The 288,358-nt window shown below is 43.7% G+C and overlaps 7 protein-coding genes across 10 annotated transcripts in view; 2 read left to right on the forward strand and 5 right to left on the reverse strand.

Moving 5' to 3' along the window:
- Positions 1-1,364: 1,364 nt before the first annotated feature.
- Positions 1,365-46,594, reverse strand: LOC115147195 (growth factor receptor-bound protein 2). 2 transcript variants are annotated; one of them, XM_029689275.1, is made up of 5 exons: positions 46,179-46,594; positions 14,917-15,014; positions 9,607-9,729; positions 8,324-8,492; positions 1,365-4,878 (listed from the first exon to the last, which is right to left on the reverse strand). In XM_029689275.1, exons 1-5 carry the CDS (start codon positions 46,254-46,256, stop codon positions 4,693-4,695), a joined length of 654 nt encoding a protein of 217 aa, XP_029545135.1. In that variant the 5' UTR covers positions 46,257-46,594; the 3' UTR covers positions 1,365-4,692. The 2 variants fall into 2 exon arrangements, with proteins under 2 accessions (XP_029545135.1, XP_029545136.1); XM_029689276.1 differs by lacking the exon at positions 46,179-46,594 and adding an exon at positions 42,066-42,086.
- A 17,450-nt stretch (positions 46,595-64,044) lies between these two features.
- Positions 64,045-72,188, forward strand: LOC115147196 (melanin-concentrating hormone receptor 1-like). Its single transcript, XM_029689277.1, has 3 exons — positions 64,045-64,269; positions 64,460-64,566; positions 70,761-72,188. The coding sequence occupies exons 2-3, from the start codon at positions 64,491-64,493 to the stop codon at positions 71,783-71,785; spliced, it is 1,101 nt and encodes a 366-aa protein (XP_029545137.1). The 5' UTR covers positions 64,045-64,269; positions 64,460-64,490; the 3' UTR covers positions 71,786-72,188.
- Positions 72,189-100,596: 28,408 nt separating this feature from the next.
- On the reverse strand, positions 100,597-210,983 carry LOC115147197 (ubiquitin carboxyl-terminal hydrolase 43). 2 transcript variants are annotated; one of them, XM_029689279.1, is made up of 16 exons: positions 209,968-210,983; positions 199,646-199,798; positions 173,401-173,507; positions 152,127-152,219; positions 148,052-148,187; positions 141,413-141,557; positions 128,744-128,906; positions 124,406-124,517; positions 113,351-113,454; positions 107,010-107,087; positions 106,622-106,751; positions 106,084-106,203; positions 105,692-105,950; positions 105,294-105,452; positions 104,714-104,875; positions 100,597-102,221 (listed from the first exon to the last, which is right to left on the reverse strand). In XM_029689279.1, exons 1-16 carry the CDS (start codon positions 210,601-210,603, stop codon positions 100,999-101,001), a joined length of 3,780 nt encoding a protein of 1,259 aa, XP_029545139.1. In that variant the 5' UTR covers positions 210,604-210,983; the 3' UTR covers positions 100,597-100,998. The 2 variants fall into 2 exon arrangements, with proteins under 2 accessions (XP_029545139.1, XP_029545138.1); XM_029689278.1 differs by having other exon boundaries at positions 104,669-104,875.
- A 2,402-nt stretch (positions 210,984-213,385) lies between these two features.
- Positions 213,386-229,558, reverse strand: LOC115147855 (cilia- and flagella-associated protein 52-like). The gene is made up of 13 exons (XM_029690125.1): positions 229,554-229,558; positions 224,945-225,122; positions 224,522-224,658; positions 224,161-224,289; positions 223,895-223,994; positions 223,661-223,677; positions 222,318-222,569; positions 221,763-221,911; positions 220,904-221,049; positions 220,480-220,628; positions 219,916-220,018; positions 214,100-214,211; positions 213,386-213,775 (listed from the first exon to the last, which is right to left on the reverse strand). The coding sequence occupies exons 1-13, from the start codon at positions 229,556-229,558 to the stop codon at positions 213,594-213,596; spliced, it is 1,659 nt and encodes a 552-aa protein (XP_029545985.1). The 3' UTR covers positions 213,386-213,593.
- A 2,618-nt stretch (positions 229,559-232,176) lies between these two features.
- On the reverse strand, positions 232,177-237,098 carry LOC115147199 (TBC1 domain family member 24). Its single transcript, XM_029689280.1, has 8 exons — positions 236,553-237,098; positions 235,917-236,292; positions 235,072-235,728; positions 234,579-234,734; positions 233,659-233,722; positions 233,468-233,566; positions 232,936-233,257; positions 232,177-232,599 (listed from the first exon to the last, which is right to left on the reverse strand). Exons 1-8 carry the CDS (start codon positions 237,076-237,078, stop codon positions 232,427-232,429), a joined length of 2,373 nt encoding a protein of 790 aa, XP_029545140.1. The 5' UTR covers positions 237,079-237,098; the 3' UTR covers positions 232,177-232,426.
- A 1,343-nt stretch (positions 237,099-238,441) lies between these two features.
- LOC115147200 (syntaxin-8) lies at positions 238,442-282,602 on the forward strand. Its single transcript, XM_029689281.1, has 8 exons — positions 238,442-238,566; positions 239,159-239,258; positions 240,954-241,048; positions 241,377-241,487; positions 247,951-248,075; positions 251,348-251,440; positions 275,780-275,881; positions 281,730-282,602. The coding sequence occupies exons 1-8, from the start codon at positions 238,550-238,552 to the stop codon at positions 281,792-281,794; spliced, it is 708 nt and encodes a 235-aa protein (XP_029545141.1). The 5' UTR covers positions 238,442-238,549; the 3' UTR covers positions 281,795-282,602.
- Positions 282,603-288,132: 5,530 nt separating this feature from the next.
- The window catches only part of LOC115147201 (netrin-1), a 90,369-nt gene continuing 90,143 nt past the window's right edge, over positions 288,133-288,358 (reverse strand). For both annotated transcript variants that reach the window (XM_029689283.1, XM_029689282.1), the window contains one exon: positions 288,133-288,358. This exon is cut by the window's right edge and continues 870 nt beyond it. The gene's annotated coding sequence lies outside the window, so the exon portion shown is untranslated.

The following is a 288,358-nucleotide window of genomic DNA, read 5'->3' on the forward strand; positions in this document are numbered from 1 at the left end:
TGTCTGTGGTTCTAAATCAATAGTTGTTTAGTGGAAACATAACCTTGTGTAGCGGGGTGCGTAATTGGCGGCAGAGAAGTCAGGTGCAGGAGAGCAGAACTGGGTAATAACCGGAGATTTATTAAAACCTGTTAGTTCATATGCCTTGACACCATGATATATAGGCCTAAGGCCGAGACAAGAAGACAGTGGCAGAATAAATTCAACCACACCTTTGTTTCATTACAAAACCAGAGAGCAAAATCTGTCCTGTGGAGTCCACAAAACATTTTGCACATAACAAACCGTTACATGACCTACAGCATGGTCAAGCAAGGTGTCACGACTTCCGCCGAAGTCGGGTCCTCCTTGTTCGGGCGGCACTCAGCGTCGCCGGTCTTCTAGCCATCATCGATCCACTTTTCATTTTCCATTTGTTTTGTCTTGTTTTCCTCACACCTGGTTTCAATCTCCTCATTTACTTGTTGTTGCTTTAACGCTCTGTTCCCCCCATGTCTTTGTGTGGGATTGTTTATTGTAGTGCTTGTGCACGTTCCCCGTGAGCGCACAACGGGTTATTTTGTGCCCATTTATCTTGTTGTTCTGGTTGTCGTTGGTTTTGCTTAAAGAACAAACAACACAATTATCACAACACATAGGTTGTAATATGGCTATTATATTTCCTGGCTTGGCTTCACCGGTGATTTTATCTACGCTCCGCTACTGGGTAGAGGTAGCCTATGGGCCTGCATTCATAAAGCGTCTCAGCGTTGATCTAGGATCAGGTCCCCCCCACTGTCCATATAATCATATAAATTATCTAAACACCTAAACTGATCCTATATCTGAGAGACTGTCTGGGTCGTAAGCAGAGATCTAGGATACGATTTAGCTTACACTCATTCTAATAGTAACGATTAGTGGGTACATGTCAAACTGACCTTAGATCAGGACTTGGGCATATTATCTGACTACTTATGTCACCCAGTTAATCAGCATCTTTCTCTTTTGAAACATTAGGTTACACTGTGTGGTGTTGAGTGTAACCCAAGCATGACCCATGATAAGGGCCCACACCCAATCTGCTACATTGCTCCTCCATGCTCTCTGTAGGAACTCGCTCTGTTGTGCTAAAGTGGTGAGATAGTTAGTGGAGTAACCATAGAGATACAGGGCCAGTTTCCCAGATGAAGCCTCGTCCTGGACTAAAAAGCATTCTCAATGGAGAATCTACATTGAAAGAGTTTGGAACGTAATGGCTAGGCTTAATCTGTGTCTGGGGTCCTAATTTCTGTGTAGAACTTCCTCCTAAAAAAATGTGGATTGTTCTAATGTGAAACATACAGTACCCGCGACAATAAGAAGTGACCAACGCCACAACAGTAGCTTCTTCATAGTGATCGTTTTATTATTCCGTCGTCGTCCATCTACGTTCAAAGGAAATCAAATGCTGTGACAGACATCAGGGGACATCATCCTCCCGTTTGAAAACTGAAACGTTTTTAATACACGCACATCATGAAATGACATAAAGCAACCATGTCAGATATACATACAAAGACTTTCCAGCATAAGGTAAACAATCACATCGTCTTAGGTGTCAACCACTGTATGATACCACTCCGGAATAACGAGTCAGACGGCTGCAATTGAGTGGACGAGGAAATAAACCATAGAATGATACTGGTAGCAGACTGGAGACTATTGTCACCGAAGTGAAACAAATAGTGAGAGTGCTGAGTGCAGTGTTATGTCATATTTAACTAGGCTTAATGAATGGTACACTTGCTGGCGACCTTCGCACTGTAATGAATGACTGACTGACCGAGGAGAGAGTAAATATTGACCACGGGAGTGTGCAAGGCTGTCCAGGAACCTAGAGACAGCGTAAATAGACAAAGTTTTGGACTGGGTCCTATTTATCAGGCCCCTTGAGAGCAACGAAATACACCGTCTGGTAGCGTCAACTAGCCTGGTAGAACAGACTGAATGTTGAACGCAGCGTTCAATCTGGTTCAACCAGGCCAAGAGTCAACCAATAGGATACCAGTCTCAACTCTATACCTGCTGAAACATTGACCCCTGCAATCACATAAGGTCTAGGGCCAGGAATTTTTCCTGAACACGTGACATGACTTGGAAATACTCCAGATCAGATGGTCAGAAAACCTCAGGGTCACACATATCATATGATTGGCTGAGAATACAGACACACAGTACAGAAAATACACACACGCGTCACACTTTAGTGCTTTTTTTACATAGTGTGACATACTGAACTTTGAATGGGGGGGGGCTTTGCAAAAACAGCAAGGCGACACACAGCCAGGCTACAGTTCATAGCGAAACCACGTGAGCAAGGTTTCTCGTGCCCTTGCATTTTCAAACACCTGCAAGTCAATCGGACTATCAGTTCATTGGAATGGCTCATTGCAGTTCATTGCAGGCTAGAAATGACATTGAAAAACTTGCATGGTCCACTCCCTGCATATTCCCTTCAGACCTGCCTCTTCGTGTATTTCAGCCATTTTACTTCAAGAAATCATAAAGCATATTCGAGTAGTTTTTCCAAATCAAAGAGTGTAGATAGGGAATAACAAGCAGAGTGGAGGAGAGATCATATGGAATTCCTTGCATTTGAGGTCCTCTTCAAGATTCTCAAAAGGTCCAAAGTGGAAAGTTGTGGACACAGAGTTCAATAGAGGTCAATGACCCACCCGTTGCGTTTGTCGTTCTGATCTGGAGTCAGTTTGTCAGCATCATTGTTCCTTTAATCTCTTTATCAAGATGGAGGATTCCATTCTGCCTCCGTCACAAGCAGACACGGACTGAAGGATATATACTGAACATGTTGCCCAGATCAAGCACTTACGTTGGTCTTTATGACAATTCATGTCCCCTCTTTCAGGAAACGCTAAACTACCTTTTCTGTGACTTCTTTTCGCCCGCTGTCAAAAATGTCCCCCTTTAGACGCAACCAAACTGACAGATAATGTGTTCGCATCTAATCGCGTAGAATTCCAAAAGCCCTTTTGATACGTCCCAAAATCAGACAAAACAAGACTTTGTCATACGCATGTCATTCTGTTGAAAACATAGATCCACACTGCACATTTACATCAAACCATTTAGTCATTTCTCAAGGGAAACACTACATAACACCACCCTCTGGCACAAAACATTATGTTTCTCTTTCATCGGATTATCATACTTGAAAGTGAGACAGAAGAGACTGCAAAGCTGAGATGGGTTTAGAGATTCAGACTGGAGTTTCCATAAGGTAGCCCCTAACCAATGGCCGGCATGTGTGGAGAATGGAGACATTGTATTGGTCACTGTATCTCTGTGATCTGCTGTTTAAAAAGCGCTCATTGGTCAACCTGGAGAGACAAAAAACACCAGACATAGAAAAGGCACTACCCAACTTCCACAAACGCAGGGTGAAATCAGTGAGTGTAGCGCTCTCATCTGTACACGATTCAATACCTTCTTTCATAGAACTAATGATTATAAGGATACTGCCGTTTCAACCCAGTCAACCACTAACAATCTCCATAAAGAACCCTTACAACCCAATTTAGCTACATTTAGGTCATATTGAATCAGCCCCATCATCAGTTAAGTCTATTGATTGCGGGTGGACATAAAACTCTATACCATTGTCTCTGATTTTACTGAGAAAGATGGCTACATTTAAGAATGCAGAAAGCCCCTAAATGCCTAAATGGGTAAAAAATGACAATTTGTTCTAGCTGATAGCCGCGCTTCCGCTTTCACACCAGAACAAAGTAGAAATCCTGACATTTTCCAAATTAGATTTCCACCTTAAATATTCTTAAAATATTATTTCTGTCTTGAGAGTATTGAATAACTATCAATAACATGAAAACCATTTAGCGTCTTATCTCAGAGACTCTGTGCATGATCTGGGTTATATTCATTAGTGCACAGTTTCAAAACGCAACAAAACGTTTTGCTACGGAAAACAAAAATGAGTGTTTCTTATTCAGTTCAGGTAGTTCCTCCCTGTCTATTTTCTTCCATTTGGTACTAAATGAATATGATCCTAGAAAACAACAATATGTAGGTCTACAAATAGGGAAGAAATCAAGTAAATAAATGAAAAAAAAACACACTAAAACAGGCTCAAACTACAAATATTTAGAGATATACATACACATCGATAACAATAGAATTTCTCTCCAGTCCATGTTCCTTCTCTGAGAGCCCAAAGCTGGGTTGAGATCAATAACACACTAGACTAGAGTCTTTGGTCTCTGATATCTTCTTTATTGTCTTTGTCTAATAGACTGAAACATAGGATGGTGATGTTATGCGTAAAAGAAAGAAAACAAAGAACGTATAAGAAGGGAGGCCGTTGCCGGAGTCGAGCTATAGCCGGATCCCTTGTTTTTGTTTTTTTACTTCAACTTAGGTTCCTTTGCAATGCTTCTCTGTTCCGTGTGTCTCCCTCATTGCATCAAAAAAATCCACAGAGTCAACTGTAGAGTCTGAGTAATGAAATCTGCCTCTCGCTCGGTGTCTTCGCAGGATTTTTGTTCCTCTTCCCATTCTTCCATTCCTCATTTAGGTCTGTTTCTGAAGCGTCCCTCAAAGTCCTGAGGGGGTGTAAATGGGCCAATGGGGGACAAGGGGGGCCATGTCATTATTCACTTAGCCAATCAAATGTTTTGGTTGACGGGCGTGACATGATCACATGTTTTGGTTGACTGGCGTGACGTAGTTGCGCGGGAACATGCCTGTCTGGCCGTGGCAAGCCCCTTTCCACCAGTTGGGGTCGGAGTTGTCCAGGACCTGGATGAAGTCGCCGCGTCGGAAGCCCAGCTCGCCGTCCTCCTGAGGGTCGAAGTCAAACAGCGCCTGCACGTACGTTGAATGCTGGAGAGACGAGAGGAGAAACACATGGGTTAGAATATGTGACGAGCGTAGTCGGGCAGGTTAGCCAAGACATAGTCCTGGATCGTGTTCATTAGGGCACGCAACGGATAATATAATGTTTTAAAACGCTTTGCAGTGGAATAGGAAATTATTGTTTCTTATTGGTCTGTGTAGTAGACCCTCTGTTAAAATCAGTTTTCTTCTGTTTGGTGCCTAATGAACATTACCCTTTTTTCCAACTTCCAATTGTATTGTACTTGTATATTTGTCCCATAACCAACATGAAGGCGACCATAGTGGATTTAGCTATTTTTCTACAAAATTGCTTAGTGAACTGCAGTTCACTGGTAAACGGCTGTGTTTTTGCATGATTGCTTAGATGAGAATATGTGATGCAATCTCATTAAATGATTGTCGGAGATGAGGATTTCTGTGGTATTCCGTATGATGTGCAGCGCTGTGTATACATACATTACCTTCAGAAAGTATTCACATCCCTTTGACTTTTTATTCATTTTGTTATATTACAGCCTGCATTTAAAATTGATTAAATAAAAAAATGTTGTCCTTGGCCTACACACAATACCCCATAATGTTAAAGTGGAACTATGTTTTTGGACATTTTACAAATTCATTAAAAACAATTAAAAGCTAAAATGTCTTGAGTCAATAAGTATTCAATCCCTATGTTATGGCAAACCTAGGAGTAAACATTTGCTTAACAAGTCACTGTACTCACTCTGGGTACAGTAAAAGTGTTTTTTGTATGACTACCTCATCTCTGTACCTCTGTACCAATTATCTGTAAGGTCCCTCAGTCGAGTAGTACATTTTAAACACAGATTCAACCACAAAGACCAGGGAGGTTTTCCAATGCCTCGCAAAGGGTATCTATTGGTAGATGGGTAAAAAATAAAATAAAAGCAGACATTGAATATCCCTTCGAACACAGTGAAGTTATTAATTACACTTTGGGTGTATTGATACACCATCCAGTCACTACAAAGATACAGGCATCCTTCCTAACTCAGTTGCCGGAGAGGAAGGAAACTGCTTAGGAATTTCACCATGAGGCCAATGGTGACTAAAACGGTTACAGAGTTTAACTTCTTTAGGAACGGGGGGCAGTATTGAGTAGCTTAGATGAATAAGGTGCCCAGAGTAAACTGCTTGCTACTCAGGCCCAGAAGCTAGAATATGCATATAATTAGTAGATTTGGATAGAAAACACTAGTTTCCACAAAAAAAAAATCCAACCAGGAAATGGGAAATCTGAGGTTTGTATTTTTTTTTAAGTGATTGCCTATCCAATATACTGTGTCTATGGGGTCAGATTGCACTTCCTAAGGCTTCCGCTAGATGTAAACAGTCTTTAGAACGTTGTTTCAGGCTTCTACTGTGAAAGGGGAGTGAATAAGAGCTGTTGGAACCTGGGGTCTGGCTGAAAGCCTTGAGTTGTTTATCGCGCGCGGCTGTGAGCGCGTGCTCCGTTCCCTTTCTAAAGACAAAGGAATTGTCCGGTTGGAATATTATTGAAGATTTATGATAAAAACATCCTAAAGATTGATTATATACATCGTTTGACATGTTTCTACGAACTATAATGGAACTTTTTTGACTTTTCGTCTGGACTTTGTGAGCGCACCTTGTGCATTTAGATTACTGGACTAAATGCGCAAACAAAAAGGAGGTATTTGGACATAAAGATGAACTTTATCGAACAAAATGAACATTTATTGTCCAACATGGAGACCTGGGAGTGCCATCAGATGAAGATCATCAAAGGTAAGTGATTAATTTTAATGCTATTTCTGACTTTTGTGACACCTCTCCTTGGTTGGAAAATGGCTGTACGGTTTTCTGTGGCTAGGCGCTGACCTAACATAATCGCATGGTGTGCTTTTGCCGTAAAGCCTTTTTGAAATCAGACACTGTGTCTGGGTTAACGAGAAGTTTATCTTTAAAATGGTGTATAATACTTGTATGTTTGAGGAATTTTAATTATGAGATTTCTGTTGTTTGAATTTGGCGCCCTGCAATTTCACTGGCTGTTGGTGAGCGTCCCACATATCCCAGAGGTTAATGGCTGTGATAGAGAAAACTGAGGATGGATCAACAACATTGTAGTTACTCCACAATTCTAACCTAATTAACAGAGTGAAAAGAAGGAAACTTGTACAGATTTTTTTTCTTCATCTCCAAAACATGTATCCTGTTTGGAACAAGGTACTAAATACTCAACAACAAAAAATGTGGCAAAGCAATTCACTTTTTGTCCTGAATATAAAGTGTTTTGGGAAAATACAATACAATACATAACTGAGTACCAGTCTCCATATTTTCAAGCATAGCGGTGGCTGCGTCATGTTATGGGTATGCTTGTAATCGTTAAGGACTGGGGAGTTTATCAGGATAAAAAAAATAAATGCAATGGAGCTAAGAACAGGAAAAATCCTATAAGAAAACCTGGTTCAGTCTGCTTTCAACCAGACACTGAGATGAACTCACCTTTCAGCAAAAAAAAACTGAAACGAGGCCAAATCTACACTGTAGTTGCTTACCAAGAGGATAGTGAATGTCCGAGTTACAGTTGACTTAAATCTACTTGGAAAATCTATGACAAGACCTGAAAATGGTTGTCTAGCAATGATCAACCACCAATTTAACAGAGCTTGAATATTGAAAAGAATAATAGGCAAATGTTGCACAATCCAAATGTTGACTTACCCAGAAAGACTCACAGCTGTAATCGCTGCCAAAGTTGCTTCTACAAAGTATTGACTCAGGGGTGTGAATACTTATGTAAATTAGATATTTCTGCATTTAATTTTGAATACATTTGCAAACATTTCTAAAAACAGGTTTTCGCTTTGTCATGAAGTGTGTGTAGATGGGTGAGGGAAAAAATGTATGTAATACACTTTTAATTCCGGCTGTAACAACAAAATGTGGAATAAGTCAAGGGGTGAGAATACTTTCTGAAGGCACTGTATCTGTGTGTTTACATGTATTTGTGCTTGTGTGTCTGGGGGGCGGGGAGAAGGACGAGGAAGAGCAGAAGAAGTAGAAGACGAAAAAGATGAAGAGGGAGAAGAAGAGGGAGACGAGCATAGAATAAACAGAAAATGAGTGATTACTGACAAGGTAAAAGGAGGAGTGATATTGGAGAAAAGTGGGCTTTTCTAAAGTATGTGTGTGTCCCGGTGTACGCCCCTGTGTGCGCCCCTGGGTGCGCGCGTGTCCCTGTGGGTCCCTGTGTGCGCCCCTGTGGGTCCCTGTGGGTCCCTGTGTGCGCCCCTGTGGGTCCCTGTGTGCGCGTGTGTCCCCCTGTGTGCGCGTGTGTGTCCCCCTGTGTGCGCGTGTGTGTCCCCCTGTGTGTGCCCCTGTGCGCGCGCGTATCCCTGTGTGTATGTCCCTGTGTGCGTTTGTGTCCCTCCCTCCTCACCTGTGGGACCTGCTCGATGTCCCTGAGGAAGATGGGCTGGTTTCGGGACACAGAGGTGGAACGGTGGTAGTCCACCAGGGAGTTGAGAGAGTTGAACTTGACCACCCACAGGAAGTACTTCCCAGCCCCGTCACGCAGGACCTTGAAGTGCTGCACGTCATTACCAAACCTGGGGAGAGGTAGCATAGATCTAGAAGTGACTGGTTAAGTTTAAACAAGGTGACCGTCCTACTACTTCCATCAGTCCAACTGTTTCAGATCTGTGATTACCAAACCTGTGGCGGAGGAGGAAGAGGAGGAGAAGAAGAAGAAGGGAGAGATAAGTATAGAATAAACAGAAAGTGAGTGATGACATTTACTGTGGTACCCATCTGAGGACAGCAGTCAAAACACTGTTAAGTCTACATCACGTGGGCACTAGTTTCATAACCATCTGTGTCAGCGCTTTCATGAATGATTTAAGCCCAGTTGGCCCAGTTTCCTTCTCACAGCGTGATACCATGAGTTTGGGAGTTTGACACGGAAGATATACTTCATTAGATTGCATTACAAATGGATTAGACAGGGACAGTTGTTTGGTACACAGCTGTGACACTAGGACAGTGCAATTGTAGCAGTAGCGACAAGAATAATATTCTATTCTGTCAGCTATTGTTAAGTGCTGAACTGGAGGATGTGTCCACAATGCCACCCTATTCTCTATACAGTGTACTACTTTTGGCCTGGACAAAGGGAATAAGGTTCCATTTCTCTCTCACACACACACTCACTCACTCACCTCACTTACTTACTGCAGACACAGCCTGGGACTAGGGAAAGTGCCAGCTTGCAAAGCTTTGATAAGAGGCAGCAGCGCCCACACCGGAGCCATCTGACAGAGACCAACGTGCTTTAGTAGCAGATAACTGTTGGTTAGCCCCAGGTGAGTCAGAGATGACACAGCCAATTAAGTTGATATGGATCTGTATATCTGCACAGCGACTTTACATGAAGACTAGAGTGTGAACAGGGTGGCCAGTCACTGCTAGAACACTCAGTACATCCCAGGTCAAGCTGGCTAGACGCCACCCTCGCAAACCAAGATGGGAGCTGTGCATGGGAAAGCAAGCACTTAGCACAGAGTTGGGACATTTATTTGTAAACAGAGGACTGATATTGGAGAAAAGTGTATTTTTGAAAGTAATAAAAAAAGGGAAAACAGATAATCGGTCGATCAGTTGTACAATGATTGAACTGAAATGAAATAAAGGTTAAATAAAACTGTGTGTGAGCGTGTGACATACTTGACAGAGAGGGAGAAGTCTCCCGGTGCGCTCTCCGACTCTCGGATGAGGAAGGCCCCATCGTGCCTCTGTTTGTTCAGCATCTCCTCTGCCTTCGCCCGGGGGATCTTACCATAGAACCACCTGGGACAACAACAACAAATCGGAACAAAACACTTTAATAACTCATGAAAAATGATATAAAAAAAGTCACAAGTAACAGTGATAAGTGCTGTTTTACTGTAAATTAAGAAGAAAGAAAAAATACCCTGCGGTCAAAACTGGTTGAAATGACGTTATTACATGGTTATAATGACGTTGTTTCAACCAGCCCTACCACACTGGGTGTTTCTTCATCTTCATTTGTAAGAAAAGCAGCACTCAGCAGAATTTGATTGTGGTGTGGTTGTGACATTAGCTAGTTAGCGATGACCCTTTGAGTAACCTCAAAGCGTAGGGTCATAGGCATGACTCAATGTCATGGGAACATGGCCTTAAGCAGAGCTTGACCTCAAACCTGACCCCTATTATTGACAGCTGTAGTGGTTGTTGTGTCTGGGGGAGGAGTGAGTGAAGTGCATAGCGACCCATAACACTACTAAACAATGATGTCAAAATCAGAATATCGCATCTATTTTGCATGCCAAATAGAATGAAGTCAATGCAGTAAGTGAGCACCGGTGGGCCATTTAATTTGTCTTTTTGCATTTGTCCTAGTAGGTTGTAATTACAGGGAGGTTCCTGGTCTGATAAAAAAGCTGGTGGAGCTTTGGGCCGAGACAATGACAACTCTGTGTGCTGCCATGCCAACCGCACCTGCTACCATGCCAGCCGCACCTTCTACCTACTCCTCTGGCTTTGACTGGTGCCCAATACCAGCGGTCAGTCACCAACCCCCACGGATACTCCATACAGAGTGTGTGTGTGTCACTGTGTGTGTGTTTGTGCATGGGTGTACAGTGTGTGGTGGTGTGTGGGACCTCCCATTCCTTCTGTGACTTGTCAGGTGTGGAATTTTACTGTCCAGATAAAGGTGTTATGTCACAATGTGCCAACAAAGGTGTTGCAACACACGTTTGCCTCCTCTATCTCCAGTGAAAGAAAACCCTGAGCTTGATCCATATAGCTGAATTTAGCCATATAGCTTAGCCTTACCATATACTGTAGCTTATCTTAGCGATAGCATACCATTGGCTTAGCCAATAGCCACGGCCTCTGCAGTAGAGCATGTCAGTGCAGGTGAGCGCTAACGCTAAGCCTGTTAGCTTGTTCGTTTGTGAGCTCAGACAACATGACAAAGCCAGAGGACCTGATCAACTCCAGCTGTTCCTCATAAGGGAATGATAATCCAGCCAGGTTTCACATACAGTATCATCATCAGGGCAGAGTCCTCAAACAGTGTCACAAGCCGATAGTCACATACCCACCGGCTAGTTTTGCCTGCTGGGTAAAGACGACAGATATGAGTAGAACAAGCCTATTACATGTGTACACACACATTGACCTGTCAGGTAGCACTAGCATCTCTGGGCCATAGGTTTCAACCAACAAGCTTTTAGCATTTAGCAATGCTATTCTTTGTGTCTGGTGTTCACACACAAACAGGCTTAGGGATGACAGAACTCCAACCCCCTCATCCAGTGCTCTGATATCCCAGAGGTAACACTCTGAGGTAACAGTAACACTGTGTGTAGAGAGATAATGTGGATATCCTCCTATTATCCCGGTCCTTCCTGCTTTGTGGTGGGGGAGTGCTGCTCTTTGATGAGGTAGCACTGACATCCACGGCTACCAGAGCCCTTTACACACTATCGAGCCGAACCAAACCATACTGTGGTGACTTGGCTTTCTTCTCCTCACATGATCCTTTCCAGCATGGTAACAGAAACCATGGTGGATGTAAACCAGGCCAAGGCCAGCCCCATAGTGAAGTGAGTACTGTTTTTTTCATATCCAGCCCCACCATCTGCCTGCCTGCTATCCTGGACCCTCCTCCACCAGCTGCTCCTCCATAGAGCAGGTGATTCCCTCCCTCCTGTATTTAGGCCCAGCTGACCAATCAGTCATAGGATCCTTAAAGCTAATGGACAGTCTCTTCCTGACTGCTATAACAGGGCCCTCTGTCTCTGATTGGTTGCGGTGTGAGAGCCCTCTCAGCCCTGAGAGCAGGTGGCGGTGGTGGAGAAGGCGTTCTCACACAGCTGACGACTACACAGGACAAAGCCCCTCTTTGCTACTGTGTGCGTCTGTAGAATATAAAGCACAATCCATCTCTATTTAGTGGCTACCTCAGAATAAGATCCATTTAGTAACCCTGAAGTTTATGTAGAAAGGGCTTCTGTAGGACAGTTACAGTACAATCCCTCTCCTATCTGACAGTTACACAAAAGCCCTGTTGCTCGGCTGAAGTCATATTCTTTACTAAATATAGCATGTTGCCTAGAAGGCCAGCATCCCGGAGTCGCCTCTTCACTGTTGACGTTGAGACTGGTGTTTTGCGGGTACTATTTAATGAAGCTGCCAGTTGAGGCATCGGTTTCTCAAACTAGACACTAATGTACTTGTCCTTTTGCTCAGGTGTGCACCGGGGCCTCCCACTCCTCTTTCTATTCTGGTTAGAGTCAGTTTGCGCTGTTCTGTGAAGGGAATAGTACACAGCGTTGTACGTGATCTTCAGTTTCTTGGTAATTTCTCGCATGGAATAGCCTTCATTTCTCAGAACAAGAATAGACTGACGAGTTTCAGAAGAAAGTTATTTGTTTCTGGCCATTTTGAGCCTGTAATCGAACCCACAAATGCTGATGCATAGTTACTTTAATTAACTCTACCTACATGTACATACTACTATTTTTTACTGCTGCTCTTTAATAACTTGTTACTTTTATCTCTTATTCTTATCCATATTTTTTGAAACTGCACTGTCGGTTAGGGGCTTGTAAATAAGCATTTCACTGTAAGGTTGGAAAAATTACTTGTGTCATGCACAAAGTAGATGTCCTAACCGACTTGCCAAAACTATAGTTTGTTAACAAGAAATTTGTGGAGTGGTTGAAAAATGAGTTTTAATGACTCCAACCTAAGTGTATGTAAACTTCCGACTTCAACTGTATACATGCATGTACAGTCGTGGCCAAAAGTTTTGAGATCGACACAAATATTAATTTTCACAAAGTCTGCTGCCTCAGTGTTTTCAGATATTTTTGTCAGATGTTACTATGGAATACTGAAGTATAATTACTTGCATTTCATAAGTGTCAAAGGCTTTTATTAACAATTACATGAAGTTGATACAAAGAGTCAATATTTGCAGTGTTGACCCTTCTTTTTCAAGACCTCTGCAATTTGCCCTGGCATGCTGTCAATTAACTTCTGGGCCACATCCTGACTGATTGCAGCCCATACTTGCATAATCAATGCTTGGAGTTTGTCAAACTTTGTGGGTTTTTGCTAGTCCACCCGCCTCTTGAGGATTGACCACAAGTTCTCAATGGGATTAAGGTCTGGGGAGTTTCCTGGCTATGGACCCAAAATATTGATGTTTTGTTCCCCGAGCCACTTAGTTATCACTTTTGTCTTATGGCAAGGTGCTCCATCATGCTGGAAAAGGCATTGTTCGTCACCAAACTGTTCCTGGATGGTTGGGAGAAGTTGCTCTCGGAGGATGTGTTGGTATCATTCTTTATTCATGGCTGTGTTCTTAGGCAAAATTGTGAGTGAGCCCACTCCCTTGGCTGAGAAGCAACCCCACACATGAATGGTCTCAGGATGCTTTACTGTTGGCATGACACAGGACTGATGGTAGCGCTCACCTTGTCTTCTCCTGACAAACTTTTTTCCGGATGCCCAAAACAATCGGAAAGGGGATTCATCAGAGAAAATGACTTTACCCCAGTCCTCAGCAGTCCAATCCCTGTACCTTTTGCAGAATATCAGTCTGTCCCTGAGATTTTTCCTGGAGAGAAGTGGCTTCTTTGCTGCCCTTCTTGACACCGGGCCATCCTCCAAAAGTCTTGATTTAGGTGCAATCTTACTGGCAGCAATATCCTTGCCTGTGAAGCCCTTTTTGTGCAAAGCAATGATGACGGCACGTGTTTCCTTGCAGGTAACCATGGTTGACAGAGGAAGAACAATGATTCCAAGCACCACCCTCCTTTTGAAGCTTCCAGTCTGTTATTCAAACTCAATAAGCATGACAGAGTGATCTCCAACCTTGTCCTCATCAACACTCACACCTGTGTTAACGAGAGAATCACTGACATGATGTCAGCTGGTCCTTTTGTGGCAGGGCTGAAATGCAGTGGAAATATTTTTGGGGGATTCAGTTCATTTGCATGGCATAGAGGGACTTTGCAATTAGTTGCAATTCATCTGATCACTCTTCATAACATTCCGGAGTATATGCAAATTGCCATCATACAAACTGAGGCAGCAGACTTTGTGAAAATTGATATTTGTGTCATTCTCAAAACCTTTGGCCACGACTGCATGCATGCATGTATGTATGTATGTATGTATGTATGTATGTATGTATGTATGTATGTATGTATGTATGTATGTATGTATGTATGTATGTATGCATGTATGTATGCATGCATGTATGCATGTATGTATGTACGCATTAATAAGGGGGGAAAAAACAATTTCATCCATTTTAGAATAAGGCTGTAACGTTACAAAATGTGGAAAAAGTCAAGGGGTCTGAATACTTTCCCAATGCACTGTATGTTAAATATGTAGAAAGATCCACATGGGCTATATTGGGCCAGAGGGCGATTGTGGGGGAAAACCTAATAGGTCTGACGCAGCAGAAACAGACTCTGGAATCAGGACTGACGACGCCACATGATGAGGGATTCTGGGATGCCAAACCGACAACCCTGCGACCACATGGATCTCAGAGGCCTATAACCCACAAATTAGCTCTAGAAAGCCAGGTCACTTCCAGGCTAGCTTCCAGACCACAGCAGCAGCATGATGAGACCTTTCTCCCCCTTATCTTCATCCTAGCTACAGGACTTTGCTAGACTTGGTTTCAAGTGTCTTCCGAATGGTTCTAAAAATGGGAACTAGAGAAGTAAAACTGTCTATGAAGTTACTTTTCTTCTTATATTTAGCACAAATAAATGCCCTTTGGAAAAAAGACTTTTCACAAACTAGTAGTGGAACCTTCCAACATTAGAACCTCACGTTTGATACCCCAATTTTGAGCTCCAGGTTAAACATGAGGTAATTTGAGGGAGGTGAACGCCGTCATTTTGGCTCTCCAGTTTCATGTGGACTTGTGGCAGGCTCATATAGGGCAACTGGTATCTAAGGCTGGCTCATACTTACGGGTGTCCCTTCATTTCTATGTAGTTCTTGGGGATGAAGCCTTCCTTCCCATTCAGCTCTGCCTTGTACCAGTTCTGGTCGCATTCCTCATTCAAAACCTGAAGACACAAAACAGAGGGAAGAGAGTTGGGTCAAAGAGTCACAAATGGTTATAAGCATGGTTGTGACAAACATAAGACCGCCAGACTACATTATAAAAAAAAAAATGACAGAGTGGGTACATGAAAGCCAACATAATGGTGTGGAAACCATTGGATGAGCTAACCACAAATATTCTTTAAGGAAATATCATGCAGATCCTCTATATTCATGTATTGCTATGTACATACACTGAGTGAACAAAACATTAGGTACTGCTCTTTCCATGATCGACTGACCAGGTGGATCCAGCTGAAAGCTATGATCCCTTATTGATGTCACTTGTTAAATCCACTTCAAATCAGTATAAATGAAGGGGAAAAGACAGGTTAAAGAAGGATTTTTAAGCCTTGAGACATGAATTGTGTTAGACAAAAGTGCCTTTCAACAGGGTATGGTAGTAGGTACCAGGCGCACCGGGTTGAGTGTGTCAAGAACTTCAACGCTGCTGGGTTTTTTCACGCTCAAAGGTTTCCTGTGTGTATCAAAAATGGTCCACCACCCAAAGGACATCCAGCCAACTTGACACAACTGTGGGAAGCATTGGAGTCAACATGGGCCAGCATCACTGTAGAACGCTTTCGACACCTTTTAGAGTCCATGCTCCAACGAATTGAGGCTGTTCTGGGGGCAAAAAGGTTTTGCAACTCAATATTAGGAAGGTGTTCCTAATGTTTTGTACAGAGTATTTCCCCCATATGCTCCCAGACTCAGAGACGAAAAGCAGAACATTGCAATGTAGACAATACTGCTTAGAATACACCATGCATCCCATAACTGCCATGTACCGTACATATTTCCCCCCTAACCTCCCATACGTCCATTCACAAAGCCTAGCCAGGTGAAAGGACATTCCAGACAGACTGGCCCATCCCAGGCCCCATGAGTCCTAGTCCAGGTCAGTCAACCTGACCGTGATCATCTGGAGGCTCCACACTGGGACCTGACCAGACTGCCACCACTATACCAGACCCAGACCCCCTCCTGTCCCCACAGAGACACCATCTGTCACAACCACTCTGGCCCCGGATCCATCAGCATCAACGGCTGACACTAACACTCCGTAACCGGCCAAGAGAGCTCCCCGAGAGACAACGAGTTAGATGGGTTTTTAGGGTTGGATGGAAGAGGATTCCCGGTTGATAGAACACAAATTGGATTTTAGGTATGAGTGGGAGTAGTATGAGTCTTGGTTGAATTGCTCTTTCTGGATGAGTTTGTTTTTGGAGTGAAAAATTGCTTTTGTGCGTCTATAAAGGCAACGTCTACCTAGACAGACTAGTTCAAACGCATGGCCTTACACCTCCACTCTTTATTACCCTGTCCCTGTCTGATGCCAAACCAACTCAGCTTCAGCATGGGACTGCATCGTCTCCCACAAGCAAGACCATCAGACAGAACACTGATGTGACTGGGGAGTGGGGCCTGCATCGTCTCCCACGGTGTCTCCACACTCTACGGTGGATGACCAGTCATCTTAGTGGAGAGAAATGGCCAGGCTCAGTCTCTTAGCCTTCGCTGGTCTCAGTAAACACCTATTAATCTTAGCTTTCTCTCTCGGTCTCTGCCATGGGGCGATGGCGCCACTCTTACCAGGCCACAAGTCAAATGGACTTCCACTGTAAACACAGAGGACAGGAAATAATGTGCACCAAGCAGGGAAAAAAAGACATGGGTTATATTTTAGGCTTACTAATGTAAATAATAGGGGGTTGTAAATGTATAGGCAGTTGTGATGTCACATATGGGCCAATATTAAAATGGAGCCAACCGCACAAGTGATTCCTAAAATGCTTTCTATTGTACCACGATCTTCATCAGCTCTACTACTGGGCAATTCTACACTAACAGGATGATGCCGAGACTCAGATTTTAAAGTGGACAATGCATGTCAAACAAAAAACAATGATTGCAAAGTTAAACAAACCATACAACTCTACGCACATGGACGACTTCTAACAATTTCTACTGAAAATGTTACAAAAACACATTTAGTTGGACTGTGCCTTTCTTTTTTCCAGTGTGACTTTCTGTCCCTGGACATTAGGTTGGACAATGTTTTCATATGACCTCAATATTCTAAAAGTGTTACTGAGTTTAAAGTAAAGTTTGGTAACAGAATTATGGTTTGTGCTGTTTGTGCCGCCATTCTGTTACCACATTTTTAATCTGCACTGTTCTTCGAGTAAATTGGTTTTTGTAAAATGTTCTGTGGAAATTGTTATGGAAATTGTTATTTCCGTGGAAAATGTCGTCCTTGTGCAAAGAGTTGACTGCTTTTGTTTGACATACAGACATACGTCTCAGTATCATTCTGTAACCGTGGAAATGCCCCCCTGTTTACCAGAAATATTTGTTCCAAAAATAACTAGTAACATGGAACCAGTGTTGTACTAGCTGACCTCCTTTTCCTGTGGAGAGAAATCTGCCCCAATTTCTGTTCAATTCAATTCAAATCTCCCATTGGCAAAGAGGGGTTTAAGACAGATAAGCAAGCATACGACGCACACACAGAAAGTGACAGATGAGGGAGTGGGTACCCTTATTTGTTCTGAGGGAGGCTGGTGTGTCTACTGTTGGCCTCTGACTGCTTCCCAAATCTCCCAATCACACACAGCACCTCCTATAGCACGACCAGCGCAGTGCGTGTGCCCCATGCCTCTTTTGAACACTGGCCGGCTGTCCCTCTAAACTCTGCATGACCTCAGACTCCAAAACACGGTAATAACCACTCACACAGGTTGAGAACACAGACAGACAGAGAGAGAGACAGAGAGAGACAGAGAGACAGAGAGACAGAGAGACAGAGAGACAGAGAGACAGAGAGAGAGAGAGAGAGAGAGAGAGAGAGAGAGAGAGACACAGTTCCACCCCCAGACACACACATCCAGCTGCTCAGTACTGGTGACTCACCCAGTGCTCCGTCACAGCCCGTCTGTACCCTGGGGGCTGTGTTGGCCTGAGCAGGATTCTAAAGTGATAGCTACTGCTAGTGATGAAGAGAGGAGCGGTGCTGTGACCTTGTGAAGAGTCAGAGCCAATCCAGTCCTAACAGACACATGTAGGGCCTCTAGTATGACTGAATACTGCTCATACATGAATCTCTGAGGGAGGAGGAGAGGATGAGCTAACGTCTCTATACCAGTGTAAGTGTGTGTGTGTGTGTGTGTGTGTGTGTGTGTGGGAGTGTTTGCGTGGGTGAGTACATCCATGTGTGTGTGCCTGCCTGCGCACTCCCATGTCTGTGTGGAAATGTGCAACACTGTGTCTCTGTGTGTGTGTTTCTGTCAGTCTCTCTCTCTGTGTGTGTGTGGGTGTGTGTGTGTGTGTGTGTGTGTGTGTGTGTGTGTGTGTGTGAGAGAGAGCTGGAGGGAAGGAAATGAGGGAGATAATGACTCTCCTCTCCCTCCCCTGAGCGAGGCAGGAGCTCCGGCTGCTGATAAAACTAATTACACCAATGGTAGGAAACAAGGACCTAGTGCTCAGACAGACAGATGGACAAGGAGACAGAGACATGTACACAGAAGTAGAGGATGTGTTCTGTAAGTGAGTGTGTGTGGTTTGGGGGGGCGATATGGGGGTCATAACAGAAGGGTACTGTGGACGTTCTCCACCTTGCTTGCTGACTAGTAAGAACTAGGCATACCCTTCACATTAACCCTTCCAACCCAACCAGAAGAGTAAGACGTAAGAGAGAGTTTCTCTAAAAACACATCTAATCCGTGGTTTGGAAGGCTATAACTTTGTTATCCCATTGATTTTAATTCCTATAAAGACTTTGAGAGCATGTTATGAAAAAATAAAGGCAATGCGGCCATGCATTTAGCACCACAGCAAAGTGAATTTGAGCCAGGGATTTGTAAAAGCCAAACAAAGACGAGCGCACTTCAAAGAAAGAGAAACAAAACAGACTAGTAAAACCCATCTGACATTGCAATGAAGACAGTGCCAGTCAATGTATTTTTTTTTCTTTCTGGCTCCCATTAACAGCACATTGTTTCATCAGTGGCTGTCTAATTCAGTTTGGACTTCCCATAACAGAGGCCGGTAATGTGTTTTAAAGCTGGAAAAACATACAACTGTCTGTCGACTTCATGAAATGAGACCACACCACTCAGTGCTAGAATAGCATCTGCTAGTTTGATCGTATCAGGCCTAGGGACAGAAACAGAGGTAGCCTAGCTGTCACAATAGGTTGACTGGCTGGGGCAATGACATGCACACACACACACACACACCTGTCTCTCCTAGCTCTTTCTTCCTGTCGCACTCATTGATGCATTCTCTCTCTCTCTCTCTCTCTCCACCTTTCTTGATACCTCTCTGTGTCCTGCTTCATCGCAATCTCTCCCTTTTCTCTCTCTGTACTACCTCTCCTTTTCTCCATCCCCGTTTCCCCCCCTTCTGTCTACACTTCTCTCTATTTTCGACACAGAAGCACAATGACACTATGATATGTACATGTCATCCACCGTGCTAACGGAGAGTGAAGCTATAAGCGCCTGCTTCCCATTCAGCAGGCAGAACCACAGACAGTGGCTGTAGTGAATGATATGTCTCAGTATGGTAATCTCCTCACAGAGTGTTACTGGTCGTGGCTGAGGGCACAGTCCTCTGGACCGATCTCTTTGCCTTGTTGTAAACCTCTGTAAGGGTGTTGATGCGGTTACATTTACAAGATCAGGCCCCGGAGTAATCTCCTTCACAGCTGCCACACACACACACACACACACACACACACACACACACACACCATCATGATCATCCCAAATCCTCACCCTGCCATCTCCAAAAGCAGACGTGATAGTCTTGTGATGGCCCCATTACTGCTGCAGCTGCCGTGCGCCGAGGAACCAAGTGTTACAGTTTGTGTGTATGTGAAGAACCACTGTGGTTTTTCAGGAGGAAAGACACCAGTTAGGGCTGTACGTGACATGAGATAAAATAACCTGGGAGGAAAGTCCCGGTTAACACGCTTCACCATGGAAGTGGAACACGCCTGTCAATGGCTGTGGGTGGCAAAACCACATGCATGCATGTATGCATACTAACTAACACGCAGTGACACACACACACACACGCAGTTTGCATGCCTATCCACATCTAAATATAGGACGCCAATGCTACTGCACCATGTTCTCTCATACTTTAAATAAAATATAAAATAAATAAAATAAGGTCTCATACAAGAGCATGATGGACGAGGAGTAAAAGGATGGAGGAGAGGGAGGTGGAAGAGAGGGAGGTGGAAGAGAGGGAGATGGAAGAGAGGGAGATGGAAGAGAGGGAGGTGGAAGAGAGGGAGATGGAAGAGAGGGAGATGGAAGAGAGGGAGATGGAAGAGAGGGAGATGGAAGAGAGGGAGATGGAAGAGAGGGAGATGGAAGAGGAGATGGAGAGGGAGGTGGAAGAGAGGGAGGTGGAAGAGAGGGAGGGGGAAGAGAGGGAGGTGGAAGAGAGGGAGGTGGAAGAGAGGGAGATGGAAGAGAGGGAGATGGAAGAGAGGGAGATGGAAGAGAGGGAGATGGAAGAGAGGGAGGTGGAAGAGAGGGAGATGGAAGAGAGGGAGGTGGAAGAGAGGGAGATGGAAGAGAGGGAGATGGAAGAGAGGGAGATGGAAGAGAGGGAGATGGAAGAGAGGGAGATGGAAGAGAGGGAGATGGAAGAGGGAGATGGAAGAGAGGGAGATGGAAGAGGGAGATGGAAGAGGGAGATGGAAGAGGGAGATGGAAGAGAGGGAGATGGAAGAGAGGGAGATGGAAGAGAGGGAGATGGAAGAGAGGGAGATGGGAGAGAGAGGGAGAGGGAAGAGAGGGAGATGGAAGAGAGGGAGCTGGAAGCGAGGGAGATGGAAGAGAGGGAGATGGAAGAGAGGGAGCTGGAAAGAGGAGCGGCAGATAGGGAGAGGAGAGGAGATGGAAGAGAGGGAGATGGAAGAGGGAGATGGAAGAGAGGGGAGATGGAAGAGGGAGAGGGAAGAGAGGAGGGAAGAGGGAGGTGGAAGAGAGGGAGATGGAAGAGAGGGAGATGGAAGAGAGGGAGATGGAGAGAGGGAGATGGAGAGAGGGAGATGGAGAGAGGGAGATGGAAGAGAGGGAGATGGAAGAGATGGGAGATGGAAGAGAGGGAGATGGAAGAGAGGGAGATGGAAGAGAGGGAGATGGAAGAGAGGGAGATGGAAGAGAGGGAGATGGAAGAGAGGGAGATGGAAGAGAGGGAGATGGAAGAGAGGGAGATGGAAGAGAGGGAGATGGAAGAGGGAGGGAAGAGGGAGATGGAAGGGAGATGGAAGAGAGGGAGATGGAAGAGAGGGAGATGGAAGAGAGGGAGATGGAAGAGAGGGAGATGGAAGAGAGGGAGATGGAAGAGAGGGAGATGGAAGAGAGGAGATGGAAGAGAGGGAGATGGAAGAGAGGGAGATGGAAGAGAGGGAGATGGAAGAGAGGGAGATGGAAGAGAGGGAGATGGAAGAGAGGGAGATGGAAGAGAGGGAGATGGAAGAGAGGGAGATGGAAGAGAGGGAGATGGAAGAGAGGGAGATGGAAGAGAGGGAGATGGAAGAGAGGGAGATGGAAGAGAGGGAGATGGAAGAGAGGGAGATGGAAGAGAGGGAGATGGAAGAGAGGGAGATGGAAGAGAGGGAGATGGAAGAGAGGGAGATGGAAGAGAGGGAGATGGAAGAGAGGGAGATGGAAGAGGGAGATGGAAGAGAGGGAGATGGAAGAGAGGGAGATGGAAGAGAGGGAGATGGAAGAGAGGGAGATGGAAGAGAGGGAGATGGAAGAGAGGGAGATGGAAGAGAGGGAGATGGAAGAGAGGAGATGGAAGAGAGGGAGATGGAAGAGAGGGAGTGGAAGAGAGGGAGATGGAAGAGAGGGAGATGGAAGAGAGGGAGATGGAAGAGAGGGAGATGGAGAGAGGGAGATGGAAGAGAGGGAGATGGAAGAGAGGAGATGGAAGAGGGAGATGGAAGAGAGGGAGATGGAAGAGAGGGAGATGGAAGAGAGGGAGATGGAAGAGAGGGAGATGGAAGAGAGGGAGATGGAAGAGGGAGATGGAAGAGAGGGAGATGGAAGAGAGGGAGATGGAAGAGAGGGAGATGGAAGAGAGGGAGATGGAAGAGAGGGAGATGGAAGAGAGGGAGGTGGAAGAGAGGGAGATGGAAGAGAGGGAGATGGAAGAGAGGGAGATGGAAGAGAGGGAGATGGAAGAGAGGGAGATGGAAGAGGGAGATGGAAGAGAGGGAGAGGAAGATGGAAGAGAGGGGTATTTTGCCACTGCAGAGTGTAGTCCAGAGAGGATTGGGAAGGAATCAAACTGTAGGATTATAACCAGGGGTGTGAATTCAATCGGGGAAACAACTCAGCAGACTTGCTCTTAAACCTAAATCATATCCACAGGGGGTTCCTCTCCTCTATTCCTCTACACCTTCACACTTACTGCCTTCTGCCTCCTAATTGCCCGCACTGGCAAAAACAAGAGAGACTTGTGTGTGGTGTTTGAGTGGGGGGAATGTGTGTGTATATGTATTTATGTGTTTCAGTGTGTGTGAGCATGTTCTGTACGCACAACCAGCCAGGGAACAAGGCATTCAGGGTGAATACTGGTTCCTGGTGCGTCATTAATATACATGAGATGGTAGAAGAGACATTTTTTTTGCATAATGAAAGACAGAGAGAGAGAGAGAGAGAGAGAGAGAGAGAGAGAGAGAGAGAGAGAGAGAGAGAGAGAGAGAGAGAGAGAGACAGAGACAGAGACAGAGACAGAGACAGACACACACACAGGAGGTAAGCTTATCTTTCTCCCTGAGAGATAAACAGCCAAGGTGTCCGTGGAGGCGCGTGGAGAAAGACGGGCAATACCTGACAGAAAACGTAATGAACTATGTGAGGGGAATCAGAGTGTGTGTGTGTGTGCGCGCGTATGTTGGGAATCAGGGCAGACAAGAAAATTGATCAACTGCAGAGGGGAACGTGCAAAATAAATACATTTATATCTACACTGAACAAAAATATAAAAAGCAACATGCAACAATTTCAAAGATTTTACTGAGTTACAGTTCATATAAGGGAATCAGGCCATTTAAATAAATACATTAGGCCCTAATCTATGGATTTCACATGACTGGGAATACAGATATGAATCGGTTGGTCAGACACCTTAAAAAAAAAGGTAGGGGTGTGGATCCGAAACCCAGCCAGTATCGGGTGACCACCACTTGCCTCATGCAGCACGACACATCTCCTCCGCATAGAGTTGTCCAGGCTGTCGATTGTGGTCTGTGTAATGGTGTCCCACTCCTCTTCAATGGCTTGTGAAGTTGCTGGATGTTGGCAGGAACTGGAACCCGCTGTCGTACACGTCGATCCAGAGCATCCCTAACATGCTCAATGGGTGACATGTCTGGTGAGTATGCAGGCCATGGAAGAACTGGGATATTCTCAGCTTCCAGGAATTGTGTACAGATCCTTGCAACATGGGGCCGTGCATTATCACGCTGAAACATGAGGTGATGGCGGTGGATGAATGGCACGACAATGGGCCTCATGATCTCATCACGGTATCTCTGTGCATTCAAATTGCCATCGATAAAATGCAATTCTGTTTGTTGTCCGTAGCTTTTGCCTGCCCATATCACAACCCCGCTGCCACCATGGGGCACTCTGTTCAAAGTTCACATCCGCAAACCGCTCGCTCACACGACGCCATCTGCCCGGCACAGCTGAAACAGGGATTCATCCGTGAAGAGCACACTTCTCCAGCGTGCCAGTGGCCGTCGAAGGTGAGCATTTTCCCACTGAAGTCGGTTACGATGCCGAACTGCAGTCAGGTCAAGACCCTGGTGAGGACGACGTACACACAGATGACCTTCCCTGAGAGAGCATGCAGATGAGCTTCCAACCGGTTTCTGCCAGTTTGTGCAGAAAATCTTTGGTTGTGCAAACCCACAGTTTCAACAGCTGTTCAGGTGGCTGGTCTCAAACGACCCCCCAGGTGAAGAAGCTGGACGTGGAGGTCCTGGGCTGGCGTGGTTACACGTGGTTTGCAGTTGTGAGGCCAGTTGGACGTACTGCCAAATTCTCTAAAACAACGTTGGAGGCTCCTTATGGTACAGAAATTAACATTCAATTCTGTGGCAACAGCTCTGGTGGACATTCCTGCAGTCAGCATGCTACTTGCACCCCCCTCAAAACTTGAGACAACTTGGCATTGTGTTGTGTGACAAAACTGCACATTTTAGAGTGGCCTTTTATAGTCCCCAAGGTGACCGACCCATCATGCCGTTTAATCAGGTTATTGATATACCACACCTGTCAGGTGGATTGACTATCTTGGCAAAGGAGAAATGCTCACTAACAGGGACGTAAACACAATGCTGCACAACATTTTAGAGAAATAAGCTTTTTGTGCATATGGAACATTTCTGGAATCTTTTATAACACTTTACATGTTGCGTTTATATTTTTGTTCGGTACATTCTTTCCACGAAGAGGCTCTACATAAACTCACAAGAATCTGCTTTGTCTCCACAAAAACGTACAAATAGTGCTTTAAGCAGCGATTTATAGAGGCATACTGTAGGAATTGGTACAGTGAACAGCGGTGCATTTCCATGTACAGCACAGTGATTTGCATCCGTTTAGATCTCTGAAAACAAACAACTATGAAACGTCTACAACATTATCCAACCCACTGCTTTATGGAAATAGAAACATTAAGCATTGATGCATACTTTGCATAGTAACATGGTACCTAGCGTGTCTACAACATCATCCAACCCACTGCTTTATGGAAATAGCAAAACTAAAACATTGATGCATAGTATAATAGCATGGTGTACAAAGCAGTCACACTACAACATTACACAATCCTCTAGTTGGAATGAATCTTGCATTGCCAGTTGCCACACATCCAAGCCTTCACTTGGATAAAGTCAGTGGTAATCGAGGTTCATTACGCAACCCTCTCGTTTTCTGGGATTTTGGATTGTGCCAAGAGCCTAGCCTGTAGCAGCTGGGGCCTTGCTTTCCTGGAGAGCTGTGTGCCCGGTTGGCCCCTGGTCCAACCCACTGTTTTGGGTCTAATCCATGAGGTCTATTTATCCTGTGTCGGAGGAGGGGATAAAGGGCGAGGAGCAACAGCTAAACCACTAATCCAGCTACAGCACTGGGACACTTTTAACGAGATCCCAGATTGGGGCTGTCTGGATTAGAAAGAAAGAAAGAGCGACAGAGAGCGCGACAGAAAGAGAAAGAGCGCCAGAGTGTGAAAGAGCAGACCCATTAGGTTCAGACAGGCAGTCCCAACAAGCCCACTCAGACTAGAGAGGCTCAGGGTAGGGGACAGGCCTCTGAATCTAGTCTGCCCAGATGGCCCCTCTCAGACACTCTTTCTCTCTCCTCCCCCCCCCCCCCCCCCCCCGGAGGGCTTTCTATCAATGTTTGCAAACTGTCAACAACAGTAGAGTTTCAGGGTCAGCACAGAGACAGAGAGAGCGAGAGGGACCTTTTGTTTACTATCTATTTCACTTGCTTTGGCAATGTAAACATATGTTTCCCATGCCAATAAAGCCCTTCATTTGAATTGAGAGAGAAAGCAGAATCGACAGGAGTTTTTAATGAGAAGAAAGCACACACACAAAACACATGCACGCCACAAGCTAACCCCTCAAGCTAACCCCTCTACCCTGCTCTCTGCCCTGCTCCACTGACAGGTGTAGTGAGTGGTATGACGTCTACCACTTGTGAAGGAGCTCAGGGGTTACTTAGGGGAGGAATGAGTCACTCTGGTGTACCTCTAATGCTAACTATGTCTCTCGCCTCACAGGAGACACAGCAGGCAGCCAGGCCTGGGCACGTTAGAGCTAGCGTAAACAAGTTAGCGAGGTAATGCTAACTGACTCACCCCAGGTGACAGACGAGCAGATGCTACAGAGGTAACTGCATCTCATCCTATTTTGAGGAGAACTATTGAACTAGGTTATGCTTTACAAAGTGAGCGATGAACGGGAACACTGACGGTTTGACAGTCTGTGGTCTGTCCCGTCTCTCGGTTCTTGGGTGTGTGTGTGTTTTGTGTGCTGTGGTTGCAGTCACATTTCTTTACACGAAGGGATGAAGCATGAATTTGCACTTCCAATAAAATGTGCTAACGATGAGTCGAAATCTACTTAGCCTATTGTCTTCTTTTAGTGAAAGTGATTTACAAAAGTAAACATTCTAGCAATATGCTGGCTACTGTTGATAGTCTGCAAAAAGAAAGCTACAAAAAGACACGTAGCATTAGTCTTGGCTAGCCTACTGTAGCGATGTCGATATGTCTTTTGGACTCTTAAAGAGGCAGCATCCTATTTTCAAATCTTCTCAAAAAGACATACTTCAGAAACAAAAACGTATACAATTAATACAATGCAGTTCTAAAGAATAGCGTAATAACTTACATTGCCGAATTATATTACACAGCTTTTTAAAACATATAATAACCAAATGTAGCCGCTTAATAGCTGAATTTAGAGAAAGCATGCCAACCTATTGGCCCTGCATGACCCCAGTTCATTTAAAGGGATACTTCTGGGTTTTGGCAATGAAGGAAGTTGGTGTTAGTTTTTGCAAGCTAATGCTAGGTACCTACTAGCATGCTAGCAGTTACCATAGTCTTCCAGCCATTGTGTTAATGTTAGTTAGCAATTGCGCTAATGCTAGTTAGCAACTTCATTCAAACATTCATTGCCAAAATATTGAATTATCTCTTTAAGAACTACACCATGTCTGGGCCAGTAGAAATTCTGATCATGCCAGTAGATTTTTGCCAGCGTCCAACGTTAACTGGATGATTTTTACCAGTGAGAAAAAAAGCTAAATGTTGGACCCTGGCGTGTTTCATAAACAGCCACGGAGTGGTGGCGCATAGGCTATTTACAGTGCTTTGATTGACGAACAGCAAGCATAACTCGTCTATAAAATGTGTGGAACTGACTGAATAAAGTCAATCTCATATATCCTTGCCATTTATACATTTTTTATTTAATTTCACCTTTATTTAACCAGGTAGGCTAGTTGAGAAAAAGTTCTAATTTGCAACTGCGACCTGACCAAGATAAAGCATAGCAATTCGACACATACAACAACAGAGTTACACATGGAATAAACAAAACATACAGTAGAACAAAAGAAAACAAAAAGTCTATATACAGTGTGTGCAAATGAGGTAAGTTAAGGCAATAAATAGGCCATGGTGGCGAAGTAATTACAATATAGCAATTAAAACACTGGAATGGTAGATGTGCAGAAGATGAATGTGCAAGTAGAGATACTGTCGTGCAAAGGAGCAAGATAAATAAATAAATACAGTATGGGGATGAGGTAGGTAGATAGATGGGTTGTTTACAAATGGGCTATGTACAGGTGCAGTGATCTGTGAGCTGCTCTGACAGCTGGTGCTTAAAGCTAATAAGGGAGATATGAATCTCCAGCTTCAGAGATTTTTGCAGATCGTTCCAGTCATTGGCAGCAGACAACTGGAAGGAAAAACGACCAAAAGGAGGAATTGGTTTTGGGGGTGACCAGTGAGATATACCTGCTGGAGCACGTGCTACGAGTGGGTGCTGCTATGGTGACCAGTGAGCTGAGATAAGGTGGGGCTTTACCTAGCAGAGACTTGTAGATAACCTTTAGATAACAGATGGCACTGTGATAGACTGCATCCAGTTTGCTGAGTAGAGTGTTGGAGGCTATTTTATAGATGACATCGCCGAAGTCGAGGATCGGTAGGATGGTCAGTTTATGAGGGTATGTTTGGCAGCAGGAATGAAGGATGCTTTGTTGTGAAATAGGAAGCCGATTCTAGATTTAATTTTGGATTGGAGACGCTTAATGGGAGTCTGGAAAGAGAGTTTACAGTTTAACCAGACACCCAGGTATTTGTAGTTGTCCACGTATTCTAAGTCAGAGTCGTCCAGAGTAGTGATGCTGGACAGGCGAGCAGGTGCGGGCAGTGATCGATTGAATAGCATGCATTTTTACTTGCGTTTAAGAGCAGTTGGCGGCCACGGAAGGAGAGTTGTATGGCATTGAAGCTTGTCTAGAGGTTAGCTAACACAGTGTCCAAAGAGGGGCCAGAAGTATACAGAATGGTGTCGTCTGCGTAGAGGTGGATCAGAGACTCACCAGCAGCAAGAGCAACATCATTGATGTATACAGAGAAGAGAGTTGGCCCGAGAATTGAACCCTGTGGCACACCCATAGAGACTGCCAGAGATCCGGACAACAGGCCCTCTGATTTTACACACTGAACTCTATCAGAGAAGTAGTTGGTAAACCAGGCGAGGCAATCATTTGAGAAACCAAGGCTGTCGAGTCTGCCAATAAGAATGTGGTGATTGACAGAGTCGAAAGCCTTGGCCAGGTCGATGAATACGGATGCACAGTAATGTCTCTTATCGATGGCGGTTATGATGTCATTTAGGACCTTGAGCGTGGCTGAGGTGCACTCATGACCAGCTCTGAAACCAGATTGCATAGCGGAGAAGGTACGGTGGGATTCGAAATGGTCGGTAATCTGTTTGTTAACTTGGCTTTCGAAGACCTTAGAAAGACAGGGTAGGATAGATATAGGTCTGTAGCAGTTTGGGTCTAGAGTGTCTCCCCCTTTGAAGAGGGGGATGACCGCGGCAGCTTTCCAATCTATGGGAATCTCAGACGATACGAAAGAGAGGTTGAACAGGCTAGTAATAGGGGTTGCAACAATTTCGGCAGATCATTTTAGAAACAGAGGGCCCAGATTGTCTAGCCCGGCTGATTTGTATGGGTCCAGATTTTGCAGCTCTTTCAGAACATCAGCTATCCGGATTTGGGTGAAGGAGAAATGGTGGGGGCATTAGGATAAGGGTACGGCTAAAGTCTATACGAACTGTCCGTCTAGCACATTCGGAACAGAGAGTAAAAGGATCAGGTTTCTGGGCAAGATAGCACAGATTCAAGGCATAGTGTACAGACAAAGGTAAGGTAGGATGTGAGTACATTGGAGGTAAACCTAGGCATTGAGTAATGATGAGAGAGATATAGTCTCTAGAGACGTTTAAACCAGGTGATGTCATCGCATATGTAGGAGGTGGAACAACATGGTTGGTTAAGGCATATTGAGCAGGGCTAGAGTCTCTACAGTGAAATAAGACAGTAATCACTAACCAGGACAGTAATGGATGAGGCATATTGATATTAGAGAGAGGCATGCATAGCCAAGTGAACATATGGGTCCACTGAGTGGTTGGGCTGACTGGGGACACGGCGATTCAGACAGTTAGCAGGCCGATGCTAACAAGCTAACAGTTAGTAGGCCGGGGCTAAACAAGCTAGCAGTTAGCAGACTAGAGGCTCTACAGTGAGCTGGAATCCCTCAACTGAAGCTAGCCAGCTTCAGCTGGCAAGCTAGCAGTTAGCAGACCGGGTTAGCAAGCAAGCAGTTGGCCGACCGGGGCAAGCAAGCTAGCCATTAACAGACCGGTGATAGCAAGTTAGCCTTTGGGGGACGTCGCGATGGGGGTAAGTCTGTTTTTGCCTCTTCATGCGGTGACGTTGATAGACCAGTCGTGGAATTAGTAGGGTTCCAAGTAGCTCTAGGTAGCTAGCAGGCCGCGGTTAGCAGAATGGGTCTTCAGCGGACGTCGCGCCTGAGGGGCCTGTTGGAATCCTCGGGCAGATTATGTCGGTATTCCAGTCGTAGAGGATCGGCGGGGTTCCGTGCCCTGTACCGGCAGTAGAAGGGGTCCGGATATTGTAGCCCAGGAGTGGGCTTCGGTGGTAGCACAGGAGCCCTGGCCGGGCTTGCTTCAGGCTAATTGGTGCTTGCTCCGGGATGGAAACGCTAGCCAGGAGTCGTCACCCGGGATTGCTGTTAGCTAGTTGCGAAGATCCAGATGAGGATATGGGGGAAAAAAATAAAAATAATAATTGGTCCGTTATGCTCTGGTTTGAGTCACGTTGTTCGAACTGGCGAGAGCTTTCCGAGCTAAAGGTTAGCTGATGACCGCTAGCAATGGTTTGCTGACTGATAGCTGGTAGGTAGTTAGCTGGATAGCTTCAGTTGAGGGATTCCAGATCTGAAGTAAATAGAAATACTTTAGGAAAAAAAACAGATCCACGCCACATTGGGTGAGGCGGGTTGCAGGAGAATATTTAGAAGTTGAGGTTTAGGAAAATATTTTAAAAAGATATGCGAAGAAAAAGATGGAAAAAGATATATACATACAAGGGACACGACAGGACAAAGACAAAGACGTCTGACTGCTACGCCATCTTGGATTAATCATACAACGTAGTTACTATACATGTCCATCGTGTCGTATCGGGACAAGTAAACTAAAGATCTCATTTGTGTTTTCGACATGAAGTCCTTTAGTACTGGCCAGACAATGATGTTAAAGTGAGTTACTCGTCAATAGTCGCATCACTAAGAGAGCAGTTAATTTGACTCTGTAATTTGCATACTGATAGGCTTTGAATTGTTTTAAAAGCCAATTGTATTTATTTTCAAAGATAGATATTTTGTAGGTCTACTGATTTAATCACCATTTTGACAATGGTGCTTTCTGTGTGGCAAAGCCATGTTTAACACCTGCTTCATTCTTCAATCATACCTGAAGCCTGTGGATATCAGACTCTTTTTTTTTTTTTAAGCCCAGCGCAGTCAAAATTAAGTTGTTCCTGTGTTTTATATCATATTGCACAACAGCTGATGAAACTAACAATGTAAAAGTGTGAAAATATTTGATCAGTGTTATATCCTGATTGTATTTTCAGCCAGAAAATATATAGTATTAGAATGTACCAGGGGCCACCAAAATAGAGCTTGTTCGGCAAAAATGTCTTAACCCGAGCCTGGCTGGCTACTTTTTCGATTTGGCTGGCTACTCCATGTGCTTGTGGAAAACACTGTATGCTGTTTAGTGTGAAGGAGCGCAGGGGTAACTTAGGGGCGGAATGAGTCACTCTGATCGGGAAGATGAGCCCTGTATGTTGGGGCTGGTGCCTGCCTAGCATGTTAGCACTCTAATGCCAACTGACTTACCCACGGTGATGGGAGGCCAGCTGGGGATGAGTGAGCATGAGGCAACAGAGGGTCTACACAGTCCATATGTTTTTGTCCCAACTAGGCAACAAACCTAACCAACTGAGCTAATTGATCAGTTCAGTGATTGAATTTAACACAGCTGGTCTTCCAGGTCAGTTCAATCAAAAACATGGCATGCAAGGACTAGGGTTGAGAGTCCTGTACTGTATGTTGGCACGCGAGGACTAGGGTTGAGAGTCCTGTACTGTATGTTGGCACGCGAGGACTAGGGTTGAGAGTCCTGTACTGTATGTTGTAAAGGTCGACCGATTATGATTTTTCAAAGCCGGTAACGATATTGATTATTGGAGGGTCAAAAAGCCCCGCTACCAATTAATCGGACGATATTTTTTATTTCTTTATTTGTAATAAAGACAATTACAACAATACTGAATGAACACTTATTTTAACTTAATATACTACATCAATAAAATCAATTCAGCCTCAAATAAATAATGAAACACGTTCAATTTGGTTTAAATAATGCAAAAACAAAGTGTAGGAGAAGAAAGTAAAAGTGCAATATGTGCCATGTAAAAAAGCTAACGTTTCATTTCCTTACTCAGAACATGAGAACATATGAAAGCTGGTGGTTCCTTTTAACATGAGTCTTCAATATTCCCAGGTAAGAAGTTTTAGGTTGTAGTTATTATAGGAATTATAGGACTATTTCTCTCTATACGATTTGGATTTCATATACCTTTGACTATTGGATGTTCTTATAGGCACTTTAGTATTGCCAGTGTAACAGTATAGCTTCCGTCCCTCTCCTCGCTCCTAGCTGGGCTTGAACCAGGAACACATCGACAACAGCCACCCTCGAAGCAGCGTTACCCATGCAGAGGAAGGGGAACAACCACTCCAAGTTTCAGAGCGAGTGACGTTTGAAATGCTATTAGCGCGCACCCAGCTAACTAGCTAGCCATTTCACATCGGTTACACCAGCCTCATCTTGGGAGTTGATAGGCTTGAAGTCATAAACAGCGCAATGCATTGCGAAGGGCTGCTGACAAAACGCACGAAAGTGCTGTTTTGAATGAATGCTTACGAGCCTGCTGCTGTCTACCATCGCTCAGTCAAACTGCTCTATCAAATCATAGACTTAATTATAATATAATAAACACACAGAAATACGAGCCTTAGGTCATTAATATGGTCGAATCCGGAAACTATCATCTCGAAAACAAAACGTTTTTCCTGTCAGTGAAATACGGAGCCGTTCCGTATTTTATCTAACTGGTGGCATCCTTAAGTCTAAATATTCCTGTTACATTGCCCAACCTTCAATGTTATGTCATAATTACATAAAATTCTGGCAAATTAGTTCGCAACGAGCCAGGCGGCCCAAACTGTTGCATATACCCTGACTCTGCGTGCAATGAACGCTAGAGATGTGACACAATTTCATGTTAGCGGGCAATATTAACTAAATATGCAGGTTTAAAAATGTATACTTGTTTATTGATTTTAAAGAAAGGCATTGATGTTTATGGTTAGGTACATTGGTGCAACGACAGTGCTTTTTTCGCAAATGCGCTTGTTAAATCAACACCCATTTGGCGAAGTAGGCTATGATTCAATGATAAATTAACAGGCACCGCATCGATTATATGCAACGCAGGACACGTTAGATAAACTAGTAATATCATTAACCATGTGTAGTTAACTAGTGATTATGTTAAGATTAATAGTTTTTTTATAAGATAAGTTTAATGCTAGCTAGCAACTTACCTTGGCTTCTTGCTGCCCTCGCGTAACAGGTAGTCAGCCTACCATGCAGGCTCCTCGTGGAGTGCAATGTAAGGCAGGTGGTTAGAGTGTTGGACTAGTAACCGGAAGGTTGCAAAAACGAATCCCCGAATCCCCCCTGAACAAGGCAGTTAACCCCCGTTCCTAGGCCGTCATTGAAAATAAGAATGTTATTAATCTGACTTGCCTAGTTAAATAAAGGTGTAAAAAAAAAGATTTGGCAAATCGGTGGCCAAAAATACCGATTACCGATTGTTATAAAAACTTGAAATCGGCCCTAATTAAATCGGCCATTCCGATTAAATCGGTCAACTTCTAGTATGTTGGTACTCAACGACTAGGGTTGAGAGTCCTGTACTGTATGTTGGTACTCAAGGCCTAGGGTTGAGAGTCATATGTTGCCCACGCAACAACTAGGGTTGAGAGTCCTGTACTGTATGTTGGTACTCAACGACTAGGGTTGAGAGTCCTGTACTGTATGTTGGTAACTCAACGACTAGGGTTGAGAGTCCTGTACTGTACGTTGGTACTCAACGACTAGGGTTGAGAGTCCTGTATGTTAGTACGCAAGGACTAGGGTTATACCAGAGAGGAAGGTTTATTCCCAATACCTCCCCTTAGCCCTCCCCCTCATTTTAGAGGGTCGCTCGGTGGAGGAGTGGCACTCAAATGGAGCAACTAGTGGTAGGGAGAGCTAAATTAGGCCTAGGGAATGGGACATCACTACATCAGTTGAGCATGTCAGAAACTGACAACGGATACCACTCAATTCATTGACGACGAGCCTTGTGTTTTTCACAATGCCTGTACTGGTGGCAGTAATAGCTTTCCTTATATTTGTCGCGCAACAAATTCGTACTTACCATATGAGCAACAAATGAGAACAGCAGAACAACAATATGCCCATAATACACCCATCCTCTGGTTGTGGGTCAAAGTGGAGGAGTACTGAAGCTGGACTTTCATTCAATAGCAGTTTGACAAGTAAGTCGCATTTCCTTCACTCAGTCACTACCAGTGGAAGTACTGTTCTGAAGTCATCAAACTGGCACTAGGCTACAGTCATAGATAGACGCTCCGTGTGGCAGATATCTAGGCTAGTCAATGGAAGTTGGAATTAAAATGACAGAACTAAAAGTTAAATGAGAAAGACTGGCTACAACACCGAGAGCCAACAGGCAGGCTGCTACCTGTTGAGGTGTAGGGGGCAGTATTTACATGGCCGGATGAAAAACGTACCCAAATTAAACTGGTTACTACTCTGGCCCAGAAACGAGAATATGCATATTATTAGTAGATTTGGATAGAAAACACTCTGAAGTTTCTAAAACTGTTTGAATGGTGTCTGTGAGTATAACAGAACTCATATGGCAGGCAAAAACCTGAGAAAAATCCAACCAGGAAGTGAAAAGTCAGAATTGTAGTTCTTCTTTTGATTCTCTATCGAAACTACAGTTTCTGTGGGGTCACGTTGCACTTCCTAAGGCTTCCATTGGCTGTCAACAGCCTTCAGAAAGTTCTTTCAGCATTCTCCTGTCACTGGGCAGATAATAGGAGCTCAGTCACTGAGTGGACTGCCTGGAGACAAAGGGATTGGATAAGCGCGGTCCTGCGAGTGCGCCGTTCCTTCTTTTTCTTCTTGAATGAATATGCTATTGTCCGGTTGGAATATTATCGCAATTTTACGTTAAAAATACCATAAAGATTTATTTTAAACATCGTTTGACATGCTTCTAAGTACGGTAATGGAACATTTTGACTTTTCGTCTCTGGTACCGCACTCGCGCATTATGCCTTTGGATAGTGCTCTGAACGCACGAACAAAACGGAGGTATTTGGACATAAATATTGATTGTTTCGAACAAAAATAACATTTCTTGTGGAAGTAGCAGTCCTGGGAGTGCATTCTGACAAAGATCAGCAAAGGTCAGAGAATATTTATAATACTAATTCTGAGTTTAGGTGACCCCGAACTTGGCGGGTGTCTGTATAGCTTGCTGTGATGGCGAGCTATGTACTCAGAATATTGAAAAATGTGCTTTCTCCGTAAAGCTATTTTAAAATCTGACACAGCGGTTGCATCCAGGAGTAGTCTATCTATAATTCTTTAAATAATTGTTATATATTTTGTCAACGTTTATGATGAGTATTTTTGTAAATTGATGTGCACATTCACCGGAGGGTTTTGGTGGGAATACATTTTCTGAACAAGCGCCAAAGTAAAATGCTGTTTTTGGATATAAATATGAACTTTATCGAACAAAACATACGTGTATTGTGTAACATAATGTCCTAGGAGTGTCATCTGATGAAGATCAAAGGTTAGTGCTTCATTTAGCTGTGTTTTGGGTTTTTGTGACATGTCCTTACTTGGAAAATGGCTGTGTGATTATTTTTGTCTATGTACTCTCCTAACATAATCTAATGTTTTGCTTTCGCTGTAAAGCCTTTTTGAAATCAGACAATGTGGTTACATCAAGGAGAAGTGTATCTTTAAAATTGTGTAAAATAGTTGTATGTTTGAGAAAGTTGAATTATGACATTTTGTTGTTTTGAATTTGCCGCTCTGATATTTCACTGGCTGTGTATTTCACTGCCTAGCGTCTCACGTAGCCCACAGAAGTTAATACTCTGAATGTAGTTGTTATTTGCAATAGAAAGGAGTGGAAAGCACACAGTTTCAATACAGCACTGAGATATCAGCTGATGTAAGAAGGGCTTTATAAATACATTTGATTTGATGATTTAAGTTAAAGTTATGTAGTCTCAATTAGCCTAGCTAACGTTAGCTAGCAAACTAACCTAGTTTCTCTCAGTTTGATGCAGTCAAGACAGATACTAAGTAATCAGATGAGATAACGAGCAATAAGTCTACCACTGCAAGTCAACATGGCTGACATCTCTCTCCCCCTCCCTGCTCCCCTGGTTACTCTCAGACGCACACCACAAGGCCACATGACATACAATTGAAGTCGGAAGTTTAAATACACCTCAGCCAAATATATTTAAACTCAGTTTTTCACAATTCCTGACATTTAATCCTAGTAAAAATTCTGTCTTCGGTCAGTTAGGATCACCACTTTATTTTAAGAATGTGAGATGCCAGAATAATAGTAGAGAGAATGATTTATTTCAGCTTTTATTTCTTTCATCACATTCCCAGTGGGTCAGAAGTTTACATACACTCAATTAGTATTTGGTAGCGTTGCCTTAAATTGTTTAACTTGGGTCAAACATTTCAGCTAGCCTTCCACAAGCTTCCCACAATAATTTGGGTGAATTTTGGCTCATTCCTCCTGACAGAGCTGGTGGAACTGAGTCAGGTTTGTAGGCCTCCTTGCTCGCAGACGCTTTTTCAGTTCTGCCCACACATTTTCTATAGGATTGAGGTCAGGGCTTTGTGATGGCCACTCCAATACCTTGACTTTGTTGTCCTTAGGTCATTTTGCCACAATTTTGGAAGTATATTTGGGGTCACTGTCCATTTGGAAGACCCATTTGCGACCAAGCTTTAACTTCCTGACTGATGTCTTGAGATGTTGCTTCAATATCTCCACATAATTTTCCATCCTCATGATGTCATCTATTTTGTGAAGTGCACCAGTCCCTCCTGCAGCAAAGCACCCCAACAACATGATGCTGCCACCCCCGTGCTTCACGGTTGGGATGGTGTTCTTTGGCTTGCAAACCTCCCCCTTTTTCCTCCAAACATAACGATGGTCATTATGGCCAAACAGTTCTATTTTTGTTTCAAAAGACAAGAGGTTATTTCTCCAAAAGGTACGATCTTTGTCCCCATGTGCAGTTGCAAACCGTAGTCTGGCTTTTTTATGGCAGTTTTGGAGCAGTGGCTTCTTCCTTGCTGAGTGGCCTTTCAGGTTATGTCGATATAGGACTCGTTTTACTGTGGATATAGATACTTTTGTACCCGTTTCCTACAGCATCTTCACAAGGTCCTTTGCTGTTGTTCTGGGATTGATTAGCAGTTTTCACACCAAAGTACTTTCAACTCTAGGAGACAGAACGTGTCTCCTTCCTGATTGATATGACGGCTGCGTGGTGCCATGGTGTTTATACTTGCATACTATTGTTTGTACAGATGAACATGGTACCTTCAGGCGTTTGGAAATTGCTCCAAAGGATGAACCAGACTTGTGGAGGTCTACAATTTTTTTTCTGAGGTCTTGGCTGATTTCTTTTGATTTGCCCATGATGTCAAGCAAAGAGGCACTGAGTTTGAAGGTAGGCCGTGAAATACATCCACAGGTACACCTCCAATTGACTCAAATTATGTCAATTAGCCTATCAGAAGCTTCTAAAGCCATGACATCATTTTCTGGAATTTTCCAAGCTGTTTAAAGGCACAGTCAACTTAGTGTATGTAAACTTCTGACCCACTGGAATTGTGATACAGTGAATTAGAAGTGAAATAACTTGTCTGTAAACAATTGTTGGAAAAATTACTTGTGTCATGCACAAATTAGATGTCCTAACCACCTTTGGGGTGGCAGCGTAGCCAAGTGGTTAGAGCGTTGGACTATTAACCGAAAGGTTGCAAGTTCAAATCCCCGAGCTGACCAGGTACCTACCTGTCGTTCTGCCCCTGAACAAGGTCGTCATTGTTCCTAGGCCGTCATTGAAAATAAGTATTTGTTCTTAACCTGTTATGGATAGAGGGCAGTATTTTCACGGCTGGATAAAAAACGTACCCGATTTAATCTGATTATTACTCCTGCCCAGAAACTAGAATATGCATATAATTATTAGCTTTGGATAGAAAACACTCCAAAGTTTCTAAAACTGTTTGAATGGTGTCTGAGTATAACAGAACTCATTTGGCAGGCCAAAACATGAGAAGATTCTGTTCAGGAAGTACCCTGTCTGACCATTTCTTCCCCTTCTTGATTCTCTCTATCCATTACAAAGGATCTCTGCTGTTACGTGACACTTCCTACGGCCTCCATGGGCCCTCAGAGCCCGGGAAAAAGCTGAATGACGTAATTCAAAGCCCTGGCTGAAACACACGAGCGCTTTTGCTAAGTGGTCTATCAACGGACAAAGGGCTTCATGCTTGTGCACGAGTCGACCCCGTGCTGTATTTTCTTTCGGCTGTTTACCTAATTGCAGATTCCCGGTCGGAATATTATCGCTTTTTTACGAGAAAAATGGCATAAAAATTGATTTTAAACAGCGGTTGACATGCTTCGAAGTATGGTAATGAAATATTTAGAAATATTTTGTCACGAAATGCGCCATGCGCGCGACCCTTATTTACCATTCGGATAGTGTCTAGAACGCACGAACAAAACGTCGCTGATGGAACATAACTATGGATTATTTTGGACCAAACCTACATTTGTTATTGAAGTAGAAGTCCTGGGAGTGGATTCTGACGAAGAACATCAAAGGTAATCAAACTTTTCTAATAGTAAATCTGATTTTGGTGAGTGCTAAACTTGGTGGGTGTCTAAATAGCTAGCCCTGTGATGCCGGGCTATCTACTGAGAATATTGTAAAATGTGCTTTCACCGAAAAGCCATTTTAAAATCGGACATATCGAGTGCAGAGGAGTTCTGTATCTATAATTCTTAAAATAATTGTTATGTTTTTTGTGAACGTTTATCGTGAGTAATTTAGTAAATTCACCGGAGGTTTGCGGGGGGTATGCTAGTTCTGAACGTCACATGCTAATGTAAAAAAGCTGGTTTTTGATTCCGATATGTTCACCGATATATCGTGTGTCCTTAATTACAAGTCATACAAATCTCAAGCCCATCAGCAAGCTAAATGTATGGCTAGTTGGTTAATATTAGCTAGTCAGCATGTTAAATAGCGATTTTCATAAATTATCTTCATGACCAAAAAATATGCATAATCCTTTTCTGCATTAATATATTCCTTTTAACTGTAAATTTTTTTGCATGATTTGTTATGACGTTATAATTACTTACGTTTGCTTCCATCATAGTATTTTTGCCAGCCATCTTCCTGAAGCAACTTTAGAGACTTCGGTCGCAGTGCTTCATGGGAGTTCTGTTAACCACTAGATAGAAAGTCTGCATGTCAATTCGCATCGGTTGGAGGGACAACTACAGGGCTCAAAGGCACTACCCCTCGCTCAAAGTTGAATTGGAACACCACTCTGACTCGATGTGGCTCGCGGGATGGCGCAAAACAGAGGGGGAGGGCTAAGGGTGGGGGGTACTGGGATTAAGCCTGAAGAGGCGAAGCGAGAGGGTTTACTCCGCCCAAAATCTGTCCACATTTAGCAGACTATTAAGCAAATGAGGTGTTTTTGTATGGGGGGCAATGAGAGTTTAGTAAAGATAAAAATGTATTGCTATTGTGATAAGTGAGGCTTTTTGATCTAATAGTCATTTCGTAATGCTTAGCATGTTACGGGTGTACTGACATTAGTGTGACGCAAGTGACATCCCGGCAACTTTGAGAAAAATACTTTATATCAGAGTTGTCCCTGCTAGAACTCATGACAGTCTATGCATATTCATGAGGTTAGCATAGCATCTCACTCTACATTGAATACAGGCGGTTGACGCCTCATCAAATATTCAAAAAAGTATTAAATAACGGAGATCTATACGCCAATCACCAGAGAGGAATAGACAGGAGCTCGACAGCCTGCCATTCCGCTCTGTGGATAACGAATCCCATTGTTAGGGGGGAGACACGTATCCCATCATTATATCCTGTATCTCTGGTTATACCCAAACTCTAATCTATACCCAGAGTTTCTGTTGAGGGTTTCTGGCGAGTTTCCTCTGAGAAGTAATAGTTACGATATTGTAACGATCCCGTTACAACCATTTGTGCCCATTCAAACAAAATAACCATATTTTGCAGTTCCAGAAGCCATACAACACGGAAATGACACTTTGGCAACCACATAAGCAAAAGTTATGGGTATTTTCATGCTCATTATGTTGATGGAATTGTGTTCCATCGCGACGGCCAAATTACAGGATGGGAGAGAAGAGATTGCTTCGTTTATCTCCCAATCACACATGTGCGTACGCACGCACGCACACACACACACACACACACACACACACACACACACACACACACACACACACACACACACACACACACACGGTTCCTGATACAATTACGCCTTTCCTGGAGTTGAAGCAAACCAGTAAATAATCCTGCAGTGAGAATTTAGCCTGTTCCCTTCAGTCCCCTGAAGTATATAAATACAGTGAGAATTTAGCCTGTTCCCTTCAGTCCCTGAAGTATATAAACAGAGTGAGAACGATCAATATCAGGAAGTGGCTCTATTGACATCACAGTAAAGACAAATGAGGTGTGAGAAGGCAACTTTCACAGCCGAAATGGAACCCTATTTTCCTATATAGCGCACTACTTCTGATTGGGCCCATAAGACTCTGGTCAAAAGTAGTGCAATATATAGGGAATAGGGAGCCATTTGAGACTGTTGCAATAAAAACCCCAAAGCTTATGGAGGGAGGGAAAACAAAGCTTCTAGTTAGGAAGCCATCCGTATTGAGCTAACAGGCCAGGGTATTGTATTGTATGGTTGGTCCACATGGGAGAAGGCCGGTTTAGGTTTAATCAAATGGTTAAAGCATTTGACTGGGCTTAGAGATGGATCTTTGAAACAGCACTGGAGAGAGGGTGAGAGGCTGTGTGTGGTGTGAGAGAGAGGTGTGGGAGAGGAGAGGGTGAGAGGTTTGTTTCTGAGGCATTAGAGCGGTGTTGGGATCGCAGCTTTGACAAAAAACAATGTTGATCAGCCCACGCTAGTCCCACTGCGGATTAGTTTAGTGTGTGTGTGTCTGTGTGCGTGTGTTCTCTAGGGTGTGCTTTACACTGTTTTGGGGGTGTGCGTATCTACTTGGCTAAGGGCGGAGCGGCAGGTAGCCTAGTGGTCCCTGAGCTGACAAGGTAAAAATCTGTCGTTCTGCCCCTGAACAAGGCAGTTAACCCACTGTTCCTAGGCCATCATTGTAAATAAGAATTTATTCTTAACTGACTTGCCTAGTTAAATAAAGGTTAAATAAAAAAAATATGGTTGTGAAGCTGAGAGTCAAGAACAGCATTGATGCGACAGGAAACCATGTTTTGCTTTTCACATTTTCGAGCCCATGATCACACTCTTACTACTGTAGCCCTGGAGAGAATTACAACTGGGTGAAGTCAACCCATGCAAAATGAAACTAATCGGCAAGTTGTGAGGTCTGTAAAGTTCTGAACACACCTGAGAAGATAGACACTCTTTTCTCTTCTCCTGAAAGTTTAAAATCCCTCATTCCTTAGATTTTGTCAAATCTCAGGATATTCCCAACCGAAATGGAGCGAACTCAGCATCTACCCATCCCAAACCACACAGGAAGACAAGCAGGAAAACAAGGAAGCAAGGCTGCAGGATGGCTTCAAAGTGTACACAGGGGTAATAAGAGCAGCCTTACGACTGGGTCAGACAGTAGCAGTAAAGTTTTCAAAGCTACAGTGTGACAACTCTGTGTGTGTATGTGTGTCTCTCTGTGCATGTGTGCACTGCCAGCCCTCCAGTCAGAGATCTCATACTGTAATTAGGTCAGATTCACTTCCAAGGGTAATAAGCATCATCCATGCTGCAGTAGCTGCAGGGGGGGGGGGCAAAAATGTTTTGAACACCCTGCCATTGTATTGAGGGGAGTGCACAATTTGTTAGGACACCCGGACATTAGTTCACAAACCTAACGTGATGGTTTTATTCTTGAAAAGAACCCTGTTCTATCAATTTAGGTCCGGTGTTTGGGTTGTTAAAGTTATAAACACTAGTCTACCTCTCCTTCTGCCATCCCACTCTCTCTTCCTTCGTCATGCTTTGTTTTTCTGCCCTGTAATTGAAAAGTCAATATACTGTAACTCTGTACACACAGTGACGGGAGGTGACGAGAGAGAGCCTGGCACAGGAATGTGGGTTTACTTTAGGCCTGTTCTCCCTCTGTCTTCTTTAGCACCTTTAGCAGGTCACATGCTGTGACATGGGACCTGCTAGTTTGTTTGTTTAGATTACTCTCGCTCCCTCTCGCTCCCTCCCCAATAGGCAAGATGAAGTGAACGAGGGATGAAGGGAACAGAGGAGAGAAATGGAGAGATGGAGGAGTGCAGCCAGCCGCATCTCTCACCTTCATTTCCTCCTTCTGGAGGACAAAGAGAAGGACAAGATCTGTGACAGGGAAGAGCAGATGGATTAATGACTGTTCTGTTCTTCTCTCAATGGGGATAGTCAATGTGGGTCTATTATTGTCTTTCCTTCCATCGCCCTTGTCTTGACACTCATCTGCATAGGGTGGTGATTTCACCTTGTAATGGGACTATATACTGTACATTTGCCCTGTCAAAGGAGTCAGTGTCACCCACACATGCAGATGCACACGCAAGCATACACACTCATAAATAGACACATAGAAAGGCTATGGTCAAATGGCAGAAGAACGTATCATGCATAAGTGACCCATAGGACGCAGCTTCTGGTATATAAGCTCCTAAGAAACCTAGCAGGTTAGCATCCGCCACGGGAATGAGTTCAGTTCACTAGATAGCGTTGGCAGACGCTGCCTGTCCTTCACTGTACATTCACAGTACATCCCGTTTTAGACTCCCGCTGCCTCTGGCATTCTGGGAGAGCGGAGTGGAGTGCTTTCTTTCGCTCCCTCGGTTTATCCTTCTGTGCCTGCCTGCCAGCTCGGAGCACAGACTTCTGGTGTCCGTGGGTTCGCACCAAAAAGTCAAAGAGCCAAAGTGCGACCTTGCAGGCCTGAGATCTGTGCTGTATAGCCTTAGCCTAACGGCTTTGACAATAGCAACAGGATTTGGCTATACAGCAAAAACTAATCTGGGACCAGGCTAACGTGCTGTTACTTCCCTAAAAACTATTTAGCCAGACACAATCAGGTGACTTGAGACCAAAGCTGTTTGTTGTTTCTTTCTTCTCCTTTGTTTGACCAGAGTGATGCTCCATTCTCTTTGGACTTCTGTCAGACACGCAGCCCTTGGCCAGGTTCCTGTCTCAGATGGTTTTTCTTTCCACTCCTTGCAGGCTAAATTTAGACCTGATGCTGCCTGGCTTTTCTGCTGTGGCCTCAGTTGACAGAAAAGAGAAAGAGAGAGAAATAGAGAAAGCGAGAGAGAAAGAGAGATTGCATGCCCCAGAGCCATTGAATGTCTGTCCAACAACAAAAAACCTCCCTAAATAAAAACAGAGGTCTCCTCTCCTTCCCTTCTAAATGCGTGAGAAAAACCGAGATGTCTTGATGTCGAGTAACACAAAAAACAAGACAAGACTTCTGTTCAGTAAGCGTTATTTATTTCTGACATGCTTCTCTTCCTGACAACTCAATACCAGAGAATAAACTCCTCCACCCTTTGTAAAGTGGGGGGTGGGGGAGTTACCCTACATATTCAGAGGAAATAATCTCTCATCTTCAGAGATTTCCAAAAATATCCCAGGAGGACTTAATGTCCCCTGTATTGTAAGGGGATCTCAAGAACGGAGCTAAATCGATCATGGTCATGGCACGTCACGCAACGGATGGATTCTAATTCTCAGCAATTCACCAAGACAGCTTATTCCATAAGAGCTCAGTTGATCAAGAGAGTAGACCTACTTCATAAGAGCCACTTGACTGAATACCATGTAACAACACTTGTGTAATAGTACATGCTGGATCAGTACTGGAGCATTAACCAAGTGCCAGGCCAGAAGCTTTGAAGTGTGTGGTTAAGAAGAGGCCGCCCATGGGCCCTGAGCACAGTGCCAAAGAGCCCCATCCTCCATGGTCAGAATTCAATTAGGAAAGGAGGGATAGGATCACTGCCGACGTTCCTGAATCCCCTCCAGATTCTTCCTCTCTCCTTCCCTCCCTCTCTGAACTCAGAAGAGCCAAGCCTGTATCAGCAGAGGAAGTTTCAAGAACGGAACTCAACTCAACAGAACCCTTTCGCAACTCCGGGCGGAGTTCATGCATGCTGCGCTACGCAGAAAGAACCGAGCAGGGGGAAGAAAAATAATAGCCTCGGGTGTAGTAGTGTTTTTACCGGCAAGCTGTTGCCATACACCACATCACACTCTTGGACGATTAATATTTATGTGACCCCCGCCGAGCGAGCGAAGCCTAAAGCCCAGGGGATGGAGCAAGCTGCCTGGCATACCCCCCATCCCCAACTACAGCGCTGTGATAAAGAATGTTCGCTCTCCATTGAGCTTCATTTCTGTGAACAAATCAGCTAACACAAGAAAGAAATCTATTGACTTGGCTGTTAGAATATAGCCTGCTTCCAGATTGGTTTGTGCTGTCTTGCCAAATGCTATGGTCATTGTCACGCCGGCTAAAAGCTTGGCTAATACAGGAGGGACATCCATTGGTTTGGCTGACAGAATGTACTATACGGATAGTAAAAGTTACTTAGACTAGTGTATACTGTACGCAGTATAGCCTGCACTCACATGCCTCCTATCACTGATCGGCAATCGCACCAATCGTCCTTCAGATATTCCTCTTGGACAATTACAGACTTGTTAAGTCGGTAGATGCCGTCAGAAGCGTGAAAGCCGCTGCATGATGAACTGAGGTTGACTCAGGCATCAAATTGACTGATAACTTTGTTCACCGTTTTCACAGCTCGCGGCCATATTTCTCTTAAAGCCACATGATCAGATATGTTCCTGTCTCTAGTGTGAACATCTACAACCGATGTTTCTCTTGAGGAGATATGAATGCGTATTCCTGTCCTGGTTCGCCGGATCTGTTTCTGCCTCTGAACGTGGCGTTGCCGGGGTACATTGCCGGAGTAGAGGAGAACAGGGCAGGGAGGGCGAGCCAAGACCAGGGCCAGACCGTTCTCAAAACACCAGCGGAGAGAGGGAGCTGGAAAGAAGACAAGACTGCACACAACCACAACCAGCCGTTTACTGGATATCATAAGGTGAATGCACCAATTTGTAAGTCGCTCTGGATAAGAGCGTCTGCTAAATTACTTAAATGTAAATGTACCTCAGACACACACACTTCACTCTCAATGTTCTCTTTACTGCATATTGTTTTTTGGTTTTTTTTGCATATGGTTTTAACCCGAACTGACACCAGTATTATGATTGCAGTGCAGGCAGTCATGTGTCAGCGTGCAGTTATGGACAAAAAGTTCAGCTATAATAAAGTTTTTCTAACCATTATAGCATGTCTTGAAGCAGAGCTGTTAAAGTACAGTTCTGACACTGAAATGAAGGAGCTGTCATAATCCCAGCAAGGGAAGGGGTGTGGTTCTAAACATACTGCCAGCTCATCCTCTCTCTTTCGCTCTCTCTCACTCTCTCTGCTCTCTTTCCTTCTCCCGCTCCGTTTCTGACTCTCTGAGTGAGGAAATATGTATAGAAGCCAAGCATGATACTGGAGACTTCCTGTTTCAGCATTATCACATAGCCTACTTAACCACAGAAGAAGTCCAATATTGCTGAACTACTGAGGATAAAGAAAGGATTTGATGGAAGAGCTTAGTCGTTTTTAACCAACTATGGGGAGGGTTACTTACCATAGCATTCTGACTCCTCTTGTAACATTTCCTTGACTCTAAAAATGATTGTCATTTACGCTACGAAGACACATTCTGGGGTTGCTCATTCTGGTTCTCCACACAAAATGATGACTGCGTGTAATATGGGATGCTTGTTATAGGATGTGAGAAATACAGAATCGTGTCCTGCCAAAGGTTACCAGTGCTATCCTTTTCCATATCTGTACGGAAACAATCGCTTAACTTTTCCTTGAAAACATGACACCGATTACCATATGACTTGCCATTGGCAAAGACATTAGCTGCGCCTCATTCAAATGTGTTGGAACCAAAAGGACAACACCCCTACAACATGTTTTTATTTATATTATATTCTGTTCTATTCCCTCTCATTCTGTAGGCCTATCATAATAAATAGACCTTTGAAATGACAAGGTAATATCTCTTGGAAAATACTTTTTTTTATTGAATATCGACCAATTCAAGTGAATTAGGGAACTTACTATATACACGTTTTTAAATCACGTCCTTAAAACCAGTTACTGTGCAGGAGTGTCTAATATGAAGACACAAAATGACCAAAAAAAAGGTAACCGGCTATTACAAATAGTGTAATAACTAGGCCTAATAATAACCACAAAGGAAAAATATCTTTAAAATCAGTCAGGAACATGCTGTCCCTGACACATTTCTTAAGAATATAAATAGTGAAACAATTGGCTGCTTACCTTCAACGTCTCTCCACGTTTAAAACTCAACTCATCATCCGCAGTGGCTTTGAAATCGTATTTGGCAATGGCCTCCATGGTGAGGATTGTTGGACCACTTGTATGCGGTGTTGATGAACGCACAAGTACCCTTCTGAAGTCTTTCAATGGAGTTTATTCCTCCAAGGAATTATGAAAATTATTAACAACGTCAGAAAAAAAACCCAGAATAACTCCGGTCCCGTTTTCCCCCTGGTCTGACCAGTCACTCCGAGTTGCGCAAATACCCTCACTCGCTGCTCGCCGCTACAAACCTGTGAATAAGAACGCAGATAGAGAACCTGAGATTGTAGCAGCAAAGTAACATTAACCAACACCGGAAAACAATGCACTAATATGATAGCTTGTGCTGTGATGCCGCGCCCACAGACAATACTAGCATTCTGAGGCTCGCACAAATCAGGGGAGGAAGGATATCATCTGATTGACGTTTCCTAAAGCCAACTAAAGCGCATCATCCCCACAATTGACCAATCGGATGTGACAATACTGTCATATCCAATAGGTGTACTGTAGCTGTGCAAAACCAATGGGATTGCTAATTTACAAGCCTTGTAGAGGATGTTTGACAGGCAGATGTGGTTGATGACTCAAAACTCGAGCTAAATGTAGAACGTCTAATTTTGACTCAAAATCGTTTTGTGTCTGGTACAATGTTTTCTGCCCTCTTTCCTTGCCAACATCAATATTTTGTATAAATGTCCAGCTCATTCGAGTGAAACATTGGGGAGTAAAAACAAAAAGCTGCGATAGTTGTAACAATGCAATAAATGATTGTTTCCAAGTTTGACAAGCAACAGTTTGTTACAAAGCTAGTAACCTAGTTGTCACAATTGCTAAAACTTAGAAAGGAGACTTGTAGGCCTACTTTAGCTCCAACAGAAGAAAGATGACGAAGATACGACTATTGTTGTGCTAGTCCTACAATGTAGGCTAATTAAACAAGAATATAGGCTACATAATTTCAAAAAAGTGAACGACGGTCCACCAGGACTTGCATGAAGCTAAAGTGAACTATTCAGTTCTCCGAAGTAGCCTAGGCCTAGTCCACCTACATACATTTAATGTTACCTTGTTTCTACTTGCTTTCCCTTTAAATTCTACAAACACGCGTTATTAGTAGGCTATCCACTATCCACTTTTATATACAGAACGTGAGCTCTGTATATAGGAAGCTTCCTATCGCGACATTTTGGGAACACTAAAATCTGCACAGAAATTATCCCCTCCTCTCTCTCACTCTCTCAATTCAATTCAAGGGGCTTTATTGGCATGGGAAACATATATTAACATTGCCAAAGCAGGTGAAGTAGATAATATACAAAAGTGAAATAAATAAAAATGAACAGTCAACATTACACTCCCAGAAGTTCCAAAAGAGTCAGGACATTACAAATGTCATATTATGTATATATACAGTGTTGTAACGATGTACAAATGGTTAAAGTACAAAAGGGAAAATAAATAAGCATAAATATGGGTTCTATTTACAATGGTGTTTGTTCTTCACTGGTTGACCTTTTCTTGTGGCAACAGGTCACAAATCTTGCTGCTGTGATGGCACACTGTGGTATTTCACCCAGTACATATGGGAGTTTATCAAAATCGGGTTTGTTTTCAAATTCTTTGTGGATCTGTGTAATCTGAGGGAAATATGTGTCTCTAATATGGTCATACATTGGGCAGGAGGTTAGGAAGTGCAGCTCAGTTTCCACCTCCTTTTGTGGGCAGTGTGCACATAGCCTGTCTTCTCTTGAGATCCAGGTCTGCCTTTCTCAATAGCAAGGCTATGCTCACTGAGTCTGTACATAGTCAAAGCTTTCCTTAAGTTTGGGTCAGTCACAATGGCCAGGTATTCTGCCACTGTGTACTCTCTGTTTAGGGCCAAATAGCATCCTAGTTTGCTCAGTCTTTTTGTAATTCTTTCCAATGTGTCAAGTAATTATCTGTTTGTTTTCTCATGATTTGGTTGGGTCTAATTGTGTTGCTGTCCTGGGGCTCTGTGGAGTGTGTTTGTGAACAGAGCCCCAGTACCAGCTTGCTTAGGGGACTCTTCTCCAGGTTCATCTCTCTGTAGGTGATGGCTTTGTCTCTCTCTCTATGCAATTCAAAGGATTTTATTGGCATGGGAAACATGTTTAGGTTGCCAATGCAAGTGGAATACATAATACACAAAAGTGAAATAAACAATCAGAAATTAACAGTAAACATTAAACTCTCAAAAGTTTCTTAAAGAATAGAGACATTTCAAATGTTATACTTCTGGCTATGCACAGTGTTGTAACAATGTGAAAGTAGTTTAAGAACAAAAGGGGAAATAAATAGACAGATGAGTATTGTTTGTATTTAAAATGGCTTTTTTGCTTCACTGGTTGCCCTTTTGTGGCAACAGGTCACAAATCTTGCTGCTGTGATGGCACACTGTGTGGTATTTATTTTTTTTATTATTATTTATTTATTTCACCTTTATTTAACCTGGGGCCTGTTGCACAAAACTAGGATAAGGGATTAAGCCAGGATATCTTGGTGATCCTGGCTCAATTGATCCGTAATCCGGTTGCACTAAAGATGGATAGGGGGCAGGAGGATATGTTATGGTATAAATTACCATGGAGATTTATTCTGTGGAGCTAGCCTGCTCCAGACCAGGCTAAATTCCAGGATCTATTTAATCTCATCCCTAATGTCAGTCAGCAGTCACCACAAATGGAAACCAATAGTTATTTCACTGCTCACTATACATTGTTATCACATATAACTAGACCCACTGTCATTATTTAAACGTTTGTGATCATTAATTTCAATGATTTTGGATAAAAAATAATTTTTAGATTATGTTGCTATCATTAGATAATTTACAGTTTCCCATAGACTATAAGGCTATATATAAAATGATAGAATATTAGGGCCACAGAGGGGAAGAAAACACAAGTAATAATATTGTAACCGGTTGTTTTAAAGGACAGTTGTTAAAATGACAGATGTGGGGCATTTCGTGAAATTGTACTTCAGTATGGTTTCATAAACAAAGACATGCTGATGTGCCAGAATATTAAGTATCACATTGTCATAAGTATCAAAACTGTAAAAACAATATGTAGCTTTTCTGCAGAAAGAACCAGCCTCAAATTTATGACTTTATCCTTTTTCTTCAGTGTGGCCCTAGTACTCTGTCATATAAACAAATACACATTCCATATGAATATAAAAACACAATGTGTAACATTATGTTCCTTTATTGAATAAGGACAAAACAAAGCAGGTAAACCATCAGCTCCTTTCGAAACTGAAGTCACAGTGACTACAAGATGGAAAGCACAGAATCCAAGCATATTATACAAAATGATACATACACATTCAAAGGTCTGTATATAACACACCCTGCATGTCTGCACACTAAAATAAATGCAGGACAAATCCATACACATCAACTGAACAGACAAATGAATGGATGCAGTAGCCTCCCTGCAGCCTTGTATTACACACAGTATACCGCACAAACATTATAAGAGGCCAAATTCGTAAAAAAACGAACCCAAAAAAACCCCAATTCCTCTGCCACCGCAGGACATATTTAACCAAAATTGAAAGCACACATACTAACTAAAATAATTCAACACATATTGGTCCCTCAGCAGCCGACCACTGTCGTCATCAGGGAAGATTGCCGGATTGTCCCAGTCCATGGCTGGTGGCACTCTGGGGGCCCTCTCCTTCCTCAGGCAGGCCACATTGTGGAGGACAGCACAAGCCACAGTAATATCACATGCCCTAACAGGGCTGACCCTTAATTTGTGAAGGCAGTGAAAGCGTGCCTTCAGGAGGCCAAAGGTCATTTCAACTCTGGCCCTGGTCCTGGCATGGGCATGGTTGTAGGCCTGCTGTGCTTCCTGGGGGTCTGTGAAAGGTGTCAGGAGAAAAGGCTGGCAGCCATACCCCCTGTCTCCCAGCAACACACCAGAGAATTCACCTGTCAACACAAAATCTCATCATTACTACCTCATAAACACAGTGATATTCTTGACACAGCCATGATGGTTATAAATAGGGGTTGTGTGGCTTACCTTGTGATAGGCACTGATAGATTTCAGAGGCCCGAAAGATTCTGGAGTCATGGACTGAGCCAGGCCATTTTGCCACAACATTGCTGATCACACAGTCAGCATTGCAGACCATCTGAAATCATAAGATGAGGAATATTACACCAATCAATGCACATCACTGGCAATGCAGAGTGTTCGTCAATGGACAATATCAAAAAGTTATGTTCACCTGAACATTAATCCTGTGAAAGGATTTCCTATTCACAAAATCGGCCTCATGGGCACCTGAGGGGGCTTTTATCCTTATGTGTGTGCAGTCCACTGCACCAATGACATTGGGGAAACCTGTCACACAAAGTAATGAGTATCCTACTATGTGTTAACAGTTGTCCTGTAATTTGTAGATCCTCTTACCTGCAATCCTATAGAACTCCTCTTTGATGTCACAGAGTCTTCTGTGGCCAGGGAAGGAGATGAAGACATCTGCTAATGCTTTGATAGCCAGACACACACTCCTTATTGTGCGGCAAATTGTGGCCTTGTTCAGCTGTTCTGCATCCCCCACTGAGTACAGGAAGGCTCCACTAGAAAAAAAGCGCAAGGCCACACAAACCATTTGCTCCACACTCAGTGCATGGCTCCGTGCAGTGCGGTGCTTAATCCTGGGACCCAGTAGTCTGCATAGATACCTGATGCCATCTGCAGAAAACCTGTATCTTTCATATAGATGGTCATCAGGGAAGGCCAGTGGGTCCAACCGGTCCCTGAAGACCCTTTCTCGCCTGAAGGCTCTCCTCAGCACAAGTGCTTCTTCATCCACCACATCTCGCACGAATGGGCATGCCATTGTCAGAGCAGAAAGGAACACACAATTTTGGGCCTTCATATAGGCTAGTGGCCACACCTGGTGCTGGGGGGGTGGGCAAAAGAGGGCGATGCCTTATAACGATGACTTGGTTGTACTGATTGCTGGGAAAATAAAAAAAACCTTAGAAAGATGCCACCGTCCTGTGTGCTCACAATAAGAGCTCATATGTCATGGCTCACTTGACTTTACGAGAATATACCTAATTTTTATTTTGAGCTGTGTCATCTTCTTGGAGCTGGGGGAGGAAAGAAAAATAATGATTAATACATTTGTGTTACAGTTAGCATACAGTGTACATTGAAGGCATATCTCACCTCCCTCTCAAGTTTTTTTATTTCAAGGTCCAGTTTCCTAATTGTCCTCTTTTTTATTTCGGACTCCAGTGCAAGATTTTCCATCTTTTTCTTCTTGTACTGAATGTCTATGTCTGCCAGTTCTATTTGGCGCCGGAGGTGGTTGCCATACAACTTTCTGATAGCTTGTGAGCTCTGTGAACACAATACAATTAGCGCAGCTGGAATTTGACAGGATGTGGTGTCCTTTTATTAATACGCACTATGTTGCCAGGCTGGTTTTCCCACTGTATAGCATCTGGGTCCTGTAAAAGAAATTAGATTTTTTGATTTTGATGAGGACTCCTCACCATTGTAGAGTAAATAGTACTTTCACAGTCTTAACATGATACCTCATGCCTTCTGGAATCCAGAGAGATGGTCTCCTCCTCATCATCGTCTCCATCATGTGCTGTTGCTGCTGCACTGGGGCCTTCACCCTATCACATTTAATCGGATTCATATTGAAGCTAGTAGACAAGACATGCCAGGCCTACAGTATGCCTTTGATGGAGTACTCACTGGATCAGCATCGTCTGGTGCTTGTGCTGGTGGCTCTAACAGGAACACAGTGCTGCCAGACACTGCAAGGCAATAGGTAAACCAAAGTCAGACAGTCCAAATTGATTCAATATGAATGTGGTTGTATCCCATGTAGAGATGGAAGGACATACCTTGAATGAAGCGGGTGGCATCTTGGGAGGAACCTATGCTCGTCTCTTTCCCCCCAGGGATCCCCTCTAAGACGGGCCTGCCTTTATTTAGCTCCAAGGCCATGTCCTCTGCTGGGGTAAGGTCAGCCTTTGGTGACCCACCACCCGTGCCTTGTCTGTGGGTATTCTTTTTCACTGCTAAAACAGTACAGACAATGTGTGAGCAGGCACCTTCTGGGTACAATATATGCTTGTGCTTTGTTAAATATTAGTCAGGGACCATACCATTCTGCAGAATGTTCTTGTATTTGATTTTGACCTGCTGCCATGTCCGTTTTGGCCCGTTCATGTTTAATCTACACACACACACACACACACACACACACATTTAATGGAGTCACACTGCAAAAAATTACTTGGTATTTTTGTCTTGTTTTCAGTAAAAATATCAAAAAATCTATCATAGCTTTATACAGTGTGATGGAGTTACTTTACACAATTTCACTCATATCTGCAGTGCATTTCAATTAAAAATTTAACCGTTTCATAATTACAGTACAACTGCATTTTTGGAGATGTGAATTAAATATTTGAATTGTAATTGTGATGTTTCAGCGGAGCGGTGACTGTGTAATTGTGCACTACTTACGCATTCAGGCGGTCTGCAATACTTTGCCACGCTTTTTCTCTTTGCTTTATCACTGTGGCGGTGTTGCCTTTCTTCTTAATTATATCTTTTACCTCCTCGTATGCCTCCATGAGGATTTGTGCTTCCGACGGGGAAAAGTACGCGGCTCTAGTTGCCATGGTAAATCAGTTAATCTGTGATCTGTGGCGGGGTCTATTTGAGTGAGCCGTGAGCGCGCACCTATCCAGGATTGGTTTCACCTGGCTTAATGAATCCGTGTCTGCTCATCCTGGCTTGGTCTTTGTGCAACCAATTAAGCCTGGACGCACATGTTTTGGCTTCATTGAGCTCAGCTGAGTCATTTATCCCGGATGTCTTAATTCTACTTTTGTGCAACAGGCCCCTGGTAGGCAAGTTGAGAACAAGTTCTCATTTACAATTGCGACCTGGCCAAGATAAAGCAAAGCAGTTCGACAACATACAACAACAGAGTTACACATGGAGTAAAACAAACATACAGTCAATAATACAGTAGAAAAATAAGTATATACACAATGTGAGCAAATGAGGTGAGATAAGGGAGGTAAAGGCAAAAAAGGCCATGGTGGCAAAGCAAATACAATATAGCAAGTAAAACACTGGAATGGTAGATTTGTAGTAGAAGAAAGTGCAAAGTAGAAATAAATAATATGGTGCAAAGGAGCAAAATAAATAAAATAAATAAATACAATAGGGGAAGAGGTAGTTGTTTGGGCTAAATTATAGATGGGCTATATACAGGTGCAGTGATCTGAGAGCTGCTCTGACAGCTGGTGCTTAAAGCTAGTGAGGGAGATAAGTGTGTCCAGTTTCAGAGATTTTTGTAGTTCATTCCAGTCATTGGCAGCAGAGAACTGGAAGGAGAGACGGCCAAAGGAGGAATTGGCTTTGGGGGTGACCAGAGAGATATACCTGCTGGAGTGCGTGCTACAGGTGGGTGCTGCTATGGTGACCAGTGAGCGGAGATAAGGGGGGACTTTACCTAGCGGGGTCTTGTAGATGACCTGGAGCCAGTGGGTTTGGCGACGATTATGAAGCGAAGGCCAGCCAACGAGAGCGTACAGGTTGCAGTGGTGGGTAGTATATGGGGCTTTGGTGACAAAACGAATGGCACTGTGATAGACTGCATCCAGTTTGTTGAGTAGGGTATTGGAGGCTATTTTGTAAATGACATCGCCGAAGTCGAGGATCGGTAGGATGGTCAATTTTACGAGGGTATGTTTGGCAGCATGAGTGAAGGATGCTTTGTTGCGAAATAGGAAGCCAATTCTAGATTTAACTTTGGATTGGAGATGTTTGATGTGAGTCTGGAAGGAGAGTTTACAGTCTAACCAGACACCTAGGTATTTGTAGTTGTCCACATATTCTAAGTCAGAACCGTCCAGAGTAGTGATGCTGGACAGGCGGGCAGGTGCAGGCAGCGATCGGTTGAAGAGCATGCATTTAGTTTTACTTGTATTTAGGAGCAGTTGGAGGCCACGGAAGGAGAGTTGTATGGCATTGAAGCTCGTCTGGAGGGTTGTTAACAGTGTCCAAAGAAGGGCCAGAAGTATACAGAATGGTGTCGTCTGCGTAGAGGTGGATCAGAGACTCACCAGCAGCAAGAGCGACATCATTGATGTATACAGAGAAAAGAGTTGGCCCAAGAATTTAACCCTGTGGCACCCCCATAGAGACTGCCAGAGGTCTGGACAACAGGCCCTCCGATTTGACACACTGAACTCTATCAGAGAAGTAGTTGGTGAACCAGGCGATGCAACCTTATAGATATGGGAGTTTATCAAAATAGGATTTGTTTTCAAATTCTTTGTGGGTCTGTGTAATCTGAGGGAAATGTGTCTCTAATTGGCATTGGCAATGCTCCTTGTAAGACACATCACTGCACTCTAGACTCCTCTGTAAACTGGTCATCTGTTCTGCCAGTCACATTCTGTTAAAGGTCCCCAAAGCACACACATCTCTGGGTCGCTCGTCTTTTCAGTTCGCTGCAGCTAGCGACTGGAACGAGCTGCAACAAACACTCAAACTGGACAGCTTTATCTCAATCTCTTCATTCAAAGACTGTCACGTTCCTCGTCTTCTGACGATATCGCGAAATCACTGTCGGAGAACGTGGACCAATACGCAGCAGGTTGTGTGCTCAACATCATGTTTATTAAACACGTTGATCACGAAAAAACAACAAATGCAGACAACACGACAGGAGACAGTTTCACAGGCTATAACTAGCAGTGCAAAAAACAACTACCCACGAAACACAAAGACAAACACACCCTACTATATAGGACTCCCAATCAAAGGCAACTCAACATACCTGCCTTCAATTGAGAGTCCAACCCCAATTAACTAGACATAGAAACACAGACATAGACCAGTGACAAACCCCATAAACATACATCAACTCCCCTCTGCCACGTCCTGACCAAACTACAATAACCAAATATACTCTATACTGGTCAGGACGTGACAGACTCAATCATGGACACTCTTACTGACAGTTGTGGCTGCTTTGCGTAATGTACTGTTGTCTCTACCTTCTTGCCCTTTGTGCTGTTGTCAATGCCCTATACTGTTTGCACCCTGTTTTGTGATGCTACCATGTTGTGCTGCTGCCATGTTGTGTTGTGTTGCTTCCATGTTGTTGTCATGTTGTGTTGCTACCATATTGTGTTGTTATGTGTTGCTGCCATGCTGTGTTGTTGTCTTAGGTATCTCTTTACAGTGAGGGAAAAAAAGTATTTTATCCCCTGCTGAGTTTGTACGTTTGCCAACTGACAAAGAAATGATCAGTCTATAATTTTAATGATAGGTTTATTTGAACAGTGAGAGACAGATAAACAACAAAAAAATCCTGAAAAACACATGTCAAAAATGTTATAAATTGATTTGCATTTTAATGAGGGAAATAAGTATTTGACCCCTCTGCAAAACATGACTTAGTATTTGGTGGCAAAACCCTTGCTGGCAATCACAGAGGTCAGATGTTTCTTGTAGTTGGCCACCAGGTTTGCACACCAAGTTCAACTTTTCCCCCGATGCCTTGAGATGGATGAAATCATACCTTGAAGGCAGAACTCAGTGCGTCAGTGAGCAATGACCTGTCGCCCACTCTTAGCTATGATGTGGGCGTGCCCCAAGGGTCAATACTGGGGCCCCTCTTGTTCAGCCTGTACATTAATGATCTGCCTTCCGTCTGCACTGGGTCTGAAGTTCAAATGTATGCAGATGATACAGTGATATATGTGCATGCAAAGAGCAAACAACAAGCTGCACAAGAACTCACTACTGTAATGGTCCAGGTTACAAAGTGGCTCAGTGACTCGTGTTTGCATCTCAATGTGAAAAAAACTGTTTGCATGTTCTTCACAAAGAGGGCAACAGATGCTACTGAGCCAGATGTCTATGTGTCAGGGGAGAAGCTCCAGGTGGTATCTGATTTTAAGTACCTTGGAATCATACTTGATTCCAACCTCTCTTTTAAAAAGCATGTGAAAAAGGTAATTCAAATAACCAAATTCAACCTAGCTAATTTCCGATTTACACGAAATTGTTTGACCACAGAGGTAGCAAGACTGTACTTCAAATCGATGATACTCCCCCACTTAACATACTGCTTGACTAGTTGGACCCAAGCTTGCTATACAACATTAAAACCTATTCAGTCTGTCTACAAACAGGCTCTCAAAGTGCTCGATAGGAAGCCCAATAGCCATCATCACTGTTACATCCTCAGAAAGCATGAGCTCCTGAGTTGGGAAAATCTGGTGCAATACACCGACGCATGTCTTGTATTCAAGATCCTAAATGGCCTAGCTCCCCCTCCACTCAGTATTTTTGTTAAACAGAAAATCCAAACATATGGCAGCAGATCCACAAGGTCTGCCATGAGAGGTGACTGTATAGTTCCCTTAAGGAAAAGCACCTTTAGTAAATCCGCTTTCTCTGTGAGAGCGTCCCATGTCTGGAATACACTGCCATCAGACACACATAACTGCACCACATATCACACTTTCACAAAATGCATGAAGACATGGCTAAAGGTCAATCAGATTTGTGAACATAATCCCTAGCTGTGTATTGCCGCTTTTCATGTTGTCTGTTGTCTGTAGCTTGTGAGGTGTGGAAACTGTTGTTTTTATGGATTTTGTCTTGTTGCTTTTTGTTCTATGTTGCTCTGTCTGTATGCTACAGCTTGCTTGTCCTATGTTGCTCTGTCTGTATGCTATGTCTTGCTTGTCCTATGTTACTCTGCGTGTGCTCACTGTTCTATGATTGTCTATATTGTAATTGTTTTTAATAACCTGCCCAGGGACTGCGGTTGAAAATTAGCCGGCTGGCTAAAACCGGCACTTTTACTGAAATGTTGATTAATGTGCACTGTCCCTGTAAAAATAAAATAAACTCAAACAAACATCTCAGAAGGGATTTTGTCCCACTCCTCTTTGCAGATCTTCTCTAAGTCATTAAGGTTTCGAGGCTGACATTTGGCAACTCGAACCTTCAGCTCCCTCCACAGATTTTCTTTGGGATTAAGGTCTGGAGACTGACTAGGCCAATCCAGGACCTTAAATGTGCTTCTTCTTGAGCCACTCCTTTGTTGCCTTGGCCGTGTGTTTTGGGTCATTGTCATGCTGGAATACCCATCCACGACCCATTTTCAATGCCCTGGCTGAGGGAAGGAGGTTCTCACCCAAGATTTGACGGTACGTGGCCCCGTCCATCGTCCCTTTGATGCGGTGAAGTTGTCCTGTCCCCTTAGCAGAAAAACACCCCCAAAGCATAATGTTTCCACCTCCATGTTTGACGGTGGGGATGGTGTTCTTGGGGTCATAGGCAGCATTCCTCCTCCTCCAAACACGGCGAGTTGAGTTGATGCCAAAGAGCTCCATTTTGGTCTCATCTGACCACAACACTTTTACCCAGTTGTCCTCTTAATCATTCAGATGTTCATTGGCAAACTTCAGACGGGCATGTATATGTGCTTTCTTGAGCAGGGGGACCTTGCAGGCGCTGCAGGATTTCAGTCCTTCACGGCGTAGTGTGTTACCAATTGTTTTATTGGTGACTACGGTCCTAGCTGCCTTGATCGTTGACAAGATCCTCCCATGTAGTTCTGGGCTGATTCCTCACCGTTCTCATGATCATTGCAACTCCACGATGTGAGATCTTGCATGGAGCCCCAGGCCGAGGGAGATTGACAGTTCTTTTGTGTTTGTTCCATTTGCGAATAATCGCACCAACTGTTGTCACCTTCTCACCAAGCTGCTTGCTGATGGTCTTGTAGCCCATTCCAGCCTTGTGTAGGTCTACAATCTTGTCCCTGACATCCTTGGAGAGCTCTTTTGTCTTGGCCATGGTGGAGAGTTTGGAATCTGATTGATTGGTACTGTGGACAGGTGTCTTTTATACAGGTAACAAACTGAGATTAGGAGCACTCCCTTTAAGAGTGTGCTCCTAATCTCAGCTCGTTACCTGTATAAAAGACACCTGGGAGCCAGAAATCTTTCTGATTGAGAGGGGGTCAAATACGTATTTCTCTCATTAAAATGCAAATCAATTTACAACATTTTTGATATGTGTTTTTCTGGATTTCTTTGTTGTTATTCTGTCTCACTGTTCAAATAAACCTACCATTAAAATTATAGACTGATAATTTCTTTGTCAGTGGGCAAGCATACAAAATCAGCAGGGGATCAAATACTTTTTTCCCTCACTGTATGTAGTGTTGTCTCTCTTGTCGTGATGTGTGTTTTGTCCTATATCTTTATTTAATTTATATTTAATCCCAGCAGGAGGCCTTTTGCCTTTTAGTATGCCGTCATTGTAAACAAGACTTTGTTCTTAACTGACTTGCCTAGTTAAATAAATGTAAAAAAATACATACAAATAAGACATACATTTGGCAGGAGGTTAGAAAGTGCATCTCAATTTCCACCTCATTTTGTGGAAACTGAATATTCCTTCATTTTGAATCAGTCACAGTGATCAGGTATTCTGCCACTGTGTACTAGTCTCTGTTTCGGGCCAAACAGCATTCCAGTTAGCTGTTTTTTTGGTTAGTGCTTTCCAATGTGTCAAGTAATTATATTTTTGTTTTCTAAAGATCTCTCTCACACACACACAAACACACACTTTTGTATGAATATGCATGTGTGAAGAGTAGAATACATTTAGTTTGTCTCTAGACCTCACCTGTTGTTGATGTGTCATATGGTGTAGGGACTCCATAGCAGGACTACTGGGCCATCTAGTGGTACAAAATTAGAATAAATTGTGAAACGATACAGGAGAAAAAATATGCAGATAATTTGATAGGCGACATACAGATAATTGCCAAAACAATGGAAACACTTGAATAAATGAGGGATAGAAAATATATTGAAAGCAGGTGCTTCCACACAGGTGTGGTTCCTGAGTGAATTAAGCAATTAACATCCCATCATGCTTACTGCCCTGCAACACTACAGACATCGGACGTCCAGCATTGCCATCAGCCACCCCTCCACCCCGGAGGAGCTGCAGCACACCTGATAAATTGAAATAAATGTGCCAAAGTTATAGAGTTACTGCTGTCTGTTCAGAAATAAATGAAATAATTCAGAATAGCCTACTACACCACGAGAAATTTAGCCACAGACAAATAGCTTATTTTAAAAATAGCCTAACTGCGGAGTGCAGCCCAATAACAAGGCATAACCTATAGCCGGGACACGCAGCAAATCTGTCAGTGAACAAAGAACATGCAGACAAAACTGGCCTTTCGCAATATTTCAAATAGTCTACAATTGCAGGAAAGCACAGGTTGGAAAGCTGTAGGGTACCAAATATTTGCTGAACTTCCAAATATTGTTTTACAAAGTAAAGCGAGAGAGAGAAAGGCTTTTGCCATGAGCTCATATGCCATCACCAGCACGCGAACTGTGCATCATTGGGTTAGGACTAATTTTTTCCTCATAATGTAGCGAGTTGAATGACCGTTCAAAACGAATTTTCCCAGTAGGAAATTGTTTCTCCCTGCTTTCCTAGTTGTCTTGAACACACTGAAGTCGGAGATTTCCCAACTCCTAATTCCCAGTTTTTTTAAAAACGCGGCATTAAAAACGATTATGCCAAAGTCTCCAGTCATGTAAAATGACGTGGAATTGCATGAAATGCGTTAATAAAAGACCCAACATTTCCCGGGCACTAGGACACAACATTTATTTTCCCATGTGTGTAAGTTTGCTCTACTCTACTGCTCTATGCCACTACGCAAATGTGATGACATGCATGCAATGCTTTATTATAAAGGTGATTTTGTTCTAATGCATTCCGGTACCTCAGATCTCCAAGTAACAAAAAAAAATGATTGAGGAGAAAAATACAGTCCAACCCATTGGGTATCTCACCGCACCCTCATATGCCATGTCTTGAAATAGGCATATAGACGGACTAAAAGTACATTTATATTGTAAAACTTTGACAGCCAACTTTCTACCTCCATAACTTTTGGATATTATAGCACTGTAGAAGGCAGGAATCATTGAGCCACTGAAGACATGACTCTGCTTTTATGCTGTAGAATGTGTACATTTTGTCTCTTGTATATTCAATTCTGTACATTAGTTTAGTTACAGGCCGGCTCCAGGCATAAGCGATATTAACGGTCGCTTAGGGTCCCTGGCCGCTTCAACCGACCCCAAAAACATATTGTTTTGGAACTCAGTCAAGAATAGTAGAATACACAAGGTGCAAGTTCTAAATGTTGTGTATCAGCAGTTTCTTGTTTTGTCAGTCACTGACAATTAGCCATGTCGGCTAACAAGTTTTTAATTGTAGTAATCATGGCCGAATACCGACCGGGCATGCAGGACATGTGCCCTGGGGCCCTGACCTCCAGGGGGCCCCCATTGATTTTGTTATTCACTGTCACGATGTATAACTGATTGGAGACAGGCGCAGGAATACGTAATGGGGGGTTTTAATACTCCACCCAAAAATACAACATGCCATGAAAGGCATAGGGAAGAAGCCCAAAACAAACACGTATACAAAAACACAGGGATGTAACCCAAACAAAAGAGCCAGGTAAAACCTCCAATAAATCCACAGGACTAGAGCCGTAATAACAAGTGCACAACAACACACGGGACAAGACCTGTAATAACGAGTACACAATGCACGAAGGCCAAAACCACAAAGCACAGGTACTCACAAGACCAACGGACATGGGAACAGTAACCGACAAGACAATGGTGAACAGAGGGCACATATATACAATTACTAATAAGGGGGAATGGGAACCAGGTGTGCGTAATGAAACAGTTCAGTGACACCTAGAGGCCGGTGATGTAAACCTCCGGAGCTGGTGCACGGAATGAGCAGCAGTACCGGGGGAATCCGTAACAGTCACTCTCACTCAGATATCATTAACATGGCATAAGTCATGGCAAAATGTGTAGAATTGCATGAAATAATATAATTGTTAAATTTTCTCTCCGCCCTATGGCAAAAATGTGTAGAACTGCAGAAAACTTGCTTTAAAACTGCCAAAAAAAACTCTGCAATATGGCAAAATAGGTAGAATTGCATGAAATTTGTTATAGAACTGTAACATTTTCTCTACGCCCCATTGCAAAATGTGTAGAATTGCAGGGAAAAAAGGAAAAAAACGTACATATTTCTCTCTGCCGTCAAGACGGGGTCACACATTTTGTTTGCCCACTTGGTGAAAATGCCCCTCAACCAAATCTTGCTTAGGGCCCACAAAAGGCTACCGCTGTACCTAGTTAGTTATGTTCCAACACTCTCTTCATCTGTGCCAATATCAGTTATTTTTAAGTCTTGGTTCCAATAGTTTATATTTTTTTCTAAGAGATAGGCTTTCTGCAAGGTTTTGTATATCTTACCTATCATATGAGTATCATTTTCTGACTTAAATAGAAGTCCCTCATGTTGTTATGGTGTTCTTAACTGTGAAGCTGTTCATGTTCTCAGCTCCATCCTTTGAAAACAGACATGTAAAACGATTCTGGGGATGAACATGCGCATCTTCATCAGACCAGAGAATCTTGTTTCTTATGGTCTGAGGGTCTTTAGGTGCCTTTTGACAAACTCCAAGTTGGCTGTCATGTGCCTTTTACTGAGGACTGGCTTCCGTCTGGCGACTTTTCCATAAAGGCCTGATTGGTGGAGTGCTGCAGAGATGATTGTCCTTCTGGAAGGTTCTCCCATCTCCACAGAGGAATTCTGAAGCTCTGTCAGAGTGACCATAGGGTTCTTGGTCACCTCCCTGACCAAGGCCCTTCTCCCCGATTGCTCAGTTTGGCCGGACGGCCAGCTCTAGGAAGAGTCTTGGTGGTTCCAAACTTCTTTAATTTAAGAATGATGGAGGCCACTGTGTTCTTGGGAACCTTCAATGCTGCTGAATTTTTGTTGGTACCCTTCCGCAGATCTGTGCCTCAACACAATCCTGTCTCAGAGCTCTGCGGACAATTTCTTCGATCTCATGGCTTGGTTTTTGCTCTGATATGCACTGTCAACTGTGGGACCTTATATTGACAGGTGTGTGCCTTTCCAAATCATGGCCAATCAATTGAATTTACCACAGGCGGACTCCAATCATGTTGTAAAAACATCTCAAGGATGGTCAATGGAAACAGGATGCACCTGAGCTCAATTTCGAGTCTCATAGCAAAGGGTCTGAATACTTATGTAAGTAAGGTTTTTCAGTGTTTTATTTTTAATACATTTGCTAAAATTCTTAAAACCTGTTTTCGCTTTGTCATTATGGGGGTATTGTGTGTATTTATTTAATACATTTTAGAATAAAGCTGCAATGTTACAAAATGTTGAAAATACTTTTGCCATTCTGTTATGAGTTTTGTTATTATTTTGGGGGGGGAATTTATTACATTTATGGATCTGCAGGGGACTTTTCAGATTTTCCTCGTTTTAATATAATTGAAATAACTGTTTGATCCATGGAACTTGGAAGCACTGAATTGAATGACGTGTTACTTTCTCCCAGAATGTCAAATAAAATGATATCTTCTCCACACAAATGTTTTAAAAGTGTCTAATATTTATGTTCGGGTGATTTCTATGTTGCATCCTAAAATGCTGGATTCTTCTGCTGAAGACTCCGAAGTGTACTTATAATAAATGGAACAGATTTATTTAATGTTCACCATAACACATTCCAGTCGACCACTCTCTACAGTGTCTTCAGCCCAACTCACCAATACATAATTGAACTTTACCCGCCCTTGCATCGCGTAATCCAATCACTTCAATGCCAGAACGGAAACCCCATTGTCATTTGTTAATTCAAATAACTGAACCCCTGCATGCAAATCCCATTGGCTATTTGCAACCATTTTAAATCTAAACTCATTAACACATAATACATTTGTCAATACACCACATTCTATTTTTAGTGATAATTCTTTTGTTTGCTGATAGTTACTTTTTGAAGGGATTTGTTTGACAAAAAGATGAAAACATCATGATCGGTTGTTCATGCCAAATGAAAAGGTAATATAAAACAATATACAGTTAAATGACATGTCTTTACTATTAGGCCCCGAAACTCACGGTATAATTAGCACTATGTTCACCACCATCAACAAAACACCAAATGGAATTTGTGGAAGAATGGTGTTGCATCCATAGCAATTAGAACACTCGGGATCTCTATGGTTGCATCCAATAGAGTTGCAGACACTTGTAGGCATTGTCTGATGTTTGATGGCGTCACTTCTACGAAACACAATGATGCCAACCAAGGTGCATCGAAGCTGTTCTGGCTCTTGGTGGCCCAGCGTCCTATTAAGCTGCTTTATGTTGATGTTTCCTTTATTTTGGCAGTTAGGCTACCTGTAAGTTCCCAATTAGTTTTAAATTATCGTCAAAACGTCACATTGCGTGAAACATTTTCGCTTTCATTTTGTCACAAAAAAGAAGGATGGGAAGCAATAAATTCCGGGATTGGAATTGCTAGTTTGAAAAACGTACAGTATGTTGGTGAAGGTATTTTTTCGGGCTAGGCTATTGGTCATCAAAGAACAAGTAGGACCACTCTTCGTGCTATTAAAATGCCGTTATTGAGGTGCCATGTGCCATGTTAGCATTAAAAAAGTACATTGGCCGTTCTTGATCTTTGATGTGGCTGTCAAAATGTATAAAATTCACACATCGACTTGTGAGTCAAGACAATACAGCCACGTCTCAATGGTGCCAGTCAGCTAGACTTCTAAACAGAAGGGTTATCCTTGAAACTTCATCCTCAGCCAATGAAAGACGAAGAGCGCATAGACTATACAGTAGCTTCGTGCAGCTGCAGGAGAGTTACTCTCCTAGTTAAATATCGAAGACACTGGGCACCTGTCTCCACTCCATCAAGCGCGTGCAAACGATATGCTACTAATCAGTAAAGTCCACTACAAGAGCGGAAACGTTAATTATATTTTGATGGATCTCACAAATAAAATGGAGTGGCATTATTGAAGGTATTTAATACTACTAGAATACTACTAGAATTTGTATGTGCAAGATGGAAATGTAAATATGATTTGTTTTATCAGTGAGTTCTAGCCACTACAATATTATTTAAAAACAGCAAGACAGTTGCATTATTAACTGCTTGAGAATTTTCCCTGAACATAAACACTTGTTGATCTTTTTTTTTTCTTTACCCAGATTTTATTAAGATTACATCTGGAAGTTATCAATGGATTTCTTTAATGTGTCGGTTTTGCATGGTGACACCTCAGCGGTTGAAGTGAACACATCTGAAGCTTCGACAGGTAAGCATTTATCATGGTTGAAAATGTTTGTACAGTAGGCTATTCAGTATAGCAATTAAACAACCAGATTGTAGAAACTTGTACTGGTCACTGCACTGGAGGAAATCTTTGCACGTTTAAAAAAGAATTCATAGCCTACAATGATTTCACATGATCTTATTATGGCAATGATTTCACATGATCTTATTGTGGCAATGATTTCACATGATCTTATTATGGCACACATAATGTAGGCTATAATGAAAGTTACAGTCGTCCTCTTTTTATTTTCATTCGTTTTTCCTTGAAGACGTTAAATGGTTGGTTTCCTTCACTGCTCTGTCTAACACTTGTTATTCAGAGGGAAATGGAAATCTGTCTAGTAGCTTCCTGAAGGCACAGCTAGTGCCAAACTTTTCCTTTTTGAGTGACTTGTTTTTCGTCAGAATGGCTCATACTCTACCTTAATCTCAAAAGAGCCATGAAAATTCCTGTGAACTTTTAGTCACCACACACATACAGAAGCAGCTATGTTATTGAGTTTTTTTTGTCAAAGATACAGTATATAGCACATACCAAGGGCACTAAAATACATATTACTGGGAACGGAAAGATCTTCACGGGTTTGGTTTATGGATAGCCTATACTGTATACTGTATATCATGCTTTATTACAATGTTCCTCTCCTGGCCGTAAATTCTGGCTGATACCAAAGTCCTGACTTCAGTGTCTGGAAAGTCTGTTTCGGCACAATGCGATGATAATGAGGGGGGCTGTTTTTAAATCCAAACAGTGAGAGATCTCAACAAGCCGCCTGATCCCGCGAGTTGACATGAATGTGGTATAGCAACCCAGTGCCTTCAGAAAGTATACAAACCACTTGACTTTTCCACATTTTGTTGTGTTACAAAGTGGGATTAACCTGGATTTAATTGTCGTTTTTTGTAAACAATCTACACAAAACAGTCTGTAATGTCAAAGTGGAAGAAAAACACAGCTATTCAACTCCTTGAGTCAATACATGTTAGAATCACCGTTGGCAGCAATTACAGCTGTGAGTCTTTCTGGGTAAGTCTCTAAGAGCTTTCCACACCTGGATTGTGCAAGATTTGCTCATTATTCTTTTCAAAATTCTTCAAGCTCTGTCTGGTTGTTGATCATTGTTGTTGATCATTGCTAGACATTTTTAGGTCTTGCCATATTTTCAAGCGGATATAAGTGAAAACTGTAACTCGGCCCTTCATGAACATTCACGGTGTTCTTGGTAAGCAACTCCAGTGTAGACTTTGTGTTTTAGGTTATTGTCCTGCTGAAAGGTGAGTTCATCTCCCAGTATCTGATGGAAAGCAGACTGAACCAGGTTTACCTCTAGGATTTTTCCTGTTCTTAGCTCCATTCCGTTTATTTTTTATCTTGAAAAACTCCCCAGTCCTTAACGATTACAAGCATACCCATAACATGATGCAGCCACCACTATGCTTGAAAATATGGAGAGCGGTACTCAGTAATGTGTTGTATTGGTTTTTCCCCAAACCTAACACTTTGTATTAAAGACAAGCTTCATTTTTTGCAGTATTGCTTTAGTGCCTTGTTGCAAACAGGACGCATGTTTTGGAATATTTTTTTTATTTTGTACAGGCTTCTTTCTTTTCAGTCTGTCAGTTAGGTTATTATTGTGGAGTAACTACAATGTTGATCCATCCTCAGTTATCTCCTATCACAGTCAATAAACTCTGTAACTGTTTTAAAGTCACCATTGGCCTAATGGTGAAATCCCTGAGCGGTTTCTTTCCTCTCTGGCAATTGAGTTAGGAAGGACACCTGTATCTTTGTAGCGACTGGGTGTATTGATGCACCATCCAAAGTGTAATTAATAACTTCACCATGCTCAAAGGGATATCCAATAGGTGCTCTTCTTTGTGAGGCATTGGAAAACCTCCCCGATCTTTGTGGTTGAATCTGTGTTTGAAATTCACTGCTCGACTGATGGACCTTACAGATAATTGTATGTCTGGTATATGGAGATGAGATAGTCATTCAGAAATCATGTTGAACACAATTATTGCACACAGAGTGAGTCCAACTTATTATCTGACTTGTTGAGCACATTTTTATTCCTGCACTTATTTAGGCTTGCCATTAAAAAGGGGTTGAATACTTATTGACTCAAGACATTTCAGCTTTTAATTATTAATGAATTAGTGAACATTTCTAAAAACATAATTCCACTTTGACATCATGGGCTATTGCGTGTAGGCCAGTGACAACACATCTCAATTGAATCCATTTTAAATTGCGGCTATAACACAACAAAATGTGGAAAAATTCAAGGGGTGTGAATAGGGCTGTTGCGGTGACCGTATTACCGCCACACTGGCGATCACGATTCATGAAGGCAGTCAAATTCCATGTGACCGTATAGTCACGTAATTAGGCTTCTCCAAGCTCTGATACTGCTGATGGTTATTAGTAGCCTACCACACTTACTAACTGGTATTCAGCACTCCATTGTCCCTCTAATCACTCTGACTTAAATGCAAATGTAATCGAAAATCTAATCAAACACTTTATGAGATCGTGTTGCGCAACATTTCTATAGGCTATGCAATTGGGGGAGAAAACAAAGTGATGGCCTCTATTGAAAAGAGGAGGATCCCATCAGCTTTCTATAGGCTAGGCCTACTATATTTATTTCTCAACTTTCTTAATAGGAGTATAGCCTTCCTGGCTGGAATGAATATGAACCACAGAAAAAGCATCCTCCATTCACTATTTAAGTGCACAGAGGGGATGCCGCTGGGAAATTTGAGGCATTATCAAGTGCTTGTCAAATTGTGAATGAGAGACTGATGAAGTGTGTACACCCTGCACAAAAAAACAAAGTAGAGCGCAAGCCTTTCAAGCAACTTTTTTCAAATCATCATTAGTCACCTCATGCAGCCTTACAATGTATAAAAACTCTGAACATGTAGCCCAATGTTTGTAGAACAACTAAAGTTACATGAATAACTCTAAATGAAGCATATAGGAGTACCTATTTCTTTGTTAACCGCTCAGCACAGAATAGCCGCATGTGCGCACTCCCTCAAATCGTTTGAAGAAAATATCCTTTCTATTTTATTCAGCTTTGTTCAGTTGTATTCTTCATACTACAAAATAATATAAAATAATGGCACGGAATTCTAAGCAAATCTTGTCTGCTAAATGAACTAGTGTAGCCCACGGCCATTTGGCATAGCCAGATCAGGACCTAACATAAGGACAACTCAGAGTATGCTATTCTGTTCTTCTGAAATAGACTACATTTTCTTCATGTTTCTTTAGACCTGTCTAAAATAAGTAATGGATTTATTGTGAGGGTGTAGGCTATATTACATGGATTTTTTTGACTTTTTAAAATGTAGATGTTCCAAAGGTCTGCATCAGGGGCTTGTAGGCTATGTGTGGAAGCCAGGATATGCTAAATGTGTTTATGTTAATCAATTACCGTGACACCAACAGTTATTTGCTTAACAATCACCGAAATGGTTTATATTTGCACCTTTGGTTTTTTTAGTTCTTGGAGGAACCTATAATGGTTCAATGTAGCTACTAGTTCCTGGAGGAACCGTGGAGGCGTGGCTTAGTAGGGGTGTGGCTTTAAGTTATATATTTTTTGGCCACCCGTTAGTGCAAATGTCATTCCTGTTCATCTGTTCTGTTGTATTGTCATCACATGTTAAAGTTGAACACTAACTGTTTTGTAGCTTCAATAAGGCTAACAGAGGTGTTTGAGTTTCTCAAAGCCTATCCAAATCCCAATGTTGGAACAGTTACCACTGTATGTAATCAGCAATGTTAATTTATATTTGAATATGTATACTGAACAGAAATATAAATGCAACTTGCATCGATTTCAAAGATTTCACTGAATTACAGTTCATATAAGGACATCAGTAAACTGAAATAATTTCATTAGGGCCTAATATATGGATTTCACATGACTGGGCAGTGGTGCAGCCATGGGTGGGCCTGGGAGGGCATAGGCCCACCCACTGGGGAGCAAGGCACAGCACATCATTATTAGTTTTTCTCCACAGAAGGGCTTTATTATAGACAGAAGTACTCCTCAGCACATGTGTAATGATCATGCTTTTTAATCATCTTATTGACATGCCAAGATTATCTTGGCAAAGGAGAAATTATCACTAACAGGGATGTAAACACATTTGTGCACAAAATTTGAGAGCAATTAGCTTTTTGTGCATATGGAAACTTTTATTTCAGCTCATGAAACATGGGACCATCACTTTACATGTTGCGTTTATATTTTTTGTCCATTATAGTATAATCTAATCTGTTCAAAACAGTGGCAGGAGGTGCAGCAGTGGTCATTCTATTTTTTACATGGACAAGTAATATTGGTGTATTTATGCATTTATTCAAATGCACAGATCGCTTTATACACTACATGGCCAAAAGTATGTTGACACTCCTTCAAATTTGTGGATTTGTCTATTTCAGCCACACCCGTGGCTGACAGGTTAATAAAATCGAGCACACAGCCATGCAATCTCCATAGACAAACATTGGCAGTAGAATGGCCCGTACTGAAGAGCTCAGTGACTTTCAACATGGCACCGTCATAGCATGCCACCTTTCCAACAAGTCAGTTCATCAAACTTCTATCCAGCTTGAGCTACCCCGGTCAACTGTAAGAGCTGTTATTGTGAAATGGAAACGTCTAGGAGCAACACCGGCTCAGCCACAAAGTGGTAGGCCACACAAGCTCACAGAACGGGACCGCTGAGTGCTGAAGCTCGTAGCACATAAAAACCGCCTGTCATTGGTTGCAATACTCACTACCGAAGCAACGTCAGCACAATAACTGTTCATCGGGAGCTTCATGAAATGAGTTTCCATGGCCGAGGAGCCTCACCCAAGCCTAAGATCACCATGCACAATGCCAAGCGTCGGCTGGAGTGGTGTAAGGCTTGCTGCCATTGGATTCTGGAGCAGTGGAAATGCTAATTTGTCCTGGGATATAAACATTGAGTTGTTATTTTACCTGAAATGCACAAGGTCCTCTACTCCGACAATTAATCCACATATAAAAGGGTAAAAGTTTGATTTCTAGTAATCTCTCCTCCTTCAGGCTTCTTCTTCTTCGTTGGACTTTATATGGCGGTTGGCAACCAACTTTAATGTGCATTACCACTACCGACTGGCCTGGAGTGTGGACCTCAGTTAATCTTTCAGTCACCCACGTGGGTATATGCTCTTAAAAACCAATGAGGAAATGGCACATGGGTATATGCTCCTAAAAACCAATAAGGAGATGGGAAAGGCGTGACTTAAGCGTCACAAATAGAACCAAGTTCTATTTTAGCGCCTGGCCACGCAGATGCTCATTGACGCGCACAAGCAGTGTGGGTGCAATGATTGAATAACATGTACAGTTGAAGTCGGAAGTTTACATACACTTAGGTTGGAGTCATTAAAATTTGTTTTTCAACCACTCCACAAATTTCTTGTTAACAAACTATAGTTTTGGCAAGTCGGTTAGGACATCTACTTTGTGGATGACACAAGTAATTTTTCCAACAATTGTTTACAGACAGATTATTTCACTTATAATTCACTGTATCACAATTCCAGTGGGTCAGAAGTTTACATACACTAAGTTGACCGTGCCTTTAGACAGCTTGGAAAGCTTCTGAAAGGCTAATTGACATAATTTGAGTCAATTGGAGGTGTACCTGTGGATGTATTTGAAGGCCTACCTTCAAACTCATTGCCTCTTTGCTTGACATCATGGTAAAATCAAAAGAAATCAGCCAAGACCTCAGAAAAATAATTGTAGACCTACACAAGTCTGGTTCATCCTTGGGAGCAATTTCCAAACGCATGAAGGTACCACGTTCATAAGTACAAACAATTGTACGCAAGTATAAACACCATGGGACCACGCAGCCGTCATACATTGTGAAAAACTGAGTTTAAATGTGTTTGGCTAAGGTGTATGTAAACTTCTGACTTCAACTGTATATGTAGCAAAAAAGCTGTAAAAAAGCTACAAGATATTTGTCCTCCGAAGAGGGGGGTGGTGGAGGGGTGTACCACCCGGGTCACGGCAGCCAGGCTATGTAAATTGCTGCTTGACAGGTCTGGTTTATATGATATATCATACCGGTACTTTAATAACATTCTCCTCTGCTGCTCTTGTGTCCCTATAGGTGGGGGTCATGATGCCTACTACAACAACGCCATCTTGCCCACCATATTTGGCATCATCTGTTTCCTGGGCATTATGGGTAACTGCATGGTCATCTACACCATCCTGAAGAAGACCAAGTGCCGCGCCAAGCAGACCGTCCCCGACATCTTCATCTTCAATCTGTCCATCGTCGACCTCCTCTTCCTCGTCGGTATGCCCTTCCTCATCCACCAGTTGATGGGCAACGGCTCATGGTGCTTCGGCGCCACTATGTGCACAGTCATCACCGCGCTAGACTCCAACAGCCAGATCGTGAGCACCTACATCCTCACAGTCATGACTCTGGACCGCTACCTGGCCACTGTTCACCCCATCCGCTTCAACCACGTTCGGACGCCGTGCGTGGCAACCGCAGTTATCGTTCTAGTATGGACGCTGTCGTTGCTGACCACCATCCCGGTGTGGATGTACGCGGGCCTCATGCCTCTGCCTGGCGACCTGGTGGGCTGTGCCCTGCTACTTCCCGATCCGTCTACCAACATCTACTGGTTCACACTCTACCAGTTTGTCCTGGCTTTCGCTCTGCCTCTCCTCATCATCTGCGTGGTCTTTTTGAAGATCCTCAAGCACATGGCCACCAGCGTGGCCCCCTTGCCCCCCAGGAGCCTGAGGGTGCGCACCAAGAAAGTAACCCGTACGGCGGTGGCCATCTGCCTGGCTTTCTTCATCTGCTGGGCCCCTTACTACATCCTCCAGCTGGTTCACGTTGGAGTCCAGAACCCCAGCCCAGCCTTCTCCTACGCCTACAACATAGCCATTAGCATGGGCTACATTAACAGCTGCATCAACCCGTTCCTCTACATTGTGTTGAGTGACACCTTCAAGAGGCAGCTCATCGTGGCCATGCGGCCGGTCCACAGGAAGTTCCGGGTCAACCCCACCAGCACAACGGAGGGTAGTGTTAGTCTGAGATTGACCACTGACAGACCCCAGCAGGATCAGAGCTCCAGAGAGCTGCTGCCTGCCAATATGGCCGACCACTGAGGCCTGTTGCATGACAATTTGAGTTTTGTTGAACCTTTATTGAACAAGACCTCTTTACCCAGGGAGACCTGGTGTGGCCAGTGGAAGAGGGTATGAGATCAGTGTACAAGAACAGTGTATGGGGACAATCTATGGACCAGTGTATAGGAAGAACTGTGTATGTCATCACTGAATTTGAATAGTGTACAGGCAGGAACAGTGTAGGGTTGCAAACATCCGGTAACTTCCTGTGGTAACTTTCCCCAAATCCCCTGGTTTTCCAGAAATCCGGTTGAAAGATTCCCTGAATCAGGAAGTAATAAGCAGGAAATCCAAAATCTTCCAACCAGGATAATTATAAAACCTTGGAATTTTGGGAAAGTTAGCGGATTTTTGCATCCCTAGTTTTCGCAACCCTAGTACAGTCCGAGACATTTAATTGGATCACTGTATGGGATCAATGATGTATGTCTACATGGGAACAGTTAATGGATCGATCAGAATAGAAGAATAGTATCATTCAATGTGTGTGGCATCAGTGAGTAGGATCAGGCTGAGCCTGAGAGGAGATGTTTAACATAGTCAGGATGAGATTATTGAGTACCGGCCAACACATGGTACTCAGTACAGTAAACATAGGTACTGAAAGGATATTTAAAAAATGATTTGCTAATGATATTCAGTGGATAATGTAAAAGTGTGAGAGTCAAGATGATTCATAGCTACATGTACAAATCTATGAATAAATACATACACAGTCATAAATTACCCGCATGAGTATGACTAGTTTGATATTATATCAGGCATTGTATTCCAATTCTTCAGGGAAGGCAGGTTTTAGCACAATCCCTTACTGTAGTTTTGGTTTGGCAGTCTAGCTAATGTATGTTAAATTTCATTTCAATGTACAATGTTCACATACCACTTATATTGTACAGTGTGTTCAGTACCTAGTACCTACACTACAATTGCACCATAAATACATGTTTCAGCTTCACTGAATCTTGCGTAGTACTTTTTATCCGTACATTTGTACATTGTCTAAGAAGTCATCATGTATGGCCATTCGGTGTGGATGTTTTGTAAATATATATGTTTATATATATATAGGACGGCATATTAATATATATATATATATATATACTGTATGTTTTGGTGTAATTGTATTTGTATATACAGAATCAGAGTTTTTTTCATTTATTCGCATTTTAATGTGAAGTTAAAATAAATATGGTTCAAACTCACACTTCTCATCACGGTATAGAGACAGGCAATACCAACTATAATTTGATACATAACCAGTGCAATCCTCATATTAATCATACATTTGCTTAATTAGTTATGCAATGCCAATGAAATTAGGCATCGCGGATTCTCCCATCTGAATTTCTTTGATAAATTGTTAGTCTTTGTTTAGCTTTGACACTTCAAATCTCACTTTGAATCTTAATCTGATTCCTCACCCTTTTTACAGATTTGTCTTTTTTGAAGCGAAAGTTGGAGATATACACTGAGAATACCAAACATTATGAACACCTTCCTAATATTGAGCCTCAATTCGTCGGGGCATGGACTCTACAAGGTGTTCAAAGCATTCCACAGGGATACTGGCCCATGTTGACTCCAATGCTTCCCTCAGTTGTGTCAAGTTGTCTGGATGTCCTTTGGGTGGTGGACCATTCTTGACTCACACGGGAAACTGTTGAACGGGAACAATCCAGCAGCATTGCAGTTCTTGACTCAAACCGGTGCACCCGCCACCTACCACCATACCCCGTTCAAAGGCACTTAAATATTTTGTCTTGCCCATTCACCATCTGAATGGCACACATACACAATCCATGTCTCAATTGCCACATGGCTTAGAAATCCTTATTTGACCTGTCTCCTCCCCTTCATCTACACTGATTCAAATGACAAATTTAACAAGTGACATCAATAAGGGATCATAGCTTTCACCTGGATTCATTTGGTCAGTCTATGTCATGGAAAGAGCAGGTGTCCTTAATGTTTTGTATACTCAGTACTTAAAGAAAAATGCATTTAGTAAAGCAGAAAATGGGTGACAAAACAGGCAGTCCATGGTATTGTATTGGAAAAACACGTCACATTGAACTGTAACTTACAGAATATTTTTGAAAGATCATCACTTTAGAGAAGTCTGATGTATAGCCGATTGTGAAAGACTCAGCATCTCTACCGTTCTTGGTACAAAACTTGTTTTGTTTAAAATATCAATAGATCTTTTCAAAGTGAGCAATTGCTTTGAGCTCAAAGGTGACATTATTTCACTGTAAATTATTTTGTGCTTCAAGGGTAAAAGTGGGTGTACTGAAAGTGTATTGAATCCACAAGATGTTTGGGTCGGTCTGGTATGTCAAAGTTAATTAAAGTATGTCAAACTTGATGGTTGTGCTCTGACAAAGGACCTTGCTTCAAAACGTTGCCCTTAAGTAGGCCTAACAATAAATATCATTAAAGGGAATTATTGCTGTTGCCATCCTGAACCTTCTTTAGTTAATTGGGTGTTTACTAGTGATGCAACATGGTAAACTTATCATGTTTCAGGTAAGACCCAAATGCAGACTGTGTTGAAGTAACAATGTTTATTACAGCAACAGGGGCAGAGAAACGACAGGTCAAGGCAGGTAGGGGTCGATAATCTAGAGTGGTGGGTCAACAGTACAGGATGGCAGGCAGGCTCAGGGTCAGGCAGAGGTCGGTAATCCAGAGTAGTGGGCAAAGGTACAGGACGGCAGGAAGGCTCAGGGTCAGGGGCAGGCAGAGTGGTCAGGCAGGTGGGCTCAGTCAGGACAGGCAAGTGTCAAAATCAGAAGGGTGAGAAAAAGAAAGATTGGGGAAAAGCAGGAGCTGAGACAAAATGCTGGTTGACTTGACAAATAAGACAAACTGGCAACAGACAAACAGAGAACACAGGTATAAGTACCCAGGGGATAATGGGGAAGATGGGCAACACCTGGAGGGGGGTGGAGACAAGCACAAGGTCAGGTGAAACAGATCAGGGCATGACAAAACTTGAATATGGAAATTCATATCTTGACACATTTTATGTAGACTGGGAACTGACAGTAGCTAGCTATGGATACTCCTTTCTGAGAACCTTGTATTAGGGTTATTCTTGTCAAGTAATACCTCACCATCGCAATCATCTGTCTCTCATGGCAACATTCATTTTCTCCTGTTGAAACAGAATCAGGCATCGGTCATAGGTCATGGTCCTTTCACTGTCATTGTGCTTTTTTTTTAAGATTCCCAACAGGGTGCATTATAAAGATTCCCAACAGGGTGCATTATAAAGATTCCCAGAAGGGTGCATTATAAAGATTCCCAGCAGGGTGCATTATAAAGATTCCCAGAAGGGTGCATTATAAAGATTCCCAGCAGGGTGCATTATAAAGATTCTCAGCAGGGTGCATTATAAAGATTCCCAGAAGGGTGCATTATAAAGATTCCCAGAAGGGTGCATTATAAAGATTCTCAGCAGGGTGCATTATAAAGATTCCCAGCAGGGTGCATTATAAAGATTCTCAGCAGGGTGCATTATAAAGATTCCCAGCAGGGTGCATTATAAAGATTCTCAGCAGGGTGCATTATAAAGATTCCCAGCAGGGTGCATTATAAAGATTCCCAGCAGGGTGCATTATAAAGATTCCCAGCAGGGTGCATTATAAAGATTCCCAGCAGGGTGCATTATAAAGATTCCCAGCAGGGTGCATTATAAAGATTCCCAGCAGGGTGCATTATAAAGATTCCCAGCAGGGTGCATTATAAAGATTCCCAGCAGGGTGCATTATAAAGATTCTCAGCAGGGTGCATTATAAAGATTCCCAGCAGGGTGCATTATAAAGATTCCCAGCAAGGTGCATTATAAAGATTCCCAGCAAGGTGCATTATAAAGATTCCCAGCAGGGTGCATTATAAAGATTCCCAGCAAGGTGCATTATAAAGATTCCCAGCAGGGTGCATTATAAAGATTCCCAGCAAGGTGCATTATAAAGATTCCCAGCAGGGTGCATTATAAAGATTCCCAGCAGGGTGCATTATAAAGATTCCCAGCAGGGTGCATTATAAAGATTCCCAGAAGGGTGCATTATAAAGATTCCCAGCAGGGTGCATTATAAAGATTCCCAGCAGGGTGCCTCAGATGCAGCATGCAACAAATGAATGGGATCTACACTGAGTGTACAAAGCATTCAGAACACCTTCCTAATATTGAGTTGTACCCCCCCTTTTCCCTCAGAACACCTTCCTGATATTGAGTTGTACCCCCCCACGTGGCAGTTCTTGACACACTCAAACCTGGCACCTACTGCCATACCCCGTTCAAAGACAATTAAATAATTTGTCTTGCCCATTCACCCTCTGAATGGCAAACATACACAATCCATGTCTCAATTGTATCAAGGCTTAAAAAGCATTCATTAACCTGTCTCCTCCCCTTCATCTACACTGATTGAAGTGGATTTAACAAGTGACATCAATAAGGGATCATAGCTTTCACCTGGATTCAGCTGGTCCGTCTATGTCATGGGTGCTGGTCAAAAGTAATGCACTATATAGGGATGAAGGTGCCATTTGGGATGCAGCCAGTCTGTTCCTCTTCCTTCATTTACCTTCTGCCTTTGTTGCTGGGCAGAAACTCTTCATTACAGCTGTTGTTTTAGTGAGGAGTTTGGAGAGAGGATATGGATAACTATAACTATGGTTCCATGGGCTTTAACAAATGGACTGATCAGCATGCGCACATTGCAGAATATAGTTCTCACAGGCAGGCTGAGTTTGTAATGTTGTTGATTGTACAGAGCCAAGTAGAGAGAGCCTATAGCAAGTTTTACCATCTGAAGGCAACTATTAGATGAGGTAAGAGTTGTGTCAAGGCTGTGGCTGTGGACAAAGTATTTAATACAAGAAAAAACAACAGTATAAACACAATACTATGGTGCTGGAAAAATACCGGTACAACGAAATAAACGGGAATAATAACAACGCACGGTAACAATAATACCAGCCGTCAGATACAGCCTTACAATAAAACAAACACACACACAAACATGGGGGAAACAGAGGGTTAAATAATGAACATGTAATTGGGGAATAGAAACCAGGTGTGTAGAAAACAAAGACAAAACAAATGGAAAAATGAAAAGTGGATCGGCGATGGCTAGAAAGCCGGTGACGTCGACCGCCGAACGCCGCCCGAACAAGGAGAGGGACCAACTTCGGTCGGAAGTCGTGACAAGTTGTGTGTGTGTAAGTACGTACCTCTCTTTCATGAGGTGAAAGAGACACATAAGATTCTTAGAACTAATCATGACAAAAACCTTGCCTTGAGGCCAAGTTAATGAAGGCCATTAATAAACCACACAAAGGATGGAGGATGAAAAGGTGAAACGGAAGAAAAGTAGCAGAGATCTGCAATTACTAAATAATACTACGAATTACTGTATACTTGGCGATAGTGCTATTGCTTGGAGTTGTGTGCGGGTACAGTGTAAACTGTACATACGGTACACATTTGCATTAAATAAATGCTTTGACATCACAAATCTGTTTTTTTGAAGGAGTGGGCAGTCCCATCCCTTTTGTATTTGTTTATATTTATTGGATAGGATAAAGACAGAGAAGATAGATGGAAGGAGAGAGTGTGCTGAAATAGCAGTGGGCTACATTCAAACCCATGCTGGCAGCAGTATGTTCCAGGGGCAGCGTAGACCACCCAAGGCCACTCCAATACCGTTTTAACCCAGAAAACTTGAAGGCGACAATGGAAAAAAGGAAAAAGAACAAGATAGACCTCCAAGCGCAGGAGTGTGGATAGCAGGTGGAATATAAAAGGTTTGAGAAGCATTTTGCTTGTGAACTGTTGCCATGTCCAGCTATTTTCAAACATCAAGTGCTGTACAGATAATGCAACAATATTATATTGTCTCAATCTATATATTGTTTGGCCATTTTTGGTCCATTATGTCTCATGATAGCCCTGTCCCCTTCATGTCCACATAAAAATACATCATAATAATTATTATTATTAGTCACTGCACCTCTTGGAGAAGGTCTCTTACTGGCTGAAGAGGTTTTGGTTGATTTTCATTTCCATCATGAGAGAAATCAATAAAGTGACAAACTACTTTAGGGTAACAGACAATTGCTTTGCTACGATGTCTAAATGTGCTCCATTGACAGGATATCTGGTCACGTTGCCAGCACTTACATGGATGATAAGTAGCCTTTATAACTTCACACAAAAATCACAATAAAGAACCAAGTCATGCTCCACTAATGTCCTTGGGCTTTCTTAAGTTCTAATGTTGTGTATAGGGACAGAGATACAGTGGATTTAAAAAGTCTACACACCCCTGTTAAAATGCCAGGTTATGTGATGTAAAATAATGAGACAAAGATAAATCATGTCAGAACTTTTTCCACCATTAATGTGACCTATAACGTGAACAATTCAATTGAAAACCAAACTGAAATCTTTGAGGGGGAAAAATAAAAATAAAAAACTCACAATAACCTGGTTGCATAAGTGTGCACACCCTTAATAACCTGTTGGGGCTAGGGGGAAGTATTTGCACAGCCGGATAAAAAACGTACCCGATTTAAACTGGTTACTACTCTTGCCCAGAAACGTGAATATGCATATAATTAGTGGATTTGGATAGAAAACACTCTAAAGTTTCTAAAACTGTTTGAATGGTGTCTGTGAGTATAACAGAACTCATATGGCAGGCCAAAACCTGAGAAGATTCCAAACAGGAAGTGCCCTGTCTGACAATTTGTTCTCCTTCTGTGGCATCTCTATCGAAAATACAGCATCTCTGCTGTAACGTGACATTTTCTAAGGCTTCCATTGGCTCTCAGAAGGCGCCAGAAAGTGGAATGACGTCTCTCCAGTCTCTGGGCGAAAAACAGCAGGAGATTTTGTGAGTGGTCAGGCTGAGAACAGTGACACTGGAGATGCGCATTCATGTGAATTCTCCATGTTTTTCTTTCTCTCTTTGAATGAATACAACGTCGCCCGGTTGGAATATTATCGCTATTTTACGAGAAAAATAGCATAAAAATGTATTTTAAACAGCGTTTGACATGCTTCGAAGTACGGTAATGGAATATTTTTTATTTTTTTGTCACGAAATGTGCTCGCGCGTCACCCTTCAGATAGTTACCTGAACGCACGAACAAAACGGAGCTATTTCAATATAACTATGGATTATTTGGAACCAAAACAACATTTGTTGTTGAAATAGAAGTCCTGGGAGTGCATTCTGACGAAGAACAGCAAAGGTAATCCAATTTTTGTTATAGTAAATCTGAGTTTGGTGAGGGCCAAACTTGGTGGGTGTCAAATTAGCTAGCCGTGATGGCCGGGCTATCTACTCAGAATATTGCAAAATGTGCTTTCGCCGAAAAGCTATTTTAAAATCTGACACAGCGATTGCATAAAGGAGTTCTGTATCTATAATTGTTAAAATAATTGTTATGTATTTTGTGAACGTTAATCGTGAGTAATTAAGTAAATTCACCAGAAGTTTGTGGTGGGTATGCTAGTTCTGAACATCACATGCTAATGTAAAAAGCTGTTTTTTGATATAAATATGAACTTGATTGAACAAAACATGCATGTATTGTATAACATAATGTCCTAGGAGTGTCATCTGATGAAGATCATCAAAGGTTAATGCTGCATTTAGCTGTGGTTTTGGTAATGGCTGTGTGATTATTTTTGCCAGGGTACTCTCCTGACATAATCTAATGTTTTGCTTTTGCTGTAAAGCCTTTTTGAAATCAGACAATGTGGTTAGATTAACGAGAGTCTTATCTTTCAAATGGTGTAAAACAGTCCTATGTTTGAGAACTTTGAATTATGACATTTTGTGGTTTTAAATTTGGCGCTCTGATTTGTCACTGGCTGTTGAATAGTGTGGGACGATTTTGTCCCACGTACCCTAGAGAGGTTTTAAACTAATACTTTGTTGAAGCGCCTTTTGATTTTATTACAGCACTCAGTCTTTTTGGGTAGGAGTCTATTAGCATGGCACATCTTGATGTGGCAATATTTGCCCACACTTCTTTGCAAAAGCGCTCCAAATCTGTCAGATTGCGAGGACATCTCCTGTGCACAGCCCTCTTCAGATCACCCCAGAGATGTTCAATTGGATTCAGGTCTGGGCTCTGGCTGGGCCATTCCAAAACGTTAATCTTCTTCTGGTGAAGCCATGCTTTCGTGGATTTGGATGTGTGCTTTGGGTCGTTGTCGTGCTGAAAGGTGAACTTCCTCTTCATCTTCAGCTTTCTAACGGACGCCTGAAGGTTTTGTGCCAAAATTGCCTGGTATTTGGAACTGTTCATAATTCCCTCCACCCTGACTAAGGCCCCGGTTCCAGCTGAAGAGAAACATCCCCAAAGCATGATGCTGCCACCACCATGCTTCACTGTGGGTATGGTGTTCTTTGGGTGATGTGCAGTGTTGTTTTTGCGCCAAACATACCTTTTGGAATTATGGCCAAAAAGTTAAACCTTGGTTTCATCAGACCATAACACATTTTCCCACGTGCTTTTGGGGGACTTGATGTTTGTTTTTGCAAACTTCAGCCGGGCTTGTATGTTTTTCATTGTAAGAAAAGGCTTCCGTCTTGCCACCCTACCCCATAGCCCATTCATATGAAGAATACGGGAGATTGTTGTCACATGTAGCACACAGCCAGTACTTGCCAGCAATTCCTGCAGTTCCTTTAATGTTGCTGTAGGCCTCTTGGAAGCCTCCCTGACCAGTTTTATTCTCGTCTTTTCATACATTTTGGAGGGACGTCCAGTTCTTGGTAATGTCTCTGTGGTGCCATATTTTCTCCACTTGATGATGACTGTCTTCACTGTGTTCCATGGTATATGTAATGCTTTGGAAATTATTTTGTACCCTTCTCCTGACTGATATCTTTCAACAATGAGATCCCTCTGATGCTTTGGAAGCTCTCTGCGGACCATGGCTTTTGCTCTGAGATGCAACTAAGAAAATGTCAGGAAAATCCTACTAGAACAGCTGAAATTTATTTGTGATTAATCAGAGTCACTTTAAATGATGGCAGGTGTGTAATGACTTCTATTTAACATGAGTTTGAATGTGATTGGTTAATTCTGAACACAGCCACATCCCCAGTTATAAGAGGGTGTGCACACTTATGCAACCAGGTTATTGTAAGGTTTTTATTTTTCATTTTTCCCCCTCAAAGATTTCAGTTTGTTCTTCAATTGAATTGTTCACATTAAAGGTCACATTAACAGTAGAAAAAGTTCTGACATGATTTATCTTTGTCTCGTTCTTTTACATCACAAAAAACTGGCATTTTAACAGGAGTGTGTAGACTTTTTATATCCACTGTATGTACAATATCGTGACTCCGTGAAAGTGTGAATACTAATGTAATTACTAGGAGTGAATACTCAAAGGAATTCAAATGAGATGATTCATTATGCATTTCCCGTGCCCATGGTCAGCAACAGGAGGTAGTTCGGGCACACTTAAACCAATTAACAAGGCTTAATTGAGCTTTCATTAAGAATTCATAAGCACTACATAGATGGATCACCAATTATTTATAAGCAGACACATACTACATTAAAGGAGCTGTAGAAGGTCCTTTTATCTGGCCTTTGCCAAAAGTAGCGTACCCCTTTAAATAGCATAACATTTACTTGAATGAATTATTTCTGAAGCATCTACAATATATAGCCCTTTTGATTGACAGGCAGCTCCATCATAATAGAACACAGACATAAAGCAGGCCTGCTAACTTAACCAGTGTGTTTATAATGGATTTTCAAAAAGCGAGCATCTTGTATTGAGTGTGACTCCTGGAGGTTATCATGCAGTGGTGCATCATTACATCCTGATCCCAGATCAGTCTGTGCTGTCTTGTCAATAGTTGTTAAAGTTGTCAAGACAGTACAAACAGATCTGGGACCAGGCTAGAGCATCATTATGGATGAATAGAATGGGGGCCTAGTTTCATGTTGTCTCCACAGAGAGAGCTCACAGTATGGGACCAATGTGTGATCTGATCAACGGATCTTCTCATTTAACTGGCAACCCAGGGGAGCATAGCCTATATAGCTAGAGAGAGGTGTGTGTGTGCGTGTGTGTGTACGTGTGTGGGACGGTACATACAGATTGTTGAGTCTCTAGGGGAAAACTAAGAAATACATTAATATGATTGAATATGGTTTCTTAATCCATCTTATTCGTTTATGTGCTCACACTGCGTTAGATCTCAAATCTTCTCATTATCAATCATGCACAGTATGTGCCATGTTCAAAGAACATGCATGTTTATTTCTTGAATATGGTATACCCTCTCTAGTTTGAAGCTGACATGGATAAAGTGATCACATTTGAAGTCTTAATTATGCCACTTGTTGTTGTTTTTTAAAGATTGATGTTGTTTTTCTATGCAGATGAAAAAAACATGCAATTATTCCCAAGCATAAAGTTTGTTTCTGGTTATAATTAGGGAGTATATATTCTGGGTTGCATTGACAAATTCTGTGTACTTATGTTTCTAGAGAAAATAAAACAGACGGTAAATTCATACAGGAAATATGTTTATGAATAAATAAAATTGAGTAGGGTCTTCAAAGAATTCATTTCTTGAAAAAATACTAAGAAATCAAACAAAGTTATATTTTACCTTGAGTGGAATGAATTGAAAACGTGCTTGGCATTTGGAGAAAAGAAATTCAAGTGTAGGGTTCTCAAAGCCCTCAGGCACTAAAGGAGCCTTCAGAAGCCAACCCAGCGCAGAGCAGACACACTACAGGAGAGAGAGAACACACACGACCTCTCTCTGGAGGGCATCATCTTTTTTGAAGTGTAGATTCTGAGAATGGCAGGTATGGGTGGGAGGTGTGTGTGTGTGTGTGTGTGTGTGTGTGTGTGTGTGTGTGTGTGTGTGTGTGTGTGTGTGTGTGTGTGTGTGTGTGTGTGTGTGTGTGTGTGTGTGTGTGTGTGTGTGTGTGTGTGTGTGTGTACCTCACAGTCACACAGATCTGAAGTCCTGATTCAGCTGCAACATCAATTGCGGTACTTGACGTCTCAGCTTGCCCCAGGAACTATTCAATATTAAATGACTCTGTGTGTGATATGACGATATGCAGAAAATACAATGAATAGTACTGATTCTATTAAGAGCCATAGTTTTAACTTATAGGACCTAACGACGACTGTCAGTATGTGATTTTTATTAAGTTTCCTTTAAATGACGTCATCACCTGAAGACTGGAGGCACTCGCTGAGAGTTGGATTAAAAGAAAAGCTCCATAGTCATTAAAGCTCCATAGTCATTAAAGCTCCATAGTCATTAAAGCTCCATAGTCATTAAAGCTCCATAGTCATTAAAGCTCCATAGTCATTAAAGCGCCATAGTCATTAAAGCTCCATAGTCATTAAAGCTCCAAAGTCATTAAAGCTCCATAGTCATTAAAGCTCAATAGTCATTAAAGCTCCAAAGTCATTAAAGCTCCATAGTCATTAAAGCTCCATAGTCATTAAAGCTCCATAGTCATTAAAGCTCCATAGTCATTAAAGCTCCATAGTCATTAAAGCTCCATAGACATTAAAGCTCCATAGTCATTAAAGCTCCATAGTCATTAAAGCTCCATAGTCATTAAATCTCCATAGTCATTAAAGCTCCATAGTCATTAAATCTCAATAGTCATTAAAGCTCCATAGTCATTAAAGCTCAATTGTCATTAAAGCTCCATAGTCATTTATGCTCCATAGTCATTAAAGCTCCATAGTCATTAAAGCTTCATAGTCATTAAAGCTCCATAGTCATTAAAGCTCCATAGTCATTAAAGCTCAATTGTCATTAAAGCTCCTGATATCGGAATTTTATATCTTAATGATAATAATCAACAATCAATAAGCCTTGACTAATGCCCAAGGTTTGTAAGACACTGGGTTAAATAAGTAGGCAAGGACTCAGCTTTATGCAAAAGGTTCATTCGGCTTTATTCATGAGAACGTTCTGGAGTCCAAATAACAAAACATCATTATATAGTTCCCTCCTTACTTATGCACATGCATTTACTCACAAACTGTAGGTGAACTGCATCTCCCCTTTGACTTCCCCCACTGTTTATCACTATCCAGCTCTGCCTGTTCCTTTCCCTCAAGATTAGGAACCCCTTGAAGTTGTTACTCCCTGTACCACATGTCTTCTGCTCTCTTGGGCACACTAAATACACACACTCATTTCTCTCCCTCTCCAGCCTCTACTAGACTTTCTGGGACTAACCGTTCAGTACATTGATTATTCATTATCCATGCTACATGACTAATAATTCATAATGGTTTATTGATTCATTTACCTTTATTAGATAATTCTCTTATCAGCTCCATAGTCATTAAATCTCAATAGTCATTAAAGCTCCATAGTCATTAAAGCTCCATAGTCATTAAAGCTCAATAATCATTAAAGCTTAATAGTCATTAAAGCTCAATAGTCATTCAAACTCAATAATCATTAAAGCTTAATGGTCATTAAAGCAACATAGTCATTAAAGCACCAGAGTCATTAAAACTCCATAGTCATTAAAGCTCCATAGTGGCCTGATTTTCTTTCCACTTTGATTTTTAATTGAGCAAACAAGAGTGGCTATTAAAGGGCATCAGAAGTAATTCTATTATTACATTAGCCACCTTCTAGGGACTGAAGTTGAGCCTTCCTCATTTAAAAAAATCTGAAAAGTCACCCAGAACTCAATAACTTTAAGTAAACCCTTAGGATGAGGGTAATATGGAAAGTACTGCACTGCGAGTTAATGGCAAAGTCAACTCAAACAAACCCAATGTCCCAGTGGCCTCATTGGCGAAGCTTAGGATGCTGTTCCTTCTCGTTTCCAAGAGCAATGTTCTGTCCGTTTTGTCCATTATCTGTGTTCTGTATAGTGGTCATTATCTCATTTAATCCCATTCATTCTACTGAGTCTGACAGTCCACTCTCCAGACCAGAACGCAGCCATAAATCAAGCCAACATGATCACATACAACAACACACTGGTTGCATCCCAAATTACAGCCTATTCCCTTTATAGTGCACTACATTTAACCAGAATTACAACCTATTCCCTTTATAGTGCACTACATTTAACCAGGGCCCATAGGGCTCTGGCCAAAAGTAGTGCACTACATAGGGAATAGGATGCCATTTGGGACGTTTCCTCACATTGGTCAAAAATCACTGCATGGTGTGTTTTCTTTCAGACGTAGTCATTCAAATTGAATGCATCAGATGTCTCATTGAGACTACAATAGAGAGAGCCTGTTAATTCATGTCTAAATGGGTGCCATCTGTTGGATTCGAAATGTTGAACATTGAGATATTAAAGACATGATAGATCAGACGCATAGTATATAAAGGAGTGAGATCTGTAGAAAGACAGAGTGGCTGTGGAATGTGCTGGGTGGACGGGAGGAGATCAAAGGATTGTTATAGGGGAAGAAGATGGACATCTGTGGATTAGATGAAGGAGGAGTTGAAGTCAGGAGGTCAGGTCAGATCCCCTGAAGGGAGTAATAAGGGTTTACTACCCTCTTCCTGTTTAACCATAAGATGTAAGGATTGGAGAGAAGGAGGAGTGTCTTAAGTGGGAGATATATACCTGTGATGGTGAGAAATGTCTGGTGATCTGAATTACAGCTGTAACGACCCTTTGGGAAGAATAAAACTTGGTTAAGCTTTTCTAGTGTCCGTGAGTTATTTACTCTGATAAATAAGAACCTAACAGTTGGCGTTGTCGGCAGGATTCACCACATTTTGGAGTCAAACCAAAGAGTCCAGATCAGTGGAGCACAGCTGGCAACAAACAAGGTAGGCTAGTTCCTATATCCGACAACAGCCAACAGCTCCCAGTCCCCCACATTATAGTTTCGCTCCGCCGGGCTGAGCTTCTTCGAAAAGAACGCACAGGGGTGGAGTTTAGGTGGCGTACCCGAGCTCTGAGACAGCACGGCTGCTATCCCAGCCTCGGACGCATCCACCTCTACTATGAACGCTAAGGAGGGATCAGGATGAGCCAACACAGGAGCCGAGGTAAACAGAGCCTTCAGGTGACCAAAAGCCCTGTCCGCCCCAGCCGACCACTGCAGTCGCACTGGTCCCCCCTTCAGCAGTGAGGTAATAGGAGCCGCTACCTGACCAAAGCCCCGGATAAACCTCCGGTAGTAGTTGGCAAACCCTAAGAACCGCTGCACCTCCTTTACCGTGGTTGGAGTCGGCCAATTACGCACGGCTGAAATGCGGTCATTTTCCATCTCCACCCCTGACTCGGACAGGCGATACCCTAGGAAGGAGACGGACTGTTGGAAGAACAGACATTTCTCAGCCTTAACGTACAGGTCATGCTCCAACAGGCGACCATGCACCTTGCGCACCAGAAACACATGCTCGGCATGTGTAGCGGAGTATATTAGAATGTCATCTATATACACCACTATACCCTGCCCGTGCAGGTCCCTGAAAATCTCGTCTACAAAGGTTTGGAAGACGGATGGAGCATTCTTCAACCCGTACGTCATGACGAGGTACTCATAGTGCCCAGAGGTGGTACTAAATGCCGTCTTCCACTCATCCCCTTCCCGGATACGCACCAGGTTGTAGGCACTCCTAAAATCCAATTTGGTGAAGAAGCGCGCCCCATGCAATGACTCGGTCACACTGGCTACGAGAGGCGGAGGGTAACTATACTTCACCGTGATCTGATTTAAACCTCTATAGTCAATGCACGGGCGTAAACCTCCATCCTTCTTCACAAAAAAGAAACTCGAGGAGGCAGGTGAAGTGGAAGGCCGAATGTATCCCTGTCCCAGAGATTCGGTGACATATGTTTCCATAGCCGCCGTCTCCTCCTGTGAAAGAGGATACATGTGACTCCTGGGAAGTGCTGCGTCTACCAGGAGATTTATCGCACAATCCCCCCGTCGATGGGGTGGTAGTTGAGTCGCCTTCTTTTTACAGAAGGCGAGAGCCAAATCGGTATATTCAGGGGGGATGTGCATGGTGGAGACCTGGTTTGGACCACCGTAGTTGCACCTATGGAAACACCAATACACCTCCCTGAACGCTGACGTGACCATCCCTTGAGAGCCCTCTGTTTCCATGAAATAGTGGGGTCATGATGGGCCAACCAGGGAAACCCCAACACCACAGGAAATGCAGGAGAATCTCAGGAAGAGACTAATTCTCTCCTCATGAACCTCCTGCGTTATCATACATAGTGGAGCTGTGACCTCCCTAATCAGACCCGACCCTAAAGGACGACTATCTAAGGAATGTACAGGGAAGGGCACATCAACAGGAACAATAGGGATGCCTAATCTACGAGCAAACGAACGGTCAATAAAGTTCCCAGCTGCGCCTGAATCTACTAGCGCCTTATGCTGGGAAAAGTCAGGAAAGTCTATAGATATATACATGTGCGCAACAGGAAGCTCTGGGTGAGTTGGGTGCATACTCACCTGGGATGATCCACCAGTGCCCTGCCTGCTGCCTCGACTTCCTGGGGAACCTCTCCAGCACCGACCAGCAGTGTGTCCTCTGCGGCCACAGGTAGTGCAGGAAACAGCCCCCCCTTCGGTTACCCTTAGAGCAGCACCTCCGAGCTCCATAGGTGTAGGATCGGAGGTGCTGGGGGATGGAATGGACGGACCCTGATCCGAACGTCCGCGGGTGGCCAGGTAGAGCTCCAACTGGAGCAGGAACCCCTGGCACCCGGCAGCCGTCCCATCATAAGCGCTCGGGAGTGAGAGCCGAATCCCACTGGGTCCAGGTGATGGAGGGGTGGACAGCGGTGTGGGTTGTGGTGTTGGTTGGAGTGAAGTTGATGGGGTTGTGGGAAAACCCCCTTTTCCCATCGCTCCATGGTGAGCAGCACGCAATCCATGGCTGTGCCAAGATGTTGGAGCATCATCGCGTGCTGCTGGACGTGTTCCTCCACTGGTACCGGAGGACTGGGTGCACCTGCTGACTCCATAAAAATGGTGCGTGATTCTGTCAAGTGTCAGTTGTGCCGAGGTGAGGATGGAGTCAGGCGCAGGACACAGAACTGAGTAAACTAACGTACTTTACTCTGAACAAAATTATCAGCCAATAAATCCACGCAGGGATAACAAACCCTAACACAAAAACCAGGAAACAATCACGCACAAAACATAATGAGAGACAGAGGGTTAAATAGGGAAATAATAATAACGTAATGGGAACCAGGTGTTAACAATCAAGACAAAACAAATGGAAAAAGAAACGTGGATCGGTGGCAGCTAGAAAGCCGGCAACGACGACCGCCGAACGCCACCCGAACAAGGAGAGGCACCAACTTCGGCGAAGTCGTGACAGATTCTCCCTGTAATATAGAGCTAGCAGATTTTAATAAAGCCATGGAGGCGCTGAAAGAAGCGCATGAGCGTTCTACCAGTTCGGCTGGAATATGGGAATAGAGCAAATTAGATAAAATTGGAAAACATTTTCCTGCTGACGGAGAATTCAAATCAAATAAAGAATTCAGGGTGGCAATTATGACTTGGCACAAGGACATAAAACCAGAATCAAAAGCTCAATATACCAGCGATCTGATGTCAGCATTCTATCAACAAATAATGCATCACGAAAAGCCTGGAATGAGTACCAGTACTCTACCACAGAAAGACTGGGAACGGGAGTGTATTGATAGATTTTGCACTTCTGCTTTGATGGCAGGTTTGAACCCTGTGATCAAAACGGTAATTGCAGGGGTGGTAGGTTTAATTGAAGATGATTTTTTGAGAGTGGAATATAACTCCGCTCACCTCGCAGACGTGCAAGGGGATAATAGGGCCATAGAGAAAATCACTACCTATAGTTTCAATGGCCCAAATAAGATAAGGAAACAGAGAGGGAAGGGTAGCAACCCTGTGATAAGGCACCGGGGGTTAGCTCCCTGTTTTAGATGTGGGACTATCGGGCATTGGAAGAATGAGTGTAAGGTAATACTGGAACCTACTGCATTTGAAGGAAATGCCGCTAGACAAGAGTTTGCATCTTTTTCAAAAGAGCAACAACTAATCGTTTTGAGGTTAGTAAGAATGGAACTTTCACCTAGCGGTGTATAGTCTCTGTTCGATCGATAAGTGGTTCATAGAGATTACAGTTTCTATGTGAAGGAAGACATATGAGATCACGTTTTACCTAACTTTTAGCAGAGTACCGATGGGATTTACAAATAGTCCACTTGGTATCATTCTGCATTGAAACAATTGTGAAAGGGGTGTCAATTTGGAGGTTCTGTGTTGTGTGGTGGATGAATCAGAATTAGTTGGGTAACATAGATAATTAAGATGTTTTATTAGTATAATATGCTTATGCGAGATACTTGTCATTAGAAAGTGTCCTTTGGACTCTGGTGTCTTTCAGTTGCACGTTTCCCTTAGCTGGGGCTCAATCACCTGGGGCCCAGAGAGGGGAGAGGTCAGACTTCTTTTTTACATGTCTCTGTTGCTATGCAGAATATCAGCAAGAGAAGAGGACAGAATGAAACAGTGTCTTCATATGTGAATGTGTCTTTACCTATTCTTAAACCATGTGAAGGGATGGCGTGATTAATGGGGAACCAATTATTTGTCTCCACAATGTCTGTGCGCAGGTCCCTCCCCTCAGTGAGCTTGTCCAGGAGTGGGAACAAGAGGTGTCTTACTGAGGATGGGCCTCTATGAGATAGCACTGACAGAGGAGATTTATGGTGTATTTTGATAAGAACGCCTAAAAAGCATTCCAGAGGACATGAGCTAATGGTTTTGTTCTATACCGTATCAGGGAGGGACGGTTCTAGGGAGACCAAATACCAGTCTATATAATGAATACTGTTGATATAGCAGTTGCTGTCTGCTGTGTTTTATAGATATATTTTCATACAAAACTTAACCTTGTGACCCATTCTATGTATCTGTGGTTCGTCAATGTACGTTGTAGGGGTGGATTTTTGGGTATAAAATATCTCAGTAGCCATTGTGTTGGAACCTTCCCTTTTCAATGGTATCATTGAAGGTCAAGTGCTTTTGCAAAAGTATTTTAATTATTAAAGATGTAGTTAACTCGGACTGGTGTGTTTGTAACTCTCCTCATTTGGTAATGCAGAAATTAGCCACCACAGTTGGTACAATACGTGGATGATTTGTTATTAGCGTCAAAAGACAAAGAAACTCATATGCAAGACCTCACCACATTGGTAGACTATTTGGCGGAACAGGGTCATAAAGCGTCGTATGAGAAAGCACAACTAGCAAAGCAAGAGGTAACATATGTGGGGGTTTCGATTTCTAAGGGCACGAAACACATTACCCGGGATCGGGTAGAAACAATGCGTTCTTTGGCACGGCCAAACACTCCTCGCACGCTCAGGAAAACTTTAGGAGTTTTCGATTTTGCTAGACATTTTATTCCGTCAATCTCTGAAATTGCTGAGCCACTTACAGAGTTGACGAAAGGGGGGAAGGGTCCCCATGAGAGGATAGAGTGGAATCCAGAGTGTGAGGAAGCGTTTGTCGAGTTAAAGAAGCAATTGTGTCAAGCCCCAGCATTGGGATTGCCAAACATAAAATTACCTTTTAACATTTTTGTTCATGAACAGGAAGGACATTGTAGCGCGCTGGTTACGCAAAATCATGGGGGTAGAGAAAGACCAGTAATGTACTGGAGTAAACGGCTAGACTCGGTGGCAAGAGGAATGTCACCGTGCCTTATGGTGATACAGGCGACAGAAATTATGTTGCATAACACGGCTTCCAGTGCAATGAGTCAAAAAGTAGATTTGTATGTTCCACACGCAATAGCAATCATAGTGAACAGCACGAAAGCACAACATGTTACTAGTGCAAGATGGGCAAAATGGGAGTTAACGTTAAATGGGGAAAATCTACAATTTCATAAGATTGGTGCTTTGAATCCTGCATCGTTATGCTGTTTCCTGTGGAGGTTGAATCGCATATATGTAACCCAGATCAGATTACTCCAAAACCTAGACCTGATTTGCAAGAGACAGCATTGGAATCGGGAAACGTATTGTATACAGCTGGCTCTAATTACATGACCACAGAAGGGAACAGAGTAACGGGGTACGCTGTGTGTGCTATGCATTTGGAGTAGTTCATGATTTCTGTACATTGTGGTCACAACGGGGCATGTTAACAGCGACAGAAACACCAATAAAAAAAATGGTCTGGAAGTCGAGGCATTATTAGAAGCATGTCAGTTACCCAGTAAATTAGCAGTGGTAAAATGTGAAGCTCATACTAGTCGTACAGATAAAATCGCCGTAGGTAATCGTAAAGCAGACGAAATGGCTAAAGCTGCCTTGGTGAGACAAAGTGTTAGAGAACCACATGAAAATATTGCGGATTCCTTGCAATGAGAAATTGGCTAAAGTTGCCACAGGAAAACGTCATTTGGGTTGAAGAATCTAGGCGAAATGCCAGGGAAATGGATTCTAAAGGTAACATATTTAAATGAAGTGGCCAAACACTCCTTGCAAACTCAGAAAGCCTTGTTTTTTTTAATATCATGAGATATTTTATGTGGTTTTATTTTTAAATAGAATTCTAGAATGGACGAAAGGGTGGAGGGGTCATGAGGAATTAGTATAGGGGTTACCTAACCTAAAATGAACTGGGGTCACGAGGGATTGATATCGGGGTTACCAAACCTAAAATAAACTTAAATTTTTTTATGTGGTGTGGTGGTTATGGAGAATCATGGGGAAAAGGAGACCAGTGAATCATTAGACTCGGTGGAGAGATAATGTCGCTGTGTCTAAGGGTAGTACATGCTAAATAAAGGATGGGGTGGATTAAAACAAACATTTAATGATTGGAGAAAGGACAGTGGATTTACAAAGAACAGGTTTGGTTTATAATTCATTATTTTGGATTGCTGATTAAAATGTTGCATAGTGAATGCTAACGGAATGTACACTCTCTTTTCCGAAAGAGAGGGTATCATTATTTTGCGTTTTAAGGTCCCCGGAGATTGAGGGGGGACAGCAGTTAGTGATATTCGGCAGTTTGAGGTATTAACGTATTTGGATTAGGCCATAAACAAGGTCCAGATAATAAGTGAGGCCTGTTCATGTGTGTTCTGGACCTACGGTTCACAAACACACATACACCATTTACTGGTTGCGAATGTGTGTTAGTGGTGTGTTAATACTGTGGGATTTATTGGATGGTGTCTTTTCAATTCAGTTAAATTGGGTATGCTGGAGGATGGAAAGGTTTTGAAAAGGTATTTAAATGGTTACCAAAGGACGAAGAAAGAAAGGGAGAGGAAACATTTGAATGGTGTTTAATGCCCTGTTCCTAAAATTCCTAATGAGGAATGATCAACCTCACTAGAAATGAACAGAACAGGGGGATTCATTTATAAAATGAATGAGAAATACCAGTCTCTTCAAATAGTACCATTACTTTAGGAGATTATTATTATTTCTGGAGGGAGTTATAAAGAGTTGTAATTCTAAGTTGATTAGTTATTTGAATTTGTTTATTTTTAATTGAATGTGTTTTTTTTTATCACGTGTTTGAAAGGGGAAAATGACCAGTTCCCTGAGGTCCTGGTCTCTGGGTACTTATACAGTGGTACTGTGTTCAGTCTGCATATAGAAAGGAAAATACATGTTAATAAGGGATGACAGTTACTTCAAATGGATCGTAATATATGTATTACTGATTTCATTTTGTGTTTTTGTTTCGATACCAATTCCACCAGATTAGGATCCTGGAGTAGGGAATTCTGTGAGGGGTTAAGGTGCTAACTTCATGATCTGGTAACTCTTCCGAGAGGTCGCCAGGGAGAATAAGGGAGTATGGACTAATTTAGAAAATGGTTTTAGCAGTAACAGTATGTTATGCTTTTTGACATTTGTCTTCGAGATGTTATTAAGAAAAGGTTAATGAAATAATTTGTCATATAGTCAATGTTTGTCTGGTTTCCTGAAACAGAAATGAACTAAACTGTTGTTATGATCTGTGCTTTTTTGAGGTTATCATGGAAGGTGACGTCAGATCATGTCTTAATGCATGGTAGGAATAATTTGATCATAGACAGTGTGTGTAAACCTCAAAACCCTCCCTAACCGGGTGAAGAAATAGCGATAAAGGCGTGCAATGAGAGACAGTGACTTTTACCACTCCTATCTGAGTCCGAGCCATAAACCGGGGCCGGGTGCTGAGAGCGCGTGTGGAGTGAGCGTGGAGAGAGGGAACAAGCTCAAGTGAGAGACTTGTGTATGTGGGAGAAACGGAAGTATCTACTTGGATATTAAAATTTGGACATTATCAAGGGCCATGAAATGTGACAGCAAATGTTACATGTGCCGTTGGGAAAATGAACTGTAAACGATATCTGAAGAAGTCACACTAGCATGATAAGTGCAGGGTGAAGGAAGGGGGGGGGGGGGTAATACACCCTGCTAACTATTTAGATTAAGGATGCATTGAGATACTGATCTTTCATTACCAGGCCACTCGTGACAGGAAAACAGGGGCAAAGTAGGGCTGTAATGAGAAGAGTTATGACCGGCAATTACAGGTTGTTTATAAATGTATGTTCTAACAGGGATGATGTGTGCTAAATTGATACGCTGGAATTTGAGTCCTAGACTCAAAGTAATCACTGAGGTCAGTCATTCTAAATTTGGGTTGGATAATTTATAAAATGTTTTCTTTGTGTTTGGAATACAAAGAGAGGGAACTGCTACAGAACGACGAGGGGAGGGGGCGCTGCTAAAATGTATTTGGCGGAGAGAGTCTCCAGAAACGTATCTCTAAGTGTCATCCTGAGGGGAGGTGGTTTGTTAGGGGAATCACTGGATGATAGCTTGGGACAACCATGAAAGTGTTTTGTTCTCTTTTGTTTTACCCTGTATTCAGAATTGTTATGTTACATCGCATCAGTGAGTGGTGCTAAGTTATTAAACATGGACTTTGTTTCTCTTTCCTTTTAAAGTCAATATGTTTTTAGCTTTCGTGGAACATGAGGGTGTTCATTGTTCCAGAGGAGGGAATGATGTATATTGACTAACTGATTTGAAAATGTGTTAGTATGTTTATAACTGTAGAAAATGCATTAGGAGTAGTGACTAGTGTGTTGTGGGGTTAGATGTAATGATAGAGGAGTATCATTCCCAGAGACTGTATATTGTTACAGGAGATAGCTCATAGAAGAGGGAGGACAGCTAACTGTACACAATATGGGGATTTAGTTGAACATTACACATACCTAGATCATGGTGAGAGTAGAAGAGATAGTGGTGGCATTTCAGACACTATGGTAAACGTTCAGGACACCTGTGACTCAGAGTTTTGTTCGGTTGGATATTATAACTCGTACATTTTTCTCCAATTTCTAACAGCCGGCGAACATTTGACAGATTACATGCAGGAGGTATTCTCACAGGAAAGAGGCTGTAGGGACAGTAACTGAAGGAGTAGTACTAGTAGCGTAGGATGCTATATTGACAGCATGGAAGTGTACTACTGTGCAAATGAGGGGTATTGTGAGACTATAGTCATGGGCCATGTTGGTAGTAGCAGGGGTTACGTTAGTAGCATTGTTGGGATATCTGTTATGAGGACTCATGCCACATGGATTGGTAACAGGTATCTGGGGGACCGATGGGAGGACAAGGGATGCGGTTATTCAAATGTCACAAATGATGTTGTCCGGAAATGACCCATGTGTTGCAGTGTGTATATCCTCAGGTGGAAGCAGAGATATAACCAAGGGCACGGGCTGAATTCTGGAGATGGAGTGTACATGAAGAGACACCAGGCGGGGGTGTTGGGACAGCGTTGGTATGGGCCACACACATTAATCCGTACAGCACCTGCAGCGGTAAAGATCACCATGTCTCTCCTTGGGGGGTGCATAGTTCTCACGTGAAGTGAGGTACAGACGCATAATAGGTGAGTGAAGACACCATGACAGAGGAAGCGGAGCAAGAGAGAGAGTTAGAGACTAGATTCCACTGTAAATGGAGGAGATGAGGAACAAAGTGAAAATGACATGACCTGGGAACACCTCTCTGAACCTGGGGCCGAAAGGGGAAGACTGGGCGAAAGCATGAGGAAGCTTTTTAGAGCTTTCATTTTTGTGGATTCCAGCAGGAAAGTATCCTGGAGGTATATAGTCAAGGTGAAGAGAGAGTGAGAATTGTCATGTTCTCAAACTTTGGTTTTCATGCATATATAATTATGCATAGCTTATCACGTTAATACTGTTATGTTTTGTGTGTGTTTTTGTTGCTTTCCAAGTCTTATGCTATCACTCTCTTAGGAACCAGAAGGAGAGAGTGGAGAAACAAAAAAGCGTTCCAGCTGACATGGAACAAGACAGCAGATTCAGCTGGAATGGCGTTTTATTGTGTGATGAGAGATGGAAATAAAACTGTACATGATGTGATCATAGAACAGAGGCCATAAGTCTCTGAGTTTGTAAACCTCACGGTGAATGTTTATCATTGTTTGTTCCATTTGTTAGGTTTTTAAATTCGGGTTTTATTATCGATTGTCCATTTATTAGTAATTTCCAAGTTTCTATAAATTGAACATTAGGATGCTATTGTTCAAGAGGAGGGACAGTTGGATTCGAAATGTTGAACACTGAGATATTAAAGACATGATAGATCAGACGCATTGTATATAAAGGAGTGAGATCTGTAGAGAGACAGTGGCTGTGGAATGTTCTGGGTGGACGGGAGGAGATCAAAGGATTGCTATAGGGGAAGAAGATGAACATCTGTGGATTAGACGAAGGAGGAGTTGAGGTCAGGAGGTCAGGTTAGATCCCCTGAAGGGAGTAATAAGGGTTTACTACCCTCTTCCTGTTTAACCATAAGACGTAAGGGTTGGAGAGAAGGAGGAGTGTCTTAAGTGGGAGATATATACCTGTGATGGTGAGAAATGTCTGGTGATCTGAATTACAGCTGTAACGACCCTTTGGGAAGAATAAAACTTGGTTAAGCTTTTCTAGTGTCCGTGAGTTATTTACTCTGATAAATAAGAACCTAACACATCGTTGTGAAGACTCCATAGGATACTTTTATCCTATTCATTCATCCCATCTCCTTTAGTTCTCACACTGTGGAGCTCTGTCTCACTGTGACTAAAGATAACAAGCCACATCTGTACATGTCTATAAATGGCTCCGAGCCATACTTGTCTGTTTCACCATTGGAACTAAGGAGCTAATTGTATCGGCATCTCTACTCACCCTCAGGTGTCAGGGCAACGGAGTGTTGATTGTTCTACCTGACGGCTTACCATGTATCCCATGATTCACTGGTATGAAATCAAATGGAAGGCTAATATACACAATTTCATATATACACAACTTCATTTCTCAAGATGTTCATTAAGCATAAATTACATTAAGGTGAATTTGTCTGGTCTCATTGCCTTCAATCTATGTCTCGGGGAAGGTTTACTTTTCCAAATAGAACAAGAATGTGATGAACGTTGGAACTAAACCCGATATGACCAAATTATATAATCTGCACTCAACCACTAGACACAACCATACCAACTGCAATAGTGCCATCTAATGAGCAATTATTGCCAACCATGTGAAATGGACTAATTGTCTAAATGATCTAAATACTGGCATTAGGGTGATGAATGATTGATGCATCATAGTGATGAAGTGAATGGTAGAATGTCAGCTCACATTAAAGTGAGCACTCTCTATGTGCATCCAAAACGACACCCTATTGGCCTCCGGTAAGAGTATTTCACTATATAGGGATAATGAGCACATCCCTTCAAGAAAATAGAGGAAGGGAAATAGCTTTGGTTAACAGGCTGCTCTTATTACCAATAAGATAAAAGCCTCTTGCTCTAACACTGTTGAGATATACAGTACTAGAGACCTCTTACACTATGTCCTAACTTTTGTTAAGGAAATCTTATTGAACTTCAGAGGCAGTATATTCAAATGAGAGCTTTGAAAGTAGAGTATGAAAAAGTATTTGTCCTGCTCAGTTTTGTCCATTATTCATTAATGTTCCAGCCACTCAGTAGAATCAACCATTTTGGTCTGTTTATTCTTTTTGAAGTGTGAAACGTTTACTTGGAATTGTTCAGCGCACTTATGTCCTTGGTACTTGGCCTTCAATTCAAAACATGCCAGTTCATTTTAAGTAATTGCATCAGGGCTGGGGTTTCAATTTCAATTGAAGGCAGTCAATTCAGAAAGTAAAGTTAATAAAAAAAATAGCATCTATTTTCCAATGACTTCTCAATAAACTGATTAGTAGAAGCTTTTTACTTCAAAAGTGTTTCATTTTATCATTTTTTAAATCACCTCCTGAGTTGAATGCCTTCAATTCGAATTGAGCCCAGCCCTGAAGTACAACAATGTGAACCTTTCAAAGAAAAACTGACCTGGGTGGTGGGAGAGATGTTGATGTTTATAGGTGTGCTTTATGTAGACGCTTGAAGAGTATGAAGACAGCTCCAACAATGGAACCAGCACCATACTATACTCATGTATACTATACACTCAGTGTACAAAACATTAAGAACACTAAGCAATAAGGCCTGAGGGAGTGTTGTTTATAGCCAGTATTGCCATTATAAACTGGTTACCAATGCAATTAGACCAGTAAAAAGTAATGCTTTGTCATTCCTGTGGTATATGGTCTGATATACCACGGCTGTCAGTCAATCAGCATTCGGGCTCGAACCACTCAGTTTATAATATACAATACAATATACATGTATCCAAGTGAGTGAATACATAAAAACTGCACACAAGCCAAAGTGTGATAAACAATGTGTTTTATTTGCGGAAATAAACAATATTAGGCAGATACAAACCCTTGTGGTCGTTTTACAGTAATAGTTTTACAGTAATAGCATATACCTTGTCATACTCTTGTGCATAGAAGAACAGTACACACCACAGTTGTAGCCTATACTTGTGCATCAGCCTTAACCTCATAGCCCCGCAATTTATACAAGGCTATACTACACCATGTCTCCCTTTATACATACATTATATAGAGATATGTGTATTCATATATTTACAAAACCCTTAGAAAATGTAGAAAAGTTGCATATAAATCATCTTTATCCCACATTTCACAAAATAATTGGAAAAAAAAACATCCTTCATTTATAGCCTTCATTTTAAATACAAGTGTTCGTTTTGGTACAAGTAAACTTTGTGGTAGGTACATAGTGTCCTCGTCTAGAACAAAAGAAATAAACAAAATGTCAATGAACAATACAGACTTTGTGTCCCATCCAAACGCTCTTATTCCCACAGCAGACGTAATATGTTCGTTTCTGTGACGTACAGTATAACTACAATGGTTAATACGGCACTATTTTGACATATTTCAATGAGACCATGTTGTCTATAGATAAGACATGCTATCTATCACCAAGCATAGTTCTGTCACACAAAAGACCTACGGGCAGCAGTGAAGTTTTAAGACGGTTCAAACTCAACACCCCTCTGTCCCCCAGGAATTCAAGCTGCAAAGACAAATGACAAACTTCACAATTCAGGATTGTAATAGTCTTATTTATTTGTGAACTATTTCTTTAACATGAAACTAATGTGATCCTCCACCTTCCCAACAGAGTCAATAGTGACTGGTGAGTCCGATACTGTAAAAATCTGCTCCAGGATAATACCAATGCTTTGGCTTGTCCCACTAATTATTGTGAGTGAACACTGGCTATACTAACAAAAGGCATAATTTGTTAAAGACATAAGCTGAAAACTGGATTTGGTACCTTATTGTTATCCATGTTTGGTGTACCAATGACAAGCTGTTGAATTACTGCCCACGATGCTTCCTTCAACTTACACTTCAGCAGTATATTCTATGTGCAAAACATGGACACGACGTGACCAGACATTCATTCAGTCTTTATTGCTTAGAACTGAGCCTGAGTGGCACAGACAGACGCTAAGTGTGACGAGTTAATTTGTGTCAAGGACTAGCTGGTGTGGGGTGTTGAAGTGTTTTTCTCACCCCCTACGATAAAGTGTGGCACTGCTAGGTCCATTAAAAGTATCAACTGAAAGCTACATATACTGTAGCTGTACATATACTGTAGCTGTACATATACTGTAGCTGTACATATACTATAGCTGTACATATACTGTAGCTGTACATATACTGTAGCTGTACATATACTGTAGCTATACATATACTATAGCTGTACATATACTATAGCTGTACATATACTATAGCTGTACATATACTGTAGCTGTACATATACTATAGCTGTACATATACTGTAGCTGTACATATACTATAGCTGTACATATACTGTAGCTGTACATATACTGTAGCTTTCAGGAAGGAAAATGGATGACTAACAGCTTAAAAAAATGTAAAAGCTTCTCAGAGACTCAGACATGACGTGACTGCCAGTAGCTACAGCCTCTTCCCACGGTGTACCTTAACGACCCTTAAGAAGGGATATTGTACCGTAGAGACTCGACCCAATTACACCGTTAATTTCAACCCGGTGAGAGCGAGGGTGTTTCAATCGAACGCCTACGCCGTTAACGCCAGGCGAGAGCTGCAGATTGGAGCAGAGGGGACCTTTAGTCAGCGGCCAAAGAGACTTGATGAGAGACACGATGGATGACAGAGAATGAAGAAGAAGAAAAAGATAAGACAGATCGATGTGGAGGAGTGAAGGCAGAGAGGATGAGAAGTAAGACTGGATAAGGGGGGCCAAAGAGCTCATCAAGGTTGATAAATAACACGTATGTGACATTCTGACCAGCGCATCTACTGCCTACTGTCGTGGACAGTCTGATGATTCAAATAAATGACCTTACTGTTACAGTGACCTTACTGTTACAGTGCATAGTAATGCAATCAATCGACACCGCTTGCCTCTCTAATACAGTACCGCATAGACCTACATACAAGACTGTCAGTGTACCAGCATCAGAAAGTTCAATTACCTACCGGTAGCAAGAATAGATCAATCTGAGGTCATTTTGTACTCATTTCAAACACAGTAATTTCATTAGAATCATAAAGCCAGGCTTCAGTACTAAAAATGTCAAATTTCCATATAAATGTACTTGTATATATAATAATGGATCGTGTGGTCGAACTGCATATTTTCACGAGCTTAAGAATTAAGGGGGACGTGTTGCGTAGGCCAAGTTATATTGTTAGGAGGGAATCTTTCTTACTGCATGAAAGGGAGAGTTCGGTACCATTGGCATTGTAGAAAGTGCAATATCATAACCTTCACTTGCAATGTGTGAATCTATATAGCAGCCAGTTTGCAGTGCAAGCAGCACGTACAACCAGTTAAATCATTCATAGTTCAATCTAGGAGGAAATCACCTATTAAAGCTCTGATGTATACTTTCAATGAATCAATGTTTTTTCCAAATCTTCTAGAGCGTGTAGACATAAGAACAAAACGTATTGTCATGACACTGTCATAACATTCCTTTAGGTGCCACCATTGGACAAACCAATCGAGGAAGATAGAGATGAATGCCATTCATTTACTACGATTTTAAGACACGAGTGTAGATAATGTGTGTGTGTGCGTGTGCATGCCTGTGTGTGTGTGTGTGTGTGTATGTATGTGAGTGTGAATACAACATGTGCTTCCGGTGCTGACCAGTTGTCCACAAACTCATTGGTTTAAAACTGCATATCAGTTACTGAGGCACTTGTTAAGTTACAATAATTTTTACAAATAAATAAAATAAAAACAAAACTGGAATAAGAAAATATTCATTCTGATATGACATTTTGTTTATTTTAGAAGGCGAACTTCATGTGTCACCTTTCCTAAATGTTCTTCTTGGCCCTGTGACTGGCTCTTTAACTGACGCTACACCCCTCCACAACACCGGAGGGAGCCACCTCGTGTGGTATCCACATAGCTGTGCTTCTGTGTGTACCTACAGGAGTATCCTTCCAGCGGAGCGCCATTGCTTTGATCAGGGTCAGATTGATTAGTGCACAAAGTCACTGTAGCAAAATGTAGAAAAAACGTTTTGCAATGGAAAACAAAAACATAGCATTTCTTACTCGACAAATTAAGCTAATCCCTCCCTGTTTCAGTCCATTTCTTCTGTCTGGTGCCTAGTGAAAACGACCCTGGTGTGTGTGTGTCAGGGTGTGTGTGTCAGCTAAAAGCTGGACTCTGGGACCGTCCTCTTGCGTCCCAGTGAGTTGGTACTATAGCGAGTCCTCTGCAGGGTACCGTAGGAGGGCTTCTCAGCTGTGAGGCAGCGAGGGGGCGGAGCCACGCCATGGGACAGCCCTTTGCGGTGTAAAGAGGCGGTCCTTCGCATGCTAGACTCCTCCTTGCTGGGGATGTTGGATGAGCTCTGAGAGCGTTTGATATCGGCAGCAGTGGCGCGTCTGGCTTTACCATTGGGTAGCTCGTCTCCTAGACGATTGGCACCCCCGTTGCGGGGGGCTCCGTTGGATTTCGCCTCCCCCGTCTTCATGGCCCCGCCTGGGGCTCCACTGGACAGGGACAGCCGGGAGGTGCTGGACCCGCCGACGTCGCCAACTTTTCCAGAGTCGGACTTGCGAGAAGATGACGACTCCTTGTCCTTCTTCTTGAAGTTGCTCTTGAAGAAAGACAGCAGTCCCTCGTGGCTCTTGGAGGCCTCCTCTACCTTATCACCCTTCCTTCTCTTTTCTCCCTCGGGTGGTACCAGACAGTCCCTTGGTGGTGGGTCCTGGTGGCCCTTGGCCCCTCTCCTCAGGGTGCCTTCCCAGTCTCTGTCCCTGAGGCTGTGGGTGCTGGAGCTGGACTGGATGCCTGCGCTAGACCCCCTCCTAGATGGGGCCTCTTGGGGCTTTCCCTGGTCCTTCTCTTTACTCTTCTTGGTACTCCTCCTGGTCAGAGTGTTAGTACTACTACTACTGCCCATCCTAACCTCGTCCCTCTGGTCTCTCTGATCCCCCTGGTCTCTCTGCTGCTGCTGGGACCCTTTGCTACTTCGTCTCAGACTCCCTGTCTTGTCTGTGACTGGTCTTCTCTGGCCCTCTGGCATCTGTGGAGACTCTGGTTGTCCCATGCAGTTCAGGCTGCTTCCCACATTGGGGGAGCTGATGGCAGGACCCTTCTGCCTCTCAGGGCCCGTCATTAAATTGACTATAGAGTCCTTGGTGCAGCGAGGTCTTCTTCCAGACTCTAGATACTCCACCAGTTCCACAGGGGCAGGGGTGGGGATGGGAGCAGGGGCGGCCTCGGCTGCAATTTTTCGGCAGTCCTTGGAGCCGAACGACCAGCGTTGCGGGAGGACCTTGTTCAGTGTCTCTTTGTTCTTAGTGGGGGTCCTCATGCTGACGCTACGACCCTGGATGCCCCGTACGAACGGCCTGGTCTCAAAACCACCTGGGAGTGAAAGAGAGAGAAAAGAACACTTTACATAGTGTCTCTGACATTTAAAGCTAGACTAACTTTAATTTTCAAACCCCTTTCATTAAATTGTAAATAACAAGCACAGCGATAATAATGAGCTTTTTTTCCCGGCAACATTATATACAGTTGAAGTCAGAAGTTAACATACACCTTAGCCAAATACATTTAAACTCATTTAATCCTAGTAAGAATTCCCTGTCTTAGGTCATTTAGAATCACCACTTTATTTTAAGAATGTGACATGTCAGAATAATAGTAGAGAGAATGATTTATTTCATGACCAAGCTTTAACTTCCTGACTGATGTCTTGAGATGTTGCTTCAATATGTACACAAAATTTTCCCTCCTCATGATGCCATCTATTTTGTGAAGCGTACCAGTCCCTCCTGCAGCAAAGCACCCCCACAACATGATGGTGCCACCCCCGTGCTTCATGGTTGGGATGGTGTTCTTCGGCTTGCAAGCCTCCCCCTTTTTCCTCCAAACATAACGATGGTCATTATGGCCAAAAAATTATATTTTTGTTTCATCAGACTTCATCAGACATTGCTCCAAAAAGATTGATCTTTGTTCCCATGTGCAGTTGCAAACCGTAGTCTGGCTTTTTTATGGCGGTTTTGGAGCAGTGGCTTCTTCCTTGCTGTGCGGCCTTTCAGGTTATGTCGATATAGGACTCGTTTTACTGTGGATATAGATACTTTTGTACCTGTTTCCTACAGCATTTTCACAAGGTCCTTTGCTGTTGTTCTGGGATTGATTTGCACTTTTCGCACCAAAGTACGTTCATCTCTAGGAGACAGAACGTGTCTCCTTCCTGAGCGGTATGACGGCTGTGTGGTCCCATGGTGTTTATACTTGCGTACAATTGTTTGTACAGATGAACGTGGTACCTTCAGGTGTTTGGAAATTGCTCCCAAGGATGAACCAGACTTGTGGAGGTCTACAATTCTTTTTCTGAGGCCTTGGCTGATTTCTTTAGATTTTCCCATGACGTTAAAGCAAAGAGGCACTGAGTTTGAAGGTAGGCCTTGAAATACATTCACAGGTACACCTCCAATTGACTCAAATGATGTCAATTAGCCTATCAGAAGCTTCTAAAGTCATGAAATTATTTTCTGGAATTTTCTAAGCTGTTTAAAGGCACAGTCAATTTAGTGTATGTAAACTTCTGACCCACTGGAATTGTGATACATACTATAAGTGAAATAATCTGTCTGTAAACAATTGTTGGAAAAATTACTTGTGTCATGCACAAAGTAGATGTCCTAACCGACTTGCCAAAACTATAGTTTGTTAACAAGAAATTTGCGGAGTGGTTGAAAAACGAGTTTTAATGACTCCAACCTAAGTGTATGTAAACTTCTGACTTCAACTGTATGTCGGCATGGACTGTGCATGTATAGGAAGAGATTATGTAAATGCACATCCACAGTTAGAGTAGAATGTGTTCAGCTAAACATTAAGAGGTGATGCACTCTATGCTCACGTGTGGTGTATTAGCAACAACATGGAATAATAATCATTGATTAGATTTAGCTTTTCCAGATGCTCAAAGTGCTTTAAATAGGGGAGAGTGGGGTAAGTTGAGCCAAAGGGGAAAGATGAGCCACCCTTGTTTCTAGGAAACCATACACAATAATCAGTTGACCAAATATTTAGGAAGAGGTCATCCTTTTCTGGAGTCTGTGAAGGAAGAAACCACATGGAAAAAGTGGTAAGCAAGGTCCAAAAAATGGATTTTCACTAAGTCAAATGAATTTATTGTGTATTTTTATGATGCTTGTGTCTAAACCAAAGTAGATCATTTTAAGATTGTTCTATACATCAGTTTGGGTTTCTATAAGCTCAATATGAGGTCCTAAATCTAGCAGGAAAGTGCATCCTTGTATCTGTGTGGGCTAATATAGTCAAAATGTTTGTCTTGGGGTAAATTGAGCCAATGGCAAGTTGAGCAAATGTAAGTGATTTCTTCCCAGGTGTGATGAAGGCATTATCGCTGGGATATGAGGTAACAACAGGGTCTCAACAGTTTCCCGTGTGTATCAAGAATGGTCCACCACCCAAAGGACATCCAGCCAACTTGACACAACTTTGGAAAGCAATGGAGTCAACATGGGCCAGTGTCCCTGTGGAACGCTTTCGACACTTTGTAGAGTCCATGCCGCAACAAATTGAGGCTGTTCTGAGGGCAAAAGGGGGTAACTCAATATTAGGAAGGTGTTCCTAATGTTTGGTATACTCAGTGTATCTAAATATCTTTGTTAGAAATAATACTATATTTCCCTTGACAGAGTGATGTTGAATGTAAATCACTCAACTTACCCCACTCTCCCCTACTGTAGTAACAGGAAAACTCACCACCACCACCCATCACCCTTCCACCACCAATTGAATGAAGACCTACGTTTTTTTTTTTTTACCTTTCTTTGGTTTACCATGCACCTCATGTTTCCCAGGCCCCTCACCTTCCTCCTCTCTTGGGGGGTCATCAAGGAAGACGGGGCACTCCGGGGAGTCGGGGACAGAGGAGGGGCAGGTGGTGGAGGAGCGGGACACCAGACTACCCCTCTTACTGTCCCCATTCAGACGGACCAGCCAGTGGTCCGACATGGAGGAACTGGTGGAGCCTACCGAGGGGAGAGAGACGTTTCTGTGACTATGGGCACTGGACCAGAAAGATACCTACACATGCCAGTTCCATTCCAGTCAATACAGACAACACACAGAAAGACTACACAGATCATTCCTATGTACAATATAGCACTTAGCAATAGAAATATCACATTGTGATTTTGCTGGTTCAGGTGGTTGGAGCATGGTGCTTGCAACACCATATATTGCAGACATGAGTGAAACCTGCAGTTATGAGTTAACCTTTAGTGGATAAAGGCTGAATGGTCTTGTTGTATCTAATACTATCTCTGTACGGAGTTCAGCTGTAATAGAATTGAACCCTGAGTGAACTCTCTCCTGTGATGTGTGTGTGTGTCCATGCCTGTGTGTTTGTGTGTGTGTGTGTGTGTGTGTGTGTGGTACACTACCCACCTCTGATTGAGCTGCTGGCGGACCAGGGGGGGATGACGTTACGTCTCTGGTAGAACAGTATGTAGGCCCCCCTGGTACACACCTCCTCCTCAGGCACCAGGTCCACACTGCTGTCGTCATAGCTGTACCACTGGCCGTCCACTGAGTTCCTGCAGTACGCTGCAAAACGCACACAGAACTGTAGAGACAGGCTGCACCACAATCATTATGTCCTGGGCACTGTTCTGTTATGGATGTCCTATGTATCATCATTATTTGGCAGTAGGCATCTCTCTCACTAACAATATTCTCTCCTCACTTCTCGATCAACAGCTCCATACATACAACGCCCGTCAGTATGCCTCTCTCATCAGCATCACGTCTCCTACATCAATGGTATATCAATGGCCAACCCGTACCTGTGTAATGTCCGCCGTGCATCCCACCATGGTGGTTACACACTGCATAGAGGTCATAGAGGAAGTCAGGAGGCAGGGCCATGTCTGGGTGGCTAATATGATGACTGCTGCCTTCAGGCTGTTTCCATGTGGGGGGCCAGGGTCCCAGGTCCCCCAGGTTCCTCATGCTCTGGGACCTCTTCACCACGTGGGGGGCCATGTCCAACCCGGCCAGGGGGAATGGAACCTGCGTGGACAGCTTGTTGCGCCGCTCGCCCACCTGATTCATTGAATTTTTAATCAACTATCAAGGTTAACACAATGAATGACTTATTTCCATTGTGGTGCTTTAGGTAAGAATAGACAGGCAAGGGAAGAATGGCAATCCGCTACACGGGATCGGCTTCAGTTACCTGTCGGAAGCGTTTGAGGTGGAGGATGAGGATGTCGGGGAGGGTCCACAGGGACATCTTCACCATGCCCTGCTGGAGCTGCTTACAGTGGGGACACTTCCATGCGTCGTCTGGGGCCAGCTGGAGAGATAACACACACACATGGTCAGTGGGGAAGTCTCACATAAAGTTATATTCTTCATACACTACGTTTGTCCAAAACCATATAACAATTCTCAGGGAGTGGAAATATATGAGAGAGAGAGAGAGAGAGAGAGAGAGAGAGAGAGAGAGAGCACGAGAGAGAGAGAGAGAGAGAGAGAGAGAGAGAGAGAGAGAGAGAAATCAACTTATGAATCGACTAATGCAATATTAAAGCTGCAATATGTACTGTAACTTTTTGGTCGACTCGACCCAATTCACATAGAGGTGTGAGCTATAGATCTGTCATTCTCATTGAAAGGAGGTACAATTTCTGCATAGTGCATCTTTAATATTCAGTACCCCAAAGGTAGGTTAAGACCAGATGCATTGGACGGTATTGTATAGTCCATGTTACCTGTTCCTCTTTGGTGTAGAGCTGAAAGCACTCGTCCAGGGTACAGCTGTGCTGCTGCAGGTGCTGCTGCTGCTGGACTCTCACACTCTCTGAGTCCTTCACCACCTCCTCCTGGATGTTACCAAACAGACTGACACACACACACACACACGCACGCACACACACACACGCACGCACGCACACACGCACGCGTGCGCACACACACACACACACACACACACAGACACACACACACGCACAGACGCAGAAAGTTGGGGTATGAGTGTGTGTGTTTGTGAGAGAGAGAGCGAGATAAAGACAGAGTGCATCCTTCTATGCAATAAATAATGAGTGTGTGTTTCTGAGTTAATTGATTTGGTGTGTGTACATGTGTATGTCCACTGCTCACCATTCTTTGATCTTGTGTTCCCACTCAATCACCAGCTTCACGTGGGGAGGTCCTCCCGGGCCACATAACTTCAAGGCTCTGGAAAACATATTACATGATGAATACACACTATCTTCTGAGTTCAATGTCTACCAGACTACCACTGGGTACAATGTCTACCAGACTACCACTGGGTACAATGTCTACCAGACTACCACTGGATACAATGTCTACCAGACTACCACTGGATACAATGTCTACCAGACTACCACTGGATACAATGTCTACCAGACTACCACTGGGTACAATGTCTACCAGACTACCACTGGGTACAATGTCTACCAGACTACCACTGGATACAATGTCTACCAGACTACCACTGGGTACAATGTCTACCAGACTACCACTGGGTACAATGTCTACCAGACTACCACTGGATACAATGTCTACCAGACTACCACTGGATACAATGTCTACCAGACTACCACTGGATACAATGTCTACCAGACTACCACTGGGTACAATGTCTACCAGACTACCACTGGGTACAATGTCTACCAGACTACCACTGGATACAATGTCTACCAGACTACCACTGGGTACAATGTCTACCAGACTACCACTGGATACAATGTCTACCAGACTACCACTGGATACAATGTCTACCAGACTACCACTGGATACAATGTCTACCAGACTACCACTGGGTACAATGTCTACCAGACTACCACTGGATACAATGTCTACCAGACTACCACTGGGTACAATGTCTACCAGACTACCACTGGATACAATGTCTACCAGACTACCACTGGGTACAATGTCTACCAGACTACCACTGGGTACAATGTCTACCAGACTACCACTGGGTACAATGTCTACCAGACTACCACTGGATACAATGTCTACCAGACTACCACTGGGTACAATGTCTACCAGACTACCACTGGATACAATGTCTACCAGACTACCACTGGATACAATGTCTACCAGACTACCACTGGGTACAATGTCTACCAGACTACCACTGGGTACAATGTCTACCAGACTACCACTGGGTACAATGTCTACCAGACTACCACTGGATACAATGTCTACCAGACTACCACTGGGTACAATGTCTACCAGACTACCACTGGATACAATGTCTACCAGACTACCACTGGATACAATGTCTACCAGACTACCACTGGATACAATGTCTACCAGACTACCACTGGATACAATGTCTACCAGACTACCACTGGATACAATGTCTACCAGACTACCACTGGATACAATGTCTACCAGACTACCACTGGGTACAATGTCTACCAGACTACCACTGGATACAATGTCTACCAGACTACCACTGGATACAATGTCTACCAGACTACCACTGGGTACAATGTCTACCAGACTACCACTGGGTACAATGTCTACCAGACTACCACTGGGTACAATGTCTACCAGACTACCACTGGATACAATGTCTACCAGACTACCACTGGATACAATGTCTACCAGACTACCACTGGATACAATGTCTACCAGACTACCACTGGGTACAATGTCTACCAGACTACCACTGGGTACAATGTCTACCAGACTACCACTGGGTACAATGTCTACCAGACTACCACTGGGTACAATGTCTACCAGACTACCACTGGGTACAATGTCTACCAGACTACCACTGGGTACAATGTCTACCAGACTACCACTGGATACAATGTCTACCAGACTACCACTGGGTACAATGTCTACCAGACTACCACTGGGTACAATGTCTACCAGACTACCACTGGATACAATGTCTACCAGACTACCACTGGGTACAATGTCTACCAGACTACCACTGGGTACAATGTCTACCAGACTACCACTGGATACAATGTCTACCAGACTACCACTGGGTACAATGTCTACCAGACTATCACTGGGTACAATGTCTACCAGACTACCACTGGGTACAATCTCTACCAGACTACCACTGGGTACAACGTCTACCAGACTACCACTGGGATAGAGCTAGCCTTAGGTACCCCATACAGTCATTTTTTTTCATATAGACAAAGGTGTGTGTCTCATACCTCAAGGATTAATGTTTTAAAATGCCATTACGATGGGAGTTGTATTATATGTCGTATTACACTGCATTTATTGATGTCCATCTGTAACTTACACTGTAATACACATCAGTATTCTGCAGCATGATACTTTTAGTAATCCCAGTTTGTAAGCACAGTCGTCAAGCCTTCGGAATATAACAGTGTCAGACATTGTTTTTTGATGCCATCAGGTCCATGATAACCTTTCCCTATTAGTTATGGTGTACGTGTGTGTGTGGATGTAAACAAACATCAGTATTCTGTATTCTAAGTCAAATCATTGTTGATCTGAGACTTCCATCATGATAAAACATTCCTGACTCAAATGTACAGGTAATCTTTGTAGTGAGTTTGATTGATGATAAGAAGTGCTGATGCAGTGAAATACAATGGGCACCGGTTCGTGGGCACAGTGGGAAGCTCTGAAATGCACCACTAGGTGTCAGGCTTCCATAAGGTACTGGCGCCAAGAGTAAAATCAAACCATCTTGATCATAGTGTTGATTACTAAAACAGCATGAAATGAAAGTGACTGAAAAGACATACATTTAATGAGAGACTGCTTTCTGTTATAACTGTAAACTGAGTGCTTTGTACTTTTCTTTGTGACTTTCAACTGTTGCCAAGCAGCTGCCACAATAGACACTATACAGTTGTGTGACAAGGATCATTCATCTCCCTTTTGGTCTCAATGACACAAAGGGGTGCTATAAAAGGCAAACCTTCAATATCTCTCTCTTCAACAATCAATCTCCAGGAAACAGGCAGTTCTGAGGTAGAAACACAGACGGAGAAATCCATCTGGGGAATCAACTTAGTGTATGAAGCACTGCTGTCAGAAAAACTACTGTGAGCGTGTGTTTGTTTGTGTCCTTGAAAGTGTACGTTGTAAAGGTAAGTCAGTCCTCGGTTGTGTGAGGGTGTGTGCTGCTGTCTGCCTTTGACTCAACCGAAGGTCACAGTCCCGGTGGCTACAGACAGACAGTGATGAGTGATGAATACACACTGAGATAGATCTAACACTTCCTCTACCTGCAGGATGCTGGGACATAAAGGACACTGGGACATAAAGGACACTGCTTCAATAGTGGATGTAGTCTGACATTTCTCTGTGTGTGTGTGTGTGTGTGTTCATGGACCAGGGGAGATCGCATTAGTTTGAAGTCAAAGCAGAGACATCCAACCAGGTCCCAAGAACGTGTAGAATTGCCTTCAAAACCGGCCACTAGGGGGAAAAGTGAGCACTATTACTTTAAAGTAAGCTGTTGGCTTGCTAGGGCGTTGTGGACAGGGATGGTGGATGGGTGTAAAAGCTGCGATCTGGCGTTGAGGGTTTCGTGTTCAATCCCAGTGCTAGGCAATGGTATACATTTTTTTCTCGGTTTTATGCCTTTCCCAAACTTTCACCCCCAGCCCAACGCAAGTGTTTGTATTTAACTTATGGGGAGTTAGGTAATAGTGTCTCAACTTAAATGTCAAAAACCGACGTTTACCATGACTTCACCCATAGACGTTTGGAATAACCTCAAATTTCAAAGTGAAACTGATAGCTTGTTAGCATGGACAGGCGTGTGCACACATACTGTATGAGCACAAAGGACTGAATCTATGACTCTTTATTATGTAAAGGATGTTCTTTGTGTGTGTGTGTGTGTGTGTGTGTGTGTGTGTGTGTGTGTGTGTGTGTGTGTGTGTGTGTGTGTGTGTGTGTGTGTGTGTGTGTGTGTGTGTGTGTGTGTGTGTGTGTGTGTGTCTGTGTGAATGCAATCATGTCTGGATGCATGTGTATTGTGTTCATCAATATCACCTCAGAATTAACAGCCAGCTTCGCTCCACAGACGACCGCAGCCCCATTAATTCCTTCCACGTTCACGCATTATTCCAACCCGCCTTCAAATCCACACAGAAACAATTGCAATTAAGGAAGAGAGGCTGCTTGTCAAAATGAATCTGACTGTGTAATTCAGAGCTGAAAAGTCTGCCACGGTCTGAACCCAACGTCTTAAATGCTTACTTATGACTTTACTAACTGGGGGCAAAGAGCAGGCACTTAGGCACTATAGCAGAGCTGCTTATAGCATTAGTTTTTGTCTCTCTGTTATGGAAGAGATTACAATAGAGTTACAGAGATGGGGAGAGAGACAGAGTATGATGTCACTGTTATTCTTTTGCCTGGATAAAAATGCTAATCCCACAAAAGGAAATCAAGGAAGACAACCTAGTTTTTGCCCCCTCCTCTGAATTCCAATTGTGTTGACTGTATTTTCAGTACAGAATGACTGTGTCAGGAGGCACTTGTGTCAACATTCTTTACATTGGATCTTTGTCATGTACTCGGACTTGGAATTCAGCCTCAATACACTCAGACAACAATGCACTCTGATTCAAAGCACTATTGTGGTTCCAATGGCTCTTTCATACACACGCATGTGTGTCACACACACACACGCTCCTTCAATGGCCATGCCTGTGTCTCATCCCTTGTCCGTCACACGCCATTCTAATTCCCTTGAGAACCGTCCTACTTCTCAAACCTCCCCCTCCTCTTCACCTTTCCTTTCCCTGCCGATCAATACCACTTCATTTTATAATAGCAGACCTCCTAATACCCTGAAGGAGTGGTTGAAATTAGCACCAGGGGAAAGAGCGCGAGAGAGAGACGTACACATGCATGCACACACTCCCAGAGAGGGTGGTAGGAAGCCTGTCGAGCCCTTTCTTAGTGCCCTTGACCTTTCCCAGTGCCCTTTTCCAGTGCCCAAGGGCCACATCTTTGACCTTCAGAGGATCACTCATTCATGGTAGAGCGAAGCTCAGAACCACAAAGAGTGTCTGATGATGACACCATGTCCCCCTGCTGTACAGAGCTGTCCACCTACTCAGTTGTCAGGCAACCAGCTACTTGTCAGTCAGCTACTATTCTCTCTGTCACTCTCTCTCTCTCTCCTCCTGTCTGTATATCTGAGGAGAAAGTCTCCTGTCTCCCTGTCTGTCTGTGTTTGTGGCTCACCTTCCCCTCTGCCTCTAGCAGAATACCTACCTGACCACACACGTCCCCAATCTGGTTCTTTCCTGAAGACTCTTTCTCTTTAATCGAATCTTGTTCATACCTGAAATTGTTGCCTCAGGCAATGTACTGTTTCTAAGGAACATCATGTTCGACATTGGCCAGGGAGAATTCTATGAAATAACTTCCATATGACATGTTTGTAAAGCCAACGCTGTACAGAAGTCAATACCCCAAGTCTCCTTGCATGCCCGTTTATGAAAAATGAGTTGTTGCAATTACATATAAGAGGAATACAGTAATGCGGTGTTATGATGAAAATATTATTTTTTAAATATAAAGACCAGACAGGATGGCTCCTCTCTAGCTTTAGGGAAGAACACAATTGAAATAATGTAATAAAATAATAAAAAACATGTTTTTGTTTATAACCACATTGTAATGCAAGGACTTTGGGAACTGAATGGTCATGCCCTTGAGTGAGATGAATTGCCAGAACAAAGGATAACGGATAGTCAGATAGGATACCACTTATTCATTCTGGTCTATTCAACTCAAAGATGATTCCGATCAAGACGATTTTCTGATCTATCTATGTATCTCTGTATATAATGGTCAGACGGTTTAACATTCGATGACACATCTTCTCTTGCAATTGCTGATGAGAGAGGGTCACACAGGCAACCCTTCTTCCCCGAACTCACCCACCCCAAGGGAAGTTTACTTTTAACCCCATGTCCTCCTCAATAGAACACCTGTGGATTGAGTCCTACTGCACTATACGATCACATCACAACAACAGCACAGCTTTAGATGGAGCTCCCATCTGATCTCTACTTCAACATGACATTCATTCACCTGTGATGTTTCTGAGTGTTCAGAGATACCATGGTTTACCATTTTATGTCTGACAGTGAAGAAAAAAAGTTACTCAATGACAGGCATTTGAGTAGGCTTTATGTACAAATAGTACCTTAGTTCAGGTATTTTAGACAGAGAGAGAGAGATAGAGTGTGAGAGAGAGAAAGAGAGAAAGAATGAGAGAGAGAGAGAGAGAGAGAGAGAGAGAGAGAGTGAGAGAGAAAGAGAGAGAGACAGTGTGAGTGCGAGAGAGAGAGAAAAAAAGGGAAAAAGAGAGAGACAAAAAAGGGCGAAAAAGAGAGAGAGAGTGTGAGTGCGAGAAAGAATGAGCGAGAGAGAGAGAGAGCGATAGGAGAGAGAAAGCGCGAGAGAGAGATGGATAATGCAGGTGCTGATGGTCTTACCTGTCCACGGCAGGGTGGAAGAGAGGGCGTCCATCTTGTGGGGACAGGTAGCTGTAGGAGGCAGATCCTCCCACCACTCTGACCTTGAACAGCAACCCTGCATTCTGTAGGGAGACACAGGCATTCAACGAGATAAGTGAGACATGAGATAAGACGAGACGAGGTAAGATAAGACGCCATGAGATAAGGCGAGATGAGGTAAGATGACACTAGACGAGATATCGTACAAACTGTTTCTATAATACAAGTGCATTGTAATACTGTAAGAACACTGCGGGAGCAAGCAGTACATTATCTTTCTTTGGCTAAAACAAAAATGTATCACAAACGGACACAGGTTCCACTCATAACAACAGCATTGTTAACGGTGTCTCTAGCTCCACAGCTCCACCCTTGACTGAACAAGGTGCATTAGGAGATGAATTAGACAAGAGGGGCTACGTTAGTAGAAGGTAGAGAGGAGAATCACGTTGCAAATTAAACCTAATGGTCTCATTTGGAATGAAGGCCGCTGGAGAATAGAGCCGCAGCCAAGCATACAGAGAAATAAATGAGTAACGCTGTGTCCCAAACGGCAACCTATTCCCTACACAGTGCACTACTAGAGCCATAAGGCTCTGGTCAAAAGTAGTGCACTGTGTAGGGAATAGGGTGACACTTGGGATGCATCCTAGTTAATAAGACCGTAACCAACAAATGAAAACGGCAAAGAAGTATTTTCTTTGGGGGAGTGGACCATACATATGCGGTTGTGAGGTTATCTTTCATAAGACCATAATGAACAAGTCATCGTTGATGAGTAATTAGGCTGAGTTTATAAGTGAGTTTAAGGGACATTTGGAACTCGAGGGAACTTCTTTGGATGAGGGAGAGTGGAGTGAAAGTGAGTGGAGGAGGTGTGTGTGTGTTTGTGTGCATGTTGAAGATTAGATAAACACCTGTTTATTTAATGCCTGTGAAGATTTCATGTCATATCACTGTCTTTCTGGAGGATATTTGTACTACTTTTAATCTGTCTGGATTAGGGACAAATCAAGTGGGATTAAATATTAAACCGACAAAGCCTTGAGGAGAAAATATCCTTATCTTCCTTTTCAGCAAATGTTTGTATTTGTTGGATACAGACACAAATGATCAAAAAACACAGCTTGCGAGAACAACAAACTGTATGGTGCAGAAAATACACCAAGCCTGGATGACTTGGTCAAAATCACAGGTCTGTGTCTAAAATGACACTCTATTCCCTATATAGTGCACTACTTCTGAATGGGGTGCCATTTCCAACACACATAGGATCTTTTTCAAAGAGACACATCCTCTCGGAGCCTCATAGTAATCTGTCTCGTACATTCTGATCTGTCTTGTAGATTTGATTCAACAGTTATCAGCATACTGCCGACTGAACCAAATCAAATGTTATTTGTCACATGCGCCGAACACAACAGGTGTAGACCTTACAGTGAAATGCTTATCTACGAGCCTCTAACCAACAATGCAGTTTAAAAAAAAATATGAAAAAGAAATAAAAAGTAACAAGTAATTAAAGAGCAGCTGTAAAATAACAATAGCGAGACTATATACAGGGGGTACCGGTACAGAGTCAATGTGCGGAGGCACCGGTTAGTTGAGATAATTGAGGTAATATGCACATGTAGGTAGAGTTATTAAAATGATAGATGATAACAACAGAGAGTACCAGCGGTGTAAAAGAGGGTGGGTGGGGGGGGGGGCAATGCAAATAGTCTGGCTAGCCATTTGATTAGATGTTCAGGAGTCTTATGACTTGGGGGTAGAAGCTGTTTAGAAGCCTCTTGGACCTAGACTCGGTGCTTGCCGTGCGGTAGCAGAGAGAACAGTCTATGACTAGGGTGACTGGAGTCTGACCATTTTTAGGGCCTTCCTCTGACACCGCCTGGTATAGAGGTCCTGGATAGCAGGAAGCTTGGCCCAAGTGATGTACTGGGCCATACGTACTACCCTCTGTAGTGCCTTGCGGTCGGAGGCCGAGCAGTTGCCGTACCAGGCAGTGATGCAACCAGTCAGGATGCTCTCGATGGTGCAGCTGTAGAACCTTTTCAGGATCTGAGGACCATTGGCAAATCTTTTCAGTCTCTTGAGGGGGAATAGGTTTTGTCGTGCCCTCTTCACGATTGTCTTGGTGTGCTTGGACCATGTTAGTTTGTTGATGATGTGGACACCAAGCTCTCAACCTGCTCCACTACACCCCTTCGATGAGATTGGGGGCGTGCTCTGTCCCCTTCTTCCTGTAGTCCACAATCATCTCCTTTGTCTGAAGTTGACACAATGCTGGAATGACTCCTATGTAGGTGGGTACTAAAGCTTTTATGTAATGTGGGATCTACCAAGTGCAAGATCTGACCTCTACAACACATGGTGTGGCAAGGAACTTACCACACCATTTTGATTCGGATTTCTCTGCTCCCTAAATCATAATCATTTAAATGAAATGCAGCTTGCCCCATTGATAATGTATGAACTGCAGCTTGTTATGTTAGTTTGAAGTTAAGCTAATATGAAATGTGAATACTGATAGATAGATAGAGGGTTCAAGGGAAGTTGAAGTATGTGATTACATAAAGTTTATACATTGAGCAGCCGACATACATCAGTTATCTGATGTAACATTGTAAGTGAGCATGAAACATGGGGTCAAACTAAGGATCACATTAAAGGCCTAGTGCAGTCAAAAATTTGATTTTACTGTTTTTTATATATAGCTATACATATCCACACTATGAGTTTGGAATAATACTGTGAAACTGTGAAAATTATGATAATGCCCTTTTAGTGTATGAGCTGTTTGAAAAGATTGCCTGAAATGTCTAGACTGTTTTGGTGGTGTAACGATGTACGCTGAAAGTCGGGAAGCAAGTTCAGGGAGTGAATACGTTTAATAAATTAAAGAACAAAACAAGAAACACGAACAGCGTACCGACTTAGAACAGGAACAATGACGACTGGGTAAGGAACCAAAGGGAGTGACATATACAGTGAGGGAAAAAGTATTTGATCCCCTGCTGATTTTGTACGTTTGCCCACTGACAAAGAAATGATCAGTCTATAATTTTAATGGTAGGTTTATTTGAACAGTGAGAGACAGAATAACAAGAATAAAAATATTATAAATTGATTTGCATTTTAATGAGGGAAATAAGTATTTAACCCCTCTGCAAAACATGACTTAGTACTTGGTGGCAAAACCCTTGTTGGCAATCACAGAGGTCAGACGTTTCTTGTAGTTGGCCACCAGGTTTGCACACATCTCAGAAGGGATTTTGTCCCACTCCTCTTTGCAGATCTTCTCCAAGTCATTAAGGTTTCGAGGCTGACGTTTGTTAACTCGAACCTTCAGCTCCCTCCACACATTTCCTATGGGATTAAGGTCTGGAGACTGGCTAGGCCACTCCAGGACCTTAATGTGCTTCTTCTTGAACCACTCCTTTGTTGCCTTGGCCGTGTGTTTTGAGTCATTGTCATGCTGGAATACCCATCCATGACCCATTTTCAATGCCCTGGCTGAGGGAAGGAGGTTCTCACCCAAGATTTGACGGTACATGGCCCCGTCCATCGTCCCTTTGATGCGGTGAAGTTGTCCTGTCCCCTTAGCAGAAAAACACCCCCAAAGCATCATGTTTCCACCTCCATGTTTGATGGTGGGGATGGTGTTCTTGGGGTCATAGGCAGCATTCCTCCTCCTCCAAACACGGCGAGTTGAGTTGATGCCAAAGAGCTCCATTTTGGTCTCATCTGACCACAACACTTTCACCCAGTTGTCCTCTGAATCATTCAGATGTTCATTGGCAAACTTCAGACGGGCATGTATATGTGCTTACTTGAGCAGGGGGACCTTGTGGGTGCTGCAGGATTTCAGTCCTTCACGGCGTAGTGTGTTACCAATTGTTTTCTTGGTGACTATGGTCCCAGGTGCCTTGAGATCATTGACAAGATCCTCTCGTGTAGTTCTGTGCTGATTCCTCACCGTTCTCATGATCATTGCAACTCCACGAGGTGAGATCTTGCATGGAGCCCCAGGCCAAGGGAGATTGACAGTTCTTTTGTGTTTCTTCCATTTGCGAATAATCACACCAACTGTTGTCACCTTCTCACCAAGCTGCTTGGCGATGGTCTTGTAGCCCATTCCAGCCTTGTGTAGGTCTACAATCTTGTCCCTGACATCCTTGGAGAGCTCTTTGGTCTTGGCCATGGTGGAGAGTTTGGAATCTGATTGATTGATTGCTTCTGTGGACAGATGTCTTTTATACAGGTAACAAACTGAGATTAGGAGCACTCCCTTTAAGAGTGTGATCCTAATCTCAGCTCGTTACCTGTATAAAAGACACCTGAGAGCCAGAAATCTTTCTGATTGAGAGGGGGTCAAATACTTCTTTCCCTCATTAAAATGCAAATCAATTTAGAACATTTTTGACATGCGTTTTTCTGGATTATTTTGTTGTTATTCTGTCTCTCACTGTTCAAATAAACCTACCATTAAAATTATAGACTGATAATTTCTTTGTCAGTGGGCAAACGTACAAAATCAGCAGGGGATCAAATACTTTTTTCCCTCACTGTAAAGGGCAGGTAATCAAGGAGGTGATGGAGTCCAGATGAGTGTCATAATGCGCGTAACGATGGTGACAGGTGTGAGCCATTTCGAGCAGCCTGGTGACCTAGAGGCCGAAGAGGGAGCCCACGTGACAAGATGCACTGAGCAGAGTGGGGGAGCTATGTCAGCATCTATACATCACACTGTGGCTTCTGCCCTGATTAACACACAGATTTGATCCAGAATACAGGGAGTGACAAAGACAAGACCGGTATTACGTAGACCGGTATGTCCTCAGTTTGTGACAGTGGATCCACTATAGACATTATAAGTACTGTAAGCAATGAGCCCCTTTCCCTGATCATCCTGCATCCACTATACACTGTAGGGCTACTCTATACACACATTAAGCAGGAAGCATGGTTTGGTACACATGCATTATCTATGACATGACTTGAAAATGTAAACTTATGTAACATTAACCTATTAAAAGCAGTACTGTAGTAATGAGGTTTGTGCAGTAGGCTATAGGCCCAAAACATTATCTCTGCATATTGCCCTGCCAATGCATTGTTGTTCTTCTCAGACCATATGAAATAATTCAAAATGGGAACATGTTGCCTTTCCCGGCGCGCAGGGCAGCTGAATCAGATGTACCTATCGTCAACAGTGTGAGACATATTTTAAAAATATTAATGTATCGTTGTTTTCTTTACATAAATGACCGACTAGGAATGCCTTGGAGATCGACCAGTCGGTGACCACTGCTATAGACAATGGAGCTCAAAACTGCCACAATGACCCCCTCACTTCACCTTGAGCCTTCCTTTTAATACACACAACACACAACTATCATCTGCTCCTAACGCGTGCTGCCCTGTCGCTATGGGAGACGCCATGGTGATAGTGTATTGTTTGACAAGGAGGCCTTATCCAGAGCAAACAGCGCTGGGCTCAAAGTCTCAGGTAGTGCTAAGGCTGATAAGCCCCAAACAAGGTCCTACCCCCACAGAGAAAGAACTATTTCTTTACACCTAATGTTGACAAACTGATCTGTATCTCCACGGCAACAAGCTCCTTGTTAAGTTAACTCTGTCAAGCTGTGTGACCATCGACTGCACAGTCTGCTTCCCTTTATTTCTCATTCATAGCAAAGCTGTATGCAGACTAAATTCACAGATAAGTTCCAGGACACAATTATTGATTGGTATTTACTTGTATTTGATGTGTTTGTTTGACTCCTTGGAGGATTTTCCACTTCAAAGTGTAGTTTGTCCTGCTTTCTCATGTCATTCTTATTTGTTTTGTGGTAGAGGAAATTCATAAGATGTTGTGGCGCCCCCTGTGGGTTTCTCAACAGCATACAGTGCCTTCAGAAAGTGTTCATACCCCTTGACACATTTTGTTGTATTACAGCCTGAATACAAAATTGATTAAATTGATCTACAGACAATACCCCATAATGAAGTTTTTAGAAAGAAAAAAAACAGGTTCTACCGGGGGTGACCTGAACTCCATCACCTCCTTGATTATCTTCCCTATATCTGGCACTCCCCTTGGTTCTTTCCTCAGGTGTTGTTGACTCTGTTTCATGTCGGTGCGTTGTTTGTGTTTCGTGTTTATTGTTTCATTTATTTATTCAAACACTCACTCCCTGCACTTGCTTCCCGACTCTCAGCGCACTTGTTACACATCTAGAGTTAATTGCTATGGTGAGTGAACAATGGGGCTGTCCTGGCAGTTACAAGGAGCAGTGACACAGCAGATAATGTGTCTCAGGCAGAGTCTAAACTGACTGGGTGTAAATGGACTGTCCTGAGACAGTCCCTACGGCCACTCCAGTTAACTGAACGCCTCCCGTTTGTAATTAAAGCCAATTCCCTCTCATGATGGGGTTATTTTATCCAGGAAGTTGTTGAGGACTCAAGAGCACACAGACGCAGACACACGGTGGCTTGTGTCTTAAGAGTGTTTGCATATGTCCCAAATGGCGCCGGAAGAAATGGCAGCAGTTTTACGGGCGCCTAACCAATTATGCTATTATGTGTTTTTTCTCGTTATTTGTAACTTATTTTATACATAATGTTTCTGCCGCCGTATCTTAGTGCAAAAATAACTTCTGGATATCAGGACAGCGATCACTCACCTCAGATTAGACAAAGATTTTTTCTTCAACAAGCAGGACGCACAGGACATTCTCCGAACACCCGACAAGGCCAACATCCCCGTTATTGGCAAGAGAAAGAGATGCAGGTACAGAGGACACAAAGCGGGGTGCCTCGTAAGGATCCGCAGAAGGCGAGTGGGAAAGCTGTCGTTACTGTCAATATTACTCACCAGCGTACAATCATTGGACAATAAATTAGACGAGGTACGATCATGAATATCCTACCAACGGGACATCAAAAACTGTAACATCATATGTTTCATGGAATTGTGGCTGAATGATGTCATGGATATTCAGCTAGCAGGATATATACGCTGTACCGGCTAGATAGAACAGCACACTCTGGTAAGACGGGGGGGGGGGGGGGGGCGGTGCATATTTGTGCACGAAATTTAAGGAAGTCTCTAGATTTTGCTCGCCTGAAGTAGAGTATCTTATGATAAACTGTACACCACACTACTTGCCTAGAGAGTTTTCATCTATACTTTTCGTGGCTGTTTATTTACCACCACAGACGGATGCTGGCACTAAGACCGCACTCAGTCAGCTGTATAAGGAAATAAGCAAACAGGAAACCGCTCACCCAGAGGCGGCGCTCCTAGTGGCCGGAGACTTTAATGCAGGGAAACTTAAATCAGTTTTACCTAATCTCTATCAACGTGCAACCAGAGGGAAAAACATTCTAGATCACCTGTACTCCACACACAGAGACGCATACAAAGCTCTCCCTCGCCCTCCATTTGGTAAATCTGACCACAATTCTATCCTCCTTATTCCTGCTTACAAGCAAAAATTAAAGCAGGAAGCACCAGTGACTCGGTCTTTAAAAAAGTGATCGGGTGAAGCAGATACAGGACTGCTTTGCTATCACAGACTGGAACATGTTACTCATACTCAGCAAATTGGATGCAGTCTATCAGAGTGCCATCCGTTTTGTCACCAAAGCCCCATATACTACCCACCACTGCGACCTGTATGCTCTCGTTGGCTGGCCCTCGCTTCATATTCGTCGCCAAACCCACTGGCTCCAGGTCATCTATAAGTCTTTGCTCGGTAAAGCTCCGCCTTATCTCAGCTCACTGGTCACCATAGCAGCACCCACCCGTAGAACCCGCTCCAGCAGGTATATTTCACTGGTCATCCCCAAAGCCAATTCCTCCTTTGGCTGCATTTCCTTCTAGTTCTCTGCTGACAATGACTGGAATCAACTGCAAAAATAACTGAAGCTGGAGACTCATATCTCCCTCACTAACTTTAAGCAGAGCAGCTCACAGATCACTGCACCTGTACATAGCCCATCTGTAAATAGCCCATCCAACTACCTCATCCCCATACTGTTATTTGTTTATTTTTCTCCTTTGCACCCCAGTATCTGTACTTGCACATTCATCTTCTGCACATCTATCACTCCAGTGTTAAATTGCTATATTGTAATTATTTCGCCACTATGGCCTATTTATTGCCTTACCTCCCTTATCCTACCTCATTTGCACACACTGTATTTAGACTTTTTCTATTGTATTATTGACTGTATGTTTGTTTATTCCATGTGTAACTGTGTTGTTGTTTGTGTCGCACTGCTTTGCTTTATCTTGGCCAGGTCGCAGTTGTAAATGTTCTCAACTAGCCTACCTGGTTAAATAAAGGTGAAATAAAAAATGTTCCGGGATTCTTCTGATTGCATTGAGGAGTACACCACATCAGTCACTGGCTTCATCAATCAGTGCATCGAGGACGTCGTCCCCAGTGACTGTACGTACATACCCCAACCAGAAGCCATTGATTACAGGCAACATTCGCACTGAGCTGAAGGATAGAGCTGCCGCTTTCAAGGTGCGGGACTCTAACCCGGAAGCTTACAAGAAATCCTGCTATGCCCTCCGACGAACCATCAAACAGGCAAAGCGCCAATACAGGACTAAGATTGAATCATACTACACTGGCTCCGACACTCGTCGGATGTGGCAGGGCTTGCAAACTATTACAGACTACAAAGGGAAGCACAGCAGCGAACTGCCCAGTGACACGAGCCAACCAGACGAGCTAAATCACTTCTATGCTCGCTTAGAGGCAAGCAACACTGAGGCATGCATGAGAGCATCAGCTGTTCCGGACGACTGTGTGATCACGCTCTCCGTAGCCGACGTGAGTAAGACCTTTAAACAGGTCAACATTCACAAGGCCGCGGGGCCAGACGGATTACCAGGACGTGTGCCCCGGGCATGTGCTGACCAACTGGCAGGTGTCTTCACTGACATTTTCAAAATGTTCCTGATTGAGTCTGTAATACCAACATGTTTCAAGCAGACCACCATAGTCCCTGTGCCCAAGAACACTAAGGCAACCTGCCTAAATGACTACAGACCCGAAGCACTCACGTCCGTAGCCATGAAGTGCTTTGAAAGGCTGGTAATGGCTCACATCAACACCATTATCCCAGAAACCCTAGACCCACTCCAATTTTCATACCGCCCAAACAGATCCACAGATGATGCAATCTCTATTGCACTCTACACTGCCCTTTCCCACCTGGACAAAAGGAACACCTACGTGAGAATGCTATTCATTGACTACAACTCAGCATTCAACACCATAGTGCCCTCAAAGCTCATCACTAATCTAAGGATCCTGGGACTAAACACCTCCCTCTGCAACTGGATCCTGGACTTCCTGACGGGCCGCCCCCAGGTGGTGAGGGTAGGTAGCAACACATCTGCCACGCTGATCCTCAACACTGGAGCCCCTCAAGGGTGCGTGCTCAGTCCCCTCCTGTACTCCCTGTTCACTGCATGGCCAGGCACGACTCCAACACCATCATTAAGTTTGCAGACGACACAACCCTGACACTGACGAGACAGCCTATAGGGAGGAGGTCAGAGACCTGGCCGTGTGGTGCCAGAATAACAACCTATCCTTCAGCGTAACCAAGACTAAGGAGATGATTGTGGACTACAGGAAAAGGAGGACCGAGCATGCCTTCATTCTCATCGATGGGGCTGTAGTGGAGCAGGTTGTGAGCTTCAAGTTCCTTGGTGTCCACATCACCAACAAACTAGAATGGTCCAAACACACCAAGACAGTCGTGAAGAGGGCACGACAAAGCCTATTCCCCCTCAGGAAACAAAAAAGATTTGACATGGGTCCTCAGATGCTTAAAAGGTTCTACAGCTGCAACATCGAGAGAATCCTAACTGGTTGCATCACTGCCTGGTACGGCAACTGTTTGGCCTCCAACCGCAAGGCACTTCAGAGGGTAGTGCGTACGGCCCAGTACATCACTGGGGCTAAGTTGCCTACCATCCAGGACCTCTACACCAGGCTCTGTCAGAGGAAGGCCCTAAAAAATTGTTAAAGACCCCAGCCACCCCAGTCATAGACTGTTCTCTCTGCTACTGCATGGCAAGCAGTACCAGAGCGCCAAGTCTAGGACCAAAAGGCTTCTCAACAGCTTTTACCCCCAAGCCATAAGACTCCTGAACAGGTAATCAAATGGCTACCCGGACTACTTGCATTGTGTCCCCACCCCTCCACCCTCCTTTAACGCTGCTGCTACTCTCTGTTTATCATATATGCATAGTCACTTTTACTATACATTCATGTACATACGGTCCCGTGTGGCTCAGTTGGTAGAGCATGGTGTTTGCAACGCCAGGGTTGTGGGTTCGATTCCCACGGGAGACCAGTACGGAGAAGAAATTTATGAAATGTATGCATTCACTACTGTAAGTCGCTCTGGATAAGAGCGTCTGCTAAATGACTAAAATGTAAAATGTACTACCTCAATTAGCCTGACTAACCGGTGCCCCTGCACATTGGCTACCCGGACTATCTGCATTGTGTCCCGCCAACCCCTCTTTTACGCTACTGCTACTCTCTGTTTATCATATATGCATAGTCACTTTAACCATATCTACATGTACATACTACCTCAATTAGCCCGACTAACCAGTGCCTGTATATAGCCTTGCTACTGTATATAGCCTCACTACTGTTATTTTTCACTGTCTTTTTACTATTGTTTATTTAATTTCTTTACTTATCTATTGTTCACCTAATACCTATTTTTTACTTACTTGTGTGTGTGTGTGTGCGTACTCCTGGATGTGTGTGTGTGTGTGTGTGTGTGTGTATAAGAGACTCACTAGATCATTAGGATCTCCACCACTCTCCATTAAGTGCATATTGGTAGGCTGAATGTTATTTGTGGTGGTAATAGCACTAGGTTGTTCAGGTGGAATGTACTACTGTTTCAGGTAGTAAACAGTCGGAACCAGTAGTAGTAAATGAATGGTAGTGACCAGTGGTGCCAGTGTTAACTGACCTGAGCCTGTGATCCGTTCAGCATCAGGTAATAGAGCTTGCTGAGGATACTCTGCTGGAGCTGGTCCCAGGACAGGGTACGCTCCTCTCTCATGAGGAAGGGAGGGCCAAACCTGGAGGGGGGTGAAGGAGAGGGAGGGAAGGAGGGAGGGAGGGAGGGAGGGAGAGAGAGAGAGGGAGGGAGAGAGAGTGAGAGAGAGAAGGATAGATAGAGGGAGAAGGATGGAGGGAGAAGAATGGAGGGAGAAGGAGATGGAGGAGGGGAGAGAGAGAGGGAGAATGAGAGGGATGGAGGAGAGGGACAGAGAGGAGTGAAGGAGAGGAAGATGGAGTAGGGGAGAGGGAGAGAGAAGGAAGAAGAGGTAAAGAGATGAGCGAGAGGGAGGAAGAGAGGGAGACAGATGGGGAGAAAAAATACAATGTTATTCTGCAGTTGTTTCAGAGAGGCAAACATATGTTTGGATTTGCATAAAGTAAAGTACATTACAACCCTGTGGCCTTTTGAATGTGAAACATAGTTAAGCAGGTCTCTCAACTCAACATGTATTTAATGATTACAGGACTACAAGTGACGAGAAAGCCAGTATTTTCAATGCGGCATTGTAAGCATATTTCAGGTATGAGAACATTTTGGCTGAGAATGTCGTTTTTTAAATGATAGATTTCCAAAAGCATTGTGTGGATTTGAGAGAGAACTAGTCAGTGATCCCAATGAGAAAACCCAAAAGAAAGTACTTCCATTCAATGAATTGAACATATTTCCCATCTACTGATTAGATTGGTTTTCTCATAAAACCGGAGGAGGCTGTTTTGAGACGTCAGTGTGTGTGTGTCTGTGTAAAACATAGTCTGTCCTTGCCACCAGTGCCACCCCATCCCTCAAACCGGTTTATTAGAGTGAGCAGGTAAGCCATTGTTTACTGTTATGGGAATTGTTTCTCCTTTAGTCTTGCCCAAGGCTCAAACTCTACCCCAAAGACATCTATGATCATCATCCATTCAAACGTTCTATTAGACACAAGGTGAGCCCAGGGGGAATATCCTCAACTTTGGAAGTATGCTTGGGGTCATTGTCCATTTGGAAGACCCATTTGTGACCAAGCTTTAACTTCCTGACTGATGTCTTGAGACGTTGCTTCAATATGTCCACAACATTTTCCTTCCTCATAATGCCATCTATTTTTTGAAGTGCATCAGTCCCTCCTGCAGCAAAGCACCCCCACAACATGATGCTGCCACCCCCGTGCTTCACAGTTGGGATGGTGTTCTTCGGCTTGCAAGCCTCCCCCTTTTTCCTCCAAACATAATGATGGTCATTATGGCCAAACAGTTCTATTTTTGTTTCATCAGACCTCATCAGATATTGCTCCAAAAAGTATGATCTTTGTCCCCATGTGCAGTTGCAAACCGTAGTCTGGCTTTTCTATGGCGGTTTTGGAGCAGTGGCTTCTTCCTTGCTGAGAGGCGTTTCAGGTTATGTCAATATAGGACTTGTTTTACTGTGGATATAGATACTTTTGTACCTGTTACCTACAGCATCTTCACAAGGTCCTTTGCTGTTGTTCTGGGATTGATTTGCACTTTTCGCACCAAAGTACGTTCATCTCTAGGAGACAGAACGCGTCTCCTTCCTGAGCGGTATGACGGCTGCGTGGTCCCATGGTGTTTATACTTGCGTACAATTGTTTGTACATATGAACGTGGTACCTTCAAGCGTTTGGAAATTGCTCCCAAGGATGAACCAGACTTGTGGAGGTCTACATTTTTTTTTCTGAGGTCTTGGCTGATTTCTTTTGATTTTCCCATGATGTCAAGCAAAAAGACACTGAGTTTGAAGGTAGGCCTTGAAATACATCCACAGGTACACCTCCAATTGACTCAAATTACGCCAATTAGCCTATTAGAAGCTTCTAAAACCATGACACTTTCTGGAATTTTCCAAGCTGTTTAAAGGCACAGTCAACTTAGTGTATGTAAACTTCTGACCCACTGGAATTGTGATACAGTGAATTATAAGTGAAATAATCTGTCTGTAAACAATTGTTGGAAAAATTACTTGTGTCATGCACAAAGTAGATGTCCTAACCGACTTGCCAAAACTATAGTTTGTTAACAAGAAATGTGTGGAGTGGTTGAAATTACGAGTTTTAATGACTCCAACCTAAGTGAATGTAAACTTCCGACTTCAACTGTAACTACTCAATGGGCTGGTTACCTGGACACATTACTGGAGAATCTCTATTGCATTTTAGTCCAGGACTGAGCTTAATCTATGTCTGTGAAACTGGCCCAATATCAGCCGTTAACACCATTATGTGGTTATGATCTGTAGGCTTTTCCTCTGTTGTAAAGACAGTTAGGGGGGAAAGAGAGAGAGAAGGTTTCTGTCAAACAGGCAGCAATCTGAGCCAACCACAGTTGACATGTGCCAGTCAGGGGGCATAAACAGACCGCCAGTCTCCCCATGGGGTGAAACAGAGACACACGCCGCTGAGATGGGGCCTCCACAGGTACTCAAATATCCTCCTGACATTAACAAGCTGACCATGGGAATATCCTTCCTCTGTTTCCCCGTACACACACACGTATGTGCACAAATGAGCATACACACTCAAGAGGAGTGTGTGGAGGAGGGAGCAGACAGACAGTATATGACAGCATACAAAACTCAAAATGACTTTTGGATTGACAGGCATGGGCCAATAGTGGGCAGATGGCTGGAGTGAGTATTACCTCTCTCTCTCTCTCTCTCAATTCAAATTAAGGGCGTTATTGGCATAGGAAACACATGTTAACATTGCCAAAGCAAGTGAAATAGATAATAAACAAAAGTGAAATAAACAATAAAAATGAACAGTAAACATTACACTCCCAGAAGTTCCAAAATAATAAAGACATTTAAAATGTCATATTATGTCTATATACAGTGTTGTAATGATGTGCAAATAGTTAAAATACAAAAGTGAAAATAAATAAACATAAATATGGGCTGAATTTACAATGGTGTTTGTTCTTCACTGGTTGCCCTTTTCTTGTGGCAACAGGTCACAAATCTTGCTGCTTTGATGGCACACTGTGGTATTTCACCCAGTACATATGGGTGTTTATCAAAATCGGGTTTGTTTTTAAATTCTTTGTGGATCTGTGTAATCTGAGGGAAATATGTGTCTCTAATATGGTCATAACATTGAGCAGGAGGGTAGGAAGTGCAGCTCAGTTTCCACCTCATTTTGTGGGCAGTGTGCACATACAGTAGCAGGTCTTCTCTTGAGAGCCAGGTCTGCCTATGGCGGCCTTTCTCAATTGCAAGGCTATGGTCACTGAGTCTGTACAGAGTCAAAGCTTTCCTTAAGTTTGGGTCAGTCACAGTGGTCAGGTATTCTGCCACTGTGTACTCTCTGTTTAGGGCCAAATAGAACTCTAATTTGCACAGTTTTTTTGTTAATTCTTTCTAATGTGTAAAGTAATTATCTTTTTGTTTTCTCATGATTTGGTTGGGTCTAATTGTGTTGCGGTCCTGGGGCTCTGTGGGGTGTGTTTGTGTTTGTGAACAGAGCCCCAGGACCAGCTTGCTTAGGGGACTCTTCTCCAGGTTCATCTCTCTGTAGGTTTAGATTTTGATCATTAGCGGGTATTGGCCTAATTCTGCTCTGCGTGTGTTATTTGGTGTTTTACGTTGTAAAGGGGGATATTTTAGCAGAATTCTGCATGCAGTCTCTCTCTCTCTCTCTCTCTCTCTCTCTCTCTCTCTCTCATAGACATTGAATAATTCAAAGCGGTTTACTGGGATTTACAGTATTTGGTTTCTCTCAGGAGCGATGCTCCCTTTGATTCTCAGTAGGAAAAAATACATGTTTTAAAAGATGTAAAACAATTATGACATATATCAGCCCAATTTTGATATTTTGCCCAGGTATTGGCAAAAAAGCTGATCTGATTGGTCAAAATACCAATTAGTGGAAAAATTTCCGAATTGTTCTGCCTGTGTAAACGCAACCTGTGTAATGTGAACTGGAAAATGGAACTTGGAGCACGTCCCCTTGGGCCCAGTGGGTACTCATTACAGCTGGAACAAGTAAAGAGAGAGCAGAGCTTTTGCCCTTATAAAATACACTCTGTTCAAACTGCTGGTGCATATCGTTCATCAGAACTCCTCTGTTCACCCATGAGATACTGTTTCGCTATAAACTAAAAAGGCTTGTTTGATTCACACCTAATACCTCATATTTTCAAAATGGCCTCCCTCCATCCCACCCAATCAAGATTCCGACCCAATCAACCAATCCAGACTCCCTCCCACCCACCCACCCAGCCACCCAATCAACCAAACCTGACTCACCTGACAGCCTGTTGGCCAGAGCCTGCCGTGTTGCAGATTACGAGGAGGACCTTGGTGGAACCACCGTGGTTCAGAAACTCTGAGGACAGAGTGGTCGATGGGGGTAACCTTTGACCCTCTGGCCCTGAGGTGTACGGCGAGGATGGGAGGCTGTGGTGGTAGCCTGAGAAAGGAGAGAGAGGTTAAAGGTTAGACACGGGTCAAGAGAGAGGTCAAAGTTGAGCTCAGACACAAGGTCGTACACATAACGGGGATAGCTTGTGCCAGAGTGTGCTCAAGAGGGGTTCTATGAGGTCTCAATGACTCAAAATGACACCACCCACAACTGTGAAAACAAACCGTATTAAGTGAAAATCATTATACAATGGAGCAACGATTTTGATTTACCCAAAGGGTGGCATTGTAAAATTGACATCTGTTACGACATGTACACATTGATTAACCGTAGGTAATAGCTACAGGGGGAGTGTGTAGGAGGCGGAATCTCTGTCTCCCAGGCAATGTAAACATTGTAAATGTTTACATTATCTGAGGATTTAATTAAACACACTTGTTCAACGCCGCCGAACAATTAATCACTGTCGCTGTTGAAATGTGTCACACACACACGTAAACATGTACTCACACACACAGCGGTGCATGTACTGAGAAACTCTAATCATTCAGGAGCACAGGAAGTGTACTGTAACATCGTATCATGTCAACTCAGATATCGAAGCTGCCAGAGAAAAGGCCACCACTTGAGTATCAACGGATGTACAGTTGATGTCGGAAGTTTACATACACCTTAGCCAAATTCATTTAAACTCAGTTTTTCACAATTCCTGACATTTAATCCTAGTAAAAATTCCCTGTCTTAGGTCAGTTAGGATCACCACTTTATTTTAAGAATGTGAAATGTCAGAATAATAGTAGAGGGAATGATTTATTTCAGCTTTTATTCCTTTCATCACATTCCCAGTGGGTCAGAAGTTTACATACACTCAATTAGTATTTGGTAGCATTGCCTTTAAATTGTTGGGTCAAACATTTCAGGGAGCCTTCCACAAGCGTCCCACAATAAGTTGGGTGAATTTTGTCCCATTCCTCCTGACAGAGCTGGTGTAACTGAGTCAGGTTTGTAGGCCTCCTTGCTCGCACACGCCTTTTCAGTTCTGCCCACAAATTGTCTATAGGATTGAGGTCAGGGCTTTGTGATGGCCACTCCAATACCTTGACTTTGTTGTCCTTAAGCCATTTTGCAACAACTTTGGAAGTATGCTTGGGGTCATTGTCCATTTGGAAGACCCATTTGTGACCAAGCTTTAACTTCCTGACTGATGTCTTCAGATGTTGCTTCAATATATACACAAAATTTTCCATCCTCATGATGCCACCTATTTTGTGAAGTGCACCAGTCCCTCCTGCAGCAAAGCACCCCCACAACATGATGCTGCCACCCCCGTGCTTCACGGTTGGGATGGTGTTCTTCGGCTTACAAGCCTCCCCCTTTTCCTCCAAACATAACGATGGTCATTATGGCCAAACAATTCTATTTTTGTTTCATCAGACCTCATCAGACATTGCTCCAAAAAGTACGATCTTTGTCCCCATGTGCAGTTGCAAACCGTAGTCTGGCTTTTCTATGGCGGTTTTGGAGCAGTGGCTTCTTCCTTGCTGAGCGGCCTTTCAGGTTATGTCGATATAGGACTCGTTTTACTGTGGATATAGATACTTTTGTACCTGTTTTTTACAGCATCTTCACAAGGTCCTTTGCTGTTGTTCTGGGATTGATTTGCACTTTTCGCAATCAAAGTACGTTCATCACTAGGAGACAGAACGCGTCTCCTTCCTGAGCGGTATGACGGCTGTGTGGTCCCATGGTGTTTATACTTGCGTTCAATTGTTTGTACATATGAACGTGGTACCTTCAGGTGTTTGGAAATTGCTCCCAAGGATGAACCAGACTTGTGGAGGTCTACAATTTTTTTTCTGAGGTCTTGGCTGATTTCTTTTGATTTTCCCATGATGTCAAGCAAAGAGGCACTGAGTTTGAAGGTAGGCCTTCAAACACATCCACAGGTAAACCTCCAATTGACTCAAATTATGCCAATTAGCCTATCAGAAGCTTCTAAAGCCATGATATTTTCTGGAATTTTCCAAGCTGTTTAAAGGCACAGTCCACTTAGTGTATGTAAACTTCTGACCCACTGGAATTGTGATACAGTGAATTATAAGTGAAATAATCTGTCTGTAAACAATTGTTGGAAAAATGACTTGTGTCATGCACAAAGTAGATGTCCTAACCGACTTGCCAAAACGATAGTTTGTTAACAAGAAATTTGTGGGTGTGGTTGAAAAACGAGTTTTAATGACTCCAACCTAAGTGTATGTAAACTTCCCACTTCAATTGTATTCACCAGTGCATGGCCTTTGGTGAGTAAGACTAAATGAGTGAATAATCAAGTATTCCATTTTACAAGATAAATTGAAATAGCTTTTGGCTTAGTTGATTCCTCTCAACCATCGGATAGTAAATCATGTGGAGGCTGTTTTGACACCCTGTGTCATTCCTGTCTGCCCTTTTGACTGCTACCTAACCATTCTCTCTCTCGCTCTCTCTCACCCCCCCATCTCTGACATTGAATTCCCCACTGGGAAGATAAAAGGCACCGAAAGGCCAAAGCCAGTTTCATTTCAATCCACACAGAAAGGCTAGCCTGTTACCACGACTATAAGGAGCATAAGCAAATAACTAAATACCAAGGACACAAAAGCGTACTTCTCCCACTAGACAATACAAGTATGCTATTTTAAACATATACAAAACCTACACTTCTATTTCCTGAAATTACTCAGGAAAGCAGTGCTCTGTTGGGATAGCTGAGTCGGTGAGGAGTACGGGTCGGTCTGTCTGTCTGGCTGCTGTATCTTCCAGACAGGGTCTGAGGGGAGAACCCCATGCCAGACTCTCATTCTCACACCCTCTCCCTCATTCCTTCTATCTCAGCCAGCCAGGAGAGAGGGATATATAGAGGGAGAGAGGGAGAGAGAGACAAGGAGGAGAGAGTGGGAGAGCAGTGCTAGTAGAAGGGGAGCGTCGCTGCAGTGTCTCTTCAGGGACTGAGCTGTTTAATTACAATTGTCTCACTCTCACATCTCCCTCCCTACTTCTGTCTCTCTATTGCTCTCTTTCTCCGCCCCCCTCTCTTTTTAGACCTACTATTTCACTAGAATTTTTTCCTACAGACACACACACTACAATTATCTCTCTCTCTTTAGCTATTCCATTGATGCTTTGGGGCTTACCTACTCCAATATTCCATTGATGCTTTGGTTCTTACCTAATTATCTTCATTGCATCAATACTGCGGTGAACAAAATCAGTGTCTAGAGTTGATATACACTACCGTTCAAAAGTTTGGGGTCACAGATATTTCCTTGTTTTTGAAAGAAAGGCACATTTTTTGTTAAAATAACATCAAATTGATCAGAAATACAGTGTAGACATTGTTAATGTTGTAAATGACTATTGTAGCTGGAAACGGCTGATTTTGAATGGAATAGCTATATAAGCGTACTGAGGCCCATTATCAACAACCATCACTCCTGTGTTCCAATGTCACATTGTGTTAGCTTATCCAAGTTGATCATTTTAAAAGGCTAATTGATCATTAGAAACCCCTTTTGCAATTATGTTAGCACAGCTGAAAACTGTTGTTCTGATTCAAAAATATAAACACAACATGTAAAGTGTTGGTCCCATGTTTCATGAGCTTAAAATTAAAGATCCAAGATATGTTCCATAAACACAAAAAGCTTATTTTCTCTCAAATGTTGTGCACAAATTTGTTTACATCCCTGTTAGTGAGCATTTCTCCTTTTCCCAAATAATCCATCCACCTGACAGGTGTGGCATATCAAGAAGCTGATTAAACAGCATGCTCATTACACAGGAGCACCTTGTGCTGGGGACAATAAAAGGCCACTCTAAAATGTGCAGTTTTATCACACAACACAATGCTACAGATGTCTCAAGTTTTGAGGGAGTGTGCAATTGGCATGCTGACTGCAGGAATGTCCACCAAAGCTGTTGCCAGAGAATGTAATGTTAATTTCTCTACCATAAACCACCTCCAACGCCATTTTAGAGAATATGGCCATACCCCTACCGGCCTCACACCCTACCACACCAGCCCAGGACCTCCGGATTCCTCAGCTACGGTATCGTCTGAAAACAGCCACCCGGACAGCTGATGAAACTGAGGACTATTTCTGTCTGTAAGAAATCCCTTTTGTGGGGAAAAACTCATTTTGACTGGCTAGGCCTGGCTCCCCAGTGGGTATGCCCTCCCAGGCCCACCTATGGCTGCGCCCCTGCCCAGTCATGTGAAATCCATAGATTAGGGCCTAATGAATATATTTCAATAGATTGATTTCATTATATGAACTGTAAAATCGTTGAAATTATTACATGTTTGGTTTATATTTTTGTTCAGTATAGAAGTTGTAGGGATGCAGGGTGGTCGCACGAGGACATTGGAACACTGTAGCACACTGCACCAGCGCACCCGCAGCACCTGTCTCACATTCACATAGGAGGAGGGATACGTATTGTAATGAACACCAAAATAACTACGGCTCTAATCATGATTTTTTTTTTTACAGTAACCCCCAGGGATCTACTTCTTCACCGCAGTTACTCAGGCCTACTTTTTTTGCTTCACTCCTTTAAGCTAGTTTTAATATCAGACCCTTATTTAAAACTGTGTTCCCTGAAGTACCATCATGCCGGATGACGACTCGATTATCTCTGTCTGACAAGATCGTGGGAATATATGAATATTGGCTCATTGACAATGACTTGACATACTAGTCTCTTCTATGACAGGGGGATTAAAACATAATACTTTTGAGATGTCAGTAGAAAAATAAAAGTGGGTTTACAACCTATTTGTGAATATAGGTTATAGGCATAAAGCTGTTGTTATCTGGCGAGCCTGCAGGCTACAGCACATACAGAGCTGCTTCAGTTTAGTCTGATCATACAATTCCAGCTGGTTGTTGTGCCTGTGACTGCTGAATTGAATGCTCAACCTAAATCAATTATTACTGTGTACTAGTAAATATCACAAAATCCTTTTCAAATGCTTTTCTGCTCCTACAAGGTTAGCCATCTTGGTTTGTCACCTAGACAAGTGACCCCTGTTAACTCTGTCCACACTCTGTGCTAAAAATACCCAGGGGGTAGAGGGGTCCGGCGGAGGGCGGGAGAGGGGACAAGCCCTAGACATGACAGACGTCCCGACATTTCCTCTGTCTGGTTGCCATCACCACAGGTGACCAGAGGACACCTGAGTTGTCTGCTGCTTGGATAAATGACAGATGGAGGAAAACAGCAGGGAGGGAGAGAGAGAGAGAGAGATAGACCTGCCACACCTGCTCCCCCTCGCCGGATCCCAAACCTGCATCTCATCACCGCCACTGCAGGTCCCCCTCGCCGGATACCAAACCTGCATCTCATCACCGCCACAGCAGGTCCCCCTCGCCGGATCCCAAACCTGCATCTCATCACCGCCACACCTGCTCCCCCTCGCCGGATACCAAACCTGCATCTCATCACCGCCACAGCAGGTCCCCCTCACCGGATCCCAAACCTGCATCTCATCACCGCCACACCTGCTCCCCCTCGCCGGATACCAAACCTGCATCTCATCACCGCCACAGCAGGTCCCCCTCACCGGATCCCAAACCTGCATCTCATCACCGCCACACCTGCTCCCCCTCGCCGGATACCAAACCTGCATCTCATCACCGCCACAGCAGGTCCCCCTCACCGGATCCCAAACCTGCATCTCATCACCGCCACACCTGCTCCCCCTCGCCGGATACCAAACCTGCATCTCATCACCGCCACAGCAGGTCCCCCTCACCGGATCCCAAACCTGCATCTCATCACCGCCACACCTGCTCCCCCTCGCCGGATACCAAACCTGCATCTCATCACCGCCACAGCAGGTCCCCGAAGACCTCCGACCCCTATGGTTGATTCCACGGTTGCCTCCCGGTATCAAGGCAACATATATCTTGATAAGTTATTTATCTGTGCCATCTATAGTGGATAAGTAAAAAAAAAAGGAAACAGAGTCTTGGGTCTAAAATCCAGTAAATTATACGACAGACAGTCAGAGATTATAGAGGCTGTAAGACAAGCAGAGGAAGAGCTAGCTCACTGATGGAATGTTGGTATGTGGTTGTGGTCAGGCTGTTGCATCCTCTGTGGGTGTATACCTAGAGTCTAAAACCACAACTACATAACTGGTATATTCACATGGATGGGGTCTTCACTGACTTGAAACCTGTTCCCTCCCTCTTTCTAAATGGCCATCTCCCCATCCTGCCTATCTCTGATTGGCTTGTGTAAAATATGCCATGACATTACTCAGGATGTTTACTCAGAAGTAAACCATAACGATGAGGAAATCAATTAACTCATGTTTCTGAAGCAATTTTGTTGACGTAACAGTATATCACTGCCAGAGATGAAACACCACAGCCATGCTGCTAACAGCTAAAAGACTGTCTATCAATACACTCTTCGAAAAAAGGGCTCCAAAGGGGTTCTTCGGGTGTCCCAATAGATGCGTCAAAGGAATCAATGGAACACAGACGTTTCATTGACCAGACTGGCGCACATTCAACAAATCTAATGGAACAAAGTGAATATTTGTCAAATCCGTCATGATTTATGTATTTTAACAGTCCCACAATGTGGTTACTTACATCGATTTGGATATATTTGGCTGTTTTCGCTGCATAACATGTAGAAGTTGTCCCCTTTTAGGTTTAGAAGTGACTGCTTAATGCGAACTCCATTTCTTAAAAGCTGGTTGGCATAGCAACTCTAGCATTCAGAAATCAATGGTGGTAGTCAAATAATGTTTTAACATAATTTCAAAAGGCTTTTCTAATGATCAATTAGCCTTTTAAAATGATAAACTTGGATTAGCTAACACAATGTGCCATTGGAACACAGGATTGATGGTTGTTGATAATGGGCCTCTGTACGACTATGTAGATTCCCATTCAAAATCAACCGTTTCCAGCTACAATAGTCATTTACAACATTAACAATGTCTACACTGTATTTCTGATCAATTTGATGTTATTTTAAATGGGCAAAAAATGTGCTTTTCTTTCAAAAACAAGGACATTTCTAAGTGACCCCAAACTTTTGAACAGTAGTGTACATGGGAATTAATATGGAGTTGGTCCCCCCTTTGCTGCTATAACAGCCTCCACTCTTCTGGGAAGGCTTTCCACTAGATGTTGGAACATTGCTGTGGGGACTTGCTTCCATTCAGCCACAAGAGCATTAGTGAGGTCGGGCACTAATATTGGGCAATTAGACCTGGCTCACAGTATTCCAATTCATCCCAAATGTGTTCAATGGGGTTGAGGTCAGGGCTCTGTGCAGTCCAGTCAAGATCTTCCACACTGATCTCGACAACCCATTTTTGTATGGACCTTGCTTTGTGCATGGGGCCATTGTCATGCTGAAACAGGAAAGGACCTTCCCCAAATTGTTGCCACAAAGTTGGAAGCACAGAATTGTCTAGAATGTCATCGTATTCTGTAGCGTTAAGAAATCCCGTCATTTGAACTAAGGGGCCTAGCCCGAACCATGAAAAACAGCGTGATTCATCACTCCAGAGAATGCGTTTCCACTGCTCCAAAGTCCAATGGCGGCGAACTTTACACTACCCCAGCCGACGCTTGGCATTGCGCATGTTGATCTTAGGCTTGTGTGCGGCTGCTTGGCCATGGAAAACCCAGTTTATGAATCTCCTGACAAAGCGTTCTTGTGCTGACATTGCTTGCAGAGGCAGTTTGGAACTCGGTAGTGAGTGATGCAACCGAGGACAGACCATTTTTAGGCACTATGCGCTTCAGCACTTGGCGGTCCCGTTCTGTGAGCTTGTGTGGCCTACCACTTTGCGGCTGAGCTGTTGTTGCTCGTAGATGTTTCCACTTCACAATAACAGCACTTACAGTTGACCGGGCCAGCTCTAACAGGGCAGAAATTTGACGAACTGACTTGTTGGAAAAGTGGGATCCTATGACGGTGTCACTGAGCTCTTCAGTAAGGCCATTCTACTGCCAATGTTTGTCTATGGAGATTGCATGGCTGTGTGCTTGATGTTATACACCTGTCAGCAATGAGTGTGGCTGAAAAAGCCGAATCCACTAATTTGAAGGCGTGTCCTCATACTTTTGTAAATACAATGTAACATGGTGACATGGTGCATGTGTACACAATGTCACAATCAAACACAAACTTTAACGTGAAACAAATGGTTCCCATTCGTCTTTCAAACTACAGTATTTCTAGAAGTACTTCTGACGATGGGTTTAAACAGCTCATCATCAATCATTGAAAAACTGCCTTGTAAAAGCAGATGGAGATATGTGGGCAGAGCCATAGAGTACAGCTGGGGCTTTTTCTCAGCATTCTCTTCACCACCCATTAGCAGATACATCCACAACCTGTGTGTGTGTGTGTGTGTGTGTGTGTGTGTGTGTGTGTGTGTGTGTGTGTGTGTGTGTGTGTGTGTGTGTGTTGGTTTAAAGATGCTTGCCTTGAGTGTGTGAATATTTAACAATACAATAACAATAAAATGTGCTCACTAAAGGCAGAGCTAATGGGCTCTGTGTAAGTGCTTATGCATCCTCCGCTGCTCAGACAAACACCTCAGACCTACACAACATTCAACCCCAACCGTGTCTCCAGTCAATAGCTTTTAGCATTTTGATAGGATGAAAGGAAACTCACACTGAGATTCTACCTGAGTTGCTTTCCATAGAACCCCTCTGTCCATTGTGAAGGGAGATGAATACTGAATACAGTGGTGGAGAAAGAGTGAGAGACTGTGTGTGTGTGTGTGTGTGTTTGTGTCTGTGTCCACTGACAGATTCCTTTATCTGGGTGGATATGTCCCTGCTTCGCCACCTTTCCCAGAGGGCACCTCTTCTTTCACACAAACCCTCTCTCAGCCCTGATTCTCCGACCTCGCCAAACAGACAACTCTGTCTCTAGAGCTTGATAGACTCTTTGATTACCTCAGGGACAACAGGCCTTTTGTAAAGTAAGAGTGTCTAAAAAAGTTGGTAGGAAAGTTTCAGAGATTTCCTCAAGCTGAAGGCATTTATGTACTGTAATAGACAACGGACATATATGTTCTGTTGAGAGATGAAATCGGATATTGTCATATCTGTATAAAGTTTCCTTGATTTTTTTGTGTGTTTTCTATCATGAGCGCTTGACTCCATGGCTAGCAATACAACACTGTTTTCCCAAATAACAAATCTCATTACTACAGTATATGAAGGAGAAGAGTTGATCCAATATCCCTAAGAATGTCTTCCTGTGGTTTCCAGTTGTCAGGTGGTGGGTAACTGGTGCAGTGAATCAGGCGCAGGAGAGCAGAAATGAGTGTACAAGGTATTTAATTCCACGACAGCACCAGTATACAGACAATACTCAAAGTGCTGAGAAAATACCGGTCACTCGAAAATAACGGGCGTAAATACATAACCCGGCAACATAACCAGCCGACAAGTACCCCCATGAACAATCAATAAACACGCACACTAACATGTGGGAAACAGAGGGTTAAATAATTAACATGTAATTGGGGAATAGAAACCAGGTGTGTAGAAAACAAAGACAAAACAAATGGAAAATGAAAAGTGGATCGGCGATGGCTAGAAGACCGGTGACGTCGACCGCCGAACGCCGCCCGAACAAGGAGAGGAACCGACTTCGGCGGAAGTCGTGACACTAATAACTTCTAATATGAAAACTCAACAGAAATTCAGAACCATGAAACGGTGGAGACTATTCCTCCAGAGCAAAACACCCATCCATAAAATCCATCTCTTGAAATAGACTATGACTTCCGCCTAAAAACATCTCACCTAAAGTTACATTTGTCTTTCTCTTCTGCCAGTGCGACACAAACGCATGCCTTTGTTCTACCAGCCAGTGTGTATTTTATTCCTCTCTCTCTCACTCTCTCTCCCGCTCCCCCTCCCTCTCCTAATGTTTTCAACAAATTTCTTAGGCTCTGCTAATTTTGACTCCCCACCAGGAGGTAATGGGCCTGATTCCCAGTCCCCCGCTGAACTACTTCCTCTTATCCGACATGAGAAATGGTAACCTTTCCTTCGCTAACCAAATTCCCCGTTTCAATTTGGGACTTTTATTAGCCGGTGAGCAAATTGGCTTTGTGCCTCTGCTGTGCCCGCTGGGGCTCAGCTTGTGCCGATGTTGTAGAGAGAGTTATGAGACACACACACACACGACACTGAGACAGACAGACAGGCAGACATGCCCGCACGCACACACACACACACACACACACACACTCACATGAAATGAGATTACACACACAGGGCCATTAATCATGGTGTGGAGTCTGAACCACGCCGGAGGTCAACTGTGTGACTGTCTGTCTGTAGCCCAAAGGGGGGAGTGACGCACAGGCTACACATACGTACCAGCCAAAGGGGGCTGGGACGTGTGGTATGTGAGAGAGAGAGAGAGAGAGACGGAGATAGAGAGTGAGAGAGAGGGTGGGTCGTGACTGGCTGATTTGTACCGTCAAATGAGGGCCTGTCTTGTCACAGGTTAAAAGAGCCAACGGTGTCCATAATGATACATATTTCAACAGCAGAAGAGAGGGAGGGAGGTACTACAAGCTTAATACAGTCAATATGGGCCGTGACAGCAGTGGTTTGAATGCTAGTCCATATACGCAAGCGTCCGTTGTTTATTTACGACGATGACAGCGGTTTCCTGACAGGCTTTCTTATTCTAACATGGCCCATCTAAACGAGACTTTAACAGTCTGCCAAGGTTCCACATCATCTTTCTATGGCTAGCCACAAGAGGTAGGAATTTCTGGGTATTGTTTGTGACAGACTCAGCAGACAGAGCTGTCCCACCAATTCATTCTTAATTAGGACAATTTCCTTATTAATTGTGGCTCATCATGAAAATATCATTACAGCCTAGCTTACATCCTAAAATATATTATCAACCCAGCCCCACTCTTCAGTATTACATTTCTACAGATGTTTGATAAAACAAAGAGGGTAAATGTGGTACTGGATGCTGAAACTACAGCATTATAGCGCCGTAATAATGCATGTATATTTCAATGGCTCATTTGATTACATCCACATCACCCAGGGGTTCTGATTGAGTGATGATTACAGATGATTACAGGATACTTAACCAGCACAATAAGGAACACACTAACCAATTAGACAACAATAGGATGTAACAATATCTCATCACGTCCTCTCCCTCCCCACAGCTCTGTAAAGCTAACACACACACACACACACACACACACACACACACACACACACACACACACACACACACACACACACACACACACACACACACACACACACACACACACACACACAGTTACTTAGGCTTCTATTCAATCTATTCCATTAAAGCAATGAAGGCCCTATTCAATAAACCTGTTACGGGCGTTTAGCTGTTGTGAAATGACCCGCCATTGTTATGGAGACAGTGGGGTAGTTAAGATGGCAGGGAGGTGTTCTGAGATGTCAGAAACAGTAATGACGCTTGCAGTGACTGAATGCATGTTATGTTGAGTCTAATCAGCTCAGTTCAGGTTTTGAATCATTACATTGGTAATAGGAGTTCATTCATCATTTACAGTAGAATGCATATACAAAAATAGAGTTATTGTATACACGTGTGCTTTTGAGTGCTAATGAGTGTGTCGGTGTGTGTGTGTGCCTGTGTGCCTCTTCCTCTCTCCTCTACCCTTAGTCTGATCACCTCCATTAGCACCAGGACATTATTTTCTCTCCTCTGTCTCCAGGTGATAAAGATATCGTTCTATCATTCCCGGAGAGAGATTGAAGATCGTACATTTTTCATGACCCCTTTGAGCACATTATTGAATTATTGATGTGGCCCTTTTCAGGAGTTAAAGAACGTTGTAAAAACACAGTAAGGGTTTAATTTAGCGGTGTGTTGCTCTGAACGTAGCCCTCCCGATCGGGCGTCCCCCAGGGATAAGAGTTAAGACACCCTCCTTTTGGAAACGGGTCAACTAGATAGGAGTCAACAGGTGAAAAAAAGTGTGTGCGTACATGCGTGCACTCGCCATATCAATAGTTAATTTGACGCCGCCTGGCGCTGATTTCAAAGGGAGGTGACGCAAGGCTGGCTCCATCTCATCCACGTTCACGATCCAAGAGAGAGTGAGCATATGTGTGTGTGCATGTGTGTCGTGTGTGTGAGTGAGAGCGAGCCTTTACCTCAGTACATCAAGCCCTCAGCTAGATATAAGACCGTCAGAGACACTGTCTGAGAGAATTTAATAACGTAGACAGAAATACAGTACCTGTCCATGAAATGGCAAGAAATTGAAACGGCTAAGAACCTATAGCTCGATAGTGTTTGTCTGAACAAACACTTTCCATTGTGCTGAAGCCTAATAGCTTCGGGCTAGCCTGAGCGAGAGAGAGAGAGAGAGAGAGAGAGAGAGAGAGAGAGAGAGAGAGAGAGAGAGAGAGAGAGAGAGAGAGAGAGAGAGAGAGAGAGACACTTGGGGCTGTGGATGCAGCCATGGTTACCTGAGATTCGCATGGAGCCTCCCCGTGTGTGGAGGGGTGGAGCCTGGAAGGCATAGACCACATCGCTCTCGGCAACGCTGGTCAGATCGTCGTCGTCAGAGAATGAACGCTGGAAGCCGGTGGCGTAGAGCTCTGACAGGACCACCTGGATGGGGGGTGGGGGATGATGGAGGGAGAGAGAGAGAGAGCTAGGAGGAGATGGTTTAAAGAGATGTACATTGTTTCATACAGACACTTAGCACGGAAGCAGACTTTATGTATAAACAGCCATGGACATGGCTAAGTGGCTTAGCATGGCGGTCAAACACACACACACACACACACACACACACACACACACACACACACACACACACACACACACACACACACACACACACACACACACACACACACACACACACACACACACACACACACACACACACACACACAGGCTAATAGTTGTAGACAGACAAGCTATAGAGGACACACAGGGAATGTATGTGGCAATGCAAACAGAGTAGACACGCTATATTTGTGTTATAAGTCTGTTCAAGATCCTTCTCGAGTAAACACATATTAAAGGCCCAGTGCAGTCAAAAATGTGATTTTCCACCCTATGGGGTTGGAATAAAACTGACGTTTTGAAAATGATGATAATGCTCTTTTAGTGTAAAAGCTGTTAGAAAAGATTGCCTGAAATATCAGTCTGTTTTGGTGGGATGGATTTTTCGCCTGCCTGGTGACATCACCCCTCCCCACAACTCCCTGAGAGTCCTAGCAAAACTCTTATGTCATGATTTGACTATAACATTAATCTGAAGACTGTTATTTATCTAATTAACTAACTGTGTTTAATTAAAGAGTTACAATCTCCCGAATTAAACTCTAAAAGGTCTTTACCTATCACATCTATAAACAGTCAACTTATTCATCATAACCTCATATCATTCTGAACAGTCGTAACCTCCTTGCATCTGCAAAAACCCCAGCTTTACTTATGATTCAGTACTACACAAATTGGTTTTAATTATTTATTTACTAGCTAATTAAATGGGAACACAGGATTAACACGCATACAACACTGATATTGACTGGAGACATAATACGCTGAAAACAGATCCCTAGCAGAATGACAACATGGATAACACTGCCACATTCAGAAACTACTCTCGCCTACAATAACCATATACTTTGCACACGAACCGCCGCCCGCTTTGAGCAAGAAATCATGAATGTATTTACGTGAAATGCCTGGGTTCACCGGGGATCTCTCGGTGAACGGGGCAGCCTTGGAAAGGCGGTTGGGCCTTTTTGGGGCATGCTCGTAAGGCTCTGATTACATTTTACATTTTAGTCATTTAGCAGACGCTCTTATCCAGAGCGACTTACAGTAGTGAATGCATACATTTCATAAAAAAAATGTTTCTCCATACTGGTCCCCCGTGGAAATTGTCCGAAATGGTTCCAACAATTCTTCTACTGTTGTCTTCCTATCCGGTGACTTGTCGTGTAGTCCTGAACAGAACTACAGAGTTGATTTTCCTTCCATTTGCTCTTGAAGATGCTTCATTGAAGATAGGCTAGCCAACCGTATCGATGGTTCCCCAATGGGGTGATGAGAGTAGCGTAAAACAATGGTTTGAGCAGAGTAACAGGATGGTCCTACTTAAAATCGCTTTCGAAGATACTTTACTTAGAACAGCTAATCAGCCGTACCAGTGATTGTCCGGGAGGTGATTTTATCGTCTCCACCTTATCTTGAGATTCAAATTTCAAACCATTTTAAACTTGCAGCTGCAGCTTCATGCTTTTCTAGTCCAATGTGTTAACTTCTTAACCCATCATTTATACCTTTTTCTCAAAAGGGGCGGTTCCGGCAGGATGACATGCTCTCTGTCTGTCTGTCTGTTTGTTTGTTTGTGATTACTCACTGTGCAAAGTTATGGAAAACAATTATCTCTTATAGCTTCTCAAATTACATCTCTCTCTTAACAAAAACACATTAATCATTTTTCATATTACATGCACAACCCATAGAATGGAAACTTAATCTACGTAGTGTGTGTACTTTCCAAGTTACAGTATTTTCTTTATAGCATTTTTAATGACATCACAAAATAACAAACAAAATTACATTAGTGTTCTATAGATCGCCTCTGACCATTCCCAACATTCTATGTTCGAAATATTGTTCCGGAATACGCTTTTGAACATATTAGAGTTTAAGCGGGAAAAGGTCTGTTGAGACAAAGCACATTCCTTTGGTGAATTTGTAGAGGGAGAGCCTGGATCTTCTCCCTTGATTTACAACTGGATGTGAGTTGTTAATCCCCACTATTTCTTTCCATCCCCCTCTACGGGTGAAAGGGGGTCTGATTGAAGTTATTCATGGCAAACCTGATCTGACCTATTTGGATTCTCGTGGTCAGTCATGACACTTGCTTGAGAAATTGCTCTTTGCTAAGAAGCTATTTTTAGTTATTTTCTGACCATTTTAATTGAAAACAATCACAGTAAGATGCTTAATTGTTACCCAGAAATGATTTGATATTGAGATAAAAATGGCTGCATTGGACCTTTAAGGATTTCTTACTCTCTCCTCACATCTGTTTTCTGAGAAAGCTTTTATCAAATCACAAACAAACAGACAGACAGGCAGTGATGTCCCATCCCGCTCCTTCTCGCATACCATTATGAGACATTAGGCCCAGCTGTGGGGCTGACAGCAGACTCTCTCTGTCTGGAATATTCCTATCTTTCCCTCTCTTCGTCTGCTCCAGTCTCTGTCGTTATATCTGTCTTGTCTGCTCCAGTCTCTGTCATTATATCTGTCTTGTCTGCTCCAGTCTCTGTCATGCTATCTGTCTGGTCTGCTCCAGTCTCTGTCATTCTATCTGTTTTGTCTGCTCCAGTCTCTGTCATTCTATCTGTCTGGTCTGCTCCAGTCCCTGTCATTCTATCTGTCTGGTCTGCTCCAGTCTCTGTCATTCTATCTGTCTTGTCTGCTCCAGTCTCTGTCATTCTATCTGTCTGGTCTGCTCCAGTCTCTGTCATTCTATCTGTCTGGTCTGCTCCAGTCTCTGTCATTCTATCTGTCTTGTCTGCTCCAGTCTCTGTCATTCTATCTGTCTGGTCTGCTCCAGTCTCTGTCATTCTATCTGTCTGGTCTGCTCCAGTCTCTGTCATTCTATCTGTCTGGTCTGCTCCAGTCTCTGTCTGTCTAGCCCCTCTCCCTTTCTCTGTCTGTCTAGCCCCTCTCCATTTCTCTGTCTGTCTAGCCCCTCTCCATTTCTCTGTCTGTCTAGCCCCTTTCCCTTTATCTGTCTGTCTAGCCCCTTTCCCTTTATCTGTCTGTCTAGCCCCTTTCCCTTTATCTGTCTGTCTAGCCCCTTTCCCTTTATCTGTATGTCTAGCCCCTCTCTCTTTCTCTGTCATTCTAGCCCCTCTCTCTTTCTCTGTCTGTCTAGCTCCTCTCCCTTTCTCTGTCTGTCTAGCCCCTCTCTCTTTCTCTGTCTGTCTAGCCCCTCTTCATTTCTCTGTCTGTCTAGCCCCTCTCCATTTCTCTGTCTGTCTAGCCCCTCTCCATTTCTCTGTCTGTCTAGCCCCTTTCCCTTTATTTGTCTGTCTAGCCCCTTTCCCTTTATCTATATGTCTAGCCCCTCTCCCTTTCTCTGTCTGTCTAGCCCCTCTCCCTTTCTCTGTCTGTCTAGCCCCTCTCCCTTTCTCTGTCTGTCTAGCCCCTCTCCCTTTCTCTGTCTGTCTAGCCCCTCTCCCTTTCTCTGTCTGTCTAGCCCCTCTCTCTTTTGCTGTCATTCTAGCCCCTCTCTCTTTCTCTGTCTGTCTAGCCCCTCTCTCTTTCTCTGTCTGTCTAGCCCCTCTCTCTTTCTCTGTCTGTCTAGCCCCTCTCCCTTTCTCTGTCTAGCCCCTCTCCCTTTCTCTGTCTGTGTAGCCCCTCTCCCTTTCTCTGTCTGTCTAGCCCCTCTCTCTTTCTCTGTCTAGCCCCTCTCTCTTTCTCTGTCTGTCTAGCCCCTTTCCCTTTATCTGTTTGTCTAGCCCCTTTCCCTTTATCTGTATGTCTAGCCCATCTCCCTTTATCTGTCTGTCTAGCCCCTCTCCCTTTCTCTGTCTGTCTAGCCCCTCTCTCTTTCTCTGACGTTCTAGCCCCTTTCTCTTTCGCTGTCTGTCTAGCCCCTCTCTCTTTCGCTGTCTGTCTAGCCCCTCTCTCTTTCTCTGTCTGTCTAGCCCCTCTCTCTTTCTCTGTCTGTCTAGCCCCTCTCTCTTTCTCTGTCTGTCTAGCCCCTCTCCCTTTCTCTGTCTAGCCCCTCTCCCTTTCTCTGTCTGTCTAGCCCCTCTCTCTTTCTCTGTCTAGCCCCTCTCTCTTTCTCTGTCTGTCTAGTCCCTCTCCCTTCCTGTCTGTCTAGCCCCTCTCCCTTTCTCTGTCTGTCTAGCCCCTCTCTCTTTCTCTGTCTAGCCCCTCTCTTTCTCTGTCTAGCCCCTCTCTCTTTCTCTGTCTGTCTAGTCCCTCTCCCTTCCTGTCTGTCTAGCCTCTCTCCCTTCCTGTCTGTCTAGCCCCTCTCCCTTTCTCTGTCTGTCTAGCCCCTCTCTCTTTCTCTGTCTAGCCCCTCTCTCTTTCTCTGTCTAGCCCCTCTCTCTTTCTCTGTCTGTCTAGTCCCTCTCCCTTCCTGTCTGTCTAGCCTCTCTCCCTTCCTGTCTGTCTAGCCTCTCTCTCTTTCTCTGTCTGTCTAGCCCCTCTCCCTTTCTCTGTCTTTCTAGCACCCCTCCCTTTGTCTGTCTAGCCCCTCTCTCATTATCTGTCTGTCTAGCCCCTCTCTCTTTCTCTGTCTGTCTATCCCCTCTCTCTTTCTCTGTCTGTCTAGCCCCTTTCTCTTTCTCTTTCTCTGTCTAGCCCCTCTCCCTTTCTGTCTGTCTAGCCCCTCTCTCATTATCTGTCTGTCTAGCCCCTCTCTCATTATCTGTCTGTCTAGCCCCTCTCTCTTTCTCTGTCTGTCTATCCCCTCTCTCATTATCTGTCTGTCTAGCCCCTCTCTCATTATCTGTCTGTCTATCCCCTCTCTCTTTCTCTGTCTGTCTATCCCCTCTCTCTTTCTCTGTCTGTCTAGCCCCTTTCTCTTTCTCTTTCTCTGTCTAGCCCCTCTCCCTTTCTGTCTGTCTAGCCCCTCTCCCTTTATCTGTCGTTCTAGCCCCTCCCTCTTTCTCCGTCTGTCTAGCCCCTCTCTCTTTCTCTGTCTGTCTAGCCCCTTTCTCTTTCTCTGTCTAGCCCCTCTCCCTTTATCTGTCGTTCTAGCCCCTCCCTCTTTCTCCGTCTGTCTAGCCCCTCTCTCTTTCTCTGTCTGTCTAGTCCCTCTCCCTTCCTGTCTGTCTAGCCCCTCTCCCTTTCTCTGTCTGTCTAGCCCCTCTCTCTTTCTCTGTCTAGCCCCTCTCTTTCTCTGTCTAGCCCCTCTCTCTTTCTCTGTCTGTCTAGTCCCTCTCCCTTCCTGTCTGTCTAGCCTCTCTCCCTTCCTGTCTGTCTAGCCCCTCTCCCTTTCTCTGTCTGTCTAGCCCCTCTCTCTTTCTCTGTCTAGCCCCTCTCTCTTTCTCTGTCTAGCCCCTCTCTCTTTCTCTGTCTGTCTAGTCCCTCTCCCTTCCTGTCTGTCTAGCCTCTCTCCCTTCCTGTCTGTCTAGCCTCTCTCTCTTTCTCTGTCTGTCTAGCCCCTCTCCCTTTCTCTGTCTTTCTAGCACCCCTCCCTTTGTCTGTCTAGCCCCTCTCTCATTATCTGTCTGTCTAGCCCCTCTCTCTTTCTCTGTCTGTCTATCCCCTCTCTCTTTCTCTGTCTGTCTAGCCCCTTTCTCTTTCTCTGTCTAGCCCCTCTCCCTTTCTGTCTGTCTAGCCCCTCTCTCATTATCTGTCTGTCTAGCCCCTCTCTCATTATCTGTCTGTCTAGCCCCTCTCTCTTTCTCTGTCTGTCTATCCCCTCTCTCTTTCTCTGTCTGTCTAGCCCCTCTCCCTTTCTGTCTGTCTAGCCCCTCTCCCTTTATCTGTCGTTCTAGCCCCTCCCTCTTTCTCCGTCTGTCTAGCCCCTCTCTCTTTCTCTGTCTGTCTATCCCCTCTCTCTTTCTCTGTCTGTCTAGCCCCTTTCTCTTTCTCTTTCTCTGTCTAGCCCCTCTCCCTTTCTGTCTGTCTAGCCCCTCTCCCTTTATCTGTCGTTCTAGCCCCTCCCTCTTTCTCTGTCTGTCTAGCCCCTCTCTCTTTCTCTGTCTGTCTATCCCCTCTCTCTTTCTCTGTCTGTCTAGCCCCTTTCTCTTTCTCTTTCTCTTTCTCTGTCTAGCCCCTCTCCCTTTCTGTCTGTCTAGCCCCTCTCCCTTTATCTGTCGTTCTAGCCCCTCCCTCTTTCTCCGTCTGTCTAGCCCCTCTCTCTTTCTCTGCCTGGTTTCCCTTTTTCTGTATCGGTCAGAGCAGCAGGGCTTTCCATGATGATCCTGTTACAACGGGTAAAAAGACTCTGTCTGGGAGGTATGGTATGGTTTTATATGTTACAGTGAGTGAGTGGAATAATTAATTTACACCCCATAGACATAGGATAGAGCCTTTTAGATTCAGTAGGCTAACAAGTCTGGCCCACTGACCATGTGTGTGTGTGTGTGTGCAGCCCTTACCTGGTCTGGCGTGGTCTTGCCCTCCTCAGCAACCATGGCACGCAGGCAGGAGATGGAGCCGATGAGAGGCACAGCCAGACCAATACGTAGATACCTCTGACCCTTAGTACTGAACACCAGGGTCACATTCATACACCTGGAGAGGGAGAGAGAAAGAGAAACTTGTTCCAGACAGTACTTCACAAGCACACACACAAAGACAGCTACTAGACATTACACTTGCTGTGTTGTTCTCTTATCTCCTCCAGGGTATCTGTCTGGGCATGCTTGACTGCAAGGTGATGCTAACGTGTTAGCATTAGCACCACAGGAAGCCTGTCTGTGTCTGCTTCGGCATGCCTATCTACAATCAACAGGAGCTAGCTAGTGCAGAAGATGTGGGCATGACAGGTGGAGCAATGGAAGGATGAAGGGATGAGCACTTAGTGCTATGAGGCCACAGGTTTGAGGTGACTCAGTTGAGGGAAGAAGGGGTGGAGGGATAGAGAGATGGAGGGATGGATAGAGGAATAGAGGAAAGTCTGGGAGAGAGACAGGAGCTCTGATGACGCCTCAGCTTCCTGCTTTCCCATCATGCATTATTCAGGAAGTGATGCGTCGTCGCTAACATAGTGCTCAAAAAGCAGAGTGAGAGACGGAGATGCGGTGTATAAAGTAAGAGCCAGTGATGTTAGTTAACCCCTTACTGATGTAAGAAGACACGACCGTCACTGAGATTTCAGTTGCAGACAGCGGGGCAATAAGGGGAATATGCCATCAGTAAGTGAGGACAATGAGATGAGAGAATACATCCCTCCTAAAGGGGGGCACAACGGAGTCCCAAATTCACTAACTGTGTGAGTCTCACTTGAACTGATGAGGATTCATGAAGTCAGTCTCTTGGCATTAAGGTCATATAGGGTGGCTTGCGAAAGTATTCACCCCCATGGCATTTTCCTATTTTGTTGCCTTACAACCTGGAATTAAAATGGGTTTTTGGGGGGTTTGAATCATTTGATTTACACAACATGCCTACCACCTTGAAGATGGAAAAACATTTGTTTTATTGTGAAACAAACACGAAATAAGACAAAAAAAGAAAACTTGAGCGTGCATAACTATTCACCCTCCAAAGTCAATACTTTCTACAGCCACCTTTTGCAGCAAATACAGATGCAAGTCTCTTGGGATATGTCTCTATAAGCTTGACACATCGAACCACTGGGATTTTGCCCATTCTTCAAGACAAAACTGCTCCAGCTCCTTCAAGTTGGATGGGTTCCGCTGCTGTACAAAAATCTTTAAGTCATACCACAGATTCTCAATTGGATTGAGGTCTGGGCTTTGACTAGACCATTCCAGGCATTTAAATGTTTCCACTTAAACCACTTGAGTGTTGCTTTAGCAGTATGCTTAGGGTCATTGTCCTGCTGGTGAACCTCCGTCCCAGTCTCAAATCTCTGGAAGACTGAAACAGGTTTCCCTCAAGAATTTCCCTGTATTTAGTGCCATCCATCATCCCTTCAATTCTGACCAGTTTCCCAGTCCCTGCCGATGAAAAACATCCCCACAGCATGATGCTGCCACCACCATGCTTCACTGTGGGGATGTTGTTCTCGGGGTGATGAGAGGTGTTGGGTTTGCGCCAGACATTGCATTTTCCTTGATGGCCATAAAGCTCAATTTTAGTCTCATCTGACCAGAGTACCTTCTTCCATATGTTTGGGGAGTCTCCCACATGCCTTTTGGCGAACATCAAACATGTTTGCTTATTTCTTTCTTTAAGCAATGGCTTTTTTCTGGCCACTCTTCTGTAAAGCCCAGCTCTGTGGAGTGTACAGCTTACAGTGGTCCTATGGACAGATACTCCAATCTCCGCTGTGGAGCTTTGTAGCTCCTTTAGGGTTATCTTTGGTCTCTTTGTTGCCTCTCTGATTAATGCCCTCCTTGCCTGGTCTGTGAGTTTTGGTGGCGTCCCTCTTTTGGCAGGTTTGTTGTGGTGCCATATTTTTTCCATTTTTTAATAATGGATTTAATGATGCTCTGTGGGATGTCCAAAGTTTTGGATATTTTTTTATAACCCAACCCTGATCTGTACTTCTCCACAACTTTGTCCCTGACCTGTTTGGAGAGCTCCTTGGTCTCCATGGTGCCGCTTGCTTGGTGATGCCCCTTGCTTAGTGGTGTTGCAGACACTGGGGCCTTTCAGAACAGGTGTATATATACTGAGATCACGTGACAGATCATGTGACACTTAGATTGCACACAGGTGGACTTTATTTAACTAATTATGTGACTTATGAAAGTAATTGGTTGCACCGGATCTTATTTAGGGGCTTCATAGCAAAGGGGGTGAATACATCTGGACAAGAGGAATACCCATGTAAGAATGCTGTTCATTGACTACAGCTCAGCATTTAACACCATAGTACCCTCCAAACTCGTCATTAAGCTCGAGACCCAAGGTCTCGACCCCGCCCTGTGCAACTGGGTCCTGGACTTCCTGACGGGCCGCCCCCAGGTGGTGAGGGTAGGAAACAACATCTCCTGATCCTCAACACTGGGTCCCCACAAGGGTGCGTTCTCAGCCCTCTCCTGTACTCCCTGTTCACCCATGACTGTGTGGCCATGCACGCCTCCAACTCAATCATCAAATTTGCAGACGACACTACAGTGATTGGCTTGATTACCAACAATGACGAGACGGCCTACGGGGGGAGGTGAGGGCCCTCGGAGTGTGGTGTCAGGAAAATAACCTTACACTCAATGTCAACAAAACAAAGGAGATGATCGTGGACTCCAGGAAACAGCAGAGGGAGCAGCCCCCTATCCACATCGACGGGACAGTAGTGGAGGTGTAAAGTTTTAAGTTCCTCGGCGTACACATCACGGACAAACTGAAATGGTCCACCCACACAGTCAGCGTGGTGAAGAAGGCGCAGCGGCGCCTCTTCAACCTCAGGAGGCTGAAGAAATTTGGCTTGTCACCAAAAACACTCACAAACTTTTACACAATCGAGAGCATCCTGTCGGGCTGTATCACCGCCTGGTACGGCAACTGCTCCGCCCACAACCGCAAGGCTCTCCAGAGGGTAGTGAGGTCTGCACAACGCATCACCGGGGGCAAACTACCTGCCCTCCAGGACACCTACACCACCCGATGTCACAGGAAGGCCAAAAAGATCATCAAAGACAACAACCACCCGAGCCACGGCCTGTTCACCCCGCTATCATCCAGAAGGCGAGATCAGTACAGGTGTGTCAAAGCTAGGACCGAGAGACTGAAAAATAGCTTCTATCTCAAGGCCATCAGACTGTTAAACAGCCATCACTAACATTGAGTGGCTGCTGCCAACATACTGACTCATCTCTAGCCACTTTAATAATGAAAAAATGTATGTAATAAATGTATCACTAACCACTTTAAACAATGCCACTTTATATAATGTTTACATACCCTACATTACTCATCTCATATGTATATACTGTAATCTATACCATCTACTGCATCTTGCCTATGCCGTTTGGCCATCGCTCATCCACATATTTACATACTTATTCATTCCTTTACACTTGTGTGTATAAGGTAGTTGCTGTGAAATTGTTAGATTACTTGTTAGATGTTACTGCATGGTTGGAACTAGAAGCACAAGCATTTCGCTACACTCGCATTAACATCTGCTAACCGTGTGTACGTGACAAATAACATTTGACTTGACTTGACATATGCACGCACCACTTTTCTGATATTTTACTACCAAACTAGCATGTTAAATAGCATCAGTATCAGACTGGCCCTGTGGATAGACTGTCTATGAGCTAGAGAGAGACAATGCGATATATATGCTATACAAGCAACCTGTTGTGTATCTGTCAGAAACGCCCACCCTGCTTTTCACAACACTAGCACTTGATCATATTCCATTGTGTCTTGTTGTCACAAAAAGGGAGAACTGGTAACATAAAAAGTATACATGTCACACACACGCACACACACACACACACACACACACACACACACACACACACACACACGCACACGCACACACGCACACGCACACACACACACACACGTGCAGTGACTGGTGTGGCTTACCTGGTTTGCCGTAGGGGAATGGGCAGTGAGATGCAGAGGAAGGGGTCAAAGGTGTTGCTCTGTTTAAGGCAATGTGGACATGTCAGGGAGGACCTACAGACACAACAGAGAGAGGGAGAGAGGGGGTTGGGTTAAAGGGATACTTCACCCCAATTACTAAATGACATATTGGTTTCCTTACCCTGTAAACAGTCTATGGACAAGGTAAGACAGCAATTCACGCTTTGGTTTTGTTTACCTGGACACTGTTCCAAATGCTAACTTTTAATTATTTGTGGCACCAATCCAATGCAAGTCAATGCTAACTATATTACCATTTTTGCACTTCATGTCCAGATCATCTATGTCACTTCATTAAGTTACACAATACATGTTTTAATACTTTAGGATGAGGAGGCCAGAAACAATAGAAGGTCAACCTGGTCAAATCACAGAGAGCAAACAAATCAATTTTCCAACCAGCTCCTCTCACGTGATGTGGGATGGTGTGCTACACAGGCACATGATCTTGGGCACCCTGTGTGTGTGTGTGTGTGTGTGTGTTTGTGTGTGTGTGTTTGTGAGTGTGTGTGTGTGTGTGTGTATGTGTTTGTGAGTGTGTGTGTGTGTGTGTGTGTGTGTGTGTGTGTGTGTGTGTGTGTGTGTGTGTGTGTGTGTGTGTGTGTGTGTGTGTTTGTGTGTGTGTGTGTGTGTATGTGTTTGTGAGTGTGTGTGTGTGTGTGTGTGTGTGTGTGTGTGTGTGTGTGTGTGTGTGTGTGTGTGTGTGTGTGTGTGTGTGTGTGTGTGTCTAGGTTGAGTGGAGAGGTAAAGATGTTCGACCTCACCTGGCAGGGCTTCTATATGTGTAACGTTATGCATGGCGTATTACGGAGTAGCTGGACAGAACAGAGAAAGTGCATTTAGCTCCAAGAGGAGCCTCACATCCCCAGTTAGAAAACACACCGGGATAGACCGAAATATTCACAAGAGAGGAGAGAAATAACCTGGTTTTATTTTGGAATATTTTAGCAGGTGTTCAAAAATCGTGGTGGGAAGAGAGGGATGTGGGGAAGAACAAGTCATACAGCAGGAATTCAGTAGATGTAGGGAGGTTAACCGTTAATCGCTTAGCCAGCTGAAATACATTTGACCGGTAATGTTTAGGTTCATTATAATCATTTTGTGGAATTAAATTGTTGTGCGTGTATTTTCATTAGTCGTCATGCATCTTATTTATCACACGTTCACGGCATACATAGCCTAGTTTGAGGAGAGGAATAGCCTACTTACCGGAGTGAAAACAGACTTCGGAAGCCCAGTCACTGATCAACAAATAACAATTCTAAATGCAATCGCGTGTTAAAAACATTTCAAAAACGATTAAAAAAAATTAGCTATTTTTATTTCTCAATATCAACTCGTAAAGCACGCCTCCCATTCGCCATTCGGATGCCTAGCGTTGACTATCAGCGCATCACCACCATTTTGCAATGTGAACTTGAGGCAGTATAATTGTTTGAAACTTGAACGTTTTACTTCACTTCAAATAATGAGGCATGTTTTACCTTGCTTCAAAGTAGCCTTGCCAAAATTCATCTATAGAAACATGGAGGCAATTATTTTATAAAGACTTCCTCATGCCATTAACCAGCATTTCTTCTCTGTTCTATTGGTTTTCATATTTACTTTATTTTGTTGTCCAGCAGCCAAAGGCACAATCCTAGTCATATTAGCAACCCATCATAGTAGTTACTATTAGATTCCCCCTCTTTCCATGTTCCTAATTGAGATTTCTGTCATCTCTGTCAAATGGAACTGTATTAGATGCAAAGTTTAAAACTGTGTTTTCCGTGAATTGCATTTGGGCAAATGTTTGAAAATCTAGTTTTATTAGCTGCTCCATTACAGGAGTTGCATGGTCAATAACAGGCTGTAGCCTTTTGACTGGAAGACGATAGGCTTGCTATTGTTGCATGTTTCCATTAGGCTCTTAATGAAAAATGTCCGGTCCTTGTATGCATGCATAGTATCAGAGAGGAAGAGGTGAAACGAGAGGTTTCACTCTCACCAAAATCTGTCCAAAATAAGTCCAATGCGTTTCTATGGGCTTATTTTGGGCCTAAGCTTGTCGCCTGCCTTCCTGTTTTTGGACGAGTCCCATCGCTCTGGAGGAAACATAAGCATCGTGTCACTATATACAGATCTCTGACAGTATTTTCTGTCGGTCACGTAATTTGACTGTTTGGAGAAAACATTTTTTTTTTTTTTACAGTTTGTTGACGGGTTAATGATGGTCAATTAGTCGGAAGCAAAATTGACTGAAATATGAATCCTAAGTAGATGTGCTTATTAGAAAAAGAGAGGCGCAGACGGAAACAGAAGAGAGAGCACCAAGTCAACTGAGACGCAACGACTTCCAGATTGACAGGGACATGACATCTGCGACATCATCCCAATGCAAAAGAGTCACTACCTTGTCTCATCCTCCCGTGTCAACCAGCACAATAATGACTCCAACATGAATACCTCCCTGGCCAGTGGCCCAGCCAGAGTACACCCAGGGGGATTTAGTAGTGGTGCCCTACAGGGGGATCAGCAGGGGATGAGCCTGGGGGTTAAGCACAGAAACATGGAGGACAGCCAAGAGGACTGCGTCAGCAGCATCCCCAGGGGGAGGGGAAAGGTGGATGCAGAGGGGAGAAAGAAAGGTGGAGGCAGAGGAGAGAAGGAAGGATGGTGGGGGTAGAGAGAAGGATGGATGGTGGGGGTAGAGAGAAGGAAGGATGGTGGGGGTAGAGAGAAGGAAGGTTGGTGGGGGTAGAGAGAAGGAAGGATGGTGGGGGTAGAGAGAAGGAAGGATGGTGGGGGTAGAGAGAAGGAAGGATGGTGGTGGTAGAGAGAAGGAAGGATGGTGGGGGTAGAGAGAAGGAAGGATGGTGGTGGTAGAGAGAAGGAAGGTTGGTGGGGGTAGAGAGAAGGAAGGATGGTGGTGGTAGAGAGAAGGAAGGATGGTGGGGTAGAGAGAAGGAAGGATGGTGGTGGTAGAGAGAAGGAAGGATGGTGGGGGTAGAGAGAAGGAAGGATGGTGGGGGTAGAGAGAAGGATGGATGGTGGGGGTAGAGAGAAGGATGGTGGGGGTAGAGAGAAGGAAGGATGGTGGTGGTAGAGAGAAGGAAGGATGGTGGTGGTAGAGAGAAGGAAGGATGGTGGGGTAGAGAGAAGGAAGGATGGTGGTGGTAGAGAGAAGGAAGGATGGTGGGGGTAGAGAGAAGGAAGGATGGTGGTGGTAGAGAGAAGGAAGGATGGTGGTGGTAGAGAGAAGGAAGGATGGTGGTGGTAGAGAGAAGGAAGGATGGTGGTGGTAGAGAGAAGGAAGGATGGTGGTGGTAGAGAGAAGGAAGGATGGTGGGTGGTAGAGAGAAGGAAGGATGGTGGTGGTAGAGAGAAGGAAGGATGGTGGTGGTAGAGAGAAGGAAGGTTGGTGGGGGTAGAGAGAAGGAAGGATGGTGGTGGTAGAGAGAAGGAAGGATGGTGGGGGTAGAGAGAAGGAAGGATGGTGGTGGTAGAGAGAAGGAAGGATGGTGGGGGTAGAGAGAAGGAAGGATGGTGGGGGTAGAGAGAAGGAAGGATGGTGGTGGTAGAGAGAAGGAAGGATGGTGGGGGTAGAGAGAAGGAAGGATGGTGGTGGTAGAGAGAAGGAAGGATGGTGGTGGTAGAGAGAAGGAAGGATGGTGGGGGTAGAGAGAAGGAAGGATGGTGGGGGTAGAGAGAAGGATGGTGGTGGTAGAGAGAAGGAAGGATGGTGGTGGTAGAGAGAAGGATGGATGGTGGTGGTAGAGAGAAGGAAGGATGGTGGGGGTAGAGAGAAGGATGGATGGTGGTGGTAGAGAGAAGGAAGGATGGTGGGGGTAGAGAGAAGGAAGGATGGTGGGGGTAGAGAGAAGGAAGGATGGTGGTGGTAGAGAGAAGGAAGGATGGTGGTGGTAGAGAGAAGGAAGGATGGTGGTGGTAGAGAGAAGGAAGGATGGTGGGGGTAGAGAGAAGGAAGGATGGTGGTGGTAGAGAGAAGGAAGGTTGGTGGGGGTAGAGAGAAGGAAGGATGGTGGGGGTAGAGAGAAGGAAGGATGGTGGTGGTAGAGAGAAGGAAGGATGGTGGTGGTAGAGAGAAGGAAGGATGGTGGTGGTAGAGAGAAGGAAGGATGGTGGGGGTAGAGAGAAGGAAGGATGGTGGGGGTAGAGAGAAGGAAGGATGGTGGTGGTAGAGAGAAGGAAGGATGGTGGTGGTAGAGAGAAGGAGGGATGGTGGGGGTAGAGAGAAGGAAGGATGGTGGGGGTAGAGAGAAGGAAGGATGGTGGTGGTAGAGAGAAGGAAGGATGGTGGTGGTAGAGAGAAGGAAGGATGGTGGTGGTAGAGAGAAGGAAGGATGGTGGGGGTAGAGAGAAGGAAGGATGGTGGGGGTAGAGAGGAAGGATGGTGGGGGTAGAGAGAAGGAAGGATGGTGGGGGTAGAGAGAAGGAAGGATGGTGGTGGTAGAGAGAAGGAAGGATGGTGGTGGTAGAGAGAAGGAAGGATGGTGGGGTAGAGAGAAGGAAGGATGGTGGTGGTAGAGAGAAGGAAGGATGGTGGGGGTAGAGAGAAGGAAGGATGGTGGGGGGTAGAGAGAAGGAAGGATGGTGGTGGTAGAGAGAAGGAAGGATGGTGGTGGTAGAGAGAAGGAAGGATGGTGGGGGTAGAGAGAAGGAAGGATGGTGGGGGTAGAGAGAAGGAAGGATGGTGGTGGTAGAGAGAAGGAAGGATGGTGGTGGTAGAGAGAAGGAAGGATGGTGGGGGTAGAGAGAAGGAAGGATGGTGGTGGTAGAGAGAAGGATGGATGGTGGTGGTAGAGAGAAGGAAGGATGGTGGGGGTAGAGAGAAGGAAGGATGGTGGTGGTAGAGAGAAGGAAGGATGGTGGGGGTAGAGAGAAGGAAGGATGGTGGGGGTAGAGAGAAGGAAGGATGGTGGTGGTAGAGAGAAGGAAGGATGGTGGGGGGTAGAGAGAAGGAAGGATGGTGGGGTTAGAGAGAAGGAAGGATGGTGGGGGTAGAGAGAAGGAAGGATGGTGGTGGTAGAGAGAAGGAAGGATGGTGGTGGTAGAGAGAAGGAAGGATGGTGGGGGGTAGAGAGAAGGAAGGATGGTGGTGGTAGAGAGAAGGAAGGATGGTGGGGGTAGAGAGAAGGAAGGATGGTGATGGTAGAGAGAAGGAAGGATGGTGGGGGTAGAGAGAAGGAAGGATGGTGGTGGTAGAGAGAAGGAAGGATGGTGGTGGTAGAGAGAAGGAAGGATGGTGGGGGTAGAGAGAAGGAAGGATGGTGGTGGTAGAGAGAAGGAAGGATGGTGGGGGTAGAGAGAAGGAAGGATGGTGGGGGTAGAGAGAAGGAAGGATGGTGGTGGTAGAGAGAAGGAAGGATGGTGGGGGTAGAGAGAAGGAAGGATGGTGGTGGTAGAGAGAAGGAAGGATGGTGGTGGTAGAGAGAAGGAAGGATGGTGGGGGTAGAGAGAAGGAAGGATGGTGGGGGTAGAGAGAAGGATGGTGGTGGTAGAGAGAAGGAAGGATGGTGGTGGTAGAGAGAAGGATGGATGGTGGTGGTAGAGAGAAGGAAGGATGGTGGGGGTAGAGAGAAGGATGGATGGTGGTGGTAGAGAGAAGGAAGGATGGTGGGGGTAGAGAGAAGGAAGGATGGTGGGGGTAGAGAGAAGGAAGGATGGTGGTGGTAGAGAGAAGGAAGGATGGTGGTGGTAGAGAGAAGGAAGGATGGTGGTGGTAGAGAGAAGGAAGGATGGTGGGGGTAGAGAGAAGGAAGGATGGTGGTGGTAGAGAGAAGGAAGGTTGGTGGGGGTAGAGAGAAGGAAGGATGGTGGGGGTAGAGAGAAGGAAGGATGGTGGTGGTAGAGAGAAGGAAGGATGGTGGTGGTAGAGAGAAGGAAGGATGGTGGTGGTAGAGAGAAGGAAGGATGGTGGGGGTAGAGAGAAGGAAGGATGGTGGGGGTAGAGAGAAGGAAGGATGGTGGTGGTAGAGAGAAGGAAGGATGGTGGTGGTAGAGAGAAGGAAGGATGGTGGGGGTAGAGAGAAGGAAGGATGGTGGGGGTAGAGAGAAGGATGGATGGTGGGGGTAGAGAGAAGGAAGGATGGTGGTGGTAGAGAGAAGGAAGGTTGGTGGGGGTAGAGAGAAGGAAGGATGGTGGGGGTAGAGAGAAGGAAGGATGGTGGTGGTAGAGAGAAGGAAGGATGGTGGTGGTAGAGAGAAGGAAGGATGGTGGGGGTAGAGAGAAGGAAGGATGGTGGTGGTAGAGAGAAGGAAGGTTGGTGGGGGTAGAGAGAAGGAAGGATGGTGGGGGTAGAGAGAAGGAAGGATGGTGGTGGTAGAGAGAAGGAAGGATGGTGGTGGTAGAGAGAAGGAAGGATGGTGGTGGTAGAGAGAAGGAAGGATGGTGGGGGTAGAGAGAAGGAAGGATGGTGGGGGTAGAGAGAAGGAAGGATGGTGGTGGTAGAGAGAAGGAAGGATGGTGGGGGTAGAGAGAAGGAAGGATGGTGGTGGTAGAGAGAAGGAAGGATGGTGGTGGTAGAGAGAAGGAAGGATGGTGGGGGTAGAGAGAAGGAAGGATGGTGGGGGTAGAGAGAAGGAAGGATGGTGGTGGTAGAGAGAAGGAAGGATGGTGGTGGTAGAGAGAAGGAAGGATGGTGGTGGTAGAGAGAAGGAAGGATGGTGGGGGTAGAGAGAAGGAAGGATGGTGGGGGTAGAGAGGAAGGATGGTGGGGGTAGAGAGAAGGAAGGATGGTGGGGGTAGAGAGAAGGAAGGATGGTGGTGGTAGAGAGAAGGAAGGATGGTGGTGGTAGAGAGAAGGAAGGATGGTGGGGTAGAGAGAAGGAAGGATGGTGGTGGTAGAGAGAAGGAAGGATGGTGGGGGTAGAGAGAAGGAAGGATGGTGGGGGTAGAGAGAAGGAAGGATGGTGGTGGTAGAGAGAAGGAAGGATGGTGGTGGTAGAGAGAAGGAAGGATGGTGGGGGTAGAGAGAAGGAAGGATGGTGGGGGTAGAGAGAAGGAAGGATGGTGGTGGTAGAGAGAAGGAAGGATGGTGGTGGTAGAGAGAAGGAAGGATGGTGGGGGTAGAGAGAAGGAAGGATGGTGGTGGTAGAGAGAAGGATGGATGGTGGTGGTAGAGAGAAGGAAGGATGGTGGGGGTAGAGAGAAGGAAGGATGGTGGGGGTAGAGAGAAGGAAGGATGGTGGTGGTAGAGAGAAGGAAGGATGGTGGTGGTAGAGAGAAGGAAGGATGGTGGGGGTAGAGAGGAAGGATGGTGGTGGTAGAGAGAAGGAAGGATGGTGGTGGTAGAGAGAAGGAAGGATGGTGCTGGTAGAGAGAAGGAAGGATGGTGGGGGTAGAGAGAAGGAAGGATGGTGGGGGTAGAGAGAAGGAAGGTTGGTGGGGGTAGAGAGAAGGAAGGATGGTGGGGGTAGAGAGAAGGAGGGATGGTGGGGGTAGAGAGAAGGAAGGATGGTGGTGGTAGAGAGAAGGAAGGATGGTGGGGGTAGAGAGAAGGAAGGATGGTGGGGGTAGAGAGAAGGAAGGATGGTGGTGGTAGAGAGAAGGAAGGATGGTGGGGGTAGAGAGAAGGAAGGATGGTGGGGGTAGAGAGAAGGAAGGATGGTGGTGGTAGAGAGAAGGAAGGATGGTGGTGGTAGAGAGAAGGATGGATGGTGGTGGTAGAGAGAAGGAAGGATGGTGGGGGTAGAGAGAAGGATGGATGGTGGGGGTAGAGAGAAGGAAGGATGGTGGTGGTAGAGAGAAGGAAGGATGGTGGTGGTAGAGAGAAGGAGGATGGTGGTGGTAGAGAGAAGGATGGATGGTGGTGGTAGAGAGAAGGAAGGATGGTGGTGGTAGAGAGAAGGAAGGATGGTGGTGGTAGAGAGAAGGAAGGATGGTGGTGGTAGAGAGAAGGAAGGATGGTGGGGGTAGAGAGAAGGAAGGATGGTGGTGGTAGAGAGAAGGAAGGATTGTGGGGGTAGAGAGAAGGATGGATGGTGGGGGTAGAGAGAAGGAAGGATGGTGGTGGTAGAGAGAAGGAAGGATGGTGGTGGTAGAGAGAAGGAAGGATGGTGGGGGTAGAGAGAAGGAAGGATGGTGGTGGTAGAGAGAAGGAAGGATGGTGGTGGTAGAGAGAAGGAAGGATGGTGGTGGTAGAGAGAAGGAAGGATGGTGGTGGTAGAGAGAAGGAAGGATGGTGGTGGTAGAGAGAAGGAAGGATGGTGGGGGTAGAGAGAAGGAAGGATGGTGGTGGTAGAGAGAAGGAAGGATGGTGGGGGTAGAGAGAAGGATGGATGGTGGGGGTAGAGAGAAGGAAGGATGGTGGGGGTAGAGAGAAGGAAGGATGGTGGTGGTAGAGAGAAGGAAGGATGGTGGGGGTAGAGAGAAGGAAGGATGGTGGGGGTAGAGAGAAGGAAGGATGGTGGTGGTAGAGAGAAGGAAGGATGGTGGGGGTAGAGAGAAGGATGGATGGTGGGGGTAGAGAGAAGGAAGGATGGTGGGGGTAGAGAGAAGGAAGGATGGTGGGGGTAGAGAGGAAGGATGGATGGTGAAAGGAAAAGGAAAGAATGAAGACGAGGTAGAAACAAAGCAGATTGGTTGGAGAGAGAGGCAGCCATTCAGGCTAGCTTGTGTGGAACATCTTAGCTCCACCGTGCTGATACATCTGACTGCTCTGCTCTCTCTTTTCCTCCTGGTTGTTCTCAGCTGAATGAGTCCAGGTTATCAGGTGTTCTGCTGAGTCACTCCAGGACAGTGATGCAACACAGGGCCTGTATCCACAGAGTCTCAGAGTAGGAGCGCTGATCTAGGATCAGGTCACCACCTGTCCTTATAAATCGTATTCCTTTTGATCTAAAAGGCTAAACTAATCCTAGATCAGCACTCCTACTCAGAGAGGTTTTGTAGAGATGTGCCCAGATATCATAGAAATAGCATTACTATTTCAATAGTATTACTTCGTTATTGCATTTCTATGGATCCCAGATTTCCCCATTCAACTCTGTCAGGCTGTAAATGACATTCTGACACTTGGTTAAAATGATTCCTGTATTTACTCTGCATGGGGACGTGACAGTCACATCATTAGCGGTGCTTACACCTTCCAACGTCACTTAGAACGCTCTCCGTGGAGTCTGACGTGCACACAATCACTTAGAACTTAGTATGTGGAGGCTGACAGCGTTTCCACTCTGGTTGGTTCACCTGTCTGTGAGGAGAGAGTCTGTGTGTGTGTCAAACCTATCCTCGCATATGGACACATTTCATCGGAATAATTTGCAACGCAAACTTACATCCTCTGGCCTCTAGCCCACAGCAACGAGTTAGCAGTCCTACCGACCAACGGTCTACCAGAGATCATTACTCATCATTTATACAGATGAGGTTTTGAACAGCCTCCCTGCACTCCCTAAATAAATAGTACGTGACCAGCATTACTAAACACGTAGCCTCATATCACCTTTCTTCAACGCAGCATCTATATTGCTCAAGACCACTGAATTAAGAGATAATAACCCAAACAGCATGACTGAACTTGCAGCCTCTGTCACGCCCTGACCACAGAGAGACTTTTATTCTCTATGATAATTAGGTCGGGGTGTGACTAGGGTGGGTTATCTAGGTTGTTTTATGTCTATGTTGGCCTGGTATGGTTCCCAATCAAAGGCAGATGTTTATCGTTGTCTCTGATTGGGGATCATATTTAGGCAGCCATTTCCCCACTGGGTTTTGTGGGATCTTATTTTGAGTTAGTGCATGCTGCACCTCTTATGTTACGGTTCGTTGTTTGTTTCCTTTTTGTTTTGTAAGTTTCACAAAAAATAAAAGATGTGGAACTCAGAGCACGCTGCGCCTTGGTCCGTCTCTCCACACAATGGTAACACCCTCACCCTATTGGAATGCAGCTCTCATATCATAGGCCTACATATAGCACATGCTACGCATCAACATACATGAGACAGAATTCAAACGTCATGACGTAGACACAGTGCTTTTAGAGAATGTTTGACCAGTAATTGGTCCAAGAGCTTTCTTGAACGCAGCTCTCATAGCAAACAGCTCCTACCGTGCATTACCCTGACCCCACATTAGACAGAATGAAGATACTGTGTAAAACACACAACACAGACCTTCTAGTGAATACATTTGAACCGACGGTGAACCTCGTCTTCCATCAATCCCCTTTTCCTTTCAGTTTCACCAGCTAAAAATCACTCTCTGCTTGAATAATGTATTCCAATGGATTCACAGTCCATTTCATCCAAAAATTGAGAGGACAAATGCGAGATATAACTTCCCCAGGGGTTGGAGTCATAAATACTCAGTGCCCGGGTGAAAAGCCCATTTGAGATTCAATATCGCGCCATTGGTGATTTGCATTTTCCACAAATGTGGCTAAAAGCAAAGTGGTAGAGAAACACATTGTTAATGGCTGGGGTGGCGAATGATGCCTGAACAGAAATGAAAGGACCCCAATCCCAGACACTGATGGATACAGGCCAGCACAGAGGTCCTGATGCCATTTCAGCCCAGTGCCACTCCAGGACAAGGGCACAGGCTCAAGTATCCCCTCCCTCAGTCGTTCGACGAACCAATCAATCCACAGAGGAAAGTCTACAGCCTGGCGTCTTCTGCCCTGTAATTAGCATAACGTCTAAAGTGGAACACATGGCAAGTCCTTCCAGACTTTAACTCTACAGGTCAGCAGACATTTCCTCCTCTGCTCCCTCCTTCCCTCTCTTCATTTCCTCTCTACCTCTGGCGAAATCCCCCAGTCAGTCAGTCTGTCTGGGTTGCTGGTGTCTGCGTTGGGTTGGATGAGTGCACTGAGGCTGATCTGCCTCTATCTGCTTCTCCATTAGAGACCTTTAAACAAAGGGCCCACGCCATGGGAAATTAACAGAGGGCTACGCCTCAAAGGGGGGGAAAAAAGAACAAATGTTTTCGGCTGCCTCTCTTTGAGGGGTGTGACGAGCTGGAAGATGAAGTCTGGGAGTTAACGCAACGCGGGTTAGGAGACAAGCTGATTGGTCTGTTGAATGCTTCCTGTGCTGGACATTTGGATTTTGTCTTCAACTTCAAGAGATTGAGTGTGACATTTGTGATATTGGAGGCAGCACCAAGCCAAAAAGGATGTTCACTTGTATAAAAACTTTGAGTTGAAATCACTCCCCCCCCAAATAGTTGTTGTGACCTTCATCTCACAGTGCTGATGAAGTTTAAGGTTGACCATCGTCATCGTCCTGCGAAAGTATTTCCTCTGTTGACGATGTGTACTATCTCCGAGTGGCCTTTACAGTTCCAGTGCGTGCAGGTCAGAGAGTTCATGAGTATGCGTATGGTTACTGCCTCTATCCACTCAGAGAAGGGTATCCGCATCCCTGCCTGTGTGTGCATATCCTGCTTGCATACTGAGAGGTGCGATGCACTCTGGTCCCCATCTGCAGTGTGGAGATATGAGGCTAGACGAGGCTCTAATCGTCCCTCTCTCGCTCTCTCTGGTGTCGATCCAGGCCGTTGACAGCCTCCTCCTCCACGTCACCGGAACATTGGGGACCCGGACACCAGTTGTTGAACTCATTCTCTAAACAAACAACTGCACTATTGTCACATCCTGACCATAGTAAGATGTCCTTTTCTATGGTAGAGTAGGTCAGGGCGTGACAGGGGGTGTTTTGTGTTTTTCTATGTTTTGTATATCTATGTTTAGGATCTAGTTTTCTATGTTGTTGTTTTTTGGGATGATCTCCAATTAGAGGCAGCTGGTCCTCGTTGTCTCTAATTGGAGATCATACTTAAGTAGGGTTTTTTTCCACCTGTGTTTGTGGGTAGTTGTCTTCTGTTTAGTCTATGTACCTGACAGAACTGTGTGCGCGTTCGTTTTCGCTTTGTTATTTTTTCTTTAGTGTTCGGAGTTTAAATAAATATTCATCATGAGCAATCAACACGCTGCGCTTTGGTCCCCTCTCTATGACAGCCGTTACAACTATCATCTCTGGCAAGCTTCAACTGCAACCACTTACTGTGTAGGCTCCTACAGTACAGATCCAACTCACATTGTGAGTGGGCACGCACACCTGAGAACTCTCAGCTCCTCTCTTAGCTTAACTACGCCATTTCTGTTTTTATTACCTCAGCTGTTAGTGGGGTGTCAACAAGGAGGAGGGAAAATGTATTGGCACTCCTCACAATTACTCTACCGTCCTCAACCACTAGAGTCAATCGCATCATGAAACAGCGTAAACAGTTTCACAGAGAGTAATAAAGTGCTTCAGCTCTGACAGCAGTGGGTCAATACAATTGTATTGGTGTTTGGTTGGCAGAGAAGTAAACAGAACTACTGTATTAGTGGGGTAATTGTCAGACCTGTATGTGTGCGAACATTGTGTGTGTGTGTGTGTGTGTGTGAGAGAGAGAGAGAGAGAGAGAGAGTGAGTAAGTGTTAGTTGATGATAGTTAGAAGGTGTCAGGTCGAAAAGAGGAAGCAGGGCTTGGCAGAGTCTCTCCGCTCTGTACGTTAACAAAAAACACCAGTGGAGAGATCAAAGCAGTCCTCCACTTCATCAACTCTCTAACCCCCCACTTCAAAGCATCCAGCCTGGGATGGGATCAGCTCAGAGACGCCCCAGGTAAGGTCATGGTGGAAGGGGGGAAGATGGCAGCCCAGGAGGCCTCCCCGGTGGAGGGAGTGTGAGTGGGTCATCATGGTAATAAAATCAAAGGAGAGGTTGAATGAGGAGTGACTGTGTGAGCTCTGGATAATCTGCTTTAAAAGGTTTGGCTACAGAAATCTGCACCACCATCTTGGGCAGTTGTGCTGAACTGAAGACAGGGAGGAGAGTACGAATAGAAAGACAATATCTATTTCCTCAGTCCTTTGGGTGCCTCCCAAATGACATGCTATTCCCTTTATATAGCACAACCTTTAACCAGGGCCCATTGAAGTTGTGTAGCCTACTTTAAAGACAATAGGGTGCCATTTGGGATGCAACCGTTGACACTAAGAAAGACAACCAACGTTCCAAACTCAACATGACAGACTGAGGGTGTAGACCAAGACTCATTTGAGGCTGGAAAGTGACTGTCGCTTGTCTCTCTCGTCTCTGCAGCCTAAACCACCCGACAGCCTCCACTCTAATCACAAACACTTATTCAGATCAGAACGCCCTCGAGGAGTCTCACAGGTATAAAAAGACTGAGAGAGAGAGAGAGAGAGAGAGGGGGAGAGAGAGTGAGAGACAGTGAGAAAGGATGATTGATTCAGAGAGAGAATGAAAGAAAGACAGTGACACTGACAGATTCAGAGAGAGAGACAAAGACCTTAAACTGAAATTGAATTGAGAGAGAGAGAGAGAGAGAGAGAGAGAGAGAGAGAGAGCGAAACAAACTAAGAGTGATTATTCTTTTGTTTAGTCTTGCTATTAGAAACGAGCACCATGGCAAACACAATTATAGAAGGACAATAACATAAGGAGAAAGTGTGGAGGACGAGTCCCAAAACCCAAACTCATCGGAGCCAATGGGTGCCTCTCGATATGCATACTACCATGCTCCACATTCTCATGCTCAAACGACGTTCTCTTGACTACGTTCTTGTGAGGACGAGAGTGTGGAGAATGCATAAAACATTACATTTGAGAAGCACTTCCCCTACTGTTTTCCCTCACACTGCAGGACAATGGCAACAATAGACAAAACAAGATATACACAAAGCAAAAGTTTTACTTCATAACTATCAGCTAGATATGTGAATCGTAATAATCTAACTTGTCAGCTAGTTAAACAGGCAAAAATGACCTAAAACTAATGTTATGCAAGGTTGGTGTACATTTTTCGTGGGTAGATACCAATTCTTCGTGGCTACATTCTTCTTGAACTGCATTGTTGGTTAAGGGCTTGTCAGTAAGCATTCCATGGTAAGGTTGTATTCGGCGCATGATTAGCTAGCTAGCCAGTTAGCCTAATTCACTTACTATGGACTTAGCTACCCATTCACTGAACAGTCTTCCAGCCAGGACAGTGGCAATAGAGACGAAAAAAAGATAAACACAAAGCAAATGTTTTTCTTCATAACTATCAGCTAGCTATGTATATGTGAATCTTAATAATGTTGCTAACCAGATGGTATAAAACATTACCTAAAACTAATATTATGCAAGGTAGATGTCAATTCTTTGTGGGTAGCTAGCCAACAATTCTTCTGTAGTAACAGTAGTAGCTAGCCAGTTAGCCCTACTGACTTATTGGCTTGCGTTCTATGGTACGTAGGCAGGTAAATATGCTACAATTTACACAGCATGTATTTATTAACACATCAACATAAAATATTGTAGTCAGGCAACATTTTACATGCGAATAAGCAACATTTCACATTCGAGAAGTTCCCTCCGTGCTCCGTTTCGGCTACTTTGATTTGGACCCATAACCCGACCCTCCCGTGCTTCAATTTGCATGCTCGAAGCGCGGTAGTATGCATTTTGAAAAACACCAATTGTCTCAGTCACACTACTACACGGTCTTGTGTCTTCAGAAGTCGGGAAGTTAGAACACCCAATACTGCAACGTTGAGTTACAATGTTGGAACGGAGACCAATGTTACACAACAGTTTGAGTGCAGTGGATAGGATACATTACTTGTGTTGACCTGTATTCATACTCAAATGCACTTACATGAACAGAAGTACAGTTATAGGCAGGCACAGTGCATTAACTCTACAGACAAAAGGAACTTTACAGACGGCCCCATGTAATGCCAGGCCAGGCAGGGGTGGGGAACAGCCAGGCAGGCTCTACCTCTCCCAGGCTCTACCAGCAAGGTCATCTGTAACAAGCCCTCCAGTCATCTGCCCCCTCCCTCTCCATCTGTACCTCCCTCCAGCCAAACCAGACAGCCGCTATCCTGCTACCTGGGTCTGTGTTCGGAACTCTGGAATCGCAATTACAGTGTAACCCTGCTACTCTCTGACACTTCAAGCTGTTGGGGTGAAGCCAGGCAGAAAATTACAAGGTGCGTTGTGGGAGAAACAACAGAGTTTGGAGTAGTTCTGTAATCACTTTACAGTAGACTGCATAATGTGACAACAACATGTACTCAATTCTGAGACATATCCTTAGGGAGCAGACCATCAAAGTACTAATTACTGGTGCTTTAGTATTGTTTTATAACCCCTGACTAAACAAACACTACACTCTTTTTTAGCTGTCCCCAATGGAGAACCCTTCGAATAACACTTTTTGGCTCCAGGCAGAACCTTTTTGAGTTCAATGTAGAACCGTTTCCAGACTGTGTTCTACATGGAACCCAAAAGAGTTCTACCTGGAACCAAAAAGGGTTCTACCTGGAATTAAAAAAGGGTCATCCTATGGGGACAGCCGAAGAACCCTTTTTCTAAGAGTATACTACTACACCTTAGGTGTACAAATGTAGGATTTTAATTCGAGCCAGTTTGCTTCAGCAGGGAAATAATCCTGCAGCAATGGGAAATGTGAATTATTATGTGGGTTATAATGAAAATTGTTGTTGTCACGACTTCCGCCGATGTCGGCTCCTCTCCTTGTTCGGGCGGCGTTCGGCGATCGATGTTACCGGCTTTCTGGCCATTGCCACTCCATTTTTCATATATCCATTTGTTTTGTCTTGTCCCATACACACCTGGTTTTCATTCCCTAATCATTCTACATGTATTTAGCCCTCTGTTTCCCATCATGTCTTTGTATGTAATTGTTTGTTTGTGATGTGGATTATTGTTGGGCGCTTTACTTTTGCCATGTTCTGTGTTTTTGGCACGCTATTGTTTTTATGTGCTGTATATTTTGGAATGGAATTGTTCACTACACTCTGCTCTCCTGCACCTGACTTCACCTCCCGTACACACCTTTGAACAGAATTACACACCAAACCATGGAGTCAGCAGGAGCAGGTACCCTGGTTAGAGTCGAGGAGCACGTCCAGGAACATTTGGAAATGTTAAGTCAACTTGGTGCCATGATGGATCGCGTTGTTCAAACTATGGACCGCTGGGAGAGACAGGGAGTCTCTCCAGCGCCTCGACCAGTACAACTGGGGTTGCCTCCACCCGTCCCGTCCGGAGAGAATTCCAGTGGGATGCGTCTCTCCCTTCTCAGGGAGTATGATGGGACAGCAGCACAGTGCCAGGGATTCCTGTTATAACTGGACCTCTACCTGGCCACTGTGCACCCAGCTCCCTCGAGAAGGGAGAGAGTGGCTGCCCTCGTCTCCTGTCTTACAGGAGGAGCGCTGGAGTGGGCAAACGCTGTGTGGAGAGGGGGAGACACGGCGTTGGACCACTTCAAGGAGTGCACCTGTCGCTTCCGGGCCGTCTTCAACCATCCACCCGAAGGTAGAGCGGCGGGGGAAAGGCTCTTCCATTTGAGGCAGGGGACGAGGAGCGCCCAGGAATTCGCCCTGGAATTCCGGACCTTGGCCGCCGGAGCAGGCTGGAACGACAGGGCCCTCATCGACCACTATCGATGCAGCCTACGAGAGGACGTCCGACGTGAGCTGGCCTGCAGGGATGCCACCATCAGGGATGCCACCATCTGACCAACTGGTGGATTTGTCCATCCGGTTGGATAACCTGCTGGTCACCCACGGACGTCCAGAGGGGTCTCTGTCGGTGCCATCTTCCAGCACCCCCGCTCCGGTGCCCATGGAGTTAGGAGGGGCTGCTCATAGGGAGACTGGAGGAGGAGCCATCACGTGCAACATCTGTGGCCGCAGTGGACACACTGCCGGTCGGTGCCGTGTTGGTTCCTCTGGGAGTCGAGGCAACAGGCAGGGCACTCTGGCGTCACCCCAGGTGAGTTTGCACCACACTCATCCAGAGTCCACTGTTGATCAACTGTTTGTGTCTGTTTGTTTCCCTGAGTTTTCTCCTCATTCCCAGCATAAGGCGCTCGTCGATTCAGGCGCAGCTGGGAATTTTATCAACAGAGTGTTAGCCATTAGTTTAGGGATCCCCATTTTTCCTGTAGTTAGACCCTTCCCAGTTCACGCTCTGGATAGTCGACCATTAGGGTCCGGGCTAATCATCGAGGCCACCATCTCCTTGGCCATGGTTATGCAGGGGGACCATGAGGAGAGAATCAGCCTCTTCCTCATTGACTCTCCTGCGTTTCCTGTGGTACTAGGCCTTCCATGGTTGGCTCTGCATAACCCCACTATTTCCTGGCAACAGAGGGCTCTCACGGGGTGGTCGCGAGAGTGCTCAGGGAGGTGTGTAGGGGTTGCCGTTGGTGCTACCATGGTGGAAAGTCCAGACCAGGTCTCGTGCACATCCCCCCTAAATATGCCGATTTGGCTCTCGCCTTCTGTAAAAAGAAGGCGACTCAATTACCACCCCATCGACGGGGGGATTGTGCGATAAATCTCCTGGCAGATGCTGCGCTTCCCAGGGGTCACGTGTATCCCCTGTCGCAAGAGGAGACGGTGGCTATGGATACATATGTCTCTGAATCCCTGCGTCAGGGGTACATTCGGCCCTCTACTTCACCCGCCTCCTCAAGTTTTTTTTGGTGAAGAAGAAGGATGGAGGTTTACGCCCGTGTATTGACTATAGAGGTCTCAATCAAATCACGGTGAGGTACAGTTACCCGCAACCTCTTATCGCCACGGCGACTGAGTCAATGCATGGGGCGCATTTCTTCACGAAACTGGATCTCAGGAGTGCGTATAACCTTGTGCATATCTAAGAGGGAGACGAGTGGAAGACAGCGTTTAGTACCACCACAGGGCATTATGAGTACCTCGTCATGCCGTACGGGTTGAAGAATGCTCCATCAGTTTTCCAATCCTTTGTAGACGAGATTTTCAGGGACCTGCACGGGCAGGGTGTAGTGGTGTATATCGATGACATTCTGATATACTCCACTACACTTGCCAAGCATGTGTCCTTGGTGCGCAAGGTACTTTGACGACTGTTGGAGCATGACCTGTTTGTCAAGGCTGCGAAATGCCTGTTCTTTCAGCAGGCCGTCTCCTTCCTAGGGTATTGCATTTCCACATCAGGGGTGGAGATGGAGAGTGACCGCATTGCAGCCGTGCGTAATTGGCCGACCCTCACCACGGTAAAGGAGGTGCAGTGCTTTTTAGGGTTTGCCAATTACTACCGGAGATTTATCCGGGGTTTTGGCCAGGTTGCTGCTCCCATTACCTCATTGCTGAAGGGGGGTCCTGTACGGTTGCAGTGGTCGGCTGAGGCGGACAGGGCTTTTGGGCAGCTAAGAGCTCTGTTTACTTCGGCTCCTGTGCTGGCTCATCCGGATCCCTCTCTGGCATTCATAGTGGAGGTGGACGCGTCCGAGGCTGGGATAGGAGCCGTGCTCTCACAGTGCTCGGGTACGCCACCAAAACTCCGCCCCTGTGCTTTCTTCTCGAAGACGTTCAGCCCAGCGGAGCATAACTATGATGTGGGGGGCCGGGAGTGGTTGGCTGTGTTTAAAGCGTTGAAGGCGTGGAGACATTGGCTTGAGGGGGCTAAACACCCTTTTCTCATCTGGACTGACCACCGCAACCTGGAGTACATCCGGGCAGCGAGGAGACTGAATCTTCGTCAGGCAAGGTGGGCCATGTTCTTTACCCGTTTTGTGTTTACCCTATCCTACAGACCAGGTTCCCAGAATAAGAAGGCAGATGTACTGTCCCGGCTGTATGACACAGAAGAGCGGCCCATGGATCAGACTCCCATACTCCCGGCCTCCTGCCTGGTAGCACCGGTCGTGTGGGAGCTGGATGCGGACATTGAGCAGGCGTTGCGTACAGAGCCGGCTCCCCTCCAGTGTCCTGTTGGGCGTATGTACGTTCCGTCTGCTGTCCGTGACCAGTTGATCTATTGGGCCCACACATCTCCCTCCTCTGGTCATCCGGGGATCGGTCGGACGGTGCGCTGTCTGACTGGGTGCGCCTGTTCACTACACTCTACACTACACCCTTGACATTTGTAGGGGTGGATACATTTTTCGTTAGGGCAAATCAAATCTGAAATTTCAAAATTGAAATTACAAACTTCAGAAGCCTTTTAAAAACTCAAATACACTAGAAGTTTGCATTACCTGCTTTGCAGGAAAATTCTCAGCAACAAAAAAATTATCAAATTAAGACCCTACATCTGTATATACATCCACCTGAGGGGGAAGACACTTCACAGCTGTCAGCCAAAACTGTTCCCCTCAGCCCTTAAATTAAGTGGACACTTCTGATGGCGTATCATGACGTCTGACGAGTATACACTTGCAGGGTGAGGGGCGAGGGAGGAAGGAATGATTTTTAAATCGACCACCCTTGGCCGGAAATTCGCCACTCAAACATCCTGCAATGATTGTGTTTTCAGCCACCGGTAACTTGCGGGTGCTTTATATGCACTACAGTCAATTATGAGTGCATGTCTACTTGTATTGAATATATAATTATTAATATACGCCTACTGTATGATAGCCAGCAAATGAATTAGCTAACTGATGTTAGCCTGCCTAGCTGGAACTTCTGAAGATGGAAAATGTCATATTTCTACAATTTCCAAAAGATAACCAAACAAAAACATATTTAATTTTTACGTAGCATTCGTTTTTACTTACACTTGTATGTTGACTTCTACATTGATGTTGTTTTTAAGTTTTCGCGGATGTACAATCATCGCGAATTGAATTCTGGGGAGTTTCAGGCCCGTAATTGTACACTCGCAAAGCCAACTAAAAACGTGGGCCGAGGAGCTTACGTTGCAAACTTCCCTTGCTTGGCTAATCATTTGGACCATCCTCCAAGATGGCGACGGGGACTCCCCCAAGGGCATAAGGCGAGGGTAAGTGGACGAGGATGTGTCTTTTAAGTGTTTGGACCGCAGACTAGGTAGTGCACTATGAAGGGAATAGGGTGCCATTTGAGACAAGAGACAAAATGATTGATGAGAGGAGCCATCGCATTAGCATTCTTTACTAAGCTGTTTAGGGATGCATTTGGAGTGTCTTGAAGGTTTCGTCTCAGATTTCCCCTAGTGTCGCTACTCTTATCTGCTAATGAATTAACAGCTAATATGATAATAGGATGTAAACACAACCTGTGTGCAGTTGTAGCAAACACATCATAGCCAACAGCCAAGGGGGTTGATGTTAAAGAAGACACACTTTACTTTGAATATTCCATCTCGGAATTCCAATATTCTACCTCAAAATTCCGATATTCCATTTTAGACACACATTTTTCCATAAGGGAAAATGGATTCGGAGAGCAATTTCCAATTAGCAGCCTGGGGAGATTAGTCTCCGCAGGGATACAGTGGGTTTGTATAAGTGTATAATCCATAATCCTGTGATGAGGGAGTTGGAATCATAATCCCATGATTGACTGGGTGGTTAACCCCGCATCATCATCAATACAGTCTAACTGTCTGGGGTTAACCCTATATTGATTGACTCACGCTGATCTACCAGCATGGTGTTAAGTCTAATACTAAGCCCGATACAACTGGAGTCCTTCTTTGTTATAGAGGAGCGCTGCCTGTTGGCTGCAATCGACTCCCAGCAGATTCTGTACATTTCAGGTCTAATCTCATTATCTATACAATATGAATGTGTCAAAGTCTAATCATCTGTTAAACTGCTCAGTCAATCCATGTGGTATACAGATCAGTGGTTGGTATCATAAATCAACAAGTGGAACGTTTCAACAGATTGATCTAAGAAGAGGTGGATGGGGAGGAAAGGAGATGGAGAACATCATGACAAGGCTAGCAGAGGGTCACTGCATCTCCATGAGACTGGCTACGTAGGGATCCTGCTGCTGCTGCTGCTTTGTGTGTATGTGTGTGTGTACTGCAGACCAGGAGGAAAAGAGCCAAACAAGATACAGGCAGAGACTAATCCCAGAAATTGTTCACAGCTAGCTCAATGTGACCTACTTTAGCAGGCTAGCGGTTCTTATCCACAGGAGGGAAAGTGCATGCTCACCTGTTCTGAATACCTATACTGTAAATAATGGCACGCTATAGATTCTGGCGAGAAAAAACTGTGCACACAGACATTACAAAAGTCTTGGATGAGAAGAGTAGGTGTTTTTATACTCCATGAAGCCTCATGGTGTGAGAAATGATTATTGAATTGCTGCATAACTTAAGTATGCGTTATTACATGACCTGTACTAATTGAATGTGACTCCTCACCTCTTATCGTCTGTGACTACTAATGTACCTGTATGATATTGTCTATGACTCGTACCTGTACTGTGCCTGAAAGTGGTCCTGGACGAAGCTGTGCCGCGTCCCAGGCTGGTGTGCTGCTGCTGGGCCGGAGACAGGGCTCTCCTCCGCTCCACCCAGCGGGCCCTGGAACAGAGAGAGAGAAAGCGTGAACGTGTGAATGACGTGTGTGTGTGTGTGTGTGTGTGTGTGTGTGTGTGTGTGTGTGTGTGTGTGTGTGTGTGTGTGTGTGTGTGTGTGTGTGTGTGTGTGTGTGTGTGTGAAAACGTCAACACTGAAGCTAGAGCTGAACAGCAGCAGGGTAACAAGGTGTATCACAGCAGATGTAAACAGGAGCGCTACAATGGGACAGGTTCTTATTGAGGTGCTAATGCACGTTAATACACTCCTGTACTTTTTATAGTGTTCAGCTTCGCTGGCGAAGAGCGAGAACGAAAACAGCCAGATCTTACCTCATGACTGTCATTACGTGTGTGTGTGTGTGTGTGTTTGCGTTCCCATGTAATTCACTTTCCTCTCAGCATTGCTGACCTTGGCTTAGAGGGAGATCGATAAGAGTTGGGTAGAAGGGAGAGCAGTAGGTAGGTAAACACATTGAAGTGAATATACTAAATCTGGGTTGAATCAAAACAAGTCGGTCCGGCTGCCCACTAGACCTGTAAAGGTTCACCAAACCCACGGTTCGGTGGTACGTATTGCGGTTTTGGGGTTACGATTCGGTTCAGTTTCAGTTTCAGTACAGCGGGAAAATGAGACACCAACCATAATGTAGTTCATTTTTGTTTACTTAAGAAATACAAAGTGTTGATATTCCTGATTCCATATATGATCATGATCCATATAACAACACTGTATTTTCAGGGTTACATGGGTTTACATGGGTTTTCAGGGTTACATGATAAATTACATATCCATCCAGACCTTTGACACCTAGGAATTTGTGTGACCGGATCTTTTCAAATAGTAGTTGAGTACACCTGCTGTAGATGTCCTGCACAACATTGGCCAATTCATTGACAACTTTGTCTTTAGCTTGCTTATATAGAGCGGGTACTACCTGTTTGCAGAAATGGGTGTGAGAGACCGAAGTTTATAATGAGGCTCGAGCACTTCCACAAAGTGCTGAAACCCCCTATTCTTCAAAACCACAGAGAATGGGCGCATATCTGCGGCTATAAACATACATATCACTCTTGTAATTTCTTTTCCCCCGATCAGAAACAGCTGTGAATTGCTGTTTGAAAGCAAAAGGGAGATTTCTTTTTTTTTTGCGTTTCCATCTTGCTCAGGTGGTAGGAATACTGGGGTGATGTCGGTGTCAATGTGTCAACATGTTTGAGGTGTTGGCAGCTGCATAGGCTATTCTTGTTGAGCTGTGGCAACATACTCGCTCTGTCTATCGCCATTGTATTCTACTGGGAAGCCAAAATGTTCCTAAACTGCCGATTTAAACGATTATGGAGAATCCTCCTGGTTTATCGATCCCACCACTCGGCCATCGTACAGAACCAGTTCCCGCCTGCGCCTCACAAAAGAACAGTTTTAAATGTATCAATTAAAATGACTATTTTTATTACAACGTGTGCATAGGCGCTAGTTGTTTTAACGGAATAGCCTGAAATGTTTTTTTTTTTTTTCCCAGCTCAGATTTAGTCAAGAGGCATACAACTCAGCGTTGGCATAACCTATAGGCCTAGTGTTTTTATTTTGTATATATTTTTATATATTCATTAGGGTTCACAGTGCGGACCAAACCGAGGTCCCTGTACCGAACGGCTTGGTACGAATACGTGTACTGTTACACACCTAGTGTACTAAACCACAGACAGCGAGAGGCTAACAGTTTGAGAAGAGAACCAAAGGAAAATGAAGGAGGTTTGAGTTATTGTAAGATGTGATACAGTAAATAGAGGTTTGCATGAGCCACTGAAGGAACGTCTAGAACCCTGACAAAACCAAATCTCTCTCCAACAGTAGACATATCACAGCTAAAGACTGTGTTACTTTCCAGATAGACAGGTAAATAAACATATTGATCCTACATGAATAAAGTACAGAGCAGCCAAGCCCACCAACCACAGGCCTGAACTGAACCCTTGAGTCTGAGTTTTGTTCAGCGAAATCAAACGAAGGATAGAGTGAACCACGGTGACTCATGGTGCTAGGGGACTGCAGGTAGATACTCTGCAATTACCTGAACAGTGCCTGCTTGATGTAATCAAAGAGCAGCACACTGAGATATTTTAACCAACAGCTTCTAGACTCAGGTTTGTTATGTTTTGGAGTGCCTTTAAAAAGACAGTCTTAGTCATCATAACCATACTAATCACTTCCTGCTAAGCTGAAGGAGACAGATCCACTGGATTATGCTTCCATATTGGATATTCATTGATACTCTCAGCCAATGAAAATTATCAAATAGGCATTTCAATCAAATGTTTTTGAGGCATATATTATTCGGGACATGGGGAAATGTATGTTGTGTGATGACTTTCAGCACATTTAGCGTACTGGCTCGATAAGATGATTATTGTTGTCTTGTTTGGAGTGTTGTATGAAGCTATATGCTTCCATACTATTACTCTTTCTGTGAATAGCCTATGAGAGAGGCCTTTAATTAGTTGCTATGCAGAGTAAAAAAGGGAAATAGCCTCAGCAAACAAAGGGGTCACAGCGACATATCCAAGCTTTTATGGGGTTACGACTGAGGCTGATTCAATTGCTATTTAACTCATTCAGTTGAAACCTTGTAGAGAACCCTTTGAGAGGTTTTGGGCCATGTGGCCAAAGTATTGTGTAACCCCATGATACACTACATAGTATAGGTAAGTTTATACCGACTGGCCATGGGGCCAAAGTATTGTGTAACCTCATGATACACTACATAGTATAGGTAAGTTTATACCGACTGGCCATGGGGCCAAAGTATTGTGTAACCTCATGATACACTACATAGTATAGGTAAGTTTATACCGACTGGCCATGGGGCCAAAGTATTGTGTAACCTCATGATACACTACATAGTATAGATAAGTTTATACCGACTGCTTTCAGTGAGAACAGTACAGTTGACGGTAAAGAAATAGAGCAATAGGATGAAGGAGCTATTTGAGTTGCTCTGCCCCAAAACATCACTTTAGTAGCTGTTTCCGACCTGAACAGTTTAGATACCCTGCGTGAGGTAGTGAGATTGAAAATAAATTCATTGTCACCTGGGGACCAGAGCTAAGCGTCGGAGGCGATTTTGATCTCGACATCAATTTCCGTTTTGGGGTGAAAGTTCTGCCCTGAAGTTTGTGCCTACCTAAAAATCTCTAATTACCTCAAACTCATTTAGGACACATTTAGAGCAAGGTCACATACACACATACAATATCAATATCTTATGTTGTGAGTATTGTATCAATATGTGTATCAATAAAACATAAGTACTGTACAACCAAGATTGACAGCATAACCCTGGAGAATATCTGTCAGCTTTGTTTCATCAACATCTGTGATGTAATCAATTATTTGACACACTTCTGTGTCAACTGCAAAAGGCCTAACTGCTATTTATACCTCTCCTCCCCTATTCGCATCCTAAATGTGTCACCATGTTCTTTAAAAAAAGGTAAGAAAGTCCATTATGCTTCCTGTGAAGAAGATGTGTGTGGTACACTTTCCTAGTTTCCCCAAAGGCAGGACAATCTCATCGAGCCACTAGAAACGCTCTCTTCAGAAGAGCACTTAACTACTTTGGGAATAGCAGCAGTAGAGTGTGTGATACATCTAAGTGTTCGTAAGAAACTATAGTAGTCTGAAAGTGTGTGATACATCTAAGTGTTAGTAAGAAACTATAGTAGCCTGAAAGTGTGTGACACATCTAAGTGTTAGTAAGAAACTATAGTAGTCTGAAAGTGTGTGATACATCTAAGTGTTAGTAAGAAACTATAGTAGTCTGAAAGTGTGTGATACATCTAAGTGTTAGTAAGAAACTATAGTAGTCTGAAAGTGTGTGACACATCTAAGTGTTAGTAAGAAACTATAGTAGTCTGAAAGTGTGTGACACATCTAAGTGTTAGTAAGAAACTATAGTAGTCTGAAAGTGTGTGATACATCTAAGTGTTAGTAAGAAACTATAGTAGTCTGAAAGTGTGTGATACATCTAAGTGTTAGTAAGAAACTATAGTAGTCTGAAAGTGTGTGATACATCTAAGTGTTAGTAAGAAACTATAGTAGTCTGAAAGTGTGTGATACATCTAAGTGTTAGTAAGAAACTATAGTAGTCTGAAAGTGTGTGATACATCTAAGTGTTAGTAAGAAACTATAGTAGTCTGAAAGTGTGTGAGGCATCTACAGTAAGTGTTTATGAGGACGTGTTAAAGAGTCTCAATAGGTTTGAGTCAGACTCATAATGGCCGTGCTTTCTTCTGACAAACTGCATTAGAACGTTTTAAAAGATCTAAGGACGATGGTCCAAAAATTAGAAATAGGCTTACGTGTTGTTACATTATGAAAGTGAGGAGCAAAACCATGACATTTTACAACAACCATTACAAATAGTTGGATAATAGCCTCCATAATAGCTTGTCATCCAATGTAAAAAAAAATAAAAAACACAAAAAAACATTATGATGCACAGCAAACTCCAGACTATCTAGTAATAATATTGTTTTGTCTCTTATTAAGTCTTTTCAACCAAGAAGCTATTCCGCTGATAATGATGAGCCAAATTAACAAGATGTCTCTTTCAAGCCGTCGAATCCCCAAAGCAATTTTTTCCTTCGCTAACACAATTAAAGATTAAATACAGACATGGATGGCCTGAGACGTGCTGGGGAATAATGGTTTATTGGAGCTATTAGCGCGCGAGCGAGCAAGAGCGAGAGAGAGAGAGTGAAAGCACTAGAAAATACTACATCTAGGGATTCTGCCAATCCTACAACACAGTGCAGAAGGTGCGCCATTAGAGAGGTGAATTTGAGTCTCTTGGTTTTGTCCTGTTAGCAGAGTTGTGTACCCGGTAAGGTTGGAAGCTGACACAGATAGGTACAGCGCTGCTGGTCAGCTAACTCAAATTTGACCTTCCTTTCTTTCAAAATATGGACAAAAACACAGGATATGCTAATAGGTACAGTCCTTCGGGTCAGCTAACTCAAATGTGATCTTCCTTTCAGTCAAAATGTGGACAAAAACACAGGATATGCTAATAGGTACTGTTCTTCGGGTCAGCTAACTCAAATGTGACCTTCCCTTCAGTCAAAATGTGGACAAAAACACAGGATATGCTAATAGCTGATAGTTGATGGAAGAATCAACACAACTACAGCCAGAGACAGAACTAAACCATAGTCAGAGATAGTGTAGTATACTAGCATAGTACAGAACCATCAGCTAAGTAGCCTGGTCCCAGTCCTTACACAAATCACCATGGAAACATTGGGTTCCTTTCCCATCAAAATGTGGACTGAGGAGGACGTTTTTCATTAAACACAGCATCTCCTTGGAAATAAGTTGTGAGTTTAAAACCCCGAAGCACAAACTCTCCCCGCAGCAATTCATCTTCATAAAATAACTCAACATGCCTTTTAACAGTTATTGCAGAGTTGTGTTTATTCTATTTTCCTAATAGAGAGGAAGGGAAGCTAGTGGGCTTAACCTGGGTTGTATTGCTTAGGCACCAAATGGGGAAAAACAGACAAACAGGGAGAAACTGGCTGATCTTGATCTCGTAGAATAAGAAGTGCTTGTTTTAGTTTTCCAGAATGTGTTATTTTAAGAGGTGCATAGTTTCGCAACTCTGCACTACGGAATGTGCTTTTAGCAATCCAATTGCTTATCATGCCACTAACAGGTTAAGGTAATACATAAGGCTTATATAAGGTGATACACTGTCCTGGGGTGTGTAATTCTGTTGAGAGTGAGTGGCTGATAAAGAGAGGCTCCGGGTGGATGCTGCTGTAGTAGCAGTAAGAGTGTATAGTGGGGAATACCAGCAGACCCAAGGCATGTGTTGCCAGGCACTGCAGCCAAGGCTCGGGCTACTTAATTCTCTATTCATAACAAATCCAAAGCCCGGTGGGCTTTGCTGCACACTAGAGAAGGCACCTTCCCCACAAGTAGGTCAACAGGCATTTAGCTGGACCTTAGAACAAACAACAGATGCCTCCATTAAACTGTGATTCCTCTAAAAGTGGGTGTGTGCATGCACGAACATTTTCTTACATCTGGGAACCAGTGATGAATAAATACCCCTACAGTATTTTTCCTTGCTCTGCCATTGCCTGCCAAGGCAGGTGGGCCTGTCAAACCTACATGCGAAGCAGGAGCTAGCGTAACACGAGAGATGCTAATATGCAAAAAGCGCTAAAATGTTAAATTGTGTAATCCAAAAATGCTGAACGCTAACAGCTAACAAATCCAGATCCATTTTCTGGGCCCCTGTTGCTCAGAGGAGAATATTAGCACTGGCATCCAAACCCTTCCAGGCTATTTACAGTGCCTTGCAAGAGTATTCATCCCCTTTGGCGTTTTTCCTATTTTGTTGCATTACAACCTGTAATTTAAATGTATTTTTATTTGGATTTCATGTAATGGACATACACAAAATAGTCCAAATTGGTGAAATGGAATGAAAAAAATGACTTGTTCCCAAAAATGATAAAACCCCCAAAAACTGAAAAGTGGTGCGTGCATATGTATTCACGCTTACAAGCTAAAATTAAAGCAGGAAGTGACTAGATCAATAAAAAAGCGGTCAGATGAAGCAGATGCTAAGCTACAGGACTGTTATGCTAGCACAGATTGGAATATGTTCCGGGATTCCTCCGATGGCATTGAGGAGTACACCACATCAGTCATTGGCTTCATCAATAAGTGCATTGATGACGTCGTCCCCAGTTACCGTACGCACATACCCCAACCAGAAACAATGGATTACAGGCAACATCTGCACTGAGCTAAAGGCTAGAGCTGCCGCTTTCAAGGAGCGGGACCCTAACCCTGAAGCTTATAAGAAATCCTGCTATGCCCTCCGACGAACCATCAAACAAGCAAAGTGTCAATACAGGACTAAGATCGAATCGTACTTCACCGGCTCTGATGCTCGTCGGATGTGGCAGGGCTTGCAAACCATTACAGACTACAAATGGAAGCACAGCCGAGAGTTGCCCAGTGACACGAGCCTACCAGACGAGCTAAACTACTTCTATGCTCACTTCGAGGCAAATACTGCCTTCATTGACTACAGCTCAGCGTTCAACACCATAGTGCCCTCAAAGCTCATCAATAACTGGATCCTGGACTTCCTGACAGGCCGCCCCCAGGTGGTAAGGGTAGGTAACAACACATCCACGACGCTGATCCTCAAAATGGGGGCCCCTCAAGGGTGCGTGCTCAGTCCCCTCCTGTACTCTTGTTCACTCATGACTGCACCCCCCTTTTCTCCCCAATTTCGTGGTATCCAATTGTTAGTAGTTACTGTCTTGTCTCATTGCTACAACTCCCGTACGGACGCAGGAGAGGTGAAGGTCGAGAGCCATGTGTGTTCCGAAACACAACCCAACCAAGCCGCACTGCTTCTTAACACAGCGTGCATCCAACCCGGAAGCCAGCCGCACCAATGTGTTGGAGGAAACACCATACACCTAGTGACCTGGTCAGCGTGCACTGCACCCAGACCACCACAGGAGGCGCTAGTGCTTAATGAGACAAGGATATCCCTGCCAGCCAAACTCTCCATGACCCGGATGACGCTAGGCCAATTGTGCACCGCCCCATGGGCCTCCCAGTCGCAACAAAGCCTGGGCTCGAACCCAGAGTCTCTGGTGGCACAGCCTTAGACCACTGCGCCACCCGGGAGGCCCTTCCAACACCCTCTTAAAGTTTGCCGATGACACAACAGTGGTAGGCCTGATCACCGAGAACGACGAGACAGCCTATAGGGAGGAGGTCAGAGACCTGGCCGTTTGGTGCCAGGACAACAACCTCTCCCTCAACGTGATCAAGACAAAGGAGATGATTGTGGACTACAGGAAAAGGAGGACTGAGCACTCCCCCATTCTCATCGACGGGGCTGTAGTGGAGCAGGTTGAGAGCTTCAAGTTCCTTGGTGTCCACATCACCAACAAACTAGAATGGTCCAAGCACACGAAGACAGTCGTGAAGAGGGCACGACAAAACCTATTCCCCCTCAGGAGACTGAAAAGATTTGGCATGGGTCCTCAGATCCTCAAAAGGTTCTACACCTGCACCATCGAGAGCATCCTGACTGGTTGCATCACTGCCTGGTATGGCAACTGCTCGGCCTCCGACCGCAAGGCACTACAGAGGGTAGTGCGAACGGCCCAGTACATCACTTGGGCCAAGCTTCCTGCCATCCAGGACCTCTATACCAGGTGGTGTCAAAGGAAGGCCCTAAAAATGGTCAAAGATTCCAAGCAACCTAGTCATAGACTGTTCTAGTCTAGGTCCAAAGTCTAGGTCCAAGAGGCTTCTAAACAGCTTCTACCCTCAAGCCATAAGACTCCTGAACACCTAATCAAATGGCTACCCAGACTATTTGCACATTTGATTTGAGGATCATGCACTGTGTACATCCATCCAGTTTGTGTATTGCTAGGCAGTTACATAGACAGGATCCTTTTCTGCTGTTGCTTTTGCCATGAAAGATGTGACGTCAAACAGATACATATCACTGCAATCAGCAGAACTAAGGCAGCATCGCAGGGAGGCACACACAATGGTATACTCATGGGTATTGGCTATCTGAACTAGAGGTCAACCGATTAATCGGAATGGCCGATTAATTAGGGCCGATGTCAAGTTTTCATAACAATCGGTAATCGGTATTTTTGGACACAGATTTGCTAATTATTATATATATTTTTTTTTACACCTTTATTTAACTAAGCAAGTCAGTTAAGAACACATTCTTATTTTCAATAACGGCCTAGGAACGGTGGGTTAACTGCCTTGTTCAGGGGCAGAACGACAGATTTTTACCTTGTCAGCTCGGGGATTCAATCTTGCAACCTTACGGTTAACTAGTCCAACACTCTAACCACCTGCTTTACATTGCACTCCACGAGGAGCCTGCCTGTTACGCGAATGCAGTAAGAAGCCAAGGTAAGTTGCTAGCTAGCATTAAACGTATAAAAAAACAATCAATCAATCATAATCACTAGTTAACTACACATGGTTGATAATATTACTAGTTTATCTAGCCTGTCCTGCGTTGCATATAATCGATGCGGTGCGCATTCGCGAAAAAGGACTGTCGTTGCTCCAACGTGTACCTAACCATAAACATCAATGTCTTTCTTAAAATCAATACACAAGTATATATTTTTAAACCTGCATATTTAGTTAATATTGCCCGCTAACATGAATTTCTTTTAACTAGGAAAAATGTGTATCCTCTTGCAACAGAGTCAGGGTATATGCAGTGTGAAGACTATTTCTTCCTAACAAAGACAGCCAACTAAGCCAAATGGGGGATGATTTAACAAAAGCGCATTTGCGAAAAAAGCACAATCGTTGCACGACTGCACCTAACATAAACATCAATGCCTTTCTTAAAATCAATACACAGAAGTATATATTTTTAAACCTGCATATTTAGCTAAAAGAAATTCATGTTAGCAGGCAATATTAACCAGGTGAAATTGTGTCACTTCTCTTGCGTTCATTGCACGCAGAGTCAGGGTATATGCAACAGTTTGGGCCGCCTGGCTCGTTGCGAACTAATTTGCCAGAATTTTACGTAATTATGACATAACATTGAAGGTTGTGCAATGTAACAGGAATATTTAGACTTAGGGATGCCACCCGTTAGCTAAAATATGGAACGGTTCTGTATTTCACTGAAAGAAAAAACTTTTTGTTTTCGAGATGATAGTTTCCGGATTCGACCACATTAATGACCTAAGGCTCGTATTTCTGTGTGTTTATTATATTATAATTAAGTCTATGATTTGATAGAGCAGTCTGACTGAGCAGCACTTTAGTGCGTTTTGCCAGCAGCTCTTCGCAATGCTTCAAGCATTGCACTGTTTATGACTTCAAGCCTATCAACTCCCGAGATTAGGCTGGTGTAACCGATGTGAAATGGCTAGCTAGTTAGCGGGGTGCACGCTAATAGCGTTTCAAACGTCACTCGCTCTGAGTAGTTGTTCCCCTTGCTCTGCATGGGTAACGCTGCTTCGAGGGTGGCTGTTGTCGATGTGTTCCTGGTTCGAGCAAGGAGAGGGACGGAAGCTGAACATCACATTTCTGCACACGCACGACCTGTAGCCTCAAGGATGGAATCCCAAATGGCACTCTATTCCCATATTATATTGTTTCCTACTCTATTCCCATATTATATTGTTTCCTACTCTATTACCATATTATATTGTTTCCTACTCTATTCCCATATTATATTGTTTCCTACTCTATTACCATATTATATTGTTTCCTACTCTATTCCCATATTATATTGTTTCCTACTCTATTACCATATTATATTGTTTCCTACTCTATTCCCATATTATATTGTTTCCTACTCTATTACCATATTATATTGTTTCCTACTCTATTACCATATTATATTGTTTCCTACTCTATTACCATATTATATTGTTTCCTACTCTATTACCATATTATATTGTTTCCTACTCTATTCCCATATTATATTGTTTCCTACTCTATTCCCATATTATATTGTTTCCTACTCTATTACCATATTATATTGTTTCCTACTCTATTACCATATTATATTGTTTCCTACTCTATTACCATATTATATTGTTTCCTACTCTATTACCATATTATATTGTTTCCTACTCTATTACCATATTATATTGTTTCCTACTCTATTCCTATATTATATTGTTTCCTACTCTATTACCATATTATATTTTTCCTACTCTATTACCATATTATATTGTTTCCTACTCTATTACCATATTATATTGTTTCCTACTCTATTACCATATTATATTGTTTCCTACTCTATTCCCATATTATATTGTTTCCTACTCTATTCCCATATTATATTGTTTCCTACTCTATTCCCATATTATATTGTTTCCTACTCTATTACCATATTATATTGTTTCCTACGGGCCCTGGTCAACAGTATTCCATTACAAAGGGAATAGGTTCTCATTTGAGGCGAAGCCAAGGACTCTTCCGTAACAGGGCGTATCAATAGGACGGTCCGGTCCTCTCATGCGGACTGAAACAGTTCAATAAGTCACAGCCATGTCTGCTACGTGTCTGTCTCGACAGCGTGATGATGTCATCAGAGAACACACGTATCAATAGGACTCTTTAACAAGTCCCAGACAGATGTTTCCTACGTGTCTGTCTTTGTTCGACATGCCGGAGGACATACTCACGTGTGGCTGTGTTTTTGACACAGACATTGCGTGATCCTGCTAATCTAGTTGGAGACATGAATAAAAGCTGGATGGATGATGATCATAGTAACTTCTGGATTCGACTCAATGTAAAAATGCAGTTGAAGAGTGAGTCTCTTATACGAAGCAGCGAAATAATGATATCTTCTCACGATGCCGAGCAACTGCCCCAAAGAACTGGACCGCTCACTTTTTCGTAAACGAGGCCGTGTATGCCAGCTGTTGGGCTAGGCAGGGCTAGGCAGGGAGGGGACTACCGCTGAGTTTATCCCAAAAATAGAGCTCTGCTGGCGGGGAGGCAAGCCGTTGTCCTCCCCTGCCAGGACCCACAGACCTAGCTCACCTTCTGCCGGAGTATGAGAGACGTTGCAAGGTGTTGCCCACTGTACTACCATATGCTCAGTGCTGACCTAAAACAAAACACTGTTCCTGGGCTGTTGCATCCTGGGCCGTACTCTTCCTCCTGTCCGGGACTCTCTATAGGAGATTGAGGTACTTCTGTATAGTAGGAGCCCAAGCTCTCTGGGGTCCCTGAAGCTAGCCTGTGACTACACCGCTGGGTATGCAGAGGTAACCTTACAGGTCCCAAAGCAAACAGGTTCTGTTTGTCCTAACAAGGCTCCTGTACAATTTACTCACACTCATAACAGTCACAGTGTGAGTTAGAATTTATTCTGTTCAGGTCCTGTGATATCTGAGAGAAACAGACAGAAGCAGCAGCTCACATAGGACTCTCCATGGTCCTCTGCTCTGTGATCCATGTAGTGGCAGAGACATCCCTTGTTGCTTCTTCTGAGGTTTTCATAATGCAGCAGCCGTCCAGAACATAGAAACGCATGTTGTTTTCCTACCCCTGTTTCACAGTGTACCGCAGTGTGTGTGTGTGTGTGTGTGTGTGTGTGTGTGTGTGTGTGTGTGTGTGTGTGTGTGTGTGTGTGTGTGTGTGTGTGTGTGCACTTATGCACCACGGTGTGTGTGCATAGCCGCAGGGAGATGTTTGGAGTTGGGGGTGCTGGGCAGAGGTTGAGCAGAGGTGTTTTTAGGATTTCATGCAATTCTACTTCATTTACATGATAGATGACATTAGCAAAATCGTTTTTAATACTACACAAATGACCGAAATGAGTGGCTACTCTAAAAGTGAGAATATATTCTTCCTAATATTGTACATTCTGTGTGCTTTTACATTTGCCTGGGCAATTGCTTGAGTTCAAGACCAGGTCATTTTTATTGCTCTCAGTAGCCTATAATAAATAAATATATATATATATTTATATATTTATATATATATATATATATGACCACAGTCATCAAACTACAGCCATCAAACTACAGTCATCAAACCACAGTCATCAAACCAGTCATCAAACCACAGTCATCAAACTACTGTCATCAAATCACAGTCATCAAACCACAGTCATCAAACCACAGTCATCAAACCACAGTCATCAAACTACAGTCATCAAATCACAGTCATCAAACCACAGTCATCAAACCACAGTCATCAAACCACAGTCATCAAACCACAGTCATCAAACCACAGTCATCAAACTACTGTCATCAAATCACAGTCATCAAACCACAGTCATCAAACCACAGTCATCAAACCACAGTCATCAAACTACTGTCATCAAACCACAGTCATCAAATCACAGTCATCAAACCACAGTCATCAAACCACAGTAATCAAACTACTGTCATCAAACCACAGTCATCAAACCACAGTCATCAAACCACAGTCATCAAACCACAGTCATCAAACCACAGTCATCAAACCACAGTCATCAAACTACTGTCATCAAATCACAGTCATCAAACCACAGTCATCAAACCACAGTCATCAAACCACAGTCATCAAACCACGGTCATCAAACCACAGTCATCAAACCAGAGTCCCAGAGCCAGTGATTACTTCCGAGACCCAGATTAAGTGATTATTTCAAAACACGTTTTTTTAATCAAATGTAGGACTAGAGCTTAATCACATTGGGACAAAGTGCCTGAATTTCGGTATATTCTGTGTATTTCATTTGCTTCTACATCAGACTCTGAAGGGGTTAGCAAAATCACTTGTGCTTCCTACCACTTATAGTGGTTCTGACTAATTTCAGCAGGAATCAAACCGGTCTCTGAGCCAGTGATCATTTCAAAACAAAAGTTGAATCAATAGTTGGACTCTTGAGATTAACACTACCACCTGTGCTTCCTATAGTGTCTCTGAGTCAATCCCAGCAGCTCCAGGAGCCCAACTGTCAGCCATAGATCTGAGCTGAATCTTAATACCCACTGGGCACAGATGTCAATTCAACGTCTATTCCACGATGGTTCAACATCATTTCATTGAAATGTGGAAACAACATTAATTCAACCAGTGTGTGCCCAGTGGGTAGCGACATGCTCTGTGGTCAAGAATCCAGAGTGGCTCCATTCATAGATGTAGCAGAGAGATATGGGAAGAGGCTTTGACAGAACAGATTTTGGTCCCCTGTGATGGTTTCTGTTCTTGGATCTTTTTCCTCCCACACACACACTGAATGGGATGTGTGTGTGGGAACTGTATGGAGTCTCAGAAGACTGTGTGTATGTGTGTGCGTGTGTTTGCATGCGTTTGTGTGTGTGTGTGTGTGTGTGTTTGCATGCATTTGTGTGTGTGTGTGTGTGTGTGTGTGTGTGTGTGTGTGTGTGTGTGTGTGTGTGTGTCTGTACAAAAACTTTCTTTGGATATGTTCCAGACACCCCACAGAAGCACATGCTGTAAGCCGGCAGCTCAGCGGTTCTCTGTGCTGTACGAGATGACATCTGTCCTGCTGCGTGTGCGGATGAGACAAGCCAATATTGACACAGCCGGCTGTTTTCACGTTTATAGAAGAGCCCCACCGCCTCCTGTCGTTCAGGCATAGCGCAGCCGTGTCATCAGCACGCGCTGAAGCTTTATAGAACACAACAGGGAAGGAAAGTAATGGGTCTAGCAGGGTTGAGGTCAATTAGAATTGAAGTAAGTCAATTCATAAAGTAAACTGAAATTCTAATTACAATTATTCTTTTCCTCATTGACATGAATTCTGTTTACTTCCTGAATTGAAATGGAGTTGACCCCCAACCCCTGGTCTCTATCCAGGTCCCTGGTGTGTTCGTCCCTCACCTAACAACCCAACTTTGTTTCCAACTTTCTGTCCCAACTTCATTTTCTGTTCCGGTTAAATGGGGGATTAAAAACTCAACAATGTGAACAGGGCAACATGGCAGCATGGATGGCATGAGCTGAAAAGAAAGGGAAGAGGTCAGCAGGAACAGAGAGAGAGAGAGAAAGAGAGGGGGGGCGAGGAAGCAAGGAATGAGGGAGGGGGTCTGTGAAATGCTTGCCCTGCAGTAAAGGGGCTGACTCACTCCTATTCTTTTAGCTGCGGAGAGCTGCTACTAATTCGGGTCTATTCAGTGCAGGATTACGGTAATGTGGCCGTCTGGATAATAAGAGAGGAAACGACAGGCATTCTATAACTCCCCTCCCTTTCCTCCCTCCCTTCTTCCCCTTCCTCCCTCCCTCCATCCTCATACATGTAGACCATCCATCCCTGTCTCTCTGCTTCTGTCCCCCCTCTCTATCAGTTATGATAGCATTGCCCACTGTATGTCACCTCCCTCTATCAGTTATGATAGCATTGCCCACTGTACAGTATGTCACCTCTCTCTATCAGTTATGATAGCTTTGCCCACTGTATGTCACCTCCCTCTATCTGCCCAGACACTAGATGAAGGTCACCACTATATCCCTATTAGAGGAATACATATCAACTGTTGAAGTAGAGAGCAGTAAATATATGTAATGGGTTTATCTCTTCACTGTTGGTTATCATACCATCAGACACAGAGAGAGAGGCCACTCCTTTCCAATTTGGCCATAACAGGCCCACTGGCCACATATATGCAAACGTGTGCCTAAAAACTAGAGCGGGGACGATACCAGTATAGTCGTTAGTATCGTGGCAAGGAAACAAAACATGAAGCGTATTTCACTTCTTTAAGGAAACAGTTCTAATGTTGGAAACAGACATTATTGTGTTGTCATCCAGAGTCACATGTATTTATTTTCCAAACTAGTACACAATATTTTACATACAGCTGGTTTATAAAGGACCAAGGAGTTTGGACTGCTTCGTGTTTTCATTTTTTCCATGTAAATAATGTTGCGCCCCGGCCCTACTAAAAACACAGTGAAACTTGCCAACCAAGCCTTCTAACACTGATCCTAGACCTGTCCAAGGAGTGCTGGAACTGGGTGTATACTCTCCGATGGCATGGGGCGCAGCCAAACTCTCTGCCCTCTAGCAGTTTCTGTGGAGAAGCTCGCTGAACCAACATGCACAGACACACGCAACACACGCAACACACACACACACACACACACACACACACACACACACACACACACACACACACACACACACACACACACACACACACACACACACACACACACACACACACACAGACAGACAAAAACAGAAAATAAGAGGCCACAGAACAGAGCTCTTGGCAGCTCCTTCAGAGCCAAATCTGACTTGGCAAAGACCAGAGAGGGGTGAGAGGAAGAGAGGAGAGCAGTCTCTCATTTGCACACTGGCTATGTTCACAGGCAAATATTAATTTCAGAAATAAATTATCCGACCTAAGCTAAGAGAGGAAAGAGGAAGGAGAGAAAATCCATTATTTTGTGAAGAGGAACGGGTCGTAGAGGTCAGCGGGTTTTCATTTGAATAAAAAGTGATGCTCTATGATAAAACCACATTCCACAAGAGTGCCCATGTGTAAGAGATCTCCTACAAAGCCCCCTTCAGTGCAAATTCCTTTTTAACATGAAATGTGGAAAAAGCAGAGGATTTGTTTTTCTCACTATCTCTTTATCTCTCTTTCTCTCTCTCTGAAAAGTTACAAAGGACAACATCCATTAAAAATCCTCATATCACTTTCACATCAAATTGGGTTATAAAATCTGGTCTAGGTTGGTTTTATGGTGCGATTTCAACATGGGCCGCTTTGTAGAATGAAACCTTGAGTATCTTTGTCGCCACATTGTCTGTCTACCAGACTAGAGTTCAAAATGTTAAGTGGCAATCTCACCAAGTAAAAGAATCCACAACCATACTTTAAAATTGACCAGGAAAGAGGACCCTGAAAGGGCCAAAAATCCAGTTAAACTGAACAAGAGACAGAGTACGAACTACAAAGTAAACAAAATCCACTTATAAGACAGAGAAACAGAAAAAACAGGCAGACGGTAAACCAAAACACACCTGTTGCAGTGTTACAAAACAGGCTCCTGTTCCTCTGTGAAGTGGAACGCAGCCAAAACAAACTCAGGACCGTGACCTTTCTGCCTCTCAGGGTTCAAAAATAACAATTGCTGAAGGTAGGTAAACAAAAGGGACGCTAGTCCAGTCAGGTGTTCGGTCAGAGGAGATGAGAACAGAATGCAAATATTCTTGTCAGGCCACAAGCCAAAGGGTGTGGAAGAGAACGTCTGTGTTCCTCGGAACAGGTAAAGCCACATTATAGCCACCACTCCAGTTATACAGCTTCAGAGTGCCAGGAAGGTACTACCTTATATGGGACCGATGACAATAAAGATGGGTGTGGGATATGATGACACAAGACAATGGGCCTCAAGGCCAGACATTGTTAACTTGTATTATTAGCAAACAAAAGGCACCACTGTATTCAGTTGTATTCTTTCACGGCATTTTCCACACTTGCAGAACAGGTTGGCATTACACACAGAGATTACAGCGACAGAGAGAGACAATATGAGCGTGAAATAGTGCGGTAAGGAGAATGACAAGTCCTCAAGGCCTGTAGAGTACAGATGAAGAGGTGGGGTTTCTGTGGACAAGTCTCACACAAAGTCACAGACAGTGCACTTCTCCATTGAAGACTTTCCTCCTATGTAGTGCACTACTTTTGACCAAGTAGTACCAGCACATTAGCGAGAGTGAACTTTAAATCGGAACAATGTCCTTGCGGCAAATGCACCTTGTTGCTCCACCTCCCTCCCCTCCCTTCCCTTGGTCTGTGTCTGCCACTGGCGTAGTAAGCCAGCCTAAATGAGGAACACAACAGCATCGTACAGAAGAGTCCCAGCAGCAGGAACCTCAGAGACTAACAGGAGGTCAACCTCATCCATGGGGACCATTATTACCTTCAGCCCAGGGAGGCTCACTGCTTACAAATCCCTCCAGCTTTACTCAAATGATGCTTCAAATCAAAATAATCGGTATGTATTTACACAGGCGTTTTGCTCATATTACTCTCCTGTGTGTGTGTGTGTGTGTGTGTGTGTGTGTGTGTGTGTGTGTGTGTGTGTGTGTGTGTGTGTGTGTGCGTGCGTGCGCGCGCGCATTTGCCTTTTTAACTCTAATAAAAAACAGTCAAGGAGAAATCCGCCAGGCACATAAGGAGATTTATTTTTGAATATCATAAATTAGGAGGAGAATGAAATGATAGTGTACAGCTCTTTAACATTCAAACCACGTGTTGGTGTTCATCAAAGGCTTTCCCTGGCTGAGCCCAGCTCTGATTTTACACCCAGAGAGAACGAGAGATCAATTCTTCAGCACTAACACAACTCAACCTTCCACCAACAACAATTCAATACAAACCAGACTCACCCTCAACTTACTAATGAGCGTCCTTTTTCCCTCTCAAAGGAGACAAAAGTGTTGATGCCGCTGAATATTTTAAATATTCCTGAACTATTTAGGGGGTCTGGGCGTCTTTTGAAATATTAATGGTTTTAATCAAATGTGTGACCCATTAAAGGCCTTTAAAATGGCGACCCATGGCAGTCAGCCGTCTCTGTGTGGCACCTCTGAGGTACCCTACCTGTGTGTGTGTGTGTGTGTGTGTGTGTGTGTGTGTGTGTGTGTGTGTGTGTGTGTGTGTGTGTGTGTGTGTGTGTGTGTGTGTGTGTGTGTGTGTGTGTGTGTGTGTGTGTGTGTGTGTGTGTGTGTAGAAGATGGATGGGCTGTGAAAGTGGAGAAGTGGGACAGTCGCATTACTTACCCCCCCAGAGGATAGAGACATAGTAAAAAGAAAATGTAAAAAAGAGAAAGAGAAAGAGCGAGGGAGAGAGAAAAGTAGTATGTATAAATACAAGTGTTTGGAAGCCAAATGTAATCTGTCTGTGTTTGTGTGTTATGTGTGAGAGGAACTGTGGCTGAGTGCCCTTAGAAAGCCCACTGTGTGTGTCCTAGACCCCTTCAGCCCGCACTGTTAGCGCTCCACCACACACAGCACTCAGTCTCACCTACATGCATGCACGCACACACGCAAACACACATCCTGCCCCCCCCCTCTTTCAGCAGATCGATCCCGGGGCTAATGTTCCTGCCATTAATGGAGCGGCGGCCGGCGCTCTTCCTCCGACTTTGAGCTTCCCTCCTGATCCTCAGGGAGATTCCATTTCATTAGCCCCCTGTGGTGCTTCAGTCACGGGCAATACTCTGAGAGGCCTAGCTACCCCACAGCGAGCCTGGATGTCCACGGTCAGATAGGGGGTCCCTGGGTAGGGTCCCAGAGCTAGAGCACTGTCTCTGGAGGCTCTGTGGAAGACCCAGGGCACATTGGGATGATAATAGACTCTGGGTTGACTCCTGATGGGGAGGCTGGGTCCTGACTCTGCACCATGTTGTGACTGTGGCTCTCTGATGCCCCTGTGGGAGCGGTAATTGGCTTGGGCAGCAAGCAGACGCATGCACACACACACCCTTCCTCCTCCTTTATCTTCATCACTCTGTGGCACGAGGACGACGATAGACTCCTTCTCTCACCCCATTATGACCTCACAGATGATGTCCAACAGCGCTTCCACTTCTCTCTCTTTCCTCCGTCTCCCCATGTGACTCTGTCCCTGTGGTGTGCACTGTGCTGTAACCATACCTGTTAGTCTACTACCACACTTCCTGTCTGGAGGGAAGGAGGGCCAGCAGGGATCAGGGATCAGCTCAAATCCCTGGAAAGCTTCAGTGTGGCGCGAGAGAGTTGTTTGTCCTGGTCTGGACTGGCCGCTTTCATCTTAGCGAACCAGGCAAGCAGGATAACGGGCTGCTAGTGACTGATTAGGGCACCTGATCCACAGTGATGGTTCTAGCCAAACCGCTCAGTATCACTCTCTTAGTGTCTATCTCCATCTTTGACCATCAATTAATTACTGAAGGAAGAAAGGCAGGCAAACCGGAGGAGAGGTTTACAGGGCATCATCTTTTGCAAAGTAAGGCCAAGTGGAAGAAAAATAACACCTCAGTCTCCAAAAAAGTGCGAGCTCTTTTAGAAGCGCTAACTGATCAGACAAACCTAGACAGAGGTGCGTTGATACCTAGACGGCCCAATTCAGCAGGTTTGACAAAAGAACACAAATTAGCTATCTGCTCAGTTAGGTGAATCCCTGAAGCTGAGAGCTGCTGGTGTCAACACCTTTCTATTTTTCTCTCTCGATACCATGCCACTACAAAAGCCCACCTGAAACTTTTTCTTTCTTTTATCCCTCAGAAGCATTTTGAAATGAGTCAGGGAAGGATGGGGGGGGACAGGGAGAGGGGACGCAAATTGGCCCTGCTCAATCATTTATCTTTCAATAGGTGAATAGTAGATGGAGCCACGTTAGGAGGAAGGAGGCTTTAAAAAGACACGGAAAGGGATCAGGGTGAATAATGGATGAAGAATCCAACGTTGAGAAAAGGAAAAAGGAGGCATGTCGAGAAATATTTCATAAAGCCGAGATTTCTATTTTTTTGTGTCGTAAATCCTATTAGGAGGTGAGGTTGTGTGTGTGCGTGTGTGCGTGTGTGTGCGTGTGTGCGTAGTGGTGGGATTAGTTCCCCCTCGGTCCCAGATTCCCTTCATTCGGGGCCACATGTTTTCAGTGATAAAAATATACACCACAGCGCCACTACTACAATGCCCCTCGCCACTGTGTTCTTCTTTATACAGTAGTGTAGCAAAAAAGGGCTATTAGTGGTGATATTGATGTTACTGTATCTGTTCCATGACAGGAAGCAGCAAATAAGGAGTTTTGCTTCAATTTCCTTCCTCTCCAGCTGCTAAATTTCACACAAAATAGACATCTGTAAAGGGAAAAGGAGATCGAAGCCCATCATGCAGTCAAACAGACGGGCAAATCCACCAACAAACGTCTCGCCCCATCTCCTTTTCTCCCTCCCTCTCTCCCCCACTCTCTCTATGCCGTGTGGAATTTGAAGCATCTGAGAAATGTCACTGGTGTTCTAATCGGATTGTGGCTGGGGTTCGGCAGGGCTGGCGGGAGAAGTGTCGTTTGAAGTAACCTGTGAGAGGTTGAGCGGGATCGCCGGAGCAGAAGGAGAAAGGGTCTGTGGCCGTCTGCCCCGTCAACCCCTCCGCCCTGCTCTTAACATTCAGCTGTAGCTGACGTCTGGCAACGGCTTAGACAGCTCATCACTGACAAGTAGACCAGACAGACATATGGAGAGAGTCAGAGGGGTTGAGAGTCAGAGGAGAGAGAGAGAGAGAGAGAGAGAGAGAGAGAGAGAGGGAGAAGCAGAGTTGTGACAGTGAGCGTGGGAGAAAAAGGGAGAGAGCGAGAGAGGGAGCAAAGGAAAGATAAGCAACCTGTGAACCCCAACGCCTAATCAATGTACAACACTAATGCGCCAACAGAGAAGAGAGGAAAGCTGACTTCATTTAGCTCCAGAGCAGTAGAGGGAACGCAGAGATGTCCAATGGTAGATCCATTCTCTCTATATGACGGACTGCCAGTGTCAAGTCTGATGGCACAACTGAATGAGGAGTATCAGAGCTTTAACATCCCAATGGGCAACACTGACAGGAGACATCTGATACAGCATCCATCAACCCCTACCTGTCTACCTGTCATCCACGTCTGATCTGTATCATAAACAAACACATTTCTCTGGAGAACAGGGCCTCTTAACCCTCACATCCGTAGACGTCAAACCCACAATTTCTGGGTCTGTCAATAATGTGTTCTATCGCCGCCTCGCCGGCTGCCACAACGTCCAGAGACCAAATTTCTAAGTCTAAGCAGTTTACTTCCATCCATCCAGGCTGGTTTTTTCTTCTTTCTTTTTTTCCCTCCATCCACTCACCCTGTCAACTCTCTCCGGGCGCAGAGTGAGAAGCCAGCTATTATCGACGTTTAAAATGGAATAATGCAGAGATAATGCCTCTGTGAGTTAGCAGCGGTGTTGGGATGCTAGGCATCGTTTACCACTACCGTCCGTAGGGGTGAGACGGATAGAGAGAGAGAGGGTAAGATGGATCGGCTTTTAAACCACTCACTCAGGCAGGCATGCCCACTCACTGGATGGGAGGTCAAGGCCAAGGGCCAGATGTAACTATTTTAAAGGGAAATTTATGCCACATGTGTGGCATACGAACGAAGTGAGTTTGTCTGATATATTTTCATTCCGACACCAGAGAAATATTGTGCAAACTGGTTTAGATAGGCCTGATACTTTCATATTATGAGAAATACTGCTGTCAAGCCTGAGGGGTTGGACGAAGGCGACACACACGTTATTTCAAACTGGCCCTTTAATCCCCTTCTACTACGATGGGTTCTGGTTCAAGGAGACTTGGCTTCCTTCAGCAACTGATCAAACGTCAGTTTACTGAGCTGCCTCTGTTGATCGACTTCCTTACGTAACCTTCCACTAGCTGAGGAAGGTGAACCGGCTCAGCTGGTCACATGGCTGGTTGTATGCTGGACCACAGGTTATAGTAGGTCCCGGATACTGAATCAATACACATAAAGTAGGCCCCTGCTACTGAACCCATACACCAATAACAGAGGACTGATCTTAAAATGGAGGACTGCAGGTGCATTAGGTTTGAGGTTTGGTTTCTGCTCTGTTCTATAGGCCTTGCAGGCCGGTGTGAGTCCATGTAGATAATGCAGAAATGCATTCTTCAAATACAGACCATCCATTCTGAAAGATGCTTATGTAAAGAAACACACGCTGTACTAATTTGTCTTTTGTAGTTTTGCAAAGGTATTGCAAAGGTGACAGTAAAAGTCGGGTGTAACGGGGGACAAGTGAAGAATTGGAGCAGAAAGTGGATGTGTAAGGATGTTGAAATTAAGCAGTTATAGAGTTGTAAGGAAATTTCCTGTAGAGGAGGAGATACAGTGAGCTACAAAAGCAACATTTTTGCTCTGTACTCCAGCACTTTGAAATGATACAATGGCGAGGAGGTTAAAGTGCAGACTGCCAGCTTTAATTTGAGGGTATTTCCATCCATATTGGGTGAACCGTTTAGAAATTACAGCACTTTTTGTACATAGTCCCCCTATTTTAGGGAACCAAAAGTATAGGGACAAATTCCCTTATATGTGTATTAAACATTTGTTGGATGCATTTGCTGTTTGTTTTGGTTGTGTTTCAGATTATTTTGCGCCCAATAGAAATGAATGGTAAATAATGTTTTGTGTCATTTTGGAGTCACTTTTATTGTAAATGAGAATTTAATATGTTTCTGAACACTTCTACATTAATGTGGATGTTACCATGATTACGGATAGTCCTGAATGAATCATGAATAATGATGAGTGAGAAAGTTAGAAACATAAATATTATACCCCCCAAAAATGGTTAGCATGTCTTGGGGGTATTTTATTGAACCTTTATTTAACTAGGCAAGTCAGTTAAGAACAAATTCTTATTTTCAATGACGGCCTTGTTCAGGGGGTATGATATTTGTGCTTCTAACTTTCTCACTCATCATTATTCATGATTCATTCAGGACTATCCATAATCATGGAAGCATCCACATTAATGTAGAAGTGTTTAGAAACATATTCAATTCTCATTTACAATAAAAGTGACTCCAAAATGACACAATACATTATTTACCATTCATTTCTATTGGGCAAAACGTAATCTGAAGCACAAGCAAAACAAATGCATCCAAGAAATATGTAGAGTCACTACCGTGATGTAGTCATTGCGTCAATAAAAATATGGGACCAAATACTTTTTAGTACTTTAATACACATAGGTGAATTTGTCCCAATACTTTTGGTTCCCTAAAATGTGGGGATTATGTACAAAAAGTGCTGTAATTTCTAAACGGTTCACCTGATATGGATGAAAATACCCCTCAAATGAAAGCTGATAGTCTCCACTTTAACCTCATAGTCATTGCATCATTTCAAATCCAAAGTGCTGGAGTACAGAGCCAAAACAAAAGATGTGTCTGTACCATTCACTCAGTGAAAGAGGGAGGCAGGATCAGAATGTGTCTCCTCAGGTTTCTGGCAGGTCAGCAGATTGATCTGGGTCTTTGCTCTCACTTGAAACGCCCGTTTCACAGGCTCTGACGACGGAGGTGTCATCCTGTCCTGCTCTCACTCTCTCTCAGCCCATCAATCCATACACCCATCCATCTATCAATCTGTTCTGTCCATTTGCTATCTGTGTGTACGCTGTACGCCGCAATGCACACCATCAGTGTTCTAACACCAGTCAATGGAGAGAGAGTAGGACGGAGGAGGAGAGGAGAGGAGACGAGGGAGGTGAGAAAGATGGAGCTACCAACCAAACACAGAGAATTAATTCAATTACAGAAAGTAATAGAAATGGATCACACATACCCACAGCGTTCTCTGAAATAGCTTCTTCTTTCTCGGGCCGAGGCGTCGGCAAAGCGGCTTTATGGAGCCATGATTCAGCGGCGGCTAATGACAACCAGAGCCCTGAGCTGTTGACGTGGCATAAAGGGCCTCCTCTATAGCGTAGCCGCAGAGAAAGGCATTAGCTGTTAGGTGGCGTCACGATGGCAGTCAATGAGAATAAGGACTTCACTGGCTAATAATAGCAGCCGGAGATGAGCAAAAGCCAAAAGGGGATACTGTTGAAGCGCAACGAAGCGAGGCATCATTGTAACCATCGCACACCTTAAAGGGGCAATGTGTGTTTACATGAAATGATATTAGAGATCACATCCACATTATAAGTCATAGTATGCCGTGCTTTCTCTGCCAATGCGGTACACCCTCCCCTGATCCCTTCCCCTCTGCAGCAGCAGACAGAGGAGAGCGGAGAGGGATGGAAAGAGAGAGAATGAGAGGGGGCATCACACAGCAGGCTGCCACTTCAACAACCTCTCCTGCTACACACAAACACACACACACACACACAATGGCCCGTTTCAGAGGGGTAAACAGTAATACAGCCATGAGTGACACAACAGTCAGACGCCGCAGTGGCTAGACTCATCATTCCCATTGAGAAAGGGACCAGGGTCGTCAATGGAATGGGATTCTAAAGAGGCCTCATCCCACACATTCCGTGTCTCTTTTTCTTCAAATGCATTCATTGATTTCTGTGACCTGGCTGGGTGAATATAACAAGTACGGTGCGTTTGTACAATTCTCTTCAGGCAACGCAAGAGCAGCTCAGGAGAGGGCCCACGGTGGGGCCTTCATTCCTTAGCCTGCGGCCTGTGCTATTGGTCGACTCTTCTAACGAGGAGGCCTGCTCATTAAGCTGATGACCCACCTCTCATCAAGACAGTTAATAGTCAGTTATGTTGTCTATTGTTTTTGACTATGTTTGTTTATTGTAATACATATATATATACACAGTACCAGTCAAACGTTTGGACACACCTACTTATTTAAGGATTTTTCTTTATAATTTACTATTTTCTACATTGTAAATATTTCAGATTTTTCAAAATAGCCAACCTTTGCCTTGATAACAGCTTTACACACTCTTGGCATTCTCTCAACCAGCTTCACCTGTTCCCACATATGCTGAGACCTGAAAATGCTGAGCACTTGTTGGCTGGTTTTCCTTCACTCTGCGGTCCAACTCATCCCAAACCACCTCAATTGGATTGAGGTCGGGTGATTGTGGAGGCAAGGTCATCTGATGCAGCACTCCATCACTCTCCTTCATGGTTAAATATCCCTTACACAACCTAGAGGTGTGTTGGGTCATTGTCCTGTTGGGAAAAACAATTGTCCTACTAAGCGCAAACCAGATGGGATGGCGTATCGCTGCAGAATGCTGTGGAATTCGCTTTGTTGTCATTGAGACAAGCTCTTCGTAACGAGTCTCTATTGTATCTCTTGAGAATAGAAATATGCATTCATGGGAACCTCTGAGGTGTTTTGCTCTACCACACTAGGAGTAACCTGGTTAGGTTGTGAGCAAAACCAAGGCTTGCAATATTACTAAATTGAATGCGAAAAAAAAGATGTTGATACATGCTAACCAAGTTCAATCTCAAGTTTGTTTATTAGCCCAGTGTTTCTCCTATATTCATTTAGCAAAGGTGGCCCTAGCGGTAGCAATCTCTCGTCCCAACGGCCCCACCCTACATTATGCACGTGTGTGTGTGTACGTGTCCTGCTCTAAAGTAAGTTAGTCGATGAGCAAAGCAAGACGTGTGTGTGCTCCTGAGTGGGACCCAGGTGATATGATGACTCAAGCCTCTGCAACTCTTCCACCTGAATAAGGAGCTATTATCGGCCTCTGCAACTGTACCTCTGCTCTCACACAGCTGAGACTGCCGAAGCTGCTACTGTAGAATGCAGAGAGGTCTTTGCATTTTGGATTGCAGCCACAGTTGGCTAACATAGTACTACCATCAGCCAAAAACCTTACCTCAGCGAACTTGTTGGCTACAGTATATCTACAATGTGTCATGAGTCAGGACCGTTCGATCACAACAGTGATCAATATTTTTCAAGATGTTTCAGTTTGGTGACAGGTGTTCTTATTTTGAGTGTCGTAGACATTGTCAACACAAGACAATGTCTATGACATGTGAATGTCTTTGGACTTCATGACAACTTTGTGACAGTGTTTGGTCTGCTCCTACCTTTCCGTTGGCTTTGGTCTTGCTGCTGCTGTGGTTGTTGTTGGTGGTGGGGTTGGCATCCTCATGGACCCGGTCCAAGAGCCAGAGCAAGAACTCCAGGGCATCGTGCTGAGAGTTCCCTCTGAACTGAGAGCCGTACTTGGACACAATACTCTGGGGACAGACAGGGAGGAGGAAATCAGATGAGGACATTACAAAAGACATAAAACGACTTTCCAACAAACTACAGTAGAAGCTCAAAGATATTAAACTTAGAGTTACAGGCTGACCGGTCAACATAACAGGGAATATCGAACACGGACAAAAAATGATGTAGGCTATGTAGTCTGTTGGCTAAATACTCTGAGGAAAGACCGGGAGGAAGAGATTAGATATGGACAAGAAAATAAATATCAGTTAGGTTTCCAGCAAAGTCCTTTAAATCTTCCAACAAAATACATGAGCTGAGAGTTTCAAAGAAACTACTGTTCAAAGTATTTATTTTTAGGAAACGTTGTCTGGTGGTAGGTAAACAGCATCTTTCGACAGTGTATTCAATCAGCTCCCCTTAGGGTCAGGGAGTAACTGGTGATATGTAATCAGTTACATGTTATCTGATAACATTAAAAAAACTATAACAAGTTATGTCAGGGGTTCTTAAACTTTTTCACACAGGCCCCCCGTTACTACAACATCCATGGGCTAAAAAACCTAGCTAAAATAACGTTAGCTGACATGGCCTTGTGCAGTCTATTATTACAACTTTCAAGAGTAAATTGAAAGCCAGACTGAGTTCCTTAAAAATATATATTTTTTAACAACGATGACCCCCCCCCCCCCACCAGAAAAAATATTGTCATCAGATTACAGATACTCCTTGGATTACTTTTAAATTCGGAAAGGATGTTTGCGAAAACAATATACTACATCACCAAAAGTATGTGGACACACCTTCAAATTAGTGGATTTGACTATTTCAGCTACACCCGTTGCTGACAGGTGTATAAAATCAAGCACACCGCCATGCAATCTCCATACACAAACATTGGCAGTAGAATGGCCTTTAATGAAGAGCTCAGTGACTTTCAACGTGGCACCGTCATAGGATGCCACCTTTCCAACAAGTCAGTTCGTCAAATTTCCACCCTGCTAGAGCTGCCCCGGTCAACTGTAAGTTCTGTATTGTGAAGTGGAAAAGTCTAGGAGCAACAATGGCTCAGCCGTGAAGTGGTAGGCCACACAAGCTCACAAAATGGGACCTCCAAGTGCTGAAGTGCGTAGCTTGTAAAAATTGTCTTTCCTCGGTTGCAACTCTCACTACCGAGTTCCAAACTGCCTCTGGAAGCAACGTCAGCACAAGAACGGTTCGTTGGGAGCTTCATGAAATGGGTTCCTATGGCCGGGCAGCCGCACACAAGCCTAATAGCACAATGTGCAATGCCAAGCGTTGATTGGAGTGGTGTAAAGCTCGCCGCCATTGGACTATGGAGCAGTGGAAACGCGTTCTCTAGAGTGATGAGTCAAGCTTCTCCATCTGGCAGTCCGACGGTCGAATCTGGGTTTGGCGGATGCCAGGAGAACGCTACCTGCCCGAATACATAGTGCCAAGTGTAAAGTTTGGTGGAGGAAGAATAATGGTCTGGGGCTGTTTTTGAAGTTTTTCTTGGCCCCTTAGTTCCAGTGAAGGGAAATCTTAACGCTACAGCATACAATGACATTCTAGACAATTATGTGCTTCCAACTTTGTGGCAACAGTTTGGGGAAGGCCCTTTCCGTTTCAAAGCGAGGTCCATACAGAAATGGTTTGTAGGGATCGGTGTGGAAGACCTTGACACAGAGCCCTGACCTAAACCCCATCGAACACCAATGGGATGAATTGAAATGCCGACTGCGAGCCAGGCCTGATCGCCCAGCATCAGTGCCCGACCTGACCTCACTAATGCTCTTGTAGCTGAATGGACGCAAGTCCCCGGAGCAATGTTCCAACATCTAGTGGAAAGCCTTCCCAGAAGAATAAGAGGCTGTTATAGCGGAAAAGTGGGGGCCGACTCCATATTAATGCCCATGATTTTGGAATGAGAAGTTAGGTGAGCAGGTGTCCACATAGTTTTGGTCATGTAGTATATATTAAGACACCTTTCTGTTTTCTCAGTGACATTACATTTTGCATTGAAAATATGGAAAGTTAAAGTTTGTTCTACCTGAGCGAGTCCACTATGTCTACGATGACACACCAAATGTGTTTGATTGATAATTGTTGTCTTGTTCTAATGCCTCTTAAGGGTAAAGTAATCCAAAAGTAACGGAAAGTAATCAGATTACGTTACCGAGTTTGGGCAATCAAAAAGTTACGTTACTGATTACAATTTTGGATAAGTAACTAGTAACAGTAACATTTAGAAAGTAATCTACCCAACCCTGACTCTCCTTGAGACAGTGACAGGTGTAGCTAACAACAACACCATCAGGACATCCAGGTGGCTACTTTCCATTCCCACCAGCCATCTCCCCCCCACTCTCTCCATTCCTCCCTCCGCCCTCTGAGTAACAGAGCCCGATCCCAGACGCTCCTCCACCCTTCATAATAAATTGCTGCATCACACCACCAGTGTTCTAAATATAAACACGGGACAGGATGGGAGGACCCCTACCTCCCTACTACCTGAGATGGACCACTAATGAGCTTAATCATTATGAAGGGGGCCCTCCGAGGGAGAGGGAAGCAAAAGGGGCATGTTGACTGTGGTGTATCTGAAATGACATCCTATTTCTTATGTAGTGCACTACCTTTGACAAGGGTTCTGGTCAAAAGTAGTGCACTATATAGGGAATAGGGTGCCATTTAGGACACACCCCTTTTCACTAATCCTAGTTACTCCCTCTGCCTATCAAAGGACAGTGCAGTCATGTTACTTTATGTTGCTACCCCAGAAAGGGTAAGAGGGAAAGGGGGAAACAGAGTCGGAGGTGGCGGAGAGAGTGGTGGGGACAGCAACCAATGTGTCCAAGGTTACCGTGGGCCCGCTGTGTCTGGGAAGCAGAAACGTGATGACATCACAGAGCTGTGATGGCTTCATTAGGACAGGGGGTTGAGAGAAGGAGGGCTTGGAGAGAGGGGTTATGGTCTGCTGTGTGCACACATTTTGTTTTGTTGATGTCCAGAGGTGATCCTGCTACAATGGCATGTTAATGGGTCTGCACAGCAGCACTGTTGCTAAGAAAGTAAGGACCCCATCCCATCCTTCAAAAACAGATTGCACTTCTTGTTCAAAGGAATTCCCCTTGATATCTACATAGACATATCAACATAGTCTTTACTTTTCACACCCATTTAAGACGGAAAATCGTTATTGTCTTTACCGGAGAAAAATACCAAAGAATGTGCTATCATTCACGGGCTTGGAAACACTACAGCCAAAATGGGAGCCACCTAGAAAAACTACAATTTCTGGCTAATTTTTCCAAAAACCAGTCTGAAACTCTTTCTAAAGACTGTTGACATCTAGTGGAAGCCCTAGGAACTGCAATCTGGGAGGACTTATAATAAAAGTGACAGCCATTGAAAATAGTGGTAGGCTGAATTCTTTTTGGGGGGATGGTTTGTCCTCGGGGTTTCGCCTGCCATATCAGTTCTGTTATACTCACAGACATTTAGAGTGTTTTCTATCCAAATTTACCAATTATATGCATATCCTAGCTTCTGGGCCTGAGTAACAGGCAGTTTACTTTGGGCACACTTTTCATCCAGGTGTGAAACTATTGCCCCCTACCCAAGAGAGGTTAAAAGCTGTTTGTACTCCTCAGCTGTCTTTAGGGTACTGCCGGTCTCCATGGTGAAGATGCACCTTATTCCATAACCACAGTAAACATAGGCAGACTATACGGTGCTACAGTGCACTCTCTTTCTGTCATGGCATGGTGCCTTGCAAGTAATTTCTTACTAGAGAGGTGAGGCAAACATTTGCTGGAGGGTGAGACTAGAGACAGATAGAAACGATTGCAAACACTCAAAATACAGTTGAGGGTGACCTAACCTAACCTCTTAAATAAACACAGGTACACCATTAACCTACACAGTCTCCAGGGGCAGTTGACAAAGTCGTCCTCTCTCACCCTCTCACATCTTAGGAGAGGTTGAGACCCCCACACTCAGGCATTAACATCACACAAACCACACACACACACACACACACACACACACCACACCTGCCCTGGCATCCAAGACAGTGAGCTGGAGAGTATTTGACCTTCCCCTCTTTAGCGTTTGTCTCACAAGTACCCCACATCACCTTCAATGTAAACAGAGAGGTATAAGGAGAGCTCCGTCAGGACTAGGAACGTGCCATACATCAACAAAATGATTCCTCTGCTTCAAAAACACATTTACAGGGTCACCCCAGCCTGGCCTGTCAAATGGACCTTGTTAGATTCCACAATGGCAGTCTGGGAGGAAGAACCATGAGGAATTAGGACGTTACATAATCTTTAGAGGTTGTGATGTTGACACACACACACACACGCAAGAGCAGATGTTGCTGCCTGGTGGGAATGAGCCTGGACGGTATCCATCACCATCATTACTGGCACCTCCATTCCTTGTTACATTTTTCTGCAACAGCAGCCTGGTGTTGCTGGTTGGCGATCCTCTCCTCTGCTGACCAGGCAGACACTGATGGGTCATCACTTAATTACTCTCCTGCCCTGCCTCTCCTTCCATTCCCTCTACTCAATAAAGCCTCTCCCTTCTGCTCCCTCTTTCCCCCCATACTCTACCTCCCTTGTTCCCTCTCTCATTTTCTCCATTCTTTCCACTCATCAATCTCAGCTGAGCTCCAGACGACCCAGCCTCCCCCCGCTTCTCCCCTGGAGGACGACCGCTGGTCGGGGGGAGAGAAACACAAACCTCGGCCAACCGCAGTCCTGGCCACCAAGCAAATGCCCTTGCCTGTCTCCTGGCTCCCCACGCTCGACGCCCCAGTCTGAGTTTTTTGCACGAAAAAATCCTACTCTTTGATCCTGATTAATCTGAGTTATACAGTATCTCAATTCACCACAAAATATATATATGATGGCAGAAGACGTACTAGTTTGGATGCTAGACTTCATGTCCATGTATTCACCTCCAAAAGAAAGAAAACCACTATTTATTATGGCAAGACAACATAAGATTTTGGATGCAAGGCTCTCCAAGATTTCATTTCCCCAACAGTTTCGGTAACATAACATGAAATCCTCTTCCTGATATGCTGCCAGTGTGATGACAGAGTAAAGCCCAAAGTCTTTGCCTCGTCTCCGCGACAACGTCCCTAATGTGGGATTTACTACCATAAAGAATAGAGAAGGAAACAAAGGATGATTGGTCATAATCATCACTGAGTGTTTTACAGCCTGGGAAAGGCTCTCTGTTAACACTACTGTAATGGAGAAGTTTAAACTCCTATATCTGCATCCCAAATGGTACCGTACTTCCTATAAATTGCACTACTTTTGAGCAGGGCCCATAGGGCTCTGGTAAAAAACAGTGCACTTTGTACGTAATAGGGTGCCATTTGGGACGCAGACTCTATGACTTATATTGGAGGCAGCAAATGTGCTTTTGTGTGGGAAGAACGAGGGTCTGTGCTTTTACTGTATCCTAAAGGCACAATCACTAGTACATATTTGGGGTGGCCAAACGGCAGCCCTACCACGTAGTTTGCAATAAAGCTGAACAACGGAGCAAAATAACCTTATAATTTGGGATATGGTGGGGTAAGAGCTCATGAGGAGCGACAGGTAGCCTAGTGGTTAGAGCGTTGAACTAGTAACTGAAAGTTGACGAGGTAAAAATCTGTTGTTCTACCCCTGAACAAGGCAGTTAACCCACTGTTCCTAGGCTGTCATTGAAAATAAGAATTTGTTCTTAACTGACTTGCCTAGTTAAATTAAGAAAAAATGAAATGAGGCATTTGTGTTGTATTCTTCAAGAATCAATATCATTAATTAAAATGATCACTGAACAGCTGTAAATATCACAGATTGCTCCTTTAATGGTTTCTGTGCCATTCCCTTCACTAAGATAAAGTGGGGAGGTTGGGTGGTCTTACAGCCTAGCGTTGTTTAAGATTGATTTACCCCCCCCCCCGAACCTAGACCATTAATTATGGTGGTGAATACATCCATCGGAAATGCGCTCAAACTGCAGTACTTACACAGACATATTTCTCACTGTGTTTTTCATTATATTGTTTTGTCAGAGCTTTTTGGGGGTAAAATGAAGTAGTAGTGCCCTGCCAATTTCTGAGTTCAAAGGCAAATATTGAGAGAGAGGGAGAGAGAGAGAGAGAGAGAGAGAGAGAGAGAGAGAGAGCGAGTACCATAGCTCTTGAAAGAAAGCAGAGACAGGAAAACACAAACACTGAATCTCTGCCTGTGCTCCAAAACAACCAACATGACACCCACTCACACCCACCACCGCCTACACAGGAGTCATGGAGAACCATGATACAACCACCACCTCCAGACTCAGCAAGGAAAGTGAGGGGAGGGAAAAGCTCGCAGAGCCAACTTTTATCCTCACTCAGTCACTGTTGAACTTGTTTACCAGGCCAATGCCTCTGACTAGTGCTCTTTAAAAGCACACTGACTTTGACAATAATAATTATCTGTCAAAGAACCACTGTGGAGAATCCTTCCTCATCACAAACTAGTACCATTCCTACGGGGAACAGGAGTAAATGGATGGGTGGGTGTTTTCCTGTCTTTCACCAACACGATTTCTTGTTTGTTTTGGAGCTCACTACTGCACTCTCCATACGCACCAGTGGAGCTTGCTCAGTAGGGGGTCTCCACCTTTCCCAGGCTAAATTCACTTGGCTGCACTGCTACAGCAGTAAACATCCTCATCTCATTCAAAGAGGACAAACAGATAGAAATCAGTATATTGTTCAAGTCAAAGCCATCCTTATAACTGCAGTGAGAGGAGGGAATGAATGAGAATGAATGAATGAATGAATGGGAATATCTATACCCAAGTGCAGTTGATTATTCAATAGATCTGAGTACTACATTTCGAGAGACTGCACACAAAACTTAACGTATAAACTTCAAAAAGTATCTCACTACTGCTAGAATCATAATTATCTTAGAGCCTATAATGAGCTGAACCAAATCAAAATGTTCTAATACAGAACTCTGGTACCATCTATATTTGCAGCATAGGTCCAAAGGTTCCAGTAAATGAGAGTGAGCAATGCCACTCACCCAGGCCCAGCTTCGGGCACTGTGCCCCTGGATGACCAGCCACAGGTGTCCCTGTGGGGCCAGACCATAGACATACATATTCATACATCATCAGGCGTCTGGGACTCTGGCCTGCTTCCCTGGCAGTCCCTGACCACTGTGTTGAATTGGTCTGGCTCACTCTCATCAGCATTCCGTAAACTCAGTGCACCACCCCTGCATGTGAAGTACCGCTCCCTTCCTCCCAGTAAGGACATCCAGGGAATGCAGACCAGCCACCTCATCTGGGTTTGTGGCAGGTGGGAGCCACAGGGCACACACACAGCATGCGTATTAGTTAGCAAATGTGCCCTGATGTGTGGTCAATGGTCATTAGGCAATAGGCATTGACACATGGTTTGGACCATGTTTATGTTGGGAGAAAAGAAAAAGAGAACCCAAATTTTGATATTAATCCAAAAATATGGGAGTTTTGACACTGCCTGTAATGCTAGTACATGTCTCACCTGTGTTGACCGTTGCCACAGGCTCCTCCACTGAAATGCTACCTGTCTGCTTACACGGAAATAGGACGTGAAAACTGTTGAGTCGGTTCTGACTAGAGGGAGTACAGCTACGACCAGAAATTACTTTTTCGTAGCAGGTTAAGAGAATTTATGCGGCAGGTTAATTAAGATAATTAACGTGGCAGGTTAGGAGACTTACTGTAGGTTAAGGTTAGGAAACGGGTTAGACGTAGGGTTAGCTAAAATGCTTCCGGTCTTAGCTGTATTCCCTCCAGTCACAACCCACTAGGCACACCACGTCATTTCAGTGTGGAAATGTGGGTAATATTTGGTTGAGAGGTTGATCAATAAGATTTCAACCTTTATTCATAAAGACAGCCAGAAGTTTGTTGAATTCCCAATGTGTTATCAATATGCTTTCAACCATCTAAAAGCACAACCAAATTCCATTGGAAAAACAATGTCTGATTTTTGGTTTAGTTGTCATTTATATGTGTTATCGCTGTGGCGAATACCATCTCAGATATTTTGTATTTATACAACAACTTAATGTGTTATTACTGTGCTTCATCTAAAAGCACAACCAAATGACCTGGATTGCAGTTGAGATTACATAAAAAATGCATAGTGCAAGTGATCAATGCTGTTTGATATTCTGCACAGATTATTAAAGCACTTGTGAAAATCTCCACAGACCTGCGACCTCTGCATGCTATCTTGAAAATGCACACTTTCTATGATTACATAAGAAGACATTTTCTGTTACTGTAGGCTAACCTCAAAATGTCACCATTGACGTGTTACTCATTTTAAGGTTGAATAAATGTTGTTATTAGTTTGTAAGAGCCTTGACTTTAGGCTTTTTACTGTATAACAAAATGAATATTGAATTGTGTTTGGTTGACAACACAACTAAATATAAAAATGTAAGGATATCTAATGCTTGGACAGTTTAATCTGAGCCACTGGCTTAATTCTATTCTTTAAACTTTATTTTGGGTTTAGTTGGAGATGTGAATCCAACCAATCATTAGTTAACTTGTCGACAAGTTAATAGGTTATTTACTGTTTTGCAAAAGTGATGTTGAATTGTGTTTGGTTGTCACTGACTTAACCCAGCTTTAATTCTAGTTTGTCTATAAATTAATACTTGATATGTTGGATTCGTATCTCCATCTCAACCAAGAACCAAAGTTAAAGAATAGGACTAAATCAAACTTTATTTAAAGTGCATTTAAAGTTTGATTAGATTATATTTAGTCCTATTCTTTAACTTAGATTTTTGGTTGAGATGGAGACGTGAATGCAACATATAAATGATTAATTAGTAGACAAACTGTAATTAAAGCCAGACTAAGTCAGTGGCACAGATGGAACTATCCAAGCAGAAGATACATCTACTTCAAATGTTGATATTTGGTTGCGTTGCCAACCACACTATTCAATATCCAGTTTGTCTATAAATTAATAATTAATGTTTTATTCATGTCTCCATCTCAACCAAAAATGTAAGTTAAAGAATAAGACTAAATCTAATCTAACTTTAAATGCACATTAAATAAAGTTTGATTTAATCCTATTCTTTAACTTTGATTTTTGGTTGAGATAGAGGTGAATCCAACATATTTATGATTAACTTGAAGATTACATTTGAAATCAACCAAATCTATATATTATCTATTTTTAGTTGAACCCTGGGTTGTATTGAAACAATAGCTGTTGATAACTTTGCAAATGCTATATAGGCCTAAATAGTATCATTGATGATGCAGTATATGACTTATGAGGTATGGTTACATTTAATTTACTTTGTTAAACCTACCCTTTGGAATGACTTTGATACCAACAGCGAATATATTTAGTTATTAGGAGATCTCTCAATAATCATTCCCACAATAGGTAGTAGTCAGTGATAGTAGTCAGTGACAAATATCAAAGCTAGGCTTGGTTAAAACCCTGGATGCGAGACCAAATGAATGGCTGTAGATAAATCAACTCCCCAGCCTATTGTGGATATAACATTGAAGATCTGACATTGTTACAAATTCAACATATTTTAGCACATACAAGGTATGTCTATGTTGAAAATTGGTTACAATGATGACATAATCATGTGTTGAAATGTCACCCCAATTTCACCCTCAAAACAACATTGATTACTTTTTTCAAATCCAATGTATTTTCCACGTAGATTCCACCGCACAATACGTTGACAAATTATGTTGAAACAACGTTGATTCAACCAGCTTGAGCCCAGTGGAAACCTGTTGAGTCTGACCGTTGATATAGCCGCCCACACATAGGCCTACTGTTATTACTATGACAAACCGTCATGTAAAAGGAACGATGTGTTCTCTTTAGTTAAATATTTATTTTGTTTTTGAATAATTCGCAAATTCCAATCTTTTTAGAATGAAATGCTGCGCTGGAAACTGTAACCGACTCGGTGAGCACGCGATTGCTCCGACCTTTGAACATTTCTCATGATCAGAGTCGCATTGAAGCAATAAGTAAGTCTATAACTTACGTGAACAAGAGCGGGAACTGTTATGGAAATGAACCAATTAAGCCTCAAACATGAGCTGTGTTTGAAGAGTGTCTACACAAGCGACTCACCTTGAATTCCACGGACAGTTGAGGGGTATATTCAAGGGTCCAAAGCGCCCGCACCAAGGATGCCAACTGTGTGGTCACCTCACCCCTGGCAAGTTGCGCGTCCTCGTTTTTTACAATTCCGTTTACTCTCCCCTGACACAAATCAGACTTGTATTGTTCCAAACCAAGGTACTCGGCCAGCAGGTCCGTATTACTGAGGCACTGAACCACCGCATTCATGAAACAAGTGTTTCCATGATTCTTCAACCCAAGGACACCTGGAGTTTTGTCGCCATAGCACCACGACAGCCTGTCTTTTATAGATCCATGAGAAGACAAAGTTGAGGCGCTCTTCTTCACCTTAATCTCCCTCGAGACCTGAAGTTCATCTTTATTAAAATTCCCTGAGTTGGCACTCAACGTGCACGCGGCGCTGTCTCTGAACCCGCCATCATCATCCTCACCGTCAGGTGGCTCGACGTCGCCAAAGTGTGCCAAAGTTCCCAAAGTTTTCAGTATCCTGCTCATAAAATTCCCAACGGACTTCAACGATTTCCTCCTGAAAAGCTTCCCGGCTTTGTATTTCTTCTCTTTGCGTTTTGTAGATTTGGTTTTCATGGACTGTTTCCTCATCTTACTCTCCTTGTGGTTATCCATGGTGGTTGGTTATTTACCAGGTAACAAGAAGTGAAAACGAAACAACTACTGAAGCAATAGACTCCTACCTGTCTGCCCTTACCCCTCCTCCTCTCGAAACCACTCCGGTCTCCGCTAATAGACAATACCGTGGTTTAGGCACATGACTAAACAATGTCCCTCAATGTCCCTCAGACATTCCGGTAATTCCTGCCAGGTCTCGGCGCGCCCTTGTCATACTGTTTCGCAGGTAAAATGGTGAAGCAGCGGGCACCTGTAACCAGTAACCAGCGTGTAGGTGAGTTGTCTTCAACTCCATGGTCCTCGGCGTTGACACGGTGCTCGAGCACATACAGCTGGCGGTCTTTCTCTCTCCCTCCCTCGCCAATCCGAGCGCTGCTGGAGTGGTTTTCTGTTTGGTGGATAGTGCGCGTTATTCCCGCCCTCCTACAATTTTAGCCTATATCAAATCCCATTTTATTGGTCACATACAAGTGTTTAGCAGATGTTATTGCGGGTGTAGCGAAATGCGTGTGCTTCTAGTTCCGACAGTGCGGCAATATCTAACAAGTAATATCTAACAATTGAACAACATATACCCAATAAACACAAATCTAAGTAAAGGGATGTAATTAAGAATATATATAAATATATGGACAAGCAATGTCAGAGCGGCATAGACTAAGATACAGTAGAGAAGTATAGAATGCAATATATACATATGAGATGAGTAATGCAAGATATGTAAACATTATTAAAGTGACATTATTAAAGTGACTAGTGTTCCATTTATTAAAGTGTTCCACATTGAAGGTGGCGGCGCATGTAGTGACAGGACTCTGAAACTGATGCATATTAGGCTTAATGAGAACTCGAACAAGCTTGCTGACACTCATTTAGTAACAGGCCTATAAGCTTCCCTTATAATTAGATGCACGATAAGGACTATTGTGTATTGTTTGATCAAAACTATTCCAAGCGTTCTGTAGGCCAATATAAACAAATACTGAACATATTTTGTATCAGAGCAATTCAAGGTCTACACTGTACAGTACCCTTTCTTTCGTTTTTTACTATCATTTATATTGGCATGATGTGAGTGGGCTACGGTGCATGTCCTCTGTTACAACATGGTCCCAACGGAAAATAATGATATTTTTGAGGTGTGTAGGAGCCCCCTACTGTTTTAGGCTGAGAATGTTCTGCACCCTGGTGATGGCACACTAATAGACTGCACCTGCACTATCCTATCCTCTGATGGAATGCCTCATCTAATAATGCACTGTTGGAGATTTTACTGCACTGTTAGGAGATATTTCTGCACTGTTGGAGATATTACTACACTGTTGGAGCTAGAAACATAAGCATTTTTCTTCACCTGCGATAACGTCTGCAAATCTGTGTACACGGCCAATCAACTTTGATTTGATTATTCATCACGACTATCAAACAAATGTCCTACAAATCATTTTGTCAGGCTGGCACATCCCCCTGCCTCACTGCAATCTGGAGACACACACGTGGAGGAATCAAATGATGGGAAAAACACAGAGAATAAATGGTCTTAATGCTACTTGGTAGTGCATGTTTTGTACCGCAACGTGCAATACACTGCTGATATTCTCAATCAATTTCGGTTTTAATTTCACAGCTCGCCAAGACCATAGATTGGATTTAGTGATCCAGATGTGCTGATTTACTCACGCAGATGTATAATATTCATATTTCTCTTCCAATATTTTTATAATCTCACGTATTATTGCAGTGTAAAACGGAAGCCTTGTATTTTTGAGGAGTCTGCACTCTGCAGCCCCCGGTTCCAAACTTCTGCGATGAGTCAGAAACTCAAACTCTTACCCTATAGGGCTATACGTTACTCTTATCTCATAGCATGGCCACCTGAGTATTCAGTGTGTGTGCGTGCGTGCGTGCATGGGCAGTTGGATGGGATGCCCTATTTTACAGAGCTAGGGGTGTAGGTTATGTTTTGTTAACTTGGTCCGTCCATAGCGCACTGCAGGTTTGCTCTCTTTTTGTTGGTTGCGGACTAGTGGGGTAGCTATTAATTATTGAGTTTTGAGCTTCTGAGCAATCGAGAGTGGAATGAGTTTGGGAAGATGGAAGCATTCCAAGAGGCTCGCTGGTCACACACACACACACACACACACACACACACACACACACACACACACACACACACACACACACACACACACACACACACACACACACACCCGAGCGTGCGCACGCACACACGCACACTTCTTTACCGAAGTCTCTGGGGAATTTCTAGTGATAGATTAGCTGACAGCAGCGGTGTGCTAAAGTGCCTGTGAATCTGGGCCTCGTCGTCTCTCTTTCTCTTCTTTACCACATGGCAGGCATATAAGACAGTTATATCTGTATGAAAAATGCATTTAATGTACTGTGTAGCCTGCCTTTTTACATTCGCTGCGTATCAATGGGAAAAAGGGGATGACACAATCACTTCTGTTCTTTCCATAGAAGATCAGAGAGAATGCTATTCAAGGCTATGATGAGCAGATGAGTATCTTTATAATGTTCTGTGGCTACAATATCCAACTTTGCATTGATGAGGTTAAGAGTCCCTACTTCAATTTATTAGGTTAATTCCATGCATATTAGAACATGTGTGTCTGCCAAGTTTGTTGATACAGTACATTATTAGAGTATGGCGAATACCACACTATAACTATGCAATTATCTTCAACAAGCAAAATGTAGCTAGTAATGCATACTTAAGTCAATATCGCACAATCAAAATTATACCCATTTGTTTTCATGAATGAATGAAACATTTGCTCTATGATAGCACTAAGGGGATGTTCAGTGTTCATGAGTTCTTCAGAGTTGTTTGGTGTGAGGACAGGTGTGTATTGGGACTGGGCAGGGTCAAGGTCAAAAGTAAAAAGTTTGTAGGGTGTGTGGGTCAAAGGCCATAGGGTCATGGTTTTTTTGACTCTCTGTTCTCCTGGCCTCCGGAAGGCGCTCTAGGGAGAGGAGGGGTGGGGGTACCTCCACCGGAGCACGGCCCCGTCGACACTGGTGCTCACCATGCTCCTGTCGTTGGAGGAGATCTTGACGCTGGTGATGCTGCCGCTGTGGCCGACGCCTACGTGGGTCACCTCGTCCTCTGAGTAGTCCCACACTTTCACCAGCTTCTCGTCTCCACCTGAAGTGGGCAAGCAGAGAGACATATACCATGTTTATTTCTACGGAAAAGCCTTCGAACATTGATCCAACCGCATGTTGAAGTCATGTTCAACCAAGTGCTCTTCACGATAGTCCCAAGCTATTGAGAGTCGATACAGGGATATTTAATGGACACACCATGTGCTGTTGTTGATTGATGGTAGTCAACGACTAGTCCTAGATCTGTTGGGAGCTGTGCCAACTCCTATGTCAATGTCACGCCAAACAGTTGGCGGGATCACAAATCAACTCATGCTCTACCTCTTCAACTCAGCCAACAAAACCAATGTAAAGGGTACTGTACCAGTGACGAAGTGCTGTCCGTCCTGTGAGATGTGCATGCCATTGATGGCTCCTGACAGGGAGCCCTCCAGTTCTCTGATGGCTGAGCCGTCATACACCTCCCAGTAACCAATCTGGGAAAGAAGACCATTCAGGTATATGGAATATGAATGAGAGAGCTTGTACATATAAAACTTGTCAGATTCAATTTATTTGACATTCTATGTTATATTACAATAAATTATTAAAATGACCATGTATCACAGTTTTATACTAAGTATGAATGCCACTCCTTGTATTTCTTCTGTTCGTTTATAGTATAGTAATTCTGCCTCACTGAATAATCTATCTTCATTATTCCACTATATGTAAATGAGGCCGGAGAGAGTCTATCAAGTTTTTGTGCGCCCGCCACAGTTAAAACAACATGTTTGTGACTCTAAATGAGAGTTAATCATCCCGAGGGTTTGCAGCTGTCAAAGACTTGAGTCTCTCAAAGGCTCAATTGTTATTTGAAGTTTATTTATAGCCGCACAGTAACGCCACAATCTCCCCACACACACAAGCGAGGTCCTTTCTTGTTATTTTTATGACAAAGCTAATTACAATTACAAACTAACTGACGCAAACGAGAGGAGTTTCATCATTAAAATGCAGCATGTGAGTGCTTCTTCAGGTATCAAGGAAGAGGAAACTGGCAGCTTAACTGGCTGGCAGCACAAAACTAAACCATTTGTGATTTTAAGTATTGGAACTGGCCAAACTGATACCTGGAAATGAATGATTTCTTTATATGCTCAATGGGCTTTATTAACTGAAAATCGAATCATCAACGAGTCAATGTTTAGGCGATAGAGTGAATATTACAATAACCAACGCAATCTCCTCACACAGAAGTGAGAAAATGTCTAGAATATCTGAATAAACCAGTTCAGAGGATTCATCAGAAAGGTGTCAGCCTATCAGAAAAAAGCTCCAGTTGTATGCAATGAAACAAGAAATGTTACATGGGAGAGAGCTCAGAATAGCATTTATAAGAATAGCTTCTTGGACTGGATTTCATCTCTTAGTAAGACCACAAACATAATGCATTATGGGACTGAGGAAATGTAATCTGACAAAGACATATCAAATACAGTTTGTAATAATGGGATTGAAGAGAAACAAATTGCAAAAAAACAACAAGGTATTTATAGTTTTAAGAATGAAAAACAGTGCTCAAAGCAAAGAGGCAGCCTAAAAGACACATTTCTGTGGGATGGTAAAAAATACTTTTGTACCTCAATATAATTCAAATTTAATGGAAAAAGCTGTCACGTTCGTTATAATGAGTGGACCAAGGCGCAGCGTGCATAGAGTTCCACATATTTATTTATTAAGGTGAAACTTCAAAGCATAAACGAACATGCAGTTCGTAGCGAGCACACATTGGCACTAGACAAGACAATATCCCACAACGCAGGTGGGAAAAGGACCACACTAAGTATGATCCCCAATTAGAGGCAATGATCATCAGCTGCCTCCAATTGGGAACCATACTCACACCAACATAGAAAATAAAAACTAGAAAACCCCCTAGTCACGCCCTGACCTAAAACACCATAGAGAACCCCGAGGGCTCTCTATGGTCAGGGCGTGACAAAAGTTTACTGACTGGAAAACACATTTGTTAGACATTATTGAGTAATACACAACATTCAGGACTATTCTTCAGTATAATTCAATTAAAATGGAAAGGCTCAAGGCTCTTTGCATGCATCATTCATTGTGAAAACATATGGTCAACATAATGACTGACAACCATAATTTATGCATACATTATATTTTTTCATTATGATAGAAATGAAATGGAAAAATCCAAAGTTCTTTGCGTGCATTCATTCACTTTATGAAATAACATTTTTGGTTAGCATAATGAAAGAAAGAAAAACCCCTCAATACCAGCAGCAACTAGCTTACATGATATGAATCTTAATCAAATCACTGGCTATCATATGAGGTGAGATATGACACAGCCAAAAAAGTGAGAGGGAGGAGAGTTAGCCAAGTAGCAGACCCAACGCTCCCTCTCTCCAATATAATTTGTGTTGTGTCATATAGGGAATGGGTTCAAATCCAGTTTGATTCTCTAGTCACGACCTCTCTCCCCTCTCCTGGTGTCATGGAGGGCTTATTAGAGACCAGCACCTGTGTGAGAGTGGCCGAGTCACCCTCACCCATCTGTGTTCCCTCCCTTCTCCTGTGGAACCTGGCTGCCATCCACGGCAACATCCACCAGAAATTAATTACATCCAAGGCTAGCATGCGGCTACTGCTAGCATTGCTTTAGCCTTCAATTCCTATTCAAGGAGAGTTAGGTTGAAGCATTAGGTTGCTGAGAGAAGGACACACTGAATTGACTGGCTTGAATTGTGAGGATGACCACACAATGTATTTTCATAATGAGCCAAATCTATTGGTTTTCTACCCAAAGTTGCAAAGGAAATCTATTTAATAAACACAAGAGACCAGCAAAATAGACAAAAGAGTGTGGCTGTATAACAGGAACAGCGGCATCTAGTGGTCAGAATACGGTACTTTCACACTTCTTTATGGTAAATAATGCAAGTGACTTCAATGATTCATTTCTCTGAACAGGGGGAAAAAACATCACCAGATTCACAGGGAATACATTACAGTATGGAGAAGCAGTACTCCAAGCCACAGCTTCATTCTACTTGTCAAACAGAGAACTGATACTGTATACTGGTTGTTGGGGTGGGATTGGCATGGGGTGTGTTGGGCCCGTGGGTGACTTTTTACTATTTTTTGGGATACCTAATTTTTGTCATTAGTAAGAAGAGGTTTGGTCCAAACCGGATGTTGGGTACTATATTTATTGAATATTATCTCAATCCTATCAATTAAAATGACCGATTTGGATGCAATCAATTAGCTTAATTTCTCCGATTTAACATTTAATTTCAGCAAAAATAATGTTTCAGGAATGCTAATCTTACCTGTTTCTAACTACAGAAACAATTTCAGAACAATCTGAGATGGTGGGTGTCATGGCTTGCTGAAATGACATGATTCTTTCTTTAAAGGCCCAGTGCAGTCAAAAACATGATTTTTCTGTGTTTTATATATATTTACACACTAGGAGGTTGGAATAATACTGTAAAATTGTGAAAATGATAATAATGCCCTTTTGGTGTAAGAGCTGTTTGAAAAGACCGCTTGACATTTCTGCCTGTTTTGGTGGGATGGAGTTTTGGCCAGGCGGTATAAGTTAATAGACCAATAACAAAGAGAATTTCAAACCTCTCTGCCAATAACAGCGAGTTTTCAGGTTACATATCCCTCTCATTAGGCTCGTCCAATTAGGCCACTCACTCAGACCACTCCCAGACAGTCCTAGCAAAAGTCTTGCTTGAGAAATTGCTCTTTGCGAAGAAGCAATTTTGTATTATTTTGACCATTTAAATTTAAAACATTCAAAGTAAAGTACTTGTTGTTACCCAGAAATGATTTGATATTGAGATAAAAATGGCTGCATTGGAACTTTAAATACTAATTGCCTAGCAGGATAGCTTCAGCTTTAGGTCCTACAATCATTGCAATGCATTGAAAGCTACACAACCATTACAATGCAATGAAAGCTACACAACCATTACAATGCAATGAAAGCTGCACAACCATTACAATGCAATGAAAGCTACACAACCATTACAATGCAATGAAAGCTACACAACCATTACAATGCAATGAAAGCTGCACAACCATTACAATGCAATGAAAGCTACACAACCATTACAATGCAATGAAAGCTGCACAACCATTACAATGCAATGAAAGCTACACAACCATTACAATGCATTCAAAGCTACACAACCATTACAATGCAATGAAAGCTACACAACCATTACAATGCAATGAAAGCTGCACAACCATTACAATGCAATGAAAGCTGCACAACCATTACAATGCAATGAAAGCTACACAACCATTACAATGCAATGAAAGCTACACAACCATTACAATGCAATGAAAGCTGCACAACCATTACAATGCAATGAAAGCTACACAACCATTACAATGCAATGAAAGCTGCACAACCATTACAATGCAATGAAAGCTGCACAACCATTACAATGCATTGAAAGCTGCACAACCATTACAATGCATTGAAAGCTACACAACCATTACAATGCATTGAAAGCTACACAACCATTACAATGCATTGAAAGCTACACCACTGTGCCAAACTGAGATTAAATGTCCAGTATTTTGTGCAATCCTATGGTACAGTATGTGTTGTGTAATTTCAATACCAGTATGTTGAAAACATACATACTGTGCCAAGATTAGTCTACATTTTCACTCTGTTGTGTGTAGTGTTGTGTAATTCCACCTATATGTTGAGGCAATACATCATTGAGGACAGTAACCCACTTATGAAAGGCTGTACACCGATAAAGCCTTCTTAGCTACTGTGTGGGCTTCCATTTACCCCGATGCTACGCTCAGCCATGTATTTGACCATGCTAATCCATTTACACATACAGTACCTCTCGCCAACAAAATATAATCCTACTCTTTTAACTGAACATGTCAAGGACATTAGTCAAACAAAGAAGTTATAGGATGTTCAAGAGCTCTCTCTCTTTTAAACGGAATACTTCAGAAGGTCTTTATTGTCCTATTAGTGCTGGACAATGGGAAGGCCACAGAAGCCTATTTACCATGCTTCTGATAATTGACATGCCACAATAGCTAATAATAAATAACAAGACCCTGATGGCCCTACATCATAATCAGCCAAAACTGGAACCAACACACAGGAGTGCTGGGTCATCATCACAAGAGGCTTCTGGATGACCCCACAACAGAACCACCAGCAGCAGTAGTCTGTTCTGGTGTCTCCTTCCATCCGACAGACTGGAGAGTGTGAAGCTGTCCCCAAAGACCCTCTACCACTGACTGAACTCTGAGCCAAGGAGCTGCTGCATCCAATCCCTCTCTTCCTGTCCCCCTCCCTCTCTCTCTCTCTCTCTCTCTCTCTCTCTTTCTTTCTCCCCCCCACACATACAGTGTGTGTGTGTGTGTGCGTGTGTATCTATGTGTGTTACTGCTTGCTCACCCCAGACAGAGCGCCTGTGTCCTGGGGCGAGCAGATGGTGTATCTGGCACACGGGCACTTGGATGGCATAGGCGGGCATCGCATCCGCAGGAAGACGCGAGAGCCAGAGCACTTTCTTTCTAGTCTCTCTTTTTTCCTCTGCTCATTTTCTCAGCCTCTCTTTTTCCAGTCTCAGCGCATTCACAGTGCTCGCTAATCAGTACAGTTTGTCCTCACCTCACAGCATGGTGTTGAGCCAACAATACGGGCCTTATTAGTCTGTAGAGCTTGTGATGAGTGGATATTGAGGTGCATATTGAAGAGAGGCTGTTGTGAACCTCCAATCCCACCTTGTGTAACTCAGTTTTCATTCTAGGTAATCAAGGCATAGAGGTGTTACATACACCTGGCAGCATGACTGCTACATTGTGGCTTATTATGACTGGTAAAGAAGGTAGGGAAACATTCCAAAACATGACACAGCTGACGTGCGCATGTGTACAAGCTTGACATGGCCTTTCTACAGCACCTCAATACTAGCCTCTCTAACAGAGCTCATCTTGAGATGAGATGAAGGCTAACAAGAATGCCTCAATACAGAGAACAGCCTTCTCTAACTTTCCATGACTGGCGACTGGGGACCATACGCTGCACAGTGAAATCATCAGCTAGCTACAGTGTGCTGTGCCAGTGAGTCTTGGCACCAAGAGGGACCTGAGTCCTTTCTAATTCCAAACCTTTCTGTCGGTGCCACCGGTGATGATCTGGTACTCTTCAGGGTGGTAACACACACTTCTGAACAGAGTGTTGGCCAGGACCATCTGATTCCTCACAAAACGCCTGCAGCGGCAGGAGGGGAGAGGGAGAGGTAGGGAGAGGGGGAGACAGAGAGGAGAAGCAGGGAGGGGACCAGGGAGAGAGAGAGAGAGAGAGAGAGTGAGGGGGGGAGAAGGAGAGCAAGAGACTTGAAATGAATGTTGAATACAGGAAACACATGAACGGAGGAGTGGTATTAATGGTAGTGGTAGTAATGATGTGTGTTGAAAGCCTCTCACAGTGGGAAGCCAATGCAATCAGACAGAGAGGGATAAAGGATTAAGGGCATGGGGTAAAGAAGTGTTTGAGTGTGTGTCTGTGTGTGTGCGTGCTTGCTTGCACATTTACATGTGTTTACGGATTTGAGCATGCATACATCCATGCGTGTGTGTGTGTGTATAGTATGTGTGTGTGTGTGTACAGTGTGTGTGTACAGTGTGTGTGTGTGTATGTGTGAATACATGAGAATGTGCATTTGAACTCACACCAAGTCCCAGATGATGCAGGCCCCGTCCGAGCCGGTGACACACTCCTTGTCGTTGCTCTTGATCTTGATGCTGGTGACGGTGGCTTTGTGCTCCTTCATGGTCTCAATGAGCCGGTGACAGCCCTGCAGGATCTCCCACACACGCACCTGCAACAGGCCAGAGACTGGCACTTGGACTCAATACAATGATGCTGTTGATGAACACCACTAAAACATTGTTTTAAATACGTATGTAATAATACGTGTTTTTTGGGGAGTTTTTTTGTGAGAAGGATGGGGGAAAAGGAAGAGCTTCAACTATTTGTACAAATGTCACATGCATGTGGTGGTTAATTGATACTGGTGGTTCTTAATCTATGCTCTCTATTTAAATATAGACTAAAGGGTGTCCTGTGCCATGCCAGGATGACTTTTCATCTGACCTGTCCCTCTCCTCCTCCACTAATGATCCTCTTGCAGTCCCTGGTGCCAGCGATGGCAGTCACGCCCATGCTGTGGGCACTGTGGATGACCAGCATGGCTCTGCCAGTCTCTGGGGCAAACACACGGATCTTCCCATCGTTCCAGGCTGTAAAACAATTGGAACAAGAAAAATACATTAGATGGGAATAGTCGATACATGACACTCCTAAGTATTTCTATATTGAGATTGTGCTATAATGTGTTGTGATGATAGCCTGGTTGCAGATCTTTGTGCTATCATGCCAAACACTGTGGCCATTTAGCAGACTTTGGCATGACAAGGAGTGGCATGACGGCCCAAACAGACTGGCACCCAGGCTACTGTGAAGATTGTGGGCTCAGTTCCTTACATTGGACGTGTGTCTTAACTGTAAATGGCTGGAATGAAAATGTTATTATCATGACTCAACATATCAAGGCTCCAACAATGAGAAGGAAAATCAGGCGCATTCACACCCTCGCATTAAAAACACTGTCATTATCTTACAGGCTAATGTGCTCCATAATAATTGACGCTAGTCCATCATCGTTCTAACTTATGACAATGCCATGCGCTGCATTGATGACGTACCATTCTTCCCTAGTGTAATGCTAGCCACATCAGGGTTGTGGTTTTGATTCCCGCATGGACCACATATACTGTGTGTGTGTGTGTGTGCGTGTGTGTGTCTATGCATCTGTGTATGTTTGTGTGTGTGTGTGTGTGTGTGTGTGTATGCGCAAGTGTGTGTATGCGTGTGTGTGCACTTAGTTGTGTGTGTGTGTTCATTTTTTAAATGACCCCATTGCCAAACAGAACTCCTATTGGTTCCTGCCTACCACTGATGATGCTGTGTCCGTCGATCATGAAGTCCAGGGCGTTGCAGGTCATGTTGGGGACGGACAGCCGCAGCAGCTCCTTGGAGGTTTCGGCGTGCCACACTCTGATGTCATCCTGGGAACACGTGGCAAACAGCTCCGACGAGCCACTGGGAGAGAATCAGAAACATCACTGGAATAAGTTTGTGGCCAGTCATTCTGCACTTTAGTCTATGGAACAGGATTTGCTTTGTACCAGAGCCATAGGCGATAATACATGTTTTATGCTTTAAACATGGTCATATCGCCCTCTAGTGGGAGTAAATGGGCAATGACGGCAAAACATGAAGGTAGACGAAAGCAATGTTGTTTGAGGAAGTCTCTCTTGACAGCATAGACTATGTTTGAGGTGGAGATAGGTAAAGACAGCTATATATTTGAGGTGACATATGGCAATCAGGTAGTAGTGATAATAGAATGTGCTATAAAACAATATTGTGGGGAAAAAAAGTGAATCACGTACAGTATGTAATCCTGTCTCTAATGTGTGCCTATACTTTGAAAGGTGTCACTCACAAAGGGAAGGCCACGTCTTTGACTGCACTGTTGTGACTGGTGGCGATCAGCTCCTCTTTGAAGTCTGTGTAGCCAAAACGGTAGATCTGAGCCGCCTCCGTTCCTGCAAAGAACTGGTGGCCCTCGCCTCTCACAGCGATGGACGTCACTCCCCCCTCCAACTGAACCTTTCTATGAGGGTTAGATGATGAATGGCAGAATGCCGCATTGAGTACATCATGTATTTCTACACATAGCGTTAAAAGGCCCACTCTGTAATATAAAATGGATACATCTCAGCCCCACCTCTTGGTTTGCCATGAAGCTGAGGGGCTGAGGAAATGGAACCACTCTAATGTATAGGCTAAGCTACAGTATGGATGCAACATGGCAATTTTAGATAGACGATATAAACTACTGGTTCTCAACTGGTGGGTCGGGGGAGGTTTTGAATGGGACGCAAAAAAATACTCCATTCTGAATCTAAACTACTTATACCAGGTAGAAAGTGTGTAGAAATTATCATGAACATACATTTTTTTAATCATTTATTCTCCTCATTTTTTTATTGTATTGTTTTTAATCGATCATAGTATTTCTATATAGAGTATTAGCTGCACTATTTAGCAGATTTGGTTAATTGTGTGGTCTCAAACAAGTGAGCTTGCCAACATTCTTCATCAAGAATATGAGCAATATGGATTTATTGACAATGAAAAGGTTGTGAATGTTGTTCGCTTGTCTAATATACACTGAACAGATATACACTAATATACACTGAAAAGATATACACTAATATACACTGAAAAGATATACACTAATATACACTGAACAGATACACACTAATATACACTGAACAGATACACACTAATATGCACTGAACTGGAAGCCCGGGTGGTCCCACCGGTCCACCTCCGTCTACTCAGGAATCTGACGTGACCGATACAGTCAGTTAAAGTGCCCCCCTTGCAATCTGCTTGATTCCCAGTCATGTGAAATCCATAGATTAGGGCCTAATTAATTTATTTCAATTGACTGTTTTCCTTATATGAACTGTATGTAACTCAGTAAAATTGTTGCATGTTGCTTTTATATTTTTGTTCAGCATATATTCTGAATTCTCACATGCTCACTCTAATATATCTATCTGGATTGTTATTTCTTGATTTCTTGTTTTCATTATTTGTGTATGTGTATTGTGTTTGAGAGACATTCTACTACACTGTTGGAGCTAGTAACATAAGCATTTCACTGCACCTGCATTTAACTAGGCAAGTCAGTTAAGAACAAATTCTTATTTACAATGACAGCCTAGGAACAGTGGGTTAACTGCCTTGTTCAGGAGCAGAACGACAGACTTGTACCTTGTCAGGGATTTGAACTTGCAAAGAATGGGTCGTACAAAATCATTTTGGGGGGCATTTGGCACCACTGTGCAATTTACTCACCGGTTGAATCAATGGAGCTTCCACATAATTTCAATGAAATTACGTTGAACCAACGTGGAATAGACGTTGAATTGATGCCTGTGCCCAGTGGGTAATCAGTCAGTACCACTATTACTTCGAGCTGGGTCTGCTTTCTATGGTTTAGCTCACCTCAATACATTTGACAATCCTCTTCAGCTGTCCTGTCTGGCATTCCATAGGCCGGATCTTCCTATTTGGAAGGTCTAGCTCCCAAACACGCATTGTGCCACTACAGGGAAACAACATATTACAAGTGGGTTAATTCGAAAGTATTAATAATAAATGTTGTTTATTTAATCATTCTGCGTTGTGTTCAAGTCCAATAAAGATCAGTTCTGATTGACAAAGTAATACTCTATTCTAACAGCAACCCAGAGTCTCTGTAAGTCACTCACTTGCCGGCGGAGATGAAGATGTTGTCGCTGTGGTTGGTGTACTCGATGGTGAGGCAGTGGCCTGCACTGTGGGCAGAGGCCGGGCTCCCACAGATCGCTTCTTTGCTCTCAAGGTTCCACACCACAATGCTGAAAACACAAACTATTCACATTTACAGCCATTCTGTAGTATAACCTACAAATAACTGTTGAAATTCTTCCAACGTGAAAGTAGTTTTTAAAGTGACACAATCATCCAAAGCCTGTTGGATCTAACCAATCTAATCATCTAATCAAAGGTCTGAGGACCAGTTGATTAGTAGGATAAGGTGTGTTATAGCAGGACTGGAACAAAATGCTGCTACATTAAACTACCTCGTACCTTCCATCATCCTGTCCACCCAGGGAGACAAGGTACTTGTCATTGGGGGAGAAGGCAAGTCCCTCCACCTTCGCTTTGTGGAGCTGTAGTCTGGCGTGGATCGCTCTCTTCTCATAATCCCAGATGATCAGATCAGCCTGCAACAACATAGATTAACTCTGTAATCTAATGCCATTCATGTGTTTCCTAGTTCAACATTCACCTGTAGCCTCTTCCTCCGTGCCTCCATCCTACTCTGTCTGTCTGTCTGTCTGTCTGTCTGTCTGTCTGTCTGTCTGTCTGTCTGTCTGTCTGTCTGTCTGTCTGTCTGTCTGTCTGTCTGTCTGCTTGCCTGCCTGCCTGTCTGTCTGTCTGCCTCTGATATCAAGAGGTGAAACATGACTGCTCTCTTAATACTAGATTGCTTCACTGTCTTTAGTTTACCTTGAAGCCCATGAAGGTGACCTGTCCAGAAGCGATGTAGTGTCCGCTTTTGGACACAGTGACACAGGAGACGTTGTTGGTGTGTCCATGGAGGAACTCCTGTTTGCCGTCTTTCAGGCTCTTCAAAATAACAGTGCAACCAAGAGGATAGATTAAGTGTTCTCTGATTGGGTGCACTCTGAGGCCAGAAAATATATGTCCTGTCCCAAAAAAATTGTAAAGACATGCTTTAGACCAAAACTAAAGATGAGGATATGATTATGATTTAACCTAACATGGTTGTCTGAAGCAGGATTCAGGAGAAACTCATCAAGGTAAATAAAATTTGACACATGCACCGAATACAACAAGTGTAGACTTTACCGTGAAATGCTTACTTACAAGCCCTTAACCAACAGTGCAGTTCAAGAAGAAGAAAATATTTACCAAGTAGGCTAAAATAAAAAGTAATAATAAAAAGTAACACAATAAGAATAACAATAACAAGACTATATAGAGGGGGCAGCGGTACCGAGTCAGTGTGCGGGGGTACAGGCTAGTTGAGGTAATCTGTACATGTACAAGTAGGTGGGGGCTAAGTGATAGGTAACAAACAAACAGCGAGTAGTAGCAGTGTACAAGAGGGGGGGTCAAGGTAAATTGTCTGGCTGCGATTTTTATGAATTGTTCAGCAGTCGAATGGCTTGGGGGTAGAAGCTGTTGAGGAGCCTTTTGGTCCTAGACTTGACGCTCCGGCACCGCTTGCCATGCGGTAGCAGAGAGAACAGTCTAGAACTTGGGTGACTGGAGTCTCTGACCGCCTATTATATAGGTCCCTCTGTAGCGCCTTACGTTCAGATGCCGAGCAGTTGCCATACCAGGTGGTGATGCAACCAGTCAGGGTGCTCTCGATGGTGCAGCTGTAGAACCTTATGAGGATCTGGGGACCCATGACAAATCTTTTCAGTCTCCTGAGGAGGAAAAGGTTTTGTTGTGTCCTCTTCACGGCTGTCTTGGTATGTTTGGAACATGATTGTTCGTTGGTGATGTGAACACAAAGGAACTTGAAACTCTTGACCCGCTCCACTGTTCGGCCCGCCTTTTCCTGTAGTCCACAATCAGCTCCTTTGTCTTGCTCACATTGAGGGAGAGGTTGTTGTCCTGGCACCACACTGCCAGTTCTCTGACCTCCTCCCTATAGGCCGTCTCATCGTTGTCGGTGATCAGGCCTACCACTGTTGTGTCGTCAGCAAAATGAATGCTGGTGTTGGAGTCGTGTTTGGCCACGCAGTCGTGGGCGAACAGGGAATACAGGAGGGGACTAAGTACACACCCCTGAGGGGCCCCAGTGTTAAGGATCAGCGTGGCAGACATGTTGTTGCCTACTCTTACCACCTGGGGGCGGCCCGTCAGGAAGTCCAGGATTCAGTTGCAGAGGGAGGTGTATAGTCCCAGAGTCCTTACCTTAGGGATGAGCTTCATGGGCACTATGGTGTTGAACGCTGAGCTGTAGTCGATGAGCAACATTCTCACATAGATGTTCCTTTTGTCCAGATGAGAAAGGGCAGTGTGGAGTGCGATTGAGATTGCATCATCTGTGGATCTGTTGGGGCGGTATGCAAATTGGAGTGGGTCTAGGGTGTCCGGGAGGATGCTGTTGATGTGAACCGTGACCAGCCTTTCAAAGCACTTTATGGCTACTGATGTGAGTGCCACGGGGCGGTAATCATTTAGGCAGGTTACCTTAATTTCCTTGGGCACAGGGACTATGGTGGTCTGCTTGAAACATCTAGGTATTACAGACTCGTCAGGGAGAGGTTGAAAATGTCAGTGAAGACACTTAACAGTCCGCGCATGCTTTGAGTACACGTCCTGGTAATCCATCTAGGCCCAGCGGCTTTGTGAATGTTGACCTGTGTAAAGGTTTTGTTAACATCGGCTACCGTAAGCGTTATCACACAGTCATCCAGAACAGCTGGTGCTCTCGCGCATGCTTCAGTGTTGCTTGCCTCGAAGCGAGCGTAAAAGGCATTTAGCTCGTCTGGTAGGCTCGCGTCACTGGGCAGCTTGCGTCTGGGTTTCCCTTTGTAGTCTGTAATAGTTTTCAAACTCTGCCACATCCGACGAGCGTCAGAGCCGGTGTAGTAGGATTCAATCTTAATCTTGTATTGACGCTTTTCTTGTTTGATGGTTTGTCTGAGGGCATAGCGGGATTTCTTATAAGCGTCCGGATTAGTCTCCCGCTCCTTGAAAGCGGCAGCTATAGCCTTTAGCTCGATGCGGATGTTGCCTGTAATCCATGGCTTCTGGTTGGGATATGTACGTCCAGTCACTGTGGGGACGACGTCATCGATGCATTTATTGATGAAGCCGATGACTGAGGTGGTGTATTTCTCAATGCCATTGGATGAATCCCAGAACATAGTCCAGTCTGTGCTAGCAAAACAGGCCTGTAGTGTAGCATCCGCGTCATCTGACCACTCCTGTATTGAGCTAGTCCCTGCTACTTCCTGCTTTAGTTTTTGCTTGTAAGCAGGAATCAGGAGGATAGAATTATGGTCAGATTTGCCAGATGGAGGGCGGGGGAGAGCTTTGTATGCATCTCTGTGTGTGGAGTAAAGATGGTCTAGGATTTTTTTTCCCCTGGTTGCACATGTGACATGTTGGTAAAAATGTTGTAAAACTGGTTTAAGTTTGCCTGCATTAAAGTCCCCGGCCACTAGGAGCATTTTCTTCTTTGCTTATGGCCTTATAGAGTTGGTTAAGAGCGGTCTTAGTGCCAGCTTTGCTTTGTGGTGGTAAATAGACGGCTACGAATAATACAGATGAGAACTCTCTTGGTAGATAGTGTGGTCGACAGCTTATCATAAGGTACTCTACCTCAGGCGTGCAATAATTCGAGACTTCTTTAATATTAGAAATCGCGAACCAGCTGTTATTGACAAAAAATACACACACCCCCACCCCTCGATGTGGGTGGATTAAAGTTTTGAAGGAAACTTCCAAATACTTTCCATAAACTGAACAGCACATTACAAATAATTTAGTTATATTTAGACACATTGAAAAGATGACAAACCAGCTGAAACCCCCACTGGCAACAAGCAACAGTAACGTTAGTAGCTAGTAGCTACCATAGCATGCCCTGATCCTAGTGACAACAGCCATATCACTCAGGGCAACAAATAACGTTAGCTAACGTTAGTATTACTTGTTACCAGATAACTTGATTAGCTCAGTTGAATATGTTAGCTCAGCTGAATAGATTAGCTAGCTAAATAGGCTGGCAGGATATTTTACATTGCCGTTGAACCCAATTACAGCCTCCAGCTCAAGCCGTGGAATCTCTTGTTTATCTCCAGCCATGATTCAACAATATTGCACCTATTTTTTCACCAAGTCTTCAAGCCTGAAAAATCTTCTCGAGCTTCAGCTATCTTTCTCTCATTTGTCATCCAGACAATCAAACGTTGCCTAGCAACTTAACATTTTGTTTGGGTCAGTTTCTATGGTGATGTAGTAAGCCAGAGGAACATTTTGGGTGCGTCTTTGGAATGTGATTGGTCCATAGAGATCGGTTTTGTCTAGAAGGGTTACAGGTTTTGTCAAAATTGACTTTTCATAGCAGGTTTAAGAAAACTTACATAGCAGGTTATGATAATTAACGTAGCAGTTTATGAAAAGTGTTAGGGTAAGGGTTAGCTATAATGCAAAAAAATAAATATACACTTCTGAAGTCAATTTGACAGAAGCTGTATTCCATCTAGACATGGCTAGAGATCCTATTAAATTAGAAAGACTCAAAGTTCCAGAATGGAGTGAAAATGGAAATTCAAAACAATCTGGAATGAATATGCAGTAAACGCATAGGTGATGCATTTCCTGCTTTTACTTATGCAGGGAAATAAAAGTAAGGCAAGTGATATACCAGAAATGATGTAATATATGTATTGTCAACCTAAAATATTGTCATATAATTATAAATACAGTTTATACGGACAGGTTTTATACACATTTTCTGTATAAATAGCCTATAACATAAACAGACCATAATAAATGTCTAATTTTGTATTTTCTTCTAAATTGTTATTATATGATACAATATCAGTACTTGTTGCAATTACAATTTGTCTAAGTCCTATCATCAACTGATTGTTTGAACGGATTGTTGGCATACTGGCAGTTATTTAAAAAAAAACCTATGGGATCACTCCTCTAAAAACTGTCTGGTTAGCTAGCTAACAACATACAGTGCAGATAATCTATAAATTCATTGTTTTACACTCTTATCAGAGCATTGGCAAAACCATGGTTGACCAACTCCCTTACCAAAATGTCTGACACTTTATATTACCATCATAAGAAGGTTCATGTCCATTCCAGTATTCTAATTCCTAATTCTATGGATTGGTCTCTGCCAGGGAGATAGCCAGGGAGATAGCCAGGGAGCTAGGTTGAAGACAGAGCCAGTTTTAGAAATGTTTACAAATGAATAACAGATGAAAAGCTGAAATGTCTTGAGTTAATAAAGTATTCAACACTTTTGTTATGGCAAGCCTAAAAAAGTTCAGGAGTAAAAATGTGCTTAAAAGTCACAATAAGTTGCATGGATTCACTCCGTGTGACATACCCCATTTCTACACCCCACACATACAATTATCTGTAAAACAACAATAGACATTGAATATCCCTTTGAGCATGGTGCAGTTATTAATTTAACACTTTGGATGGAGTATCACTATACCAAGTCAATGGTGATTTGAAAACAGTTACAGAGTTTCATGGCTGTGATAGGAGATAACTGAGGATGGATCAACAACACAAACATAAATCTACAATACTAACATAAATGACAGAGTAAAAGGAAGGAAGCTTGTACAGAATTTTTTTTAATATTCAAAAACATGCATCCGGTTTGCAACGAGGCACTAAATAATACTGCAAAACATGTGGCAAAGAAATTAACTTTTTGTCCTGAATATTATGTTTGTGGCAAATCCAAAACAACACATCACTGAGTACCGCTCTTCATATTTTCAAACATGGTGGTGCTGCATCAGGTTATTGGTATGCTTGTCATCGGCATGAACTAGGGAGTTATTTTGTGGGATAAAAAATAAACGGAATAGAGCTAAGCACAGGCAAAATCCTAGAGAAAAACCTGGTTCAGTCTGCTTTCCAACAGACACTGGGAGACAAATTCACCTTTCAGCAGGACAATAACCTAAAACACAAGGCCAAATATACACTGGAGTTGCTTACCAAGATGTCATTGAAGGTTTCTGGGGGGCTTAGTTACAGTTTTGACTTAAATCGTCTTGAAAATTCATGGCAAGACTTGAAAATGGCCGTATAGCAATGATGAACAACCAACTTGACAGAGCTTGACACATTTTTTAAAGAATAATGGGCAAATATTGTACAATCCAGGTGTCCAAAGCTCTTAGAGACTTACCCAGAAAGACTCAAAGCTGTAATAGCTGCCGAAGGTGATTGTAACATTTATTGACTCAGGGGGTTGAATACTTATCTAATCACGATATATTGCTGTGTTATTTTCTAATAATAATGATAGCTTTTCTTTTTTTTCACTTTGACATTACAGAGTATTTTGTGTAGATATTTTACAAAAAAATGGAAATTAAATAAATTTTAATCACACTTTGTAACAGAACAACGTGGAAAAAGTAAAGGGGTGTGAATACTTTCTGAAGGCCACGTATATCCTCCCTTTGCAACCCTATTAATATATGCACAAATATACATATTCATCGAGAAGTATATGAATAATCAACAAACAAATATAGCATACAATTCAAATACAGTGCATTCGGAATGTATTCAGACCCCTTTACTTTTTCCACATTTTGAGACGTTACAGACTTATTCTAAAATTGATTAAATTATTTTTTTCCCTCATCAATCTACAGGCAATACCCCATAATGACAAAGCAAAAAAGGGTTTGTAGGATTTTTTTGCAAATGTATTCAAAATAAAAAGCAGAAATATCTAATTTACACAAGCATTCAGACCCTTTGCTATGAGACTCAAAATTTAACTCAGGTGCATCCTGTTTCCATCGATCATCCTTGAGATGTTTCTACCACTTGATTGGAGTCCGCCTGTGGTAAATTCAATTGATTGAACATGATTTGGAAAGGCACACACCTGTCTATATAAGGTCCCACAGTTTACAGTGCATATCAGAGCAAAAACCAAGCCATGAGGTTGAAGGAATTGTCAGCAAAGCTCCAAAACAGGATTGTGTCGAGGCACAGATCTGGAGGGTACCAAATTTATGCAGCATTGAAGGTCCCCAAGAAACAGTGGCCTCCATCATTCTTAAATGGAAGAAGTTTGAAACCCCCAACACTCTTCCTAGAGCTGGCCGTCCGGCCAAACTGAGCAATCGGGGGAGAAGGGCCTTGGTCAGGGAGGTGACCAAGAACCCGATGGTCACTCTGACAGAGCTCCAGAGTTCCTCTATGGAGATGGGAGAACATTCCAGAAGGACAACCATTGCTGCAGCACTCCACCAATCAGGTCTTTATGGTAGAGTGGCCAGCTGAAACTAGTAAAAAGCACATGAAAGCCTGCTTGGAGTTTGCCAAAAGCCACCTAAAGGACTCTCAGATCATGAGAAACAAGATTCTCTGGCCTGGTGAAAGATTGAACTCTTTGGCCTAAATGCCAAGCGTCACCATCCCTACGGTGAAGCATGGTGATGGCAGTATCATGCTGTGGGGATTTTTTTAAGCAGCAGAGACTGGGAGACTAGTCAGAGAGATCCTTGATGAAAATCTGCTCCAGAACGATCAGGACTTCAGACTGGGGTGAAGGTTCACTTTCCAACAAGACAACAACCCTAAGCACACAGCCAAGACAACGCAGGAGTGGCTTCGGGACAAGTCTCTGAATGTCCTTGAGTGGCCCAGGCAGAGCCTGGACTTGAACCCGATCGAATATCTCTGGAGAGATCTAGAAAGAGTTGTGCATCGACACTCCCCATCCAACCTGACAGAGCTTGACAGGGTCTGCAGAGAAGAATGGGAGAAACTCCCCAAATACATGTGTGCCAAGCTTGTAGCTTCATACCCAAGAAGACTCAAGGCTGTAATCGCTGCCAAAGGTGCTTCAACAAAGTACTGAGTAAAGGGTGTGAATACTTTTGTAAATGTGATGTTTCCGTTTTTTATTTTGAATAAATTTGCAAAAATGTCTAAAACCCCGTTTTTGCTTTGTCATTATGTGTGTAGATTGATGAGGAGAAAAAAATATTTTATCAATTTTAGAATAAGGCTGTAACGTAACAAAATATGGAAAAAGTCAAGTGGTGTGAATACTTTCCGAATGCACTGTGAAAACCCTGTTTAGTTTAGCCTATGGGTCATTGTCATCAACACACATAACGAATAAAATACAGTCTAATTAAATGGACAACGGAATTAGGAGAAACCAGTTCATATAAGAGGGAGAACATATGTCAGCCTCCTCTTTTAATGTCAGTAAGAGAAGTAGTGTGAGAACGAGATGGAGTTCTGAATTCCCCACACTTCCAGTGACCGGATCTTAAAGTGTCTCTTGCAGAGAGGGGCGCTCTCGAAGGTGTCACATCGCTCCGTGTAGCCCCCCTCCAGATCAGCCTGTAGGCAGAGAGCGTGACCCCCATCGCCACCTGGCGAGACAAACACATCACCCTCACTGTAAAAGATGTCAGCATTGAATTTACAGTAATAACAGCAGCCCACTTCTAGCTGCTGCACTTCTCAGTAATGTTGACATGAACACAAAGAGTACAAAGGGTGGATACAAAGAATATGCCATGTGAGAAACCCTAAGCTGTTTCCCTACCACCATCGTCAAAGTCGCTGCAAAAACTCTTGTACGTGGCAAGAATGCTCCTTAGACAATCAGGCCTATCCGGGTTTCAGAAAGTTATTGATCACTCCTTGTGACACTCTACCGACAACTCTGAACAGCAAACACTTTAGCCTACATATGAGCAGCTTACCAATGAATAGCCTTTCGTGGTCTCCGGCGATGAACATGGAGGCCCCTTGTTCCTTGGCCCTCTTGGGTGAGGGGGAGAGAGGTTCGGGGGAGGAGGTGGTAAAGGGAATGGTCAGGTAGCTGGGGTCCTGGAGGGTCCCTGATGGACAGGTCAGGTCGGTGTGGTTGGTAGTAGAGGTGGTGGAAAGTGGGGTAGAGGAGGATTCCTCTTCACCAGAGGAAGTGTATACACAGACCCGAGCAGCTCGAAGGTCTGGAGAAGGTTGTCTCTTGGCCGTAATGTGAACCACAGCCCGTTGGTAGCGCTCCATGCCTGGACGAAGCTGAAAGAACAACGAATTAAGAACAATGAACAATTAAGTTCCTGCATTGACTGATTGACATGGGAAAGGAATGGAGCCTGTATTCTTCTACGGCACGATAAGTAAAGATTTCAACCACTATTTTTTACGCTAACACAATTGATCAAAATCAAAGGAAAAAACATTTGCAAAATCAGCTATTTCAGATCTGTAGATTGTAATTTCTCTCACCGTGAAAACAAAGCTCTCCCCAGTCCCAAAATACGCAGGTTCTTCTGAATCATACTTTTTCCGCTGAATCAAATCTGTCGACAGGAAGGCACCACAGACCTGTGGAGTGACACAGGGGTAAGAAGTCTGCATAGAATCTAGTTGAGTGTCAAAAATAGACAAAAAAAGGTTTTCTGCTACTGTAAACTCACCTCTTCATCCACAGTTTTCAGAAGCAAGATTGCTGGCTCATGCCCCTCAACACGGGAATAAAATCTTTAAATGAGAAAACAGTGAACAATATCAATGAAACTTGTAATGTTTTTAGACAACGGTTATTCAACAATCCTAGCCCCTTGGAATGTCTTTGTGGGGGTGAAAGTTCAAAGTTCACTGGAGGGGTCACGTCGTGGTCAGGGTCAGACCTTTAATTGGGGTCATCACATCCTGTCACGACCACCCTGTGTATGGCTAGAACCAATTAAAAAGCATGTCTGCTGAGGCAGGTACTTGTCAGCGCAGTGACAAGGGAAAGTCTGAGAATCCCAATCAAACTCTTTGAAGGACATCAGAGTCAACATGCATAGAGATTCCTCATAGTGGAGAAAAATAACTATTGGTGTCTCAATGTTTGGACAAGCTCTAGGATGAGACAACAGCCAGTAATTGTGACAAAGGTATTCAGAGCATTTCTAAAAGGATTTGCAAGTGCTGATGAATATTATCTACCACATTTTCTCCTGACAGACCAACAGAACCCTTCTAGAGACATGAATAACTGTTGTTAACCGATGTCACAGGAACTGTTCCCGCCAACGAACTGGAGAACATTTGGTCATGCACCTTATTGCAAAAATGTTACTGATACTAACAATACAGCCTTTCATTATTATGAGGTGAGTTTATTCATATAAAATATCAAGTAATCAGAAAACCAATACAGCTAGTCTGGGAAAGATTTGTCAGGAAATATTCACAAGCATGTGTATTAGTTTGAGAGGGAAAATAAGCTGGTGAGTTTATTCAGCTCTGGGCTGTTGTATTTACTGTGGACAGTTCTGGGCTGCTGAATGTATATGTCTTCACTACTTGATCCACTACTAATGTAAAATAGTGAATAAAAGTCACTTACGAGGCCAGGCTTCGGCCATGTTCGTCGGTGCTGAACAGCCTTTTGGGATTGAAGAGGGCAAAGCGTTCAGGGATCCAGGCCCAGACAATCCTCATCTCTGTCCCTGTGACAACGCTGGAGCTGAAGCTGTCAAAATCCACTACCTGGCACGACTGCCTTTATGGAGGAACAGAAACAGTTTGAGAATGTAAATATTTGTTTTGAAGCGTATCTTCCGATTACAGATAAATATAAAGGAACTAAGAAAGTAAAAATGTGTAAACTGTTTATCGTTCAAAAGGATACAGTATCTAGGTATAGTTTGGTAGAACAACTGTAGCATCTCTATAACAAAGTGGGTTGGAAGTAATCTCATAATCGTCCTATGAGGAATAGGGCTGACATGGTGATGGCTTGCTATCTTTTGTTTTCCGTTAACAGAGAGTGGACCAATTAGATGTTAATCAAGAGTAGAAACATTTTCTCGAAGAACTCCCTTGACCAACAGCCTCACCGCTTCTGGTGGATACTGATGCCCTTCTGCATGAGTGAGTCCTTGTTAGCGTTGAACAGTAGGTTGAGCTCCCTCCGCGTGGCCAGCTGGATAATGAAGGCCCTCTCCAGCAGCTTCTCCACCGTACAGTGACGCGCCACGTTCTCCACAAAGCTTTTCATGTCTCGCCTGAAGTCCTCCACGTAGGCTACACGAGACGAAACCGAGACCTTGTACAAGCTGAGAAGAGCCAGAGCCACCCTGTAGAGAACCTTGTAACCCTCCAGAAGATAGACATCCAGGACCCTGATAGCGTATGTGAAGGGGAGGTCGGCAAAGATCCACATGATCCAATCAGAGTAGAACTCAAAGAGGTTCTGGTGGGAGCTGGCGATTAGCTTGCGGATGCCGCGGCAGTACCTGTTGGCCAAGTCGCCAAAGGTCATGCAGGAGGCCCGGTAGGTGAGGAATGTCTGGTCGATGTAGCGCTTGTTGGGGTCATTGTAGGCGATAAGGCGGCAGATGCTGTGGAAGCACTCGGCTTCGTCTTCGCTGAAATGCAGGAGGAGAGCCACCAAGGCTGGGAGGATTGGGCAGAAGTTGATGTCCGGGAAGTGCTTGCCGATGCAGAGGAGGACCTTTTTGACAGAATTGAGACCAGCTTCGTTGAGGCAGTACCTGGGGGTGGGAAGAATAACAAAGATACTTGCTATGTTATCATGTTATGAACAGAACATAATGTACATGCAATATTGGAAAAAGCATGATCAACTTCAGATTCTCCTATCAAAGTTTAATGACTAAAATCATTTGATCATGATTTGATCATCTGAACCATTCTTCTCTGATAGCTTCATAGCCAGTACCTAGGGATCACGCCATCATCCATGTACTCAGGGAACGGGTGTGTGCTCATCTTCTGCTCCCCGAAGAGCTTCTTGGCCACATCCTGGTAACGGTCTCGATCCGGTTTGATGGACCTGCAGTTGATACCATGAATTATATGATAATAGGCCTTGGCCCTTAGTGTATGGGGCATGGCCCAGAACCCTGATCGACCCATGGTCTTCAGCTCCTGGTGGTCCGACTTCAGAATCCTCTGGTAGCGCTCTGAAGATTCAGGGTCTATCTTCTCCCAGTCCACAAACTGGCCATACTTCATGCCAGAACAGGAGCTGATCTCCCAGTTCTCTGATTCAGAGATGGTCATCATGGGGACACCCTTCAGACTGCCTCTTCTGCCTGTTGGAGAGAGGAAGGAAGAAAACTAGCTACTAACATCATAATTAATAAATGTATTATTTAATAAGTTAATTGTTATAGATCTGTGTCCATCCACAGTAACATTCTTGTTTTTGATTAAGTACACTGTGTTTGTGCATATTCTGCATTTCTCCCCTCTGTTCTTCATATAACACTAGGAATATGACAAAATAGAAAAAAACATAAATTGTCAAATAAACATAAATCGGACACTTTTAAACATACTGTAATTTGCATACCATTGGGATCTCTGCATGGCAAGTGTTTGATGGTGTTGGATTTGGATCTCTTGGAGTTGAGCCGAGCCATGATCCCCTGATTCCCATCCGCACTATTCTCCGTCTTCCTGTCCCCTCTCTTCTCCAGGGAGTTGGATCTCGGCCTCATGGCGTTGGACCTGGTAAAGTTCCCTTCTCTGTGGAGCTCAGACGTCTCGTAACTATAGAAAGACCTGGAGCGTGGCCTGACAAAGTTCTCATCTGTTGCCGTCTCTATGCCATACTTTTTGGCGTCCTCTGGGCTGTAGTAGGAATGGGACCTGGGTCTTCTGTGTCTGGCTGCTGAGCTCAATTCCTGGTCCTGGTCAGTGGTTGTTTCCATAGGAGACGGGTCTAAACTTATAGTCCCACAAGTGGAGAACTTGGGCGTTCTTGAAACATGGATCATGCTGTCTGGTACAGGATTCTCCTCTGCAAATGTCAAGTTCTCCTCTATATCAATGACAAGACAGTCTCCAGTGGTGGTATACTTCCCAATGTTTTCCATGTGCCCTGTGGATGTAGGCTTTATACACAGTTGTCAGTTGGTCAGGTGACCGGCACAGAAAGTGATATGGGTTTGTTTACAGTGTTTTTGTGTATTATTATCCAATTACTGTGGCGAAAAGGAATGCCTCCTTTCTTCAACTTCCAACACCAGCGGACAGCAACAAATGAACTAGGGTAATGAAATCAAAACATCAATAAAGTGGAAGATTATTATTGTTTCATTTGATAATAGGCTACTGTGTAAAGGACAGTCTCCATTGCCATATATGGAAGTGAATGCCTATGCTATTATGTTGATACACATTTAGATGTATCAAAATATGTATGAAAATCATGACTATACAGAAATGAGTGTTCTCACAAAGCATGCATCCTACTTTTAACCAGTTTTTCTTCCTGGGTTTATCTGATATTGTATCTGGTATCTGAGTTTGCCTGGGTTAATCTTTTATTGTTAATTTGCATGTTTATGGCAGCATTTAACAAAAAACATGGAAGATTATTTAACTTTCTAAGTATTTTTAGAGGGGTTGGGTTAATTGCGGAAGACACATTTCAGTTGAATGCATTTTCCTTTCCCTTCCCTTTTCCTGGAGGAACACAGCTCTATGAAACTGTTTTATAGGAAAACATGGGCGTGCCAAATGAGCGCCTCTATTCCTAGAATTAGCAAAGGTTATCATTTCACACAACAGATATTGTTTTGATAAAAACACACATTGTTTTGCTATGAAACAAAGAAACCTCTGTAAATAGATCAATTTAAATGTGGGCTTACATGTTGTTGAGGAAAAACAAACTCTTATCCTATCTTGATGATTGAAGGATCTGTAGCCTACAGTATGTTTATACTAGTAGTGGTCATAATCCTCACATAATGTTACAATAAGGACTTCCATATCACTAGACAAACATTTGTCAACATGAGGCTGTGTTGACATTTTTTTCAAAAACAACAAAACATGAGCAGTGGTTATGTCGACCTTTTATGACCTTTACTCCACCAAAACAAAAGTAATTACATTGCTGGCTGTCGCCAAGGCCTCACAGCCACAGCTCTATAAATAAATAGAAACAAATGAAGTCATAATATTTATTATAAATTATTTGGATATTGTCTTATTTATTTATTTTAAGAGGGTAGATACACATCAACACAGTGACAGACTAGAGGGAAGATTTGTAAACTGTGAATGAACATTTGGTTTGCAGGCTACAGTGGGTCTGGTGTGGGACTTGGGGACAGCAGCAGTTCTGTCAGAGAGGAACATCACAATTTATTTGATTTGGATTCATTTGATCAGCTTCTTCTCAACGCAACATCGAGGTTACAGTAAACGATTCACGACTGAACATTTGTTACTCACAGGACACCATCCTGACATCACACCCAAACAGGAAGTGCTCCCTACTTATCACACAATTTATGGAGTAAATATAGACAAATTCATTCATTATAACTCGTTAACATGTCTCAAGATCCTTGGTAAGCAGCTTTTAAGGTGGCCATTATGAGTATATTTAAGATAACATTGAATGAAATATAGAAATACGTCTTCAAACCTATGTATTTGTGTTATTAGCTGGATTGTTAACAGTAGTAACAGTAACTCGCGTCCTTTTAACCGGCTACTTCTAAAATAAATAACTAAATACGACTTGACTCGATAAGTCTGTATGTTATATTATTATTCCCATTGATAGTTCACACGAAATGAATTGCAATGAACTTTCGCTGATAACAATATACTGTACGCAGGGTTGTGACTTAAGTAGCTAACGAGCTAGCTAGCTAGCTAATTTATCTAACGTTAATACTAGTAGCTATGATGAGGAACAAATTGTCTCCAGTGCCGAATGACAGTTAATCTAAACTCGAGACAAAGTTGGTCACACTCAATCAGCACAAATACATTTGTCTACAATTATTTGGTTTGTTATTATTATTATACCATGAAGATTTGCGGCATCGTCTTTTGAACTGGCTTTATTATAGTGGTTCATACACTAATTATTTTAACTACATATACAACTATAGCACTACTCACGATAATTGTATACCAACTTGGTTTTTGTAGGTTACAGAATTATGATGCCACTTGCCGCCTTGTTCAAGAAATTGCAGAGAATATTCATGAAAGAAACAGACAACAGAGGACAGGAGGGAATCCTGCAAAGGTAACTATGATGACAACCTGCTTAACTACACATTTGTTTCCTCAAAAGTATATAGCAGTGCCTTCAGAAAGTATTCATACCGCTTGACTTATTCCACATTTTGTTGTGTTACAGCCTGAATTCAAAATATGTTGAATATTGTTTTCCCTCACCCATCTACTGTACACACAATACCTCATAATGTCAGTCAAAACATGTTTCTAGAAATGTTGGCTCACTTTTGAAAATGAAATACAGAAATATCTAATTCACATACGTTTTTAAACCCCTGATTCAATACTTAGTAGAAGCACCTTTTGCAGTCTTTTTGGTTAAGTCTCTAAGAGCTTTGCACACCTGGATTGTACAATATCTGCCCATTATTCTTTTTAAATTCTTCATGCTCTGTCAAGTTGATTGTTGATGATTGCTAGACAGACATTTTTAAGCCTTGCCATAGATTTTCAAGCCGATTTATCTCAAAACTGTAACTAGCCCAAACCAGGAACTTTCAATGTTGTCTTGGTAAGCAACTCCAGTGTATATTTGTCCTTGTGTTTTAGGTTATTGTCCTGCTGAAAGGTGAATTAATCTCCCAATGTCTGGTGGAAAGCAAACTGAACCAGGTTTTCTTCTAGGATTTTGCCTGTGATTATAGCTGCATTCTGTTTATTTTTATCCTTTAGTCCTTGCCGATGACAAGCATACCCATAACATGATGCAGCCACCACCATTCTAGAAAATATGAAGAGTGATACTCTGTGATGTGTTGTGCTGGGTTTTCCCCAAACTTAATGCTTTCTATTCAGGACAAAAAGTGAATTTATTTGCTGTATTACTTAAGTGCCTTGTTGCAAACAGGATGCCTGTTTGGGAATATTTTTATTCTGTAAAGGCTTCCTTTTTTTCACTCTGTAATTTATGTCAGTATTGTGGAGTAACTACAATGTTGATGCATCCTCAGTTTTCTCATATCACAACCATATTAAACTCTGTAACTGTTTTAAAATCACTATTGGCCTCATGGTGAAAATCCCTGAATGGTTTCCTTCCTCTCCGGCAACTGAGTTAGGAAGGACACCATTATCTTTGTAGTGACTGGGTGTATTAATACACCATCCAAGGCCTAATTAACCACTTCACCACACTCAAAGGGACATTCAGCGTCTGCTTTTTAAAATGTTACTATCTACAAATCAGTGCCCTTCTTTGCGAGGCATTGAAAAACCTCCCTGGTCGTTGTGGTTGAATCTGTGCTTCAAATTCACTACTCGATTGAGAGACCTTCCAGATAATTGTATGTGTGGGGTACAGAGATGGGGTAGTTATAAAAAAAATCATGTTAACCACTATTATTTAACACTGAAATAGTACATGCAACTTATTCTGTGATTTGTTAAGCACATTTTTACTCCTGAACTTATTTAGGCTTGCCATAACAAAGGGGTTGAATACTTGTTGACTCAAGACATTTCAGCTTTTTATTTTGTATTAATCTGTAACATTTTCTACAAACAAAATTCAAATTTGACATTATGGGGTATTGTGTGTAGATCAGTGACACAAAACCTAAATTTAATCAATTTTAAATTCAGGCTGTAACACAACATATTGAAAATTAAATGTGTGTGAATTCTTTCTGAAGGCACTGTAGCTACTGTATTTTACAATTTCTGTTTAGGAATTGATTGTAAAAGTGTTTATTTGTCTGTCCAGATCAACATGACACTGCGAGCGTCGCTGCAGAAGCTGAAACAGAATATCAACCAGCTCCGAGAGAGTTCGCTCCGAGTCTCATCCTCCCGGCGCATGTATCCTTCCTTTCACAACATGATCACTGGTCCTCCTGGTCATGTGACTGATGACACGCAGCACAGTGCACCAAACCGGTTTGGTTTCACATTCATGACACTGCAGCGTAGTTGTATGTGAAGGTCCTGTATGTACAGGTCCTGTAGAGGGCAGTGCTTTGTAAGAAATTGTAAGAAATTGTAAGAAAATCTGTGATTTGCATTGTCTGTTACTTTATAGATGAATGATAGTAAACTAATAGTCCAACTCCTTGTTAATCATGTTGTGGGGTCTAAATTGTGTATTTGTATTACCATAATCTCGACCTTAACACAACCGCCCCTCAAGAATGCAGTCAGAAGCCGATCGGAGACAGAACCTTGTTGACGACCTGGTCACCAGGGACAAGCAGCTAAATGCCACGTTCAAGGGTGATGTTACACAGCCAGAGCCCTCGAGGTATTTCTCCCTCTTACAGCTCATTATGTATAAGTCATACACACACACACACACACACACACACACAACTCATTATGTCTCCTTTTAGCATACGCCACTCATTGTAAGTGAATGTAAATGGACCAGAATCTGAACATCAGTCATAGGCAATTGGTGATGCACCAAAGCCCATCCTGCCAGCGGAGAACTATCTCTTTCTATCTGCTAGTGCCGCCAATTAATCTGAGTCTTGACTTTGTCTCAGCCCAGATGTGTCTAACAGATCCACGGTTTCTTTTGAGGATAAGTCACCGGTCGCTAACTTTGTGTGCAAAGAAAGTCTTTGGACTTCGTACAATCTTTTGTCTGAGCCCATTCGACGCCATTGGAAGTCTAGTCTGCCATATTGGGGCCGGCGCAGGGCAGTTGACTTCTAAATCGCTCAGTTTCTCATTCATCAAGAGGCTTTGCTTGTCTTGCGCTGGTGATCACACGCTTGGCACTGCCCGAAACTGGTACACTGAGGCTCAGTGAAAAAATGAAAGGGATTGGATGTGCAACCCAAGCTTTTCGAGTTTATAGTTCATCACTCTCCGCTGAGCTCATATCCTCATCCTGTCATCCTCATCTGCCAGTGGACCAATCAAAGCACTGGATGCCACCGGCTATATCCTGTATTCTCATATTATTCTTAATTGTAGTGACAGCTCTGTACAGGAGCTTAGGAAAACACTTCGGAAAACGGTCGTTACTTAGCATCGGGCTTGACCTGCTCCATCCCAGGTGACATATATTTCGACAGCCAGGAGGTGAAATGAATGACGCTCACTCAGTGGTAACGGCATGGACTTCCGCTGTCAGGTTTTGAGTATGTTTTGTATGTGAAATTAAATGAGGGTCAAACCCCATTCATTTGACAGGATTGGGTTATTTTAATAACACACAGGCTACAGTGATAATACTGAGGTTTTCAATTTACCTTCAAGGAATAGTGGAATGGCCGTGTGTGGTAAAACTCAGGATCAGTCATCGATTGATAAAATTAGCAGACTTTCGAAACGTTAACTATTTTCTTATTAGTCTGATCTGAGACTGCTCCGTTTATTCATGTTTTACGGACTTTCTTGCTTGGATTAATCCACTTAGGGGCTGAAAGCAGGGAGGGAAGGGAACACTTGCTTTTATCTTTTTATAGATCCCACAGCCAATTACGAACATTGGTGGCCCATAACTAAATCAAATGGCAACTAATGAATTACACAGTTGATCTTACTCTTGTGATCTTACCGTTTCAAGTTTCCCCGGGAAAATATACAGTACCAGTCAAAAGTTTGGACACACCTACTCAATCCAGGGTTTTTCTTTATTTTTACTATTTTCTACATTGTAGAATAATAGTGAAGACATCAAAACTATGAAGTAACACATATGGAATCATGCAGTAACCCAAAAAGTGTTAAACAAATAAAAATATATTTGATTTTTTATCTTCTTCGAGGTAGCCACCCTTTGCCTTGATGACAGCTTGGCACACTCTTGACATTCTCTCAACCAGCTTCACCTGGAATGCTTTTCTTTCCTTAATGCTTTTGAGCCAATCAGTTGTGTTATGACAAGGCAGGGGTGGTATACAAAAGATAGCCCTATTTGGTAAAAGACCAAGTCCATATTATGGCAAGAACAGCTCAAATAAGCAAAAAGAAAAGAAAGTCCATCAGTTCCCTGTGGCTCAGTTGGTAGAGCATGGTGTTTGCAACGCCAGCATGGTGTGTGCAACGCCAGGGTTGTGGGTTCGATTCCCACGGGGGGCCAGTACAAAAAAAAAAAAAAAAAAAAATATGCACGAAATGAAATGTATGCATTCACTACTGTAAGTCGCTCTGGATAAGAGCGTCTGCTAAATGACTAAAATGTAAAAAAATGTTTTACTTTAAGACATGGAGGTCAGTCAATCCGGAACATTTCAAGAACTTTTAAAGTTTCTCAAAGTGCAGTCGCAAAAACCATCAAGCGCTATGATGAAACTGTCTCTCATGAGGACCGCCACAGGAAAGAAAGACCGTTATCTCTCAGTTATCTCTGCTGCAGAGGACAAGATCATTAGTTACCAGCCTCAAAAATTGCAGCCCAAATAAATGCTTCACAGAGTTCAAGTAACAGTCACATCTCTTTATCAACTGTTCACAGGAGACTGCGTGAGTCAGGCCTTCATGGTCGAATTGCTGCAAGAAACCAATATTAAAGGACACCAGTAAAAAGAAGAAACTTGCTTGGGCCAAGAAATACAAGCAATCGACATTAGACCGGTGGAAATCTGTCCTTTGGTCTGATGAGTCCAAATTTGAGATTTTTGGTTCCAACTGCCCTGTCTTTGTGAGACGCAGAGTAGGTGAACGGAGGATCTCTGTATGTGTGGTTCCCACCGTGAAGCATGGAGGTGGTGTGGTGGTGTGGGGATGCTTTGCTGGTGACATTGTCTGTGATTTATTTAGAAATCAAGGCATACTTAACCAGCATGTCTACCACAACATTCTGCAGTGATACGCCATCCCATCTGGTTTGCGCTTAGTGGGACAATCATTTGTTTTTCAACAGGACAACGACCCAACACACCTCCAGGCTGTGTAAGGGCTATTTGACCAAGAAGGAGCGTGATGGAGTGCTGCATCAGATGACCTGGCCTCCACAATCACCCGACCTCAACCCAATTGAGATGGTTTGGGATGAGTTGGACTGCAGAGTGAAGGAAAAGGAACCAACAAGTGCTCAGCATATGTGGGAACTCCTTCAAGACTGTTGGAAAAGCATTCCAGGTGAAGCTGGTTGAGAGGATGCCAAGAGTGTGCAAAGCTGTCATAAAGGCAAATGGTGGCTACTTTGAAGAATTTCAAATATAAAATATGTTTTGATTTGTAACACTTTTTTGGTTACTACATGATTCCGTATGTATTATTTCATATTTTTGATGTCTTCACTATTATTCTACAATGTAGAAAATAGTACAAATAAAGACAAACTCTGGAATGAGTAGGTGTGTCCAAACTTTTGACTGGTACTGTATTTTGATGTACAGTGTATTCTGTACTTTGATACTGATGTGGGGTGGGTGGATGATTTGAGAGGGGGTGGGGAAGGGTGGCTAGTGAGTAGGTAGACCTGGCACTCAGTGTGTGGGTGGGTATTAGCCTCGCTTGGATAACCTAAGCTGTTCCATTTTTTCGAGGAGAGGGGTTGGTCCGGGATAAGGGGGCTTATTTTATTTGTGAAACAATACATTAGAGAGAGATTAGCCTCTAATCAAGCAAAGAAGAGACGTGGCGCCTCCATTTTGAAGGCTCACTGCACCCCTGACCCTCTTTGGAATACCCCCAAGCCCCTTACCACCCCTTTTCCCATTATCAATCTCTCCTTATTTTAAGTTGTTTTAACCTTTATTTAACTAGGCAAGTCAGTTAAGAACAAACTGTTATTTACAATGACGGCCTACCAAAAGGCCTCCTGAAGAGGACGGGCCTGGGATTTCAATTTTGTATTTTTTTCCCCAAAAATGTTAAATATATATATATATATATATATATATATATATATGACAAAACACACATCTCGACAAGAGAGACAACACTACATAGAGACTTTATATTTGATCACTCCTGCAACAAGTCGAAATGAGTTCAATCGGCCTTGTCCAAGTTACAGCCTCAGAGGCCTGTCTGTCTGTCGGGTCCTGGGCGGCGGTGGAGTGTGATGCGGGCTGCCCAGAGATGTCTGAGTATGTTGGCGGGCCCCAGTGGGCGGTTAATTGGATAAGCTTTAATCTTCACACGGCGGGAGGAAGTGGAGATCCGCCACGCGGTAGGATAGTTACCAAACCTGTCAGAAAGATTAGCTTAGCGCTGGCTGCCGACCTCCTTGTCTCGCCCCGGCCGCCGCTGCTAAGTTGGGCCAAGGAGTAAAGAGAGGGAGATGGGGTGCTTCAAACTACACACTCGCCCTCGGGAAGAGGAAGGAAGGAGGTGGCGCCATGCTTGACACACATCACAACCAACTTTGAGTTCAAATTTAGTACAACCTGTCCTGTCCAATACCAGCGTAAGGAGAGGAACTTAATAACGTCAACAAGTATACCTATTTGAGGTTTCTGATCACACCATTACTTTACCTGGTGACATTGTGGTTTGTTATCCTCTTACGTCTAGACGTTCCGCTAGCGGAACACCTGCTCCAATATCCAATGATAGGCGTGGAGCGAAATACAAACTCCTCGAAAATCCGAAAACTTCCATTTTTCAAACATATGACTATTTTACACCATTTTAAAGACAAGACTCTCCTTTATCTAACCACACTGTCCGATTTCAAAAAGGCTTTACAGCGAAAGCAAAACATTAGATTATGTCAGCAGAGTCCCAGACAGAAATAATCAGACACCCATTTTTCAAGCTAGCATATAATGTCACAAAAAACAAAACCACAGCTAAATGCAGCACTAACCTTTGATGATCTTCATCAGATGACACTCCTAGGACATTATGTTATACAATACATGCATGTTTTGTTCAATCAAGTTCATATTTATATCAAAAACCAGCTTTTTACATTAGCATGTGACGTTCAGAACTAGCATTCCCACCGAACACTTCCGGTGAATTTACTAAATTACTCACGATAAACGTTCACAAAAAACATAACAATTATTTTAAGAATTATAGATACAGAACTCCTTTATGCAATCGCGGTGTCCGATTTTAAAAATAGCTTTTCGGTGAAAGCACATTTTGCAATATTCTGAGTAGATAGCTCGCCATCACGGGCTAGCTATTTTGACACCCACCAAGTTTGGTACTCACCAAACTCAGATTTACTATAAGAAAAATTGGATTACCTTTGCTGTTCTTCGTCAGAATGCACTCCCAGGACTTCTACTTCAATAACAAATGTTGGTTTGGTTCCAAATAATCCATAGTTATATCCAAATAGCGGCGTTTTGTTGTGCGTTCAAGACACTATCCGAAGGGTAACGAAGGGTGACGCGCCCGGCGCGTTTCGTGACAAAATATTTCAAAATATTCCATTACCGTGCTTCGAAGCATGTCAAACGCTGTTTAAAATCAATTTTTATGCGATTTTTCTCGTAAAAAAGCAATAATATTCCGACCGGGAGTCGTTGTTTTCGTTCAAAGACTGAAAATGAAAACATGGAGTCGTCTCGTGCACGCGCGCACCAGTCTCATTGTTCTCAGATCGACCACTTACCAAATGCGCTACTGTTTTTCAGCCATGGCCTGCAAAGTCATCATTCAACGTTCTGGCGCCTTCTGAGAGCCTATGGGAGCCTTAGAAAATGTCACGTTACAGCAGAGATCCCCCGTTTTGGATAGAGATGATCAAGAAGGCCAAGAAATGGTCAGAGAGGGCGCTTCCTGTTTGGAATCTTCTCAGGTTTTGGCCTGCCAAATGAGTTCTGTTATACTCACAGACACCATTCAAACAGTTTTAGAAACTTTGGAGTGTTTTCTATCCAAAGCTAATAATTATATGCATATTCTACTGCCCCCTATCCATAACAAGTTAAGATCCTGGAATAACATCTACAATGACATATTTTTCATTCTTTTCAACATAGTGTACCACAAGGATTTGATGAGCTGTATGATATTGTAGTAAATGGGCTTTGTTAAGGGAAGTGGAGGAGATTTTAAGTGTCTACTTCTGACAGCCAATGGCTACAATCCTAATTTCCCTGACAGCCAATGGCTGTCCCCCAAGGTCCCCTGACAGCCAATGCCAGTCCTCCAGTCAGTCCAGTTAGCGCTGTCTGAGGTGATTTGCTGGGTCTGACCAGTAGGTGACACTGTCTTGACGGACGGGATTGATCTATCTGTACTAACAGAGACCTTGACACTTCACCGCAACACAACCTCAGGGTCTGAGGCAGTCTCAGACAGCTTTTTCCCATTAACAGAAAAATAGCTCAAAACCACACAACAGCGCTACACAACACAACACAACAAGAGCACTCTGGTGTGCATGCGTGCGTGCGTGTGTGTGTGTGCGTGTGTGTGTCAGTCAGAGTGAAACACAACTGGAAACTTGAGGGCCTGTGGCTGTGTATGATTAGCATGCCGTGTTTACATGTCGAACAAGCCGGTCCTAGTTTTTTTTTAAAGCAACAAAACATATCTGCTTCCTTGTTCAGAATGTAAAAACCAAACAAGAAAATAAATAATCCTTGTCTCATCTGAAGGGAAGGACATGTTGTTACACAAGTCAACATCAGATGAGTAACATGAGTTACACTGAGTAACACTGCTTGCTACAGAGGTTGCACACTTGTCCATTGTGCCGTGTTTGTTTGCGAAGCCGAGGGTTGACGATGCGTGTCGGTAGTTCGGACGTGTGTCCCGGTCAGGTGATTGACAGGTCCAGGGAGTGTGTTCGCTACACCCTTGGCATGCTGATCATGTTGTTATGTGACATTTCCCAGGTCGACGTTGATGGCGGGGGGAGAAGGAGGGGCCGCGGCCAACCCCTGGCTGGTCAACGAGCCAGAGGAGACCAGGGGCCTGGGCTTCTCCGCGATCAAACAGCAGCAGCAGCGCATCGTCGAAGGTAAGGTTACACAAAGTTCAGATAGAAGTGTATGGTGTGGAACTGTCAGGTAGACGAGGGGGTGTTGTCAGCTCTATTCATTGTATATCTATCTGCAACGGTCAGAACGTTTCACGTCACTGACTCTGAATACACCCCTGATCAGATCTAGGATCAGCTTGTACCTTCAGAGGCCTAACTTTACCCATGCAAAACTGAGCTGTGATCAGTGCCTCTAGTAGGAAACACAGAGGTGGCGGTCCTCCTCGAGGCTACACCTTGATAACTATATCCACAATATCACAGGATGAGGTGAACACAGTAACTCACATTCAACAGATTCGATTTCCAGCCGCTCCCAGTTCCTAAATCGTTCCCACATGCACTGTAACTGCAACATCCAGGCTGATCCTAGTACAGTTCACCTGACTCCACATGAGTCTCCTCTGTTATGTCTCCATTACGGTTCTGGCTGCGATCTGGCTATTTTCAGTTTGTCAGTATTGTGGGGATACAGTGAAACCGCATCAAGGTTTTGAGCCCCCATTGGGAGTTCCGGATGTAAGTTTAGGGCCTATAGTGAGCAACCAAATATGTGGTCTCACAGATTCCTGTGGTGGTGTCTGTGTCAAATACAGAGACAAGGGGCCTTCTCCTCTCCTCACCAATTCCCTGAACCCCATGAAGCACATACAATAACCTGGACAAACTCAGTGTAACACTACTCTGTAAAATTGTGATAGAGAATGATAGCTTCCCACAAGTTATGTATCCGTCTCTTTCACAAAGTCACTGTTCAGCTGCCCCTCTCTCCTTTTTCACCCAGTACAGTTAGAACAGTTAGAATAACAGAAGTCAGACTGAGGTGTGTGTGTGTGTGTGTGTGTGTGTGTGTGTGTGTGTGTGTGTGTGTGTGTGTGTGTGTGTGTGTGTGTGTGTGCGCACGCATTTTAAGTGCTGAGTGAGTCACCTGTGGCACGCTGCCCCCTAGTGTTGCTCCCCAATGCTGAACCCCAATTCACCAAATGATTGCCCTGTGAAATCACAGTGCACAAAATTGCTCCCTCTCTAACAATGGGTCATTAATGAAGAATTTGGGCATGTCTTTATAGTTTTACCATCTCACCGATTCTACATTTGACACATTTTTGTGTGGATGCGTGATGTGCTCTAGAGTATTTGTCTGTGAGTTGAATGGGGTTTTCCTAATTGTGGGTTGTTTATTGATGAACTGTATAATGCAGGAATCATGAACTAGATTCACCTATGGGCCATTTTTTTTCTTCTTGGGGGGATGGTCAGGGGGACGGAACGCAATTGCAAATCATTTGTAGACTGCAAAATGACAGCAAGAAGACAAAACAGATATATTTCACTAAAACATCATATTTTCAAACATTGCTTACATTTGTATACGATCACATATCTCTCTCTATAATGCATGTGAATACTTTGGAACAGATTTCCAAAATGAAAATCCCTTAGAGCTGATTTGGGGGTGTTTTTACTGTCTTATAAATACAAATATATACAGTGCCTTTAGAAAGTATTCACACCCCTTGACTTTTTCCACATTTTGACGTGTTACAAGGCGGGATTAAAATGGTTTTAAGTGTCATTTTTTTTTGTCAATGATCTACACAAAATACTCTGTCAAAGTGGAAAAAGATTCTAACATTTGCAAAATAAATATGAAAAATAAAACATGAATCTATCTTGATTACATAAGTATTCATCAATACATGTTACAATCACCTTTGGCAGCAATTACAGCTGTGAGTATTTCTGGGTAAGCCTTTCACACCTGGATTGTAAAATAATTGCACATTATTCTTTTTAAAATTGTTCAAGCTCTGTCAAGTTGGTTCAAGTAGATTTAAGTCAAAACTGTAACTTGGCCACTCAGGAACATTCAATGCCGTCTTGGTAAGTAACTCCAGTGTATATTTGGCCTTGTGTTTTAGGCTATTGCCTTGCTGAAACGTGAATTTCTCTCCCTGTGTCTGAACCTGGTTTTCCTCTAGGATTTTACCTGTGCTTAGCTCTATTCTGTTTATTTTTATCCTAAAACAATCTGTAGACCATGCTGATGACAAGTATACCCATTACATGATACAGCAACCACTATGCTTGAAAATATGAATAGTTGTACTCATTGATGCATTGTTTTATTTCCCCCAAACATAATTATTTGTATTCAGGACATAAAGTTCATTTCTTTGAATTTGTTTTGCAGTTTTACTTTAGTGCCTTGTTGCAAACAGGATGCATGTTTTGGAATATTTATATTCTGTACAGGCTTCTTTCTTTTCACAGTATTATGAAGTAACTACAATGTTGTTGATCCATCCTCAGTTTTCTATCACAGCCATTAAACTCTGGAACTGTTTTAAAGTCACCTCATGGTGAAATCCTGGAGCGGTTTCCTTCCTCTCCGGCAACTGAGTTAGGAAGGACGCCTGTATGTTTGTAGTGACTGGGTGTATTGATACACCATCCAAAGTGTAATTAATAACTTCACCATGCTCAAAGGGATATTCAATGTCTGTTTTTTTATTTACTTTACATTTTTTATAGGTGCCCTTTGCAAGGCATTGGAAAACCTCCCTGATCTTTGTGGTTGAATCTGTGTTTGAAATTCACTGCTTGACTGAGGGACCTTACAGATAATTGTATGTGTGGGGTACAGAGATGAGGTAATCATTCAAATATCATGTTAAAAACTATTTTGCACACAGAGTGAGTCCAAGAAACTTACTATGTGACTTGTTAAGCACATTTTTACTCCTGAAGTTATTTAGGCTTGCCATAACAAATGTGTTGAATTCTTGACTCAAGACATTTTAGTTATCATTTTTAATTAATTTGTTAACATAACATGTATTTTAAAAATGGGTATTGTGTGTAGGCCAGTGCCCTACAAATCTAAATGTAATCCATTTTAAATTCAGGCTGTAACACAACAAAATGTGGAATAAGTCAAGGGGTTTAAATACTTTATGAAGGCACTGTAGATATATACTTTTGAGGAAACAAATGTGTAGTTAAGCAGGTTGTCATCATAGTATCAACGCTTACCCTTGCAGGATTTACTATTTTTTTGCTCAGAAAAGTTGGAGGGACAAATAAAATCCCCCTTGGGCCAAATTCGGCCCATGGACCGCCAGTTGGGGAACCCTGCTATAATGTATAGGTCTCTCTCTTATGGAGCCTCTCTCTATTTCTGTCTGTCTCTCTATCATGCTGAACAGGGCTGAGTTAACCCCTTTGTCTCTCTCCCTCTCTCTGAACAGTTCAGGATGCTGGGTTGGACGCGTTAGCTGCCGTCATCAGCCGACAGAAGGTGATGGGTCAGGATATAGGCAACGAGCTGGACGAGCAGAATGGTAAGGAGGTGTCTGTCTGTCTGTCTGTCTGTCTGTCTGTCTGTCTGTCTGTCTGTCTGTCTGTCTGTCTGTCTGTCTGTCTTACATCTGCTATTGCTTCTGCGACCTACTCTGCGTCAATCAGATAAGTCCACCCTACCTTTCACCCCTACAGTAAGACCCAAGCTCTTTATTATATTGTGTGTGTCTCCCTAACAAGGGGAGGGTGTATATAGTTCATGCATAGTTCTACCAGCCACACACCAGACCAGCCACACCCTACTCCAAACCACTGTGTGAAATCAATCAGTCATGGAATAGGGGTCAGTACCCTTTACAGGTGTTCCATGCCACCTTGGTCACAGAATTAAAGAAAGTGTTCATCCCAAATGGTACCCTATTCCCTACATAGTGCACTACTATTGACCAGATCCTGGTCAAAAATTGTCCACTATATAGGGAATAGGGTGCCAATTGGGACGTAGACGATGCATCTTTATTGTTAAAGTGACCTCACGGTGAGCTCTCAGAAAACGTCCAGCCGTCCTTCGGGAAGAGCTCTGCTGGTGGTGGATCTGTGACTGTGTCAGGCTATATAGTCTGGTTAGGAGGAATGTGAGCTCCTGACGCACTGTTTTAATGCGTTTGCGGAGAGAGACAAGTGCTGTCCTGGAATCAGATCCGCTTTGAGGTAATGGCTGTGTTGCTGTAAATAGCTCTGTCATAGGAGGCAGACGGCACTTGAGAAAAGGTTGTAGGATGCCAGATAGTCATCATCCGCCTCGCAGGACCATTAGATCTCATTGTTTCCTCAACTGTACACTCTACATCTTAACTATACATTTCTTAGTTGTATCCACAAGAGACTCCAGTTTTGCCTGATTATTCATTTTAAAGGTCCAATGCAGCCGTTTTTGTCTCAATATCCAATCATTTCTGGGTAACATTTAAGTACCTTTCAATAAAAAAAATCTAAAATAAACAAAAATACCTTTTGTAGCAAAGAACAATTTCTTAAGCAACAATTTTGCTAGGACTGTCTGGGAGTGGTCTGAGTGGGGAGGGGAAAACTGAAAACTTGCTGTTATTGGCAGAGAGGTTTAGGAATCTGTCTATTAACTAATTTACAACCTGGTGATGTCACCAGGCAGTCCAAACAGGAAGACATTTCAGGCTGCCTTTTCAAACAGCTCTTACACTAAAAGGGCATTATCATAATTTTCACAGTGTTATTCCAACCTAGTGTGGAAATATATATGAAACACAGGAAATTTAGTTTTTTAACTGCACCGGGCCTTTAAAAAAAAAACGATCACTTGCCACTTTTGGCCTTTGTCTCTTTTCAAAGCGATGTTTTCTGAGAACAGAATATGTTAGGGCCCTCTTGACATGTGGAGGACACTCAAAGCCCATAGGAGGCAGAGGAAGATCGAGAAGGACTTCTAACAGGCTTGGTTTCACTGTATATTGACTGTAGAGCGTATAGAGTGAATGGGCTTAGTGGTCTGATAGAGGAACGTTACACGGAGTTCATTAGTTCCTGCTTGCTGTTCTTGGCATGTCCCGGGCGCACCACAACGCCACAACCCCGTGGGCCTGACAATTAGTGGGCCGTTGGACTAAATGGTGCTTTTCTTTCTCCCGCCATGAGCACAATGTGATGACATGATTGATGTTCTCTCCCTAAAGAGCCCAGACCCCTTCCTCTGGGACATTGTAAATGTAGGCTATATCCCAATAATGTTAAACAGCTTCTTAGTTATCTTGTTAGTCCTAACGGAGAGGATCGGATGAAGCCATAGCCCCAAAATCACACCACTTTGTTTATATTCTTCAGCCGTTTTGATGGACACCTAATCATATTCAATGCATATTTCAATTTATTTATAGTGTGTTTATTTTAGACGGCCAGTTCCAAGTTAGGTCAGATTACTTTGTATGGTCCTTTTCTGAGGCTGTACTGAAACAGATCCCGCAGGGATGCGTAATCGAATGACCTTTGAGATGGAAACAAAAATGAGTTTCCCTTCTACTGCTGGGAACAAACAAGTAGACGTTTGGCCTGCGATCCTCCCCGAGTCAGAGAGAGGGTAGCTACGGCTTGATTGTTTCAGCCTGCTCTCCTCTTACCTTATTGAGCTAGAGAAGGATCATTGGTTCCCCTTTAATCCTCAGAGTCCGAACCGACGTGTTATTCTCTTTTCGCGTTTCTTTTAAAGTGCATGGCGTCAGTGTTTCCAATAACAAAAGACCTCGGAGCGGCAAAACGTCCGTCGCGACGCCTGTAAGTTTAACTGAGAGTCCGGACCCGATGCCCCAGCAGCAAGCGAGCGGAGCAGGCGATTGAACACTTCAGCCCTGATACAAAGTGGCTTTGATATTTTAGCTAGGCAGTCCACATTCCCCTAAAGTGCACTTTGTCCAAAGATTTTGATAAACGGCTCTCTCTTTCACGCTTTCCATATTTTTGATCACGACCGAATGCATCTCCAAACGCAGCCTAGTCCCCTGTGTATGTTCGAACCTCTAACCAGGTCCGCCTGGTTGAAATTGAAACCAAACCCGGCAAATAAGAGTGTTAGGAGGCCAGCCTGGTCTCACGGACCGGCCCACCTGTATGCCTGTCCCCGGGGGTATTACATAGAGGTGATAAACGGGGGGGTCCAATAGTGGATCAGTCCAACATCTTGCAGTCTCCACCGGCTTCCCATCTGAATTTACAGTGGGGCTCAGAGTTCACGAGACCAACTGACTATTACTCACCCGGTCTCTCACACAGGCCCTCAGGGCTCTGGAGCCTACAGGCTTCCCTCGCTTTCTCTCTTCCTCCCCTCTTTACCTCTGCCCTTCTCTTCTCCCTTCTCTGTATTTTCTCTCCTTACGCCTCGCAGTGTCGTTGCATTTTGGTACACTAGAAGTACATTCTTTTCCAACGGAGCGCTTCGCTTGCCTTGCAGCATTGCGTTGCGGAGGCAGTTGCAGTGCGTTCTGTGTGGCTTTATACGTTGGATTTATTGAACGTATGCGTCAATCTGTGTGCGTAGACGGCTTGGCAGAAATGGTAGCAGAAGGTGAATGTTGAACTTTTGTTGCACACATATCCCGATGATGCATCGTACCATTTTGCGCAGTGACGCTATGGGTGTGATCGAGGCATTAACCTCTCTTTTACCCTCTCTTTCCTCTTTCTTTCTCTCTCTCTCGCTCTACTTTTCCCTCTGCCTCCTCTCTACCTCCTCTGCCTCGTCCACCTCTACCTCCTCTCTCCTCTGCCTCCTCCCATCTTCCCTGTCTCTGTTCCCCTACCCTCTCCCTCCTCTCTCCACCTCCTCTGCCTCGTCCACCTCTACCTCCTCTCTCCTCTGCCTCCTCCCATCTTCCCTGTCTCTGTTCCCCTACCCTCTCCCTCCTCTCTCCACCTCCTCTGCCTCGTCCACCTCTACCTCCTCTCTCCTCTGCCTCCTCCCATCTTCCCTGTCTCTGTTCCCCTACCCTCTCCCTCCTCTCTCCACCTCCTCTTTCTCCACTCCTTCTTCTCTCTCTCCTCTCTGTGAGTTATGGCTGAGATGTCATGGTCCCAGAAGAGGTGTGGGACAGGTGGAAAAAGGAGGATATATCACACAGCGTGGTGAGCAGGGGAGGCCAGGGAAGGACTTCAAACAGCCAGGCATACTGATTGCTGTTGGCCTGGGAGTTCCCATGCTTGATTTAGGGGCGGGACGGTCCGCATAGGGCCCCACAGGCCTTGCAGGGTGCTGGGGGAGAGGAAGCCGTGGCTGCAGGCTGGAGAAACTGGTGGGTGACTTGGATCCACACCAAACCAATCCGTGCCACCCTGAAGACATCATACCAACCAGGTTCTGATGGGCATACTGTATTTGATGGTACAATTAATTAAGAATGTGTTTAAAGACCTTTTAAAAAGGTCTTTAAGCTATAGGGCTATATACCTAAATGCATGATGGAAGCACGCACACACTCAGGGCACACACACACACACACACACACACACACACACACACACAACCTCATTTACCTAACAGAACAGTTAATCCTTTATATGCGCTTATATGAGGCACAGAGGTTCGGTTAATGTTTTCTGCATACTTCATGAGAATAGGCGTTTGGAATGTTTTTCTTGCCGAGTTGACCCGTATTATTGCTTCGTACAGCTTTGTAGGTGCTGCATTTCTTACTTGTATTAAATGACAAAATCGACAACGTAAAAAGTAACAGGCTAGCATAATGCTTTTGGAGAGGCAGGGAAAATTGATTTCATTTAAAAAGCCTAGACTCTGACAGTTTGAGTGTTCCCTTTCTTTGTCTTTTTAGGGGTTCTGTTTTTCTTCTGATCTCAGTCCTGTTGCAGTGTTTCCCTGTAAATAGATTAAGCTCTGTGCTCGGAGCTAGCCTCTGACCTGAGTGCAGTGGAGGTTGCAGTCGGCTCCTTTTTGGGAGAGAGCTTGATGCCAGGGTCATCTGTGAAGGTGACCTGTTATGAGTTTAAGAAATGAACCCGAGGCCCTCGGTTTCTCTTCCAGCCCTGTCTTAAAAAACACAATGAATCTACATTGAATGGTGAGGAAGAGTTGAGCAAGGTAGTAGCAATTTTAATCCCCAGGCTTTGCAGTTGTGAACTGTGAAGACAAGAAAGCCTTTTTCCCATTTGGACAGTAGATTTTTCCCTCTTTTTTTCCCTGTTTCTTCAATACCTATAAAAAGAAAAAGTCAATCTAAGTTTTTGGGTGTGAAGATTATTTATGATGTGTATCATCACCAGGCGTATTCATATTTCCGACATAATGTGGCTGAAATCAACCATATTTTTATTTCCAAATTCAATGTGGCAGAAAATGTCCCTGTGCGTCTCACTAAATGTTCTATATCAACGAAATGAAGGTTTTTGCTGCTAGAATCAACATTGTTTGACTTTATTGGTGTTGATATTTCTCTGATTCGGGTCTGGAACAATGACATCAGCCCGTGTCACAGCGGTCTGTGATTATGAGTGACGGGCAGTCTTGTAAAAGTGGGTCTTTTCGCGGGGCTGAGGAGGGTTCCAGCTTTAGAGACTAGTTTTCCACAATAGACCCTCACTTTGGTTGGAATAACCAGGGAAAGGAGGGTGTGTGGTTAACCGTACGGGCACACACACACACACACCCTTTCATTCCAGGGTTTGTCTATCTTCCCTATTACAAGCCTCATTAGAAAATCCAACGTAGTCGACGTGGGCTGATCAAATGGATGGATGAGTTCATTTATTTTCCACACGCTGTTTGATGCAAAGTTTCCCGCTAAGCCGAGCCCCTTCAAATTCCCCACTCACAAACCTTTCAGAGGAATCAGTCATTGCTGTTTGTTCTATTTCCTTTCCTCTACCTCGTCTCCACTTTAATAAATAGACTGTGGTCCTGCGACGACTCCGCCAAACGTGCTGCTCACCGCTTGCACATCAAATATCCCAGCCGTGACCTCTGTGTACTCCTGCCTGCCTTTTTTTCTGTTTTGCTAATAACACTCTGAGTGGACTTCACAATCGGTGTCCATGTCTTTCTGTTGGACTACTATATTTTTGTACAGAAGTGAGCTCATTCGGAACAGAGAGAGAGAAACAAAACTTCATTTAGATTAAGATCTGCTGGTGGAAGATGACGGAAAGATCCTGAAGGAAGATCTTTTTGAACAGATAATAATACATGTGACCTAAACATCCAGGATTGTTATGTCGGACACTTGCTAAGGTTGTTCGACATGTATCCATTTCTGTATGAGTAAGTGATAACTTATTTATTTTACATTTTTATGACTTGAGCCATATCAGGTCATAATAGGAGTCTATTGTCAGTGTTGAGGACGGGCCTATGGGCTAGCCTGGTCCCAGATCTGTTTGTGCTGTATAGCCAACTCTTATGGTTGTTTGGCATGACAATGACTATACTGTATATAGGACCTGGCAAGATAACCTGGTCACAGATCTGTGTGTCATCTCTAGGCCTCAATAGTAAGCAACAACTACCACCCTCTCTCTTTGTAAAGGACTCTTTATGCTGGGAAAAAAAGGAGATATGTTTCTATGACATAGCCATTAGTCTGTTATTTCCCACTAATAATTACATCATTGATTCGCTGCTGCATCATCAGAGTCGCGGCCGGGGAACTCTAATGAGGTCCAAATAAATAGTGGAACCCGGGAACATTCTGGACTGTTTGTTAGAACTGCTGGAGTGACCTCACCAGCGGGGTGGTCAACCCTGGCTGTGGAGAACAGAGCTCTTGGTCACCCTCTTCAGAGAAACAGTCCCGCGAACAAATAAACGTGCGCTAATGGCGGCGCTCGGTGTTGAGGCGGAGCCGGGTTGCCAGGGCGAAGTCGACGATTGATTTATCGCCCGTCCTCTTTGCTCCAGCTGCGAGCCAAGGGCAGGGTGGTAAGGTAACAACTTAGTAGGGCTTGGGGATGAAGAAGTGGGGGTAGTGTTCGTGTCACGAAAATGGGTGTCGTCATACATGAAGACACGCCCAACTCTTGTCTGGTGTCACTGAGCTTTGAGTAGCAGTTACAGAGAGTGGAAATGACCAACTGACTTGGTGGCTGGAGTTTGACACGACTCTGCCCCACAGAGTTGGAAATAGGGAGGATTCTTCATGTACCAGATAGAAGAAAATACACCTTGTATACCTTCAATCCTAACACCTTAAAACAAGTCTGTTGGTGCTTCATGGACAGTTCTAAGGTTCAGGTTCAGTGTTATGGTGCTTTGGAACGCTGAACGTGTCAAGTGCTACTGCTGGCTGCCGTGTTGTACCCTCTCTCATTGAAGAATAGCCTAATTTGACTTGAGTCACACTACTGTTATTTTCCACAAATCTCTCTCGTCACTGAAGGTGTTCTGTGGAAGCCCTCCTTTCTGTAACAGTCTCAGAGCATGTACATATTTAGTCACTTCCTCTGAGTCGGGTCTTTATAGGTCAGAGTAGGGACACTGATCTAAGGTCAGTTTAACATTTTCTTTCCTTATGATTAAGGTTAGGATTTGGGGAGGGTAAGCTGGTCCTGGATCAGTACATAGGGTCTGCCTCAGCTTGTATAACCGGGTTCATGCCCATTTGGTGACTGTGACACTCTAAACTTCTGACTCAGATGGAAAATATTTCCTGAAAGGCCTGGGAACTTGCCAGAGGTTTGTGGACAGAACTCTGGGCGAGAAGGTGGTGGGCTGCACAGGTCTTTCCATATGCAGTCATTTTAATAGCCTTTGGGGAAAAGGACATTTGAAATGACGTATTCTAAATATCTCACCGCAGTTACGCTTCTCTCCTGCTTCTTTCTCATAGAGATCATCTGACGAATGTGATCAAGTTGTAATTGAGCAAGATCTGGGAACAACCAATCCAGCGGGAGAAGCTGGTTGAAATTACGTCATTATCCAGGATAATGTCTACATTATCTGGGAATGTCTACTGTGCAGACTAGCGCTGCTGCAGGAGTATGAATTCACTGCCCACCCCATTCATAATGACACTGCTCTGTGATCGAGTGACAAATAGCAAAGGCGGGAAAATGCTAGACGGGCCTCCTGTTTGACAAATCCTGACCTGGACACGATCAATCATATGCCATCTCCTTGTCCCACCTGATGGTAGTTGCATCCGTCTCTGTCTGGGGCACAGTGTCACTACGGCAGAGTGGAAGGGGACAAAGTAACAATGAGGCGGTGAAGGGGATTCAGGCAAGGGCAAGCGACCGCATGGTGATGAATGATCTTCTGTTTGCGACCGCTAGCAAATTAGCATGTGGGAACTCAAAGGGTTTCTGGAGAAGGTAGCTTCATCATTCAAACGTCTACTTAAGTTTTCCCTGTGAGATTGATTCACTCTTTTCACTTCTTCGCACAGCTTCATCTTCTTTGACATTCCATTTGCTGGCCTTGCATGTGCCATGTCCCTGATTTTGCAAATGGTTTCACTATTTTCACTTCCCAATGGCTTCTTGTTTGAGGTTCCATTTGCTTGTCTTGCACTGTCTCACAAATGGCTGGTGAGGCATTTGGTCGGTTACTCCTATATATATTTTTCCAGAGGGGGTTTTTGATAAAGATGAGGTGGTCAGGATGGGATCACAAAGACAGTCCAGCTGGAGGAGAGAGCTATGCGGCAAACTGCCGTTCATGTATTAAAGAGAACAATTCAACGCAACAGTCAGGATTGATTAAGTCATATCCTTTTCATGGAAGTCCAAGCTTTGGAACTCAGGAACTTTTTCAGGTTGTGTAGTAGTACCTTAGCTTGGTCCCAGATCTGTTTGTGCCGTCTTACCAACTCCTGCGCAACCACACATGACAGCACAGACAGATCTGGGACCAGGCTAGTGTAGTACTACCTCAACCATCGAGTGATTTAAAGAGATGTTATCCCAATGCATGGATTCCTCTGCCAACGGTGGTTTGTGAAGAAAGGCCACATACCTAAATGAGTGTCTAATGTTTCTTTATGTGGCTGAACTGGAGAATTGCCAGTAGGCTGATTCTCCAGTCACACATTTAACAGCATTATATAGCGACACTGGAGAAAAAGTGGTTATACCTGGCATCGGTCGGGGCTTTCCCATGTGTCATACACGTTGGAATAGTTTGTGTTTTGGTTGACACAGTATTGCCGTTCCTCTCATCTCAGGCACTTCCCATGATTCATATGCAGTTTGGGCTCTGAAACAACAGACCAAGAATACACAGACTATCTCTGTGTAGATCTGTATTGTGGTCGAGGCTAAACAACGTGTTTTCCCTGTGCAAACGGCAGTCTACTGTTAACCGCTTAAATACTGTCGCAGCTCAGAGACCTCGACAAAAGCTTTCGTTTTTGTCTGAGAGCGAGAAAGAGGAGGGAGCAAGAGAGAGAGAATTCTCCGATTTATTGTATTTAAATGTTTGATTTTTACAGATGCCATAAAGCGTGTAGGAGGTATTCCCGCCGTCGGTCTTGCTCGGTGGATCTTGGCTTTCATTAGCTGCTGTACATCTGGAACGAGTGTGGCGCTCCGCTCGTGACAGTCGTTAGCAACACACACACACACTAGCAGCAGAAATGAGACCCACATTAAAAGGCAACAGGCAGGAATTCCCAGATGCCGGAAAAGAGGAGTGGTCTATGGGTGTGCCAACTATGTGACGGAGAGGGCGAGGCCTGGCCCGGAGAGGGACATTTTACACCTCTTCACACATTCTTTGTCATGTTAGGACAACTGTACGGAAAGTAAATGGAATTATTGAGGAAAAGTCCATTCTTTTTTCCAACCCAGTCTTTTTTCTCTCTCTTTTGCACCAATAATGTCAGTGCACTGAGGGCAGTGTGAATGTTATATTGCAGGTTCTGGCACAATCTCAAACATGAGCGATAGTGGCGTATGTGTATAAAAAGCATACTAAACAATCATTTGCAGCGGAATATGAACGAGATGACAGATTAAAAGCGAGCTGTTTTCAAAACACACTGAGGAATGGGAATGCATTGCAATGCGGTTAACCCTAATTGAACTTTAATGATCATTTACCCTTCTAACACAATTAGCTCGATTAGAATGTGGCCTTGTTTAGCTCGCTTCACCACCAGAGAGTGAACAGCCTTGAAAGAAGAGGCGGGATAAAAAAAAACTCTTGTTCATGTATTTCTTTCTTTTCCCATTTTGTTGACCATCTTTTCTCATTGGCTAAGGGATTTCCAGTGCTATAGAGCCCTATGGATCGAATGACCCTGAGTCTGCTTTTAAAGGGAGCGGCAAAGCCTTTCCACGGCTATTTGTGCTTGGAATAGCTGAATAAAAAACTCAACCCAAGACAATTCAACCCTACGTATATTGCCCATTAAGCACAGCATGTGCAATATCACATCCACAGCATCCTCGAATAAACAATTACAAGTGCCAACTTTCCTCCTGACACTTGTCAGCAATTAACAAGACTGATAGCTGACAACTGTCCTCACTGTGGGGATGTTATTGGTCTTAAAGGGATGAGTGTGTTTGATGATTGTCTTTGGATGATTTAAAGGGGATGTGAAGATTAGCCGGCTGCCTCTCCGTCTCATACTCCAGTATAAAGAGTCACTCATCGGGTTACTCATCAACCAGTGGTGTCCGACCACCCGTCCCCACTTTGGCGTGGGTGAAAGTGGAGACTGAGGAAGAAGCTGTCCGGTCCAACACGTTGGTCTGGCGCACTCAACACATACACACACACACCACACCACACACACACACACACACACACACACACACACACACACACACACACACACACACGTTTTCTCTCTGATGGAGACAACTCACCACCCCACAGCAGCAGCCCAGGGCAGGGCGTCAGAGACCGAGGTGTCGCCCGGCTCCAGCTCATCTGCACCTCGTCTTTTTCTCAGCCGGGTCCAGCGAGGCCCCAGATCACCTCCAGATGTCCCCTAGCTCAGAGCCCTGTCCTGGGCCCAGAGAGTCAGTGGGAGAGGCTCCTCGGTCCTCCCCTCACAACAACCACATCCAGATTGCCTGGCAATGACACGCTCATTCGCAAACTATTAATTGTGTATTTTATCCCTTGGAAAACCACAAACTAATAAGCAGTAAAAACTCCATGTAAGGGAAGTAAACTATGATTTCACCAGCAGGCTCATCCCCCCTCTTAACTATTTGATTGTTTTAGAATGAGACAATGCTTGGAAACAAACTTTTGGTTCAAGTCGTTCTCATTACCATGTCTTTGAGTAATCTGCCTCTTTAAAGTGTCTTAGATGACATTAAATGGTCTTAGCTGGCGTTAAGGTTTTAAAATGGCTGCTGTTAGACTGCGCAACACACTCCAGGATTGTACATTTGTCTTGTTCCTTTCCAAACGTCAATCAGATGGTTGAGTCCTGTGGCCTATTAAGGTCATGGAGGGAATATCATGTTGTTCTTGCACTGAGATAAAACATGTTTTGTCACTTCTCCATCACTTAAAGCTTGCATTTTCACAGTTTTGTGTGTTTGCCATAGTGTGGGTTCGACTGAATTTCAGCATCGATCGACCAACCTGTGTTTGACCCAGAACTTCTCTTCAGGTGCCTTGACAGCACCAACCTCACTAGCCCTCCTCAGAAGCTAAGGGGTTAACTATGATTACCGTACCTTTGTTCACATACCCGTGTCACTGCTATTAATTTTCAAGGAGCGTTACCTCACCACAGTGGTATGTGTACAATTTAACGCCAAACTGGCCTTAACGTCTTAATATCGCTCTGTAATATCCCCCAGGAGGGCTTCATCGCAGATTGCTGCATGGGGAAAGGAAAGTGCATTTGCCATGTGGTGAGGTTGCAATTTCAGCTGGCACTTTCCCTTTTGGTGGAAGGCAAAGGATTCCCTGCAATTTAATGTTACTTTGGCTCTGACTCGGCTCTTGCTTGGCTCTGCCGGGCCTAGTTGGCTAACGTGAGTGACAGCGAGAACAAATCTCCCACTCTGTTTACTTAATCGCTAACGACTCCGGTTTGGAAGCCACATCCAACGGTTTGGAACCCGCCGGGATCTCGGTGGAGTAAATGTATTTAAAGTACCGCCCCTTCTTCGCCACCCGTCTGGAGGTAAAGTGGGTCACCCCATATAACGAGTGGAAAGGCTTAGACCTACCCATCACCTCAGTCCAGCAGGTGGTTCCCATTTCGGCAGGGCTAAAGAGCAGAGACCTTCATCTACTCTCCTTTTTAGTAGAGAGAATATTCACCGCTGTCACTTTTTAACATGCCACACATATGGAATATACGGGGCATGTGTTCACACTCAGGTTGTGATTAGTGAATAGGACAGGTTCATATGAGGGTGACAGGGTGGCTGAGGGGAGGCACAAGCTACCTGTAGAGGGCTGGGGTTGGGTAAAAGTCGCACAGTAAAATTGAACTCGGTGTTAAGCATGGGCTTAGAAACACTGTGCAATGGCATTGAAACGAGGCAGCCTAGAGACGGGTCATTTTCCAATGATTTCATCCATAGAGAGAAAGAGGGGGAGTGAGAGAGGGGGGGGGGAGAAGAAGAAGCAGCCAGTTGAACCACACAGCAGGGACTCATTAGAAGTCATTCATCACAGCTGATGCAGAGGAACGGGGAGACGGAGCTAGGGAAAGAGAGGGAGACTTCATGTTTGAATTAGGTAATGCTTCATTAGCGTCTCAAGTCTTTGGTGAGCTTTTGAAGGGAGTCGTTCCATAAGTGAAAATGTGGAGGATGGTGATGATGAGGGGACTCCAGACGCCAGGCTTGTTCACAGTCTCTCGGTGATGGGAACGCATACCTCTTTAGACTATTGAAAACGCTCCGCACACATGTTTTACAGTGGAATTGGTGGGGATGGTTGAATTGTTTACTCATCTCTAAAGACACCTTAATAAGCACATTTTAAATGGCATTTGGTCTAATTGTCAATAAATGTCAGGGGAGTGTCATTGCCAAGTTGTAGCCTACTTATTACGTTTGATTTTAAGTTGGTCCTATCGTACGTTTTGGGGGGCAAGTGTGATTTGCTTCCATGAAGTAATGTATGTATTAGATATTGCATGATATGAAGTCCATCTCATATCGCCGTACTGTAATCCTGAACACTGTAGTCGTGTGAGTCCCCTCTTCTGTTCCAGTCTTTTGCCACAGGTGTCTGACATCACCCGTGAAGATTACTCGTCTGAGTTAACACCATGATATGACCAATGGCGATCATGTCACCCTCAAGCCTGCGCCGAGACAACCGATCACAATCAAAGACCGAAAGAGCAGCTCAAAGGCTTTAACCATAACATGATTATTTGAAACCGCGGCGGATGAGTATCACCTATCTGACTTTGTTTCCACGATAAGGCTTTTGAAATGCTTCAAAAGTGGAAATCCTGTTTCTGTCCACTCTATTTGATCTGTTGTTCTGTGTGTGAAATCCACAAGATAAACACATGGAGTTTGATTAAAGCCATCTTCACGGCTCCCTCCCTGTAATAGTACGGTGAGCTTCGAAAGCAGTTTGGCCTCACAAATGAGCTCTTTTAGCCTCGTTTTGTTGAACGTTGAAGGTTCGCTCTCTGTGTTGTGTCTCTCAGATCGCCTACGCTCGGATGAACAACCAAGTCCTTTTGATCTAGCCAATCATCTTATTTTTCTCGTCTGTTATGGTTTTGGCTTAATACTGTTCCCATTTGATTCTAGGTCGCTGCTGTTCTGTTTTCCAACCAGACTGAGTAAAAAAAAAACACCTGCTCTTTCCATGACATAGACTGACCAGGTGAAAGCTATGATCCCTTATTGATGTCACTTGTTAAATCCACTTTAATCAGTGTAGATGAAGGTGTAGGAGACAGGTTAATGAAGGATTTTTATGCCTTGAGACAATTGAGACACGGATTGGCTGTGTGTGCCATTTAGATGGTGAATGGGCAAGACAAAAGAGGCGCACTGGTTTGTGTCAAGTACTACAACGCTGCTGGGTGTGTATCAACAATGGTCCACCACCCAAAGGACATCCAGCCAAGTTGACACAGCCGTGGGAAGCATTGGAGTCAACATGGGCCAGCGTCCCCTGTAGAACGCTTTCGACACCTTGTAGAGTCCATGCCACGATGAATCGAGGCTGTTCTGAGGGCAAAATATGGTGCAACTCAATATTAGGAAGGTGTTCCTAATGTTTTATACACTCAGTGTATATTATGCTAGGATCCACGACAGCAAAGTGTTTGTTTTAAAAGACACAAAGTGAAATGTTGTGGAAGAGCAAAGGAGACCAACTGTGTTACTGTACCTACCTGTCTGTGTTCTGTTGTCAGGGTGAAGTAGAGTAGACACGAGGTGAAGGATCTAGAATAGTCTTTCTAGGGGGTTCGTGCACTGACTGGCGTTTGGATGGGAGCTGATACTGGCTGGAAGACCGAGTCCAGACAGATACAGATCTCGACATCACAGGGCATGCCGGTGTTTCATCTTACTGCTCCCTCCCTATGGCAGCTTCTGTTTCTATGGCTCTCTGCCAGCCAAGGCCGTATATGAAGGAACATCAGCCTTGTTTGACCTTTCAGTCACAACATAACCATATTTTATCTATACAGAGGTGTCTTGAACACAGCAACAAGAGCATGTAATCACACATCCACGTCAGTGCATTGAGGATACTGACTGTCTGGTCAGTGTGCTGGTTGGCTGCTGCCCTGTGCGGTACAACGCGCTGTAATTCAGCTACATCGCAACCAGTGGGCAGTAGAGCAGACGACAGCTGAGACGGTTCTGATGATGAAATGGGAGGTTTTGTGGGGACTGAGTTGTGGATTTGAGGGGAGGTTTTGGGAGGAGGGAAAGTCATAAATGTCAATTAAAGTTTGTTAATTTGTTTTGTACCTTAGAGGTGGTTTCCCTGTCTGTAAGCGGTCACCACCTACTCATGTTCCTCATCAGCGGTGAGGGCTTTCTGTAATTATACAGAATGCACTCGCAGCTGTGGAGACGATTGCGACATAATATTCCTCTAAACCCCTCTTCTTTTCACGTAGTTTTCCTATGTACGTTGTGATGGCATTTAGATAGGTTGCGCTTATGTATGTTCAGTACATGAGCGTGTGTGTGTACGTGCCTGTCTGTTTCTCACAACAGCGCGAGCGCGTGTCCGTTTGTGTGTGTGCACGATTGCAGCATGTATTGGTGCGTGTTTTGGTGGTGAAATACCTTCCTTGGTGTCCAGAAGCTACGTGGGGAGGGGGGGGGGGGGTATTTTTCCTGTATGGATGTTTTTTCAGGAACACCGTACCCAAACATTTATTCTGGCATGAGCTACAACAGCATATAGCCCTGCCACGGCCCAAATTTGTGGGTTTTAAACATTTTAATAGAGGGACTTTTACCACAATAGTATCTCCACCTCTCTCTCTCTCTGTCTCTCTCGCTCTCTGTCTGTCTCGCTCACTCTCTCACACTCTCTCTGTCTGTCTGTCGGTCGGTCGGTCGGTCGGTCTCTCTCAGTTTATAATGGTATCATAAATTAAAGTAATATACAGTTATAAATAAAAACAGCTCCAGGGAAGCTTTCAGAAGAGAAAATAACTTGTTGTGTATGTTTGAAGGTGACTTTATTATTTCACCTACTTGCTGTTATTTTACTCTTTCTATGAAGTGCAATGGAACTTTTACAAGCCAATGATATCACCCCTATCAGAGGTGTTATGGAGTTCTTCTGATCCAATCAAAACTTTGAACCCAGTTCACAGCATAGATCAGCAGCAGATTTCAGATGCACTGTGGTAACTTAAAGGAACTTGGAGCCCTGGGACATGTAAGGAACCATTCTAAAGGGCAATCATGCTAAAGCAAACCCAGCATGCAAAACGACGCTGGTTGTAAACTGGTTACAGTGACGTCTTTTCAACCAGATTGGCCCACTTGGAAGTACATCCTGTTGGCCTTTCCCCTTTGCCCTCTAATTTCTTACTCAGCTCATAGATGTCACTGACTTAGGTCTCGCTTCACATGAGTCAGTCTCAGATTTGTCACATTATCGTGATGCTTTTTTAATACTCAATACCAAAACTGTCTCTTGTTACACATTCCTGTACTCTGAGTGGCTAAACAACAGCTGGCGGTGGAATCAGTTTTCCATAATAAAAAGTCTCCATCATAGTTTTCTGTTTGAGACTTATCTTTCCTTCTCCTTCTCCACTGTCAATGGACAGTGAGGGACTTGCCGTTATTATGGATGGTGAATCCTCACTCTGGACCCAGACAAGGGTCCTGGCAGAATGTGTGTGTGTGTGTGTGTGTGTGTGTGTGTGTTCCGGGTTAAACGGGCCCTGGCTGCACATCAAAGTCCCACTATAACTCTTAGCAGTCAGTTAGACACACTCAGTGTACTGCTGGGAAGCTCAGCTCAGCTCCACAGGGGTGCAGTATAACTTAGTCCAGATTTGTTTTGTTGGTGAGAAACAGTCTCCGCGGGTGGTGTTTACATTGACAATACCTACAGGGTGTTTTTAGAGTACTGCTGTGCCAGGCCAGCGAGACGATGCCACATCCTGGAAACGACCTAATGCTTACTGCGTCTGTGCCCTCTGAAATCGGTCCAGAGATTGTGTTTCCTGTTGTACTGTTCCGCTTTTCCCTAATAACGATAACAGCATGGTCGTTTAGCCGGCACTTGTATGCAAAACGATTTACAGAACTGTCAACAAATTCTTAGTTGATGTGGCCCTTGTGGAAACCCACAATCTTGGTGTTCCTAGCACCATACTCTAAACTGAGTCATTGGAGGCACAAGTGAAATGTTCCCCCATTTCAATGTGTTACCACCTCCTCCTCCAAGGTCTTGGTAAGGAAGTGTGATGTGTGGTTTCTGTGGGTCCGTGCCCATGATGGTTCCCGTGCTCTTCTGCCGTTTTTCTGCTGGCACCCTCATGCTCATCACACTCTCATTGTTCAGTGGCAACTGGCCATGATAGGGAGCTGCTGGATGAATCTGGAATCTGGCAACCCTCTGAAGCAATATCCTGAATGGCTGTGGCCTGGTGGGTATGAAAGACCTAGGTTTGGTTCTGAGAACCTGGCAACGGAACAGTATACTACGTTCCTCTGTGTGCCTGACCTCCGCTTTGGGTTTCTTCTCTTTTAAAGAGGCATCATTTTGAATTTTTATGTCCCTTGAGATGATTCCAAGAACTTCCATGAGGCTCCAAGAACATCGACGTTCGGCACGGGAGAGTTGACGTTTACCTGAAAGAAATGCTCAATGCATTTTCTCTCTCGAAAGGGTTTGGATTTGCACGTTCCATTGGAAAGCGAGTTATTTGAAGGATTCACCCCCAGAGAACCCCAGCAGATCTAGTCTTTCCAAATGGTCATAAGCCCCTCACCTTGTCCTTCTACAATGTGGTTAAACCAGGCAGTCCTATTTACGGCCCTTTGCTGGACTCCCTAATCCAGTGGTTCTCAAACCTCTCCCCGGGGACCCACCAGCCGTTCCATGTATTTAATCTATTCCAGAGCAAGAACACCTGATTCAACTTGTTGACTATTCATCAAGCTCTGGATTAAGTGAGTCAGGTGAGCTAATTCAGGGCTTCAGCAAAATTGTGAAACGGCTGAGGGACCCTGAGGAGAGGTTTGAGAACCACTGCCGTAATTCACCTGACTTCCTGTTTCGCTAACACCAGTCGGACCCAAAATCAACTGTATTTCGTCAAAGCAAGGGCACAGCGACGGGATAGGACTGCACTCGTCAAAGTGAAAAGCTCAGTGGTGGGGATGTCTATGGCTTCTCTTTCAAGTGCATTCTTTCTAGTGGAGGTTCCACCTTAAACAGAGTCATCCGTCAACCTGACCTCCATTTTGGGTGTCCGCGTGAAGACGGACGGCAAATCTTCTGGGTAAATAGGGGTAAATGGTACCGGACCCCGTCGTGCTTGGTGGAGGGCTATGGAGGCAGGGGCAATTCCAACCCTGTGGTGAGACTAATCTATGCACATGTGCTGAGGCACTTCAGAAGACCAGATGCTGGGAGGAAATGCATGGAGATGCTTCAGCTCCAAAAAGCTCCTGGCGAGTGTGTTATTGCTTACAGACAATGACTGACACACACAGGAGGAAGAGACACACACACACTCTCACACACATCTTCGACCTCATGGCAATGCTATTTCATGGGGGCCTAAGGTGCCATTTGTCAATGCCTTGGTTTGAGGCCAATCGATCCCCTCTCATATGCAGTCCATTCTACACATACTTTTCAGCTTCTAAGAGCCTTAGAGGCTTTATAAACCCTTTTATAAATCAGATTCATTGAACAAGCAACACTAACAGGCCAAATGTAGTGTTTATTTTTATTATTGTTGATTTTGTTATTTTTGTGGTCACATTTTTTCATCATGAATAAACATGTCTTGATGTATGTTGTTGGTTTTGGATCCACTTCAGAAATCATGGCATTAACTGGCCATCAGCAAGTACTCTTGTAAACCTCAATAGACACTCCATTATGAACAATTAAACGGACAGCTCTTGTTGTTACTAGCTACGCTAGATGTTTTTTAGGAGAAGAAAGTGGCGTTGTTTATTTCTTCTACTTCCCACATGTCAGACTGGCCAAAACACATTTTCTGCACTGTTTCTTTACCCAAGTCCTTCTTAATGAAATCGAAATGGCTCGTTTTAGTTTTTTTCCCTCCACATTATTGGCCCCAGCTCAGCGTTGCTCTCTCCGGGTTTCGCTGTCAGTTTATAAAGTTAGAAAGCTCAGAGCTGTGAGTGCAGCCCTTACTAATCCTCACTTGTTTACAATGCGCATCGAGGCGGGGCGGGTAAGTTTAAGAAGAAAAAGAGGATGAAAACTTTGACGGAAAGGCGCAAATTCTTGTAAATACTGTAATTGCCCGGCACTACACTATATCATCCAAGCGGAGTGCTGCGTACACGATGTGTGCCAAGTGAAGTTCCAGTAACGACAGAGTGTTGTGTTTTGCTTGGCAACCAGAGACCTCTCCTCTCTACATTGGGGCCAATTGGTAACAGTTGTGGTGGGTAACTAGCTACAGGGGCCCAGGATTCTGAGTGTAAAGTGGAGCGCTCTGTCTGTCATATCCTCAGGAGAAATCACTCGGGTAAGTGCAACGAAATGAGTGCCTGCCGAGTCTGTTTGTGTTTGAAAAACAAGCAGCACTCTCTCTCTCTCTCTCTCTGTGCCCAGGCCATCGGTTTGGGAAGGCATCCTACAATAACACACACAGTTAATACAGCGTGTCCTGGAGCCAGTGGGGTGTCACTGTTTAGAATGGTGCCCCAAAGCCGCAACAGCAAACCCAGTACAAATAAGTCAGCAACTTGGGTGTTTGGAGGGATATGAAGAAGGTTGGGGAAGGGAGTAAGTCCCCTCTCATTCATCTGGGTTGGGGTGGGCAGACAGACAGGCAGACAGACACTCGGGGCATAGGACTGCTGCTGCTTTACCTCTTCTACACACTCTGCCGTGACAGCTCCTGCTGGTGGTACTGGATGCCTATTGGCCCATGGCCCAACACCACATCCTGTGGGGGGTGAGACTGGGAAATCCCTCCCAGGACGCTGCGTTGACAGATCCCAGTACCTGAACCATTGCTTCACTCAGTTGCACTTCCTGCCCCTTGACGAACTCCATTCCATTTCGTAACTGGCGCCAAGGCCCCAGCTCCGCTCCTTTGGTCCCGAATGGCCTCCTTGCTTCTGTTAGTACCGGACCATAAGTATTGCTCTGCTTACAGTTGTGTAATAAAGTTGGATCTTGGGTCTGGATGAGCAAGAACCGGTAATGTTGGACCTTGAGGTCATATCCTCCAATCCTCCAATGTTTGTTTGCAGGCGTGAGACATGATTTGAGACGCAAGACAAGGAAATGGAGAATGACGTGAGTCTTCTGCTCTGTGTCGTCTGAGAGGAAAATCTCATTGCCAGAGCCAGTGATAGGACACAGAAGGAGAACATTGTCCATGACAAACACTATTCCTCAAAGGGATTTCTGCTTCTTTGGTCTTCCTTAACAATTGGCCGTCCAATACTGAAACTAAGGCGTTCATCCTAGAACTCACTGTTCCCTATGTGCAGAGGAGAGGAAGTCTCTCAGTCTCTCCATCCAGATGACCATCCAACAGGGATGGAAATGAACCTGCTAACTATTGTGTCTTGAGACAGGAAGCTGGCATTGGATCTAAAGGCAATCAGGAACATTGTTTAGAGAAGCAGTGTAATTGTCTTGGACGGGAAATGATGGGACTCTGAGAGGGCGCAGTGTAGTCGGCCGCGGAGGAGAAAGTAAAGATGTGAGTGACGTCATTGCAGAACAACATCTGTTTTCCAGAGCCTTCGGCGGCGTCATATTTCGTCAGAAGAATGTGGCGGAGGTGTCCTACGGTGCACCAGTGTGGTTGGGGAATTGCTGTGTCAAATGACGCCACTCGTTGGCATGCCTACACCTTTCCTCCTCTGCGACCTGTACACAGGACAAAGACAGAGAAGACTAGGAAAATAATACAACCTGAAAACAAAAACAAACTCATGCGAGGGTGCTTTCCCTTCTTTGCATATAGTTGAGAGAGAAAGAGCTATAGAAAGAGATGAAAGCAAGGTGACAATGGCATGTACCCTTCTGGAAGAGACAGGATTACGCTGTTTATTTTGGTGTTTGGGAAGGAAAGTCTCTTCTTTTTTTCTTTCCAGAGCAGTGAACTTGGCCTGTCAGTTGACACATCCGTGTAATCTCAACAGCACTGCTGTCTCTGTCTTTTGGCTGCCAAACAACCACCCACCCACCCGGTCTTTCCCCCAAGCGACTGCGCCTGGAGTTTTTCATTGTGTTTCTAGCTAAACAAATGAGGTGACAATGGGAACAGTCGGTATCCATTAAGAACTTGCTAATTGCCTCCTGCATTTTCTTGAGGAATGTTGGAGTAAGGACATAAATATGTTTGCGTAGATTAATTATGAAAAGTGTGTTTAGTTACTTGTGTATATTATGACGCTGATAGATTCATGTCTCTTTCCTCAGGGAAGGAAGAACTCCGAAGTTGTCTTAATTGTGAAGGAAACTATTCTTGTTTGTTTTTACCAATTCCTTTGACTTGCAATCACTTGTCCCTTCATTTAAAAAAGGTGGAAAATCGAGGGCTCGTTGCTCATTTATCTGCATTTTTTAAAGTCTTTGATTGGAGTTTTTCCGTCAACTTTAGATTGCTGTTTTAGATTGGGATTTCACATTGGTTTGTGTCTGTGGGGATGTGTGGGTGGAGAAATCCATTCATTAAACTTGTTGATGTGCTGCACACTGAATAGTAAACCTGACAGCTGTCTCGCCAACTTTTTCCTCATTTAAGTTAAGAAGCTTCTGTGTGAGAATGTGTGACTGTGTGTTTTCTGTCTCTGAGGTGTTGCTCCTGAATTCTCAAAGTGAGATACTGCCTAAGCAGAATCTTAGCAATAATGCCTCGCCTTGACCGTGGGCTGTATTCTAAAGAGAGCCTCATCACTGACATCGACAAAAGGCTCTGTTCGACCAGCGTGTTTACCATTGTTTGCCCTTGACGACCGAGGGGAGAGGGGGTTTAATAAGGGGGTGTGGGACAAAATAGTTGGGAAGAGATTTTCGATGTACCCATTCCATGGCACATGGTTTATGAATTGTTTCGCAAAACAACGCCGGATTCAAAACACATTTTTCAATTTAAATTACTATACAAAATTCTTGCAACCATTAGAATGTTATATATATCGGGGGATACAATCTTCCCAGCTCTGCAGATTCTGCTGTGAGGAGGCAGAGTCATTAGATCATTTATTTTGGTATTGTCCATATGTAGCTCGTTTTTGGTCACAGGTCCAGGAATGGCTGAAGAATTGCAACATTTGCCTAGAACTCACGCTGCAGATAGCCATACTGGGTGATTTGAAAAGCCATAGTCGATCAATCAATAATATAATAATTATTTTAGCCAAAAAATATATTTTTAATTTACAATCTGTAGAAGCTATGAGAATAGAAATGTTCAATACTTTTGTGAAGCATCACTGCACAGTTGAAAAATATATGGCAAATAGAAATCCAAAATGGATGATGTTGAGAGATAGATGGGAGGGGTTGAATGGAGCTGAAGGGTGGGACTAATAAGATAACCAATGTAAAACATCCGGGGTCTGTAAAATGTATATAGGTTCAGAACTTTTGTGAAATAGCATAGTTACAAATAGAAATCAAACAGGATGTACATCCAGAAATAGAGGAAGGACTAAACAAACTATAACTATTGTAAAATAGATTGTGTCTGTAAAATGTGTATAAGATGTATAAACTGAAGGTAGAAGCCTAAGTGTTTATTAGTTTACTCCAATTGGGGGAAGGGTGGTAGGGTTTGCAGGGAATAATAAAGGTATATTCTGTTTGTCTATATAGGTATGCGTATATATATATATATATATATATATATATATATATATGTGTGTATGCATGCGTGCATGTATATGGATATATATATTTACCCAAAAAATATATGGGGGATTGGAAATTATGCAGACAATTACATTGATGGAAGCAACATTCTTTCCGCAATATTAAGCTGATCCACCCCTTTGAAAACATTGAAAAAAGGGGGTGCGGGATAGGGCGGTGATTGCAGACCTCAGCACACGTTCCACTGTTTCTGATGCTAGCGTTGGGTGCCTGCACAGAGTTTAGAAAGATGGATTCCTCTACTTACCAATGTGAAGGGGGGAGGGGTTGCAAGCCGTCACTTACAGTACACCGGATGACATCACTATGTGAGTATGAGCCTATGACTCTGTGCTCTCTCCCACACTGTGGGTTTGGAGGTTTATCCAGTGTAATAGCATTTAAAATAAACAACCTTCGTTTTGGAACAGGCCCTGCATTGTGGTGTTGCTGATAGGCCCGGTCCGAGCCAGGGAGAGCAGCTGTCATGTATCGGAGCAACGTGCTACTTTAGGAAATTGGGAATTATGTCTCTGGAGCGCGGCATGCGAAGAGGGAAAGCGAGTTGGTTCGTTTTTTGTGTACCTATCCCAAGGGGTAGCTGGTCGAACTTGTAAGACCGTCTCGGGGTTTCTTTCTCTCTTTTGCGCTGCTCATAAATTGCTGCCTCATGCTAGGATGAGGTGGATGTCCCAGGAGATGTTTTACACATGGCCCTCTCACGTCTCTCCGTCACCCCTTTCCTCTCTGCTCCGCACTTTGCCCCTTTAAAACTGACGCTGCCTGACCCGCCTCACCCAAATTATCCCCAACTTAATTATCTGAGTTGGGCCGAAAGCAGGTTCCCTTGTCAACCACTGATGACTCCACTTACCGAAGCATGTTTTCTCACTGGCGAAGGGGCGTCTCGAACTAGGAAAGACAACTTACCTAGAGATAAGAATAGTCTGATTATGACCTTTGAACTCACTCGTGAGAATTTCATAATTTAGCCTAGTTGATGTTACACAGGACGGATGCAAATTATATTGGAGTAATTTTGTAACTTGCTAGAAAACCCTCTCTTTGACATGTATGTCTGTCTCAGACATCAGAAAACAGGTAGTTTCCTGGAAATAAGAAAGCAGCTTGTTTGAGTTGGCAGCCAAAGGAGGCCTGTAGGTGAAAGACTTGCTTTCCTTTCCTGAAAATACTCCAACTTGCCAAAATGGGTAATATGTGAACAGAGTTTCTGTCCGTTCAGTTGGTCTTTTTCTCCTCAGCCTCAGTTTGTTTAAAAAAAATCTAAGTCCACAACACGTCACTGTTCGTGCCCCTAACATTTTTTATTCTGTCAAAGGTTTGCTGGAGACTGGAGAGGACCTATCATCGAGGCTTGAATTGAACAAACGACGAGCCAGTGCCACACAGCTCGATCTACAGACGTACCCCCAAACGCTAAAGACGAAATGGATTATTTGGATTCTGTTTAGCAATAAATACTTTAATGTAGAACGCGAGCAATGAGCCATGCTGTTTTGACACTTTTTCGCTCATATTTCTTTAGATATTTCTTCATGTTTGTGTTTCATTGTTGAGTAATTGGTTTACTCCGCCTATGAGTTGAATAGCAAGTACAGCAGTGGGAACATTTTCAAAGGCTCTCGCCGCTGAAACACAGTTCACTCAATGTCATACAAAAACAGTCTGTTGCAGCGAGTGAAGCGATTTAATATGTAAATGCTCACTGCATTTCCTAGGGAGCAAAACTGGTTGAAATGGCATATTTTTAAATGACCAGTTTTACATTCATTATGACGTCATATCAACCAGTTTTGCCTGCTGGGATTTTGCTGCGCCGTAGTGTTGGGTGGCAGTGACCTAAGTCATGGTCTCCAGTAATTGTGGACTACCATGGCTGTTGTGTCACCACGGCAACTCGTCGTTATGAATCACAGGTCTCCAGCTGGACGGCCTTCAAGACAGGAAGTCCTACTGTACTGCAGCAGCGCCCGGCTGGCGTCTGTTCCACGAGCGGGCGTTAAATCACAGTAGAGTCACTGATTAAAGCCAGCATTGATTCAGGAAGTACTGAACGATTTTGAAAGGGAGAAGAGTGCTTTCACACATTCCCCCCATCGCTCTTGTCTTTTGTCTCGAGGGCTGTTTGAGGCTGCCGACAGCACCTATATAGGCTCTGTTTCCTTCCAAGTCCATAGCGTTTCTATAAAGGGTGATTTTATTAGCGAGTGCCGAGAGCATAGGACTGTTGGAGGTCTCTTAAATCTGAAAATAATAAAACTTTTTTTTACATTTTTGTGGTCTTTGAGATGTACTTTAACTGATATTGAACTGAAGCATCGTTCCAACTAACTTTGTCACTTCTCTCTTTCCCTCTTAGAAATCATCGATGACCTCACCCACCTGGTGGACAAGACGGATGACCGGATCCGCAACGAGACACGAAGGGTTAAGCTGGTGGAGACCAAGTCGGCTTCCTGCGGTGAGCACATCTTCTTTCTCTTTCTTCTCCAGGGTCGCTGCGGTCTGCCAGGCCATTTGATCTGCTCTGTGTTCCTAACCCAACTGTAATAAGTCTGTCTCTCATCCAGATTTACAAGCATCGGTCCCATCTCCTTTTTCTCTTTCTGCAGCTCTCAGTACAGTTCAGTGGGCTGTGAATGGCCTAGTAAAGGGAGCATAGACCTTCAGTAATGGGAAAGCCAGACCCAAACTCTAAATGCACTCAGTTATGTGTTATATTGAGTCTCAGTCCTATAATCTTTACTCTCCAGGTAAGTCATTCGTGATGGTTAAAGATCGTGTTAAAGAGCTCCTATCAGAACCCTCTAAAGCTGGGTTCTCCCAGAGTAGCTCCATCCATCGTAGTCCATTCAGCGATATCATTGCTGTGCCCACCGGAAGCAGACTTGATGCTGCTTAATTGACCATAAACAACGACATTGATGGCATCGAAACACCACACAGTGGCGTGGGGATTGGCTCTATCAGATCTACTACTCTCTGCTATAGAAAACAGTCCCACATAGGTCCCCCTATCCAATCCCCAGTCCCTTACTCTCTGAAAGGGGCTTCCAAGAGCCAGGCTGTAGTACAGACTCTGTAGTAAGTCAAAAAGCCTTTATTGGTACCACTTTCAAAGGACTCCCAGGAGCCAGTCTGTAGTGTAGTAAGTCAGCACCACCCTCTCTTGTAACCAGTCTTTGATGGAGTTCAGTGGTTTACAGAGCTAAAGAGGAGCTGTGATGCTGTGTCAATGGGGCCCTCTCTCACCATTACTCCCCAATCCCCTTTAATTTGTTTAACTCGGCTCTTTGGTCTTTAGCCTTTACAATGCCTGGCTTTCCTCTCTCAATGACCACCCTGCTTCTTTCTCTCTGCTGGGAAAAATATATGCTAGAGAGGGGAGGCAGCTAGGCTAGCTACCATACAGCGAGAACGGGAATGTCCGACAAAGCTTGTTGGCGTAGTCAAGCTATGTTTGCCTTGTAAACACCAGTCCGCGTCACCTTGGAGATGGCTGCATTGTTGCACCAGGAGCCCCCACTAACAGGCGAACAGTGGCGCGGGGATACAACAGTAAGACTTTGGGATGCGATCAACGCTCAGCTAATATAACAGTTTATGACACTTTTGCCCAGTCACCATGACACCCAGAGAAGGTTTGTTTGAAGATCTCAGAACTAGTGTCACTGGGCACATTGTGCTAACCCAGGAGTCTCTCTCTCTCTCTCTCTCTCTCTCTCTTTCTCTCTCTCTCTCTGGCTTTTATATCTGTCTGCGGTCTCTCTCATTGTTTTCTCCCTCCCCCTATCCCTTCTCTTCTCTACAGTGCCAATGCTTAACAATTCTGTGTAGTGGGGGGTGGGGGGGGGGGGGTAGTTTGGGTGTCCCCACCTGCTCCATTCCTCCTTTTTCCATCCTCTCTTCTCCTGGTTTGTTTGACACTTGTCTTTGTCTTGTGCAAAGAAATAATTGAAACTAGAACACACCACACATCTTCTGGAGGGTTTCTCCTCTTGTTCTTGGGTGCGTGTTGATGATTCCTGAGCTTGGACTTTATTTATTTTTGGAACCCAGCTCGTCCAAAACCCAGGCTTGAGTGTTATGTCTTCCTTCAACTCTCCTATGGGTGGGAAAGACTGTCTTTGACAAGGTGACGGGCATACTTGACATACTTTCTCTCATAAGAGAAGAAACCTCCCAGATTATGCACATTGGGGGCAGAATCCTGACTTAAGATGTGTGTTTAACTTGAGGATTTAACATAAGATGTTGCTGTTGTTAGGATTTGAACTGTTAGGAGTTGCAGCATTTAGATGCAGCAAATTCACATCTTCTTATACGTGTACTGATGGAGCCTGTGTGTCAATCTTTAATCAACCTCTTAGACCTTCTGCCAGAGACAACAAGGATAGAGAGATGAGTGACTGAGGACACTGTGGGAAATCCTGTTTAGTTGGCAAGCTGAAGGCTGGACGAGCACGGGCTGAACATGGTTAGGGGTCATCTCTCCGCTGAAGGGAGGAAGGACCCACATAGCATAACATACCGCCATGGATCCATCCTGCAACAACGTGTGCATGACTGGATCTCAGGGCATGCTTGTGAAACATCCTGGATCTTGTTGAGACATATAGAGAGTCGGGACACAAGTACATTACAAGTCCTCCAGTCATCAATCTCACGGTGCTGAGGTTTATTGGGGAAGAGCCACACCAGGATATATGGGTGACAAGGAAAACGTTAAAGCTTTTAAAGCTAACTTGGGGTTTGCCTTTTTAAACAGTGTTTAAGCTTTGAGAAAAATGAGAAAGTTAAGGCTGCCCAATAAAAAGATTCAATAAAGTAAAGCCTACTTTTCAATGTCACTTCCCTTTATTGGGAAATGGGTAGTGAAGAGGTTTTGAGGGGGGTAGGTGGCATTAGAAAGGCAGATTACCGCTTAGCACCAAAGGGCCCTAGGAGGGTGGTGTGAGTTTCCCAGGGCTTAAGTGTCTCATCAGGCAACGTGGGGGCAGACCTCTCGCCCTCTATCCAATGGACTAATCCCATGGGCCTGCGGAGGCTGGAGGGAAACCCCCCACACACATACTCACGGACTCGAATCCCGCAGGTGGCTTGCATCTCAAGTAGGCCTGAATTGTTAGGGCTTTCGAGGGGTTGTCATTGAGGGTAGGTAAATGTAACTTAATTTCACTGAATCCCTTCAAGCCTGTTAAGTAAACCTTGAATACTTTTGATGCCGTTATGATCATTTTTACTAGTCTCCCATGCCCTAGCATTCATTTCAGTGTTGGACCGAAAAAATACTGAAACAAACCATTCAAATCTAGGGTTGTACTAAAACAAAAGAAATCCAAGATTTTTGTACGTATGACGGTGTTGATCCCATGACCTAGAGGAGTAACAGGTCCCGAATGTCATGGTTTGTCACGTTTACAAATGCTTACCTCACCTTTACCACTTGTTTTTGGCTGGCAAGAGTGGAACATTGGATGGCTGTAAAACAATAGATCTGAAACAGCAGTCGCTTTACTGCTTCTTTTTCAAACTCCATAAACATCCAACAGATTTGATCAGCCCCTATGAAATGTGTTATTCCTTTGCGAAAGCTTTTCATTTGACTGTATATTACTTCAATATGATGTTCATCAATGTGTTCTGAAGTGATATGTTCATATTACAATGGAATTGCTGGAGGATAACCATCTACCCTGGTGTGAGAAACCTAAAGGTTTACAATTAGAAAAGTGATGACCTCGCAAACCATGTTAACATACAACTTGACCGGTCGTCAAAGGTCAGCCGAGTCTTTTGTGGCCGAAAAGAGCTATGAACCGTAGGCAAAGGGTAAGAACGGGGGAGGTGTGTGTGTTGACGAGGGCAGAGACAGAAGTACAAATTCCACCCGCGTCCCTTCCTTTTCTCCACCAATTAGGATTTGTCTTACTGATATGGCGTGAAATGCTAAAAAGGGTGTACGCCAATCCTTCTTACTCTGCCCATCTCTAAAGCTCTTGGGGGGGGGGGGTCACTTTGACTGCTGACTGCACTGTAGACCCTTTGGCTTCAATGGCGAAGCGTAGTCTCATCTATTTGGCCTGCAAATGTGATTGTTGTCATTGCTTCGTCGAGACTGGGTCAGGGGTAACTTATTTAGTTACTTAGCGGGACGGGGACAGTCCCAAAGAGAAGGGGAGGGAGTGTTAGTTGGGTGTCTGGGGGCTGAGGGTGACTGGGTGGTAGGGGACATATCGAAGAAGAAGATGACTTTATTATCCAACGATGTACATGAACGTCTAAGGTAAATTTGACTTCAGAATGTTTATCTGCCTACGCCCTTCCGTCAAGTCGAGCTGAATGTAAAGATGACAGCATACTATCCTGTTTTAATATCCTTCACACTGAAGCGTAGTTAATTGTCTGGCGTGTGTGTGTGTGTATATTTCTCTTCAGTGTGAGGTGTTTAAAAAGCCATCATGAGGGCTGTTGGGAGGAATGTTCCCACTTGACATTTACGTTGTTGCGGCTCTGCTCACATGTGTAAGTTATCAAGTGGGGAGGTCCTGTCTCGACCAATGATCATTCTGAGAGGTCGGAGACTAGCATGCTAGACTTCAGACAGAGCTGTTTTATTGAAAGTTTGAAATAAAGACATAGGAGAAGAAGGGGAAATAGGACTAAGATGAATTGGTTACATGTAGAGTATGGCGAATGTGAATAGCCACTAAGTTGTGCCTGCATCTCCTTCACTCAACTCAGAGAGAGAGAGATATTTCCCTCAGTTTGGAACTGTTTAGTATTGTATCCTTGCAGTAGCCATGCCACCGTATTCAATTAAGAAATCCTAAAAGTAGGATAAAGTGTCGCAACCAACCAAGCTGATCTAGGATCAGGTTTGCCTTTTAGATCAAAATGTACAAGATTCCACGGACGGGGCGGACGGGACGGAGGGCTGATCCTAGATTAGGAGTTCTACTCTGACTATGACGCAGGCAATTAGTTCAGCTTGGGTTCATCTTCCCCCTATCTCTCCCTGTGGACCAAACTGCAATTACGCTGCAGAGTAGAATGCACGACGAGAAAGCCAAGGTATGAAAGAAATGTAAACCAAAAGTGAAAAGGCCAGGGAAGGAAAATACCGGCTCGCATGCGAAGTAACCATGGACAACTTGAGTCAGCCAGAGACTGTCGACAGCCATCAAGCCATCAGATTCTCCAGGATGCAGTTGTTTGAAATCTTCACTCGATGGTGATGCCATTCAAGGAGAAACACTAGAGAGAGGGCGAGAGGAAAATGTGGCTAAATGTGTCCTTGGAGATAGTTTTCCATATCTACTGTAATGTGTGGCATGACGTTGGGAGAGAAATCCCCCCTAGCTGCCATGAAAGCTCACCAAGGTTGAGAGGCATGACACTTGACACCAGCCATCCACCAGTCCTTTTATTCTTACCAACACCTTAGAAAGGTTTCAGGATTTGAAACAGCTGTAGGTTAGATGACAACAGACTAGCCAAGACAACTGGAAAACCCATTGAACGGTGGTTGTAGGCTAGCCATATAATATTCAAATTGCCAATATGCAAACACAGAATAACTATCTATTCTACAGTCTTGATAATAAATGTCGGTCTTGAACTTTTTGAATAGTTTTTCTATATTTTCTTTATTATCGTGGCCATGATAAAAACGTTAATTTGATCTGTGTCTATCTAATTTTCAGGTCCTGTGGGGTAAAAAGCTTTTGATTTAAGTGTGAGGTCGCTACAGTATAATCTTTCGGGTCTCCTCTGTCTCCACAGCATTGGTGGAAAAACATTGATTACCCTCTCTCTCCAGTGAAGTCAGATCTGGAACATATGCCCACCGCAGTGTGATCTGTGCCAATAAACCTGTCACAATTCTAGATTGCATATAAACGTGTATTAAGTCATCTTGGTGAAAATGTGCAGGTAATATGAGGGTAGTAGCCTAAACACTGGGGCGCAGAAAGGATTTAGAAAATTGGGTAGGGCCAAAGGTCTGAGCTAACTAGAAAAAGGCCTAGGCGTACCTTTTTCAAGTTTACCGATTGGTTGCATTTCCACCACCTATTCCTTTGGTCTGTGGCTGTCCAGCTTAACCTGATCAGAAGAATGTAGACAATGTGTAGAATTCCCTGTCTATGTAACTAGTATGTACTGTACCTGTCTATGTGCTGTAACTACTCTGCATTAGGTACACTTTGTAAAGTGTCATTTTTGTTGTTGTTGATTGTTTGAATTTCTGTCGGGTTTTCCCCCCTACAGTACTTATCTTTCTGTTTGTGTTTCTATTCTTGTTTCAGGGATGCTGGTGGTGATCGTTCTCCTGCTCATTGCTATAGTGGTGGTTGCTGTGTGGCCCACCTAACGAAGAGGCTGAGGGGAGCGTTTTGGACGTCGCACCGTCCGTCGGATGACCACTGAGACTGCGTGGAGAGCCTACAGGGGAGACGAGGTGCAGAGGCACTTATGCAGGTATGTATCAAGCGTGTTGATTTAGGACCAGGTTTGCATTTTATATCCCAATGAACAGAATGACATAGACAAGGCAGACCTGATTCTAGATCAGCATTCCTGTACTGAGACGCTTGATACATAGTGCCTCCAAGCCCTCTAACACACCACCCCGGTGCCCTGAATACACACACATACACTAATAATGACACACACACGCTCTTCCACCTCCCTCTCTTCTCCCTCTCTCTATATTTTCTCTCTCTTTTCCCCTTGTATGAAAACCGAGTGTATTGTACTGTTCTCTACTGTAGCCCTGGCTTATGAGGAACCAGCAACAATGTTTTATTTTCTTACGTGGGTGTTGGTTGGGTAAAGGGTAGCACTGACCCTACTGTAGGACCTCCCATGGGGGGGTGGGGGGGGGGGGACTTTCCTAATTCTGTCTGTGGGCTGAGAGGTCTGGGGTTCTGGGTCGCTAATTCTGCTAGCTTAGCAATTCACTCACCCATATCATCTCTCACATATCTATATAATAAGTAGTATTATTATATTTACCCACTAGCAGTTCTAATGGTATCATTTGTCTTGGGATTTGATCATGTTTATAGGATAATGCCAGCCAAAACAAATAACACGTATGACTGTCACTTTTTAACATGTGAATCTGTTTAGCTTCATGCAACCTTGTCATTTCTAATAAACAACATTTACAGTTAACAGCACGATCCATGGACTCCTTGGTGTAAAGACATTAGTGTTATATAATATTGGTCATCTACTAAGGATAATGTACTGTATCTATAGCATACTCTGCGTTCTTCCAATATGTCAATTTAGAAACTTTGCAGATGCTGCAAAAGGTTAGGAGATGCTTGCTTGCGCCCGTGTGAACAGTATAGCTATCCCACTACTGGTCCGTGTGAACAGTATATCTATCCCACTACTGGTCCATGTGAATAGTATAGCTATCCCACTACTGGTCCGTGTGAACAGTATAGCTATCCCACTACTGGTCCGTGTGAACAGTATAGCTATCCCACTACTGGTCCATGTGAACGGTATAGCTATCCCACTACTGGTCCGTGTGAACAGTATATCTATCCCACTACTGGTCCGTGTGAACGGTATAGCTATCCCACTACTGGTCCGTGTGAACGGTATAGTTATCCCACTACTGGTCCGTGTGAACGGTATAGCTATCCCACTACTGGTCCGTGTGAACAGTATATCTATCCCACTACTGGTCCGTGTGAACGGTATAGCTATCCCACTACTGGTCCGTGTGAACGGTATAGCTATCCCACTACTGGTCCGTGTGAACGGTATAGCTATCCCACTACTGGTCCGTGTGAACAGTATATCTATCCCACTACTGGTCCGTGTGAACGGTATAGCTATCCCACTACTGGTCCGTGTGAACGGTATAGCTATCCCACTACTGGTCCGTGTGAACAGTATATCTATCCCACTACTGGTCCGTGTGAACGGTATAGCTATCCCACTACTGGTCCGTGTGAACGGTATATCTATCCCACTACTGGTCCGTGTGAACGGTATAGCTATCCCACTACTGGTCCGTGTGAACGGTATATCTATCCCACTACTGGTCCGTGTGAACGGTATAGCTATCCCACAACTGGTCCGTGTGAACGGTATATCTATCCCACTACTGGTCCGTGTGAACGGTATAGCTATCCCACTACTGGTCCGTGTGAACGGTATAGCTATCCCACTACTGGTCCGTGTGAACAGTATATCTATCCCACTACTGGTCCGTGTGAACGGTATAGCTATCCCACTACTGGTCCGTGTGAACAGTATATCTATCCCACTACTGGTCCGTGTGAACGGTATAGCTATCCCACTACTGGTCCGGGTGAACAGTATATCTATCCCACTACTGGTCCGTGTGAACGGTATAGCTATCCCACTACTGGTCCGTGTGAACAGTATAGCTATCCCACTACTGGTCCGTGTGAACGGTATAGCTATCCCACTACTGGTCCGTGTGAACGGTATAGCTATCCCACTACTGGTCCGTGTGAACGGTATAGCTATCCCACTACTGGTCCGTGTGAACGGTATATCTATCCCACTACTGGTCCGTGTGAACGGTATAGCTATCCCACTACTGGTCCGTGTGAACGGTATATCTATCCCACTACTGGTCCGTGTGAACGGTATAGCTATCCCACTACTGGTCCGTGTGAACGGTATAGCTATCCCACTACTGGTCCGTGTGAACGGTATAGCTATCCCACTACTGGTCCGTGTGAACAGTATAGCTATCCCACTACTGGTCCGTGTGAACAGTATAGCTATCCCACTACTGGTCCGTGTGAACAGTAAATCTATCCCACTACTGGTCCGTGTGAACAGTATATCTATCCCACTACTGGTCCATGTGAACAGTATAGCTATCTCACTACTGGTCCGTGTGAACAGTATATCTATCCCACTACTGGTCCGTGTGAACAGTATAGCTATCCCACTACTGGTCCGTGTGAACAGTATATCTATCCCACTACTGGTCCGTGTGAACAGTATATCTATCCCACTACTGGTCCATGTGAACAGTATAGCTATCCCACTACTGGTCCGTGTGAACAGTATGGCTATCCCACTACTGGTCCGTGTGAACGGTATAGCTATCCCACTACTGGTCCGTGTGAACGGTATAGCTATCCCACTACTGGTCCGTGTGAACGGTATAGCTATCCCACTACTGGTCCGTGTGAACGGTATAGCTATCCCACTACTGGTCCGTGTGAACAGCATATCTATCCCACTACTGGTCCGTGTGAACAGTATAGCTATCCCACTACTGGTCCGTGTGAACAGTATAGCTATCCCACTACTGGTCCGTGTGAACAGTATATCTATCCCACTACTGGTCCGTGTGAACAGTATATCTACCCCACTACTGGTCCATGTGAACAGTATATCTATCCCACTACTGGTCCATGTGAACAGTATATCTATCCCACTACTGGTCCGTGTGAACAGTATAGCTATCCCACTACTGGTCTGAGCTTGGTGGTCTAAAGCTATTCGATCTACACCCAGCATGCTTAGCCCTCTACTGTACTGCCCTTAGTCACACATGGAGCTGTTGATAGAAGTGTGTATGTTACACCCAGGACTCCGGCTTCAGAGATCCAAAGCAGACATTGAATGATTTAAGACGATAGAGAAAGAGAGGCATAAGAGAAAAAGAGTCACACTAGTGGCGACTTAACAGGAGTTTATTTCAACTGAATTCTGGATTTAGTTCTACCAGCTTGGTGTTCAGTAGTTATTGTTTCCTTCTTAAAATCACAACCATCTAAACAACCACAAACGAGTAAAAAAAAAAAAAGACAATAAAATCCACAATGTCTCGTGTCATTAAATATATCCATATATAATAACCATAATATATTAGTACACATCGTAAAACAAACATCGCAAAAATGGTTTCGCAATGGCCAACACAGCTAAACAACATTTACATTTAAAAAGTATGAACAAAGCAACGTTTTGACAGGTCTGCGGTAGTAATATTTCATCAGAGAGGTCATTGTCAATCCATTGCTTGGAAAACTGATCTAAAATTTACATCATGGGGATACAGAGACAGAATGGAAAAAACGATTGAGGTTTGATTATATATTATGTGCCAAACAGAAATACATTTACATTTAATGTCACGAGTATGGATATAACGATGAAAGGAAGTAACATGTAAATATATGTATAAATACGTGTAATATGTCATCTGTATATTTCAATACACCAGCACAAAGCATGTGTATTTATATGACTGATCTGTACACAGAGAGAAACAGTATGGAACACAGATGCTGGCAATCAGATCCTCAATGTACATCTGATTGGTTTGAAATAAAAGAAAGATGTGGTTTTAATTCATTTGGGGATAATGAGGTGATTGAATTACATGATTTTTTCCCCTCCTAGTCCTCGTTTCGCCCTCTTCGAATCGTTCTGAACTTAATTAATTTGACAGACTTGTAAGAGACATTGAAGAATGTCTGCAGCTGTTGCTACGGCATCCATATTAGGAATTCCATATTAGGAAGACCACTGGCAGTTTTGCCTGAAATCTGATGTCTTGCTAATGTGGATGCCGTACACCACTCAAGACAGAATTTTCAAGAACTCTAGAGTGGCAGGCAGTCCAGCATGTAACATGTATATCTTATGCACAAGGGTGAGGTCTATGGATGGTTAAGTGGGGGGAGAAGGGGTATGAAGCAAGAATTTAGAGAGCTGACTAATAATGCTTGTGTAATAATGTTTGGAACAGTTCACTGTCCATCAGAGGTAAACTGCACTCCTACATTTCTGTTGCCTCAATACAACAAGAACATAAATACTGTTCTTAGGTGTGCACTCTGTCCATTCTCTTTGCTAAAATCTACAATCAATACATTGATGTTAATAATAGTTTTATTATCTAGATCATTTTCACATAAAAATACTACCTATACAGATGTTTTATTGTTGATTGCCAATCCCTTTTTTAGTACCTTGGGGAAGAGGCTTGTTTCAATTACAAATGCTTTACACATTGTGATTTCTTTTTTAAAATTTGCATCCAAAATAGGGTGAATTTAATACTACACAGAAACAATTCTGTGCCGATTGGTGAATAGCCTACAGTATTAGGAAATATTGTTCCTAGGGAGAGGTCATATAAATATGTACATTGTAACGCTTTCAATTCAATATGTACCAATATCTTACTGCTTGGTTAACGCTCTCTGAAAACAATGTTGTCCACACACAGGGACTAGTGTTGTAGCTAATCTATTTGAAACCTTAGGTATGATAAGGTTTTTTATTCACATCATTGCAAATGCTTCCTTTTGGTTTTGGGTAAAGCATGTGTACTGTATTATAATAATAGTAATGTGAATTCATATTTCATAAATGTACACCTTCAATATCAAATAAAAAAAACACATCTATATACTAAATCTGGGCAACATGAGGAAGAACCACACTGCTTTCTGTCTCTTAGAAGGACTGGCTCCTAAATCACTCGATCATTAAATATATACTGAACAAAAAAATAAACGCAACATGTAAAGTGTTTTATGAGCTGAAATAAAAGATCCCAGAAATGTTCCATACGCACAAAAAGCTTATTTCTCTCAAATTTTGTGTACACATTTGTTTGCCGCCCTGTTAGTGAGCATTTCTTCTTTGCCAAGATATTCCATCCACTTGACCGGTGTGACATATTAGCTGATTAAGCTGATTAAACAGCATGATCATTACACAGGTGCACCTTGTGCTGGGGACAATAAAAGGCCACTCTAAAATGTGCAGTTTTGTCACACAACACAATGGCACAGGTGTCTCAAGTTTTGAGGGAGCATGCAATTGGCATGCTGACTGCAGGAATGCCCACCAAAGCTGTTGCCAGAGAATTTAATGTTAATTTCTCTACCATAAGCCACCACATCTGGCTTTTTCATATGCGGGATCGTCTGATATCAGCCACCAGGACAGCTGATGAAACTGAGGAGGATTTCTGTCTGTAATAAAGCACTTTTGTGGGGAAAAAGTCATTCTGATTGGCTGGGCCTGGCTCCCCAGTGGGTGGGCCTATGCCCTCCCAGGCCCAGCCAAGGCTGCGCCCCTGCCCAGTCATGTGAAATCCATAGATTAGGGCCTAATTAATTTATTTCAATTGACTAATTTCCTTATATTGAATTGTAACTCAGTAAAATTGTTAATTGTTGCATGTTGCACTTATGTTTGTTCAGTATAATTGAACCAGACATTAATAAAATATTAAAGCAAGTGATCCTAAATAGAGATTGAAGATCCTAAATTGAAATCTGGTTGTCATTGTTCTAATAGCAGGAGTCTTTGTGAAATCCCAGACATTTTGAATGCAGTCCGTCATCTTCTTGGGAATCCAGCAAAAGTATTATTAAAAACACTAACCATGAAATTAGACAGCAGCACCAGTCAAAAAGAGAGTAAGGACACGGTGTCCATATTAGGACATCAACTCATCTGACGCTGTCCTAATATGGACGCCATGTATTTGACTTAGTAACCATCCTTTTTGGAGACAGGTTGACATGCAGTTTGAAACTGTACAAGAGTGTGTTAATCATCACAATGAACATTCATTCATTTCAGATCATTCTGAATACTGAAACTGGACAAAGAAAAATGTGTAGATTAAAATAATATCCTTGATTAAGCTTAGTTAACAATGCTGGAGTCAAATATTTTGTACACCTTTAAGAATGGACATTCATTTTCTTTCTTCCCATTTCACTGTCTGCATCTAGGGGCCAACATTCAAATGTACAATATGTCACACCCGTGATATAATAAAAAAACATAGCTAGTTACTGTGCGTTTTAGGTTACATATACACATACGACCGGGTGAAGCGAAATTATTTGATAATACATGAAACGTGCATTTCCAAGGCGCAGAACCAATGTTA

This window comes from Salmo trutta, chromosome 14 (genome assembly GCF_901001165.1).
Source record: "Salmo trutta chromosome 14, fSalTru1.1, whole genome shotgun sequence".
NCBI classification, from domain to species: Eukaryota; Metazoa; Chordata; class Actinopteri; order Salmoniformes; family Salmonidae; genus Salmo; species Salmo trutta.

Bases quoted from the DNA above. Each gene is read 5' to 3' on its own strand.
- LOC115147196 (XM_029689277.1), top strand. From the start codon at position 64,491: ATGGATTTCTTTAATGTGTCGGTTTTGCATGGTGACACCTCAGCGGTT. The intron at 64,567-70,760 runs GTAAGCATTTAT...GTGTCCCTATAG, and splicing joins CACATCTGAAGCTTCGACAG to GTGGGGGTCATGATGCCTAC.
- LOC115147855 (XM_029690125.1), bottom strand. The intron at 224,290-224,521 runs GTACGAGGTAGT...TTGTGTTTTCAG, and splicing joins GGTGGACAGGATGATGGAAG to CATTGTGGTGTGGAACCTTG. The intron at 220,019-220,479 runs GTGAGTTCAAAT...CTGCCGCTGCAG, and splicing joins TGCATCATCTGGGACTTGGT to GCGTTTTGTGAGGAATCAGA.
- LOC115147197 (XM_029689278.1), bottom strand. From the start codon at position 210,603: ATGGATAACCACAAGGAGAGTAAGATGAGGAAACAGTCCATGAAAACC. The intron at 199,799-209,967 runs GTGAGTCGCTTG...GTCTGTCCCCAG, and splicing joins AACTGTCCGTGGAATTCAAG to AGTATTGTGTCCAAGTACGG. The intron at 104,876-105,293 runs GTGGGTAGTGTA...TCCCCTCGGTAG, and splicing joins CGCCAGCAGCTCAATCAGAG to GCTCCACCAGTTCCTCCATG.
- LOC115147195 (XM_029689275.1), bottom strand. From the start codon at position 46,256: ATGGAGGCCATTGCCAAATACGATTTCAAAGCCACTGCGGATGATGAG. The intron at 9,730-14,916 runs GTAAGTATGAGC...TTGTTGTCCCAG, and splicing joins ATAGAAATGAAGGGACACCC to GTGGTTCTATGGTAAGATCC. The intron at 8,493-9,606 runs GTATGTCACACG...ACCTCTCCCCAG, and splicing joins GACTTCTCCCTCTCTGTCAA to GTTTGGTAATGACGTGCAGC.
- LOC115147199 (XM_029689280.1), bottom strand. From the start codon at position 237,078: ATGGAAAACATTGGGAAGTATACCACCACTGGAGACTGTCTTGTCATT. The intron at 236,293-236,552 runs GTATGCAAATTA...TCTCTCCAACAG, and splicing joins GCCATGCAGAGATCCCAATG to GCAGAAGAGGCAGTCTGAAG. The intron at 233,567-233,658 runs GTGAGTTTACAG...GTCACTCCACAG, and splicing joins TGAAAACTGTGGATGAAGAG to GTCTGTGGTGCCTTCCTGTC.
- LOC115147200 (XM_029689281.1), top strand. The intron at 241,488-247,950 runs GTATTTCTCCCT...GACATTTCCCAG, and splicing joins ACACAGCCAGAGCCCTCGAG to GTCGACGTTGATGGCGGGGG. The intron at 248,076-251,347 runs GTAAGGTTACAC...CTCTCTGAACAG, and splicing joins GCAGCAGCGCATCGTCGAAG to TTCAGGATGCTGGGTTGGAC.